Genomic DNA, 288,358 nt, shown 5'->3' on the forward strand with positions numbered 1-288,358 from the left:
AATGAATGTATTAGTCAGTGTTCCCCAGAGAAACAGAACTAACCAAGTTTTACACATACACACACATACACACACACACACACACAGAGTTATATACACATATAAAATTATAAGCTGTGTTATAAGCATATAAGTTATATATACATGTAAAGATACAAATGTTTGTGTATATATACATGAAGATCTTTACATCTTACATACATGCATGTATATATGTCTTACATATATACATAAATATATCTTGCCTTTATATAAAGAGATTTTTTTATAAGGAATTGGCCCACATGACTACAGAGGCTGAGACGTTGTAAGATCTGCAGTTAGTAAGCTAGAGACCCAGGAGAGCTGAGGATATAAGTTCAGTCTGACTCTGAAGCACTGAGGATCAGGACTGCCAACGGTATAAATTGCAGTACAAGAGTCCAGGCTCAAGCTCTAGGAAGAACTTGTTTTCATTAGAATTCAAAGGTAAGAAAAAGACAATGTCTCAGCACAGACAATTAGAAAGGAGTTCCATGGGTCAGGGAGTTTCAGCCCTTTTGTTCTCTGCTGGCTTTCTTCTGATTGGATGAGGTCTGCCACACTAGGAAGGGCAGTCTATGTTACTCAGTCTGCTAATTCAAATATTAATCTTTTCCAAAACACCTCCACAGACATACCCAGACTAATATTTGCCCAACTACCTGGGGACTCTGTGGCCCAGACAAATTGATATATAAAATAACCATCAGAATGAAGGTTTCAGTGGAATCCTCTGAAACTACTCCTCCTTCAAGATAATTTTTAAAAAAATGCATTCCAGGAATGATCAAAAGTTGGGCTATCCTTAAAGATCTAAAGGATGCAGGGATAGTTGTCCCCATCATATTTTCATTTAATTTACCAATCTGACCTCATAGAAACCAGATGAATTTTAGAAGATGAGAGTAGATGATTACAAACTCATATATGTATATGTAGTAACTTCAATTTTAGCTACCGTAACAGATGTAATATCCTTACTAGAATGTATTAATGTTACCCAACTACAAGAAAAACACTATGGATTTGATGGTTATATTATAATTTAGTCATAAACGAGAAGAAAGTGTGCATTCAAATAAAATAGACAACTTTATGGCAAAGAAGATGTGGCTGTAAACCCATGACTGTGAACCCACTGGCCAATTCCACATTATACTGTCTTGGTGTAAAACCAACTGTCTTGGTGGAGTGTTGAAATGGTCTGCTGATGTGCAGTTGAAGTACTAGGTTGGAAATAATAAGAGAATCAGGTGTTATCATCGAGGATGCAGGACACCATTACATCAAACATCTTTACATGTTACTGTGTTCACATTAGGAAAAATATATAGGTATGGAAAACAAGGGGTTAAAACAGAAAAAAATATTCCACCTACTATCATTCCCAACATCCACTAGAGCTCATTGCCCTCCCATCTGCACGACTCTGCAAGAGTTCTTGAAGAGTCCCTCTGCAATAAAATCCCTCTATTATCCGGGGCTCTCCAGAGAAACAGAACATAGAAAAAGGTTTATTATAAGCAAGTGGTACATGTGGTTAAAGTGGCTGGTGAGTACAAAGTCTGTAGTGTAGGCCAGCAGGCTGGAGACCCAAAAGAACTGATGATACAGGTCCAGACCCCAGACCAGTGGACAGAAACCCAGGAAAGCCAATGATGCAGATGAGTCTAAGCCAGTCTGTTGGAGAATTCTCTCTTGATAAGGCAGGCTGGTCTTTTTATTCTATTCAGGCCTTCAGGTATGGATGAGGCCACCCAAATTATGGAGGGCAATCTGTTTACTCAAAATTCACTAATTGTTTCCACCTAATGTGATACCTAACTATTCTATATACCACAGAAAATGCACTAATACTTCCCCCAAAAGAGGATGCAAAGTACTTGGATAATGTTTACTCTTACTTACCATTGCTTCAAAGATTTCATCTTTGAAATTTTCATCTCTCTTTTCTCTCCTCCTGCTATCCCATTACACATATATTATACCTTTTGTAATTGGTCCTGCAATTCTTGGATATTCTGTCCTGTTTTTTTTTTCTTTCTTTTTCCTATTTGTATTTAAATTTTTGAAGTTCAGGGGCACCTGGGTGGCCCAGTTGATTGAGCATTCCACTTCGGCTCAGGTCATGATCTCGCAGTTGGTGAGTTCCAGCCCCATGTCAGGCTCTGTGATGACAGCCTGGAGTCAACTTTGGATTCTGTGTCTCCCTCTCTCTCTGCCTCTCCCCTGCTCATGCTCTGTCTCTCTCTCAAAAATAGATAAACATTAAAAAATTTTTGGAAAAAAATAAAAAATAAATAAATTTTGGAAGTTTATAATTCATACCTTTTTAGGCTCATTAGGTATTCCCTCAGCCAGGTCTAGACTATTGGTGAGCCTATCAAAGGCATCCTGCACTGCTGGTTACAATTTTTGTTTCTTTGTTTGTTTTAATTCCTATTCTTAGAGTTTCCATCTCTCTGCTTATATTACCCATATGTTCTTGCATGTTGTCCACTTTTCCCATTAGATCTTTCAGCATATTAATCACAGTTGTTTTAATTTCCTAGTTTGATAATTCTAATATCTCTGTCATATCTCAGTCTAATTCTGATGCTTGCTCTGTCTCTTCAAATTCTGATTTTTATCTTTTAGTATGCCTTATAATATTTGGTTGAAAGCAGAATGTGATATACTGGGTAAAAGGAACTAAGACAAATAAACCTTTAGTGTTAAACTTTGTGTTTATCTGACTAGAGACTAGGCTGCATTTACCATATAATGTAGGTGTCAGGGGCTACAATTTCTTCCAGTATCCCTTTTCTTGTCTTCTCTGGTGTCTTTAGGTTTCTCTAAAGACTTTTTAAATAAGGTTTGATACTTGCAGCCTATAATCACCTGTTATTATATGGGAGCTCTACTGATGTGGTGGTAAGGTATAGGGGCAAGGAAGGGAAGTATTCCATAGGCCTACTATTTGGTCTCAATCTTTCAGTCAGCCTCTTCCCCCAGGCTGTTTCTCAACCTATTTTCCCACCCCTTTAGATGAGACAGAAGGGTAGAGGGAACTGGAGTTGTATATTTCCTTCACCTCAGGTCACTTAGGCTCTAGTTAAACCCAGCTCAGCTAGATTCTGATAAAGTAGTTTCTCTTGAAAGCAGGCATTGTTAAGAACAGAATTCTCAGGGTGCCTATGTGGCTCAGTTGGTTGATGTCTCACTCTTGATTTTGGCTCTGGTCATAATCCCAGGGTCATGGGATCGAGCCTCATGTCACTCAGTGATGAGCATGGAGCATGCATGAGAATCTCTCTTTCTCTCTCTCCCTCTCTCTCTCTCTCCCTCTGTCCCTCCTCTGCTTGTGTGTATGCACATGTTCACTCTATCTAAAATTTTTTAATTAAAAATTAAAAAAAGAACAGAATTCTCTGCATGTATTTTTAAAAGTTTACTTTTTCCCTTCTTCTGTCAGAAGCATTGGTTCTTCTCCAGTCTTCACTGTGAGAACCTATAAGTTTCTTACATAGAGGTGAACAACCCTCAAAATCTCGGGGGCCCCTTTAAGACTGCTTCTCTTAGGTTTTTGTTTTTGTTGTTGTTTTTAAATCTCTCAAATTTGTCCACAATGAATTTCCAGCAGTTTGTCAATTACAGTTTAGGTTTTCTTACAGCAGCTCTGGCTCCCATGGAAGTTCTGTTCCTTGGCTGTGCCTTGCTGAGTTATGATTCTCTGCATCTATCTCACATCAGTCTCTTCAATTTGGGGGGCAAAAGTTGGCCCTGTGACCTTGATTCTCAGATGTATCTGAGAAGAGATGTTAATTTTCAGTTTGGTCAGCATCTATCTTGCTCTGATGTTTGGAGTGATGACTACCAAGCCTGATTTTACAGGTTTTTTGGGAAACCAAAGGACTGGATTTGGTGTTTGAGGCAGTCTCTCTAAAAGCTAGTGCCACAGCAGTGTGTCGATTGGATAAGGTTCCCATATCTCCTTTCTCCCAAAATGTGTCAATGATTACCTATAATGGTAATTGTTTTTTATAGATGTTTAAAATTTATTTGATTGAATTTAGCCTTCACTTAGGAAGACAACTATTAGACTAGGAATAGGATAATTTCCTAACATGATAAAGGATATCTATGTAAAGGTATTAGCAAACATTATGTATCATAGTAAAATTACAAGAGTAATTCCACTGTAATGAGTTCCAAAACAATGATGTCTACTCTTGTGTCCATAATTCAATCCTGTTTTAAAAGTTTTATCCAAAGGAATCAGAAAATAAAATATGAGTTACAAATATTGGCCGGGAGTAACATTAATTTTCATTAGTTGTATGTTCCCCCGGGAGGGAAAACAAGAGAAGCAGTGTAAAAAAAAGAAATTAAAACCCTTGTGAGAATTCAGAAAATATGTCTCTTATTAAATAAATATGCAGAATTAAATTGCATTACAGAGTATTTGCAAAAATCAAGCTGAAAACAATGTCAGGATATAATTTACAACAAAAATTACAATAATAATATATCTTAGCACAAACAATAAGACCTATTTTTTAAATAGACAAAAAATTATAGGAGAGTAGAAAATAAAATATGAATAAATGAAGACCCATAGCATTATTCTTGGTGCAAAACTTTAATATTGTAAAAGTGTTCAGTTTCTCCTAGGTAAACTATAAAATTAACTTAGCGTCAACAAAAATTTAGTGGCCACATGTCTAAAGCCATCTAAATATTAATCTTTTTGCACAGTCTCTAAAAGCCATTCAATCCAGCAAGGAGAACGTGTAAAATTACTCATTTCCCAAAGAAATAAGAACACTAAAAAATTTCTCCACATGTGTGGGGAAAATAACATTCTGAAACCATTGTAGCCAGTTCTAGAATACACAACAGAATTGAGTGCCAGGCAAATAAAATGGGAGAGGTCAGTACTATCATACTAGTAGCTGAAGAGAGGCCAAATTAAATCTGACAAAAAAAAGAGAATTCTAAACTATGTGGGGAAATGTTTAAAACAAACCTGAGCCTGATTCAATCAGAAAATTGCTTGATGAGGAAACAAAAAGAGAAGCTTGACAGTTCATAGGAACAGAAATAACAGCCTTGTATGGCATCATTTCTATGAGAAGAGCAGTTAACTTAGGACAGATAGACACCTCTTAGATAGAAGTAAAAGAAAAGTAAGAAGTAACAGATATTAATGATCCTACAGAAACAAGACGATCATGAAACCAGAAGATACAATCACCTACATGCACACACACACATACACACACACACACACACACACACAAAACCACACAGTTCAATAATGAAACTGTAATTCACTATGTGGGAGTCAATTCTCCATGTTTTGTTTTGTTTTTTTTACGTTTCTGCTCATATTTGGGGAAGAAATACTAATAGCCTCTTTTCTGACCTATCTTTTTTTTAAAGTTTATTTATTTATTTTTGAGAGAGATTGAGAGAGAAAGAGAGCAAACAAATGAGCAGGGAAGGGCAGGGGAGAGAGACAGGGAAAGAGAATTTCTAGCAGGCTCTGTGTCTCAGTGTGGAGCCCACCTAGGGGCTTGAAATCAGGAACTGAGAGTTGATGACCTGAGCTGAATCAAGAGTTGGTCACTTAACCAACTGAGCCATCCAGGTGCCCCTGACCTATCTTTTTGAAGAAGATTGCATAGCTAACAATTTGCCCTGGGAGAGGATAGAGAGACGGAAAAAGTTACTCTACCCAGCTCCTCTGGGCAATGGTAGGGCAGTTTGCTTGGAAGCCCAGTTTGAAGAATTTGGATTGCCTAAGGGCTGGGCTCCAAGCATTATACAAACACACTAGATGCAAAGCATCCCCCCCCCCCCCAGGCCATTCCATGTTACCCCCATGACTCTGACATGACCAGGAAGCATGTGATGCTTGATGGGTTTGAGTAGTCAACCTTTTTGTCTCTGTCTTCTGCTAACATCTATGAAACAATGGCAGGGTCAGTGGATGATTTGCAAGTACTGTCAAATCTCTTATTATTCCTGGTACTTAACTCATAGCAATAGGGAGGTTTTGAAATAAGAATATACCTTTTGATGTTGCTGGTTCTGAAAATTGAGACATTTGAAAAAGAACTGAAAAAAGAAGACAATATTTACACAAAGCCTCTATAAGAATAAAACAGAAAATGTTAACTAAAACATTTAATTGTTGGAGATTGATGGAGCTACTCATCAATAAATAACCACAAATCAAAGAAAGTTTTCAAGTAATTAGATAATTATGTGCATATATAAAAACGATCAACCTTGAATTGTAAAGAGCAAATAAAACTAAAAGTGTTGTCCTATAATTGACTTAACTTTGGCTCATCATTTTCTAGTGGATGTAAAAAAATGTAAAATATTTTGAATCAACTTAATCAATTACTTGTCACATGTATTCTCCAGAAACCAGCCTCTGAGTGAAAGTTTAGACAAATTTGAATGCACAGGCAGTTTACTGGGGAGTGTCTTTGGAAGAAGCACCTGTGGAAGGGAGGGGACACTCTTGGATTGGAAATGGCCCATCAGAGTCATCACACTTTGAGCCAAAATGGCTTGAACTTCATATCCTCCACCTCAGCCATCTTTGGATTGCCTAGGGAGGGTATGACCTTGGATGAGGAAGCTCTGTGCAGCTGAAGCAATTCTTAAGGGGCTAACAGCTAAAGGCTATTGCATTCCAAGGAATTCCATTCCAAAGAAGTGGGAAAACACGCCCTTCCCTGAATGGAGAAAATGGGTGGTGAGTCTGTAGGTCTACCATACCAAAACATGTTTCTTATTGGAACGAAAGTTAATTTTGTTCTTTTTCCAATCATTTCTAGTAAAAATTTCCAAGCCTATAGCAAAATTTAAAGAATTTTACACTTACCTATATTTCCACCACACAAATGTTATGGTTAACATTTTATTACTCTGCTTTACCACACATCTATCTGTCTATCTCTTTTTTTCATCAGTATGCTTCCACCAAAACATTTCTGATGAATATCATTAAATATGATAACGTTACTTGTAACATTTACATAAAATGAAATACACAAATCTTGAGTGTATATTGGCATGAATTTTCACAAATGCATACATCTGTATCAAAACATAGAGGATTGTTATCAACCCTGAAAGTTCCTTCATTTCTCTTTCCAGTTAATCCTCCCACCCACCAAGAAGAAACTACTGTGCTGATATTTTGTGACCATAGTTTTTTTTTTCTCTCCTAGAACTTAGTATACATGAAATCTTATTGTGTATACTCTTTTGTGTAAGTGGAAGCCTTTTCTCCCCTAAGTATAATGTTTTTGAATTTTGTGGATGTTGTGTGGTTATCTGTTGCTGTTGTGTTGCAGACTTCCATTCTATTGTATTGTTTGTTAATGATTTTCCTGTTGGTAAATATGTTGGCTGTTTCCAGTTTTTAGCTTTATGATTAAAAATACTAATAACATTCATGTATTAATCTTTTTGAATTTTTGTTTTCCTTGGATAAATACTTATGAGTGGAAATGTGGGATCACAGGAGAGATTTATGTTTAGTTTTATAAGAACAGCCAGGTATTTTTCTGAAGTAATTGTACCATTTTATATTCTGATAAAATTTGGGAGTTTCATTTTTTCCAATGCTTGCCAACAATTGTAATTGTCAGTCTTTTTAATTTTTAGACATTCTAGTACTTGTGGTGTTAAGGTGTTTTATTCAAGCATCCATGATAACTAATGTTGAGCACTTTTCTTCTCTTTGCTTTTTAATGTTTATTTTTGAGAGACAGAGACAGAGCATGAGCGGGGGAGGGGCAGAGAGAAAGAGGGAGACACAGAATCCAAAGCAGGCTCCAGGCTCCAAGCTGTCAGCACAAAGCCCCACTCAGGGCTCGAACCCACAAACCACAAGATTATGACCTGAGCCCAAGTCAGCCGCGTAACAGACTGAGCCACCCAGGTGCCTCATGTTGAGCATTTTTCTATGTGCTTCTTGATTCTTATCATATTTTCTTTTGTGAAGTAATTATGCAAATGTTTACACAATTTTTATTGGGTTGTCTTTTTACTGTTACATTATAAGAATTATTTATAATTTTGGATATCCAGTCCTTGTCACATACATATATTGTGAATCATTTCACCGGTCTGTGATCTGCCTATTTCTTTTCTAAAGTGTGGTCTTGGATAAACAGAAGTTTTTAACTTTGATGACTTTCATTGTCATTTTTTGGATTATTTATTTATGTGACGTGTCCAAGAAAACTTTTGCTGTTGTTGGTCAAGTGTTTTATTTCATTATTTTTTAACAAGAAAACTTTTTTACACTTAGGTCACAAAAATTTATTTAAATAGTTACGGTTTTAACTCTTACATTTAGATATAGATTTCTACTATAATATTTGCATATAGTGTGAGGAAAGGTGCAACTTTGTTCTATATGTATATAAAGATATTCTAAAATTATTTGTTGCATAGACTTGTATTTCTTCTATTTTATTGTTTTGGCATTTTTGTAAAATCAAATGACCATGTAAGTGTGATTTTCTTTCTGAGCTCTTGATTCTGTTCTATTATTCTATTCATGACAATATCATGCTCCTTTGATTACCGTAGCTTTATAATAATTCCTGAAGTCAGGTAGTCAAATTTGCCAGTTTTATTCTTTCTTACAGACTGCTCTGGATATTCTAGTTATCTGTGATTCAATATATGTTTTAGAATCATCTTGACAATTTCTATAAATAAACCTGCTAAAATTATCATCAGAATTGTGTTGACTCTATACACAAATTTGAAGATAAATAACATCTTAAGAATATAAAGCGCTGGGGACACCTAGGTGACTCAGTTGGTTAAGAGTCTGACTTTTGATTTCAGCTGCATTCATGATCTCATGGTTTGTGAGACTGAGCCCTGTATCTATGGTGCTAACAGCACAGATCCTGCTTGGGATTCTCTCTCTCCCTCTCTCTGCCCTTCCCCCACTCATGCTCCCTCTCTCTCTCTCTCTCTCTCTCTCTCTCACTCAAAATAAATAAATTAATTAAAAAAAAGAATATTGAGCTTTGTAATCCATGAACATGGTGTATTTCTGCATTGATTTGGGTTGTCTTTAATTTCTCTCAGCAATGTCTCAGCAGTGTAGAAGTCCTACATGGCTATTTTCATTTTAAACTTTTTACATTTATTTTTTATATTTTTATTTTTATATTTATTCATTTTTTATGTAAAATTATATATACTTTAGGTGTACAACACTATGTTTTGATATAGGTATACTTTGTGAAATGATTACCACAATGAAACAAATTAACATATTCATCATATCCTGCAGTTACCTTTCTTTTTTTTTTTTTTTTTCAATCCAGCAATCTCATTTCTGGGTATACATCCAAAGGAATTTAAATCACCATCTCTAAGAGATACCTGTACTTTCATTTTCATTGCATCACTATTCACAGTAGCCAAGATACGCTAAAAATCGGTCGACAGGTGAATGGATAAAGAAAATGTGGTAGATATATTCATGTATGTAATTTACATATATGAATTTATATATACATATGTATATATAGCATATACATACTGTATACTATTGTGTGTATACACACACACACACACACACACACACACACACACACACAATGGAATTATATTTGAAAAATAAAGAATTCTTATCATTTGTGACAACAGAGATGAGCCTGGGGGACATTATGTCAAGTAAAATATGTCAGACATAGAAAGAGACATATCACATAATCTCACCTGTATGTAGACTCTTAAAAAAAAAAGAAAGAAACACAGTAACAGAGAGTAGATGGTATTTACCAGAGGCTGTGGGTGGGGGGAAAGGTAGATATTGATCAAATAGTGTAAACTTTCAGTTATAAGATGAATTAATTCTGAACACCTATTGTATAGCATGATGTCAATGTTAATGATAATGTATTACATACTTGAAATTTGTTGAGAATAGACATTAGTATTCTCACCTGCAAAAGAGGTAACTTTTTATTATATACCTCAAATTAATGTAACATGGTATATCAATTATATTTTAATTTTAAAAAGGTAACTATCTTTTTTAATTTATTTATTTATTTTGAAGGAGAGAGAGAAGACACATGAGTGTATGCATGCACCAGGCAGAGGAACAAAGAGAGAGGGAGAGAGAATCCTAAGCAGGCTCTGGACTTGACTCTTAAGCTGTCAGGTCATGACCTGAACTGAAATCGAGAATCAGATGCTTAATTGACTGAGCCACTCAGGCTTCCCAAAAGGTAACTATCTTTTAAGTTAATTTTTATTATTTATTTTGATAGAGAGCATACACATGTGTGTACACACACAAGTGGGGGAGGGTAGAGAGACAGAAAATGCCAAACAGGCTCCAGGCTCTCAGTGCGGCATCCAGCTCGGGGCTCAAACCTGCAAACTGTGAGATTATGATCTGAGCTGAAATCAAGAGTTGGACACTCAACTGACTGAGCTACCCAGGTGCCCCAAAAGGCATCTATTTTTAAATGTAGCACTAAATATTTTGTTTGTGAGCCATATAAATATAATTCATACCTTTTTTCTAATTTTTTTGTTACTAGTATAGAAAAATACAATTGACTTTTGTACACATTCTGTGTGTGCTGCTAACTTACTAAATTCAATTTTTAGGTTTTTTTTATACTAGTTTCTTATAGATCCTTTAAACTAGTCATTTTTTTCACAGATTCTTTAGGATTTTCTATATAGGTAATATATTAAAATCTTACTTCATTCATAAATTATTTAGAAGTGTATTGTTACTTTCCAAATATTTATTATCCCTAGATATCTCATTATTATTGATTTCTGTTTTAATTCCATTGTGGTCAGAGAATATACTATGATTGCAATCTTTTTAGATTTATTAAGACTTGTTTAATAGGTAGCTTATGGCATGTCTTGGTGATCAGACCACAGACATTTGAAAAGTATGTGTGTTCCACAACCGTTGCACATAGTTTTTCAAATTAAAATTTGGTCAAAGTGGTTGACAGTGTTGATCATTTCTTTTACATGTTTAATGATTTTTATCAAGTTATTGTTAATTGCCAAGAGCGGGGTGTTAAACTATATATAATTATGGAATTTTCTATGTTAATAGAAATGTCTACATTTCTGTGTTTGATATTTTATCAGTTATTGGTTCATCTATTTTGCTGCTTGAATATAAGGTACATAAAGATTTATGAATATTATGTCTTTCTGATGAGCTGATCCTTCATCATTTTGAAATGCCCTCTTTACCACAGAGAGTACTCTATTTTTCAAAGCATAACTCCCTACTATTTCACATCAATTCTGTATATAGTTGTATCTTGTTTTTTAATCCATTCTAGCTGTCGCTGCATTCCATTTGGACTGTTTAGCCCATCAACATTTAGCATACTTTTAAATATGACTGGACTTGGGGCGCCTGGGTGGCGCAGTCGGTTAAGCGTCCGACTTCAGCCAGGTCACAATCTCGCGGTCCATGAGTTCGAGCCTCGCGTCAGGCTCTGGGCTGATGGCTCGGAGCCTGGAGCCTGTTTCCGATTCTGTGTCTCCCTCTCTATCTGCCCCTCCCCCGTTCATGCTCTGTCTTTCTCTGTCCCAAAAATAAATTAAAAACGTTGAAAAAAAAAATTTTAAATATGACTGGACTTAGGTTCATTATGTTAATAATCTGATTTCTGGTTTTCCATCCTTTTTTTGTTGTTGTTGCTGTTCTTGTTGTCAAATTGTTCCAACTTTTCCTTCCTTTGGGTTATTTGTAATATTTTTTGAGGAGGGAAATTATACTTCTTTGCATTATTGATTGTTCTAGAAATTATATTACATATTTTTAATTTTTCACACTCTATTTAGAATTACTATTGTACCACTTCACTTTTAGAAAAGTCCATATTATTCTCCTTCATTATGGTACAGAGATTGAACATGGACCAAGGTGAAGCAGTTTTCAAACTCTGTGTGTGTGTGTGTGTGTGTGTGTGTGTGTGTGTGTGTGTGTGTGTGTTAGAAATGTTCTTTCAAATAGAATCTTACAAAGTTCACTCTAAAAAACAGATTAACTCAGGGCGTCTAACTGAAGTGGAAACAGATATGGGGTTATTTCAGGCACTTCTGCAGAACCACCTCTGGGGCTCTTTTGAACTATTTGAGACTCACTAATGTAGAGATTGGATTTAGTAACCATAAGAGCTCCTTTCAATTCTGAAATTATTTCACATGATCATATGTGTATGTAGAGTCTGACATGGTGATATGCAAGTTTTAGGAATAGGAAAGTGGGCATTTGAAGGTCATGGTTGAGTGGTCATGTAATCCTGCTATCGGTTCCTTCAGAATTATTTCTCTTATCAGTGCCCAGGGGTGATCAGGCCCCACAGATGTGCATACCATGCTTAAGACACCCATGGCTCTCAATTTATTAATTTTTAGTGAGGCATCATTGCCATGGAAACTGTAAAACATGACGTTTAAATGCTTAAAGACATCCTCTCCTATAAGAGATGAACAAGTTACTGAATTGTAATCTGGCAGTTCACTACTCTAGAAAATGTAAAATTAAAGTAAAGGAGAAGTAACCATTCTAACAAGAAGTCCTTAAGCTAAGATTGCTTGAGACTCTGTTTCCCAATACAGTGAAAATCTTTTCAAGAGAGTAAAATTTTTGAAATCTGAATCAGGCTTCCACTCGGTCAGTGCTAAATGCATCCTCACCAATTTCTGCCCATAATCTTTAGGGTTGTGTCATCTTTAGGTGATAAGTTCTCTGCGCCCCCCCCCCCACCCCGTATCTTCACATGTGCTGTATTAATTTCCTAGGGTTGCTGGAAGAAATTATCACAAACTTGGAGACTTAAAGCAACAGAAATTTATTCTCTCACAGTTCTGGAGGCTAGAAATCCAAAATAAAGGTGTTGGCTGAGTCGTGCTCTGTCTTTGAAGGCTCTAGGGAAGACTTTTCTTCCTCTTCCTAGATTGTGATGATTGCTGGAAATCTTTGGCATTTCTTGGCTTGAAGCTGCCTCTCTCCAATACATGCCTTTGTTTTCACCTGGTGTTCTTCCTTGAATGTGTCTCTGTGTCTTCAAATAGCATTCTTCTCTCTGTGTCCATGTCTCACTATCCGAATTTCCCTCTTCTGTAAAGACACCAATAATTCTGAATTTAGGGGCCACCCTAATCCAGGATGACCTCATTATAACTTGATTATATCTGGAAAATTCCCAATTTACAAATAAGATCATATTCTAAGGTTCCAAATGGACAGGAATTTTGGGTGACACAATTGCAACCAATACATGTGCCCATCACATGGTCTAGTCAAGCTTTAATACATGTACAAATAATCTAATTTTCCCTTATTCTACACTCTGATTTAAGGCAACTTTTCAACCATCAATTTGCAAGTTATCTTCAGTGTGTATATTCTCCATTTTCCATTTTTTCCTTCTCCATGTCCTATTTCATTGTTGACATCCTTCCTCCTCATGCTAACATTGTGCTGCCATGCTCCTTCTTCCCTGTCCTGTTTCTCAAATGCAGTTGTCTAACCACATCTGACTTCCAAAGTTTCTCATTCTGCCAGTGGCATGTTTCTCTTTGGTTTCTGCACTCCACTTCTTTTTTTTTTCCCTAATTTTTTTTTTAATTTAAATTCAAGTTAGTTAACATAGAGTGTAGTCTCGGCTTCAGGAATAGAACCCAGTGATTCATCTCTTACATATGACATCAGTGTTCATCCCAAAAAGTTCCCTCCTTAATATCCATCACCCTTTTAACCCATGCCCCCACCCACCACCCCTCAGCAATCCTGTTTGTCCTATTTAAGAGTCTCCTATGGTTTGCATCCCTCTCTTTTTTATCTTACTTTTTCCTTCCCTTCCCCTATGTTCATCTGTTGAGCTTCTTAAATTCCACATATGAGTGAACTCATTTGATGTCTTTCTCTGATTTATTTCGCTTAGCATAATACCCTTCTGTTCATTCCACGTTGTTGCAAATGGCAAGATTTCATTCTTTTTCATCACTGAGTAGTATTCCATTGAATGTTAGCTAGCTAGCTAGCGATGGTATATATATATATATATATATATATATATATATATATATATATATTCATCAGTTGATGGACATGAAGGCTCTTTCCATAATTTGGCTATTGTTGCTAGAGCTGCTATAAACATTGGGGTGCGTGTGCCCCTTTGTTTCAGCATTTTTGAATCCTTTGGATAAATTCCTAGTAGTGCAATTGCTGGGCCATAGGGTAGTTCTATTTTTAATTTTTTGAGGACCCTCCATACTGTTTTCCAGAGTGATTGCACCAGTTTGCATTCCCACCAGCAGTGCAAAAGTGCTCCCCTTTCTCCACATCCTCGCCAATATCTGTTGTTTCCTAAGGTGTTCATTTTAGCCATTCTGACAGGTGTGGAGTGGTATCTCATTGTGGTTTTGATTTGTATTTTCAACTTCTTTCTAGAGTGGGACAGATTGATTTTTAATGTTTAATTTAAATAACTTATTTTTAAATGTTCAAATGGAGAAGGAAAGTACCAGACGTGAAATAAGGATATGGTCTCATAAGAGGTCATGTACATATATCCAGAAGTTCAGATAATCTTAAAAACGTTTTTCAAAATAATTATTGTTTTGTTTTTTGCTTTTATAGTAGTCATGTGCTATAATTTATCATAAGATTTCAAACTAATATTAAGATGGATGTGACAAGTATCTGTTTATCAAAGTAAGCTTGGATTTAAAAGATTGAGAAACACTAACAATATACCATTTCCTTCAAATATGTTTCCCCCTGAAATGGCTGGTGAATTTTTCCTTAAAGTGTAAAGTTAACAACTGAAATAAAACACTGGCTATAAAGCTTATGATACTCTCGCACAAATCAATTAAGTAAACTTAAACACAGCCATCTTCACAGCTATCTTTAAAAAATTGAATTTTTAAAAGTATCTATACCAAATAATTTGTTCCCATTAATGAAGAATTTCAGTAGCTTACTGGAAAGGGCTGATACAATGGCCAAGATTTTCAGCAATTTATAGCCCATGGTGCACCTCCTACACTACTTGGTATTCTATGCTTCCGACATCAGCCATTTCCTACACCTTTCAGTCACAGAAACTCTTTGTGTGATTCATTAAGACTACACAGTAGTGGCCGGAGATTTTAGTTTTTCTGCTGGTCTTGAACTGGTGTCTGACAAAGAATCAAAAAACTCTTGGCATTTGTAGTTTGACATTGATGATTTCAATTATTTGAGAATGTAGGTGAAGCATAAATTTTAATCATGTTCTCCTTAGGCTGGGCTAAGTCTCTTCACTAATAAAGAAAATGAAAGAACTGCCCAACCCCCACATATCAACATGGCTTTGTTGTTCCCCAGGCATCACCTTAAAGGCATAATTGTCATTAAAAGCAAGTTATGTAACATGTTCCCATTATGCTTTATCTAATCTTATGAAAGGAATGGTATACTTTTATAGAATTTATAATATGGTAAATGGACAAAGGTCTCAACAGTTTCCCTTGGGATGATCAAATATCTATACGCTTTACCTATGTTTACTTCACATTAAGAAAACAGATTCTCTTGATGGACTATTACAAATCACTCTGCAATAAATATACCTCACATTGAGACCCCTGAAAGCAAAGGGAGCCCTGTTTACCACCTCTGCTCTCCTCACCTCCCCTCTGCCAAATCTTACCTGAGTCGAAATGAAAGGGATCCAGAACAGGAGGATGTGCAGTAGTATTGTGGTGAAGATTAATCATTGTTAGAGGATTTGGGCTTGAATCAATGTCGGTAGATTGCTTGGTAGGCTATCTTGGGCAAGTTCCATGGCTTCTGGAAGCCTCAGTTTCTGAAGCTCAATACCGGGCGTGACAGCAATGCCATCTCAGGTTTATATCAACAACAAAAATGAAATGTGGCACCCATGTCTTTTAGCACCCTCAAGAACACTTAAGTTTTTATTTAACATTTCTCTCTCTTTTTTAGAGCTCTTCTGTACTTCAGAGATATAAAATGCAAAAAGTCCATGAGTAAAGATTAGATAAAAGGTGATTCTACTTACACTTATGCTAAAGTATGTTATGAGACTAGCAAAAAATTAAGCACAGTCGAAGAACGCTTGCAGCAATAGCAGCCCAAGTGGATCCGCAAAGAATGAAGCATTGATTTGATGGCACACACATTGTTTACAGGGGATGGCAGTGCTGGTGGTAGTAGGCATGATGATGTGAGCATCTAGGAAGAGCAGAGTGCACAATTTATCTGAACACAATTACATCTCCAGGGGCGCCTGGGTGGCTCACTCGGTTAAGCATCAGACTTCGGCTCCGGTCATGATCTCACGGTTCATGAGTTCGAGCTGTGCGTTGGGCTCATTGCTGACAGCTCAGAGCCTGCAGCCTGCTTCAAGTTCTGTCTCCCTCTCTCTCTGCCCCTCCCCAGTGCATGCTCTGTCTCTTTCTCTCTCTCTCTCAAACATGTATTAAAAAAATAAAAATTAATAAAAATTTAAAAAAAAAGAATTACATCTCCAAATAAAGTCTTAATAGATTTCAATGAGACTCAGCAAACATTCCTAGAATTTAACATGGGAATAACTCATATCAAGATTTTAGCTAAGATAGTCCGTGGTATTGCTGCCTCATCATCCATTTTGTTTGGCTAAGCAGCCTGTGGTGGGTGCAGGGGTGGGGGGTGGGGGGGGGCGTCTTAACCTGACACTGGTCTCCTTGTGCAACTGCATGACCAAGAGAACAGCCCTCAGGGCCACAGGCAAGTGTAAGTTGCTGATAGGACTTCCCCAACAGTCTCCCCTGTCTCCCAGGGCCTAATCCTTGTGCTGCCCCTTAGATAAAATCCCCATGTAGTTTACCAAAATCCTGCTCTTTTTTTGGTTTGCATTGACCAATTAGGCCTTGGACAGGAACTTTAATGTACTCCATCCACAGACCATAATAAAAGCATGTGCCCCTGCACCTGCCTCTCTTTCTGCCTGTACCGTGCCTTGACCTCCCCATGTCACCCTGTGCAGCACTGCGTGTAACTCTTCCAGAACTGCTGAGTAATAAGTTTCTCTATTTCAATTTCTCTAGTGGTCCATTGTTGAACCATTGAACTGTGGCTCACCACCTCCAGCACCCTGTGCTCCTTTAACAAATGTTAATCTAACAAACTCATAACACCCCAACAAAATTGTGTGACTAACTGCGTTTAGTTCATTATGAAGGAACAAGAAGAGCAAAAACTTGAAGCAGAAAACCAGGCAGCTTCAGAAACAGCTTGAAAAAAATGGCAGACATAGTTTTATAGGTGAGGACTTGGCAATTTAAAAAGTGTTTTCTCTTAGGGTACCTGGTGGCTCAGTCAGTTAAGTATCTGACTTTGGCTGAGGTCATGATCTTGGGGTTTGTGGGTCTGAGTCCCGCATCGGGCTCTGTGTTGACAGCTCAGAGCCTGGAGCCTGCTTTGGATTCTGTGTCTCCCTCTCTCTGCCCCTCCCCTGCCTCTCAAAAATAAATAAACATTAAAAAATGTTTTCTTTTGATTATGTGTAGATTATTTGTTGTTATCTAAATCTCAATATATTTTCTAAATTAAGTGTTCCCATTTTAAAGATAAGGTAGCCAAGAGACACAATATATCCTGATTTAACTACAAAAGCCACTTCTAAATTTGAGGCAGGAACTGCCTTTTCTTTAGTTTCTCTTGAGTATTATATGTAATATTACAATATGAACTATAAAGAAGGCTGAGATGAAGAAGAGCCAAATAACCACTAGCAAACAACTAAAGGAGAAAATAACAGGGGGGAAAGACAAAGATTCTTCTGACATGACACTATATAAGAAAACAAGTCTCAGGGCTTCTCAGAGAGCATGGTTTTGATTTTTAATGCTTTTGCCATAAAACTGTAACTTCCCCTAAGAAACTATTCTTATCCTATTGATATTAAAGCAATATAATACTTAGCTGAAAATTACTCAGCTGGGTCCTGTACTCATTCTATATCTTGAAGGGATAAATACTTACTTCCTTTGTTGAATAGAAACAAAAATATGGAAAAAATATGGAATTGAGGCCACGAGGTACTGTCTTAAAGAGTTTGAAGCATCTGTTTTTTCTTCATTCAGTGAAAACATTTCTGCACAGCTACACTTTGTGACATATAACCTTATAGAATATATAACATTGTAACTTCACAATGATTTTTTAAAATTATATTCAAAGGTGCTCTTATGCCATTCAGATGTTCAACTTACCCTGATACTGCTAAGGTATCAGGAAGGGTAAGTATCCTCTAGTCCTAGGATTTCTTCTTTTGGTGAGCCTACCTCCCTGGACTGTACCCTTCACTAGTTCATACCTCACTCCGCCCTCCTGCTTAGTGAGACAGAATGACTAGAGAGGCTGGAGTTTGGCATCCCCACCTGACTCAGGTAGGTTAATCTCTGATAAGACTCCAACAGTTTAGGATCTGGTTAAATAGTTCTTTCTAAAGGCAGGCCTTATTAAGAACAGAATATTCTGGGGATCTCTGGGTGGTTCAGTCAGTCGAACTTATGACTTTGGCTCAGGTCATGATCTCACGGTTTGGTTCGTGAATTCAAGCCCCGCGTCGGGCTCTGTGCTGACAGCTGGGAGCCTGGAGCCGGCTTCGAATTCTCCCTGTCTCCCTGCCCCTCCCCTACTTGTGCTCTGTCTCTCTTTCAAAAGTAAATAAACATTAAAAATAAATTAATAAATAAAAGTCAACACCTGCTAATATTCAGAAAAGAAGAATCTTATTCAAATAAAATTATTTAAAAAAAAAATAACAGAATGTTCTCAAGTATTTCAAAATGGTTCCTTTTCCCCCTCTGTCTGCCAGAAGCATGAGGGATATTTTTGTCCGATATTCACTGAGAGGACCTAGGAGAACTCCTGGATATGAAACTCACCACGATTGGGTCCCCTAGAGTTTTTAATTCTCAGAGTTGTCTACACTGAGGCTCCAGTGGTTCACCAATTACAGTTGAAGTTTTCCTGCCCTGACACTCATATCTAGAAAGTTGCTGCCCTAGTTGTGATCTGCTGTGTCTGCCTGTCTGTGTCTCCAACTTTTGGGTGCAGTTTGCTGTGTGATCGCATTTCTCTGAAGGATCTTAGATGACTTGTTGATTTTCACTCTGTTCAATTTTTAACTTGTTACTACAGGGTGGTGACTTCTAAGATACTTACATGCTGGGACAGAAACTGGAAGTCAAGGCTGGAAGAATTTTGAGGGGTATAACAGAGAAAGTTTACTAACCGGACTGTTAGTAAAAATCTAGAATTTTAGGACACTATCACTGAGGGCTCAAATGGACATGAGGAAAACGTTACTGGAAAGCATCAGAAAGAGGATGGCCGTCAGGTAGTCACACATAGCTTAGAAATATTGCCTCCTGTAGTCATGTGGAAAACAGAATGTTAAAATGATGTTTCATTATATAGTGAAGGAGAATTCTGAGAAAAGTAGTAAAGGTTCTTCCTGATTTCTTCTTCCTGTTTATAGGGATGCCTTTTGAAACCCATGGCAGGACTGTATAGGTAAGTGAAAGCACATACCCTTAAAATATTAGAGCAAAACTACAGATTCTCTGTACACAAGTTCTCTTCTTTTAGAAACATCATTGGCCTTATGACTGGCCCTTCGTAGAGACTGACTGCTTGACCATAGACCATAATGATTCTTCTCTGGAAAGGACACTGGCAACACCCAGTTTTAGCAATGCCAGAGCATGCCTCTAGCATCCAGTGCCCTCTTAAATGATGGCGTGTGCAGCTTCGTGAGTCTAGTGGTGATAACAGGGAAACTTCATTGGGATAGTTTGGTGGGTGATCATATCTGCACAGGCTGTTTGGTTCGTGACCATTTTCACTCAGTACTCCAGTATTCCCCAGGCATCTGTGAGCTGCATGGCATACTTCCAACATTTTTCTTTTCTGATTAAAAAGCCATCAGTTTCTGTTGCTTACAACTAAGAACGCTGATTGGTATACTTTTTCACCTAGACTCAATTCCCTGAGATCAAGAACTCTTTATTTTGTTTCTTTTCTGTCTTTTTCTAGTGTTACCTTGCATGTATCCATAAACATATGAATATGGCTGTCTCAAATGTTGCCACATTTTCAACTGATTTGGCTTAATTGTTTGCTGATCCTTTTTGTTTTGTTGTTTTATTCTCTCTTCCCCATTTTTTATTTGTTAGTAGAGTGGTTCAGTGTAGTCTCTATAATCAGACTAAATGGATTTGAATACTGGTTCTAAATTTTACTAGCTTTGTGACCGTAGGCACAGCACTAAAACTCCATATGGCTTTTTCGTATTAAAAATTGGCATGATTGTAGTATCTGACACAAAGCGTAACAGTAATTCAATTTTAATCAGATAATTCAAATAAATAAATTCAATTGCTACTTTTGTTGCTATTTTTACAATCATTTAGAACACCTGCTAGTTCTTTTGTATTTTTATATTCTCATAATAAAAACTTTATAAGGGAAGTTTTTATCATGTAATTATACTGAACCAAAATGTCCAATATGCTGTAATTATCCATAAAGCAATTTTTGTTTATATGTTATTTTTAAATACTAAAAACAAACAAATTTGTGTAAAATCTGTAAGAGTATTTCCATCCCTTCCTTGGAGGGGGATTTTTTTTTTTCTATTTGAGAGCAGTGTGGGATCATTACATGGAGACACTTGGTAGAGGGCTTAATGATATTATGTAAGGTTGTCTTCACTGATGTTTGCAGTAGTTTTCACAGGTTTAAATATTAAGTTTATCCACAAAGCATTTTGATGGGGAGCAATAAAATAATTCATGCAAGCAAATATAACATTTGCAGAAAGCCTAAAATTAAATATGGCCACTGCTAAAAAAAAATGTAATGCAGAAGCATAAAATACGTATGAAATTATGTAAATAGGCTGGAAAAAGCATTCCAGCTAAACTTGACTACTAGTTTTCTGAAGGCTTGCCAAACTCCAAATAAAAGCTGCATTGAGTAGAATGTTTAGACATCTGGATACTTTTTCTTTAAATTCCAGGAAAATATTCCGCATTTAGTTTGAAATGTGGCTACCTAAGTCGCTATTTCCACTACAGTCAAAATAGTTATTCTTTGTAATTTCCTGTTTGTCATATTACTTCTTTTCAACCAGCTGATGATCAAAGATACTCACAATATTTTTTTAAACTGTTTTTCCTGCCTAATTTTCTAGTTAGTGTTTTAACAGGCTTGCATTGGCAAGCCAACTTTTCCTTTGACCTATTCAGGCTTTCAATCTTTAGACTTCACTCCACTGCCAGAGCTATGCAATTTATTAAAATTAAATTGAACACTGCAAAAAATATTAACAAAGTTCAGCAGTTCACCAAATTTAATGTCGAAAATTATTTTTCCAGTCATGTTCATGTTGCAGGAAATTCTTTGAATACTGAATCTATCTTGGGCAATTTCAATCTATAACAAAACCAGGAAGTAGGCCTTATACTATTATGTGACTTTTTTCTTCAAAATCCTGTACGTTAACCTCTGGAAAACTAAATGTGTTTAGTTTAGTTCTGTTACATAAACCACATTTGGTGTCCTTATTATTTCACTAAGAATCTCCCAGTCTGAGCCCTAGCTCAGTCAACATTTACTTAATCACATATTAATAAAATGCAGACAGTTAGGGCGGTATTTGAGACAAGGCTTTATACAGTTAATCCAACTTCTGAATAAAGAAATTGGAATTCACACAAGTTAAACATATGTTCAGTGGAAAATAATGTGTCTTCACAATGTGTTCAATCTACTCCAATGTTATTTCTCACTTACTTCTCAATGGCAATCAACATGTGCACAAAAACAACATGGAAGTCATATAAGAATGCGCCATCTGAAAATAGAATTAGTTTTCGCTCATTTTTAAACACTATTCAAAAATTGAACTTACAAATTACCTATGTCTTGTGGCACATAAAGAGTGTGTTTATCCTTTATTATATCACATAGTGTTTTCTGAATGTAGTGTCCTTGGAAAATTTTAAGCCCCATACATTGCTTTTGTCACAATATATCATCATATATCACGATCAAATATTTGAACTGCTTTCTTTTTGTTTCTGTTTATGAATATATAAACATCATAATTCTTTGAGATGTTTATTATTATGGCAGAGGACTATTTGTATATTCAATAAGAAATAAGTATATCTATAAAGTAAATGACTTAAACATAAATGTATCGAGACCAATTCTGTGGATACTCTTGACATAGAAATATGTTCCTTGTTCCTTATAGGATATGTCTTTTCTAATTTTGTTGAAATTACTTTGCTTTCCACATATGGAAAGAAAATAATTAGAACAATGAATTTTCATAGAATATTCATAATCTAAGGGCGATGTTTACTATAGATAGAACTTAGCATTAAATATACACATGTATTTATATGTACATATATATTGAAATTCTTTAATGAACATTTTATCAGAAGTTTATTATGACCATAATCTGTAAAAATTGAGCTTGTATAGGTAATCACTGACTATAAGAACATACCTGAAGATTGGAGATTTTTAAACTAATAATCTGAATGCTAATAAAAACTATTTAAAGCCTATTTAAGTAGATACTTTCTTGGAAAAAAATATTAGTGGACTAGGTTTTGTATGTTTTAGAGTGTTATTTATATTTAATCATTCTGAAGTCAATAGAATGAGCATTGTAGCCTAACTTTTATGTGTAGTTCTGTCTTCTCCATGTTACAGTTAGTCATGCATGCGATTGTATCCACTTTAGGGTATCTTTGTATTCCACTTTGTCAAATAAGGCCTAAAAAGACCCAAATTAAAAAAAGCAAATATGTTTTCTTTGCATAATGCCAATGCCAAAAAATAGAAGGCCTGTGAAGTAATTAAGGACTGGTTCTAAAATATCTTATTTATGATACCAGCCGATGAAAAGACTTCAGAGGAAGTATAAGAGAGGAAGGACTTTAAAATGTAAGCCCAAGTGTATAGTGACTTTATTCTTAGCATAAGTACATTAACTTTAGATTAGAACACTTTATTTACAGAAGAGATAATAATTTTCCATGATTTTTTTAAATGTTTTTGTTTTTTGAGAGAGACAGAACAGAGCATGAGAATGGGAGGGAGACACAGAATCCGAAACAGGCTCCAGGCTTGAGCTGTCAGCACAGAGCCCAACACGGGGCTCGAACTCATGAACCAAGAGATCATGACTTGAGCCAAAGTCAGACACTTAACCGACTGAGCCACCCAGGCACCCCATGATTTTTTTATATAATAAAATATTTAAGCATTAGTTGCATGGACTGGAGATGGACTATGGTTAGAGAAAGCAGAATAGTTTTATGGATTCAATGTTAAAACCTTCTAAATTGGAAATTGGAAAAGAGATAATTAAAACAAGATAAGTTGTTCACCTAAGCAGGAGGTCATTTTTCCGTTTGTTGTTAGTTTAATAAATTTCTAACACTACAGTAGAAATTAATATTTCTCTTTCATAAACTATTTTTTTCTGAAGACTTGATTTGAGACTATGATGTATTTGTCTTGTAACAGACTAATGCTATATTTAAAAATACTTGGAAAATCCAGGTACATTACTTTTTAATTATGTTTAAAGATACTGGTGAGCTGCCAAGTCAATGAGAACTTGAGAGGCTAAGATCTTGGAAAATAAAAATGTAGAAAGAAGAGAACCCATAGACCAGAAGCCAATTTTCTCCTGGCATAATTGCTAATTATTGGCATTATGCTGAATCCTAAGAAGTGAAACAAAAGCCTACAAATAAGAGCCATAGAGGGTTTTAACAAAAGCAGAAAATTTGGCAACTATATAGGGCTGGAGTTGTAGAAAATAGAGCAGGAGCTATCAAAGCAGCCAAGACATGTGGAACCAAGAGTTGACTAAAGAGTGAAGTTCAAAGAAGTGAACTTTATATTCAACAATTTTGCTTCTTGGCATTAGACAAATTCTTAAAGCTGCACATAAAAATAAGTTAAAAATCTAAGTAAAAATCTGAAGACAAGGATGGACTTTTGTTCAATCCCAAGAAAAGAGAAAAAAGAAAAATTAGTTCAGGAGCTATTGAAAGGGAAGGTCCTCAGTAAGCAGTACAACTTTTCATTTGAGATCCCCGGAGACTTGTGTTCTAAAAGCCAGAAAAAACCAGAGATGAGTGAAACCTTATAAAAAGTCTAATCCAACTTTTAATCAGATGATTAGTCACTGAATTAAGGTAATTTATACCTAACTCTATCAGCCCATCAGAGGAAAGAATAAATCCTCTCTAGAGGAAGATCACATCATCAAAAATCTCTATTATTTATCATACAGAAAGCATAATATTCAACCCAAAATTACTAGATATACTAAGAAATAGGCACAACACACCCACATGCACACACACACACACCCCACAAACAAATAAACAGCAAAGAGAACAATAGAAAGCAGTCATAGAATTTCAAATAGCTATAATAAATATGTTAAAAAATAGGTGAAATATATTACTAAAAATTAAAATTTATAAAAAAATTTATGATTTTTAAATTAAAAATGATATAAAATTATGAAAGATTTGGCAGAAGATTGGACACAGCCAAAGAGAAAATTAGTGAACTGAAAGATAGGTGGAGTGAAAGTACCCAGGACAATGGTCTAAGAGCACAAAAAAAAGACAATATATGAAAAAGCCTGAAAAATAATATGTGTAATTAAAGTCTTAGAAGAGAAGGAGAGAGAAACTAAAGTAGAAACTATATTTGAATAGACACTAGTTGATAATTTTCAAAATAATGACAAATATGAAGCCATATGTTCAAAAATCCGTGTGATTCTAAAAACAAAACCAAAGAATACATTTAAAAAACAGAGGGATAAAACTGCATTGCTTTTGAAGCAGCATTGGGATGCCAGGGTGGCTTAGTCAGTTAAGTGACTGACTTTGGCTCAGGTCATGATCTCAGGGTTTGTGGGTTTGAGCCCTGTGTTGGACTTTGTGCTGACAGCTGGAGCCTGCTGTCTCCTTTCTCTCTTCCCCTCCCCTGCTCTCTCTCTCTCTCAAAAATAAAAGGAAACATTAAAAAAATAAAACAGCATCAATAAGACAAGTAGTTTGTGTCTTAAGAATAGTAATGTAAAATAGTATACAGTATAATATTGCTTTTAAGCTGCCGAAAGAAAATTACCAACAGCCTAGAATTATATGATCAGCAAGAGTTTCTCTCAAAAGTGATGAGGAAATTAAAAAGAATTCCATAATTTCAAACCTTAGAGGCAAACTGCATCAGAAAAAATAATGAAGGGGGTGCTTCAGGCATAAGAAAAATTATCTTAGAAGCATACAAATGTTGAAAGGCATGAAGACCATTTGAGAGGGTAAAACATGGATTGATTTAAATGATTGTTGAATATATTATATAATAATAATGGTAATAATGTCTTTGGGAAACAAAATGTAGAATTAAAATAAATGGCATGATAATATAAAAGGCAGAAAATTTAAAACACACACACAATTAAAATGGTCCAAATAATAGCATTACTTATAAACTAGTAGCCTATAATATGGTAAGGATGCATTTGGTAATCTCTAGAGAAATGTAAGAATGGTAAAAGAAAGGGTAATTTACAAGTAAATATAAGTGGAAAATAAGCTAGTTTAAGTATTTGGAAAAATGTGAGGTAATTGGAAAATAAATAATGCAGTTATAGAAATAAATAAATATTTATATTAAATATAAATGGATTAAATGTTCCAATTAAGACATCAACAGAATGGATAAAAATAAATGCTCCTTACAAGGGATGTATTTTAGGAGCGCCTGGGTGGCTCAGTTGGTTAAGTGTCTGATTTTGGCTCAGGTCATGATCTCGCAGTTTGTGAGTTTAAGCCCCACGTTAGCCTCTATGCTGACAGAGCAGAGCCTGGAGCCTGCTTTGGATTCTGTGTCTCCCTCTCTCGCTGCCCTTCCCCTGCTCTCTCTCTCTCTTTCTCTCAAAAATAAACCTTAAAAACAATTAAAAAAAAACAAGAGAAACAAATATAAATATAAGTGCCTTTAAATATAAGGGCACAAAACAATGGGAAAAAAAAGACAGGAATAAAAGACATGTATGAAAACACTAATCAAAGGAATCTAGTGTAGTTTAATCCATATTAGGCAGTGTGGACTTAAGGGCATGATCCATAATGCCTGACACCTGCTGGAACAGGTAATTGTTACTTTTAGGAAAATATAGTTGGACTTCTAATCATCAAATCAAATTGGTCAGAATTGAATAACACTAAAAATAACTAGTTAAGCTTTGACAGAATCTAACCAGCTTCTGAGTGAAGATGGTGGTAGATATCTAGAATATAGTATTTAAGAATTTATATAGTGAAAAACTAAGAAACTTAGAAGGATATTTTCATTTTCTAGGTTCTTAAAACCATGGCATGAATTTTCTAGTTATAAGATTTCATAAATCACGAATTCTGTACAGCAAGTATTTAGGACACAAATTGTGAAATTAGACCCTGACTTAGAGTCCAGACCAGCTTGTCTTTGTGGCCTTGGCATATGAGTTATCCTCTGGAAGCTGCAGATAATTTAAGGAACCCAAACTGTATAGAAGGGAGGTCTGGCCTTTGGATGGGGATGCCCTATTAACAGGCTAAAACTTTGTCCTTATAGGAACAGGTGATGCTTGAGAACATGCTAGAGGGATTTCTAAAGATGATCGCGGCAGGAACCTCCAGGTCTAAGGCAGCACGGTTCATTTACAATGTCAAATTTTAGTGTTTAATGTTTACCATATTTATCATCTTCCTTTCATTTCATTTCATTGTCTGAGGACAATTTATGACCTTTTATAAATTATTACACTGGCACTAACAAGGAGCAGATAAGGGTATGAATTTCTGAGATGCTAACAAAATGATTTTTAGCTCTGTAGATTTGCTTTATACACTGCTGTCATATCACTGTTCTAAAAATTTGAGTTGATTATTTAATGCCCTAGGGAAATAATTTCAAAAGTGGTATTAATAGCAACGTCACACATACCTGTTTGATCACTGTACTATTATTACCAGAATTTGCATATGCCCTTTCCTAGATATTCATGCTCACATAGAGTTTCACTTAAATTAATCCAAGATGGGACACCTGGGTGGCTCAGTCGGTTAAAGGTCTGACTTCAGCTCAGGTCATGATCTCATGGTTCATGAGTTAGAGCCCTGAGTCAGGCTCTGTGCTGACAGCTCAAAGCTTGAAGCCTGCTTCAGATTCTATGTCTCCCTCTTTCTACTCCTTGCCTGCTCTCATTCTCTCTCTCTCTCTCTCTCTCTCTCTCTCTCTCTCTCTCTCTCTCAAAAGTAAATACATTGAAGAAATAAAAATTAATTAATTAATCCAAAATGATGACAAGTTTAAAATTCTGGGAGCTTTTTACGCTGAAGAAATATGACACTAATATAAGAAAACATACAAATAAATATTTTGTTCAAACCTAAATAAAATGGTAGGGTTATTTTGTCAGGGTCTTTATTTTACCAAAATTGGATTTTACAGTCAACGCTTGATTATCTGTAGGCAGCTTTTCATTATTTTAATTAATCTGAGCTCATCTTGTCCTCACTTTCTTTTTGGTATTGTAATTAAATTTCATTGAAACCCCCTGTTGATTTTTCCCAACTTTTACTTATGACCATTTTTAGCCCTGGACTATGGAAATGCTATTTATTGCACACTTTAAAAATCCAAGTACATAGTTATTTTCTCCCCATTCTGTCTTCCTCTAACCTCATCAAGGATAGATGTAAAGAAGAAATGAGAAGCTTAGGGAGAAGTCACATTGAGTCACTCATTTTGGGAGGTGACAATGGAGAAAGAAAGAATGCGATAAATAAATAGTACTAGCAAACAACAGAACTTTTCCCATCTTTCTGATTCAATCTTTCAAAGTATAGTTTATCATAGTGTCCAGTGGAGGCCAGTGCATAGGTATTCAACATTTTTCTGTTGATCTATACCTATCTCACCTATAACTATCTATATCTATATCTATATCTATATCTATATCTATATCTATATCTATCTGTCTATGTCTGTCTGTATCTATGTCTATATCAGAAGTCAAACTCCCAAGAGTGGCAGTTTTTGCCAGTTTTCATTGCAATGGCTTTAGTTCTTTCCATTAAATTTCAAAAAACTTGTTCCACTCTAGCAGCCAGTGAGCTCAACTGAAGAAATGAAATGACAATGAGATGCAAGACACAAAGAAAGGTGTGTCTGGTCGCAATAACAAGGTTGCTTTAGTAGCGGGTGATTTAGTGAAATGTAACCTGTGTGTCAAGAATACAGATTATATATTTTTGTGATATAGGCATTTGGCCACTCTAAAAGCAATGGAGGAAAATAACCACTAGAACTTTTATTCTCAAAAACATCATACAAAAATACAATATGACTGGGTGTTATCTACTTATCATTATCCATCGCTTTCTCTTTCTGCAAATATATGTCCATTCGCATTTATGTTTACGCATATATATTGACATACATGTATGTGCATATGTATATATATCAGAGAGAGTAATAAGCACATTAAGAATTAAAAGGGTAAGGCCAGTTGAAAGAACTATAGGCTATTTACATAAACTCTTCAGTTTTTGAAGCTTATGAAACACTGGAAGGTATGGATTCATAAATATCAAAACTTGACAAAGAAGGGGGAAGGTTTTGGTAAATAAAGTTCACTAAATTAAAAAATAATTTAAATAATGTAATATAAACAAATTTCAGAAACCTCAAAATGAATTTAAGAAAAGCAAAATAAATTGTGCAAACATTGTATTCTCTTACTTATAAACAATGAACTCTAATCAATTGAATTTACGTCTGTTGCTATGTCCTGATATTTCAATTCTCAATGAAGAAGACTAAACTCTTTCATGTACTAGAAAACTATTTTTTCCCTAAGTAGCTTCAAAACAGTTTGAGGTACAGATTGAACCACACCATCATTGACCTTTAAAAAAAAAAAAAAAAAGCAAAGATGTCTGTCTTAAAATCAGGTAATTCAGGTAATACATAAGCAATGGGACAAAAAAATAATATTGATTCCAGCAAACTCTTTTATTCACTGGTCTCTGGAAGTAGTACTTTTTCTTCTCTGTGTGCAAACATTTTTATGTGTTTTAAATATGGAATTTGTGATTATACAAACAAAATATGCTGTAGAAAGCATTTGAAGCAAATGGAAATTATATATATATTTTTTTATTATAGCTGCAGTTTGATAAACTAACTTCATCTAGTCTCTAGGAAACCACTTAGCACCATAGAAGAGGTTACTTGTACATAAGACCCATTGCTCGTAAAGAGTTAATCTAGTCCCTGCGGTGAAGCACTTTACTGTCAGAAAGCTCTTTCTCTTCACTCCTGTTCACCATAGGAACAGGCCAATTGATAATAATATACATCTCTGGAACTGCTGTGATGAATAAACATCTCTCCAAATTACTCAAATTAATTTCAGCAGGTTGCAGCATTTTCTAGTATGGATTTTTTTTAAGTCCATCTTTGTTCAAATGAGAGTTTTTCACAGACAAATGGTTTTCTCAGACTCGCATGCCAAAACCTGGGCAAACATGGAAAGCTATGGCATTTTAACATCCAAAACTGGGCCATTAAGCATGTACAAATATTTGGGCTAGTAAACTTTAGTTTCAGTGTGCAATACTAAACATTCTTATTTCCATCAGAACCGTCTATGCACAAATTCTGTAATTAAATACCACTGATTTTTCTTCCTATTGACCTTTGATACATGTAAACAGGCTCCTGGGAAGGAAGGTGTTTTTTTGTAATTCTGAGAGCCTTTATTGCTCTTATTACGTTTTTTTTTTTTTTATCATTTTTTTCAATGTTCTAAAATTTCCCTAAAATACTATCTTATGCTTTTGTTTAATATTTTTTAATGTTTATTTATTTTTGATAGAGAGAGAGACAGAGCACGAGCCAGGGAGGGGCAGAGAGAGAGGGAGACACAGAATCCGAAGCAGGCTCCAGGCTGTGAGCTGTCAGAGCAGAGACCGACACGGGGCTGGAACCCACAAAATGGGAGATCATGCCCTGAGCTGAAGTTGGATACTTAACCTACTGAGCCACTGGCCAGGCACCCCAATATCTTATGTTTATATAGATATTCTTCTCTAAGAAACTCAAACTACTAAGAATATGACATCTCAGTTACCCTCAGTGTGAGGGTGGAAACAAAACTTTTCTTTTTACAGATGACAAGCCTGATAGAAATGTAATACCAAAGGTTTTCTTACTTATATGCACTCTCACCAATTGAATTAAAGATTTACAGTAATAATCAGAATTGAGGCACAAAAAATAGTATACTTTTTGAAAGGGACTCTATAACTGTATTTCCTTAGTTCAAAAATTACCCCAGTTTATTCTGAAGTTCTATGCTTGTAACATAAAGTTCACTTTCATTTATAGCTTTAGACCAATGAAGGGATGCTTAAGAATCTTAACATGTAAACAACAGAAAATGCTGCAGCTTGCTTTCTTCCATTTTTCAAGTTTTGGGTTTTCATGGGATTTTTAGCTTTAGAGAAACTTGGATATTTTTGTTCTTTTAATGTGTTTGTGGGGAGATTAAAATCCCTGTGGATGTTGGAGATTGGCATTTTAAAGGGAACTATAACATACGTTTAATAATGTCTTAAAACTCGTTGTATGATTGCCTAACTGTGGTCAGTCTGTGAGCAATCATATATTTTAGAATGCAAAGCTGCCACCTATTTTCAGGGTAAGAAAACATTTAGTAATTTTTCTCTTCAATTTCATTAAATGTTACTTGATGCTAACAGCATCAATACCTTGGAACACATATGCAGCCATATTGTTCTTAGGTTCTGTGATGGTGATGTAAGTGTGACACTTGCAATAAAGGTAAAAGCAATATTCTACAGAATATTCATTTATTTTCTATTCATTTGATCAATAAATGTTTATTAAGTGCCTTCTGGATTTAGAGAATGTTCTAGGGGCTGGATACATAATAGTGAACAAGACAGATGAGGTCCTTGAAATTGAAGGTACATTCTAGGCTGCTGTAGTATCAGAAATGCAGATCTACATAAAGAAAATAAGAACACAAGAGAAGGAATATGTGAAGTTAAAATAAAAGTTTTTATTTTCTTGTTCCTTATTAATCTAACAAATAATAGCTTATTCAAAATAATAATTGCAAAACTTATTAGCTGTGTATGCTTATGTATGTTATATATTTGTGCATATATATTTTTATTTATGTTCATGTAAAATTGGAATTAATGGCAGTAATGATACGTGAGGCAAAGGGGAATAATTAGAATTATTTTGTTATTATAAAGTATTCATATTACCTGTGAGTGGTAGGTATAGTGTTACTTGAAGTAAACTTGGATTTGTTGAAAGTGAGTATTGCAACCTCTAGGCAACTGCTAAAAAAAAGTAAAAAAGGAAGCATAACAACATGTTAAAGAAGGAGAGAAAATGCTTAATTGAAACCACAAAAAGCAGAAAATATGTGGAAAACAAAGAGACAAACAAAGAGCTGGGGCAACAAATAGAGAAGAAGAATATGGAAAATATTAATGCAAATATATATAAATTACTTTGAATATCAATGGTTTAAAAGCACAAATTAAAATACAGGGATTGTCAGAGTGGATCACAAAACAAGAACCAACTCTGTTGCCTACCAGAAACCCACTTTAATTATAAAGATACATAATAGTTTAAAAGTAAATGTATGAAGAAAGATATACCATGCTAATAGTAATCAAAAGAAATTAGTAGTATCTATATTAATTTTGGAAAAAGCAGACTTCGGGCTAAAAAAAAAAAAATCAGGGATGAAGAGTGGCATTACACGATGACAAAGGGGTCAGTTCTCCAAGAAGATATATGATCCTTAACGTGTATGTGCCTAACAACAGGGCATCAAAAGATGTGAGGCAAAACTGATAGAACTGTAAGAAGAAATAGATGAATCTGCTATTATAGTTGGAGACTTCAACATCCCTCTATCAGAAATGTACAGACCAGCAGACAGAAAATCAGTAAGGATATAGTTGAACTCAACAATACCATCAATCAACTTGATCTAATGGATATCTATAGACTAGTTTATCCAACAACAGCAGAATACATATTCTTCCTAAGCTAACATGAAATATTCACTAAGATAGATTACATTCTTAACAAACTTTAACAATATTAGAAGAACATAAATCATACAATGTCTGTTCCTATACATAAATAACAGAGAGCTATCTGGAAAATTTGCAAATACTTGGAGATTAAAAAACAAACTTCTAAATACTACATGGATAAATACAAATCTCAAGAAAAATTAAAAAAATATTTTTCATTACATGAAAATGGAAGCACAACTTATCAAAATTTGTGGGACATACAAAAGCAGTGCTTAGAGGAAAATTAATAGCATTGAATGCATACATCCAAAATAAGAGAAAGATTTAAAATCAGTAATCTAATATTCCACCATAGGAAGCTAGAAAAGGGTGGCAAATTAAATCCAAAGTAGTAAGAAAAGAAATAACAAAAATTACAGCAGAAATCAATGAAATTGAAGACAGGAAATCAATAGAGAAAATCAACTAAACAAAAAGCTGGTTCTTTGAAAAGATAAATAAAACTTATAAGCCTCTATCTAGGTAGGCTAAGAAAAAAAGAGCAAATATACATATTATTAATATCAGTAATGACAGAGGGGACATCACTACAGATCCCATGGACATTAATAGGAAATAAAGGAACACTATGAACAACTCTATGCTGATAAATTTTATAACTTAGATGAAATAGACCAATTCCTTGAAAGGCACAATCTGCCAAAACTCACCAGATAAGAAATAAGCAATCTGAATAGACCTATATCTATCGAAGAATATACAAAGAACTCCTAAAACTCAACATAAGAAAATAAACAACCCAAATAGAAAATGAGCCCAAACCTTAACAAACACCTCACAAAAGAGGATATATAGATAACAAATAAGCATATGAAAAGATACTCCATGTCCTATGTCATCAGGGGTGTACAAATTAAAACAATGGGATAGCACTACACATCTATTAGAATGGCAAAAACCCAGAACACTGGCAATACCAAATGCTGGTGAAGAAGTGTAACAACAAGAACTCTCATTAATTGCTGGTAGGAATGCAAAATAGTATGGCCATTTTGGAAGATAGTTTGCCAGTTTCTTATAAAATTAAATATACTTTTATCCTACAATCCAGCATTCATATTCCTTGGTATTTACCCAAAGGAGTTGGAAACTTATGTCCACACAAAAACCTACACACAGATGTTTATAGCAGTTGTATTCATAATTGCCAAAACTTGGAATCAGCCAAGATGCCCTACATTAGGTGGATGTATAAATAAACTATCGTACATCCAGACAATGAAATATTCAGTGCTATAAAGTCATGAAGAGACATGGAAGAAACTTAAATATATATTGCTAAATGAATGAAGCAAACTTGAAAAGGCTACCTATTGCATGATTCCAACTATATCATATAGATCAATGGTCAAAAGATATATATATATATATATATATATATATATATATATATATATATGTATAATATCAAAAGATCAACGGTCTTTTTAGGTACTCAGGGCAAAGGGGAGATGAATACACAGAGCACAGACAATTTTTAGTGAGTGAAACTGTTCTGTATTGAAACTATAATGATGTAAACATATCATAGTATATTTGTCAAAACCCATAGAACGTACCTATCCCAAGAATTAACTCTAAGTGTAAACTGTGGACTTTGGATTATCATGATGCATCAATATATGTTTGTCAATTGTAACAAATGTACTTCTCTGGTGGGGAAGTTAATAATGAGGGAGGCTATGCATGTATGGGGGCAGGGGATATATGAGAAATCTCTTATTTTCCATTCAATATTGCTGTGATCTTAAAACTGCTATAAAAGATAAAGTCTATTTAAAAATAGAACATACAGAAACATATAAGAAAGGACCTTATAGAAAGAACAGAAACTCAACTCGACATACCAAGAAATTAAAAAAAAAAAAAAAAAGTAAGGAAAAAGTATTGGAAACCGTACTCAAACATACAATCAAGTGCTTTTGCTGGAAAAATTTTGCAGTAGGAAAGGGCTCATCCTTTTCCAAGCAAATGGTACCCTGGGACAACAATTGTGCTGAGATCATGGTATCACTGCAGATTGGGCATCCTTCAAAAAGTGCTTCCTACACTACAAACAAGCAGATCTTTGCTGCCTCATAGACAAATAGCAGTGATCTTAGCAGACAGTACCATCATAGTATTCATCAGCAACACCTCATGAAGGCAAAGAGCAGTGGCAGGAACAACAGTTGAATGATATAAACCAGAGCCCTACTCTTCTAGCCACAGTCAGATAGCTTTTCTGGCTGGAATTTGTATGCTGTTTGGATGAAACAAGGTAAGAGAATGGAGAATAATGCAGAAAGAAGAGAGTGAAACCACCCACGTGGCAAGTGTGCACTTGAACAGCTTAATTCACAGACTCCAAAAAGATGTAAAACCTTTCTTGATTACAATGGGTCCACAAAAGTCCATATTACATTGTGGTATTATCAGACCGTTGCTTTTGGTTCGGTTTTGTCATTGTGTCTTAGATGCCTGGGAATTTAAATCTGTTGTGAGTACATAGAAAAGTAATTGCCAGTACGCTGAGCCCCACTAATCATATCTTTACCTTTAATACAGAAAGTAAAAAATAAATAAAATCCAGAAAACAAACAAAAAATATCAAGGAGACACTTAAAGTGGAAACACAGAACAAAAATATCAAAGATAAAGTGATACAATTCAATCCATTGTGTATAGTAAGAAGTGAAATCAGCCAAAATCTAAATATATATTAAGTACCTAAAATAAAATAAAAAAGACTTAAAAATTAAAATGGTAAGAGATATGTCAAACAAATGTAAACAAAATTAAAGCAGGGTGTAAGGGATAGTAAAATTTCAGGTCAAAATACTTAATGGGGAAAAAAGAATTAATGGAGCAAAAAGGTTATTTTCTATTGGTGAACATTTATTTTTTTTTTAATTTTTGTAATGTTTGTTTTTGAGAGAGAGAGAGAGAGCAGGGGAGGGGCAGAGAAAGAGGGAGACACAGAGTCCGAAGCAGGCTCCAGGCTGTGAGCTGTTAGCACAGAGCCTGAAGCGGGGCTTGACCCACAAACCGTGAGATCATGACCTGAGCCGAAGTCGGACGCTTAACCAACTGAGCCACCCAGGCACCCCTCTATTGGTAAACATTTAATGCATATAATTTACGCAGACTATGACAGCATTGAACTTACATGTGCTAAATACCACTACATTACTATTATAAAATAGGGAAATACTAGGAAAAAATAGCACAAGTAAAAATTTTATGGGAGAATAACATCATTACTCACATTCTAGTAGTCTTAATGGACAAAATATAATTAAAAACAGAGATGAATGTTGTTGATATACTGATAAGAATGATATAAGATACAACACATAAATGTCAAACTTTTTATCTGCCAAACCTCATATCTAAGTGTTCATAAACATTTACAAACCAATCATATGCTGGACAACAGAGAAAACTACAATTAATTTCAAAAGCTATAAATGGCAAGGGTTACATTTTCTGTAAATGTAACAAAACACAACACAACAAAACAAAAGGCTTATTTAACTTCCAAGTGTTTTCAAGAGCAGGGGTGACCTTGGTAGGTTAACATACAACTCATTTGGGAGACTAGCTCAAAAATTTAAACTGAAAAAGTAATTCTTGTTTGCATGCATTTACTAAACACCCAAAAATCGAATCCTTATGAGTAACTTGTATACTTTTGTTATTATGTGTCTGTCCTTATCACACGTGTTATTACCTGTCCTTATGTATTTTTAACACTCGCTTTCTAGCATAATATATATTCTCTTCCATCCCAGATAATTTAACTTATTTTGTCAGGACTGTTTTGTATCTGTTACATCCCTGTCTAGATTTATTTTTTTATTAAAAAATTTTTGTTTAACCTTTATTTACTTTTGAGAGAGAAAGAGAATGAGACAGAGTGTGAGCCAGAGAGGAACAGAGAGAGAGGGAGACACAATCAGAAGCAGGCTCCAGGTTATGAGCTATCAGAACAGACAGCAGTGGGTCGGGGCTTAAACTCAAGAACTGTGAGTTCATGACCTGAGCTGAAGTCAGAAGCTGAACCTACTGAGCCACCCAGGGGCCCCACCTCTGTGTAGATTAAGTCACCAAATGTACTGATTGTCCATCTATCAGAAACAGTGCTAACTATTTTGTTAAAGAAATGAATAGGGGCTCTCAGGTGGCTCAGTCTGTTAAACGCCAAACTCTTGATATTGGCTCAGGTCGTGTTCTCGGGGTCATAGGATCTAGGCTCAGGTGGGCTGCTTGGGATTCTCTCTCTCTCTCTCTCTCTCTCTCTCTCTGCCCCTCTCCTGCTCATGCTCTGTCTCAAAATAAATAAATACACGTTTAAAAAATTTGAAACAACAAATGAATAAGACATGGACTAATTCAAAAGATACAGAATGCCATGTACCACTACAATATCTTCCTGAAATATGACAACAGAAACATATGTTCTGAGTCTTATGGGATTTTGGAGGTTGTCTAAGTATTGTGAACCAGTGGTCACGGACTTGAGGACGTAAGAAAAATGCCAAAGAGACAATGGATAGATTGAGTGTCACAAAGTAAGAAGGAATAATATAGTTTGGGAAAAGGAGCAAGGCACAGAGGGAACGGTATGTTCAAAAGTAGGGCTGCTAGGTGGCTATACAGCATTACTACGCTCAAGCACAGGGTGCCTGCAGGAGAACAGCAATGGGCAAAACTTGATTGAAACTCTTTTTTTTAATGTTTGTTTATTTTTGAGAGAGAGAGACATAGAGGGTGAACGAGAGAGGGGCAGAGAGAGAGGGAGACACAGAATCTGAAGCAGGCTGCAGGCTCTGAACTATCAGCACAGAGCCCCACGAGGGGCTTGAAGTCACAGACCACAAGATCATGACCTGAGCCAAAGTCGGACGCTTAACCGAATGAGCCATCCAGACACCCCGACTGAAACTCTTTGGGAACAGTCCTGATAACATTCTGCCTAGCATACTCTTGGATAAAAAATGTTGAAACCTAAAAAAAATCCCTTTTTAAATATAAATAATTTTTAATATCATTCAATATTTTTATCATGATCCCAAGTTCAATTTTGGCTTTTTATTTTACCTTTTTGCAACTGCACGTTCAAATTTCTGTGTTTCCCCATTTGTGTAGTTATTCATTTACTCATTCAGTTATTAAATAATTTGTGAAGCATTTCCCATGGAACAAGAATTGAGCTAGGCTTTGTTTTTTCAAAGGTGAATACAAACACACTTCTCCAGCATTCTCTTTAGGTTTTTAGTCTAGTCATTTATTGTCTGCAGTCTTCCCAAATAATTGCAAACACTGCATAGTTACTAGCAGATGAAGTAACTTCTATACAATTAATGAAGTAAACTAATCCCAAATAAAACATCATTAGGAAAGGTCAGGAAAAGCTTGCTGAATTTTCTATATTTCTTGCCAGTTTAGGTCACTAGACTAGGCCTAAATTGCCCTGTCAATAAAAAGTCATTTCTTTCTTCATGTTACTTATTATATACCATTATTTTCCAATGACTCTTTTTAATCACATTAAGCAACAGAATGCGTTTAGGTTAAATAAGAATTTTTGGTGTTGCTTCTAAGACGTTCAAACATTTACCACTTCTCACCATGCCCAGTGCATTCATTTTGTATCAGATATAGGGTATTATCTGAATAAAGGCTTCATATATCTGGAGAACTGGGAACACTAATAGGTTCTTCAGAAGACAGACTTCAACATATTGAGAAGACAAAGGACTGGGGTTCAGGAAAAGCTTTAATGCTGCTGCCATAATACTACATATGAGGAAGCTAGTAGCAATATCATCATAAACAAAACAATATACGTATTTAGAATTTGATTTCATGGTCCCCAAATAAATCGAGGTATTTGGAACCCCGACTACTCCAATGCTTTTTCACAATCATTATCTTTGGATATGTATTTAGTTTTATGAGGCAATCAGAATGATCTGTCATCTCCAAATATCTTGTGTCTTCTAATGTTCTAGGGGGGAAAAAAAAAGAAACCACTCTTCTGAGTCTTACTCAGAGGTTTGTTGTTCAATTAACTGGAGGTTCAGTATACCAAAATTGTTTCACCAGATGACTAACCACCTCCTGCTTTTTATTTAGAGGGTACATATGCCAGATGTGGTTACACTCTGCCCATGGCATATGGCCTTGCAAATTGTAAACCTACCGAAAAGAAAATATTGGAACCCAATTTATAAATACACCTTACAGAATACTGTTGTTTATTTCCTCTCCCTCCCCTCCCCCCACTCTTCACAAGTGTTTTCAAGATGAAAATTCTCAAAATTCTCCCAAAATATTTAGGATGATTTGAGGTTGTCTAATATGAGGTATTCAAGCAAGATATGTTTTTTATTGTGGGTGATGGACCATATAGGAGCCAAATGTGTTACCTCTCACAACTTTTCTCTAAGATTAGCCAGTGTGTTACCTATCTGCCAATGATGTGGCTAAAAAAGTCTTACTCTTAAGGGGAGTAGAAAGAGAGAGAGAGACAGAGGATCATTCCCAAGCAAACATCATTAAGTTTTCTACCTTGGGATGGTCAAGACGATGCGACAATGACCAGTTGCATATAACAAATCATCTTTACCATACTTTTTGTCTTAGAGTTTTAGAGTTTCTAAGTCATCACTTGTTGTTAAATTGTTGAATGTCCATTCATGATTAAGATGGCATTGGCAATGCATTCAGAAGTTGCAGATAGTCAAGCAAAATGGAAAAGGAAATTGGAAGTAGAAAATACCCAATCCAAGATCTTAGTCTGAGTATTGTGGAAATGGCTCGATCTGAGGACATACAGACAATATTCACTGAACTGTAATATTAGTGTACCACACTGATTAGCATTTTCTAAAAACTTAATCCCGTCAAAGAATCTTAAGGTGGAGGGAGCTTAATTGTCTCCTGAAGGTCTGGTACCTTTCACCTGCACATAAGACAGCCATGATGATTCTCTTTTAAACCAGCAAGAGGGACAGAAAGAAAATCAGCCAGAAGTATTTGTCGGCAAGGTGCCTTAATGTCCGTTTCAAAAGTCACAGATTACAGTTTAAAATGGAAGTCCCCTTTTGAACAAAGAAGGAAAGGTTATGAGAAAATACGGTTTGCCATTATTGATGTACAAAGCCAGCTCTGATTGCCTCTGTCCTGTAGCTCCCCCACATGCATCGCTTGGATATTGCCTAAATCTCTGGAAATGAAAGACAGGAGATTCCAGCTGCTGCTATGAGAACCCAGCTTGACGAGCATCACATCCAAACTGTTTTTCTCATTTAACGTACTTTATGGACTGCATGTCAGGTGGTCTCTGTGTGGTTTGCTCAGCTAATCCTAGAAACATGTAAAAGTCATACAAATTATAATTTAAAAAAAGGAAATAAAGTCAATTGACCATTGATTGTTCTTTCCTCTTATCCCAGAACCTGGTAAGAGCATCCGAGTGTAATGATTGTGAACTCAAAGAATTTCTGTTTCACTGCACTTTATCTTTGCTGGTAATGAAGTTAGTGGTTTCAACTTTAGTGTCTCTCTCTCTCTCTCTCTCTCTCTCTCTTCCAAAGGCCACCTTTATGAAAGACAAACAGTAATTACACACTTTTAGCACAATAGTCTGCCTTCTTTCAGTCCTTATCCCTTAATAAGTAGGGAAAGAATTAAAGAAATAGAAGCAGGCTATTTGTGGAGCAAAATATATAATTTCATTTGAAAAAATGTCAATGTAAAGAATAAAGTAGACCTGAGTTTTATGAATATAATCATTTCCTGATCATCTATTGCTAATAAAAGAGTAGTGTTTATATTTTACTTTCTAGTTTTTCCCAGTTGATTAACTACCTCCTATACCTGCACCCTTCTCTGTTTGAGTAGAAGCATAATGTTAACTTGTTTGAAATGTCTGGCTCTTAGATTGTTAAGGAACATAGAAAGTCTCCCCCAGTATTCTGTGCTGGACACGAGCACTGATGGCTTGAAAAGCCTTTGCATTTGTACAGATTTCTCCATCCCCTTTTTTCTGTATGTCACTATTCATTCCTAAGCGTATTTATCTGCATTTTGTTAATTGTAATTTAAAATTCCATCTTAAAAGATGTACATTTATACTATAGTAATTTTGAAGGCAAGCTCTTATTTCATTGGGTTGTCACTCTCTCCAGAAATCAAACCCTCCCTGTCACATATAAATAGATTGCTTGATATACATGCAATATCCTGTTGGTGTCACGCACTCTTTTCTTTAATCTGACTGACACGGCACATAATAAAATGCTCACTTCAATATATGTCTGTTGCATTTTGCCTAATTCTAGGCTTAGTTTAATATTAGTCATGAATATTTCCTCCAACTAGACAGGAATTTGAATATATATAAGGCACAGTTTATGTTCATACTAAAGCACAAGCTTCAGCCTTAGTTTTTATTGCTTACTCTGTTTGTGATGAATTAAGTCATCTCAGGGAAAGAAGCGAAGGCAACAGGGACCAGAACTGTTATCTTTATCCACAAGTCAGGTGGAGGGTGAGTGGGTGAAATTCAGCTGCTGTGTTTTACTTTCCCTGGGCATCAGAGCTGAGAGTTAGAGAGGACTGCTCAGTGGGAGAAAAATAACAACAGATGAAACCATATTACGCCTGTGGATTCCTTTATGGCCTAGAAGCCACATTAGTTTCTAATGTCCTGATAATGTTATATTGATTTTATATTCTCTTTTATCATATGTAGGAACAAGTTCATTACCATTTCTTATTTTTAAGTATTTCCAAATTAAATTCACAAAAGAAGAAAAGCCATTACAGTGATATGTATGTGAGTATACGTTTAAATGTACATGTGTTCCCAAACACTAAACATGTACACACACACATTTGTGTATGTAGAGGCGGGAGTACTTACGTGATTTTATAAAGTCAAGTTCTAATAACTTGAAAACATTTTCCCTCTGGATTAAAATAAGTGTAAAATATTTTGAAAATTTACTTGACCCTCTCAAATTTATCCAGAAAGATAATCCATATTCCTTTCCTCGGTTACCTTCTATTTTTTTTTTAATGTGTATCACATTTTAACAGCTATAATAGTGGATTAATATTCCTTATTTTTTTGCATCCTATAATGTCTTCTGTTTCAAGACTGCAATGCCTCAATGTTATATTCAAAATTAGAATCCACATGTCAGTTGGCTTGTATATGATGCTGTGATATTCTTACCTAGGAATCTAAATAGAAAGATACCCAGTAAAAATCCCATTCTAAAGTGATCTTCTGTGCTACAGGTTTGAAAATCTCACAGGGCAAAACACGTCCCTCATGAACATTATAGTGTATATTAAGTATACCTCTGCAAATCACAAAAAGAGAGTTAAAATAATGCTACCCATCCCTCTAACATTTAATGGATCTTTTCGTTGTTTGTTTCACTATGTCTGATATTTGTGTGGGTATATGCGTGTACCTGTCTTGCTTTTAGACACTTCTTTTCCCCATAACAGTTTTTCTGTTCTATATTTCATGTGACTATACGAAATATTTTACTTTCGTATTTCATCTTTGTAACAAAAGTTTATACCATTTCTACAAAGAAATAGAGCACACATTGTTTATATGATGGGCAGCTTGGGCTCCCCATGGATGTAGACAATAGATAAAATGAACTACTGGCTAAAACAGATTAGATGCCAAACTCAGTTAGTCCTTGCCTAATTCTATAAAAGTATGTCAGTTAGGGACTTACTTGACCTAAGGAAAAAACAAATCTCAAAACAATATCCGAGCTGATTACTTATTCAAACTGATTATGCTGCAGCCACTGCTCTGTTGGAACAAAATCCAGTCATGTAAATTTAGCCCATTCCCTTGGCCAGCCTGCATAGAGAAACTGCCATTACAAGGTATTTTATGCAATGACACCAGCAACATAGAGCAGATTAATTATAAAACAGAACAGTGAAACAGAAATTATATCCTAGTTACGGCCATTTCTGTAAAAATTTTACATTGTTCTTGTTGAGTGCTTCTGATATGCTTGAAGAGTTTCATGACACAGTTGTTCTGCAAACCTTGGGATCACCTACAGCTATTAGCTAAATACCATGAGCTTTATTAGATAATTATTTATGTCACCTAAATGCTAGAAGACTGAACAGAACCAACAAGTCAGACATTTTGGAGAAAAAGGAAAACAGACACCCATGAATCTGAGTAACTAAGCCCGGGTGCAAGAAACATTGGACACGCATGCTGGAATCGCAGCTCTGTGAGCCAATGCTCTAAGGCTCAAACCAGATGATCCGAAGGGGATGAGAGAGGAGATTAGAATCGGAAATGGTACTTCACCAAATGATGCTGGGTCAAGTATTGTATGCTTACTAACGTGAGTATGGAGTATAATATAGCAACTCGTATTTTGAAAAGCCAGGCACAGTCTCAGGTAAGCCTATTGTTCCCCAAAGGCCGTTCGCAGTTACAGTTAACATACTTCCCTGCTTTCACCAGAGCCTTCAGGAGCCGTGACAGTGCTTGCAAATGTGATGCTCATGACAAGTCTGTCTGCTTCTAAAGCATGTCAAGAAAGCTGAACACTATTAATAATACTAATGGAGAGATTATCTTTAGCTCTGATTTTTTTTTCTCCTTTGAAAATAAAAGTGGGAGGTTTGTTTTAACACCCTGCCCTTTTCATAAAGGTTGTGGGAAGCAATTGAGCCTCTCTGCAGAAGCCTTCCTTTTCAAGTTTCCGCTTAATTAAAACACCGCATTTGCTTGGTTACAAGTGAACTCTCCGCTAGCATATTTTGAAGCTATAAAACACGATAGTAATAAAATTAGCAGTTACTCTTTGTCAGAAGAACAGCATCTTTGTTAGACTGTGTGGACAAAGGGACAATTATATACTTTTAAAGTAGCCATTAAAGAGGCAACATTGTGCCAGCGCTTCCCTATTACAGCTGTCTGTTCTGCAAGGATACAATAAAGGTTGTAGAGTAGCCAATTAGATAGAATTAATGTGCAAATTTCTGCAGAAAAACATATGTAAGCAAAATATTGAAAACCAGTCAGGAGTGGAAAAAATAAAATCGCTAAGACAAAATAAGTAAACTGGACTTTGGATATGCCAACATGGACTGTTTCTAAGCCGATAGGTGGTGTTTCACAGAAGCATGTTGACGACGTGACAAAAAAGATACCCATCCAGTGAAGGTCCTTTTTCAAAATGAGTTCCCAAAGTGCTCCATACCAATTTCAACAAAGTCTTGAAAATGGAAATATTTTTCATATTTTCATGATATCCGGCATTACACGGAATGCATATTTCAAGAATTTCATAATTCTTTGGCAGAACGACCTCCCTGAGCACTTACAATAGAGCTCATATTCCCCACTTGCATAACAAGGACCATTTTACCCTCTTTCTCTCTTTTATTCGTTTTAAAGCCAAAAGTTAAACAGATCGTTTTATAAGACAAAAGTAGGAAGGTCAAATTGTTTTCCTTTATCTGGAACGGTTACTGAACCCCCGGTGTTTGTCTTCTCGGCACGTTGGCATCCGGCCTGCCGTTCTCTTTTGTCATGGATTTCAGCTGTAAAGTGTGTTCCTCTTTAAAACTAAGCCTCACTGTGTCATATGCTCAACCCTGCTCCATACAACCCAACACAACTTATCACACTCTGACAGCTAATATTTAAAAGAGAACACACACGTATTTTGAGGTTTGATAACTGCTATCAATCTCGATAATGGGTATCCAATCCAAAATTGTGACAGATATCTAGTGGATTGAGTATCTACCATGAGCAGCTAATGCCGAAGTAAATGAATCAGTGAGGCAGCTACTTCACACCTATAATTAAAAATAAAACAAATAAATGCCACACAAATAAAGGGAGCCTGAGAAATCTATGTCATAGCTGCAAAAATGCACCAAAGGACAAAACTTCATAGACACCAGTTTCCAATTTAGCTCTCTTTTCCTTTGGGTTTCTTAAAATAGAATATTGTGAGATATTTCTAAAGATTTCTTTTTTAATGGTTAAAATTTCAGGATTTCCAGTTCAATTTGTCATTGCACCTTGTTTTCGCAGAAGCTGCCAGCAGAGATATAGTGGGCCCTGAAACAGCATGACTTTGATGCTTAGAAAATGCTCTCTTTTAACAAAGTAAATCAAGGTACAGTGACCTCCAGAAGCCAAATTGCAGAACAGAGCATAATGGGTAATGGTATGCAAATTGCCATGCACGCGATGGGGATGTCATTACAGCAAGACCAAATGGTGGTAGCTAATGACCTCGATATTTGATTTCTAGGTGCATTTTATTTTATTTTTTCCTGATTTGAAAATATATCTATCTGAGACAGTAGCTTCAGCACACTGATGAGCCTGAATAAAAAGTGTGAATTTCTCCATAGTGACTATTGCACCTTAAATCAGCCAAATTTGAAGACAGTAGCTGAGTAGCCCTCAAATCACTCTAACGGATATATACGCAATTTGTACAATATTAATTCTAATTTTCAATTTGAAGATATATTTCCTTATAAAATTATCCTCCTAAGGAAAATGTGATGCATAAATATTTGGTTTTGGCCTTTAAATTCTTTGGACACAGAAAAGAGAAAGGGGCATAAGCGTAAATGTGTTTGTTCTGGCCTGAGATCGTCCATTCCACATTTAGTAGTAAATTATTTGGGGATTGAAAGGACTGTACTGTGTATTCTTAATAGCCATTTGTTCTAGGAAGTTCAGTTATTGAATATTGTGGCATCATTTCTATACTTCAAATGAGTTTCCCTACCAGCTGGTGCATTTTTGTTGAGGTGAACATAAAATGAAAATGTTTCACTATGAAGTCTTCCCATAACTCTAGTTAGGATTTTAAGAATAAATCATAACAAGAGCTCCAAGAAAATATTTATTGCTCTTCCCAAGCATTAGGAGAAATGCTTGCTCTGGACCTGTCATTCAGAGCAAATCAAGATACTACTGTTCAGACATTGCTAGAAGAATCACTAAAGCATTGTCAAGAATAACAGACCTGGAGAAAAGAGCCAATTGTCTCTTCATTTATTAACAATTTAAAGTATTTAAAGCTGATTGATAGAAGTAAGCATGAAGTAATTTTATGTTGCGCTGAATTCTAGGGAGGTTCAAAATAGCTTCAAATTACTTTTTTGTTAAGTTATATGATTTTTGAAATGATCAGATTACATATGTCACACTGGACCACCTCTCTAAAAATGACATTAGGATTTGTGTTGATTATTCAAAAATCGGTGTTTCTGCCATGTAACTACTTTTTTTAGAAACTGATGTCCTAGAGGAAAGATATATACATACATATATAGACACAGACAGACACACACACACACACACACACACACACACAACACACACACACACACACACGCTCCATTTTAAGTATTCTTGTTTTTATTTTGCTGCAGGTAATCAAATTGCTTACCAGGTCAACAAAAATATCAGTTAAGGTTTTCTTCTTGTTAAGTTGTCATTGGAGGAAATGTTACTTTCTTTTTTATTAATTGCAATCCATAGGTAAAATTTTCTAGATGGAAACAATGTCCATTTCCTATACTGACTTCTATGTCTCATGTATGTTCACTTGGATTTATTTTATATCCCATTATTGGTTTAGTTCAAGACAAAATAAATTAAACAATGAATAGGCTACAGATATTTCCCATGGGGCGAGGGCACTTGATTTTATTTTCCCTTCTTCCTACATAATATTGCAATAAGTGTCTTTCAAAACTTATGGCAAGCAGTCCATGTTACTGTTCTTTCTTTTATTCCAAAATATAGCATATGCATAAGTAGTGTTGGACATGAAGACTTTTTCATTAAACATGTTTGCACATTAAAATAACTCGGGTAAAATTTTAAACACATTTTGGTTAACATAACCCATGTGTATTCCTGCAGCACAGATAATCCCCCTGCACACTTTCTCCGAGAGACTGTAACAAAGGAGCAGCAATACAAACCTGAGAACAATTCTGCTTGATTTTCCTTTGCAGTCATTTTATCAGGGACAAGGAATATTCCACAGTGGTGCCCAGATGAAGGCTGCATGCATTCCCGAGCATTGCATTGTAGAAGAAAATGAAAAACCTAATAGCATTTTGACGTATTCCAGTTAGGTTTTCCATTAAGAGAAAAAGGTGATATGTTCACACCATTTGTCAGGAAAAGAAGAAATGAAGAAAATGTTGACAATTTCATTACACTCTGGTTATGGGGTGATCTGAACTTACCTATTACAAGATAAAAAAAATGATTCCAGATATTATTAGTTGAAAACACTATTGTTTATAGTTACTTTAACGTGTGCTACAACTACAGAGTTGATATGACTGTATAAGCTCAGATTTAAAAGGAGATATTTTATATCATTTACAGCCTTGCTCAAAAATTTGTATCCTTTTGAATGCCATAGCATCACACCAAGTCACGCATTGCCGGACATTTCTCTGTTAAATCCAGCCCCGAAAAGAGGATGTACAGATACTATAAAAATGCTTCTAAGTATATCATTCTTTTCTTGACCTATGTATTTATTCAGAAGATATTTTCCCCATTTCTCATATTTTTTTCTTGTATTATTGACTATAGGACTCCTGGATTTTCTGCTGAGAATATTTCCCCAGGGAGAACAGTTGCTGTCCATTTAAAATCAAAGTTAAAAAACTGAACATTTTTTTTAGGGTGCCAGAGAGACAAGTGTAGATTCAATATGTTCAATTAGAAATTGAGGATTACACACATAGCTTTATTTATATTTCCTTTATTAATTATTATCAGCTGTAACATTAAGGCATTTCATATTAAAGCATATTTGCTATAGAGACGCTAAAGCATATTTACTAAAATATTATTTACTTCTGTGATTTTGGGGAGAATTTATTTAAAAAGTCTCATGAGCATACTTTAAAGTATCAGGAGCATAAAGATGCATAAACATAAGAACTTCTTATCTGATTTTTAGTAAACTAAGTGTTTTGGCCGGAGGATAGCCAAACATATTAATCACCTCTCACAAAACAATGTCTAACAAATACTGCAACATACGTGCACAAGACCCAGAGCCTTGACCAGTGCAGAGAGCACAGGATGGTCTACATGTATGACAATTAGAGAGAAGAAGCTGATAGGTGACCAGAAAAGAGTGGGGATGAAAAGAGGCAGCAGAGAATGCTGCACCAGAGCTCAGGTGACTCTGAGGTTATTTTGCCATCAGGATGGACTATCATACTCACTGGCACTAATGTCATCTACTTTTGGCCTCTGCACATTTGTGCAGGAAATCATGTTAGCATATGTACATTTTATGTGGTACTCATTTGTTAAGGGTGACTATCAGACTCACAGACTTCGTATCAAGGGGGGAACTCAGAAGGCCATCTGGTTCCCCCACAGCACTGAGGTGGGCTTTCTGAGCCCCATTCGGACACCAAGTTCTGGCTCTGAAATAAACTATCAGTTCTGTGTTCTAACCGATCGCAAAACAAATTTTAAAATATTAACTTTATTCCAAAGTAAAATGTCATTACTTCAAGTTAATCTCAATTAATGGCATTATATTATACCAGTTTAAGAGCAGATGAGCTGCATATAAAATAGGGAGTTTGCATTTTTGAAACTGTGATAGTAATAAGATGCACCACATATATAAATTAAATCACTTGCTCAACATCCTAAGGGTGGTAAATGTTGACACACACCTTATTTTCAAGTCAATCCAACCAGGTTTCTGATCATACATTCCGTTTCTTGCCACAATACCACCCAGATTCCAATTTGTAAAATTGTAAACAAGCTTAGAAAAATTACTTTTTTTCTAATAAGCAATTATAATGAAGCATCTATGGCAAAACTTAATTAAATATCTTTTAAATGTATTCAATGAATGTCTGTAATATTCTTTTCTTCTTTTTTTTTTACCTCTCTTTTTGTCTAAGTGAGTTTGAATGAGAATCAAGTGAAGCAATTAGGAGAAAACAAAAAAGGAAGAAAGTAGGCAAATTAAAGAAGGTTGGCATAAAGAAGGTCAAAGACCAAATATTTATCACAGATTAGCATCATTGATATGGAGTGAGACAGAGTCTGTCAGGCTACCTGACCCACCTTAAGGATTTTAATCTGCCCCATTTTCCAGAACCTTCAGTGAAAGGAACTAAAATGTTGCACAATCAGGACAAAATCCCATCATTGTGACAACCTTTCCAATGTCCTTTCCTGGTTTCTCAGCTGGATTTTCAGGGCTCTTGTTATTTCAAAAGTTAGCTTGCCGGAGTCTCAATTGCTAATTGGAACATCTACTTAATTTATAACACTTTTAGTGGAATTTGCTAGGGTACAATTCTACACTTGAAGGTAGAGTCTTGCAAATAATTGTTAAATCCAGCACCATTGTAAAAGGCTTGCTTTCAGACTACTCCATCTCTTGAAGCAAATAAAGCAGAGAAAGAAAAGCTAATGAAAGAGCTTTCTCACAATTTGCTATTTTTTTTAAGAAATAAATTTATCATTGTTCTGCTCTCAAGCAGAGAGTAAGGGAAACAGACAAGGAAAGAGACAAATAGAAAAGGGACATTGTAGAAAGTCAATCCTTTCTGCAAAGAGAAATAAACAGCCATTTCAAATAAACTAACTTCACCTTAGAGAATAAAATATGAAATCTACATGTGGCCAGTGACATTGCTGAGGATGTGTCATTGCAAGGGGTTAGTTCTCAGAGTTTTCTAGCTTTTGACAGTTATCCCATCCATGGACAAAGGGAAAGTGAATGAAGGGCATTATAGCCACAAGGGCAGGATAATTAATCTCTTTTGACCCTTACTGTAACACTGTGTGGTGAACAGCAACAGGTCTACCTTGAGAGGTTAGGCTGCTGTGGGCAGATGGCAGTCCCAAATTGGACACAGCAATGGTCTAGCGAATACAGAAGCTTTCTTGTTCTCTGCAATACCCTCCCTGGTATCAATGCTGCACAGACGACCATATTTCCCACCAGCGGCAAAATTATCTCTGACAGTCATCATTAATATGAACTAGTGTTTGTGGAGCACTCTGAAGTGTGTAGGAAGGGTTTTTCTTACACATTATCTCCTTCCTTTCTCTGGAAAAAGTCAGTATTACTATCATTATTTTGCAGGTGACCATATTGAGTGTCAAGCAATTTAAGTGAACCCAAGTCCAGACTCCAGACTTTTTCCACCGCTTTGCCTAGATATCCAATTGTTCTTCTGATCCCGTCATCACGTGTACTGAATTCTACGAAACTTGTATGTCCTGTTGCTAATATCGATGACATGTAGTACAGTTTCTAGACAATTATCTTAAACAAATAGGACTTGCTCAAACAGAATATTCCAGATTCTGAGTATAGAAAATTTTGTGAAGAGCCATGGGAAGTACTACACTGAAAAGCAATTGTAGGAAATAGAGAATAATTTATTGTATTTCTGTCTTGTGTTCTCCCCCATAAAGTACAAACATCAGAATTTACATAATAAATGTCTTTTAAGCACCAGCTGATTTAAATATTTTTTCTTTAGCAATATCTGAAGGGGTTATTTAACTCCAGATTTTTTTGGAAGACAACAAAGATTTCCTGAAAATGCTTTAAATAACATCATTAAAAGCTTTTTTCGTGGTTAAATCAAACATAGTAAAGTTGGAACCAGCAGTAGGTAATATAAAACCTTAACCTCCAGCTTCTCACTTCTCACTTAGGAACTAGTGAAAACTGTAGCTAGAAATGGGAACAGGAGATCTCTGCTTATGGCCCTATTTAAATTTGTTTTTTAATTAAATTTTTCTGGATCGTTATCAGTAAAAAACATCTTGTAAAGTCATGAAAGAAGCAGTAGTCACAGCAGAGATTTTCAAAAGAAAGCAATAACCTGTATACACCACCAAGGGAAATAATAAGCCCAGAAAGTATACTATTTACCACTTACTGTCACATCATTCCATGGTGGTGAGAGGCGGGCACAAAAGGCACTACTGTTCTTTTATTTTTATTCTTATTTTTTTAGGGTGAGAGAGAGAGTGGAGGAGAGGGTCAGAGGGAGAAAGAATCTTAAGCATGCTCCATGCTCGGTGCAGAGCCCAACATGGGACTCAATCCCACAAACCTTGAGCTGGAATAAAGAAAGACCTGAGCCAAAATCATAACCTGAGCTGAAATCAAGAGTCAGACCCTTAACTGACTGAGCCACTCTGGCACCCCTAAGGCAAGGTTCTTTGTTGTCTTGCATAATCGGCAAAGTACAAGAAAATAAGGTACAAGATAAAGATATATAGATGATGCAGATGTAGATATAAATATACATATTAGACATAAGCACATATACAAAGAGTACATGTGTCTCTTGAGGTTTTCACTAATCTGTATAACATATTCCTGTGTGTCACAGGTAAGGAGGCCACAGATTCAGTGTGTTGATTACTCTAGTGCCCCATTAAATGCACTAGAATGCCATTAATGATAATGGCTTCTTTCTTTCTCCAAAGATGTCATAGATCAGACAAAATAATATATATACACACTCTGTTCATGAGAATTGAAGAAAATAATTGAGCACTTGATGTTTAAAGAGCTGTTTATCCACTTTATCATAGGAAAGACTTTTGAAATAGAAAAGCATTGGTTGCTGTGCAAATAATTGGTGAATCAAGTCAGGATAGAAACAAACTCTAAACAAAAGTTTAGAAAGTTTCTAAACAAAAGTACATGGAATAAAGCAGATGGTCCATGCTGGAGTTCCTTGGGTATCTAAATATAGCAGACAACTCTAATCACAGAGAGAAGTTCAGTTGTCATCCTGTGCAGGAATTTTTAAGGCAAGAAGCTGAATCTAGTACTATAACTTTGTGTGAAGTTGTAAACTGTTTGACTAAATCAATAGATACCAGCCTGATTTCCTCCAGTTAATGATCAGAATATCTAAGAGAATTGTGTGGGTCAGTGACTTAGATCAGCAATTTACTCATTTACAAATACTCAGTATATTTCACTGAGCGAACAGTAAACAGAACTTTCAGAGACATATACATATTTGGAAATATAAATAATAAATCACTTTTAACAGTTAAATTGAGTTTCACACATATTTGGAGAGTGTCAGCCTGGATATTGAGATTTATAACAGTTGTCTATTTGCATAACATGCCCAAATGTGCATTTGAAGCAAACTCAGTATAATCTTATACAAAGAAATTAGTCTATCATCCCGTAAGGACAGATCACCAGTTATGTTCCGAGGAAAACGAAAGGTCGGTCACCTAAAGTAAGTTCAACAGGATAAAAACAAAATAAAATTTGAATGTGGCTCATAGGTCCATGATCTCAAAAACATCCACCCGTTTAAAATAGACTCTATCCACAAGTATTTGCTTAGTAGTTTCTGGGAGTTTCTCAAAATCCCTTTGCAATCAATGTATTAGTTGCTCTGTTCTTCCTGTCCTGCCCTGTCTGCATGCTCCATGAGCAAAGCCACTTGTACAGCCCCAGATGCTGCCACCATACAGCTTGGGGTCATCTGTGTGTCAACCTAGTTATTATATTCTGATTTTCCTAGCGCCTCCAATCCTGGGGACACTACTGGGTCCAGAGAAAAATCATGTTTTTGGCTTCTGAATCCTCTTGACTAGTTCCATCTACATCGTCCTCTAACTTCCCATCTCTAGAGTGCCCACCCCAAGACACTTAGTGTGCTATAGAAGCCTTTCTATTGTAGTATACACTTCTTTTCCTTTTTCGACTAATGTCTCACTGTTAGCATGAGAGAACATCATCTGTCTTCACCTAGCTGTGAATAAGTCTTCCTTGCATATATGAATATATAGAAACAAATCCTGGCGTTTGTTTGAAAAGAGAGGGAGGTAAGAATTGTGGTTAACAGGAAGTCAAAAGTACCTTGTGATTCAAGAACACGAACACATCTTCAGTAAAATATAATGTGGTCCATAGAAGTGAATTTTACAGGTATATAAGACTCACTGTTCAGTGCCAAAATATTTGCAGATTGAGATATAACCTCACAATCTGTGTGTCTAAAATTATTACTTTCTATGTGGTAAATATATACAATGGAATATTACTCAGCCATAAAAAAGAATGAAATCTTGCCATTCATACTGATGTGGATGGAGCTAGAGAGTATTATGCTAAATAAGTCAGTCAGAGAAAGACAAATGCCATATAATTTCACTCATATGTGAAGTTTAAGAAAAACAAACAAACAAACATGGGGGGAAAAAGAAAGGCAAACCAAGAAACAGACTCTTAACTATAGAGAACAAACTGAGGGTTACTGGAGAGGAGGTGGGCGGGGAAATGGGCTAGATGGGTGATTGGTATTAAGGAATACACTTGTGATGAGCACCGGATGATGTATTAAACAATGAATTACTAAATTCTACACCTGAAACTAATATTACACTCTATATTAACTAAATGGAATTTAAATAAAAACTTAGGAAGGAAAAACATTATTACTTTCTGCTTTGATAATATTTTTTAAAAATTTTTTAAATTTATTCATTTTTGAGAGACACAGAGCATGAACAGGGGAGGGGCAGAGAGAGAGGGAGACACATAATCCAAAGCAGGCTCCAGGTTCTGAGCTGTCAGCACAGATCCCATCGCAGGGCTCGAATTCACAAACTGTGAGATCATGACCTGAGCTGAAGCCGGATGCTTAATCGACTGAGCCACCCAGGTGTCCCGATAACATTTTTTTTTTTCAACGTTTTTTTTTTTTTTGGTTTTTTTTTGTTTGTTTGTTTGTTTGTTTGTTTATTTTTGGGACAGAGAGAGACAGAGCATGAACGGGGGAGGGGCAAAGAGAGAGGGAGACACAGAATCGGAAACAGGCTCCAGGCTCCGAGCCATCAGCCCAGAGCCTGACGCGGGGCTCGAACTCACAGACCGCGAGATCGTGACCTGGCTGAAGTCGGACGCTTAACCGACTGCGCCACCCAGGCGCCCCCGATAACATTTTTTAATAGACTACTAATTTTCTGCTTCTTCTTTTTTTATTATTTTTATTATTTTTTTTAACGTTTATTTATTTTTGAGACAGAGGGAGACAGAGCATGAACGGGGGAGGGTCAGAGAGAGGGAGACACAGAATCCGAAACAGGCTCCAGGCTCCGAGCTGTCAGCACAGAGCCTGACGCGGGGCTCGAACTCACGGACCGCGAGATCGTGACCTGAGCCGAAGTCGGCCGCTCAACCGACTGAGCCACCCAGGCGCCCCGAGGGGACTGCTTCTTAAATAGAATGCAATAAACAAAATTTGATTTTTGGCTGATTATGAAATATATCACAAGCCTGCCTTATTTTATGGTGCTTTGTTTTATTGTGCTTTCCAGGTACTTCACTTTTTACAAATTGAAGGTGTGTAACAACCCTGTGTTGAGCAAGTCTGTCACAGCCATTTTCCAATAGCATTACTCACTTCATGTCTCTATGCTACATTTTGGTAATTCTTATGAAATTTCAATTTTTTTCATTATTATTCTATTTGTGACGGCTTTCATTATTATTTTATTTGTCTGTGATCAGTGATCTTGGGTGTTATTATTTTGTTTTGGGTGCCATCAACTGCATCCATACAAGATGGTGAGTTTAATTGATAAGTGTTGTGTATGCTGTGATTGCTCCACTGACTGGCTATTCCCCCACTTCCCTCCCTCCCTGAGCATCCCTATTTCATGAGACACACAATATTAAAATGAGGACAATTAATAACCTCACAATGGCCTCGAAGTGTTCATGTGAAAGAGTTATTTGTCTTTCATTTTAAATCAAAAGCTAGAAATGATTGAGCCTAGGGAGGAAGGCATGTTGAAAGCTGGGACAGGTCAAAAGCTAGGTCTCTTGTGCCAAAGAGTTAGCCAAGTTGTGAATGCAAAGGAAAAGTTCCTGAAGGAAGTTAAAAGTGTTACACCAGTGAACACACAAGTGTTAAGAAAGCAAAACGGCCTTATTGTTGCTATGGAGAAAGTTTGAGTGGTCCGGATAGAAGATCAAACCAGCCACAACAGTCCCTTAAACCAAAGCCTAGTCCACAGCAAGGCCCTGACTCTCTTCAATTCTGTGAAGACTGAGAGAGGTGAGGAAACTGCAGAAGAAAAGTCTGCAGCTAGTGGAAGCAGGTTCATGAGGTTTAAGGAAAGCAGCCATCACCATAACATAAAGTGCCAAGTGAAGCAGCAAATGTTGATGTAGAAGCAGCAGCAAGTTATCCAGAAGATCCAACTATGATAGTTAATGAAGGTGGCTACCCCAAAAGTAGATTAAAACATGCTTTTAATGTTTATTTTTGAGACAGAGAGACAGAGTGTGAGTGGGAGAGGGGCAGAGAGAGAAGGGGACACAGAATCTGAAGCAGGCTCCAGGCTCTGAGCTGTCAGCACAGAGCCTGACATGGGGCTGAAACCCACAGACCGTGAGATCATGACCTGAGCTGAAGTCAAACGCTCAACTGACTGAGCCACCCAGGCGCCCCCAAAAACCAGGTTTTTTTTAACAACGGATTTTCAATGTAACTACTAGAAGATGTCTCTGATTTGGTCTCTGTTGGATTCTTTTCTCACTTTTATTAAATAGTCATGACTTTTAGTCAGTTCCAAACAACAGAAAACAGAATCAAAACTGTTGAACCCATTTTCATTAAAATTTATATTCAGAGACATGAGGGTTAGAAGTTCTCCATCGTTACCTTTAAATTAAATTATTAAAAGAAAAGATGACAGTGGAAGTATAACAAAAAACAATGAAAATGAAAATAGAGGTATTTGAATAGCACACTGGCACATATCATGCCAAGTAATTAAAAGTCCACAGATACTAAAGCATAATAATAATGAGGCTTAGGCTAGAGTTAGCTTAATTACATGTCAGCTGTTAACACCACAGAAGCATCACCAGATGTATTTTTCATCTGCTATTCTCCTGATTTTTAGTATTTACTTTCAGGTTATTTTTTTGTATAATAGTCACATTATTAAATATGGACATTGGAAAAAGCCTTTGGGTTAGCAAAACAGAAAACAATCTGAAGTTAGGAGTTAGGTAGCCATATTGGATTGCCACTACTGTGAGACTGGCACCATTTTTATGACATTTGTTTCTCCCTGAAGAGTTCAAATGTCTGAGGAGGAGATGCCATGTAATGTTTTATGACAAGAGAATTCTTTGGATTGTATTGCGTACAATGCCTTATATTTCAGATATGGAAATCTTTCCATCTAAAGAAATTGAGAACATTGTACAGAAGGCATGAAAGCAAGATTTCATCAATACAAACACCTCTGCACAGAATCTACAATTAAAAGAATCCCAGGGCACACATTTCATTCTACAAATGTTTATCTGCATATATCATGAGACATCTTTAATTAAATAACAGTGTTTGGAGGTAACTAAAATAACATTAAGGAAAACTCCCTATCTCCGGATTTATACCATGCTGATGACATCCTTCAGAACCTATCTCCACTGCCCATAATTGTGTATTTGGATCCATGGAAATAAAGGTTAGCCCATTGCACATTTTCTCTCTTTCAAAAAAAAATGTGATAGAACAGAGAACACAATGTAATTTTGTGGTTGCTGATACTAATAATATAATTAAAATTCTTAGGTTAGATCACTCCTGTCTAGATTACATAGAAAATGTATCACACTTGACTGGAAAAAGGCATAGGGTATCTGGAAATGTTTCTCATACTCATACTCAGTGTCTGAGTTCCCTACTGAATGATATATCAAATATTGGGTCTGCTTTTATCACCTTGAATGCCTTAGGGATTTCCTCTAATAGATTTTATCAGATTATTATTGTAAACTTCTGATGTGATTTACAAGATTATTTAGTGCATTTTCCTATTCGAAGGAAATATTTGTAAGAGCAGTTATATGGAACCTTCGAAAAGAGATAGGATGAGATTTTTTTTCTCTCTTAAATGTATTGATTTACTTTTTTTTTTTTTTTTTTTTTTTTTGATGAGGATGTAGCTGAGAACATAGGAGAGAGGAAAATGCACTGCAGAGTGCTATCTGCTTCTCACTGTGGCATGAAGGCCTATTTGCATCAAATGAAAAGAGGAGTCTGGAGGTGCAAAATTATCTGTGAGAACGCTGCCCAGCTAAAGCAGTGATTTCAAGGGCCCAAAAGACTGAAGTCTTCACTCGAAAGACAAACTCTCCCCTGCTTCTGCTCCTGTGCTTTTGGGGTGACCAAGCTGTATGACATTCTATGAGAAGTGAAGAAGTTCATCCATACCCACAAACAGGGCTTTACTTTTCTTTTTCTCTTTTAAGTTTATTTATTTATCTTTGAGAGGGAGACAGAGCAAGCAGGGGAGGGGCAGAGAGAGAGAGAGAGAGAGAGAGAGAGAGAGAGAGAATCCCAAGCAGGCTCTGCACTGTCAGCACAGTGACCAAGGTGGGGCTCAAGCCCACAAACCGTGAAATCATGACCTGAGCTGAAACCAAGAGTAGGACACTTAACCGACTGAGCCACCCAGGTGCCCCAAAACAGGGCTTTTCTGAGGGACATTGAATTTGTCTAGGGAGACCATTGTCAGGCAACCCAGAAAGAGCTCCTTTCAGAGAACATATTGGTCCCTGCACTCCATTCATTTTTCTAGCCTTCAATATTTATTTCACAAACAAGCTTTCTGTGTGACTCAGAAGTCTAAATTAAAAGTTATCTGTTTTGATATTATAGCACATTTATTTCATAATACTTATCATGAACTTTGTGGTTCCATGTGGTCAGAGATCATTTCTAATGGCTTTACATCTGTCAATCCAGTGACAAGCCCATTTTGCTACTTAGATGTCCATCTTAGATGCTCAAATTTTTTTTTACATACTAATTGACTAAATGAATGAATTATTGAATGAATGAGTAAAATAACCCCCATGTCTCCTCCACTTAACAAAATTGTGACAATCTTTCAAATCCTGGCTAGAGTTCCCTCTTTCACTCCAATCCCAAACTAATTAATCAATTCAAAACACTTTACCATGTAAGAGTAGCAAAGGTACTGCGTAATGCACACTCTACTCATTTATCTCACTTATATTTTTTCATTAATCATTTATTGCTTTCTATTATTAATTCCTTCTTATATATGGTTTATATCTATACTTAAATTATTAAATACTAGAGTATATAGTCTGAATCTTACAAGAAACCAGATATTTGCATATTGATTATCTTGTTATTTAAGGAAGACGATTTTCCCATAGAATATGTCACGAGCTTAGCTTTTACTCATAATCTCCTATTAATTACATTGCAACATATGGGGGCCTTCATTTTCGGTCATAGATCCTCTGATGTGTGAATATTTCTGCATGTGCAGAGGGGTATCACTAGGAAACTTGGGATTAGGAATGAAAGGACACACGTATAACCAATTTTGCTCTATTTTATTGACAGCAAATAAGAGTGAAAGTGTCAGCTAGAAAATAAAATGTGTTTTTTTTTATTTCAAAACCATGTTTATTCTATGAAATTTTGCCCTTCCAACAGAGAATCTAATCTCACAAACTTCTGTATTTGTTATCTCATTAATCAAGACAACAATCTTCATTTAGACAAATCACCACCCCTGCAAGGAGCCATCAGTTGGCACAATTCCAAGAGGCTCTCTTTCATTAGTTATTGTGTGTAAATAGCAGTCATTTCACCTCCCCCCACACCAGCCGGCCCCTGCATAGGTGATATAGCAAGAGAGGTATCCAAGACGGAATGTAAAAGCTTTACTTTTGAGAAATAAAGTCACATAAATCACAGTCTGTGAGTTTTCACACCTTTTTCTTGCCTTCTTCTATAACATTTTTACACAGATATATTAACATAATTTACAATTCACAATTTTGTAGTTATTTGACTACAAATCATCCTCAAGGTAATTAACTTATAATGTCATCTTCTCAGAGTCCATCCCAGCTCTTGACACATAGTAGGTACTAAATAAATATCTAAATATCTTACCTATCATAGGAATTACCAAACAACATTATGTAACTGTCTGTATTGTATATAAATGTATATATCTGCAGATCTTTTTAAATTCTAACTGTAACTTAAACCCAAGCAGAAAAGCAATCCTTGTAATCAATTAAATATCCCAAGGCATTATAAAGACCTATTTAAACTAAATAATTAGCGACTTAGTGCAATATATATCCTTATATATCAGACTGAAAAATTAATCTACTGATTACAAAAATATATCTACTGATAACACGTACTTGGATTTTATCAATGTTTAAATGTTTTATTTTACTAAAAGAATGAATTTATCTTATTTTGCTGTTATCCAATATAGTCATTATATATTGTGAACAATATATTTAATATATATTTAAGAGGGATAAGGGTAATACTTAATAAAAAAAAACGGTCTTCTGGAATAATATCATAACTTGTAGTTCTGAAACAGTAAAAACTGAATAAAAAGTTACCAGTGTTACCCAGATTCATTAAAGTTTCTAGCACTTTTGTACATATTTTATATTTTATTAATATAGTTCAAACATATGGAAAATAACATACAATCATTCATCCATGTAGCTATCTCACTGTATTTGCTCACTTCTCTCTCCCTTTCTTCTCTATATATTGTCCAACCTTTTTTACCCAAAGGAACCAAAGTTTTGATGTTTATTTATTTTGAGAGAGAGAGAGAAAGAGGCAGAGCATGTACAGGGGAGGGACAGAGAGAGAGGGAGGCACAGAATCTGAAACAGGCTCCAGGCTCCGAGCTGTCAGCACAGAGCCAACATAGGACTTGAACTCAGGAACCCCAAGATCGTGACCTGAGCCGTAACTGGATTCTTAGCTAACTGAGCTACCCAGGCACCCCAGGCTAACCAAACTTTTGATATTGGTGCACTTGGTTATAGTTTCATTACTGTGACATCACAGAAACTATATTTATTGGTCTCTGCCTCCGGCTCCTGGCACAGAGCTCCTAAAACCTTTGTAATTTCCTGAGTGAGAAGAGCACTGTAAGCATCTTTTGTTCTATTAAGACAACTCTGTGTGGGTTCTTGCATGGCTCCTCAATGGGGAATGGTCACCAGAAAGACCAAGGCATCATTGGAAGCTGTGAATTTTCAGCCCCTCTCCCCAGTCTCCAGTGAGGGGAGAGAAGCTGGAAATGGAGCAAAAAACTGATCATGCCTATGTGAAGAAGAAGCCTCCATAAAATCCCAATAAGAGGAGTTCAAACTGCTTCTTGGCTGGCCAATGCATCCTCACCGAGAGAGTGGCATACCCAGACTCCGCGAGACCCTTGGTGTCTCTTCATCTCTGTCCTTTATTATATCCTTTACTAAACTGGTAAACATAAGTAAGTATTTTTCTGAGTTCTGTGGGCCACTCTAACAATTCAACTGAAACTGAGAAAGGGTCACAAGAACCTCTGATTTACAGCCAAATCAGACAGAAGTGGTGAATAACCTGAAGACCTACTCCTTGTGACTGACATCTGAAATTAAGAGGGGGCACGGTCTTGTGAGACCGAGCCCTTAACCTGTGGGGTCTGATACCATCTCCAGGTATAGTATTAAAAATGACTTAAATTATAGGACACACAGCTGATGTCTCAGAGAATCGCTTGTTGTGGGGGAAAAAGCCTACATATTTGGTGACCAGAAGTGCCAGAATGAAGTGTGCTGTGTGAATAGTACAGGAGACACACAAGAGGAAGAATGAACTGAGTTTTTCCCTACAATGGAAGAAAAAGACTGGGTTGTTCATTTTAACTATGGATATGTATGTGTAAATGTATATATTCTTAAAACATATACTGTTTTTATCATTTAAGAGTGACATAAAAGATAATAAATTCTATATATGTTTTGGTATCTGGGACAAATATACAATCCAGGTTGATTTCAAAATAAATAAGCACACAATACATATATCTTTAACTGTATAAGTGCTTCCACTCAGCAAAGGTAAGTATTATAATAAGAACTCATTTATGAACATTTATTCTGTACTAAGCAATATTCTAAGTGTATTACTCGAGTTTTCTCCTTATTCCTCATAATAAAGCTAAAAGGGAAGCCCTATAAATTTCCCAATTTACAAAAATTAAAAGGAGACAATTAGAAATTATTATTTGTCTGTGGTCACCTGTGGCAGAACTGAGATTCAAAACTTAGCAGACAGACTCCAGAATGTTCCCGTTAACCACTTTACTATACATAAATTTTGATTTTGTGAACTATCAAATATTTGTTACTATTTAGAGACTGGTATAATAGACTGTATTAGTTATAAGAAAAAAACAAACTTATTAAAATTGAGTTCTATGCCCTCAATCTTTAATGTTTCTTAGAAATGAGACCCCTTTGAAAGTCTGGCATATACAATAGGCTTTACCTTCAGATTTGGGTATACATACATGTGTATGTACACATGTATGTATACATATACATTAATTTGTGTTATATATTAGAGTTTCCTCAGATAGCCTAAACAGCAGTTTATGAAAACAGAATTATACAAACATTATGTATATTAGTCCTTTCCCAATACCTTTTTATTCATTTTATCAATTTTAGTTTTAGCTACAAAATATTTTTAGATAGATTGAATTATTATCTATTTTTAAGAACATAATTTGCTATTAGCAGATTGTATAAATAGTGTTTAGGTAACTCTCAAAGGCTGTGTAGTTTAATTCCAATATAAATATCCCAAAAGGTACAAAGGGAGCCCAAGTATTTTGGGTTTGAGGATACTTTTGTGGGCTAGCTTGAAAATGTTGCTACTTTCAATAACATTTTCTTTTCTTTTAACGTTTTTATTTATTTTTGAGAGAAAGACAGAGCCAAGAAGTCATTGGCTTCAAACTAATCTACCTCAAATCTTACATTACCAAGGTTCTCTGTAATTCTTGGTATGCAATTAAGAACTGGAAATCTTCTACTTGACCCCAGTCACTATTTTGTTTATGGTAAGAATGGAGTGTAAGTCAAGAGTAATATGACAATAGCCAAATAGCTATAGATTTGTAGTGTGTGATCCTTGTGAGAATAAGGAAACAACAGTTATTGAGTATCTTTTGGAAAATGCATTTGACCATAGACATCCTTCCAGGATCCCTTTGAAGACCTAATTCTCTGCTATTTGCCAGAACTCGAAATGTATATCATGGATTGAAAAACCCAAAATGCATGCCCTTAAAAAATGTTTAATTGTGCTTTAGTAATAGTCACTTTTCAAAGTTTTGTTACATTTTGACAGAGTAAAACACTGCATTTATCAAGGGCATTCTTTCTCACTTACAAACATTTTCAAACCTGTAGCAGCTGGACAATTCTTAATAGAGTTGAAAGTGAGGGTAAATAGGGTTGTCATAACTAGTCAATCAGTCAATCAATCATTCTCTTTTTAACCAAAGTAATATTTTGTGGCAGTAATAGAAGGAGCATATTATCCCCCTGAAACATTGTATTCACCAGTCATAGTTTGGAAACCAAGTTCTTTCACTGGTATTTAAGCACTTCTAGTATAAGTGTTTATGGAGTTTAAGTAAGAAAAAATTCTCAGTCTCTATGTTTGTAAATTGGGAAGAAGTATAACTGGTATTAACTACTTCCTAGAATTTTTGTGAAAAAATACCTGGGTCAGAACCTGCACTAACTCAGTATTCAGTAAAATAGACTAACATTATTTTGTTGCTATGATTATTTTTTTTTTTACCTTTCAGTTTGTGCCTTTGTGGCATAATCAGTCTTTCCAGTTTCACTGAGATATAATTGACATATAGCACTGCATTCATTTAAGAGACACAGCATAATGATTTGATTTACATATATCATGAAGTAATTACAAGTTTACTTAACATAATTATCTCATACAGTTACAAAAAATATTTTTCTTGTGATCAAAACTTAGGATTTACTATCTTAACTTTCATTTATAGCAAAAATATGGAACAGTTCACAAATTTGTGTGTCATCCTTATGGGGGGCCATGCTAATCTTCTCTGTATCATTTCAGTTCTATTATGTGTGCAGCCAAAGTGGGCAATCTATATCTGTATCTATCTATATCAATATCTATATGCACACACACACATAATGCTTATTTCGGTAGACCTTCCATCTTCCATTTTTGTCAGACAAAGCAATTCTTTTCAAGAAATTATTTCTTAACAGCAAATTAAGTAGTGAGGAAGTGAGATTCTGTTGTGTATTTCAGCAATCAACAAAAGATGAGAGTCTTCTGAAATATTTATTTTAGGTCCTAGAATTTAAACATTGGACATTTGCTCCTCTTGATCATCTTTTAAGATCAAATAATAAACAATTTGATTTGACATACTTCCTCTTTGGTGTCTCATACATCTGTTAAAACATAACAAATGGGGGTAGCACTTAATGAGAATCTGGAGAAGGATGTATATAAATAAACTGAATCTCAACTTGAAAGTTACTAATTGCTCCTTGGTATTAATATGGATGTAATGTATTTATTATAGGATCTTTCTGACAAATAACTACAGTCTATTTAAACTAGTGGCTCTATAATCACAATAATATCCTAAGTAAGAAAGCTACATCATAGCCAATGTATATCACTATCACTATTATTAAATGCATCCAGCTTATTAAAATGTACCCAGCTTATTAAATGTTACATATTTCTGAATCGTTAAGGTAATTTATTGTCAAGTTAGCTAACACACAGTGTATACAGTGTGCTCTTGACATTGGGAGTAGGTTCCCGTGATTCATCACTTACATACAACACCCAGTGCTCATAGCAACAAGTGCCTTCTTCAATGTGCATCCCTCATTTACCCTGCCCCCGATCTCCTCACTCCCATCAATATCTGAATTTCTTAAGACTCAATTCAATTATCCCCAAATAATGAGTCAAAATGTCCCCCCAAATAATGTTATTTCTGAAGTGTTTAACCTTTAACATAGGGCCAGCTTCTTCTTAAGGGCTTTATCCTATATCTTTTTAGCATACTTCATATTTACCTATTTTCCATTCAAATAAGTGCATTTAAGCAGATATACTGTTTCCCCAGCATACAATAGAGATAGTAATCGTCTGCTTCTATTAATTTTCTTACTGAAAAAATATCTCTCAGTAGTATATTAATAGGTTTTAATACACTGAGGGCTTGTATTGACCCCTAAAACAGGAGATGGACAGACAGTAATACACCAAAGCATCCACCTGACTTACAAACTCCCAAGTATTTCAATTGCCTTCATGATAGTTATTGTTGACTCCAGTTTTAAATGTCATTGCCAGTCAGGGTTGGTAAGAAGCTCTTTTTCCCACCCTTGATTATTTCCTAAGCCATTCAAAGTTTGGAATCGGAACATTCCTACTCAGAGTAAATATAAGATAAATAGATAAAGCCTAGTGAGGGCAAAGCCAGGTCAAAAAGATGTCATTATAAATGTCTTCATTTCCACATTTAGAAAGTTTTTATAAAGCAACAAGCAAATTTTTGTCATTATTTCTGAAATTAAATCAGTCATCTACTCAACAAGCATTGAGGAACGAATGTGACAAACACTTTTCTAAGGCATGTGGTGGACAGACAGGCAAGGACCTTGCTTTCGTGGTGCTTACATTCTGGAGAGATGGGTAGGTGGATTTCAGAGTGAACGGCCAGAAGAATAAAGAAGAAAACCAATATTTTATTAAACAAGACAGTTTAGAGAAGTGATAAGTGGCACTAAAAAGAAAATATTTTTGTGACACACTGAGGGGACAGATTTTAGATTCGGTGGTTCAGGAAACCCTTCTATGGGGGTGATCTTAGAAATGATCTCTGAATTATGCAAAGTACTTGCCTGTATGACCAATTGGAAGCAGAGAATTCCAGGCAAAGGAAATTTTAAAAATAAGGGAAAAAATGATGGAATATTTGTATTTCATCAAAACGTGAACCGAAGAAGTTCAATGATATTTTAATTTTTTAAATGTCCTGAAAATATACTGATTTACTGTTCTAAGAAATGTTTAAGCAACAAATTAAAAAGTGGACAATGACTTCAGACAAAGATGTAAGAGAGCCATCTGTGAACCTAATATTCTTATTCAACACCACTGTAATGAAATTTGTGAGTGTGAGTGCTGAGTTCAACAATAATTCACTACCTATTTCTTCATAGGAAGTGTGCTCAGTTATCTCAGCTATCAGAAACTTCTAGGTGATCCTCTAAAAATACTCGTATGAACTATTTAGAAATATTGTTGCTGTTCCAAACCATAGTCAAAAATCCTTTTTATCCTACAACCCAGTACTCTCACTCTCTCTCACACACACACACACACACACACACACACACACACAACTGAAAAATGTGTTTCCCAGAACAATACTGTGTGACGAACTCTTGATATTTTCTATGATTTCATTTTTAAAACATTTAAACATGTTTCATAACTTACTAAATTGCTTTTATGATTCACCAATGGGTTTGTACGTAAAGATTGGAAATACTATTCTAAGAGACATTCACAAATCTACACACCCTAATCTATACACCAAAGACAAAAACAAAAACAAAAACAACTAGGTCAATTACTATAGGCTAAAATTATTTATCCTTTCAGGAATAAGCAGTAGTATAGTTCTTCAATGTTTTGCCAAATACTAAATAGAGGGAAAAAAAGAAGAAGAAGAAGAAACCAGAATTAATCTTTTCTTTGCCTAACAACACGGTAATTTTGTGTTTGCTAGGAAGGCAATGTTTATATTAAATGGAGAAGTAGAAAGAATTCCATACTTATAAGGAAAACTGATTTTCTTTCTGGTCACTCCTGACCCCATCTATTGGTCTCAATCATTCCCTAAATGTAGAAAGGAAGCATTTAAGAATTTAACAGTAGGGGTGCCTGGGTGGCTCAGTTGGTTAAGTGTCTGACTTTAACTCAGGTCATGATCTCACAGTTTGTGAGTTCGAGCTCTGCCTCGGGCTCACTGCTCTCAGCCCAGAGCCTGGAGCCTGCTTTGGGTTCTGTGTCTCCCTCTCTCTCTCTCTCTCTGCCCCTTCCCCACTCATACTTTGTCTCTCTTCCTCTCTCAAAAATAAATAAACATTAAAAAAATTTTTTTAATAAAAAAGAGAATTTAACAGTAAACTCTTAAGAGAATTACAGTAAAAGATCAAAATGGTGTTAGTTAAAAAACTTCATAATAGTGAATCTAACATTTACAAAATAAACTTTAACAGTAATACTTGAAATTTGTATTTATATTTATCCTTAAATTTTTAACCACCTCAAGTAGAAATGTCACATAATAAATTATTCCAAAACAAAGTTTCATGCAAATTTTGGCCTCAGAATACATATTTACACACATATTGATGTTTTGGAATTTATCCACAATTCATATAAAAAACGTAAAGTCATATTTGGAGTATACGGATTTCAACAGACTGAAAGCCAGCCTTTAGGGTTCCTTTCTCTCAACTCTGACCCTAAGATGATTTATGTTTCTCATTCGTTACTTTAAGATATTTTTTTAAAAAGTTGTTACATATATGTTGTGAAAGTAATATTGAATAAACCAGAAAGTCTAATAAGTGCTATAGATTGATGTGGGAAGGATGCAGACCCTGGCATTTATTTATCATAGGCGAACCCTCGAGCCTTGCAAGATGTCTGTTAATTCCCAGTGAGTGGGGCCTGGTGGTCTGACTCCTGTGCCTTTGCTAGCTCCTTCTTGTCTACTCTGGATCACCCTGAGCCTAGCCACCAACTCTGCTATAAACCTTTACAGACTTTATTGTAGTCTTAGAAGGTTATGGGGCAAGGCGAGACCATGAATCCCATAAATGTCCCCCATTCACTGATTCTAATCACTTGGCCTCCTACATCTAAGTTTCCGAATTCCTTCCTATGGAAATCCACAAGCTCCTGACCTTGCCTCTCGTAGAATAGTTTGATCACACTCAGGCCTCTTTAATATAGGATACTCCTACCACATGGCTTATCTTGAAGTTTCCTTCAACAGAAAATCTCTGTAACAGAAATTTCGAACACAATAGTATATATGTACATGTAGTAAAAGCATCTTATGCAGATCTGAGAAGCGCTCCATAGATGTTCTTTCACTTTTCTCTAAAGCAACTTCCACTTTAAGCTCTGGTTGAATTGCAGGCTGCAGACACTTCACTACTGAAGGAGGAGAAACTTCCAATGAGTCCATCAGGCTCATTCTGGTGGCTTACAGAAAGTCCAAATACTTTCGTGGTGGGCCACATGATCATAAAACTACACATGGAAGCTTTTTTGTTTAAAACTTCTTTGTTGAGGTATAATTTATATCAAATAAACTATCAATTTTGAATATATAATTCCATGAGCTTTGACACATTTATAACCCTGTGTAACTACCAATATCATCAAACATTACCCAGAAAAATTTTCTTTTATCACTATCCATCCTTCATCCCTGGTGAGGCAAACACAGATTTACTTTCTGAATCTGTTTTTTAGTTTTTCTACCTTCTAGAAACTTCTATAAATGAAATCATACAGTATGTACTCTTATATGTCTGGTCTCTCAGCATACTCTTGTTGAGATTCATACGTGTTATTGTATTTATCAGTAGTATATTCTTTTTCATTGACAAGTAGTATTGCATCACACAGATACACCATAATTTATTTACCTTTTCATCTGTTTTTCGGTTTGGGGATATATCAACTTTGTGGCTCTTCCTAAAATGTATTATACAGCCCAACTCTTAGAAGATGGTGGAACAGCATGGAAGTTTTTTGTGTGTCTCACGTCCATGAAATACAGCCAGACCAACACTAAACTATCCTACACACCTAGAAAACTGACTGGAGGATTAACACAACAATCTGCACAACCTGAACCACAGAATTCAGCAGGTACACAGTGTGGAGAAGTGAACTAGAAAGCGCAGGAAGGGAGGTGCTTCTGTGACCTGAGAGAGGCTGGAGACTTGGGCGGGGGGAGAATACGGGAAAAGCACACCTCCCCAAAAGCAGCTGGAGAGAAAGTGGAAAATTGGAAACAGCCACAGGGACTAAACTAAAAAGGGAGAAAGGAGAGGGTTCAAATTCCATTAAGACTGTAAACAAAGGGAGCGCAAAGGCTGCAACTCCGCAGCTCATACCTGGTGGTGCTCTGGTGGGAAGGGAGAATCCCCAGGAACAGAGTGGGGTCCAGGAGGTTCTCGGGCCACACAGGGAAAAGCGGTTCCACTGCTGGAAGGACATTTGGCAGAGACTGTTGAAGCCACCTGGTCCCAGCCCAGAAGATGGCCACATTCGCTGGTGCTGGAACAAGGTCCTTAAGGGTGAAGCCTGGTGCCGGATGTGTGTTGTGATTTTCCATAATCCCTGAAATGCTGCTGCTACACTGTCTCACAAACTTTTTCTGGGGCCGGCTGGCACCTGGCCACAGTCTTGGGGCACCGGCAGCAGCAGGGTCCCGCAAGCATTCCTGTGCGCAGCCGGCATTCAGCCATTGCTTGGTGAGACCCTCCCGCAGAGGCACGGAACAGGTCAAAGCCTCAGTCCTTCGGAAGTAAGGGGCCGGGGAAACAGCCGCATCTGAGACAAAACCCGGGAGAGGGGTACTGCCTGGGACCTGGTCACGGAGAGTGAAAAAGCGGGGAGTGGACAAAAGCTGAAGACACGGGACGGGTGCCCGATTGCTGACCTGGGAGAACAGACTGGCTAGCTGGCTAGCGCCATTTTCAACAATCCTGCGCATGCGCATATGCACCTACCAGCCCCGCAACAATCCGCCCCAGTAGGCTAGCAGCGCCATCTAATGGAGAGCAGAGTTATTACACTGAGCTCCGCCCAACTGGGCCAACTTCCCTCTTCAAGAACACAGTCTCACTGCCCGCTTAATTTATGGACTACAAAGAGCTACATAGACTGACATCTAGGGGAAAACGAAGTAATTTCGGTCCTACATCAATCTGTTAGCAGGTTCATCTATTCAATTTTATTTCTTTTTTTTTCTTTTATACTTCTTTTACTTGAATACAGAAAGAGAAAAAAATCATTTTTATTTTCAATTTTTATGAAAAATATTTTTCTTTAATTTTTATTACTGTATTTTTTACTTTTGTGTAATTTTTTTCAAATTCTATTTTACTTCCATCATTGTATTTTACTCTACTTCAGTGTATTCACCTTTTCAAATATTCAAAAGATCTTCTTTTTTATTTTTTTCTCTTTTTTGTATCCTTTCTTTTTCTTGAATGCAGAAACAGAAAAACTTCATTTTTACCTTCAATTTATATTAAAAATATTTTTCTTTAATTTTTAACTATATTTTTTGCTTTAATGTAATTTTTTTCAAACTCTATTTCACTTCCATCATTTTATTTTAGTCTACTACAGTGTATTCACTTTTTCAAATTTTCAAATGATTTCCTTTTTTCCATTTTTTTCTTTTTTCTTTTTTCTTTTTTTTCATTTCTTTTCTTTTTATTGAAGAGAAAAAGAAAAAATTTATTTTTATTTTTAATTTTTAATAAAAATACTTTTAATTTTTTCTACTATATTCTTTACTTCTGTGTATATTTTTTCAAATTCTATTTTACCTCCATCATCTCATTTTAGTCTACTTCAGTGTATTCATTTTTTCAAATTCTCAAGCGATTTCCTTCCCCTACCCCCTTTTTTTCCTCTAATCTGTCAAACCACTTTCAACACCCAGACCAAAACACACCTAGGAACTAGCATCATTTATTCGATTTGTGTGTGTGTGTGTTTAATTATTTAATTTTAATATTTTTTTAATTTTAATTTTTCTTTTAATTTTAATTTACCTCATTAATTACTACCTCATTAATTACTTTTCTCCCTTCAAAATGACAAAACGAAAGAAATCACCTCAAAAGAAAGAGCATGAAGAAACAACAGCCAGGGATTTAACCAACAGAGATACAAGCAAGATGTCTGAACCAGAATTTAGAATCACGATAATAAGAATACTAGCTGGAGTTGAAGACAGATTAGAATTTCTGCAGAGATAAAAGAAGTAAAAAAGAGCCAGAATGAAATTATAAATGCTATAACTGAGCTGCAATCACGGATGGATGCAGTGGTGGCAAGGATGGATGAGGCAGAACAGAGAATCAGTGATATAGAGGACAAACTTATAGAGAAAAATGAAGCAGAACAAAAGAGGGAGATGAAGGCAAAAGAGCACAATATAAGATTTAGAGAAATCAGTGACTCATTAAAAAAGAACAACATCAGAATCATAGGGGTCCCAGAAGAGGAAGAGAGAGAAATAGAGGTTGAAGGGTTATGTGAGCCAATCATAGCGGAAAACTTTCCTAACCTGGGGAAAGACACAGACATCAAATCCAGGAAGCACAGAGGACCCCCATTAGATTCAACAAAAACCAACCATCAACAAGGCATATCATAGTCAAATTCACAAAATACTTAGGCAAGGAGAGAATCATGAAAGCAGCAAGGGATAAAAGTCCCTAACCTACAAGGGAAGACAGGTTTGCAGTAGACCTATCCACAGAAACTTGGCAGGCAAGAAAGGAGTGGCAGGATATACTCAATGTGCTGAATCAGACAAATATGGGGCCAAAAAATCTTTATCCAGCAGGCTGTCATTCAACATAGAAGGAGAGATAAAAAGTTTCTCAGACAAAAAAATTAAAGGAGTTTGTGACCACTAAACCAACCCTGCAAGAAATTTTAAGGGGGACTCTCTGAGGGGAGATATATATATATATGTATATATAAATACCAAAAGCAACAAAGATTAGAAAAGAGCAAAGAACACCACCAGAAACTCCCAACTCTACAAGCATCATAATGGCAATAAATTCACATCTTTCAGTACTCACTCTAAATGTCAATGGGTTCAATACTCCAATCAAAAGACATAGGGTAACAGAATGGATAAGAAAACAAGATCCATCTATATGCTGTTTACAAGAGACCCACTTTAGACCTAAAGACACCTTCAGATTGAAAATAAGGGGATGGAGAACCATCTTTTGTCGAATGGTCAACAAAAGAAACCTGGAGTAGCCATACTTATATCAGACAATCTAGACTTTAAAATAAAGACTCCATGGGGCGCCTGGGTGGCTCAGTCGGTTAAGCGTCCGACTTCAGCTTAGGTCATGATCTTGCGGTCCGTGGGTTCGAGCCCCGCGTCGGGCTCTGGGCAGATGGCTCAGAGCCTGGAGCCTGCTTCCGATTCTGTGTCTCCCTCTCTCTCTGCCCCTCCCCTGTTCATGCTCTGTCTCTCTCTGTCCCAAAAATAAATAAACGTTAAGAAAAAAAAATTTTTTTTTGGGGCGCCTGGGTGGCGCAGTCGGTTAAGCGTCCGACTTCAGCCAGGTCACGATCTCGCGGTCCGTGAGTTCGAGCCCCGCGTCAGGCTCTGGGCTGATGGCTCGGAACCTGGAGCCTGTTTCCGATTCTGTGTCTCCCTCTCTCTCTGCCCCTCCCCTGTTCATGCTCTGTCTCTCTCTGTCCCAAAAATAAATTTAAAAAGTTGAAAAAAAAAATTAAAAAAAATTTTTTTTAAATAAAAATAAAAATAAAATAAAGACTCCAACAAGAGATGAAGAAGGGCATTATATCACAATTAAGGGGTCTATCCACCAAGAAGACCTAACAATTGTAAACATGTATCCTCCAAATGTGAGAGCACCCAAATATATAAATCAATTAATCACAAACATAAAGAAACTCATCAATACTAATACTTCAACACCCCACTTACAACAATGTACAGATCATCTAACCAGAAAAGCAACAAGGAAACAATGCCTTTGAATGACACACTGGACCAGAGGACTTAACAGATATAGTCAGAATATTTCATCCTAAAGCAGCAGAATATACATTCTTCTCCAGTGCACATGGAAAATTCTCCAGAATAGACCATATACTGGGACACAAATGAGCCCTAAGTAAGTACAAAATTATTGAGATCATAGCGTGCATATTCTCAGACCACAATGCTATGAAACTTGAAATCAACCACAAGAAAAATTTGGAAAGATAACAAATATATGGAGACTGAAGAACATCCTACTAAAGAATGAATGGACCAACCAAGAAGTTAAAGACAATAATAAAAAGTATATGGAAGCCAATGAAAATGATAACACCACAACCCAAAACCTCTGGGATGCAGCAAAGGCGGTCAAAAGAGGAAAATGTAAAGCAATCCAGGCCTTCCTAAAGAAGAAAGAAAGATCTCAGATACACAACCAAACCTTACGCCTAAAGGAGCTGGAAAAAGAACAGCAAATAAAACCCAAAACCAGAAGAAGACAGGAAATAATAAAGATTAGAGCAGAAATTAATGCTATCAAAACCAAAACAAAAACCAATAGAACAGATCGATGAAACCAGAAACTGGTTCTGGTTAATTAAAGAATTAACAGAAGTGATAAACCCCTAGCCAGTGTGATCAAAAAGAAAAAGGAAAGGACCCAAATGATTAAATTCAAGAATGACAGAGGAGAGATCACAACCAACACAACGGAAATACAAACAACAATAAGAGAATATTATGAGCAATTATACGTCAAAAATGGGCAATCTGGAAGAAATGGAAAAATTCCTAGAAATATATACACTACCAAAACTGAAACAGGAAGAAATAGAAAATGTGAACAGACCCATAACCAGTAAGGAAATCAAATTAGTAATCAAAAATCTGCCAAAAAACAAGAGTCCAGGGCCAGACGGTTTTCCAGGGCAATTCTACCAAACATTTAAGGAAGAGTTAACACCTATTCTTGTGAAGCTGTTCCGAAAAAGAGAAATGAAGGAAAACTTCCAAACTCTTTCTATGAAGCCAGCATTACCTTGATCCCAAAACCAGACAGAGATGCCACTAAAAAGAACTATAGACCAATTTCCCTGATGAACATGGATGCAAAAATCCTCAATAGGATATTAGCCAACTGGCTCCAACAATACATTAAAAAAATACAGCATCCTTTCTTGATAAAAACCCTCAAGAAGGTAGGGATAGAAGGAGCATACCTCGAGATCATAAAAGCCATATATGAACGACCCAATGCTAATATCATCCTCAATGGGGAAAAACTGACAGCTTTCCCCCTAAGGTCAGCAACAAGACAGAGATGTCCACTCTCGCCACTGTTATTCAACATAGCATTGGAAGTCTTAGCCTCTGCAATGAGACAATACAAAGAAATAAAAGGCATCCAAATCGGCCAGGAGGAGGTCAAACTTTCACTCTTCGCAGATGACATGATACTTTCTACGGAAAACCCAAAAGATTCCACCAAAAAATGCTAGAATTGATTCATGAATTCGGCAAAGTTGCAGGATATAAAATCAATGCACAGAAATCGGTTGCATTCCTATACACCAACAATGAAGCGACAGAAAGAGAAATCAAGGAATCGATCCCATTTACAGTTGTACAAAAAACCATAAAATACCTAGGAATAAATCTAACCATGGAGATGAAAAATCTATACACTGAAAACTATAGAAAGCTTATGAAAGAAATTGAAGAAGAACTCCCAAAAAATGGGAAAAGATTCCATGCTCCTGGATAGGAAGAACAAATATTGTTAAAATGTCAATACTACCCAAAGTAATCTACATATTCAATGCAATCCCTATCAAAATAACACCAGCATTCTTTACAGAGCAGAACAAATAATCCTAAAATTTGTATGGAACCAGAAAAGACCTTGAATAGCCAAAGTAATCTTAAAAAGAAAACCAAACAGGAAGAATCACAATCCCAGACTTCAAGCTATCCTACAAAGCTCTAATCATTAAGACAGTATGGTACTGGCACAAGAACAGACCCTCAGATCAATGGAACAGAATAGAGAACCCAGAAATGGACCCACAAACATATGGCCAACTAATCTTTGGCAAAGCAGGAAAGAATATCCAATGGAATAAAGACAATCTCTTCACCAAGTGGTGCTGGGAAAACTGGACAGTGACAGGAAGAAGAATGAACCTGGACCACTTTCTTACACTATACACAAAAATAAATGCAAAATGGATGAAAGACCTAAATGTAAGACAGGAAGCCATCAAAATCCTAGAGGAGAAAGTAGGCAAAAACCTCTTTGATCTTGGCCACAGTAACTTCTTACTCAACACGTCTCTGGAGGCAAGGGAAACAAAAGCAAAAATGAACTCCTGGGACTTCATCAAAATAAAAAGCTTTTGCACAGCCAAGAAAACAATCAGCAAAACTAAAAGGCAACTGAAAGAATGGGAGAAGATATTTGCAAATGACATATCAGATAAAGGGTTAGTATCCAAAATCTATAAAGAATTTATCAAACTCAACACCCAAAAGACAAATAATCCAGTGAAGAAATGGGCAAAAGACATGAATAGACACCTCTCCAAGGAAGACATCCAGATGGCCAACCGACACATGAAAAAATGTTCAACATCAGGCATCATCAGGGAAATACAAATCAAAACCACAATGAGATACCACCTTACACCTGTCAGAATGGCTCACATTAACAACTCAGGCCACAACAGATGTTGGTGAGGATGCAGAGAGAGAGGGTCTCTTTTGCATTGTTGGTGGGAATGCAAGCTGGTGCAGCCACTCTGGAAAACAGTGTGGAGGTTCCTCAAAAAACTAAAAATAGAACTACCCTACGACTCAGCAATTGCACTACGAGGCATTTATCCACAGGATACAGGTGTGCTGTTTCGAAGGGACACATGCACCCCCATGTTTATAGCAGCACTATCAACAATAGCCACAGTATGGAAAGAGCCCAAATGTCCATCGATGGATGAATGCATAAAGAAGATGTGGTATATATATACACAATGGAGTATTACTCGGCAATCAAAAAGAATGAAATCTGGCCACTTGCAACTATGTGGATGGAACTGGAGGGTATTATGATAAGTGAAAGTAGTCAGAGAAAGACAAAAATTCTTAAGAGGACTTTAAGAGTCAAAACAGAATAACATAAGGGAAGGGGAACAAAAATAATATAAAAACAGGGAGGGGGACAAAACAGAAGAGACTCATAAATATGGAGAACAAACTGAGGGTTACTGGAGAGGTTGTGGGAGGAGGGATGGTCTAAATGGGTAAGGGGTACTAAGGAATCTACTCCTGAAATCATTGTCGCACTATATGCTAACTAATTTGGATGTAAATTTTAAATAAAGAATAAAATTTAAAAAATAAATAAATAAAACATATGGAAATCCTTGAAGAAAGTAAAATAAAATAAAATAAGCTCCTTTTGGGGGATAAGAAAAAATAAAATAAAATAAAATAAAATAAAATAAAATAAAATAAAATAAAATAAAATGTATTATACATATAGTATAACAAATATATATAATAGAAAATTGGTCAAACCCATACTATATGGAAAAAGCATTATTTCCACAATAAGCCTACCAAGTAAATTCTGAAAAACATCCCAAGGTATTTTTTAATTGTCTTACATTAACATAATTTAGGAGACCAAAAAAAGGTGACTTATTTATATTCAATGAATTCTTGAAAATTTAATCTTAAGTTCTTTTTTTTCCAGCAAATGATTCTGCAGTTTGTAAAAATGAGGGGTTCCATTTAGCTTAGGACCATTCCACAATAGTAAATGAGTATGGTCTCAGACTCTCAGGAACTCCCTGCATTTTAAAACTGAATTATTGCTCCTCCTTGAGAAAAATCTACAATGCCCTTATTTTTTTTTTCTCACAGATTACAATTCAGCATGTTTTAGCATTCTGCTACATGAGTAACAAAGTATAAAGCCCTTGATCTGAGGAAGCAGCTAAGTAAATATCAGTTGGTTTCCAAGAACTAGTCATATGACATATTAAAATAAACCAAATGCCCAGCCTCTGGTTCATCTTAATTCAAGTATTCCATAAATTGGCAATGGCTAAAGGCACAGTTACAAAAAAATTCAGATTTAAACTTTTTTCTATCATCTCTTGCAGTGAATCTCACTTGCAAACTTCTTAGCACAAGATGATTTGATAGAAACTTGCCTCTTGAACTGAAAAAAGTGTTAAAAACATGTATTTCTACATTATTTCATTACAGGAGTCTATTTGTGGCAAATAAGCCCAGCTTTAGCGTGTTTAGACCAAACATGTAGAACTCCTTCCTGGCAAGTAGTTAAATCCTTCTAGGGAAGGTAATCTAGAAAATAGAGACAGTGTAGTTCATACATTGGATGTTTCTGGGTACACAGATACTTAAATCAGAGAAGAAAATGAGGAAGTAATTGGAATTATGAATCTGAAAAGGATCAGTAGAAAGAGGGGCGGGGACAATTAAAAGTTCTCAGCATAGAAGCAACCTAAGTGTCCATCAGTAGGTGAATGGACAAGGAAAATACAGTATATACACATGACGGAATATTATACAGCCATAAAAAAGATGAAATTATTCTATTTGCAACAATAAGGATGGACCTAGAGGGCATTATGCTAAGTGAAATAAGTCAGACTGAGAAAGACAAATACCATATTATTCCACTCATAAATTAGATTTTAAAAATGAACAAACCAACCAAAATCAAAATCAGAACTCTACAGAGAGCAAACTGATAGTTGTCAGAGGGGAGGTGTGTGAGGGGTTGGGCAAAATGAGTGTAGGGGAATGGGAGATACAGGCCTCTAGTTACAGAATGAGTAAGTCACTGGAATAAAAAGCAGAGCATAAGGAATACACTCAATGATATTGTAATAGCTACACTGGTGAGTATGGCACAATGTATAAACTTGTCAAATCACTAAGCTCTACACCTGAAACTAATGTAACATTGTGTGTCAACTATATTCAAATTAAAAATAAAGATATAAAAAGAAAATAAACAAACAAATAAACAAACTTCCTCACCCAGGTAGAGGGAACTAATATTATATTGATCACTTCACATCTTTAAACACTTTTAGGAATAGGTAGATGCCATCACCCTACATGTTTTCTTCCTTTAGAACTCTTTTACTCAGGCACACTCCAAACCTGAATTTATCGATATCATGGACAAACCATTTTAATTTTAAAACTCTTCAAAGAAAAGGAGACACAAGAGTATTAAGGACTTTAATCAAGGAATCAAGCACTTTCTTTTGTTTGTCATAATTTTTTGAAATATTAATTCTGCACATAACTATCCATTCTTCCCAGATTCAAGTTACCCACAAATGTGATATAAGTGCCTTGAGCTTTTCCATCCAAATTATTCATATATTGTGGACAGAAGGGAGAGGAATAGAGCCTTGTGACTCACAATTTGATTCCTCTTTCTAGATTGCTAATGGTTAGCAGCTCTGGGCAAAAGTCATTTTGTTCCATCACATTTATAAGCATGGAGTCAAGGTTTTTCATCACAGGAGACCTCGCCAAAGGCCGTTACTATGCTCTGATCTGCTCATCTAATAACAGATGAGCTGTTATTTCTCTATGCTGTCGAGAAAGAAACGAAATTTGCTCAAACTTGTTATTATTTGGTTTCTGGTTATCATCATTTCTTTTTCTAGATTCATGAAATGGCATCTAATTCCTCCAGGTAATATTATGAGAAAATGTGAAATCTGAAATTCTTCCAAAAATTTTCCTTACCTCATGTGTCACTTATAGAAAAGACACCATTAGAGCAGAATTTCCTAATTTTCCTACCATCTGTGTCTGTACGCCTTTTCCTCATGACAGTGGGGGAGGTACAGTTCTTACCTTACTAATGTCTCTACTCTTGCTTCTAGACCCCATCATCTTTCTTGTTATCATGGAAGCCAGAGTAACTAAAGCAGAATGAGAGGGGAAGTTGGAGGTACAAACAGAAACCAAACCCCAAAAGGGATCAATGTTTCAAGTGTCATAAGACAATTTTTTAGAGAATTTGAACAAGTGATGATGTAATCTAATTTTACCTGATTGAGCAAAGAAAATTTACTTGATTTGGGATTGCATCTTCCTGAATTCTCATGACTTGGTTTTATAAGATTGCCTGACTGGAGGAGGTTCTTGGAGAAAGGTAGAATCCAGAAGACCTACAACAGCCTTTACCAGTCCTTTTGCATGAAGCTCAGCCAATGGGAGTTTTAAAATTCTTGTCTTCTTCTGCTCCCTCTTTATTCTAAATGTGCTTTTATTCTATATGATATTTAATATGTGCATTGCTTTCACAGAAAAGGAAACAAATAGGAAACAAATTTAGACTAGAGAAGCTGTACCCGGGCACATCCTCTTTATGCAGTCGTCCATCTCATCTGACCCCAAGAGAGAATTCTAATAATGTTATCGTTTGATTCCCATTTCAGGCACTTTGCATTTTTATATATGCTAAAGAATTCAGTAAGTCATCCAACTGGCATAAGCAATAGGAAAACTTCCTTTATAGCACAGGTGTACAAGCAAACAAATTCTTTCTGTGCTTGAAAATTGATCCTTCAATGTAGCAAACTTCTCAGCAGCATGCTGAACCGGCAGAAGAGGCAGAAGAGAGTACATCTGTCAGGTAGAGGAGACAGCTGGTGATCGCTTCTTCCCACCTTCCAGAAGAGTCAGGAATACATAGTGTCACCCTGAACTGTCTTTTCCCAGCCACACTACAAATTTGGATTTGCTAATAGCAGAGCTAAGTCCGTGTGTGTGTGTGTGTGTGTGTGTGTGTGTGTGCTGTTAAGAGTGAGAGAGAGTGGGAGAGAGGGAGGGAAGGAGAGATGATGGAGGGAGAGATAAAGACAGAGATAGATAGATAGATAGATAGATAGATAGATAGATAGATAGATGAAAGAAGGAAGGGAGGGAGGGAGGGAGGAAGGAAGGAAAGAAGGAAAATAACAAGAAAAGCAAGCAGTGGAGTATTAAATTATGTTGCTAGAGTTACACAAGTGTAACTAGCTGGTTAGTTATTGATATCCTGGAAAGATAACCTCATGTCACTGAGGTCCTATAACAGGCAATATGTTGTAAATGCCTTTTAATAGCAAAACAGTGTCAGGAATATGCCACAGGAGTATTAAAGTGAATAGTTTAACATCATGCAAATGGCCAAACTCAGGCTATAAATTTATCTCTGGAACCTGAATGGAAGTCCCGCAATACTGAAAGAACTCTCTTTTGTAACCACTTCCAGGCATAGTTATGCTTTGTCCTGACAATGAGTCCCAAAGGCTCAGAGTCCATATTTAGAAATTAAGTCATCACCTAACTCCTAAAGCGCACATTTTTCAAATGTTGTCAAAACCCAAAGCATAGCTGAGATACATCAAGCAGAGGTTAATAATACAATTTTGCTAAAATGGAACAGATTATCTGGTATCTAACTCACTTCCACCTGCTGTTCTTTATAGTATATCTTTCTTAAACCATGCAACTTACACAAAAATCTTGTGGTAGATGATCCCTTTGAGACTGATTTGTCAACCTTTTTCAACATTTAATCCTTTCTTCAGCCAAATATCAGTGCCACAAAACTAACTGAGCACAATGTAGCTACTTTGCTTTCTTTCAAATATTAGTATTACATGGCATAAGCCAAGCAAACAAGCCTGAAGAGCTCTCGAGCCTGTGTGTTTTGCAGACTTTCCTGACCCCCTCTGTTGTACTCCCTGTATTTCTATGTATTTTCTAAATGTAGACAAAGGATGGTCCCCGGCCCCCAACCTCCACCTCACCAATTCTTTTAAGCTAAGATGTCTTTTAGGGTTTGGTGGTGATAAATTTCAGACATCCCAAGCTTTAATCAACATTCCTCTGGAATCTTTCAACTAAGAGCCTCACATGTTAAACAGCATTTCAAATCAGGCATGTGTTAGCCCCTAAACTGGTCTTGAAAAGCAGACTAATGATATAGGCTCTTACAACACAATGAAATTAAACTCTATGTTGACAGTAGCTAGCTAACACGCTATCATTTTTAAAGCCTCTTCATTGATGACATTTCTATCTAAATTTTTTTTTGCCAGAAAAGTGAAAATGCCTGTCCTGTCCAGTCTAACCTAACCCCACAACATTGAGTGCATATGGCTTATGCATGTTAGTTATGTTTATCAATATGAATCTTCTCTTCCTCTGCTTATTTTTTCCCATTTAAAGAAGAGATAGCAAACGTCTTAAAGTAAATTTTGGCTCAGCAGTATTTTCAGGTGTAAATAGAAATTGTTTCTTTTACGGGCATTGTACATTAAAGTAAATTCTGTTGCATTTGAAAACCTGTCGGCTTTATTTTGTACCGGTATTCAGAATCCTCTCCTTTGACCAATATTATATAAAGTTCCTCTGGGAAGATAATGTGCATGATTGCAGGCTTGCCTTGTTAAAATCCATGGCTTTTTTATGCAGTCATGTTTTCACCTATGAATTATGCATGAAAAAGTATCTCATTACATTTCATTTTCTTTACAGCGGCGTCCTCTCTTCTAGATGTACTCGGGTTCCCATCAGCCGAGCTTCCCTTGCCCTGCAGCTTGGCTCCTTCTTGATGCCTTCATAGTATTTTAGACAAAATGGGCGTGTTTAACTTGTCACCTCATGCCTGGTATAAATTATTCACTGCAGCTTTGCACAGATTTGTGAGATAACCAGCCTGGACTCAGGGAAACTTCACAGGCTGCAGATGGAAATGACAGAGACATGGAAGGCCGTTTCTCCAGCAGTTGTCCAAGGCAAAAGAACAAATTGCATTGACTCCAAAACTTAGATTGACACTAAAGCTTAAAAACCCCTCACGCACCTTCACAAAATTGAAACTAGCTATAAATGTTTGCCACTTAGATGTGTGTGTTTCAGCGTTTTAGTATGTTTCTCAGAAGTAAAGGTCAAAGAACAAAGCCCTATGCCTTTTTTTTTCTTTCTGAAATGAAGCCACTGGTCTTCCATACATGCCAAGATGAATTAAATGTAGAGAAAAGATCACAGAATTTAATCAGCACAGTCATTCAGTGTATGTGGTTGGGAACAATCACTCAAAGAAGCATATGGAAAACTAGGTTAGTATCTTGTGTGTGTGTGTCTGTGTGCGTGTGCGTGTGTGTGTGTGTGTGTGTGTGTGTGTGTGAGAGAGAGAGAGAGAGAGAGAGAGAGAGAGAATTACAATAATTCTTCACTAAGCATATAGCTTTGATTCCAAACATTTCCTTATAAGAAAATGAAGTTAGAATCAAGATTAATTTTGTCTATGTCAAATTATGACATTCACTATAATAGAGTCACATTATAAAAAGGGATCACATAAAAGTGGCAAAGAAAGAACATTCAAAGAATCAAAGTTAATATCAAAAATATGATTAATAAATTAGCGTTTTATTTTTCTCATCCAATAAATATTTCTTGGAATCAATGACAATTATATAGGTAACTGAGGGCCACTTTCTATGAAAAGGTGAAAGATGCATTGACGTTTATTTCTAGACTCAGAAGGCTTGCTCAACTGTCTTTAGTTTTTCTTACAGGAATGTGGTCATAGTGACAAAACCACTCACATCTGAACTGTCATATATTCTTTCTAAGAACTGAAACTTTCTTTAAATGAAACCCAATGAAATGACTCATAAGCTCATTGCTCTAAGAGTACTCATGGCAGTAAGGATTATGGTTCTGACAATATGCTTTCAAAATATATCCTCAATATGTGGAATTTTCTGATGTATGAGTTCATTATAAAAGTTTTACACTTTGTAAAAGATATTTTGCTTCCTTATTCCCATTTTCTTAATAATTGTTCGTGTAATATATTTTCTAAATGCATATATATATATATACACATACATACAAAATATATTTATATAGTGTTTGTATATATATTATATAAACACACATAAGCAGCGAGTATGTACACTCAATGCTCAAATATGTTGCAAAGAGATGGCGACGTGACTTATGAAGAGTATAAATAATATTTCAAAGGACTTTGGTCCAATTACCATTATCAATTGTTAAACTCTGGGAAATCAAGGGTTTGTCTGTGTTCCTCTTTTTCCTCTCCTGACTTTGAGGAATCGTCATGGCAATCATTTAATAGTAATATGGAAAAATGATTTTACATTTTCAAAGTAGTATTTATTTAAACAACTAAAAGCTTTTGTGATAAATATAGCCCATCTTCCCTATTTTGCTGCTATTTCTTCCTATAGTGGCTGCCTAGTCATAACTTACATACAGATCTAATGGGTCTGGCCCTCAGTCTGTTTTTATGCTAGTGCAGAGAAGGAATTAGCATTTTCAGGGGATTCCAGTTTTCTTTGAAAGCTTATTATTTGGCATAGTGATTGGCATGAAGAGAATGCTATTTAAGTATTGGCTGAATGAATGGATGACCTACTATTATAGGTAGTTCTGTAACACATGGAAATACACAGAAGATATGAATATAGTTCAATATCAATACAGGTGAAGGCAGGTGAGTCAGGTTCTAATTTTCCCTTCAACAACTGTTCTGTTGTTTCCCAGCAACAACCACAGATTAAGCTCCTGGGAGCAGATTTGTTGCACCCAGCTTGATTTCTAGGAAACTTATTCAATGACATAATTTGAACAACAAGGGCAAAAGACATAATTATTGGTATGGAGTCACTTGATTGAGCACTGGCACCAGAATATTTAATATTAGATATGATCAACTGTAGTCTCGGTTTAAATTTCTTCCAGTTTCTCTGTACTCTTGCCCATTTGGAGTGTTATTAAAATCATTCAGGATAATTTAGTGGAAATAAAATCTTATCTAAGGATCGATGCCATATTTGCTTGTTTATATTACCGCTTGTGTAAATGGTTGGTTTATAATCTTCACAGTATCCAAGAGAGATACTATTCCCTCTGGGGAGAAAGTATTCTAGCACCGGTGAGCATGAAACATAAGAGATCCACAGCTCTTTATGGCTTTATTCTACTTATTTTCTACTCCATCTCAGGTCTCCTCACTTTTTGTGGGGTGTGATAGACATGAAGGAAAGTTTTAGGTAGAGAAGGGCATTTTTCATCCTTCCACCTTCATGTATTCATGCCCTGACAGAAAAATCTCCAACAATATATTCACCTAGGAAGAATAGCTACATAAGATTTGGTTATGTTATTGTGCACTGATAATTTTTCATTATAACAGTGACTTGGAGAAACGGAGAAAGAAAAGGCATTTTAATTTACACAGTAAACACAATGGCAGACAACACTGAATCCACACGCATTTCATCAGCGGAAGAGAAATTCCCCTCCGATACCTACAAGTGCATTTCTTTCAGATTTGTATAACACCGAAAAGACTTAATAACTAAAATATTATTGTCTTTTACACTGTAGTCTTTAGTATTTTCCTTCTACACAAAATATTCTATTTCTGTTCCTATTACAACATTATGTGTATTCAGCAATGTAAGCTACAAGAAAAAAAATAATCAAAAAGAACATTCAACCTAATATTTTGTAGTCTAGAAGTAGAATTGATTAATTAAAGGAATGATTTATCAATTACAAGGCAAAGTGAAATAATAAGTATTTCAAGGGAAAGTGTACATTGTATATACCCTGTGCTTTCATGTGGGTAAAATATGATGTGCCAGTACTCTTATCTTGATTAATTCCAAAATGCCTCTCTCACTTATTCCAGTGCCTCACCTCTTTTCTAATCACATTGACATGTGAACTTTTTTGTCCCTGCCAAGTGAGTTATTTGCAATGACAATATTAATATATTTGAGCAGAATTGAATCAAGTTGCTTTCAAAAAAGATATAGTTATGGGGTCAGAACACATATTATTTCAAGAAAGAACTGTGTATATTTGAGGTGAGAAAGGCCTACCTAGACTCAAATAAGGCTAAAACTGATTTGGAAATCATGAAAGGTAACAGCATGGATTTAAACTATGCTGTATGTACATGAGAGATAAGAATAAACTTTCCATTAGTTTAAAGTTGGACATATCATGGAAATATACTTAAAGCATAATTATCAATGAAGATAGATTATTTAATAGATACTCAACTGAAACCTAGGGAAAAAGTACAAAAGAAGGCTCAAAAGTCATGGATAACATCTAGCAGAGAAAGAATTAAAAAAAAAATGATACTTGCAACTTGTCAGCTCTAGAGATCATAAATGACTAAGTCAAATAAAATTGCCTTTAGTTACAGTAAGAGAGAATTTCTGTTGAATATCGGGATATATTTCCCCCTTCTCTAACTCTAACAGCATGGATGGCCTGAATCAAACATTTGAGAATAAATCGAATATCACTTAATGACATCACTCTTGTTTTATTAGAAATGTTATTTTGCACCTTGTTTTGTGTTTTTAGTTTATCTTTAGATTGTGAGCTTGAGACCAAATGCTAATTATTTGATTTATCACAAGATATAGCTCAATTCGTTTTACAGATCAGCCTCCAAGGAAATACACGTTTTATTTTATTGATTTGATCTTCACACCTGATGTCTTGAAAAATTAGAGAAGCAACTCTAGTTTTGAATGATCTCAGGTTGTCATGCTCAGAAACAGAGGAATGGACCACATGATCTCTTTGATGACCCAAGTGTTGTTTATAATATATAAGGTATGATTACCAGCCCCTTTAATGGCCTCTAAAAGAATAAAAATTGAGGGTTAAAAGTGTAATGAAATGCAAATGAAACTGTCCTGGAAACAGAACTGCATATTTTATTTGTTTCTTACAGAATCTAGGACATAGAGAGTGTTCATATTAAATAGTATCCACAGTATTCGGCTTTAAAATAATGGCGGAAATAATTTATAGTAGAATTGCAGTTGCTAGTTTAAAATGAACGCTACCAAATATTTTGGAAACCAAATGAGGTTATCAATTCTATGTGAAGAAGAGTTCTAAATATCTTCTGTTCTCTTTCTTTTTGCTGTATATCCTAGATTTGTCACACGCTGAGTAGAATTTAAGCCTAGAGTTAACTTCGCATATTTGCTGCATACCCAATTTAAAATCAAATATAATTAAGGTTCAAAATTTATACTGAACACTTTCACCTAAGAGAGTGCACGCTCTCTCTCTTTCTTTTTCTTCCCCAAAGATTTCTCTCTTTTAATGAGGAAGAAGTAAAAGATATTAAAAACTTGTGACTTACAAAGTCCTTTTGACATTTACTCCGTTTCAGGTAGATGGTGTTTTAAATAGTTTTTTTAAACAATGCATATTTTGGGTTACACTTAATTAAATAAAAGACAGAATAGTGCAGTCTAAATATCACTGGACTGGGGGAGCTCTCATTTTGCTGTATCCACTCAATCTCTACAGGACTTTGCACAAGTCAACCTATTTGGGCTGCGATTTTCTCATCTGTAAATGAAACTGCTCTACTGGAACATCTTTAAGGTCTTTGTCAATGCTAAAGTTGTATAACTTCCATAATTACTTTGAACCTCAGTTTCCTCATTTAAGCAACGTGCTTTATGATAACATCTTTCCTTTCTTTAGGTCTGTTTTAAGGATCAGAGTAATTTTTTTGAAAATTAGACTTTACCATTGAAAATTGTTATTGTCATCAGTCACAGCAGTATTAGCAAGCTTAGGCGATACAAAGCTATCTTGAGGATACTGAGGAATTCAGAAGAACAGTACTATATTGTGTGACTTATCCCTTTTAAAAAATCTTTTTCAGATGATTTCAGATGAATTAGGTCCTTCACTTAAGGATTTTTTTAAGAAACATCATCAGCAAAATGATAATCAGTCTTAATAATGTATGTCATACCTTAGAAGCCTGCAGTCCAGTCCAGACTTCTGTTGGACGTCTTGTCTTGTCTTGTGAAAACAATACTTCTTATCTCATTGGAGATTTCTCCATTAACTGACCCTGTTTGGAATGTGAAATTAGCAAAAACTACTGATTGAGCCTTCACTATAGGTAAGGCATCTTGTTGAGTACTCTCAAGACACAGTTACTATCGACATAGATCCCACCCTCAAAGAACTTACAGTTCAATTCAGGAAAGAAAATAAATTTTGGAAAAATTAAATCTTAATTTAAAAGATGGTAGAAAAGATGCTGCAAGAATATTCATTATAATCAGGCAGGGCAATTTTACAGGATATTGGTATAGAATTTCAGAGGAGAAAAAGATTGCTTTAGCTTTAGGTGGTGGGTTAGGCTTTTACAGTAGGAGTTGATTGTGTCTGTGTTAATAGAACTGATGAAGATAGTGTGCCCCAAATATTCCATAGGTTTCCCTATTTTCCTAGCTTCCTGTTTAGATTGGAACCATGGAAGCATCCAAAGGAGTAAGAGAGGAAGCGACCTGTGTATTTTCTAGGTGAGGGCAATTAGGTGTCAAGCAGCATCTTCCGTCATTCTCTTTTTCAGCCTTAGAACCTGGAATTTACTTATTCTTACAGATGGCATAGCTGTGGGATGGAGGAGAACCACCTGAGCCACCTGAGCCACTGGACCTTACGTGAGGGAGAGAGAAGTCTTGTTGGTATTTAGCCTCTGAGATTCTGTGTTTATCTTCTGTAGCAAGTTGCAGGAGTTACTCTAACACAAGGGTGGGAAGAATTTAATTAGGTAAAGAGAAAGGGGAAGACGTTGTAGACATATGGAATAATGTAAAACATGTGTGGGGCTAGAAGATGTAAAAATATTGCCCAGGAACAATTAAAACATACACACATGCACTCACATATACATACTCATGCACATTCGATTGAAACAAGATGTAAAAGATATAATACTTTGACTTAAAAAATAAATTAGAACAAATTGATAGAAATTTAATTGACAGATTAAAACGCATGGGTTTTATTTTATAGATGTCAGACAAACAATAAAGATTCCTGGGTAGCATAGAGAAGTTGTCAAAAAAAGTGCAACAGCTAAAAAAAAAAAAAAGAGAGAGACAGAGAGAGAGAGAGAGAGAAAGAGAGAGGCTAATTAAACTATTAAATAGTTCATCAAAGAACTGATAATACAACATGTTGGAAATAAGAATGGGTACAAAATGAGAGCTACAAAATACATATATGAAAATATTTAAAGCGCTGCCCCATATCCTTTTACTAAGTTTATGTGATAAATATTCATTGATTGCTGTATTCAAAAAAAAAAATTCCTGCAGAATAAAATGGAAAATGTCATATCCAAGTGAAAATATAACAAGAATATCAAAAATCTTTTCAGAGAACTTTAGGAAATTTAATAATACTCGTTTACAAGAAAAGTGTGTGCTATTGTGGAAATACGTGAAGTAATTAAATAAGAACAACTTGACAATTTTTTTAATCTTTAGAAATAAAATAATATTGGGGTGCCCTGGTGGCTCAGTGAGTTGAGTGTCTGAGTTCGACTCAGGTCATGATCTCACCATACATTGGTTCAAGCCCCATGACGGGCTTTGCACCAACAGCGCGGAGCCTGCCTCAGATTCTCTGTCTCCTCTCTCTGCTCCTCTATTGCTCGCTTTCTCTCTCTCTCTCTCTCTCTCTCTCAAAAATAAACATTAAAACAAGAAATTAATATTTCATATATATGCAATGTTTCTTTGAACCCACAGGCTTCAGCACTAAGATTTGGCATCCAAATGTTCCTTATTACAATAATTTAAGAATAAATGTATTTGTGTAAGTAAAGACATACCACTCACATTTACCCAAATCAGAATTTTGACTGAATTAATTAAAACAATTTTCCTGCCAAATATAATATTCATCAAGAAAATGGGAAACTCATTTAGAATTTGGATAATAAGATTCTTTTTAAAGTTCCGTGAAAAGAAACTGAGAAGCAAAATCGACTTTATTTTAAAATGACTGTTTATGAAAAGTTTGGATGTTTTTGCACTAAAGCACTCCATTTACTTTAGGCTTACATATATGGGACTTTACTTTTTTCTTGACTTAAGAAAGTATGGCAAACATATCAAATTGATACAAATGAATCTGTGCAGAACGCTCTGAAATGGGTATGTAAAGGACAGAATAAAGTTCTGCCATCTTAGAAAGGAGATGAGGTAGAAAATAGTGGTGGGAGCAATGGAGGCACGCTGAAATGATTCCAAAGTAGTGATAAAAGAAAATTCTGCTTCCCTTACACTTTTGTTTCCATGTACCCAATAAAAGTTACTGGACTCTCCACCATCGGAAATTGGCTTTTATCTAAGTTTAATATGCACCTTGGTAAAGAGGAGGGGAAACAGAACAAGGTCTATCTCTAAAACTTATTCAGATTAATATGTTAACACTAATTATATTGATATTAAGTATGAGATTTGTCTTTCAGGAGCATTATAGATAGAACTGCATGTATCTCATATCTAAAACTTTACTTCACTGAAAACTACCTCTGACAAGTAACTTTGAGTCATTTAAGCATGACAGAGGGAAAGTCTCTATACTGAACATGAATTCTAAAAGCCTCTAAGACCCACCTGAATGAATTAACAATGGTGAAATTTATGTGTAGATAACAGACAATGGAAGTGTTTAGGGAAGATAATCTGTCTTCCTGGCCTTAAGCCTCACCATTTAGGAAGATCATTCTAAAATGAGTTGGCATTTGGGTGAAGGAGGATGTGCTGTCCTCAGAATCATTACTTGAGTTTTGAGATTATGCTTCCTTTTTTTTAGAGATTATTATATTTACCTCTCTGCGGGAAGAGGATGGGACAGACAGGATTTCTAAACTCCTCACCACATGAGGCTCATTGACTCGATGAAACATTGATGTTACTTATTCAGGAGTTTACTTAATCTACCTAAAAGCTTCCCAATTATTCAGTTTCAACTCCTTTCAATTCACTAATATTCAGCACGAATTTGTCTTCAGGTCATTATTGAATTAAGGCAAGAAATGTGCTTTGCCTGTAAGTTAAATATACACAGACATACACCTCCCTCAGTGTACCAGAAATAGACATAAGGACAGCTTTTAAAATAAATAAAATAATACTCTGTGTTTGGCATCGTTAGGTGTCCATTTGAAATAAAGTTATAATAGCATATTAATTTCCTCAGTATCCCTCCCTTTGTTCTAACATAAAAATTATCATTTACTTTTACAAAGTGAAGACACTACTTTAAAATCAAAAATCATGTTACAGTTCTGCAAACTGAGCACTGGAGCCAAGTTACCACACATGGAAGTAGATGTCGCTATTTCAGCTTTGTCCTTAAGGCTTGGCTGCCTTCTAAAGAACTGATTCACATTTTATGACCCTTGAACAACATGATTTCTTTAAAAAATCCAAGAAAATGGCGTAAGATGACACTAAGTGCAAAACACTCTTTACATAAATTACCTCAAAATATATCTGCGGAACTGGATTTGCAAGCATACAAAAGATGGTCACTTGTCCCTTACTGTTCAGGTGTATGCTATCACAGACCAAAGTTCATGCCTTTTGACAGTTTCTCCAATTTGATTTAATCTGCTTCATAAACTCATAAGGCAAAAGATATGCTCATGTTTTGATGTACGCCCATCAATGGGGCTTTAAAATACTGGACATATTATATGTTAATTTGAGATATGTAAAATTTCCAAAATTGTCAGGTTAGTCTCAGGATGCTCAGAATGAATTTCTGTGATTCTAGAAGTTAAGAAGTGGAACTAGTGGGACCCTCAGTTTATTGTGATTAAAAGGCAGAAGAAGGTTAAATTTATTTTACTGGGAAACCAGAAAAATCTCAGATATAATTGTATCATAGAATGTAAATGAGTGCAATAAATAATAAACAAAATCTACCAAAGGACTGCATAAGACAAATGAACAGGATTGAAACATTCTCTGAAGAATTCGATTAACTGAATACATTAAATATTTTCAGAAGCAGTTAAAGCTGACACCAGCTGTTTACTAGAGTGGTGTGGTTTGAAGTTTTTTACCTCTTTGCAGTAAGCTGAAGAAACAAAATATCTAGTTCAAATCAAAGCATTTAAAATATTCAACTGGCCTGTTTGAAGATTTTATAATGTATAAAATTGGCTAATTTTTAAAATCAGTTTAAAAATAGGTAATCAAATGTTGTAAGAATGCTATATAGGCTTGGGGCGCCTGGGTGGCGCAGTCGGTTAAGCGTCCGACTTCAGCCAGGTCACGATCTCACGGTCCGTGAGTTCGAGCCCCGCGTCGGGCTCTGGGCTGATGGCTCGGAGCCTGTTTCCGATTCTGTGTCTCCCTCTCTCTGTCCCTCCGCCGTTCATGCTCTGTCTCTCTCTGTCCCAAAAATAAAATAAACGTTGAAAAAAAAAATTAAAAAAAAAAAAAGAATGCTATATAGGCTTAACAATAATATCTCATTTTCAAAAGGTATCCTGTTGCTTATAATTAAAATCTGATGAATACATGCACTGAGTTTAATACCTGAAGACAATGTGTCACTACACTGATATATGGTTTAGACCTTTCTCTCTCTGAATAAATGAGACAAGAATTAGCAAACTTAACGACACTACAGAGTTTCAGAGAAAAAAATGTATATACACAAATGAATACACAATACCCTAAAATCATAGGGTCACAATGCACTAATTTTAAAAAGCCAAATAGCTGGGGAAGAGGAATTTAATACAATTTCAAATTTTTGTAAGATATCAAACTTGAGGAGATATGTATCTTTATATAAGCAGAGAAAGTAATTGTGGTCTAAAATCTTAATTTTCTCTAATTAATTCACCTGCTATCCCCCCAAAATAATTTTCACTTGGACACTATTGGTTATCTTTTCCTTCGCAAATGTATTCTTCATTTGACTTCTGTGATACCCCTCTCTTTGGTTTCCTCCATTTGTCTGCTTGAGCTGCCATGACAAAATGCCACAGGCTGGGTGGCTTAAACAACAGAAACTTATGTGTCACAACTTTGGAGATTGGAAATCCAAGATCAAGATACTGAGTCAGTATATGGCGAGGACTCTCTCCCTGAGATGCAGATGTCCAACTTCTCACTGTGTCCCCTCACTTGGTAGAGAGAGCACACTGGTGTTTCTTCCTCTTCTTGTGACAGCACCATCCCTACTGGATTACAGACCCACCCTATGACCTCATTTATCCCTTATCACATCTTCACAGGCCCTATTGTCACATTAGGGATCAGAGCTTCAATATACAAATTCTGGGGAGACATGATTCAGCCCATAGCAGCTCTGAACATGTGGAATCTGTTCTTCATTGTCCTTAATTTTGTCTCTTTGAGCTCTGGTAACCAAATTCCAAAATGCCCTCCCATACTCTCCTGCTTCTGATATTTACAGCTTTTTGTAGTGCCCTCCCTTTTGTACCAAGGTTGGTTTGTGTGACCAATAGAATACGGTAGAAATGATGGTATTCTACTTCCAAGATTAGGGTAGAAAGACATTATGAGTTTGATCTTTGTTGCTCTCCTGCTGTCTTGAATCACCTAGTCTAAAGGGTGGGGGAGCTTCTGGGTGGCTCAGTAGGTTAAGCGTCCGACTTCAACTCAGGTCATGATCTCACGGTTTGTGATTTCGAGCCCCGTGTAGGGCTCTGTCCTGACAGCTCAGGGCCGGGAGCCTGCTTCTGCTTCTGTATCTCCCTCTCTCTCCGCCCCTCCCCTGCTCATGCTCTGTCTCTCTCTGTCTCTCAATAATAAATAAGTTTAAAAAAATTTTAAATAAAATTTAAAAGCCTAGTCTAAGGGAAGCCAGCTGCCTTATCATGAGAAACTTTCATTTTTTATCTAAAAAACTAAAAGAAATTTTAATTTTTATAACTGTAATTAGAAATTCTCAAGTTAGTATTTATAAAAATGTTCTATGTATTGTAGTGTCACAGTGATTTGTCACTGATGTATGTATCCAAGGTCTGCATATAACATAAGAAGGAAAACACCCATCTAGCCTAATTTAAAGAATAAACAACTGGCTCCCTGGATAGTCAGACTGAGATGAAACCTTTTTTTTTCTGTATCTCTCTTAGATGACTGAAAAGTCAAGCACTCTGGTACCCAGAGTCTGATTTTAACATATGGGAAGCACTTTTAACTCCTGAAAACCGTGGTTTATTTCTTGACACATAAAATGTGTTTTAAAAGAGAAAACCCTATTTTTTTCAAATATCTAGTGAGCTATATTATAACTAAAACTGAAGATAAAGACAAGGTCTATGCATTTATTCTTAGGAAATTACATTCAATTATGATTCATACGTACCTTAAAAAATCTAGAAACTCAGTTTATTTCTCTTCCCTTACCCTTATCTCTGAACATCTACATTACTTTTAATAGTTCACATTATAAAATATCAGCCTTAATTTGCCTCATTGTGATATATACATGCTAACATATCACAATGATATTGTACGATAATAATCTTTCCTCTCCCTTACTAATGACATGCTTGGATTGCACATATGGCATGTACTGGTGCTTTTCCAATATTAATAGTGTCAAATTTCATGGGGAAAATTAAAACACAATACGGGATTCTTTTAACAAACATGTATTGAGGGTCCAGTATGTGCAAGGCACAGTTCTGGATGCTTGGGATATATTAACGGACAAAACAAAACAAAGATTCATGTTTTAAAGAGCTAACCTTCTAGACAGTAAACAATAAGCAAGATAAGCAAATTATACAATACTATGCTAGCAGCAATTAATGCTACTAAAAAATAAAACAAAAAGTTGATCAAAGGAAGGGAAGGCATGAATAAAAATTTGAAATTTGAACAAAGACTTAAGATGGGGAAGGTAAAAATGGTGAGGGTATTCCAAGAAGAAAGCGCTACCAGAATAAAAGCCATGACAGTAGTTGTGTGCATGGTGCATCAATGCAAGAAATGAGTGTGACTTGGGTGAAACAAGGGCGAGGGATAGAAGAGTAAGAAGTGGTGGTGATGGACAGGTATGGTGGCTGGCAGCCATTGTAGGGACTCTGACTTTTACTCACAGTAAAATGAGAAGGCAAAGCGGGAGTTTAAACAAAGAGTGACATGCTCTGATTCATGGTTTAAAATAATAATTCTTGGTAATTCTATAATATTGAACAGTTGGCCAACAAGCATGGAAACTTAGGAGGCGGGAGTTAAGAGTTTACTGCAATAATTTAGTCTATATACCTTGTGGCACATACCAGGGTGATAGGAGTGAAAAAAGTAGAAATTGGTGGATCTCAGATGTATTTTAAAGTTAGAACTGGTAAAATTTTCTGATGAATTGGAAACGGAGGAGTCAAGGATGAATCCAAGCTTCTTGGACTGAGCAATTGGTAGAATGGATTTGCCATCAAACTGAATTGGTAAAACGCTAAGAAAACAGATTAAAGAATGAACACCATTAGTTACTTTAACTTAAAATGTGTATTACACATCCAAGTTGAGACATCAAAGGAGTAGCTGAATATATGAGTTGAGATTATGAGAAAGAAGTCTGGACGAAAGCCATAAATTAGTAAATTATTAATATATATATGCTCTTAAAAATCATGAGACCAGATGAGATCACTAGGGTGATGCATGTAGATAAAGAAGTGCATAGGAACAAAGAAGGAGCCTTAAGATAAGCCACTATTAATTGATTATGGAGAAGGGGAGAAACCAGCAAAGGCTGAGAAATAGTGAATAGGGAAGAGAAAAAACAAGAGAATATGTAGTCTTAAAAGCCTAGTAAAAAAAGTGTGTCAAGAACTCATTGTCATGTTGCTGAAAGATCAAGGGAAGGGCAATTGGATCAAGTATTGTGAAAATTATTGGTAATATTACTATGAACACTTCAGGCAAAAGGGCGGAGGACAGTGAAACTACTCTGTATGATAGTGTAATCATGGATATATGTCACGATACATTTGCCAAACCCATCAAATGTACAGCACAAACAGCAAACTCTAATATAGTTATGGACTTTGGTTACTCATATTATATAAGTATTGGCTTATCAATTCTAAGAAATTACCACACAAATTCGAAACGTTAAGAATAAGAGAAATGAGGAGGAGGCTACATCTGGGAACTGTATTTCCTGCTCTATTCTTCTGTAAGTCTGAAACAAAATGAAGTATGTGTGCGCATATGCATATCCATACATGGATTTTAAGCCAAGTAGATTTGTTACACATTAAATAAAATTCAGTAATATTTTAATTTTATTAGCATTATTAGATTGCACATTAAAGTCCCTCTAGTTAGAGGAAATGGAGATTTCTTGGTCAAAGAGTACAAGCTTTCAATAATAAGATGAAGCTGTGAGATCTAATGTACAGCATGGTGACTAATAATTAACAATATTGTAGTATATACTTGAAAGTTGCTAACAGAGTAAATCTTAAATATTCTCACCACACACACACGCACATGTGTGTGTGCACGCAACCACACACACAGACACACACACACACACACACACACACACACAAATGGTAATTATGTGAGGCAATGGAGATGTTAGCCAACCTTTCTGTGGTAAACACTTTGCCATATACATATATGTGCATCAAATCATCACATTGTTCACTTTAAAAGTACACAATGTTATATGTCCATTATATCCCAATAAAGTAGGAAACAAACAAAAAAAACCCCACAAAATGGCAAAATTGCATGAAGGCTTAGGAATCTAATACAAAAATAAATATTTACTGATGAAATTGTTAGATAATATATCACCTCTGCCACTTAATAAGTATAATTTTCACTAGAGTTCATTATAGTTCTGGTACTAAACATGTCTACTTTCTGCATGTAGTGAGTATACTACATGACTCACATATCAGATAGTCTTGAAATGTAGCTAGGCACTTACATCCTTTACAAATGGCTGCTAATGATTATGTTAAATGCCTAATTTTTAATGGACTGTAATTTCAGTAGTTAGAGTAAAAAAATACATTATGTTCTCTGGAGATAAAAGGATCAGAGGGTTCAGATCTTATATGTTACTGCCATAAAGTTTCTTGTGACCCTTTTGGTGCAAGCGGTAATCTTAGGATGATAATTACTCTGTGCAAGATCAGAGTGCTCTACATTCAGTATAATTGCTGAGTACAAATGAACTTTATGTGAACATACCTGAAAAAAATAAACTCATGGACATTTTTAGCTTTGAATTCTGTAGCTATAATGCAAATAACAGCATGATGTTGACACATGGATAGGAAGATAAGCCATAAAAACAGTATAAGATAGAAGTGTTGAAAAATGACAGGAAAAAAAAGGGACAGAGAAGCCACCCGGTCTAAAAGTGTTCACTGAGTAAGGTGTCCCAACATGTGTTACAGTTGACCCGAAGATTCTGATTTATGCCTCTTGTCCCAACCACTTTCACTCTCAAAAACTATTCCAGTTTGGACATTGAGTGACATGGTCACTCAGTGGTCAGAAATTGCTATCTTTTTTTTTAATGTTTTGTTTAGTTTTGAGAGACAGAGGCAGAGACAGAGCACCAGTGGGAGAGGATCAGAGAAAGAGGGAGACACAGAATCTGAAGCAGGCTCTGGGCTCTGAGCTGTCAGCACAGAGCCCGACCCCACGCAGGGCTTGAACCCACGAACTGTAAGATCATGACCTGAGCTGAAGTAGGAGGTTTAACTGACTGAGCCACCCAGGCACCCCCAGAAATTGCTATCTTACAGAAGAAGGGTACTGCTGAGGATGGATATTTATATATTTTGTCTTATAATAGTTACATATAGAATTCTCTTTTGTATATTCGTCATTTGACATTGGAGACCCATTCCGTTATTTTTCAAAGCTACTCTACATAAACAAGGCTAAACTTCACAGACAGAGAAGTAACTGAAACCCTCATACCGCTATATACACAGAGTGTGAAGCCAAAGGAAATAGACCAAAAGTGATTAGTTTATGAATTTTACCATCAGATGTTTACTCTGACTTCTCACAGAAGAATTATAGCATCATACAACCACAGAGTAATTGTCATTACTTCCAAGAAAAAAAATTAGTGGGACTTTTTTTCAAAAGAAGCTCAGCTTAAATTAGTCTTGCTCACAGTGGTCATTCTTTCCTAACAACAATCTCCATAGTGTCCTTTCAAATGCAGCAGAGAACCATTTTACCCATAATAAAAACACTTCAAAGTAGTTAGAACTCTGTCTCCAATACAAAGTTTAATTTGGATTTTTCTTCTAACAGGTTCATCCAAAAGTAGCCTAGTAAAGGAACAGACATCTTTAGAAGATTAAAAAATATTTTATGTTAAATGCAACTCTAAATTTTATATGGGTTACTACTTGCTTTTAATGTTGTTAGTTTTAAACAAATATTCCCATAATTATTCCAAATAGGTTGAGATTTTTTTTCTTGTTTAACATTTGTACAAAAAAAAATTCATGTTGGTGTTTTGAGGTTTTGTTTATGTTGTTATAATACATTAAATTGTTTCATTTTTTAAAACTTTCGTTATTTTACTAATCATATTTTGTTAAGAAGTGTTTTTTTAATGTTTCTTAAAATTTATTTATGACAGAGAAAGAGACAGAGCATGAGCAAGGGAGGGGCAGAGAGAGAGAAACAGAATCTGAAGCAGGCTCCAGGCTCCGAGCTGTCAGCACAGAGCCTGATGCGGGGCTTGAACTCATGAAACGCGAGATCATGACCTGAGCCGAAGTCAGCTGCTTAAATGACTGAGTCACTGAGGCTCCCCAAGAAGTGTTTTATTTAATGTTTATTTTATTTATTTTGAGAGATAAAGAGTCCAAGTAAGGAGGGGGAGAGAGAGAATCCCAAGCAGTCTTCATGCTGTCAGTTCAGAGCCTAACACAGGGCTTGATCTCAAGAACCATGAGATCATGACCTGAGCCCAAATCTAGAGTCAAACACTTAACTTACTGAGCCACCCAGGCTCTCCTTTTCAGCATTTTATAGGAGATTTTACTAACTGTTCTATAACATATTCATAAGACTAAATGACCATTATAAATAACTCATTATAAGTTACATGGTAGGGACTTTTCTTCTCCTGAAACCATGGTATTTCTCAAAATTGTAGTAATCATGAACAACATTCCTTCAGTCAGCAACTGTTTATTGAACAGTTACTATGCAGTAGACATTCTGCAAGGTGCTGAGGAACCAGTGGTGAATAAGGCATAGAAGGTCTTTCTCTCACAAAGCTTAGATTCTACTTAACGTTGTGAATGAGTCTGAGTTCTCCAGAGAAACAAAACCAATAGGACATTTTTTTTTTGCAGCTGAAATTATCTTTTAATTAAAGACCAAGGAACAAGAAGCTCCTTTGTTACAGTGCAAAACATATGGCTCCTATTTACAGTTAAATAGACATCAGGGAGTCAAATGTTTATACCAGCACTGAACTCACTGCAGCAGGAGAACAGGGAAGCAGGATTTCCTTTACTGGCATTGAGATTGTAATACATTTTAACATGCAATACGTTCTTTGGTAGACTTAATCAGTCAGTGAAATTACAGAATTTTCAAAGGAAAGAAGTAGTAAAATGTTTCATGAAAAATTTGAGCATAGTACTTCTCACCAAGCTATTTACACAGACTTCAGGAGGAAAAAAAAATCAATCCTAGTAAAGTTTTAAAATATTACATGAAAACATCCTAACTGACTTTGGTGCATTCAGACACACACACAAAAATGTAAATAAAATAAACTCGGTTAGATGATGAGTTTTTAAAAAGAGTTTCGTGATGTTTCTAGTAATTGGGCAAATGGAAACTAAGTGAAAGAATGTGGAATTCTTTGAACATCTTCGATTAGAATATATATCCTATATCTTATCTATCTATCTATCTATATATCTACATATATATCTATCTATATCATCTACATATAGAGGGAGGCAGTGAGGGAAATATTGTAAGGATTTGGCTTATGTGATTATGGAAGCTAAGTCCAAGATTTATAGTCAACAAAAAAAACACCCAAGAGTGCTGATGGTGTAAGTTCCGGTAGTTCAAAGGTCTTCTCCTAAAATCCAATGTCCCAACTCAAAGACAGTAAGGCAGGGAGAACTCATTCTTCCATACTCCATCTTTTGATCTATTCAGGAAATTGGATAAGGCCCACCCACACAGAGGACATATATAGATATGGAGGTCAAACTGCTTTACTCAGTAAAGCAATACAAATGTTAATCTCATTCAGATACACTCTCACAGACATACCCAGAAATAATGTTTAACCAAATATATAAACACCCCCACGACGTAATCAAATTGATACATAAAATTAACCATCACAGGCAATTAGATAATAAACCAACAAGCAGTACAAACAGTAATAATTCTATTTTAAAAATAGACAGGTAATATGATAATGACTAGTTGTATGATAGGTCAAAAAGATCTCACTGAGGTTGTAGTATTTAAATTCCTATCTAAGAAAGGAAAAGGGCTGGATATATCACACAATGGTGAAAGAATTTTCACAAGATATAAGGACATGGTTAAGGGCTAGAAGATGAGAAAGTGTTCCAAGTGTCTAAAAAAAAGGACACAGGCTTAAGTGTCTAGAGTCTGGTAACCAAAGAGTGAGTCATATTACAAGAGGCCTGAGGGGTCTGCTTTGAGGTCATGCAGATCTTTGCAGGCTGCATTGGAGTAGAAATTTCATTTTAAGAGCAATGGGAATCTATTTCTGGGGTTTTATGCATTGCAAAAGGCAAGAATGATTAACCAGTAGATCACCCAGATTAAGATCTATGGAAAAATCTCTGAAATTTTAAGGTGTGCATATATATAATATATGATATCTGGATTTGGTTATGTACACATGTAGATATATATTTGCATGTAGATAAAATGGCAATTTTCATTTGCTCCTAGGGGAAAGGTGAAGCACTCATGGGGATTTTTGAAAAACAAAAGATAGTAGCTAAACTACATCTGATGAGAATGGGTCAGTTAACCAAAGTACTTTAGTTTTGTGAGTAGGGTCTGCAGACTAGATACACATTCCTCAACCTCCCCCAAACCGTGGTCAGCCTCCCCTCTATATACATAAAGAATGTCAATTTTAAAAGTGTCAAATTATTAGCTTCCAATATGCCCCAGATTTTGGACCAGCTCTGCTGTTGAGATAACCTTTCACTTACAAATGTATGGTAATAAATCATTGAAATTCAATGATATGTCACTGGTGTGTCGGCCTTAGTACTTTTTAAGTCATATCTGAATCCTAGCTTCTCTGAAGCTTGGAATCCCAACTTTTCTTCAAAGATAAAGAAAGAGTTTTTTCAAGTATTAATTCAAGACCATTCAATGCACTGCTTGCTTAGAAATAGAAATGTATATATTCTTTTGTTCCCTAAGATTTAGATGGAGTTATGTATGTGGTTGATAAAATTGAGTCAACCTCTATAACCTTATATTAAATCAATGATGATGCAATACACTTGAGGCAAGACATGGGAAAGCAAATATAAATATATTACAGTATATGAATTGTCAAATTTTTGGTGGCTCTTATGCTGAATAGTTGGAGTTATTATGAGATTCCCTTTTAGCACTGAGCATAGTTAAATATTCTACAAAAATAGTGATTTTAGTATCAAAGGAAACACTAAGCATTTTAAATGTCTGAAATAAATAAAAGTTAAATTCCCATCAAAATCAACACACACACACACACTTACAAGTAAGTCTACCCAGGATGCTAACGTTAATAGTGCCTGGTTTTAATTCCTTCAACTCCTTGACAGGTCATTTGCTTGTTTTGTGACTTTGGATGTGTCATTTAAACTTTCTATTTCTCCATGATATTTCTGAGGATAGGAATAGTCATAGTTTGTTCTTGTAGAACAGTTGTGTGTGGACTAAAACAAAACAAAACAAAACAAAACAAAACAAAACAAAAAAACATAGTAAATATAATAGAATAGTGCCTTAGAATAGTGCCTAACATATAGTAAATACTCAATATATGTTCACTATCCTTATTATTTTTCCAAATGGAAACTGTCAGTAGACCACCCCTTAATTGATTCCTTGGTAATATTTATACTAAAACTAAAGAAATATATATGTATATATATATTTCTTTAGTTTTATATATAACTAAAGATATATATATATTTCTTTAGTTTTATATATAACTAAAGATATATATATATATATATATATATATATATATATATATATATAACTAAAGATATATATATATGTATATATATGTGTGTATATATATATATCAAGCAATGAAATTTGCATATTACATAAATGTTAAAGTACATATAAATGTATATTTCTGAAGTATAGGCTATTATTAGATATATTTACAAATTAGTTTTCTAAATGGATTTTTATGTTGCTAGTTACTACAGAGCAAATGTGAGGTGGGGCAGGAAGCTTCTTAGATTTTGTTTGGATTGCTCCTATATCCATGTAGGAAGATACATGAAAGTAAATTACAATCATTTAGAACTTCATACGAAGTTTATGAAACAGAAAAGTAGACAACTTACTTAATGCATAAATATAGATGCTGCATAGATAAAGATATTGTACAGACAAATATAGATAACTTGTCTATTTTTAAGTATATTTCCTTTTAAGTTTAGAAAAAATTTCATTACCTTTTCATGATAACTTTACAAAAATACCCTATTGGGGTCAGCATGACTTCTTCTTTCTAAATCCATGCAGAAATGGTCACTCCACCTCCCAAAATCTCTGTTTCATCCTTCTAGAGTTAACTGGATTGGGAATTGCAGGAGTTCTGGAAGTACAAACTGAGTCTGAGACCATCTAATAAGGATTACACTGAATTTCTAAAGTGGAAGAATTAGACAAGTAAGAGAAAGAAAATGGAGCGTGCTGTGAATGGAAAGCCAAGATAGATAGATATATGGGAGTAATAGCTGTGTGTAGGAGAGCCAGGAACAGAGTCTGGTTTTATTGGCCAGCTCCTAGGACCTCATGAACCCTAAGTCAAGGCACTGATATAGAGTATAAATGCATAAAAGTAAGAAATTGTTGTCTATTTTGTTCAGGAGTGTATTCCAAGAGCTTAGAATAATGCCTAGAACTGAGTAGGTGCTTAGGATGTATTTACTAAATCAATGAATATTGTATACATCTGTGTCTGCTTATTTGCCATCCATTTTTCAGTTTCAATCCTAAAAGGGTCCATGATTACAGTTAGCCAGTAAAAGTAAAAGGGGTAGAAAGACAAGATATCCAATCCCCTTGTAAGCAGCCAACTTCTCCCTTCCTCCCACCCAGGACCCAGCCCCTTTCTGTTGCCTAGAAATTCAAACTTTTTGAAAGCATCCAGAGACAACACACCCATGATGGGCAGTAGCAACAATGGAGCGTGTGAACAAATAACAAGCAGGGAAGGCAGTAAAGCGTTTATGGTATGAGGACCCCAGCCTTAAGACTGCTTTGGGAGTAATCAGATCTTTTCCTTAGAGACCCCCATGAATAACTGGGGCACATTGGTTGGAGGCTAAAAACCCACTGATACATGGGGTAGCATGACTTGGAGCTTCATAACATAGTCAAACATACACATATGAAATAAAAAGATCACCCGATTTAGCTTACATAGATTATGTATGTTCAGTGTTTTCATACAAAAAGTGAGGAAAAGACACTACCTACTTCAATGGTACTTGTGAGGATTAAAGAAGAGTCTTTAAAAAAATTTTTTTAAAGATTTTATTTTTAAAAGTTTCTACACCCAACATAGGCTTGAACTTACGACCCTGAGATCAAGAGTCTCTTAGCAAGGATTCTACCTAATTTTTTCAACAAGCACATGTGCTCTTCCATATATTAAAAAAACCAGCTTGGAGGGAAAGAGCAACAGGAAAGAAACGTAGTTCTAGTCTTTACAGTGCATGAAGTCTGGTAAGACAGCAGATAATACTGTTACATTTCATCTAGGCCCCTAAGAAAGAATTTAAGCACACTATTGGGGGAACGAAGAAGTCATGCACTTTTCCTCTGCCTTTGAGCTTTTGGGTCTCAGTGGGTTTTCTAGTGTAGCTCATAGTTCCAGATCTCTGGCCCCACTATCCCTCCTGACTTGTCTTTCCTCACTGATTGATAGCTTTTTTTTTTTTTTTTTTAATCTGGACTACTCAAGGAAGCAGGAGCCATTTATCTCATAATGGGGAAACTGTAGTCTTCCAGAGGATGAAGAAGCAGCCATCCAACTATTAACTTCCATATTGATGCTAAGTCTCTTCATTCTATGTATTATGTGTGATCCTGTGATTAAATTTCAACAAATGTCTTATGGCCTGCCTTCAGAAGTATACTCTTTTAGGTAATGCTCATTGGCCTGAAATAATTCACTTATTTACTGAGTTATCCATATATCCACCTTTCCCAAGCACAGTCCTCGACACTGTAGATGCAAAATTCTACCTTCTCTGGAGAAATTCGGAGTCGATGTTACCTCATCAACAAAGAATCACAACGCAGTGGTACCATATAAAAGCTAGTTCAAGGTTATCTTGAGCACTGATGTCAGAGAGACAAACAAGTTCGCGAGAGATCCCATAAGCAGTCACAGAGGAGGTTATATATAAACTGGCCTGTTTAGGCTGATTGAGAAAAAGTAAACAACAGCTTTTTGCTACAAGAGTAAATGGCAATTACATAGACAATGTCATGGGATTAAGAAAAAAGTCATTTCTTGGAAGAAATACTTTTTATTTATGGGCAAAGAAAATTCAAATAGTATTTTATAAGAGCAAAGTAATATGATTAGATCTGTATTTTAACCTCCAAGGTGGTTCTGGGAGTTGGATGGAGGATAGACACAATTCAAAATATTGAAGGCCATATTTCCAAGTTCCTAAAAACACAAGGTTCAAACTCTCCTAATAATGAGCACAACCCTAAACTATCAAATTTATTGCCAGTAATTTCAAAAATTTTGAAACACATGTTTTGGGGCTTATACTTGAAGAAAAGAAAAGGTATTACTCCCATGACATTTAGTCTTCAGAAGTTAACCATAGCCTATCCTTAATGAGATATCTGTTTTTTAAACAGTATTATATTTTTAATGTACATATACTTAATTAACTAAAGATGAGAGTCCATGGAGGTAGTGGAAGAGGTCTAGAATTTATTCCATGGATGGAGATAAAATTCATATCTTGTTAAAAGACTAACAACATATTTTAGTAGGACCTAAGGCATTTAACAAAATATAACTGACAGAGTAACACACAGTTTTCTTGCATCTGAGTCTTGCAAGGCTAAAATCTGTAAGAAATATTGATAAAAATATTACGCTCTCTAAACAAATGAGTGAAGCAAAAATTTATCAAGCCCATTAAATTTTAAAGCTGCCACCGTCAAGCTGTTTAGGTAGCAAGCAGCCAGAGATGAGATGCATTTGGTAGAGCTTCTAACTTTTTGACATAAATCATTTTGTTTTACCACCTTTTAATGCAGCTGGTAATAGGAGACACATTATGCATGGTATAATGCATGGCAAGAGTTTTAAGTACCTGAACATGAATTTGTGTAAGTGTGCTTAATCTAGAGAGTTTAATCAGTTTCATCAACAACACTCTGCATGGGAGAGTTGGTGGGCAGCATGGTAATGTGACCTCATTAAATTAATACTTGTGATGAGGATGAAAATGACCACCGAATATCAGAATAAATAATGCATTGTCTTGTGTTCCTGTGCCACTGCTGCTTTAGGCATCTGGGGAAATTAATAAGGGTTACTTGTGTCAATCAGGCAAATCAGAAGTAAAAAGAAATCTTCAATTAATCATGGTATTTTACAACAATCCCTTTGGAAAAAAAGAGGACCCTATTAATAAAAAAGCATTATGCCTTCTGTTGCAGTTGACAAACAGTGATAAGCTTCTCGGGGGATGTCATGTCTGAGAGATTCATAATGAAGTTTTCCTTGTAAATTTCTCTAAAATCATTCCAACTGCAAAATCTTAGCAGTTCTGAGGCATGAAACCCTTTGGGGCTTCATCTAAAGAGGTTTTCCTTTTGGCCTTCACAGAGTGAGCTGGTGATTACTGCATAGGTTCTTTATAGCATGCTGCCAGCTGCTGTCACAGTTAAAAAGCTGAAGCATGCCCCTTGCACCAACAAATTTGGTTAATCAGGAAACTTCCCAGGGACCATCCAGGGATTAACCAGTAACTCCCCCACATATTACCAACCTTGAGACTCTCACAGTACAAACAGGCTTTACCAACTTTATACAACTTGTTATATATAACTTTTTGGTCGCCACTTTGGGGCTTATTTTTAGAATTTTCAAACTAACCGGTTAATCAAGACTGAATTGGAATGAGATGCTCAAGGGGCGGAGTTTCTCTCAGTGTTAATCTATTATGCCATAGCACAAAGAGTGCCAATTCTTTTAGAGCGTTAGCCTTAAGTCTTCTCATCTTGAAAAGCACATATTTACTTCTTGTTAGAATGAATTCTTCTGTTAGTCGTCTCAGGAATTTTACATTTCCCCCCATTCCCTGTGATTTTAATTTCATCGCTAAAGAAGGAAAGGGGCAGGGGGACACAGACTGTTATTATGCACTCTTTGCCCTAAAATTTGACCAGCAAATAATAGCAGCCATTTAGCACTGAAATAACTATCAGCTTTGGGACAAAAAAGATAAACTTGGAGTCATCAACTCTTAAACTTTGAATATTCTTGAAAAGAATCATTCTGTGTTCCTATACATTTCATCTTAAGCAAAAATCAAAGGTTTACCAGATTGTAGGAGATAATAATTTTAAATCTCCATTTTGGAACAGGATGGAACCTTGACTTTGAGGGTAGGACACATTTTAAAACATCAAGAAATATCCAGAAAAAAAAAAACTATAATTCTCCCATGTAGTCATCTCCAGAAATGATATCTATCTATATCATTTATATCTATATCATCATCTATATATATATGATATCTATATATATATATATAGATATAATTTTTAATGAATAAATTAAATTTAGACTTGTTATTATAGTGGTTTTTTTTACTATAATCCACCTATTCCACAGCTACTCTGTGGAACTCTTGTAGATAATTTTATATGTGCTGTATATATACATATGTAAAGACAGAAAGTTATATGTCACTAAATAATAGTATTTTTATAAAATTTCATTCTGGTGTTCTCAAGTGTCCTGAAAAAGAAAATGCATATGTTCAAAGTTTAATCATTTATCAAGATGTTTGAACATAAAATCCAGTTGTGAAAAAGTAATATATATTATTGATGCAAGCATGCTCTGCAACATACATATGCAATAATCAGAGCAGACTTTTAAAAAATATAGGACGTATAAGTTAATATTTTATTGTCACAAAAAGGAATATTTTATTAAAAAAATAAAGTAAGAGCACTGTAGCTTATGTATATATTTTTCATCACCATAAGGTTATGACCTTGGAAACTCATTTAAAGCTTCCTTGTCATAAGTTATAAGATACAATCTTCAATGCAGTAACAAATCATATGATGCACTGCTATTATTTCTTTCATTTATCTATGGTGCTACCTATCTCTTTACCTATCTAAAGCAATTTTGGGGTTATAGTGAGGTATAAAGGCAGACTGATTCATTATTAATAGAATCCTTTTGTATAAAATAGCTTTTAAAGATGCCAAGGAGAAAATACAACTGAGAACTGAATATAAGGACAGGAATTAAATGTGGATCTTGACTAAATTGCAAGTTTCCTACAGTGCAAAACAGCAATACTGTTTATAAATCTACTATGATTTTCTAGTTGTCGATGCACCAGGATATACATGGTAATGGCATTAGTCCTTGTCCTTTGTTAAATGTAATTGTTTCTCTAGAAGAAGTAGGTCTTTTAGAAGAATGGCTCCCCAGAGAGAAAGAGAAAAAGAGATTAAGATAGAGATTTCAGGTAGGAGCTTCTATAGAAATTAATGAAAAGACCATCACACAGAAAATGTTATGTTTCTCATCAACAAATCAGGGATATTTATAAAAATCATCTGCAAAAAAATAAAGCATCTCAAATTAATAGGATGGTATATTTAAAGTGACTTTTAGTAGTTATGTGACTCCAGGAGTCACAACTTAAAGTCAGAACTGAAAAATAATATAAAAGTCATTTTTTTTTTGTCTATGGGACAATGAATTCATTCATTAATTCACCCTTGCTGTGTATTCAAGCCACGGATCAGTCAAAAGATATTTATTGAATACTTTAGTGCAAGGCATTATATTGTATTTTGATTTTCATATTGAGAAACACTTAGATAGTTATTTAGGGCTACCACAAAATCTCAGACATTTTTAGATTTAGTTTGTGGCATAGAAAACACAAGTCGCTCCTATCAATCACTTACTAGGTGCCCTGAAATGTCCTATATGGAATTGAATGTCTATTTGGTTTCACAATTTGCCTCTAGTCCTGCACTGGCAGCCATCTCCCTGGTTTCTTCATCATTTGACAAAATTAACTGTCAGGCACAGTGCTAGGTCTATGGATTGAAAAGAAGAGAGGAGCAATGGAGAATATGGGTCTGCCCACACAGGCTTAAATTCTACTGGAAATAAATATCCAAACATTTATGATATAATAAAGTTGAGGACTCCCAGAGATGTGTATAATGTTGAGTGAGTGCAAGGGGTTGGGAGATTTAGCCAGCCTGCTGAAGTCAGGAGAGGCTTCTGCACAGAATAGTCTTTTAGCTGACATACTAATGTTAAGCTGAAATATTTCAGAGAGAAATGCAGGATAATGAAACTTTATATAATAAAGAATTTTCTGGGAATCAGAAAGTAATTCAAACTTTTGGGATATAAAACATAGCAAGGTTGGGCGCCTGGGTGGCTCAGTTGGTTAAGCGTCCAACTCTTGATTTTGGCTTAGGTTGTGATTTCATGGCTTATGAGTTCTAGCCGTGCTTGGGATCCATGTTGACAGTGTGCAGCCTGCTTGGGATTCTCTTTATCTCCCGCCCCCCCCCTCTCTTCTCTCTGCCCTTCCCCCACTCGCTCTTTCTCTTTCTCTCAAAATAAGTAAACTTAAAAAAATATTTAAAACACAAGCAGTGTTGAAGATGGAGGAGTAGGAGGACCCTGAGTTCCCCTCATCTCATAGATACAACTAGATTACACTCATAACCATGTAAATAACCCAGAAAATGACCCCAAAACTGGCAGAACAAACTCCACAACTAAATGTACAGAGGAGGTCAAATTGAAGAGGGTAGGAAGGTCTGAGGCTCAGTGGGGACCTAAACAGAACAAAGGACTATTGGCAGGAGGGAAGGACATTGAAGGCACAGAGTGGGGAGAGAAACAGACTATTACATTGGGGAGCCGATGAATCCCCATAACACTGACTTTGAAAACCAGAGGAACCAAATTTGGTGAGTTCTTACAACCAGTGGGACTTAAAACCTGGAATTTTAAAAATTAGTAGGCTCAGCTCTGGGAGAGCCAGGAAACAAAGGAGCTGGCAGGTGCCATGTTGTACTTTGTCCGGTGTTTTTTTCCTGCATCTATTGAAATGATCATATGGTTCTTAACTTTCTTTTATTAATGAGGTGTATCACATTGATTGATTTGTGAATATTGAGCCCTGATACCAAAACCAGATAAAGACACTACAAAAAAAGAGAACTACAGGCCCATATCTCTGATGAACATAAGTGCAAAAAACCTCAACAAAATATTAGCAAACTAAATCCAAAACGCATTTAAAAAATAACTTATTCCTGGAATGTAAAGCAATTCAATATTCACAAATTAATCAACATCACATCAATAAAAGAAAAGATACAAACCATATGATCATTTCAACAGATACCAAAAAAAAAAATCATTTGACAAAGCATAATGTATATACATGCTAAAAATCTTCAACAAAGTAGGTTCAGAGGGAACATATCTCAACATAATAAAGACCATATATGAAGAACCCACAGCTAACATCATACTCAATGGTGAAAAAGTGAGAGCTTTTTCCTAAGGTCAGGAAAAGACAAAAATGTCTACTCTCACCACTTTCATTCAACATAGTACTGAAAATCTTAGAGCAATCAGACAAGAAAAATAATAAAAAGTATCCATATTGGTAAGGAAGAAGTAAAACTTTCACTATTTGAAATGACACGATAGTATATATAGGAAATCCTAAAGACTCCACCAAAAAACTACTAGAATTGGTAAATGAATACTGTATACAAAGTCAATGTGCAGAAATCCATGGCACTTGTATACACTAATAATGAAGCAGCAGAAAGAGAAATTAGAAAACAATCCCATTTACAATTGAGAAAAATAATAAAATACCCAGGAATAAACTTACCCAAGGAGATGAAAGCCCTTTACTCTAAAAACTATAAAACAGTGATGAAAGAAATTGAAGACAAACAAATGGAAATATATTCCATGCTCATGGATTGGAAGAACAAATATTGCTAAAATGGCCATACTATCCAAGACAATATATACATTTGATGCAATTTTTATCAAAATACCAATAGCATTTTACGCCAGACTAGAACAAACAATATTAAAATTTGTATGAAACCACAAAAGACCCTGAAAAGCCAAAGCAATCTTGAAAAAGAAAAAAAAAAAAAAGGTAGAGGTATCACAATTCCAGATTTCAAGTTATATGACAAAGCTACAGTAATCAAAATAGTATGGTACTAGCACAAAAATAGACAGGTAGATCAATAGAACAGGATATAAAGCCCCCAGACAAACCCACAATTATATGGTCAATTATCTTCAACAAAGGAGGCAAGAACATGCAATGGGAAAAACACAGTTTTCCACAAATAGTACTGGGAAAACTGGACGGCTTCATTCAAAAGAATGAAAGTAAACCAATTTCTTACACCATACACAAAAATAAACTGAAAATGGATTAAATACATAAATATAAGACCTGAGACCATGAAAATCCTACAAGAGAGTGCATGCTGTAATTTCTCTGACATCAGCCATAACATTTTTCTCAATATGTCTCCTGAGGCAAGGGAAACAAAAGCAAAAAGAAACTATTGGGATTTCATCAAGATAAAAAGCCTCTGCACAGCAAAGGAATCAATCAACAAAACTAAGATAACCTACTGAATGGGAGAAGATATTTGCAAATGGCATATCTGATAAAGGCTTAGTATCCAAAATATATAAAGAAATTACACAACTCAACCCCAAAATCAAATGATCCAATTAAAAAATGGGCACAAGACATGAACAGACATTCCTCCAAAGAAGACATACAGATGGCCAACAGACACATGAAAAGATGCTTAAAATCACTCACTGTCAGGAAAATGCAAATCAAAGCCACAGTGTGATATCACTGCACACCTGTCAGAATGGCAAAAATCAAAAGCCAAAACAAACAAACAACAACAACAACAACAACAAAACAAGTGTTGGTGAGGATATGGAGGAAAAGGAACCCTCAGATGCTATTGGAGGAAATGCAAACTAGTGCAGCCACTATGGAAATCAGTATGGAGGTTCCTCAGAAAGATTAAAAACAGAATTACCCTGTGATCCAGTAATCACACTGCTGGGTATTTACCCAAAGAATAAAAAACACTAAATCAAAAGGATATATATAGCCTTATGTTTATCGCAACATTATTTATAATATCCAAATTATGGAAACAACCCAAATGTCCATGGATAAAAAAGAAGTGGTGTGTGTGTGTGTGTGTGTGTGTGTGTGTGTGTGTGAATATAGCTATAAAAAGAATAATATCTTGCCATTTGCAACAACATGAATGGATCTAGAGGGTATAATGCTAAGCAAAACAAATTAGAGAAAGACAAATACCATATGATTTCACTTATATGTGGAAATTAAAAAACAAACAAATGAACGAACGTTAAAAAAGAGACAAATCAAACAACAAACTCTTCACTATAGAGAACAAACTGATGGTTGCCAGAGGGGAGGTAGGTGGGTGTTGGGAAATAGGTGAGGAGGATTAAGTGTACACTTATACTGATAAGCACTCAGTTACATATGAAACTGATGAATCACTATATTATATACCTAAAACCAATATAACACTCTGTGTTAACTAGACCACAATAAAAACAAAAAAGCAAAAGCAAGGAAGATGAGAAATGATAAAAGTTCTCCAAAGACATCCTTTTAATACAGCAAGTTCTTAAAAATTGTTTCTTAAGCTAATGAAGTTTTGATGTCATCCAGAAGAAACTACTAAAGTCCTTTGCCAAAAGAGCCCAGATTAGATTCATACCTAAGCAATATCAGAGTCTGTTGTAAGTCATGAATTGTGTTATTTGTTTTGCTGAGTACCTTGGTCATATGCCCACTGGTGCTATTTTGTCTTCTTTGCTGGGAGAAAATTTGGACATGGTGTTCATCCAGAACACCTCTAGCCTCTCTAACCTACTTGTCTACTTCCCTATGTGAGACAAACTCCATTTGGCTTTTCATTTCATGAGATAGTTACAGTTCAGAGCTGTCTCTAAGCCCTTTCATCTCAGTAGAGTGTAACTTATTGTTTCCTTATCGATATAGTTCTTCCATTTAATATTCATGTTTCTTCATTTCTGCCTTTTCGTCCCCCTATTCCAGTACTCCAGATTAGACAACAAATGAGGCCCATGACCTTTTTTGGAATAAACCATGGGAGTTAAAGTCATACTTTATGGTTAGATCATTAGAGTAACTTGCAAATTTTCAATTCCACAGGATACTCATACAGTAACATTTATTTGCAAACTGAACATGAGACTAGAGTTATGTGGCTGCTATAAAAATCACCTACATATAGGCTCATATGTAAGAAAACATAAATGTTTTTGGCTTTTTTTCCCCTTACCAAAATCACAAGCTGCTTCTTTGTTAACCCAAAGCACACATCTGTTAGAGATGAGGATTAATATACAGAATGAGTATAAAATAAATAGAGGATATTGTTATTCTATGTTACATGTATTAAAACTAAAGAAAGGCTAAGCAATTGATCCAGTCACCTAGTTAAATAGAAACTGAGTTGGAAGTAGAACCAAGTTCTAATGAGCTGTAAAGTCCATGAATATTTTAATGCCTATGAGACACTATCTGACTTGGTTCTCCTGGAATTCTTTGCCTACACATTACTGCCAGTGTGATAATTCTGGACTACCATGGACCAGGTGAGATAAATTGATACCACAAAGAAAAGAGAGAAATGAAGACAGACTGAAGTTTTAAGGTTATAAAATTTAAGGGGAAAAAAATGACCTTTCTTTCTTACTCTTAGGTAATGACATTGAAATGCTGAGTAGAGATCAAAAGATCAAAGAGAGGACCAAACCCAGAGACCTTTAGTCTGGATGATGCCCTTTTGGGGCAGCATCACAGGCTTCTTCATCAAAACTCTGTGGACCTCCCAAAGATCAGTTCCTGTCACATTTTCTATTTATGATGATTCTCACATCAATCCCTCAACTAATTCCAAGTCAAAAGAAATCATGCTCTGGAACATTATAATTTCTGAATTAAAGGCTTTAAGATGGATTGTTGGTTTGGGGGGGGGGGATCCTTGCAACAATTTATATTCTTCTTTAAGTAAGTATAGTTTAACAAAATTCTGAAATTCCATAGGCAATCTCAAAAAATATTTGTCTAGCAATCAGCTGTCAAAATCCTTGTTAATTAAGTGTATTATATCTGTTTTGAGGTATAGCTTATCTAACTAAAAGAGAAATATTTTTTAACATTACAGTGAACATACTTTGCTTCTTATTTGTGAGTTAATTTATAATTCAGTTTTCATACTTACATTTTTGGCATTAAAGAGTGTGATTTATGTAAGAGAGCTTTTTAAAATTTTTCATTGGCAATATTCAATATACTAAGATATTTGAAATTCTTAAAAAATGTCAATTTATATTACTGTATAGTATTTTATCCCCTCTATACTCTTTTACATACATTTATAACTTACTAGTTTTTAATTATCGGTGAAAAACTATTATTTCTATTTTAAACCTGGTTAGCCTTTCTACTTTGTTTCTAACTTCCAAAAAACTCTGTTTAAATTAATGCAAAAAAATGATATCTCTAAAAGTTTATGGAAGCAATAAAGATAGACCAGACTGTGTGACTTGGTCAGTTAAGCGCCAACTCTTGATTTTGGCTCAGGTCATGAGTTCATGGTTCATGGGTTCAAGCCCCACAACATGGTCTGCTTTGCAGAAACTTCTTGGGATTCTCTCCCTCTCTCTCTGTCCCTCCTCCACTGGTGCATACTCTCCCTCTCTCAAAATAAATAAATAAACTTAAAAAAATAGATCAGAGTTTATTAAAGTAATTTTTTTTATTCTTTAACAAATTTTTAAGGTTTATTTTTGAGAGAGAGAGAGAGGGAGAGAGAGAGAGAGAGGGAGAGAGAGAGAGAGAGGGAGAGAGAGAGAGAGAGAGAGAGAGAGAGAGAGAAGGGCAGAGAGAGGGAGACACAGAATCCAAACCAGGTTCCAGGCTCTGAGCTGTCAGCACAGAGCCCATTGTGGGGCTCCAACCCACCAACCTTGAGATCATGATTTGAGCTGAAATAAGACGTTTAACCAACTGAGCCACCCAGGCATCCCTAAAGTAAATTTTTTTTTGATAGAGGATAAAGGAGAGATAGGGAGGAACAAATGGCTTAGTTTTAAAAAGTGTAATTCAATAGTAAGATATGAAAGGTTTTTAAAATTTATAACAATAACAGAAAAAATACTAAGATTAAGTAAGCTCTGCTTGTCACAAATTTATTATTATTAAAACATTTGGATTTTTCAGTAGCAGATGATTTTTTTTAATCTTAATGTAGTCTCTTTTTTTTTAAGGGTTGTTTTCCAACAGACAATAAGAGCTATTCATGAATCTGCCTAAGAAAAATTAATTACGGTCTATTGCTATTACACCTATCAATACAAAAGATATACCTTCAAGCCATACGAGTCATGGTGAAATACTGAAAAGCATCTTCATTACTGACTTTCATCTGATTTCCCCTGCCCACCAACCCACAGTATTCTTTGCCAAATTCAACAATGTCTCTATATTGTCCAATCCAATGGTCTATTTTTTGTATTCACCTTATTTGTGCAGTCATCAGAATTTTAACCAGTGGATCTTTTCTCACCACCTTGTCTTAGATTCTTCCTACTGTTTAGTCAGCTTCACTGCTTATCATTTATCTCCCCAACCAGAGCAGATTTACATGAAGTTAACAAAAATTAAGTCTTAGTGTTTCTGATCTTAATAAACACCTTTCAAAATTTTGTCCTCAATTTTGTATTTATAATTGCCTATGATTTTTCTCAAAAAATGATCACCAAAATAGTCAAGTTTCAAGCTCCATAAAACCTGGCTCCATCCTGGTCAAAAAACTATAAACGTATGAGATCTCCATTGTCCAGTCCTCCAACTTCTATTTTCTGTCACTTGCTTACTGGGTCAACTTAGTCAGACCCAAGGTTTTAGACTCCATCTGGACACTGGTGACTCTCAAATGTATATGTGCAGGCAGGACCTTTTTCCTAAACTTCATGCATGAATACCAAACAATCAATTCAACATTTCAAGTTTAATATCTCCAAAGCTAAACTTTTGATTTCATATCCAGCCTTACTCCTCTGACAATTTGCTCCATCACAGCAAGGAATAAAACTTTGAATTTTTGGTATCTATGATCAAAATCTTTGGAATTATCATTAACTGATCTCTTTCAATTAAAGAGATTGTTTGAAATGCTCCACCTCTACAATCAATGCTCTACCTTTAATTCATCAATAGACACCAATAAATTCTGTCAGTTCTAATGTCAAAATCCATCTTGAATCTGCCAATTCTTAGTCCTCTCTCCTGCCACCCTAGTCAGACTGTCTTCAGTTAACACCTAGATTATTGAAATCACTTCCTAACTGATCTTTTTCCTTCCTCTCTTTCCTCAGAGTCAATTTTAAAGCCCAAAAGTCAGAAATAGCCTCTCAAATCATAAATTAGATCATTCTGCACCTTGCTTTTGGCCTGTTAATAGGTTCCTGGCCTCCTTAGAGCACAATCCAGATTCTTTACAATAGTCTATATGGTTTTGCATGTGCTGTTTATGCTCTTTGAGGCTGTATGACTTTATCTCATACCATGCTCACTCATACCAAACTTTCTAATCTTCTTCTTGTCCTTGCAAAATCCAAGTAACTTTGATGCAAGGCTCATACTATTCATTTTGCTTGGACATCCCTACCTCAAGGAAAATTCATGTCCCAAAACCACACTTTACCCTGGTTTTTATTCAAGTTTTGCATTATCAGAGAATTTGCCCTTTGATGTTTTTATATAAGTTGGAGGAAAATGTTCCCACCACTAAAACTAGTAAAGGATTTCCATCTTTAACAAACTTTATTTTCCCATGGAAATAATCCTTACCTGAAATTACATATTTTTCAAAATATTTTTTGGCATCCATCTCCCAAATGCAAGTTCTATATGTACAAGTACTAAATTAGAACTTCATTACACTGTATCTGGAGTGTACTATGCATGTATGTGTGTATAATCAATTAAGTAAGTAATGGTATATTGAAAATGATAACTTAATGTAATATTCCAAGACCAACTGAACTTAGCTATACAAGGGCTTAGAATCACATACAGAGAGGAAATAAATAGAGACCTGCTTGGCCTTCTATTTCATTTCAGAAAGAAATTAGAAGACTATCTCCATGCTGCTAATTCTCAAATATACACAAATATTAGAGTTCTATGGCTAGAAAATGGTCACTCTTCTCACTGACATTTGTTATTCATAAGTCAGTTGGTCTGTACTCTAGCTAGGAATTTCCCTCACCATGAAACTAGGTATATTTATTGACCTATAAAAAATAGATTGTATCTTATAGACTATTTTAGTATTCCTGAACTATTGCTTTTAATAAATAAACAACTAATAAGCCTATTGCTGACAACAAACCTATTACTGATAACTAATTTGGAATGCTTCAGTAAAGCACTGGAAAATCACATCCAGTTCTAGGCCTCAAAAACTAGGGTTAATGAAAGTCTTGGTAAGCTTTGAATGGTGTCTAATTTTTAAAGTTTATCATTTTTCATAATGGAGAGTTCAAAACTGTTGGTTATTTTCAGTTACAAAAAAATTAGCCTATTTTAAAAAAGCTAGTATATTTCCAGAGATTTATTTTTTTAATATATCCAAAAGGAATTTTCAAAATGGGCTTAAATTAATACTTTCTTTTAATATTACTCAAAATTATGATAAATTTATCTTTCTCACAGCATATATTACACATCATACATTTTTATTTTACTTAATTTTGCAATTGATATTTGTCATCTAAAGCTGGAAAACACCTTTTCTATAAATCACATTGTGAAGTCCCTGAATATAAATCCTGATATTTTCTATAAAAAAGACTGTTACTGAAGAAAATATTTGAAATTTCTGTTGTATTTCTGTATGTTACCTTTATTTTTAATTCCATTTTACTGATTAAAAATAAGGTATCTACTAATATTTAAGTAATAAATACTAATATCTACAACTTCCTTCAGAAATTGAAACAGAAGAAATACTTCTTCATTCTATGAGATTAGCATTACCCAACACCAACACGAGACAAAGACACTAGAAGAAAACTACAAATCAAAATCTCTCATGAACACAAGATATAAAAGTCCTCAACAAATTCTTAGTATATTGAGTCCAACAATGTATAAAAAGAATTATCACTACAATCAAGGGAACTTACCTCTGATATATAAGGCTGGTTCAACATCTGAAACTCAATTAATTCAAGCCATTACATCAATATACTAACGAGGATAATTCATGTGATTATATCAATAGAAAAAAAGAACATTTGACAAATCTAACATCCATTCACGATACAAAATCTCAAAAGTAAAAACAGAGTGGAACTTCATTAACTTGAGAAATATCATCTACCAAAAACCTGCAGGAAACATTATATTAATGGTAAGAAACTAAGAACTTTCCCACTATGGGAACAAGGCAAGGATGCCCACTCTCACCATACCTAAAGACCTAAACAGATACCCACCAAAAAGATACACAGAGGCCAAGTAAACATATGAAAATATGTTTAGCATCATGTATCTCAAGGTAATTGCAAATTAAAACAAAATGAGAATTCACGACATATCTATTAGAATGACCAAAATACAAAACACTGAAGACACCAAATACTGGCAAGGAGATGTGGATAAAAAAGAAACTTTAATTCATTGCTCTTGGGATTACAAAATGGTAGTCACTTTGGAAGAAACTTTTATAATTTCTACAAAACTAAAGATATTCTCACCATACTATCCAGCAATTCCACCTCCTTGGTATTTACCCAAATGAATTAAAAATTTATGTCTACACAAAAACCTACACACAGATATTTAGAGAAGCTTTATTCATAATTACCAAAACTTGGAAGCAATCAAAATGTTCTTCAGTAAATGAATGGATAAATAAACTATGGTACATCCAGATGATGGAATATTATCAAGTGATAAAAAGAAATAAGCTATCAAGCCATGAAGAGACATAGAGGAAACTTAAATTAATATTGCCAAATGAAAGAAACCAATCTGAAAAAGCTATCTACTATGTGATCCCAATTATATGACATTATGGAAAAGGCAAAACTATGAAAACAGCAAAAATATCAGTGGTTGCCAGGGATTGGGGAGGCAGTGAGAAATGAATAGGTGGAACACAGAGGGTTTTTAAGGAGTAAAATTATTCTGTATAATACTTGAATGGCGGACACATGTCATTGTATATTTGTCTGAACCAACTGAATGTACAACACCAAGAGTGAATCCTAGTAAACTTTGGATTTTAAATGACAATGACGTGTCAATGTATGTTGATGGGATATTGTAAGAATTCTACCTCTCTGGTGCAGATGTTAGTAGACAGACTATGTATGTAGGGAGGGGAAAGAGGTGGGGCTCCTATGGGAATTCTTTTTACCTTCTGTTCTACTTTCTTGTGAACCTAAAATAGTTTTTTAAATATTTATTTAAAAAAGAACCAGGAAAATCAGAAGTTAGGTGCCCCAGAGAGGATTGTCTGAAGTCCAGTTGCTTTCTATTCCTTTATGCTAAATAACTTATTGTAAGGCTGAAGTTGTTATTTCCTTTGTTAGTTTTGTTTTCATTTATGGATTTGGTCTATTGCTTTCTGTGACACTTACAGTGATGAAAAATGACTGTTTCTAATTTACACATGGAAAGCTATGTGTGGTACCTGAATGTTAGTATTATGAAAATTAGTGTCTTCATTTTCTAGGGCTGCCACAAAAAATTAACACTAACTTGATAACTTAAAACAACAGAAATTTATTTTCTCACAGTTCTGGAGGCCAGAAGTCCTAAATCAAGGTGCCAGCAGGGTTGGTTTCTTCTGGAAAGTGCTGAAGGAGAATTTGTTCCTTCCCTCTCTCCTATCTTCTGGTAACTGTTAGCAATCTTTGGCATTCCTTGCCATGAGGATGCCTTGATCCAATCTCTGCCTTCAGCTTCACATGGTCTTCTCTTCTGTCTCCATCTTTGTTCTCTTCTTTCATGGACACTTGCCATTTCATTTTGGGGCCACTCAATTGATCCAGGATAATCTCATTTTGAGATCCTTCATTTATTTACATCTGTAGACATTTTTTTTTCCAGATAAAGTCCTATTCACAGGTACCAGGTTTTAGGACTTGGACATATCTTTTTTAAGAAGTTAACACTCAACCCACTACAATTAGTATTAATATATTGTCCCCAAATCTGAAGCCAACATAATACTGTCTCCAATCAGCTTGCTCATATATTCATATTTAAAAGATGGGGGAAATAGTCAAATTTAAATTTTTTTCAAGGATTTTTTTTTCTTCCTGGCATCCACTGCTTTCTTTTAAGTTGAGAGTACACATTTTATAATGAGAAATAACTAAAAGCATATTTATGTACATAAGATTTTTAATAGACAAAAATATCCTAATCATTCATATAGAATCTTACAGATTTTGTTCTGTGCTATTTCCCAATTGTATGCAATTTATCAAAAGTTGTAGGGCTTTTTAGAATTCTAAACAAACAACTATTTCAGGCTATGTCTATAATAAACTTTAGAACTAACCACTTAGGCTAGATCATCTACTTTTCTTTGCTTCTCTTTGGCTTATCTTTTTATAATTTATACATTTTTAACAACTGTATTTTAGGGATCCTAATATCAGTGCTCATATTATACCCAGTTGTGTTACACTAGGTTCCTAGGAGACCCCAAAAAGGATTTCTGCAAAAACAGAAATGAACAGGAAAATAAAATGAAAGATTATCAAATATTCTTTGGTTCTAGCTGTGCTTTTAAAAGGTGTATTAGTATTTAAATATCCCAACATGTTCATCATATAATACTGTGGTTTTGAGTTTTAAAAATCTATTCCCATTTTTTTCCTTTTTTTCTTTTTTTTCCTCATACTACTTTTCAGCACTGTCACCATAATACAGAGCGAGAAAAGTGTTAAATTCACTGTAGGAAACAAGCCTTCATTTTGCTTTTTTTTTTTTTTTTTAAATAATGGGCTTATAACTATGCAGGACAAACCCTTCCTGACAGTGACAACTTTAAAGCATCTCTCTCTCCATCTTCAGCTGAAGGAAGTAAAAGCCATTGTTATTGATGTATGTGAAATTCTGGGAAAGAAGCAGAGCTGGGGAAAACATGTATGCTCCCTAATCCCAGTTAGGGGACCAATTTGCAGTTTACCAATTTCCATACAGATGGTTGTATTCATTCCTCTGCTTTGATTATTTGCCCAGTTGCAAACCACCTTCCCTCCCCAAACACACACGTTGCTTGGATTTAGCTGATGATGAGGTCTGAATATTGCTGGAATGAAGAATAGAAGGGTGTTTGAATATCATTATATTTGTCAGTGGGCTATTCAGGAGGACTAAGTTAGCAATGATTCCTCCTCCTTGTTATAAAAAAAAAAAAAAACCACTCTGAATATGTTGCCATGTGGTGGAATTGGGATACAAAATTAGAGAAGAGAATGTTATTAGTGACCGAAAAATAGATTGGAATAGATTTATTCCAAGAAAAGCAACCACAAGTTTTAATCTGTTTTAGAATATTTCTGATAGCACTGTAGTTATTCTTCGCATTTAAGGGTTCTGGAAAATCTAAAGGATCCAGCATAGGGTGAGTTAGGTTGAAGAAAAAGTAATGCAGTGGGTGAAAGGGAAAAAGGACCTGAATCCTAAATAAAATTTTCTTAGACTAAGTTTCAGTTGAATTTCTCATAATAAATGCAGAATTCTACAGTTAGATCTAATGAGCTTTTCAAAACACATAAGATACTTGCTCAAATTAAAAGTGAATTACCTGGGACTTCTGTGAATTGGATCTAGGTCTATTCTTTCATGACTCAAAATTTAGTCACTACAAAAATGGAAACAGAAGACCCTCCTTGCTTGATGGTGACTGATTGTCTAATATATACCCATGGCATGCATATTAATAAATGGCTCGTTTGGGAGAACGTCTTTCTTTTTCTTAAATTTTTTTAAATGTTTATTTCTTTTGAGAGAGAGAGAGACATCATGAACAGGGGAGGGGCAGAGAGAGAGGAAGACACAGAATCCAAAGCAAGCTCCAGGCTCTGAGCCAACGTGGGGCTCAAACTCACGAACCGCGAGATCATTACCTGAGCTAAAGTTGGACCCTTAACTGACTAAGCCACCCAGGCACCCCTGATCAAGTATTTCCTATAAGCCCAGTCAAGGATAAAGATTTAAATCAGTCTCCCTTTTGTGTCATTTTTCCCAAAATTAACAGGTCTTGTGTTTGGTATGCTTTGGGTGGTCAGCACCCATTAATGGCAGCATCGGTAATAAACGTAGTCTTCTCTTACAATCATTTCTGTGAGGATGAGGACATGGGATTCAACAACAGTTGGGAAATCGTCTTCGTGTCTTAGAGTCTGCATTCTCTCCTAACTAGAGACAGGCCCCCAACGAGGACCTCATGCTTTCCATGGTAGAACAAATCGGGACTCTTCCTGATGCTTAGTTTCACAAAGTCTTCGTCTAATGGCGTCACTTCTTCAGTATGGTTTAAAAAAATATATTTTCCATGCTTTTAAGATAAACAGCCAATCACCTCTGAAGAGAGTGCAAGTACAGATTAACTGATTTAAAATTTTGATATTCATCTATCTGTGCTACCTCACCAGGGAGGTAAAATCAAATGAATCATGCAAATGTATAAAGGTTGGATGATAAAAAACAATGCTGAGAAATTATTAGGACAAATCTTGTTTTGTCAGGGCTGCACTTAATTGAATATAGCATTAATGGTATTATGTTTTTAAGCAACGGCTAATGTGCAATTTTATTTTTTAAAATTACCTAGAGACATATTGTTTCTGGACTATTAACTTTTTTTTCTCAGTATTTAGATCACAACTCCTAAAGGCTTAGCTATATTTTGACAGGTACTGACAAAGAGTGCCATGGAATTGTGACTCGATTGTCACCTTCAGAGTGTTCAAGCTGAAAAACTCAGGATGAGTGCTAGGTACTAATTAGAACTGTTATATTAGGAAAGCAAATACAATGGTGTCTAACATTAAACAAAGCACAGTTCTCATCAAAAATGGTTTCTTTTGTGTGTGGGTTAGTCTATAAAACCATTTTGCATGTTAATGAAGCACAAACAATTATTGCCAGAGTAACTAGTCCCATGCAATTACAAAAATCACATAAAAGCCCTATTGTTTGTTGTCTTATGATTTTTTAATGCTAATTTTGCACTTGATAATTTCGGATTTCATTTGTACTACAGTGCACAATTAGGTTTTTATATCTGTGAAGGTGAAGGCTAGTAATAGGAAAAATAACTCCTCATGTAAAAAGTAAAAGAAATAGTCATTTCCAGAATGAGACGATCAGACAGCCTGAAAAGATGGAGAAAAGCGATGAGGCGATTTCCATCAAGCGAAAAGGCAACATTTATGTAGCTGAAAGAAGAGGGTAACCTAGACTATTTCCCATAGAAATTGGAGAGGGAGAGAGAGACACACAAAGAGAGGGAGGCAGAGGGAGAAAAAGATTGGAAAGAAAAGAAAAACACAGAAACAGTGGAAGATAAGGTATGGGGAGGAAACTAGAATTAAGACACTCATGCTCATCACAGAATTGCCACATACTGCATGATAAACCATAGTTACAGCTGTCAAACTAGAGTGATTCAGGGGAATGGATTTATAAGTAAAAGTCTATGGAGACAATTAGGTGTCAAAACTATTTAAGCAAAGAAGTGCCACTATCAAAATGCCAGTGTGAACGCTAGCTGGAATTTTAGCAAAACCTTTGAAAAATGGCTTAATTGATGAAGAATTCTTTGCATTAGTATCAGGTGAAAATGGCAGATTTGTGTCTTACTAAACCAGGCTTTCAATTTTGTCTCAAAGCGCACAAGGCAACTTACTCCTTGGGCTTCACGTTTAGATAACAATTTAATCTTTACTCCAATAATGTAGATCTTGCTGTGATTAAACAGTTTTTTCCTAGAAAAAAAAATGGCATGGTGTATTGAATTTGTTTATATTTTAAAATAAATTATTGGGAAACTGCAAACCACTTGCAATGATTTCAATCAGTGTTTACCTTCTGCAATGTTTATAAGAACTCTGGATTTTTTTGGTTGGTCTTACTTCCTGGATGGTGCAACATGTATCGGGTACAGGCTTAGATTTAATGCTACCTTAGATGTCTTTGAATACAGCACAATGTTTGAAAGATCAGAATTCATTTTTCTGTTAGGATTCTGGTTCTTATTTTTGCTTACTGCAATTTAAATTATATAAAATGTTTGTAGCTCTCTTTTATACTATTTAAAATACTGGAAATATACTTAAAATGAGCATGTTTACACTATTAGAATAAAAGCTTCAAAATCCCAAACATTTCATTTTTCACATAACTGGCTGCGTTTAATCTTCTTTCTTCTTCTTTTTTTTTTTTTGCATCCCCATATTCTCATTCTTTTTTTTTTTTTTTTGTCTACTATTAAAAGCATTCCTCAGAACATTAGTGTTTTCCAAGGGTGAATTTTCCTATTGTTAATTTTACAATTAATTTATATCCCTGTTACTTATGGACTGTTATTGGGCCTGTATATAGAAAATACATCTTATCATATGGAAATATCATTAACATACACTTGCAACTATGTGGTATTTTAGAAATATTACACATTTTTAGGTAATAATTATTTCCTGGTTATCACAGTTTGAAGGTGTTACTGTATCTTCCTGTTTCTCTAAACTTCCTCCTCCATTATTACTATCTAATCAATGGAAGGAAGGAAGGAAGGAAGGAAGGAAGGAAGGAAGGAAGGAAGGAAGGAAGGAAGGAAGAAAAGGAGAGAAGGAGGGAGGAAAGAAGGCAGGGAAAAGGAGTCTGGGGTAGTGTCTAAGTTGTTTCTACTACTTAAAGCAAAGAAAATCCCCAGGGTTTTCTTTTAAATTTTGTCATCACTGTTGCTTAACTTTGTGCAAACATATAATACACGTTCCTTAATAATGTGGAAGTCTACAACAAATATTCAGTGCATTAACCATGTACATTTTTAATGAAAAGAATTTTGAAACTCTCCGACAAATAACTAAATCTTTGGCAAAAGTAAGAATACCTGTGTGTATTTAAATATATAACAAAACTGCCTTCAGTTAATGTAAAAATCATCTTTATCTCACATGAAAATAGGTGGTGACAAGCTATAGTGTAATAATCTGAAATTCATATTGAAGATTTACCTCTTTTGGTGTCTTAGGGACCCACAAAAATATTTTTTAAAAATTTACATGATGTCTATGCATTCTTAGGTTCAAGTCTATAGCCCAAGCCTTAGTTCCTAGATGTTAAGAAAACTTACATAGTATAAAAGGATCATTCGGCAGTTCAGCAGTGTTACTAACGAGTCTGATATAGAACTGAGTATTAGGGGTTAATAGTTTGGAAAATCAAGAGACATTTAGGAGAATGCATACTTTAATGGGCATTACATAAAACAATCATTCTTTAAAAAGGATTAGATATATTAAGCATTTCCAAATCATTTTTCTTGTCAACTTAAAGTGCGCAATGCTTTGTTTCCATAACGTTTTTCTAAGCCTTTAGACCAAACAGAGGTAATTAAAGGAGTCCACTGAAACAATTCCTATTTATAAGTCATAAATCACAAAGTGAGTTCTCTACCTCAAATTTTAAAAGTGATAATATATCCAAAAGTAGAAATGCCACTTAATAAAAAGAATGCCACCTATGCCTGTTTTCCCTCTAAATTTAGTGTCGTGCTCTACACTTGGTTGTTTTCCATAGTGTGGGCAAGCCACTGCCAGCCTGGCTACGAAAATGGCGACAAGCACTGCCTCAGCATCTTGACGTCTCTGTGGTGAATCCTTCCTTTCCCCTTCAGCTTCCCCTTCCTGAATAGGGAGGGGGTCAGGAAACTTCAACATATACCTCAGTTACTAAATTTCCGGGGAAGGAAATGCCATGTATCAACTATCGTCTCTGCTTCCTCCTCCGCTTCCCCCCCCCCCCCCCCCCCCCCCCCCCGCCACTTCTTCCCCTCCAAACTGCAATGACACCTCCAATCTTTACCAGCCCAGATCCTGGGAAGGAAACTCCCTATCCTTCACCAATGCCTTCTGGTTGCTCTCTGGATGCATTCATTCCACAGCTGGGATGACTATCCCTACTGTTTTATTTATGATGCAATCAGCTGCTGTAAGAAGGTGAACAGTAACTGCGATTCCATTGCATAAAAAAGCCTTTTTAGCCCTATGTTATAAACATTTAAAAGTCTCTCTTTTACCCTTTTAGAAAAAGCACAGCAGGAGGTAGATAGAGGTCACTGGGAGTCTCTAATTCATCTACATTTATAGTAGGTGTTGCAAGCTCTATTAGCAGAAAATGTATGACAGTCAGACCGAAGTTTAATGTTTTACTTAAAATATCTGCCTCTCTAGCTAATGCCAGAAGCTGTGCCCATGATTGGTGGCATGTAGACACTTACTAGCAAAAGCTTCCCCTTTGGCAGAAACTTTCAGTTGGAAAACTGCTGTTATAATAATATATTTGAGTATCATCCCAGAAAATCCTGCTTAAGAGATTTTTTCCCCACACAAGGCAGCACTAACAGTACACAATGCTTTCTGCCAACACAGACATTGACATGCACTAAAATATTGAATGGTAACCAGACATATGTATATTATCTTGCCGTTCACCAGTGGAAATTATTTTGAACTGGGAAAACAATGCTCTTCTCATTGCGCCAGCGAGAGTGTCCTAAGAGTAGGTTCGGCACCAATACACCAACCCAGCACCCTTCTGAGAAGGCTTGTAAAGTGCTGCACGCTGAACTGACTTCATCCTATAATTATAATGGCTTCCTTAGTGGGCCCATTTCTTCTTTGGACACTGCCATCTTGTGAGTACTAAATACATCATCAGTGAGTCTCGTTCTCATGTATTACACTAATACATCATTGGACTGACAACTGCTTCTGATGATCTATTAATGCAATACATCAGAGTGAGGTGTTTGAATAGGGTATTACTCAGAAACCAGTGCCGTCTTCATAAAGCCAGGTCCACAATCCAATTCCATTTAATTACACAGAATTCATAGCATGCTAGCAGCAGACTAATACTACCAAAATTCTAGCATCATCAAAGAAATTATTTGCATTCTCATTACATTATCAACAAAATCTTTTTCCTTTCCTGGAAATAGATCTGTCTTGTAAGTCAGTGATTCAGACTCCATGAGCTCACCATCCCCTACGACACACGAGGATAGTTTTGCAATGGCCCATGAATAAAACAAATACCCTTTTCCCTATCCTAACTACTCCACATTCTATAGTCGTTAAAAAGAACATCAGATTTTCCCATCTAAAACACAATTTCTTTGGTAAACATACACACTATATTGAATACTCTTTGTTTGTAGTCACTAGACGCCGTCTAAACATTTGTACTTCTGTACATATTATACAGAAAAAAGAAGAGACAAGAAAAAAGCAGCTGAATTTGCTTGAGAGTCAGTTACACTGCACTCTATGTATGTGTCATTTGTCACAAAGCTATCATAAAGCACACCCAGTCCCTCTGTTCTTCATTTCTGTATAGAACACATCTATTTGTGTTTGGATAGCTTACCGTGAAATTTAAATTGTGTCATCTATTGCTTTTTGGTGGTGTTATGAAGATTTTGAATTGTCTCTAATAATCAAGTTTCAACAATTGTATCCAACCTGAATTAACACGAATTCTTTTTAGAAATTTGCTTTGTTACCTGCATATTTTGTTTGTTTGTTTCAGAATTTGAGTTTTTTGAGTGTTTTCCTTGGTGTTTCACAACAGTCATCCAGTATAATCTAAATGAAACAGATACAAGATTTTACAGCATTAACCTATGAATTTTAGGTTATTCTTCTCTCAATTAAAGTTAAGATCACAATAAAGTAAACATCACAAATCAGTGCCATAGTTTATGACACAACTTAAGTCCAATTGTCTAACACCTTCCTTCCTTTGTCACAGATTTTTCAAATAGACTATTTTGTTTAAAAAGCATTTATCTATTGTTAATGTCTTTGGAGAATTCATCTTGGGGTTTATACTGAAGATAAATGCAGGCATGTGGTTTATGAAAAATGCCTCTGCAAGTGACACGCAGCCTGATATGAGTTACCACAGTCCGTTTCACATGTGGGGCAATCCACTACTTGCCTTGCATTTATTATGTTTTCTGGCCTGTATTTTTTCTTCCTGTTATTGAGATCTTTTGATATTATATACTCTTAACTACAAAATGCTGGCAGTATATCTGCAAAGAATGATATGTGTATATATACTATACTCTATAATATCACATTTTATATTATACATGTATTATGCCATATACACAATGTAAGAGTCCCCTCAATATCAATTGCATTCCTTAATATTGATTGCACACCTCAAATATGCATTTCATTTTAACTCAGGACAAGAATAACAACAAACCGTCATTAAAAACTACCTCAAAAAGAAAAGCTGCCTTCGGGGGCAGGAACGTGTGTGTGTGTGTGTGTGTGTGTGTGTGTGTGTGTGTGTGACAAAAGGAACAAGAACAATAGTAAATAATGCATGTCTTTGGATATATAGATTAATCAATCTAGTTTGAATCTGTGATAAAACTCCCTGTCACTTAAAAAAGGAATATAGATGTTTATATGCACGTGACTCCATTATGGAGTTTATCATTCCTCAAAAGTTACAATTCTGCTTTCCATGGCATTTTCTCTCCTTTACTTTTAGTAAAACTGTCTTAGTCTCAAGATCTCCTTTATGTATGTTTCTCAAAATAGCACTCACAATTCATTTTGAGCTTTTGCTAATTAAAGAATTACCTTGAGATCTGAATGCATACAGTATGTGAATAACATGTAGTTCTTAAAAAGAAGCATGCTCATGATTAGTTCAGTTATAGATCTTTTTTTTTTTCTTTCCTTTAAATGGTCCCCTATGCCACTTACTAATATTTTCCACCCTTGCAGCTTTTAGGTTGTCTATCTTACAACTACTATTCTGTACCTACTTAGGCACACATGAAAAGCAATATTCCAGCTTGTTGGCTGCACTTGGTTAATACAGGGACAGTGCCTTCTGTGCTCTGAAGCGACATTGCATGTAAGTTCATGGTGACAGAGATACCCCCCGTGCAGTTTCAGGATGTCACAAGGAAGGGGAAAGATGGCCTGACTCCATCACTCTGGATGCACTCAGGGGCTGAATGAATTTGAAATATAACCAAGTCTGAATGGAAGAGTGGTCAGAAAGCCAAGAGCAATTACTTCAGCTTGCAAAATGTTTAAACGATTTACTTCACAGGACAAATGCAGAGTCTTTATGTGCTGGGAACTCTTAAAACTGCATTTGGACAAAATTTGGTGAGGCTCTTTCACAAGCTATTGGAAAAGGGGAAGGGAAATTATTTGAGATGCCAGCAGCATTTAGTCAGGTATTTCTGAAACCCAAACCCCTATCCTGTCACCTTTGTTTCAGAAAGTCTGACTCGTTCACATTTTCCATCACCTTGGGAAGAAAGCTCAGGTAAGTGGCTTAATTTACAGATGGATGGAACAAACTTATTTAAAAATTCTCAGTATGTTATCATGAATCATGTAGGCCTATTAAACTAATTGCTAAGTAAATTTAAGCAGTATTACAGTAGAAATCAGTAGAATTTGTCATCAATCTGGAGAGATCTTTGGTGGTCTCATGCTGCCCCCCACAGATATGTCTCAGAACATTCATTATGCCATAATTACAAAGTCTCTTTGAAGAGGCTAAAAATCCCTAGACTCCTCTCATCAATTATTTTCACCTGTTAATTCATTTTGTGTGAGGTAATAACCTCGGCATAATAACAAATGTGCAAGTACTCCGATTTTGCAATTAAAAGCAGCAGGGCTTCTATTTTGATCATACAGACTGTGACATCCATCATAGAAAACAATTTGGGCCTAGCAGGATGACAGATGCCGTACTGATGGCTCTACTAACTAACTGCCTGTCCTAGGAAAAAAAAAAATGGTCGGGCTGAAGCCCGCAGCTGCAAGCTATCTGATAGCTTCTGACCAGTCAGCAGGAGAAAGCCTGCAGTGACTAAATTACTGAAAGGTAATTTTACTTCACAAAATGAGGATTTCTGAGCCATAAACGTATGCATTCCAGTGGCTGCTGTAATTTGGAAACAAATAGCCCTTTTCATTTGAAAATGACTGGAATCACTGCCAGTGTTCAGGACGTTTTGTTTCTCCGGCTTTTACATGAAAAATACAATGTAATACTCATTATTTCTGCCCTCTTTCACATCTTATTAGACACAGAAGGCAAGGTGGTTATCTCTGCTCTCTTAGGCTAAATCTACACAAGGAATTTTCCCCCCAACCTCTGGACAGGTGCCTAAATAATGGAAGAGAGCTCATTTTTGTCTTTTAGTCTGTATCAAGCCCGAGTGAGCACAGTCTTGGGATGAGATCCCACTACCCCAGATCATCTGGAAGACGCCCACACCTAACTGATCACACTATGGGATGAAGCTGTTTACTCACCCATCCTAGCTGTGAAAAGGGGAATTCGGTGCTAATAGATACAGATGAAAGGTTTCCGCCTTATTTTTAAGATCATAATATTTTAAAAGATTTCATAAAGCACAATGTGGCCTCTCTTTTCACTTCAAATTAAAGTATTTGGTATCTTAACCTACACTTCACTAGAATAACTGTCTTTGAAAACATATGTTCTTATGCTACTGCCAATTTTGAAAAGAAAAATCATACGAATATGCAGTAAGTTTTGGTTAATTGAAAACATAAATATTTTCATTATTACCTTTGATAGGAAAATATCTCAATAGAAATTGAGAGGCTTTGTGCATCTGTGTTGCTCTTACAAAACTAAATTCAGGGAACAGATTATAGAACACAGGCCACTCAGTATAATAAAAGCAGATATGAAATGCAAACAAAAACCATATTCCTGGAAATTGTTATGCTTTTAGGATTATGTGTTCAGATTTCTTGAGTGAATCAGGACAACAAAGGATGAGGCCAAGACAAAAGGTTAAGCACAGTATGAACTTTCTCAGCTGCCGGGCACCTTAGGAAGATAGTGCCGTTTATGATGTTAACAGCCAATAATGCTTACGTTTTACACTTTGCTCCCATATTCCTTGCAGAAAAACAGGGAAGAACACTGTTTCTTGGGGAAAATCTTAGTTTCTTAGTCCACTTAGTGTCTTACTCTACAGTTTCTTAGTCCACTGTATCATACTCATAAACCCTGTCATCAAGAAGGACAAACAGATGACAGAAGCAAGGATGTGCTCCTGGAGAAACACAGAGCAGTGAGGGATGGTGCTTCCTTTTTCAGTGCTCCAATCAGTCTCCTTCCTAAACCTTTGAAGGTAATCCAGGGTTGGGCATGGGTCTCCTTTGACTTTTAGGAGGGTGATCCTTTCACATTCGCTATTAATAAATCCTTTAAACTTGTGCAGAATACCTCTGCATAAGGGCAAAAGCCTCCGTGAGTAGCCTGGTAAGTTTCATACACAAGTTCTTTTCATCAGGTTGCACAGTGAAAAATCAACTGAAAGAGACACATTAGAACAACGAAATTGCAATTACCCATCCGAGATCTCCTTTAATGGGATGCCAGGAGGACTTGCCCTTTATGCACACGCTCTGACTGTAACTAATGCTCAGTAGTCATCAACAAATTATGACTCGTGACACTTTTGCTGCTGCAGTATTAAGCCCAAAGTCCAATGGAGAAAATATATGGTTTTTATTACAAAATTGTTCTTGTTTACAATTCTAATATCCTCTTCATTATCTACTTTTCCAGACATTTTAGGCAGTTCTGAAGACCTGGGGCAGCACTAGTCCTGTCATAAAGAGAAATTAATGTTGTTAAAGTTGGCCTAGCTGCCCTCTGGGACAGCTGAAGATGTGGAAATATAAGGCTCTGTTTTTAAAATGGAAATGATTAAAGGCACAGACACCTTGCTCTTGGAGCAGCCACTAAAAGTTTTAATAAAATACGTGGGCATACACACACAAAAGCTTCTTTTCTTTTTCTTTCTAAGTCATCATCATCATCATCATCATCTCTCTCTCTCTCTCTCTCTCTCTCTCAAATCCAACTTTGTTCTATAAGAAACAGCCCGCTTTCAAGATTAATAAGCGTTAAAATGACCTCATCATTATAAAGAACACATCTGTTTCATTCAGCAGTAGCTTACTCAGTAACGACCAGGCGCAGAGAAACCAGGAGAGCTTTCTCCAAATAGTCAGTAAGCTAATTAGGAGCACTCTTTCACAGGTAGTCTTTACAACAACCGGCAGGCTCAATCTGGCCTCTCGAAAACACTTTAAGAACAGCCGAGCAATCACCCCTGCTGGAGGTGGGCACCCCTGCTTGTCTCTTTCCAGATATCAAGAAGGGGTTTTCTCAGGAGGAAGCAAGGAAGAAACAGCAAGCCAGTGGAGGTTACTAGAAATCCTTTTAGAGAGAGCCTACCAAAAGTATCTTGAACAAAATGGCTCATATATCAGGAGAAAAATGGCAGGAAATAACTCAAAGGAAGAGAGCATAACCTTTGCCATCCAAGGGCCAAAGAACGGCAGTCAAGACTTCACCTCCCTGATCCTCTCAACCTTAGTCATTTTGTCAGGTTAAGCGAATGCTCTCCATATAGAGCTGAAGAGTGAAGTAACACCCCATTCTGCTAATGTTTTAATTATAGTATTTTATTTCAAGAAGTTTTGTTTTTCCACCATTTTCTTCTTTCTTTCTTTCCTTTTTTCTTTCTTTTCCTTTCTTCCTTTCTTCCTTCCTTTTTTCTTCCTTCCTTCCATCCTTCCTTCTTTTTGATTTCTGATTTCTTTCTGAATTCTTTTTAGTTTTTCTACTTGCCGGCATGCAGCTCAGACACAAAATTTTTATTATAGACATGGGAGGAATAAAAGTTTTACCATATTCTTTAATTGTTTTCATTGTTTCACTGTTTGCTTGGTTGATATTCACAAGAGTTACTATAGCTTCCTTAAAATATAAAATTACCGGAGGATAGTCAAAGGTCACTGAGGTTCATCTTTTCCATGCACAATTCTCTCATGTAGATAATTTCATTGAACATCTGCTCTGTAAACAGACTTAGCAGACTGGAGTCACTCATTCCCATGTTTTCAAGTAGACTCATATAGAAGCCATGTGAAACCACAAATCAAGACCATTTCAACAGCATAGGAAGAATGTCACAACTCCATTACATTAAGCAGCTTGAGTATCCAAAAGACGGCCATACTGTCATGAAACACTCCCTCTGCTGTTGCTTCAGTCTGCGTCTACTTCCTCCCCTGAGTTTAGGTTTTGTTTTCTCTCTTGATTCCTTGTTCTGCGGCTCTATTACACACAGATGGAGAAAACATTTGCCCACACACAGTAATTTGAGGGGTGCCAGGCACTGCACGCTGCTGCAATAGCCACGCTTCCTCTCCTGGGGCCTCATACAAAGTGTCTGAAATTCCACAATTAGATGTCCTGTCCTGTGGACTTTGAAGGTTTTCTAACCTTCAGGAGTCACCTAATTAAATTTTAATACCCTTAAGTATAAACACCTTAACTGAAACAGCTAATACCTTGTTGGAGATTAGTTGGCGAGTAGTGTTAAAGAAATTTAGCTTTGGGATAATCGTAGCAATAACATTAACATTACTGAGACCCTGATCCGTACCACTCACTATTCTAACTTCACATGGTTGAACTTATTTCAGCACCACAACAGCCCTTAGTAAAAGAGACAATTAAGCACAGAGAGGGTAAGTCATACAGCTGTGAAGGACTGAATCCCTAATCACACCCATACATTCTGGCCCCAAATTTGACGTTTACAATGAAACAACTCCACAATTCAACTCAAATCCACAACTAAAAAGGGAGGGGGGTGCCATTTGAAGGAAGGAACTCTTAAAAGCGATGCTCCAACATCATACTGCTTTCTTCAACCTCTGCTGAAGGCCTATAGCATGACTACAACACCTCTTAAACAGTGATCACATATCAACAATCACTATCTATTCCTGTCACCAGACATTTCTCCAGCAACTCATACAGCATTTTGCTTATTTGACCCTACTTTACTGTAGCCTTTTCCTGAGAAGTTATATATCTACTCTCATTAAAATGCAAACACATGTTTGGAAAGGGATTGGCCAATGATGAAAAAGGCATCTGCTGCTGAGTCTGTGGTTTCCTAACAAGAAATGTTTGTCTCCTTCACCCCAAGCTATAGCTGACATCTAAACTTTCATATGCCTGTGCTCAATTATTGGGTAAGTTGTATAAACCAATAGGTGGAAAGCAGTACATATTCTTACTGGATGTAGTATTCTCCTTTTTTACCTTGAAAAATAGCATAAACATGTATCTTCAATTGATAATTCTTCAATTATCCTAAGTTAGAAAAAAAAGGAAGAAAGCAATTACTAATTTCATTTATACTAATTGATATAAGTTCATTATTATCTGTAATCAGAAATCAGTGTCATATACTACTAGTAAAACCTGTCAACTCATTGAATTATTCACTTTATATTCATATATATACATATATTCATATATACATGTATACATATTCATTTGATCATTAATAAAAAATATATATATACACACAATACACATATACATGACCAAATGAATAAAAGGTTATGCATACGAATACTTAAATGTTGGGTAAGAATCACAAGTGGAATGTTGTATTTGGTAAAGCAAGAGTAATGGAGAAAGACATTCATAGATTAAAATCCTGGCACTGCTTCATATTAGCTTTCTGACCATGGTGAATGTTCTTTAATCTCTCTACACTTATATTTTCCTTTTGTTTTTTTTTAACTATAGTCATCATGCTTATTGGAGTCCCAGAACTTACTAAATCTTATAACTGGAAGTTTGTACTCTTTGACCAACATCTCCCCATTTCCCTCATGCCTCAGCCCTTGGAAACCAATGACTGTTTGTATAAGTTGCCTATTTTAAGATTCCATGTATAATCTATTTTCTCATAGAAAAATAAAATTTTGTCAAAGCAAAAATAATTCATACTTCATAAGATTATTGGGAAGAATAAATGAGATGTAGATTGGCTTATTTTTTATACACAAGATGAGTACTCATTATATGGTGGAAATACAATAAATATTTATTGATATATTTGTTTTTTTCATTGATTTTGCCTGGTATAAGTGGTCACTTTAAATTTGTAATTTCACTTATTCTTTATCTCAGATAAGTTTGTTGTCTATATTTAAGATCAATACTTTTTTATGTCATCTTATTTTTGAGAAAACAAATAATTAACTATACATCTTATATATTTTCCTTTGCTTCCATATCACTCACCTTAACCATGTTATGAGTTGTTTTTGCTTTCTTCTGAGGGAGAGCTTTTGAATTTCACCTTTATACCACTAACTCAAATTTCTACAAGACTGATCAAGAAAAAAAAAAGAATATCTTAACTAGAAAAATGAGGAATTAAAGTAGAGACATTACTACTGACCTTACAGAAATAAACAGAGTATAATTGAATGCTATGAACAACTGTATGCTAACATATTACATCATTTAGATGAAATGAAAAATTCCTAAAAATGTACAACTACTGAAACTGGCACAAGAAGAAATTTAAAAAATCTGAATAGACCTATAACAAGTAAACAGAATAATAATTTAAAAAATCCAACAAAGAAAAGTCCAGGTCCAGATGGTTTCGCTGATAAATTCCACCATATGCTTCAAAATAATTTACATATATACTTCACATCTTCTTAAAAAAATAAAGAGGAAATATTTCTCAACTCATTTTATGAAGCCAATATAACCCTGGTAATACTGACAAAGTTATCAAAGGAAAGAAAACTGGAGACTACTATTTCCTATGAATACATATATACAAATTCTCAACAATATACTACCAAACGGTATCTAGCCATATATAAAAAGGATTTATACACCATGACCAAGTGGGATTTATTCTAGGAATGCACAGTTTATTCAAGGCATGAAAATCAGTCCATACACCATGTTACTAGAAAAAAGGACAAAACCCAAATAAATGATCAGATCATCACAATAGATGTGGAAAAAAATTAAACACAATCCAACACTCTTTCATAATAGAAAAAAAATCCAACAAACTAGGAATAGATGTGAACGTCTTCAAATTAATATAAGGCATCTACAAAAAAAACCCATACCTAACACCAAACTTAATGGCACTTTCCATAAGATTAGGAACAAGACAAAGATGATCACTACTATTCAGCATTGTACTGAAGTTTCTAGCCAGGGAAATTAGATAAGACAAAGAAATAAAAGGCACCCAGATTGAAAATGGCACTTGCAAATGGCACGATTGTGTACTATGGACTATTTTGAGTGAAACATACTAAAAATACCAAAAAAAAAAAAAATACTAGTAGGGTTAGTAAACAAATTCAGCAGGTTTGTAGGATACAAGATCAATACAGGAAATATAGTTCTATTTTTATACACTAGAAATAAACAACCTAAAAAAGGAAATTAAGAACATAATTTTATTTATAATAGCACCACAAAAATAAATTCCTCATAAATGTATCAAAAGAAACATAAGATTTGCACACTGAAATAAACCCAAAATATCACTGAAACAAATTAACATCTAAATAAATGGAAATATGTTCATGGATTGGAAGAAGGCAATTGTTAAGAAGGCAATATTCCCCAAATTGATATACCTATTCAGCACAATTCCTATCAAAATTCCAATTGCGTTTTCTGCAAAAAATGACAAGCTGGTCCCTAAATTCTTATAGAAACTTAAGAGTCCCAGAATAACCAAAAACCTTGCTGAAGAAGAAAGTTGGAGAACTCTTTATGATTTCAAATTTCACTAAAAAGCAACAAAAATCAGTAATGCATACTACTGGCATAAAGACAAAAATATAGATCAATGGAATACAATTAAGAATTCAGGTATAAATTCATACATCTAAGGACACTTGATCTTCTATAAGGTTGCTAAAATAATGTAATGGGGAAAGAACAGTGTTGTCAACAAAGAGTTGTGGGGCATCGAATATCCACATGCAAAAGAATAAGGAACTGTGTAAAGTGTTAGTTCTTAGCTTTGGCTAACAGCACTTCCTTGCTCTTGCAATGTAGTTTGTATACATGACAAATTCTGACCTGGTTTTGCTTCTGTAAGAAATTATCAAACTTCATTTCAGAAAAAGGATATTATTTGGTCATAAATAAAAGTGAAAACATTTTCATTCGCCGTTGCACAGTGATTCCATGGGAGGAAGGAGACCTGTGGTGTACATTGTTAAAGTGTATGCTCTATCATATGGCAAAGTTTCAGGATGACACTAGTAATGTGACCATTAGGCACACATACTCATCTGAAATAACTACTTTCACAAAATAATCCACCAAGCAGCCATTCCTTTCTTCATAATTAATATAAACGTGATTTCCTGGAGCATCCAGCAAAAATATATATTTTTAATGAGCCTTGCAGCTAGGTGCAGTTGTGAGATCCAGTTCTGGTCAATAAGATATAAGTGGAGGTCACCTGAGAATTTCACAATAAATGTGACTTCTTTAGCCTTGTTCCTGACTAGAATGCAGATGTTAAGACCAGAGCTTTAACATCCACCTTGTGACCACAAAATCACCATAAAGGAAAGGCCAAGGGAATCCTAGAATCCTGTCCCTAACATGAGCCCCTGTGCCAATATCAACAGGCAAACAATTTTCTGTTATATGGGAAAAACAAAACCCCAATCTCATTATGCTATTATACTGAGGTCTCCTTTACCTGCAGCTAAATTTAATTTCTAAATGATATACCTAAATGAAATCTAACTGGAAAATGTCATTATTTCTGCTCTTCCATTTTAAGTTGTTCTTTTTCCTGGTATTAACTGAATAATTTTTTCATACACCACATTTTAAAAATTCTGATGTAAGATTTGTTTTCACATTATTATAATGTAGCAACTTTATTTTTAAATAAGAGGTAATGGAAAGATGCCATATGATTCCATAAGTGAGATATAAATTAATAAAGGGGAAGTTCTTAACAATGTTACTAAAATAAATTATACTCGTTGGTTTAGCACACAATTAAATAAAAAATGAAATAGCATATTGACTCAAACTTCCTTGATAGTGGATGTAATGGATATACATGAGAATGCTCAAAGAAAATCAGAATATATAACACCAACATGATAGGGCCTCACTGATTTGATGAGTGCTCATTTTCAGAAAGAAAACTATGGAATAGGAACTAAATTTCTTCACTTAAGCATCAGAGTCAGTCCTCATTATCCTGAGGTCTGATTTTCCAAGGGGCTAAAATATTTAAATTGGTGTTGTCTATACATATGTTACTGGTTGAAGAACCAACCAGTAGCCCTATGCATCTATTTAATCAACAAGTATCCATCAAGGTCCTATCATGTACTAGAGACCGCCTGGGTTGGAGCCAGGTATCAGAGGTAATTAATATATACTTGATACCCTGCCTTTACTGGGATTGTATTGCAGGGTGATATAATTAAGGAACAGATATATATAACAAAAATTAAAAGTGCCTTGAAGTAAAAACCAAAATGTTTCTGCAATAGAAAAAAAATAGGGGGGTAATTTCCTTTGCTATAATGATCAGAGAAAGTCTTTCTGAGAAAGGGCATTTAAACTGACACTTGACCAGCTAGAACAATGAGAAGGCAATGATGCAATGAATTAGACAGACTGGGGAAGGCTAGATATTGATATACACTGAGATAACATTTCTGAGAAGAGACAGAAAAAAAGCAGTGCTTCCTTGAGCATAAAGGAAAGTGGTGGGAAATGTAGTCATCAGGGGCCTGTCATAAGAGATCTTATATGCCATGTAAAGGGTTATTCTAATTAAGGTGGAAAATTCTTTATATAAATTAAGGATGCTTTTGATTAAAAGGAACAGAAAACCTCGGTATCAATGGTCTAAACCATTTCAATTTAAATCAGTAGAAGTCTGGAGGTCAGTTGTTCCAGGATTAATTCAGTGGCTCAAAGACATCATCAAAGGTCTAGCCCTGTCCAATCTTCCATTTGGCATCTCTGGAGAGTTGGCATTATGTCTTTACCCTTCAAGCCTCATGGTCACAATAGATAAGCAGTTGTCCTCATTAAGATAAGCAGTTGTCATCCTGTTAGTTGATCCTAACAGGAAGGAAAGGGCTAGATCAAAAGGCTTTATCCCTTATCTTTTTCTTCTGTAAATAGCATATTCCTAGTGCCAGTGCAGTTCATTGTTCCAGAGTGAAATTTAAGTTTAGGTTGAGGTTAAAGCCAGTGCTGATAGAAGAGCCAAGTACATGGATGTCTGCAGAAATGGCCAAAGTTTTTCCTCAAACTTTTCTCTGTGTGCAACACAGAAGACCTCAAGGATTAGGATAATTTTAGGCAAATAAAGCTGCTAAAAGCCGGGAGAACAGATCAAATATATTATCACAATGATTGCTCATTCTTTACAAGGTTATTGAAATTTCAGAGATATCTCCTAGTCTTCTGCTAATGGAAATACAGTATGGTTCCTACTGAATTCTTTCCTTGATATTTCTCTTCCATTTTTAATCTTAGTTCTACTTAGACATGAATTACATAATTCAGAATACGGTCTGGAGTTTATTAAAATTCTTTGTGATTACTGACACCAAAACACTGCTCTGAAATCTTTAGGACCTCTGATAATATTCCTGGCACTTTGTTTTTACAAATTGCAAGATTTTTTTTGAAAACTAACAATTTATCTTAAGGTATCAAGTTCATCAAACTCTGGTTTCTCTAAAGTTTTGATTAATTTTTAATCTGTGAAAATCTGAGTGCATTAAAGAAACAGGATTCATTTGACTTCACTTTCCCATCTCATAGGGCATCCCTATTAAAGAAACTTTGAATTATCTACTTTGTATTTTTTGCTAAGCAGAATTACAGCTTTAGTTCTCAAAAATACAATTCCAGATACAGCCATTAAATGTCAAAACCACCACTTCAGAGTATTCAGTGTTCTCCATGAGGATTCTTACATAGCTGGGTTATAATTCCTAGGTATATATTAAAGTACATCAAAAGAAGGCTTCCTTCTTTGTCCTTTTTTCCCTTTCTTTTTAAAATATGCAAGAGTAGTTTGTAGTCTATATTCCAGAATTTCCTAAGTCAGAGTTGCATCTGGAATGATACTTGAATTCAGAGGCAGGTCTACCTCCTCATTATTCAAATCATTGGAAATGGCTCATATGATGTCATCAGCTGTCAAGAGAATTTAGTATAAATAGACCCTCCATCTGCAGACATCTAACTGGCCTTATTTTAATTGTAGTGTCGACTCATTGGTAACATATTGTAGAAGGACAATAGACATTGAAACCTGGAATCTACTATTCTGGAGGGTGTGCTCCTGGCCAAGATGCTTTGGAAAAGGAGGATGACCAGCTTAAAGAATAGATAAATATGAGCTCGAACCAAACTTATTGTTCAAAGAGAAATAAGAGTTTGCCATCAGGAATAAAATATTTCCATTAAGACCTTGTGAAGGGTAAGGGTAAATGACAGGAAAATTTTAATCTTCTTGTGGCTTTCACTAAATATAATCTCAAGTGAGCCAACCTGGCTAAGGGACTCAGAAGAGTGAATTGTCTCATGACTTTGAAATGTCAATAACTCTTTATAAACAATGGTTTTTGCATATGGCTTAGCATCTATCTAATTCCTCAGCCTGAGAGCTGCTACAGTCTCTGAAATGAAATGTAAGAACGAACAATGTCTCATAACCCTGAAAAATCAAGGTATTCTAAGAAACATAGGGATATAGGGTAAAATTTTTTCATTTATCCTTGTGCTGGCTGGATTTGGAGTTGATTTCCATTAGCCTGGCTCTGATAGAATCCATGTGGATGTGGGTGCTTAATAGATTCTGTTTGGTGATGGGGGTGGTGGGGGTGGTTATTTCTGCAGCTGGTTTTGTGCTGAAGCCAAAAGAGTATAAAATCCTTTTAACTAGACTCCCAGCCCCCATTTGTGATAAACATAGTAGGCTGCCTCACTAGCACCAGCAACACGTAAAGTTCAGTTTCCTTCTGCAGGGAGATAAGAGGATCTTAACGGGTGGCTCTGAGCGCTGCATTTCCTATTTCACGCTCAGTGCATACGACTTAGGTTAACTCTCTTCATATGTCATGGATTCTTTAACAAGCCCACACTGCCCTTCCCAAGACACAACACTTCACATTTCCCCCAAATGTGCAAAGCTAATTGCCTTAAACCATACTGAATGTTTAAACACAGTAATCAAAGGTGTGAATATTTAACTGGTTTTATCTAAATGATTAATTTCTGGTGTCTCTGTGTAAACAGTGCTATCCTCCAGCAGTTTCAGGCAATAGAATATCTATATTTGCTATTCAATTCTGGAATTCCAGATACAGTTGTCAGTTGTACACTTGACATGTATTGATGGCCCAGATATGAACAAGTGTCCTACAATATAAGTGGAATTCCAGGGCCTTAGTTTAAATTATGCAAGATGTGCTTCCTGTTAGGGATTCATTTGTCATGGACACCAAAGGATCTCTGTCTTTTTAAAGCCTCTAACAAGTAAAGGGAATGTCTTTTATTGATCAAAATTATAGAGGAGATATAGTTCACCCTATGTCACTAGATGCTATAATTGCAGAATAGCGTATCTTGCTCCTAAAATTATCACCTCTGCATTTAATAGTTTATGGGAGGGGCATTTGCTTTTTATAAACAATTGCATTTAATAAGTATCATTAACATATATAAACTTGATTTAAAAATCAAACAGCGCAGTAGAATTTATAATAAGAAACATAATTCTAACTCCTCTTCTTTGACTCTGAGAACCACTTCCTGGAAGTTACACTGTGAACATTTCCTTGTGTATCTCCCATGTATCTTCACACATATGTGCATATCCCACATACATATGTAAAAACATATGCATGCACACACTTATATGTGTATACATGCATGCATTCTGTCTCTTGGCACTTAATATATCAGCATTTATAATCATACTATCTGTACAATATATATCATTATTTTTGGTGCCTGCTTAGCATTCTATTATACAAATTTATCATATTTTAAGTAAATGTTCTTTATTAGTTATTTTACATTTACAATATAAATAATTCTACCATGTGCATTTGTGACATGTATCTTTGTGCTCATGAGTAAATACATCCATAGTATAAATCTCTAAAAATTTACTCTAAAAGTTGAAATGATGGATCAGAATCCATAGAAGATTTTTATTTTCTACAGATTATTTCCTTTATATTCCAAATTCATAATATACTGTTTGCCATCCAATCTTGGGAATTAAAAGATAAGAAGAAATAATACTAGCATGAGTAAAAAGATGCAGGAGTACTTTTATTTTTTTAATTTCCATATCATCACAATTAAACTTAACTCATCCCATAAGCCACAAGGTCCAAATAAAGCATCATTCATAAGTACATTATTCCCTAACCCATTATTTCCCAAGACATAACATAAAGTAAATTTTCTTCTTTTCTTTAAATTCAGGATTTATACCTTCTTGGATACCCATAGGGTAAGATTTGTTTAAGCCTGAGTTTATACTTCTCTTCCCTGAGTTCTTATTTAATTCAAAACTAAAGTTCTATAGTAACAAAGTGTTACCGAACAACATCCGTGGTGTGATTCTGTGGCTAAATTATGGTTTGTTTGTTTGTTTGAGTGTGTGTGATTTATTTCCCAGGAAGCAAGAATGAAAACAGGTTAACTATTCCTAGTATATATCAAGCCCTACATCATTCATTCCAGGCCACAAAGACTAGGTATGTGTGCAAAAGAAAAATTGCACTGGACCAGTTAAACAGGCAAGGAAGACTTTATTTAGACAAGACTATTACAATAGAGGAGAGAGACTATAGAAATAGGAGAGAAAGATTAAACTCAACTCTGTTGAAACATTAAGTGGGAGGATACTTAAACAGTAGGGTGAGCTAATGGAAAAATAGTTGAGGAATGTACTGGGTAGGTTTGTCAATGTTTGGTAATTGTTGCCCTTGCCCTACTCCCTCAGAAACTAGGATGCAACGGTCCTATTTTTTTATGCTTATATTTCAAAAGGATGGTTTCTAGGTCCTTAAGAAAGACAAGCCTGGGTTGTAGAAAATTTATACCTCTATCATTGGTAGAATATACCTACAAGGAACTAGGCCTTAACAAATTATATTCTGAATTTTTCAAACTTTTGTGGTTGGAGAGTATAGATTTCTAGAAGTAAAGTATTTCAGAGCAAGTTAGATGTATTTATTATTTAACTTAGGTCAGTGCAGAAAATATGTTGTGCTTTTCACCAGGATTATATATTGATAAAAAAGTACTTTCCTATGATTTAACATAAACCTCATAAACAATCTTGTGAAGAAAGGAATTTGATTTTTGTAAAACTATATTACTAAAAGATACACTGAACCATACTTCCCTTATGTTTAATATAGTTGTAACTTTGAAAAATAATTAATAGTTTGGGATTTCTGAAGCTTTGAATTTTTTTAATCTCAAATAATTTAGTCCATTCCCAGCAAAAATTAAATTTCGAAGGAAAAGAAGACAATATTTGAAGCTCTTATTATGGGAAACAAAATGCCCTATGAAAATGTCTTGCCACAAATAAATGATCTAATATATCACAGTATTGAACTGGCTGATTGCATTTCCTCAAAACCTTAAAAAAAAAAACTTTCCAAATCCAGCTGCCCAAACAGACTCACAAAAATTCATTTTATTAATAAGCTCCTACTGCCTCTGAGAGCTTTGATATCAGTAAGGTGGGCAATGAAATGTCATAGAAAATAAAAGCATGGATTTGCTAAGAGTGTAGGAAGTAAATATATACCTTCTGCAATAGCTCTTAATGCCTATGCTACTCTTCTCCTTTGTTTTACCATGTAATTTTATATTTTATAAAGTACTTCACCCAATTAGTATTGCAAATTTGTTTTGGAGTGTCCAATCTTTCACTGGAATCTGACAATATGACCTGTAATAGATGCTTGAACTGTTTGGGGAAAAATAACCTCTTTGCCAGTTGTCTATGAGGATAGTATTTGACATTCCTTTTGTATAGGATGCTTGATCATATTCACCCTTCTTTCCCAAAGATGAATACATCTATTTGGGAGAAGTTAGCAATGCAGTTGAGTCATTTTGTGCTTTGTTATTGTTTGAGAATGTATGCATTATATGTAGAGGTTATAAATTTCAGGGTAGATCACCTTGTGTAAAACAGGTTAATCCATCTAAACAATGCCAAAACTTAAAGCAAAAGCCTCTGATGTGATAGATTTGGCATATAAATATTTTTCCATTTGCTTATTCAACATAGCTTTATTAAAATGTTCATCAAGTCATCAAGAGCAAATACTAGCCACGCGAATTGTGAATGACCACATTAGTTAATACATTTTACACTCAAAAATATATTTGCAATGAAACTTCATGACTTCAATAACTCTTGGTCATATTAATGGTAACCCCCTCATTTCCCACACTGGTCTTAGGAAAGTGTGTGTTTTAGTATCCATCAGCACTGTGCACCCTGAAATGTAATATTAACTGATTGAGACACTGTAACATACACATTAGCCTCAAAACTGACTTGGGTGACCTTATGACTTCATATATGAATAATGTGAAAAATCCTTTATAGTTTCATTAATAATTTTCAGATCAAGTTTCCTTACTTTAACTACATAGCACCCAAGTTCCTTTGTGAAAATACAGGCTCTGATCATTCAAAAACTATGTATGGGTATGTGTGCACAGCTTTCACTGAAAAGCCATTTACTTCTTTGAAGGTTTTAAACTATCTGGTTTTAAATCCAGGGATGCAATACTTTGTATCCATTTGGCTTTTAAATAATTGCAGGTTTTGGTTTTATTTTTCATTTCATTTTACCATAATTACTGTGGTTAATGTTTAGTTCTAAATCTGAATCAGTCCCTAAATTATGACAGATCTCATTACATGTGGTGATAGCATTTATTTATAAGAGTAATAGCAACAACAACAATAATAATAATTTTGCTAAGATCTACATCATGCTGCCTCTGATTTGAATGCCATTTTTTTCTATTATTGGGATTAATAGCATGGGTTTTCTATATCTGTTACTTCATGATCATTATATCTAATTAAAATGACTCTTTAAAATTCAGATTCATACTTAATACTTGTAAAATAACAAATCAATCATGAAATATGGGACATTTTATCCTTTATAATATGATAAATGTTATGGAAGAATCCCACATGGGAGTTATGTTTTGTGTCATAATTTTTAGTCAGATATCAGGTTGCATATTTGGTTATTTTTATTTTTTTAATTTTTTTGGTTATTTTTAAGTTCAAGTTATAGAAAACAGAATGGAATTGATATTCCTTAAAGATCTTTTGAGTTCCATTTATTTATACATTCTACAAAGAATTATTAAGCACGTATTATGTGTCAGTCAGTGAACTAAGAACTAGGCATAGAGGTGAATAAGAAATAAATAAGTTAACCATTTTAAAATTGAGATAAATTATATAGTAGAGATATAGAGCAAAGTACTGTGAAATCGCAGTGTGAGGACCATTATAAATACATTTAAATATCAAATGTCTGCTTTATCATCAAGACTTTGTTTAGTGAAGGATGTTAATTGATCTTCTCAATCCTCAACTGACAACAAATATTTCTCCATTTGAGTTTTGAGTTTATTAACAGAGACAAACCTATCAGTAGATAATAACAGAATTCCACCTTTATTACAAAAAAAAAGCTAAATTTGAGAATATATCCTGTGTGCAGCAGCAATGGTCTTTTTAATCCTGAACCCTCAAAATTAAACTGATGTGTTCACTTAGTCCCAGAAAGAGAAAGCTTGCCAGATAATATGGTGGTGTCACGTGTAAATACTTATGACATGGATGAGCTACCAGAAAAATTTTGGAGCAAATAGCTGAGCCACACATACTAATTCCAAACTTGTCAATTGGGTCATTTGTCCACTTCCTTGAAAGTACTAGTAATGCAGCTGGTGACCAGGTATTAAAGAATAGCCTTCCTGGTGGAAGCTATAGAAATTGGGAAAATAATGTACCCCCTTGAAAACAAGACAACAGGACCAAAATGGAGGTGGTTATGCTAAGTCACTAAACCAAGACCTAATTACAGTTTTGGCTTTCCCCAAAATGGAATCTTAAACCAGTCAACCAGAAATCCCTGATTAGCACTAGTTAGGTCATATGATGCCTGATAGACCCCTGAATTCCCCTAAAGGGAAGTGACCTTGCCATAACCAATATGCTTTTTGTCTAGTATAACTTCCTTGTTCCCATTCCCTTCTGCCTATAAAAGTCTTTCATTTTGTACAGTTCCTTGGAGCTCCTTTCTCTCTGCTATATTGGATGCTGCTTGATTCATGAATTATTGAATGAAGCCAATAAGATCTTTAAAATTTACTCAGCTGATTTTTGTTTCTTAACAACCCCAAGCATGTATGTTGAAAATCCTAAAATGGTAGTGTAATTACCTTTATCTGGAAAGTCCAGTGTATCCCTATCAGCCTTTAAACATTGCCAGATATAAGCACAGTCCCATTACAGTATTAAGTGCCCCTATATATTTCAGCACAGAAGTGTTCTCTCCACTTTGCTTCCACCAAATCTGCACTATCAAATACTCACAAAGCCCTCAGCAACCTTCTTTCTATTGCCATCATGTATGAGTAAAAATTGGAGAAAACAGGTTTTCTGTGCAAGTAAATGAAAATTAACCAGTCTTTTCTCAAAAGAGAACTTGAAACTTTTCCTGACAGCTAAAATTTTATATTCTTTCTGAGCACTGTTTAACTCTTCTCCAACAAAAATAACCATCCATAATTTCGTTATCTGTGCTACTGTTTATAAAATAATAAAGTGGGGACTTAAATAAACAAAGATAAATAAAAAGCAGATGTTTGACTAAAGCCTTACATAATTCTTCAGAGCATCGAGATTTTCAGGGGCAAAGGCTGTGGTAATTCAGAAATACAGGCTTTTGTTTTGTTCTGTATTAGATAAAAATGGATTAAAGAAAAGAAGAAAAGAAAAAAGAAAAGGAGCCCAGTACACTTACATAGTAGTTGCTGAGCATGACACTTGTATATTGGATCATCTCTTAAGTGACCTAGGGAAACCTCTAAGCCTTCAAGTCTACCTAACAACCATCACCCTCAAATTTAAATCCAGCTGATTGTCCCTTCCATTCTCTGTCACAGCTATTGCCTGCCCCCTCCTCCTACCCTTACACCTTTTCCTGTTTCCCTTCAATGTTAGGTCCATGTTGTTTTCCTTCTTTCTCTTGCAATGCCACTTTCTTTTTCTCCAATAATCCCTACTATTGTCATGCCCAGGTCTTCCTGATCCTCAAAATCCCTTGTCAATTACCTAGCATTTAGTACTCCTGATCATGTCTCTGTTTGAAATTTCCCTCAACTGCTATGATGCTACACTCTTTGGGTTCTCTTAAATGTTCCTTTTTCTCTTTCTTTCACTAGCACCTTTTACTTTAGGTCTTATATCTTTTGAGGTCCAGGCAAGCATTTCCGAGTGCCTACTAAACATCTCCACTTCTTCTACAGATACCTACAACTGAACAAACAAACATTGTGGACAGGGGCTAATGTTTATGCACCCACCATTGTTATTTCCAAATGAAGAAACATCCATTAGCATAATACATTCTCTGGAGAGGAAAAGTATCTTAATTAATTGGTGATTTTGATATAAATTCTGTGCCTTCAGCTCTTACTCTCTTAGGGAGATGGTTGCCAGCAGGAAGCATGTGCTCAGCTCTGCAACTCAGTATTGTTAAGTTTTATAGGGGACGACATTGTGCTATGAGAGCTCACATAAAGTGGTCTGGGAACATACATCTAAAATAAATAACCATGCCAGTAAAAAGTGGAAGTTATGGAACACTAAAAAGAACTAGTAAATTTTGAAGACCAAATATGGTCTAATACCAGGATGAAGTCTCAGATATTTTTTTTCTCAGATATTTTAAATACAAAAAAAAAAAACATAAAATAGCAAGGGAAGAAATGATATTCATAGAAGATAAGGTCTGTGAGGTAAAGTGTGTACTAGAGGAGAGAACACCGGGGGCTTGGGAAGGATACCTGGAGATTTGAGGGTGAGCTATAGATGAGGTCAGTCAGGAAGACTGGAGGAAGATTTTATGAAAGTCTTCAAACTTTTGGTTAGGGAATTTAGATCTTAATGTGTAGGCACTATGAAGACAGAAGAGGTATTTTATCCATTCTGTAACAAAATTAATTCTGAATTTTAAAACAGTAACTATTATGTCAGTATGGAAGATAATTGAATTAACATCACTGCCGTATACCCAGTGTATAAAGCAGCCTTTGATTTACTACAGGGCTTGTTAAACACAATTGTTGAGTAAATAAATTATGTAAATGGGTAGAGGAGGCCAAGATACTATTCACAATGGCTTAAGTGGTGGTAATACAAAGAGAGGAGAAGAGGAATGGCCAAGACTATTGGAAGAATAATAGAGTCCTTTCAATAAGAAAGTGAGGACTAACACAATTTAACATTTGCTACATGTTAGAAACTATTTTGACATGTTCACTCACTTGGTCCTCACAATAATCCTGTGAGGTGACAGAGACTCAGGGATTCAATTTGCTGAAGTCACAATGCAGGAAAATGGCAAAGAACAATTTAAATGATTTTTTGACTTTAAATCGTGTATAGTATTCACTTCCACATGACTCCAACAGTATCAATGCAGCTTTGTCCCTTAAAGAAAGTTCCCATGATCTCTGAAGCTTGCTAAGATATTCTTAAGAATAATATCTCAACAGATTAGCAGTTTGCAGAGTGTGTTTTCTTATCAGTTAGACCTTCAAGAAGTTCTGACCCAAAATGTCAACATCCCTCAGTTAAAATCATGATCTGTCCCTACTGCTCTTCTCCTTAAGACTTTCTGCATACTCTGCATATCCATTACACTGCCAATGCCCGAGTCATACTCCTGGAAGTAATGTTAGGCCCCCTAATTACTCGCACCCTCTGCATTCAATTAAACACCAAGTTATGCCAACATTTTCCTAAAAATTTCTCAGTCCACCTTCTCTTTTCTAGCCATCAATGAAGCCCTGATGTAGACTCAACATCTGTCACATGTATTACTGTCAATCCTATATACTCATTTTTAGCCTTGCTCTAGCCTGATACATTTTCTGCTCTACACGTGTAAAAGCTGTATGGATCTAACTTATTTAAATATCATTTCTTTTAAATATTTTTAAATAAGTAAAAAATTTTGTTGAATTTTTTTATTGTATGAGTTATGCTTATCTAAAAAGTGCTCACTGGGGCGCCTGGGTGGCGCAGTCGGTTAAGCGTCCGACTTCAACCAGGTCACGATATCGCGGTCCGTGAGTTCGAGCCCCGCGTCAGGCTCTGGGCTGATGGCTCAGAGCCTGGAGCCTGTTTCCGATTCTGTGTCTCCCTCTCTCTCTGCCCGTCCCCCGTTCATGCTCTGTCTCTCTCTGTCCCAAAAATAAATAAAAAAAAAAAAACGTTGAAAAAATAAAAATAAAAAAAATAAATAAAAAGTGCTCACTAACTTCTTATAGATGCAAGCAAATAGATGTAAACACATGTGGGGCACCTGGGTGGCTCAGTTGGTTGAGTGCCCACTTTGGCTCTGGTCATGATCTCACAGTTCCTGAGTTTGAGCCCTGCAACAGGGCATCCGCTTCTCAGAGGTCAGCACAGGGATCCTCTGCCTGCCCCTCTTTCTCTTTGCCTCTCCCTCACTTGTGCTAGCTCTTTCTCTAAAAAATAAAATGAAAAACACTAAAAATATATATTTAAAGAAAAAAAACAAATGTTAATTAGAATTCTTTATTTTTTTAATGTTTATTTATTTTTGAGAGAGATTGAGACCACAATCAGGGTAGTTGCAGAGAGAGAGGGAGACAGAATCCGTAGCAGGCTCTGTGCAGACAGGACAGCCGGATCTGGGGCTCAAACTCATGAACCATGAGATCATGACCTGCGTCAAAGTCAGCCGCTTAACCAACTGGGCCACCCAAGTGCCCCTAGAATCCTTTATTTAAATCTACCTAAGTCCATATATCATTGTACACTGCATTGGCTGAATATCAATTTCTGTTAGGTTTCTTTTTTAGTTCTGTAATGCCTCTACAATCTTATCTACACTTATTTCTGAAAGTGAAAGAAATAAAAATCTCCATTATTCATCAAAATCTGCAACATTTGACCATCATCTCCACTGGCACTGTGGTTGAAACACTGCCAATTATCTTAGATACCTAAGCAATACTATATGTCAAATGACTGAGTTGGGAGGAAGAAACAGGTGGGGAGGGAGAGAAAAGTAGTTTACAAAGGTGTTTAAAAATATTTCTAGGGGTGCCTGGTGGCTCAGTCAGTTAAGTGTTGGACTCTTGATTTCAGCCCAGGTCAAATCTCACAGTCAGTGAGATCCAGCCCCACATCAGGCTCTGTGTGCTAACAGTGCTGACTCTGCTTGGGATTCTCTCTCTCAGTTTCTCTCTGCCCACCACCCCCCCACTCCCCTGCCAACCTAGAACTAGCACTCTCTCTTTCTCTCTCTCTCAAAAAAGAAAAAAAAAAAACTTAAAAAAAAATAACACTTCTGGTTGAAGTATTTTGGTCCCAATTCTGCTTTGTCAGAAGTTACATTTTTTTCATGAGGACTCAACAGTCTAAATTGAATATGCAAGATTTAAGGTAGCTGAAAAATCTATTTATTAAAGGAAGGATTTTTATATGAAAATTTCAAGACACACAATCATTTGAAAATTTAATTTTACTAGGGCATCTGGGTGGCTCAGGTGGTTAAGTGTTAGACTTCGGCTCAGGTCATGATTTCATGGTTCATGTGTTTGAGTCCCTCATCGGCCTCACTGCTGTCAGCACAGAGCCCACTTAGGATCCTCTGTCCCTTTTACTCTCTGCCTGTCCCCCACTGGTTCTCTTTGTCTCAAAATAAATAAATAAACTTAAATTCTTTAAATTTAATTTTACTTTATCAAATCCTAGTATTTTCATCTGATTAAAGTATAACTGCATTTTTGTATGTGTGTGTGTGGCATTCAAAAGATAGTTACCAGAAAATTTGACCACTGTATTAACTCATTCACAAAATCATGGAAAGAAACATTAAAAACATTTTATAACTCAAATTGCATTACTCATGTTTGCAACCATAAATGCAATTCCACAAAGCTATTATGCTGAGTATATATTGCCATTTACCTTTTCCAAATATAAAAGCAATTGTAAACACAGGGGATAGTTATGCTACGTATGATAGAGAAATGGTGACATTTGCTTTTGTGTAGTTTCTTCTAACCCCATTTTAGGCCAGAGTTCTGTATACTACCCACATTATTGTCTCATTCTTTGGGTTTCCACAAACTTCAGACATTTTTGGCCCTCAGGTTCCCCCAAGTTTCTTCTTGTTGTGAACATCCACAATTCTTTGGGCCTGACTGGCTATATTACATGGTGAGAGAATCAGGAAGACTTACTTTCAATGTGGGATAAATTAAACAATCCCAATAATGGTAGCCAAAATTTTACAAAAAAAAAAAACAAACCTCAAATGAAGAAAATACCTAAAATGGTTATAAAAAGACTTGCCTTTCAGGGGCACCTGGGTGACTCAGGTGGTTAAGTGTCCAACTCTTTGTTTCAGCTCAGGTCATGATCTCATGGTTCTTGAGTTCAAGCCCCACATCAGGCTCCACACTGACTGAGTGGAACCTGCCTCGGTTCTCTCTCCCCTTTCTCTGCCTCTATCCCGCTTGCGCACTCTCTCTCTCTCTCTCTCTGTCTCTCAAAATAAATAAACTTAAAAAAATAAAAAGAGTTGCCTTCAGTGACACAATAATATTATGGAAAGCAAAGGGGTTCATTTTATTGTATATAGTAAGAAGCACTTGATGTAGAGAAATTCATGGTGCTTATCATGAATAGGACATTATTTATGGGAGGAAAGCACTGAGCCTATCACAGCAATGCTGGCTGAATTTCAGAAAAATAATAAAATGACTCACTTGGGATTTCCAGAACATATTCCTTCCTGCATTTTCATACCTCTCATTTCTTTACAAGAGTGCTTATAAAGAAGCATTCTCTCAACTGTAATCATTTCTTTCTTTATGACAAGAAAATCAAATGTCAGGCTAGAGAACCAATGCTTAGCACCTGTAGAAAGAATTTTTTTTATAGACAAACACATAATTGGGAAATTGACTAATGCAGTCTGTTTATTTACTAAATATCTCATGAGCTTTGTTCCAATAGCATAGTGTACATACTGAGAAATGTATTACGCACAATAGTGCAAATCTTATCAAATCGTCTAATATTGACATTCTTTAGGCAAACTTGAGCCTTTTAACTCTTATGACCTAGACTAACTAATATAAAAGTAAAGAGTATCTTATTTAACATAAGTATATCTCTACTGGAAATTCAGAATATAAGTATATCTCTACTGGAAATACAGAAATAATTGATACAAAGCCATGAGATTTTGTTTTCTACTGCATTAGTAAGAAACAAATATAAACCCCCCCTGCTTCAATACAATTTTGAGTGTTATACAAAGGTTTCACATTAGTGGATGGAGGAAAAGCATATATGGATAAATACTATAAATGAGTAAATCTCTGAATGACTATAAACATACAAACACAATATGTGATTAAAATATGCATGAAGACTGTAAAAATATTAAGAAAAATCCCATCAAAAGAAGGTCATGATTACCATTTTAATTCCGTATAGTGTTTTACTCTTTTAATCGAGACAACTTAACAATTATATAATTAAGGTTTTGTTTCATGACTTTTTAATATTTTCCTGTATGTATAAGCCAGTATCACAAATTATAAAATAAGTTCCTCATTATGCATCCTATCTCAGTTTGGTATTTGTGTTCATTAAACTCATTGACAGTAATGAGGATTCAAATACAACTTATGCTTAGGTGAAACTTTGATTTAAAATGGTTTATGTTCCAGGGTGCCTGGGTGGCTCAGTCAGTTAAACATCCAACTTCAGCTCAGGTCATGATCTCGCAGTCTGTGGGCTCAAAACCTGCTGACAGCTCAGAGCCTGAAGCCTGCTTTGGATTCTCTCTCTCTCTCTCTCTCTCTCTCTCTCTCTCTCCCCCCCCCCATCCTCAGCTCATGCTCTGTCTCTCTCTGTCTCTCAAAAACGAATAAACATTAAAAAAATGGCTTTTGTTCCTATATTCCCTTCTGCTTGCCAAAATATCTAAACAGTTACCTAACTGAAGAAATGTTCTATTGTTTTGAAATGAAGTGTAACTTCTTGTACTTTCATTATCCTTCTAATATTTAGAAAATGCTTTTTATCACAAGAGTCTATCTAAACTTATTTCACAAATATTACTTCCTACACACCCAGAGCATCTTGGGAGATATTGGAGATTTATCTCTACCTAGTTAGATACATTGGGTCAAGAAGTATTCTCTGTCATAGTGAAGATTGACTAGTCACTATTATAACAACAACAACCACAAAAGAAATCTTGACTTATTTATAGAGATATAGTATAGATAATGTTGATAGACTAAATATTTTGATTGCATGTAATTTAAGATGAGTATATTAATGATTGTATGAGTATGTTTTTGATGAATCAGCTAAGAAACCTAGAAAAGAGAGTGAAACTTCAACTGTGATTAAAAAAAAAAAAAGAATGTGATCCCATTATATGTTGAAGCTCCTGTTATATGTTTAGGCTTTTGGTACATTTTTGGCTGCATGTGGATTCAAATGGAAAAAAAATCATTTCTGATAATGAGTCTTTGTTCAGACTATTGGCTAGTTCTTATTTAGATACCAGCTTTGTCAACGATAATGATGTTCAGTGTACAGAAGATATTTAGCCAAACCATTGCTAAGAATTACTAGTATCTACACAGAGCTTTAAAGTTTGCAAAATGCTTGTGAACAATTTTTTCACATCTAACATGTGATATAGACCACACATCATTATTATCTACATTTGGAAATGAGATAGTTGAGAATAAAATATAGCCTTCCCCACATCACCCAAAATAAAGAATTTGGTTAGGATGTTGAGCCACGATCTTTGGACTACAGTCTGGTGGTAAATTATAGTACCTGCTTTAACAGGTTGCCACTGCTCACATGACCTAATGATCAGTCATTCAAACACATGACAATATGAGTTTGGATGTTACAGCTTTAGACATAAACTAAAACAAACAAAAATTCAAGATATACACCAACTTTGTGAACTTCTTTTTTTGAAAAAATGCTTATTTATTTTTGAGAGAGACAGAGAGAGTGCGCACAAACAGGGAAGAGGCAGAGAGGGGGGGAATCAGAGAAAGGGGAGGACTGATCCAGAGAGAGGATATGAAGCAGGCTCCGTGCTAACAGCAGAAAATGTATGCGGGGCTCGAACTCACAAATCAGGAGATCATGACATGAGCTGAAGTCGGATGCTTAATGGACTAAGCTACGCAGGTGTCCCTGTGAAACTTATTTCTAAAAGCTTAATGTCTCTCACTTTTTATATTCTTATACTTTTAAGAAATAAAAACTTTACAGTAGATCATGAAAAGATAGATCCAAATGTACATGAAAAAGATATATAGACAATAAAAATATTTGAAAGATAACAAAGATTTTATTTGTATTGATGGGAATAAACATAAAGAAATCTCTTAATAGAGTCAGAAAATTTTTTTAATGTCCTTTCATTTTGAGAGAAAGAAAGAGCATGCACATGAGCTGGGGAGGAGCCCAACATGGGGCTCAGTCTCACCACGGTGAGACCATGACCTGAGCTGAAACCAAGAACCAGTTGCTTAAACAACTAAGCCACCCAGGCACTTGATTAATAGAGTTAGAATGAATTCCTTTCAATTCAAAGTGATATAGTGATCTGTGCCCCATATCCTCTTTGTTTGGTTTGGTTTTGGTTTTGGTTTGCTTTTCTTGCCATTTTTATTCAAGTATTTCATAGAAATTATATTACAAATGACAATAAATGTTCAAAATCCCAGAATTCAAAAATTAAATAATTTATTTCAAAATAGTGTAAAAGAAAGTCAAATGTAACCATCAATTTAATACTATTTTAAATTTAACTACAAACCCAAAATAGAAAATAGTCAATGGAGTCTGTTTAATCTACAAAGTAGACATTCATGACTGAAACCAAATAAGAATCCCAAAGTCTAAATAACCAATTATACATAATACAAAAAATGTAGGTAAAGTCCATATTCAAGCTTTAAATGTGATTAAAATAATTATAATGTAATAATACTGAAGATACCTACTAAATAGCATCATAGTTGAACCAACTTAACCAAAAATGGGAAGATATTAGTACCCTACTCCATATAAATAAAATTCAGTAAAACTGAAAATATATTGGTATTCCAGCTCAAAAACACAGCTCCATAGCCATCAGTTTCAGCCCTAGATAAATAGTAAGACATCTAGTTTGAAGAAAAGAATAACTGTACCACTGTCTAAAACCTGTTTTGCCTCCTTTGAAGATGTCACATACGTAATTACCCTTGTGTGCTCTTAAGTGAGCAAGTATCAGATAGAACTAATAGAGGTCTTCATTCTATAAATAACGACACAATCACAAAAGTTTTCTCTCATTGTTCTTGCTATTTCACTTATTCATGGTCCTTTTATTCTATTTATCACATCATTACTCCTGTCCCCTAATGCAGGCCTGAGCAACTAGAACTGAGAGCATGCAATCTGAGAAAGGGATGCTACAAGATTTCACCTGTTCTCCTCCCTCTTTGGCACTTGTAGAGGTGAAGGACAGCACAGCTCTTAAGAACTAAGTTACTTAACACAATGACGGGGCTGAGTACTATCCTTCCAAACAGAAAGAAATGCATTATTCCTCTGTGAAACAGATTAGACTGTAAGAAAGAAACAGATAAGGTGACCATATTCTCTCTTTAGATAAATAGACATACAGGTCCAAAGAAGCCATTTACAGACCCAAATGTATTCCTTGTTATTTCCTACCCCTACGTCTACAACCATCCTCACCTTAGGAAATATGTCCAGCTTCTCAGAATTTAATGATTTCAGGACCTTCATTTATGGATGATACGCCCCGTATTCTAATTTATTTGTCCTCTTCATTATGGATTATATATACTGTCTTAGAGCTCATGGACAATATCATTATTTTCCTTATGTTAAAAAGTTGCTTTTATTTTACTTCAGTTCAGGAGTTAAAAAATATTTTGGTCACTTCCTCTTCTATTGTCCATGAGCACTAGAAAAGGTAAAACAATTTATATTTATCACCACTCTTAAACTTCGTACTACTTGGATATTTTTGTATGCATTACTTTATCCTACAAATAACACTATAAGGCTGGTATTATTATTTTTATTTGACAGACAAGAAAATTAAAGATCACAGCAATTAAGAACTTTTCAAATATAATAGCATTCATTAGGAATGAAGAGCCAAAATTCAAGCTATCCTTGTGGTGTTTATAACATTAGAACCTATTCTACTACTACTAGACAGTTCATATAACAGATATTACACTTAAGTATTCTCTGAAAACTTAATTGGAAAGTAGTTCTGATAACTTTCAATTCCACTAACTTTGAAAAATCTCTTTTGATATTTGATAAGTTTTAGAATATTTTATAAAATTTTCTTACAAAAACTTAAGTCCACCAGTGAAAAAAGAGAGTGGGATATAGCACATTTCTGAGCCACCTTCTTTCTTTTGTAAGCAAAGTACTAGACACTGGGGCTTGCCACGCCTTATCTGTGGGATTTCCAGAATGACAGTATAATGAAATGTCACTACATTGCAACAGTGGACCTATTAACGCATCCATACATGTATATATTTATATTTCTTTGTGCCAAAGGGACTTTCATGTTTGCTGACAGCTGGTAAAAATATAAAGTTAAGATAACACGAAGGGGCGCCTGGGTGGCTCAGTTGATTAAGCGTCCAACTTCGGTTCAGGTCATGATTTCGCAGTTTGTGGGTTCTAGCCCCCTGTCAGGCTCTCCACGGACACCTCAGAGCCTGAAGCCTGCTTCCGATTCTGTGTCTCCCCCTATCCCTGCCCCTCCCATTTTCATGCCCTGTCTGTCTCGGTCTGTCAATAATAAATAAACCTTAAAATTTTTTTTTTAAAAAAGAAATAACACAGGGGTGCCAGGGTGGCTCAGTCAGTTGAGTGTCTGACTTTGGCTCAGGTGATGATCTCGCAGTTTGTGAGTTCGAGCCCTGTGTCGATCTCTGTGCTGACAACTCAGAGCCTGGAGCCTGCTTTGGATTCTGCATCTCCTTCTCTCTCTGCCCATTCCCCACTTGTGCTCTGTCTCTCAAAAATAAATAAATAAATGTAAAAAAAACTAAAAGAAAGAAATAACACAAAATAATATAAAACTTCAAATGAACTTTAAATTCATGTTGACGCTACCATAAATAGCTCTCAAATCATGTACCTCAATATATGTATGTGATTATGTTTTCCAAAAAATAAAAATAAAAAATCCCACATTAATGTAAAAGAAAAGAACTTCTGGGATTCAGTAAGTTTATTCTTTCTTTATGAAGAAAAAAATCTATATCCTAAGGTTTCATATGCTCAATGTACTGTTTGAAAATTCGTAATCCACTGATTGACTAAATTTGCAAGTCAATCCAGTTGGAAGGGTTGGACATAGAGAGTGTCTTCAGATCTTATGAGAGGATTTCATTCTGTCTTTCCAACCTGTCTTAAGCTTAGGCTGCTATTAAAAAAAAAAAACTGGGTAGAATAAAAAATACCAATTTTGTTCTCGTACTTCTGAATGTTGGAACACCTTCTTACCATAGCCTCACATGGCAGAGAGAAAGATCACCTCTCTTGTACCTCATTTTGGAAGGGCACTAATCTTATTTATGAAGGTTCCAACTTCAAGACCTAACTACTTCCCAAAGTCCCACAGATATCATCACACTGAGGATTCGGGCCCAAGTATATGAATTTTGGGGAGGGACATAAACATCCAGTACATAGCACATCCTATTCACAAATTTTAATTTTCCCTTAAAGGATATAAGTAATTTTGAACTTGAAAAAAAGACGAAAAAAAAGACCAAAAGCAACAAAGACTAGAAAGGACCAGTGACCATCACCAGAAACTCCAACTCTACAAGAAACATAATGGCAATAAACTCAGTACTCACTCTGAACGTCAATGGACGAAATGCTCCAATCAAAAGACATAGGGTAACAGAATGGATAAAAAAACAGGATCCATCTATATGCTGTTTACAAGAAACCCACTTTAGACCTAAAAACACCTTCAGATTGAGATTAAGGGGATGGAGAACCATCTATCCTGTGAATGGTTAACAAAAGAAAGCTGGAGTAGCCATACTTATGTCACACAATCTAGACATTAAAATAAAGACTGCAACAAGAGATGAAGAAGGGCATTATATCATAATTAGGGGATGTATTCACCAAGAAGACCTAACAATTGTAAACATTTATGCGCCAAAAGTGGAGCACCCAACTATATGAATCAATTAATCACAAACATAAAGAAACATTGATAGTAATACCATAATAGTAGGAGACTTCAACCCCCACTTACAGCAATAGACAGATCATCTAAACAGAAAACCAACAAGGGAACAATGGCTTTGAATGACACATTGGACCAGATGGACTTCACAGATATATTCAGAACGTTTCATCCTAAAGCAGCAGAATATACATTCTCCAGTGCACATGGAACGTTCTTCAGAATAGACCATATATTGGGACACAAATCAGCCCTAAGTAAGTACAAAAAGATCGAGATCATACCGTGCATATTTTCAGACCACAACGTTATGAAACTCGAAATCAACCACAAGAAAAAATTTGGAAAGGTAACAAATACTTGGAGACTGAAGAACACCCTACTACAGAATGAATGGGCTAACCAAGCAGTTAAAGGAAATTAAAAAGTATATGGAAGCCAATGAAAATGATAACACCACAACCCAAAACCTCTGGGATGCAGCAAAGGTGGTCATAAGAGGAAAGTATGTAGCAATCCAGCCTTCCTAAAGAAGGAAGAAAGATCTCAGATACACAACCTAACTTTACGCCTAAAAGACCCGGAAAAAGAACAGCAAATAAATCCCCAAACCAGCAGAAGACAGGAAATAATAAAGATTAGAGCAGAAATTAATGCTATCGAAACCAAAAACAGCCCCAGTAGAACAGATCAATGAAACCAGAAGCTGGTTCTTTGAAAGAATTAACAAAAGGGATAAACCACTAGCCACTTTGATCAAAAAGAAAAAGGAAAGGACCCAAATGAATACAATCAAGAATGAAAGAGGAGAGATCACAACCAACACAACAGAAATAAAAACAATAATAAGAGAATATCATGATCAATTATACGCCAATAAAATGGGCAATCTGGAAGAAATGGAAAAATTCCTAGAAATATATAAACTACCAAAACTGAAACAGGAAGAAATAGAAAATCTTAACAGATCCATAATCAGGAAAGAAATCAAATTAGTAATCAAAAATCTGCCAAAAAACAAGAGTCCAGGGCCAGATGGCTTTCCAGGGCAATTTTACCAAACTTTTAAGGAAGAGTTAGCACCTATTCTCTTGAAGCTGTTCCAAAAAAGAGAAATGAAGGAAAACTTCCAAACTCTTTCTGTGAAGCCAGCATTACCTTGATCCCAAAACCAGACAGAGATGCTAAAAGGAGTTCTCCACTAAAAAGGAGAACTATAGACCAATTTCCCTGATGAACATGGATGCAAAAATCCTCAACAAGATATTAGCCAACTGGATCCAAAAATACATTAAAAAATATATATTCACAACGACCAAGTGGGATTTATACCTGGGATGCAGGGCTTGTTCAATATCTGCAAAACAATTAACGTGATTCAACACATCAATAAAAGAAAGGACAAGAATCACATGATCCTCTCAATAGATGCAGAGAAAGCATTTGACAAAATACAACATCCTTTCTTGATAAAACCCTCAAGAAAGTAGGGATAGAAGGATCATACCTGAAGATCACAAAAGCCATATATGAAAGACCCAATGCTAATATCATCCTCAATGGGGAAAAACTGAGAGCTTTCCCTCTAAGGTCAGGAACAAGACAGGGATGATCCCTCTCACCACTGTTATTCAACATAGTATTGGAAGTCTTAGCCTCAACCATCAGACAACACAAAGAAATAAAAGGCATCCATTTTGGCCAGGAAGAGGTCAAACTTTCACTCTTCACAGATGACATGATACTTTGGAAAGCCCAAGAGATTACACCAAAAAACTGCTAGAACTAATCCACAAATTCAGCAAAGTTGCAGGATATAAAATCAATGCACAGAAAAGTTGTATTCCTATACACAAACAATGAAGCAACAGAAAGAGAAATCAAGGAATTGATTCAATTTACAATTACACCAAAACCCATAAAATACCTGGGAATAAATCTAACCAAAGAGATGAAAAATCTATACACTGAAAACTATAGAAAGCTTATGAAAGAAATTGAAGAAGACACACCAAAAAATGGAAAATATTCCATGCTCCTGGATAGGAAGAACAAATAATGTTACAATGCCAATACTACCCAAAGCAATCTACATATTCAATACAATCCCTATCAAAATAACACCAGCATTCTTCACAGAGCTAGAACAAACAACCCTAAAATTTGTATGCAACCAGAAAAGACCCCAGATAGCCAAAGCAATCTTGAAAAAGAAAACCAAAGCAGGAGGCATCACAATGCTGGACTCAAGCTGTATTACAAACCTGTAATCATCAAGACAGTATAGTACTGGCACAAGAACAGACGCTCAGATCAATGGAACAGGATAGAGAACCCAGAAATGGACCCACAAATGTATGGTCAACTAATCTTTGACAACACAGGGAAGAATATTCAATGGAATAAAGACAATCTCTTCACCAAGTGGTGCTGGGAAAACTGGACAGCAACAGGCAAAAGAATGAACATGGACCACTTTCTTACACCATACACAAAAATAAACTCAAAATGGATGAAAGACCTAAACGTAAGACAGAGAGTCATCAAAATCCTCGAGGAGAAAGCAGGCAAAAACCTCTTTGATCTTGGCCGCAGCAACTTCTTACTCAACACGTCTCTGGAGGCAAGGGAAACAAAAGCAAAAATGAACTACTGGGACCTCATCAAAATAAAAAGCTTCTGCACAGTGAAGGAAACAAACAAGCAAAACTAAAACACAACTGACAGAATGGGGGAAGACATTTCCAAATGACATTTCAGATAAAGGGTTAGTATCCAAAATCGATAAAGAACTTATCAAGCTCAACACCCAAAAAACGAATAATCCAGTGAAGAAATGGGCAAAAGACATGAATAGACACTTCTCCAAAGAAGACATCCAGATGGCCAACCGATACATGAAAAAAAGCTCAACATCACTCATCAGCAGGGAAATACAAATCAAAACCACATGAGATACCACCTTACACCTATCAGAATGGCTAACATTAACAACACAGGCAACAACAGATGTTGGCGAGGATGCAGAGAGAGAGGATCTCTTTTGCACTGCTGATGGGAATGCAAGCTGGTGCAGCCTCTCTGGAAAACAACATGGAGAGGTTCCTCAAAACACTAAAAATAGAACTACCCTACGACCCAGCAATTGCACTACTAGGTATTTATCCACGGGATACAGGTGTGCTGTTTCGAAGGGACACATGCACCCCCATGTTATAGCAGCACTATCAACAATAGCCAAAGTATGGAAAGAGCCCAAATGTCCACTGATGGATGAATGGAATAAGAAGCTGTGGTGTATATATACAATGGAGTATTACTCAACAATCAAAAAGAAAGAAATCTTGCCATTCACAACTATATAGATAGAACTAGAAGGTATTATGCTAAGTGAAATTAGTCAGTCAGAGATAGACAAATATCATATGACCACTCATACGAGGACTTTAAGAGAAAAAACAGATAAACACAAGGGAAGTGATGCAAAATTAATATAAAAACAAGGAGGGGGACAGAAACATGGGAGACTCTTAAATATAGAGAAGAAACAGAGGACTAGTGGAGGGGTTATGAGAGGGGGTATGGGCAAAATGGGTAAGAGGCTTTAAGGAATCCACTCCTGAAATCATTGTTGCACTATATGCTAACTAACTTGGATGTAAATTTAAAAAAAATAGTAAATTAAATAAAGATTTTTAAATATGTACTTATAAAAAAACAACAGTATTTATTTATTATTTATATTGTTAGGTCTGGTACAAGTTATTGATAATGCAAAGTTAGGTAAGATATAGATCCATCCATCAAGGATATTTTGGTAAAGAATAATAGAATTAAGTGAATTATCACTTTCAATCCAGTGAGATAACAATATGATAGAGGAATGAATGAAGCCCAATATGAAATGACACCATAGCAAATAAGGTAAGCATATAGATTAACTGGGATTAGGGAAAAATATTCCTACAAGAAACAATACTTGGGTTCAAGTCTGAAGAACACATGGGATAACTAGTCTAATTAGGTTTGTACTTCTCACAATTCTGGGGGCTAAAATCTGAGATCAAGATGTCAGCAGAGTTGATTTCTTCCAGACCTCTCTCTTTGGCTTGTAGATAGACATCTTCTCCCTCTGTATTCACAAGGTCTTTCCTTTGTGCATAGATCTGTCCTAATCTCATTTTATCATAAAAACACCAGTCACAATGGATTGGGCCTCACCTTGATAATCTTATTTTATTTTAATTACCCTGTTAAAACTCTCCAAATATAGTCACATTCTGAGGTACTGTGTTTCAGGACTCCAAAGTACAAATTGGGGGGAGTGGGAGGAAACACAATTCAGCCCATAATAGTGCTCAATCTAAAAATTCATAGGGGTGCTTCGGTGGCTCATTAGGTTAAGCATTGGACTCTTGGTTTCGGGTCAGGTCACGATTTCAATGTTTCAAGAGTTGGGGCCCATGTTGGGCTCTGTGCTGGCAGAGCGCTACCTGCTTGGGATTCTCCCTCTTCCTCTCTCTCTCTGCTCCTTCCCCGCTTGCACGTGAGTGCTGGCACTCTCTCTCTCTAAATGCAGAAATCAATCTGGGTGCCTGGGTGGCTCAGTCGGTTGAGCATCTGACTTTGGCTCAGGTGGTGATCTCGCAGTTTGTGGGATCGAGCCCCACATCAGGCTCTGTGCTGACAGCTTGCTCAGAGCCTGCAGTGTGCTTCAGATTCTGTGTCTCCTTCTCTCTTTCTCTGTTGCTCCCCTGCTCATGCTCTGTCTCTGTCTCTCAAAAGTAAATAAATGTTAAAAAAAGTTTTAAATAAAGAAATCAATACATAAACATAAAAAATTCAAAATCTACTACTTACTATATACTAGAAGTTCAAACAAAATTTTATTGTTAACATGAAACACCAATAAATTTCACAACATAATAAGAATGGCTTTGATTTACAGTGTTCTAGATTTCCTTAATTTCTGGCATGATAGAAGACAGCTGGTTTCCCATATCTGCTTCTTCAGTCAATAGCATATGTTTTATGATATGTTAATGTCACTAAAGAATATCCAGCCAGTGGGCACCTGGATGCCTCATTAGGTTAAGCCTCAGACTTCAGCTCGGGTCACAGTCTCATGGTTTGTGGGTTCCAGCCCACCATCAGGCTCTGTGCTGACAGCTCAGAGCCTAAAGCCTGCTTTGGCTTCTGTGTCTCCCTTTCTCTCTTCCCCTCCCCAGTTCGTGCTCTGTCTCTGTCTCTCTCTCAAAAATAAGTAAACATTTAAAAAATTTAAAGAAAAAAAGAATATGCAGCCATATCCAGACATTTGTATAGAAATGACAGAAGCATGTAAATTACTTTTTTTTTTAGATAATTGCAAATATCTTTCTTTTTTTATCAAATATCTTTCTATGGTACTATGCCAACACTCTACAAGTGGTAGTTTCTTAACCATACACTATTACATCAAAATCCATTAGTCTGTCTTGCTCTCTGATTGATGAGAGAGTAATTTGTAACTAGTCATTTGCCAAATAAATAACTAGTATTATAAATTGGTATGACTGCCTTGATTTGTGTTGAGAAAATTTATTCCCAATTGCTTTTACACCATGGAAAACACTTATCCAGGCAATCTAGGGAGTCCCATGAGCCCCAGGAGAGATACAGAAAGAGTGAAAAGAAATTTGTATTTTAGAAGAGAAGGTGGGGAAAAAATTGGAGTCTTAGGACCTGAGACTGTGGACATTAGCAGTGTGTGCCAGCCTCATGTCCAAAAGACCAGGTGGATCTAGTCATATTTTAGGGGAAAAAATTTCAGAGGTCTAACTAGTTAAGAATAACCACAGAATAAATCAGCGTAAGAACTAGACATCTCTTCCTTATAACAAGATGATATTTCAACAGTTGTCAGACCAATGGGAAGGAGAAGATTGAAGGTAAGAATCAAAAATGCCCAAGTAGAAATTCATGATTGGCTGAGATAATGATACCTGAAAGAGATCCTTTAAGTCTAGAAGAAATAGTTATTTTCAATGCACAACTTAGGCTTTGATGTTTTCTAGCTTGGTTGTTGTTTATTTGTTTGCTGTTGTTTGCATTCTCCTCGGGGCATAAATAGTGGTTATGAGCAGGATGAAACCAGTTATAAAAGGAGAAACAAAGTGTGTTTTTTAAAAAATGAATAATAAATAATTAATGCAAGGTTTATGATCAATGTAGCCAATCCTTCTTACACATACAACCTAAAAATGAGAGATAGAAAAAGTATGAAGATCCATGGACTGGCTTAACTAAACTTTTGTTAAATATGTAAAAACTGTCAAATATACAAAAATAAGCACCCCTGCTTATATAAACTGCTCAAAAAAAGGTCAAATCTACAAGATGAAATTCTGATATGAAATATCTATGTTTTACAGGATACAAATAAAATATTTCTTCATATTTCTAGAAAAAACAATGACCCTCCTCCTCACCTTTTCTGAAATCTGTGTTTCCAATTCAATAATTTAGTAACTCAGGAGCTAGTAACTTGTCAATTAAGAGCTCTGTTAATACAACTTTTTTCTAGTGAAAATTTTTTAAATACAAAAAACAAATTTTTTATTCAAATAAAGCTTCTCTGTAATTTGCTTCTCAGCTATCTACAATAAACATGCTTTTCATATCAAGAAACTCCATTCTTTGCCAATACTAAAGACTAAGTGCCTAAATGGAATGTTTTGTATATATGCTAACCTTTAAACACCACTTATCTGTATATCTATGTCTATATCTATATCTATATCTATATCTATATCTATGTCAATATGTATATCTATCTAAAATTAGGCTATAAGTAAAGCTCAAAAAAATGCTAATAAGTGCTAACTCAATTTATTTTTATAGTGGTTCATTAAAACTTTTTTAAAGTTTATTTATTTTAAGAGAGAGAGAAAGAACGTGAGTGGGGGAGGAGCAGAGAGTGGGGGTCAGAATCCCAAGCAGGCTCCTCGAGGTCAGTCCACAGAGCCCACTGTGGGGCTCCAACTCACGAAACCATGAGATCATGACCTGAGCTGAAATCCAGTCAGATACTTAACTGACTTAGCCACCCAGGCATCCCCATTAAAACTTTTTTAATGTTCTTAATTTATATCCTAGATGTACAAAATAGAATGAGAAGAAGCAGATTCAGCTATTATTTTAATTGATTTTGGAATTGTCTTCAGAATATATATACATATACATGTATATACATATATACATATACATGTATATACATATATATTTTTTCAGAATATTTTATATATATATATGTATATATATTTGCTATCTTTGAACATGAATGTTAAATTTTAATAAGGCTCAAGAGGTACTAAGTACCTGGAATTCAGTAAATTCTTTGTCCAAAGGATAACCGAATCAGAAATGCTTAAGAGAACCATACAGAAGCTTCTATGAGAAAGTTACGTTTATAAATACACATCAGCGGCGCCTGGGTGGTTCAGTGGGTTAAGCATCGGACTTCATCTCAGGTTAAGATCTCACGGTCTGTGGGTTCCAGCCCTGCATCCAGCTCTGTGCTGACAGTTCAGAGCCTGGAACCCGCTTCGGATTCTGTGTCTCCCTCTCTCTCTGCCCCTCCCCTGTTGCTCTCTGTCTCTCTGTCTCTCTCTCCCTCAAAGATAATAAACATAAATAAATAAATACAAATCAAATAGATAGATGAAAAACTATGTAACATGCAGAGTGTTATTAAACAATTGATAAGATTGTAGAGTCATGAAGAAACTCTGACTAGAAACTAATACTATCAGTGAATGACCTCTGAGAAAATCTGACAATCTGAAACTATTTACAGAAGTTAGAAGTAAGATATGTAGGATTTAAATTGTGAAGACCCCAGTAAATAATATCAAGAAGTAAATCATTTCAGGGCTTGAAAACAGCAGTGTACCATAAACATTTGGGTTTACAATCATTACTTAGGCAGCATAGCTAAGGATGGACTGGAGAGAAAGGAAGCTGAAGGAAAAAAAAATACATCAGAAAGTTATGCATAAAATGCAGAAACAAAGAAACTCACACAGAAGTAGTGGAAACTAAAGGAGAAAGATATATTCAAGAGATATTTGAAAGAAGAATTAATATGACTTGGTGATTATCATATTTCATCAATTTTAAGATGTATAAATTTATATTTTAACATTTCTGAAATCTTATAATGGATGGTGTCTCATAATCACTGAGGTCCATAGGTGGGTATCATGACTTAATTAATTGAAAATATAATTTTCAAAAACATAATGTCATGACTTACATGCAAGTTTAAAATGAATACATGTCAGGGCGCCTGGATGGCTCAGTCAGTTTAAGTGTCTGACTTCGTCTCAGGTCATGATCTCATGGCTCAGGTCATGATCTCATGGTTCATGAGTTCAAGCCCTGCATCAGGTTCTCTGCTGTCAGTACAGAACCAGCTTCAGATCCTCTATCCCCCACTCTTTTTGCCCCTCCCCAACTCATGCTCTTCCTCTCTCTCCCTGAAAAATAAATAAACATTAAAAAAGAAAACATATTTAAGATTTATTTATTCCTTAATTGATGAAGAAACCAGTGCAAGATACAAAATCAGTTCAGAGGAGTATGTGAAGAAAAAACATATATGTGTATGCAATCTGGAATGCTGAAATAAATTTGCTAATAGATGCAAAATTGGTTTATATATAATAAAACAATAAAATGTAATAAGTAGGCTCATCTCTTCAACTAGTCAAAAATTTTATCTCTATCAGACAAAACGCATTTTTATTTATATGGATTAGAATCACTTGCTTTTTACCTTTTTAAACTACTTAACATCTACCTCAGCAGAGTTGGGTAATGGGCTAAATAACAGAAAGAAAAACACATGAGCACACCTCCATATAATCAGATAATCTATAGAGAGTCTACTAGACAATTCCCAGCGCTGCACTGGAAATGATACCTAGTCGGCTCTGTTGGCATGTCGAAGTGCAAACAATGTTTTCAAACAGATATCATTGCCTGATCATACTCAACTATAAAAATTGCCAACACCATAACTTGTGATGAATAGGTGTCAGAGGTTTGAAATGAACTCTCAGAGACCAAACTACTCATGTAATCCCTAGGAATCAAATGGCTGCTTGGTAGGTTGGTAGATCAGGTATATTCAACACCATTTCTGAGCTTCAGTTGATAATTGAAAAGCTGGTTCAAGAACTCAACAGGACCACCAATCAACTGCATATAATTGACATCAATATAGTACTTCATCAACAATAGCACAAGACACATTCTTCTCAAGGTCATGTGGGACATTCCCCAAGATAGACCACATTCTGAGCCAAAAAAATGCACCTTAACAAGTTTTCAAAAGTAGATATCATACAATGTGTACTCTCAACCACAATGGAATAAAACTAGAAATCAATAAGGCAAAGATAGCTTGGAAAAATCTCCCAAATACTTACTTGCAGATCAAAAACAAACTTCTAAATACAACATGAGTCAAAGGAAATATCTCAAAAAAAAAATTAATAAATACTCTGAACTAAATGAAAATACAACTTTCAAAACTTACAGGATTCAGCAAAGCAGTTCATAAAGAGAAACTCATAATATTGAATGCACATATTAGAAGAGATCTAAAATCACAAAGAAGATATAAAGATCGCAAATAGACATATGAAAATATGTTCAGCATCAAGTATCATCAAGGAATTGCAAATTAAAACAACAAAGAGATTCTGCTACACATCCAGTAGAATGGCCAAAATCCAAAACACTCAAACACCAAATGCTGGCAAAGAGGTGGAACAATAGGAACTCTCTCATTCATTGCTGGTAGAAATGCAAAATGGTACAGCCACTTTGTATGACAGTTTGACAGTTTCTTATAAAACTAAATATACTCTTATCATACTATCCACCAATAATCCTCTCTGGTATTTTCCTAAAGAGTTGAGTTGAAAATTTATGTTCACACAAAACCCTGTACACAAATCTTTATAGCAGTTTTATTCATAATTGCCAAAATTTGGAAGCAATCAAGGTGTCCTTCAGGAGGTGAATGGATAAGATAAACTGTGAAACAACACTGGAATATTATTCAGTGCTAAAAAAAGATGGAGCAATCAAGCCACGAGAAGACATAAAGGAAACTAAAATGCATATTATTAACTGAAAGAAGCCAGTTTGAAAAGGCTACATAAGTATAATTCCAACTATATGACATTTTGCATAAGGTAGTAATGGAGACAGTAAAAAGATCCGTGAGTTCCAGAAGTTAATAGGGAGAAAGGAATGAATAGGTAGAGCAGAGAGGACTTTTAGGGCAGTGAAAATACTCTGTATGACTCTATATTGATGAAAATATGTATCTACATTTGTCAATATCCATTGAGTCCTAACATTAACTGTGTAGGTTCATAGATGGTGATAAACATACCATTGTGGTGTGGAATACCAATAGTGAGAGGGTTTGTGCATGTGTAGGGACTGGGAAACACTTCAGTTTGTTGTGAACACAAAACTTCTCTTAAAAACTAAAGTTTATTATTTTTAAAAAGCTGGCTTAAGAATTCAGCACCAATGACTCAGTTGAGTGTTAATACACAGACTAACAATTCTCAGTTCTGAAGCAGTTCAGAAAGTGGTACTTTGAAGGTTAAATGGTTTTAGAAGTACCTTAAACAAATTAGTTTCCTCATATTTTGTTTTATTTTTTTTACATTTTTTTTAACGTTTATTTATTTTTGAGACAGAGAGAGACAGAGCATGAACAGGGGAGGGGCGGAGAGAGAGGGAGACACAGAATCCGAAACAGGCTCCAGGCTCTGAGCTGTCAGCACAGAGCCCGACGCGGGGCTCGAACTCACGGACTGTGAGATCATGACCTGAGCCAAAGTCGGACGCTTAACCGACCAAGCCACCCAGGCGCCCCCTCATATTTTGTTTTAAATGTAAGTAAAAAAAAAAATAATTGATAAAACCAATGCTAACTTAAGTGTGAGAAAATTAAGTATTAGATAATATTCTGAGAGAAGAAAGCACTGTATTATTGCTAACAATAGTTTTTGGTACAATCTAAGATAAAAACGAATCCCTGACTAGCATTATAGAATTAGATGAAATCTGGTAGTGTAAGAACGAGTGGCAGCTGGATAGGGACTTGGCTACTCATGGTGTCACCAACTAGTTTTATGCCTATAGAAAAAGGAATTTATGGGGAAAGTAAGAGAATTACATTGGTCGGTAAAATATACAATGGAGATATCAGATTAATCAAAACTTAGAAATATCTCCATGGATGGCATGAGAAATGAAAGGCTGCAGATAGATTTGGGAGACATCAGTGTGGATGTCGATAAGATTGTTTAGGAAAAGAATGTAACGAGAAATGAATAGAAACAAGGGTGAGATTTTTATTAAATGAGATATAGATAATTAAGAAGAAGAGAACTATCCAGCATTTAATTGATTAGTAGCTAGGATGGTCATCTAGTTTCCAAGTCACAATCAAAACCAGTCTTTGTGAATAAGTGTTAGACCAGCAGGCAATGAAATATTCTAATTGGCTGTTAGACTTTGATGAATTTTTTCAAATCATAATGATATATTCATTAACATCACTATGTCCAATTAATATCTCAGTTAAAAAAAAGTAAAAAATAAAACATTGTAAAATTTTATTCTTTTATTCCTTCTTTTTGCCATATACTCAGAATATGTATTTTGTACATTTTTGTATGCATAATGCCTCTTTCTGAAATCATTCCAATCATGCCCCTATATATTTCCATATCAACTCTTATCATGATGCACTCAAATTTCTTGTTTGTCCATGTTTTCCCCCTTAGAACCCTTGATTCTCAATAGTTCTAACAGTGCCTTATTTACTATTTCACCACCAGAAATGTAGCACAGTGTCTGGCAGATAGCAGGTGCTCAATAAGTGCTGTTTTAACAAATTAACTAATGAACTATTTCTTAGGACTATACTTAGATAGATAAGGGCTATCAAATAGGCTAGAGGAAAGAGCAAGAACTTTGACACTACTTACAAGTTAGGTGACCCACAGAAAGCCCCGTATTCTTTCCCAATTTCCCCACTAATAAAATAGAGATGATAACATCACCTATCTTGCAACATGGTTAAAATGAGTACATTTTATATGCAAATATAATTCCTAATTAGTCTGAGCTAATCAACATGCTTTTAAATGGAATTGTAGGGAGTTCCGGAAGATGGCGGCATAGGAGGACGCTGGGCTCACCGCGCGTCCTGCTGATCACTTAGATTCCACCTACACCTGCCTAAAGAACCCAGAAAACCGCCAGAGGATTAGCAGAACGGAGTCTCCGGAGCCAAGCGCAGACGAGAGGCCCACGGAAGAGGGTAGGAAGGGCGGCGAGGCGGTGCGCGCTCCACGGACTGGCGGGAGGGAGCCGGGGCGGAGGGGCGGCTCGCCGGCCAAGCGGAGCCCCCGAGTCGGGCTGGCAAAAGCGGAGGAGCCGGACGGAGTGTGTTCCGACAGCAAGCGCGACTTAGCGTCTGGGAGGTCAGAAGTTAACAGCTCTGCTCAGAAAGCGGGAAGGCTGGAGGACAAAGGGAGGGAGAGCTGCTGAGCCCCCGGACGGCAGAGCTCAGTTTGGTGGGAAACAAAGGCGCTCGCCAGCGCCATCTCCCCCGCCCATCCCCCAGCCAAAATCCCAAAGAGAACCAGTTCCTGCCAGGGAACTTGCTCGCTCCGCGCAAACACCCAACTCTGTGCTTCTGCGGAGCCAAACCTCCGGCAGCGGATCTGACTCCCTCCCGCTGCCACAGGGCCCCTCCTGAAGTGGATCACCTAAGGAGAAGCGAGCTAAGCCTGCCCCTCCCGCCCCTGTGCACCTTGCCTACCCACCCCAGCTAATACGCCAGCTCCCCAGCACCACAAGCCTGGCAGTGTGCAAGTAGACCAGACGGGCCACACCACCCCACAGTGAATCCCGCCCCTAGGAGAGGGGAAGAGAAGGCACACACCAGTCTGACTGTGGCCCCAGCGGTGGGCTGGGGGCAGACATCAGGTCGGACTGCGGCCCCACCCACCAACTCCAGTTATACACCACAGCACGGGGGAAGTGCCCTGCGGGTCCTCACCACTCCAGGGACTGTCCAAAATGACCAAACGGAAGAATTCCCCTCAGAAGAATCTCCAGGAAATAACAACAGCTAATGAACTGATCAAAAAGGATTTAAATAATATAACAGAAAGTGAATTTAGAATAATAGTCATAAAATTAATCGCTGGGCTTGAAAACAGTATACAGGACAGCAGAGAATCTCTTGCCACAGAGATCAAGGGACTAAGGAACAGTCACGAGGAGCTGAAAAACGCTTTAAATGAAATGCAAAACAAAATGGAAACCACGACGGCTCGGATTGAAGAGGCAGAGGAGAGAATAGGTGAACTAGAAGATAAAGTTATGGAGAAAGAGGAAGCTGAAAGAAAGAGAGATAAAAAAATCCAGGAGTATGAGGGGAAAATTAGAGAACTAAGTGATACACTAAAAAGAAATAATATACGCATAATTGGTATTCCAGAGGAGGAAGAGAGAGGGAAAGGTGCTGAAGGGGTACTTGAAGAAATTATAGCTGAGAACTTCCCTGAACTGGGGAAGGAAAAAGGCATTGAAATCCAAGAGGCACAGAGAACTCCCTTCAGACGTAACTTGAATCGATCTTCTGCACGACATATCATAGTGAAACTGGCAAAATACAAGGATAAAGAGAAAATTCTGAAAGCAGCAAGGGATAAACATGCCCTCACATATAAAGGGAGACCTATAAGACTCGTGACTGATCTCTCCTTTGAAACTTGGCAGGCCAGAAAGGCTTGGCACGATATCTTCAGTGTGCTAAACAGAAAAAATATGCAGCCGAGAATCCTTTATCCAGCAAGTCTGTCATTTAGAATAGAAGGAGAGATAAAGGTCTTCCCAAACAAACAAAAACTGAAGGAATTTGTCACTACGAAACCAGCCCTACAAGAGATCCTAAGGGGGATCCTGTGAGACAAAGTACCAGAGACATCACTACAAGCATAAAACATACAGACATCACAATGACTCTAAACCCGTATCTTTCTATAATAACACTGAATGTAAATGGATTAAATGCGCCAACCAAAAGACATAGGGTATCAGAATGGATAAAAAAACAAGACCCATCTATTTGCTGTCTACAAGAGACTCATTTTAGATCTGAGGACACCTTTAGATTGAGAGTGAGGGGATGGAGAACTATTTATCATGCTACTGGAAGCCAAAAGAAAGCTGGAGTAGCCATACTTATATCAGACAAACTAGACTTTAAATTAAAGGCTGTAACAAGAGATGAAGAAGGGCATTATATAATAAGTACAGGGTCTATCCATCAGGAAGAGCTAACAATTATAAATGTCTATGCGCCAAATACCGGAGCCCCCAGATATATAAAACAGTTACTCATAAACATAAGCAACCTTATTGATAAGAATGTGGTCATTGCAGAGGACTTTAACACACCACTTACAGAAATGGATAGATCATCTAGACACACAGTCAATAAAGAAACAAGGGCCCTGAATGATACATTGGATCAGATGGACTTGACAGATATATTTAGAACTCTGCATCCCAAAGCAACAGAATATACTTTCTTCTCGAGTGCACATGGAACATTCTCCAAGATAGATCATATACTGGGTCACAAAACAGCCCTTCATAAGTTTACAGGAATTGAAATTATACCATGCATACTTTCAGACCACAATGCTATGAAGCTTGAAATCAACCACAGGAAAAAGTCTGGAAAACCTCCAAAAGCATGGAGGTTAAAGAACACCCTACTAACGAATGAGTGGGTCAACCAGGCAATTAGAGAAGAAATTAAAAAATATATGGAAACAAACGAAAATGAAAATACAACAATCCAAACGCTTTGGGACGCAGCGAAGGCAGTCCTGAGAGGAAAATACATTGCAATCCAGGCCTATCTCAAGAAACAAGAAAAATCCCAAATACAAAATCTAACAGCACACCTAAAGGAAATAGAGGCAGAACAGCAAAGGCAGCCTAAACCCAGCAGAAGAAGAGAAATAATAAAGATCAGAGCAGAAATAAACAATATAGAATCTAAAAAAACTGTAGAGCAGATCAACGAAACCAAGAGTTGGTTTTTTGAAAAAATAAACAAAATTGACAAACCTCTAGCCAGGCTTCTCAAAAAGAAAAGGGAGATGACCCAAATAGATAAAATCATGAATGAAAATGGAATTATTACAACCAATCCCTCAGAGATACAAACAATTATCAGGGAATACTATGAAAAATTATATGCCAACAAATTGGACAACCTGGAAGAAATGGACAAATTCCTAAACACCCACACTCTTCCAAAACTCAATCAGGAGGAAATAGAAAGCTTGAACAGACCCATAACCAGCGAAGAAATTGAATCGGTTATCAAAAATCTCCCAACAAATAAGAGTCCAGGACCAGATGGCTTCCCAGGGGAGTTCTACCAGACGTTTAAAGCAGAGATAATACCTATCCTTCTCAAGCTATTCCAAGAAATAGAAAGGGAAGGAAAACTTCCAGACTCATTCTATGAAGCCAGTATTACTTTGATTCCTAAACCAGACAGAGACCCAGTAAAAAAAGAGAACTACAGGCCAATATCCCTGATGAATATGGATGCAAAAATTCTCAATAAGATACTAGCAAATCGAATTCAACAGCATATAAAAAGAATTATTCACCATGATCAAGTGGGATTCATTCCTGGGATGCAGGGCTGGTTCAACATTCGCAAATCGATCAACGTGATACATCACATTAACAAAAAAAAAGAGAAGAACCATATGATCCTGTCAATCGATGCAGAAAAGGCCTTTGACAAAATCCAGCACCCTTTCTTAATAAAAACCCTTGAGAAAGTCGGGATAGAAGGAACATACTTAAAGATCATAAAAGCCATTTATGAAAAGCCCACAGCTAACATCATCCTCAATGGGGAAAAACTGAGAGCTTTTTCCCTGAGATCAGGAACACGACAGGGATGCCCACTCTCACCGCTGCTGTTTAATATAGTGCTGGAAGTTCTAGCATCAGCAATCAGACAACAAAAGGAAATCAAAGGCATCAAAATTGGCAAAGATGAAGTCAAGCTTTCGCTTTTTGCAGATGACATGATATTATACATGGAAAATCCGATAGACTCCACCAAAAGTCTGCTAGAACTGATACATGAATTCAGCAAAGTTGCAGGATACAAAATCAATGTACAGAAATCAGTTGCATTCTTATACACTAACAATGAAGCAACAGAAAGACAAATAAAGAAACTGATCCCATTCACAATTGCACCAAGAAGCATAAAATACATAGGAATAAATCTAACCAAAGATGTAAAAGATCTGTATGCTGAAAACTATAGAAAGCTTATGCAGGTAATTGAAGAAGATATAAAGAAATGGAAAGACATTCCCTGCTCATGGATTGGAAGAATAAATATTGTCAAAATGTCAATACTACCCAAAGCTATCTACACATTCAATGCAATCCCAATCAAAATTGCACCAGCATTCTTCTCGAAACTAGAACAAGCAATCCTAAAATTCATATGGAACCACAAAAGGCCCCGAATAGCCAAAGTAATTTTGAAGAAGAAGACCAAAGCAGGAGGCATCACAATCCCAGACTTTAGCCTCTACTACAAAGCTGTCATCATCAAGACAGCATGGTATTGGCATAAAAACAGACACATAGACCAATGGAATCGAATAGAAACCCCAGAACTAGACCCACAAACGTATGGCCAACTCATTTTTGACAAAGCAGGAAAGAACATCCAATGGAAAAAAGACAGTCTCTTTAACAAATGGTGCTGGGAGAACTGGACAGCAACATGCAGAAGGTTGAAACTAGACCACTTTCTCACACCATTCACAAAAATAAACTCAAAATGGATAAAGGACCTGAATGTGAGACAGGAAACCATCAAAACCTTAGAGGAGAAAGCAGGAAAAGACCTCTCTGACCTCAGCCGTAGCAATCTCTTACTCGGCACATCCCCAAAGGCAAGGGAATTAAAAGCAAAAGTGAATTACTGGGACCTTATGAAGATAAAAAGCTTCTGCACAGCAAAGGAAACAACCAACAAAACTAAAAGGCAACCAACGGAATGGGAAAAGATATTTGCAAATGACACATCGGACAAAGGGCTAGTATCCAAAATCTATAAAGAGCTCATCAAACTCCACACCCGAAAAACAAATAACCCAGTGAAGAAATGGGCAGAAAACATGAATAGACACTTCTCTAAAGAAGACATCCGGATGGCCAACAGGCACATGAAAAGATGTTCAACGTCGCTCCTCATCAGGGAAATACAAATCAAAACCACACTCAGATACCACCTCACGCCAGTCAGAGTGGCCAAAATGAAGAAATCAGGAGACTATAGATGCTGGAGAGGATGTGGAGAGACGGGAACCCTCTTGCACTGTTGGTGGGAATGCAAATTGGTGCAGCCGCTCTGGAAAGCAGGGTGGAGGTTCCTCAAAAAATTAAAAATAGACCTACCCTATGACCCAGCAATAGCACTGCTAGGAATTTATCCAAGGGATACAGGAGTACTGATGCATAGGGGCACTTGTACCCCAATGTTTATAGCAGCACTCTCAACAATAGCCAAATTATGGAAAGAGCCTAAATGTCCATCAACTGATGAATGGATAAAGAAATTGTGGTTTATATACACAATGGAATACTACGTGGCAATGAGAAAGAATGAAATATGGCCTTTTGTAGCAACGTGGATGGAACTGGAGAGTGTGATGCTAAGTGAAATAAGCCATACAGAGAAAGACAGATACCATATGGTTTCACTCTTATGTGGATCCTGAGAAACGTAACAGAAACACATGGGGGAGGGGAAGGGAAAAAAAAAAAAAAAAAGAGGTTAGAGTGGGAGAGAGCCAAAGCATAAGAGACTGTTAAAAACTGAGAACAAACTGAGGGTTGATGGGGGGTGGGAGGGAGGGCAGGGTGGGTGATGGGTATTGAGGAGGGCACCTTTTGGGATGAGCACTGGGTGTTGTATGGAAACCAATTTGACAGTAAATTTCATATATTAAATAAATAAATTAATTAATTAATTAAAAAAAAATAAATAAAATGATCATTATCAAACAAAAAAAAAAATAAATGGAATTGTATTACAACAATAACAACAACTACAGGAACAAAAGAAAATCTTATCAGTGCATCCCACTGTGAGTATATATGCCTTTTTCTTGTTCTTATAAAAAATGGAAATACCTTTATTAGCTAAAATATCCCTAATCCTGGATGATCCCCATTTTGAAATCAATGCTTACAAAAGCTAAATTTGAAGTCAAGACAACAGCTTTCATAAGAATCCTTTTCTTGAGACTGAGATACAAGGTTTAAGTACCTGGCACTGTTTTAAGTGAATTAAATGTTATCAATGCTGTTAATCTTCACAAAAGCCCCTGAGATAAACTCCTGTTATTCTCATTTTCACAGATGAGGAAACTGAGATACCCAAAGGTGAACTTATCCAAGTCACAAAATTAAAAAGAGAAAGAGTCAAAATTCTTGGTATTCAAAAAGAATTCCAGAACAGTTTATAGAATGCACTTTTATCCACTGTGCCCACAGCCCTCTCATGGAGAGATATGCAAGACAGAGGTAAGGTATAGTTAAATATAAGTTTAATTAGTGGTTGTCTCACAGTTACAAATTCAGATATGCAATAAATATTCTGATATAGGTCAGAAACTTGGATCTGCATAAATATAGAATAGCATCAAAGAAAGAATAAATAAAATGTTTTCTACATGATAGTTTAAAAAGCAATTCATATTTTAAAAAATGTGAATGACTCACACAGATATCTAATAGTATTCATTAAACATTCAAGTTGACTGAGCTTCCATCTTCTCTTTGTGTATTTCCCAGTGAGGAGGATAATGCATAAATTGTTCTGGAGGAACTTCAATGCCTCCCTTATCCCTCACTCCCCAATTTTTCCTCCAGTCTATACCCAGTAGTTATCAATAATAACTCCACCATTTCCCTCTTCCACCTACAAGAACCACACTGTCAGTATTAGCAAACTCAACTTGAGGAGACTTCAAGATTAGTCAAAAGGAATATTGATTATTCTGATCTGATGAGGACCATCCTTTTAGAAAGCACTTGAAGTGTGATGTTATTGAAAAACTGTACTCTTTAGACTTTCACCTACATGTGAGTTACCATTGCATGGCAGTCACAATAGAAAGAGCTATAAAGATGGCAGAAAAGAGATAAATATTGCACTCTTGATCTCAAGTATTCATGAACAGTAGCAAAAACGATAAAAGGAATGTGAATGCATTTTTTTTTTTTTACTGTAACGTTTACTTAGGTCAAGCTTGAGTCCAATGGCTCACCCATAACAGCAACAAATAGCTCAAAGCAATCACCAATGAAGTTTGGTTGCATTATTTATATCTAATGAATCATAACTTAAAGCAGCTATTTAAAAATATCTTAGGGGTGCCTGGGTGGCTCAGTCGTTAAGTGTCCGACTTCGGCTCAGGTCATGATCTCACGTCTGTGAGTTCAAGCCCCTCGTCGGGCTCTGTGCTGACAACTCAGAGCCTGGAGCCTGCTTCAGATTCTGTGTCTCTGACCCTTCCCCTTCTGTGCTCTGTCTCTCTCTGTCTCTCTCTGTCTCAAAAATAAATAAACATTAAAAATATTTTAATGGTAGCTCAAGTTTTCAACTCTAGGTATCAAAATATTTGGGAAGGTGATCAGACTTGGAAAGTCTCATGGCTTTCCTTCATTCCTTCCTTCTCTCCTTCCTTTATTTCCTCCCTCTTTCCCTCTCTCCCTCTTTCCTTCTCTCCTATCTTCTTTCTCTCTTCTTTCTCTCTACTCCCTCTGTCCCCTTTTCTCCCACTTCCATCCCCTCTATCCTCTCTTTTAAGTTTCTTATTTCTTGGAAAAGATTAGACTCACCACTAGAAATGTCTAAATAGCTACAGTTCTTTCAATAAAATAAAATAATTCTATATATTGCAAATGTCATGTCTCCAATGTTCAAGTAATAGAATTTTTCTCATTTTGTAATATAAGTACAGTCAAGAAAAAGTAAGAAGCATTGGTTACTTTTTCAAAATAAAAGGGAAATGTAAATTTGAAAATCTGGAAACATTTTCCTTTTAACTTCTTGAACATCTGATGAAAATCATCAAAGGAAGCAATTCATTGCTACAAAATTCCTACTATCTTGTTGAAAAACACACATTTACTAATTATTATAAAATAATGTGAGTCTTGGAATTTACTATGTAATATTTTATGTATTGAAATTGTTTTAGAAATAAAATCCTACCAGTTTTTAAGTTAATAGTATATAGATTGCAATGTTACTGAAGGTACAATAGCCATATGAAAAATCATAATAAACATCTTAGCATGAACTGCATGCATAACCCTATTTTAGCATAAGTACTTGCTGAACTCACCATATTATAAGGCAAGTATTGTGACTTTCTTTCAGAAATGTGGAAAAGCAGTTTGCTATTCTCTCCCACATTCTCTGGGTTTTTATAGGCCAGTTCACTTTGTCTCCACTGTGAAATACCTTAAAAGGTAATAAGGTATTCTGATCTAGTAGTAATTTATTATACCCGTTAATCTTGTAAAATTGCCCTTTGCATGTAATAATTTGTTATTCTTTTATTAGACCTTCTTCTGCATACTGTGTTTATCATAAAGATGTCACCATTGTGATGCCTAGCAACCATTACAATGTTCTGGAGGTGTTTGCATATATTTTCCTGGGGGAGAGATCTGCGTGGTCCCTGCATGGGAGAGCTGTCAGTGTATTCTGATGTATGAGGATAAAAGGAGCCCCTGCTGCAGACTCCAATAAGCTCAAGTCACAGCCTGAAAGCAGTGACTTGGGCATCACTATACCGTGTTAGAAAATGTGTCAATTATCACATGGACCGCCTAAGGGTATCGCCTGGGTCTAGGTCATAAAACCATCAAGACTGAAGGGAGAAAAAATTGATGAAGAAGTAAGTTGAGTTAATTGATAACAAGGAAGCCTGTATATGGAATGTTCATTGTAACTTGAGACCCCCCAATTTTTGTCTGAGAAGCTTTCCTGTGGATGATCCCATGAGTAAAACTAAAGCTGTCTATCTTCTCCGACATAAAGTATGTATAACTGGCATTTTAGGCATTTCCTAAAAGCCAGTAGGTAGTTGTCAAACTAGTCAAGAAGCCATAAAAATAAAAATAAAATCATGCTAATAATGTTATAGTTGTTTTTGCTATTATTGTGATTCTTAATATACAGTGCTATTGTTTATATGTGAATACAGTGGGGACCACTTAGATATGTAGCCTAGGGCTTAAGTCATGAAAGCTTTATGCACCACTTATGTAGGTTTCTGTGCAGTTTACTCAGGGAAAAGGGAAAATACATATTTTTCATACATTTGCAGGGGTTTCTAAGTTAGTTCAATGAGCCCCTTTTCAAATTTTCTTGCGTTCCCTTGAATTACTGATAATATTTAAGGTATTTGTATCAGATGTGTTCCTTTAAGAAACCACTCTTCACTAGGCATGGGAATAAGCATTAAAGAAACCAGCTGTTTACATAGGGTGCCAAAACTTACCACGTGGTCAGTTTTGCTAAAAATTTTAATTTTTATTATACAACAAATCATTAGTTTTAAGTATATATTGAGGAAACAGTTTGCTCAAAATAGGCAGCAAGGCACACATAGATCCTGAGGTACCCAGGATTACTGCCTCAGACTTTTCAAAAGCACATCCTTTTCAAAATAACATTGTTAGTACAGAGGCACACAGGCCAGAAAATTATCCATCATTTTACTGGTGCTAAACAAAAAAGATTCTTCTAAACTAAATTTTCAGTTTTATATAAAAATATATATATATAAAAAGACATGGCCTCTCTCACTTAAAATATAATAGAAGCATTTTTCATGACAGTGATGTTAATAGTGATGATAATTATAAGCAATATTTCCCAGTATAGATTTGTTTTCTGGCACTGGATGCTTTCTTTGAAAGTAACACCAAATATTGAGTTAAAAGAAGCCATATCAGAAAAAAGAAAAACAAAAATGAGCTTCATTAAGATGTTTAACTAAAACCTTTTATTTCTTTAACTGGAAGCATGTTGTTACTACCAGCCAGTATTCCAGTGAAGTGGACAGACGTTTTATTAAGCCTTACCTCTCATCTATTCTATTTTTGCATAAATTGGTACAATTTTTCTATGTGTGCAAGGACAGCAATGCAATCTTCCAAAGAGATAGTTTAAGTTTTTTATTTATACACTACATGGCAAGTAGGAAGATGACAGTCTCTGGAATCTATAGACTTACCTTTGCTACAAGCTAGCTATGTACCTGTCAAAGTTATAGAAGCCTTGGGTTGCATATCAAAAAAAAAAAAGTTTAATATGGTCATACCTGCTGCAAAAACTACTACTATGAAAACAAGTGGAATAACTGCTGTTAAAATATTTCAGAACAGGCAGTACGACAAAATATTACTTCTTTTTTTTTTTTTTTTTTTTTTAATTTTTTTTTTTCCCAACGGTTTTTATTTATTTTTGGGACAGAGAGAGACAGACAGAACATGAACGGGGGAGGGGCAGAGAGAGGGAGACACAGAATCGGAAACAGGCTCCAGGCTCCAAGCCATCAGCCCAGAGCCTGACGCGGGGCTCGAACTCACGGACCGCGAGATCGTGACCTGGCTGAAGTCGGACGCTTAACCGACTGCGCCACCCAGGCGCCCCTAAAAAATATTACTTCTAATTGTCCACATTAGGCTTAAATTATAGTCCATCACTATTACATATTACTATTATTTTCAAAGTACACTCAATTATTAACTGCCTAGGACTTTTAAAACAGACTAAAACTTTCTTTTGATAGCTAAATAAGTTAAGAAAAGAAGGGCTATTCCAAATAGATATCAGGTTATCAATTTACCATTTTTTCTTCCTATATTATAATTAGAGGAATTTGTTCTGAAATGGAATGGATTATAAGGCTATTCCACAAATATATGAAAATTCCAAATTTTGGGCCGGAACTATAGGTCATGAGATAAGATACAATTCAGGTTCAGTATCTTCGGAGGGATTCCACATAAAGGGAGTAAAAGCAGAATGGGGTGGGGAGGGTAGTAATTTAAATTGAAACTGTTTCAAGGATAATATTATATCACATTCTATTAGAAAATAATAGCAAGAATGGTCCCTGGGCACTAAAATTTAATTGGGCCTGCTCTAATAATGCGGGGTGTGGAAAATACACTTTAAAACTGACCTGAGTTGTTTGCTGTGGTTTTCAATGAAGAGTTTCCTTTATCTTATTGCAACAAATTTATCTTCTAGGGATATCACAGGAAAGAAATAGGCAACTCTTCAAACAAGATAAATAGAAACTTTTTAATGAAAACTTCTGTATCTCAGGTTTATAACAATACCCATTCATTTGTACATGACATCATAGCTCATGAAAAAGGACTTCAGGCAGAAGAGCCATATTCTCTTAGATAATAAATAAAAAATGTGCTGATATCTAGACTGGGAGTAACCCTCTTGACCAGAGCAGAATTGCTCCTGTATTAGCTCTATACTAACTCACAGAATGCAAATAATAAGGAATACAACCTGGTTAATTAGTTGGAATTAGATGCAGCTCCAGTGACAGAAATCCAAAATGAAAGTAAATAAAATAAAGCCACTTGTTTCATTCTTTCACATAAGCAAAATCTGGGGAATTGAGTGCTCTTATGTGTTCCAAGATTAAAAGGAATCTGGATATTATGTCATCAACATGTAGCTTTTACCTCATTGTCCAAGAAGACTCTTCAAACTCCAACATCCCAAATTTACATTCCAACTGGAGGCAAAGTTGAATGATAAGAAATTGTGCATCATTGAGGATAAAAATAGAAGCTACTGATATATACTCCCAAGACACAAAGAATAAACATTTTTGTTTTTCTTACATTCATCAATCCAGGTTAATTTAGCTGGCTGCTCTTCACTTCTGTGTCCACTAAAGAACATGGATTCCATCTTCCTTTCTTCTTCTTCATCATTTCTAGTTTTAGTTTATACAGCTGAACCTGGAACATAGACATGTCCACCTTGAAATTCACGTGAAGGGGAAAAAGTAGAACACATGAACAATTTTTCAAGTCCTACATCTAGAAGTGACACATATTAATCATTTTATTCATCTTTTGTTGGCAAGAATATCATTATATGGGTACATTTAGAAGTGGGGGGTGCCTGGGTGGCTCAGTCAGTTGAGCATCTGACTCTTGATTTCGGCTCAGGTTATGATCCCAGGGTCATGGGATCACGCCCCACAAAGGGCTCCAGGGTGAGCATGGAGACTACTTATGATTCTCTCTCTCCCTCTGCCCCTCCCCTCTCTCACATACGTGTTTTCTTTATCTCTCTAAAACAAAACAAAACAAAACAAAAGAAAATACAAACAAACAAAAAAGAAGTGATTAAGGGAGGGTAAGGCAGTATCGGCCTGAGCATCTACCTCCCAGCTACAAATTTATTATTATGGAAAAATAAAAAAAAATTTTACTTTTTATTTAGCAGTCTGCTCTATTCAAAATGGTCTATACATTCCTTTTCAAGTCACATATAACTGACACACACTAAACTTTCACTTTCTGGAACATAGTTGTATTTCTATAAAGAAATACTAAGGAACACATTATTTGAAACTTAAGCCTTTAAAAAAAGAGGACAAAGAGTTATGAGATGAGATAGGCATTATTGTGATTAGTGCATGAGGAAAAAGCAATTTAGATAAGGATGACATTAGGAATGACAAATGAAGAAATGATATAGAGAAGGGTGAGGTAAGTGAGTTGTAGCAGAGTCAGAGATGTGGCCTGGGACAAAATCATGAGGATCTTTGAGGCCACACTGAGGATGTCACATTTTATTCTGAGATGCGAAGCCCTGAGATGACCCTGAGCACAGAAGTTACTGATTTTTCTTTTGTCACAATAGGGCTAATCTAGCTGCAAAGTGACTAGTTAGGAGGATATTGCAGTAGTCCAGAAGAGGAAGGATGATGTTGGCCTTGCGATGTGGTCAGATACTGGACAAAGTCTGCTGATGGTTTGGATACGGTGGGCAAAACAATAAAAGAATTCTCAAGTACTTTGAAGCAACTGGTAGAATGGATGGAGGCACTGTGGACTGGCTAGGGAAACTGGCAAAGGATAAGCAGTGGAGACGAAACCAGGAGTTATATTTGGAACATGTTAAGTCTGAGTTGTAGATTTCTATCTGTGTTAACTTGAGCAAGTAACTATATCCCACATTTCTTACCTATAATTTGAGAATAATAATATTATCAACTTCATGGAGTTGTTATGAGGACTAAATTAGTTAAGACACGTAAACCTTTAGAACAGTGACTACAACATAATAATGGCACAATAGGGCTAAACAACAGAAAAATATAAATTCCAAAGAGAGATCATTGGGAGGGAAGTTGGGCATATGAGTCTAGATTCAGACAGGCAGTCTTGGGCTAAGGGTAGAAATGTGAGGGCTCTAGCATCTGGCTGGTGTTTAAAGCTCTAGGAGTGAGGGAGATGACTTAGGAATTGAGTGTAGATAGAAAACTAAGGAGCTCAGATGCTTAGATTGAGAAATCAATCCAGTGTTTGGAAGTGAGGAAAAATGAAGAAACCTGGATAAGGAAACTAAAAAGAAGTAACCAGTGAGGGCATAGGAGATCCCAGTGAATAGGATGTAAGACTTTGTGTTTCCAACTTGACATACAGTGGGCCCAAAGGACCAAGACTAAATTAATAAATGGAATAAAGTGATATTTTCTTAGTGTAGTGCTGAAGTTAAAGGGACTGGTATTACACAGACATAATTGGCTGTAATTGAACACATATTGACAAAATGTGACTCCACCCCTTATTTCACATTGCTTCAGAAGCATTTGTTTAAAAATGTACCTTAAAATTTTGTCAGCAATCTGTATTGAGACTACATGTTTATAGTCTCCAAAAGTCATCATGACATATGTTCACATATAGTGTTCTAGCATCACCATATTCTATAACATGTCAAAGATCACCAGAGGGGTTTCTCTCTAACATTCAGCTCTACTTCATGATCTTTCTTTTAATGTATTTAACCTTATGATTAGAAGCTCATTCCAATAATAGAGAAGGGAGAAGCAAGATTAAATATATTTATATCTGTTTTGGTCTTCTTACCTTGCCATTGCATACCTTGCAATCATTCTGGGATTCAGAACCTCTTGAATATTTAGTTCAAGGAAAAACTGAAAGCCATTATTTTCCAAAATAAAACATAGTTTGGGTTTTGATTTGAAGCGAAGGTTAAGTTGTAGCCTATCAAATCAGTTTTCTCAATATCGGGTGTTGTGCTTTAGAGGTAACAGCCATGTAGTCTAAACAATTTTACATTTTCTTGACAAAACATTTATGTCATATCATGGTAGCTTAAAGGGTCTGAGTCCAAAATGGAATGGACTAGAATTAACTAGTAACTTAGGCATGATTGGGAAATGTTATTTTCCTTCAGAAGGGCAAGAATTCAATTTAATTTTCCAGAAAAGGTAATTTAGAAGTAATACTGCAGTATCTATGTTCATGCAAATGTAAGCAAACCAAACACATGCATGACACATGCACACACACACACACACGCACACACACACACACACACACATACACACTTTTAACATATTTCTAAAAGGTGAACTAGGACAGGAAAGGACACTGTAAGAAACAGTAAGATCAGACCAGTGACATTTAATTTCCAATAGCACGTTGCCAGAGGTAGAACATAAGGATAAATATTTAAGTTACATGTAATGTTATAGACCAAGAGCTCTGTTTCTCTAATCAAAACTAGTGCAGGGATCTGCCAGTTGCTCAACCTCATGACCTAAGGTGATAGAAGATTCATAGCAAACTAAAACCAGCTGGATAGATGTGTAGAGTACACACAGCTGACTCCAAATCCTTGAATGGATGTACAAACACAAATATGCATGTGTACACTGTGCGTCTGCTTCCTGTCAACTGCCCTCATTAGGTGGGATAAAGGCTCAGGCACACGTTTAATATAATTGCTAGTAAATATGGTAACTATTTTCTTCTACTAAAGTTACAAAATTCTTTGAATTTTATATCAGGGACTAAATTTGTAATGGAAGATGATGTTTGATGGTGTTTAAATGCAGAGTATGTCACTTTATAAAGCATAGGCCTCTTTTAAGTTATTTTTTTTTTAACTTCTTGACATGTGTCACAATTTGGAATTCTTCTCTCATGGGATAAATGCCAGATTACATGGTGTAGTATTTTTATCCTCTGTACTTTCGCCGTAGAAGCATACAACATCAAAGGAGAGGCACATCACTCACATCAGCAGAAAATGGAATAGGACTATAATATGCTGGCTTTGATCTTGCCTTCTCGTAATTATCTTGGCTGCATGCATGCATTGAGAGTAAGATTTGAATTAATAAGGCCAAGAAATCTTAGAAAATGTAAGAGGTATCCCTGAATATAAACCTCACCTATCTTCAACATGATAGATTGCAGTGAGGTCTACCCAGTTGTGAGTTGTTAATTTAAAGCATTAATCGTGAAATGTTATTTTCTCTTAAAACTTGTCACTGCTATATTTAAGACAGCAACGCTGGCAATTAAGACATAATCACTTTTAAGTTCAACTCACCTCTAATAAAGAATATTTACCTGACGTTCATCTGGTTTCATGTGGGTTTTCACACCACAGGACCTAGGGTAAAAATCATTAAATGTCTTTTTTTTTTTAAGTCTTCATTGCAGTTCAGTCCACTCATTACAAATTATTAGAATATTGCCTCAGGAAAGATATTGCTTTTGATATGGAAAGTAAATCAAATCATCAACATCTACATAGGATCTATAGACAGAGTATGGGGATATTATATTCTGAGCTAGTCTCTTCATTTTCCTATTTGCTTGTTTACCAGTGTCGATTGTCATATTGGCTGAAAGGATTCTATCTTCCCCTACATGAGTAAAAGTTACCCTGTGTATTGGAGGTTAATAAGGTGGCTATGTTTCAGAAACATCAAAGGCCAACACACTCTAGAGATTAGAGAGATTTCAGCAGCAAAATATTTCTGCAATATGTGAGGATTCAATTCCCTTTGTACCTGATTAGTTACCACACATGAGAGGCGTTGCCCTCTGTCGACACCAAATAGTAGGTGTTTCACTCACATAAAGATGTCTCACAAGACATTGTGTACTGTCCTAACTAGAGACTGCTTCACCTACAGTAATTTCAAGACTGTTCTTTTAAACTTGTTAACGAATCTGTACCTGAAATAAATTAGAACCAAAGTATTCAATTTTTATGCACTAAACGCAAGTTAAATGCACATGAATAGAGCCATCAGATTGAATAACATGGAAGTCAGTCTCAGTTCCCCTCAAAACCTTATACCAAAAGAAAAGAAAAAAAAAAGATGTTCTAAATCTTAGAAAGCAGGGTTAGAAGCTATTTGTGTAGCAAACTGACAAAAGAACAAATTTCTCTGAAGAAACGTTTCTTCTCAGGATTTAAAATAGCTCCTGATTCTCTCTAATGACCCAAACTCATTTTGTAATAAATTAGGGTTGAGAAATAAAGAATTTCCTTCCAAGAAAACAGCAGCCACAACTTTCATATTTTTTCAGTGTTGTGAATTCTAGTTTGTGGTATAAGCAGTAATAAAAGCATTTGCTTCCTAAAAGTGGTGTTCGATTCTATCTAGTGACTTTCCGAGAGAGCTAAATATACAGGATACTCTTTCACTGATGCTTCTATATACTAGGCTGGGAAAGCTGAAAATAAAAAGCATTGCAGAGTTGTGATAAGGAATGATACATATTCTTGTCTCCCATTGCAGACTTCCCATATCCCTGGTTTGTGCTTTGACGTGGTGTGTTTGCCTCTGTTTGGTTATCTGTAGAGTGGGCCAGGAGCCAAACAAGAATTCAATTCCAGTGGAAAGGGAAGCTTTGTTTGTACCCCACCTCCTGAAGTGCTGACAAGCAAGAAACCAATCATTCTCCTAAGTATGTGCTAGCTTCCCATGGAGGTTTTATTTTTCACTCTGGGTAAAATGAGAAATGTTGAAAGTTTACAGACCAACAATTAGCTAACCCAAAGTAAGCATCTAGTCTTTAGTAACAGGAAAGCATCTTAAAGGAGAGGTCGATCTTGTCACCTCTGGAGTTAAAACGCTGGAGGAACTTGCTAATTTAGGGGAGAAAAAGTCTTGTGAGCAGGTGTACCACCACAATCAGAAATATTCTTAAAACAAAAGAAAGAGCACAAGTATCATTAGGTAGGCTATCTATATCCAAAGAAGGAGTAAGCCTCAGCAATCAGAGTTGGCCTCTTGTTGCAAAATTCATATGGTCTCAGTAGCTTGCGGCCCTGCCAACCAAAATTCTAAAAACTGTTTTTTTTTCCCCCTCTCCCACATCGCCCAAGTTCCTTGCAGTCTTAAGTGTTGGAGAAAAGGTCACCAGAGTTAAAGCAGTGGCTGGGAGGACTTCCCATATAAGCAAAGCCCATTCCCAGTGGCTGTTATATGTTCATTTTTCCAGCTGAGTGAAATCCAACAAGGGCAGGCTTGGATTCAGGCTCACATCAGTCCAGTCCCTTCAGCAGGGCTGGATATTAAAGTAGGGGTGATTTAGGGAGCTGTGTGTGTCGGCATCCATCAGCCAAGAAGCGCAAAATACTGCTCAGATCTGGGAAGCCCTTCAGCTTGGCCGCATGCTCTCACCACTGCCTAAGAGTATTTGAGCACAAGATTTCTTTCCTTGTGCATTGAATGATTGTGGTGCACTCTTCGAACAGAAGGAAATATAAGACATCCAGAGTGGTTTAAGAACACCAAAGCTTCCTTCTCTGGTTTTTACTTGAACATAAAGTATATTTAAAATGCCTAAAGTTATTTTATACCAGAAATGTACAGATTCCAATATCAGCACCAGATATAAAAGTAAATTATTTCAGTAATAGAACGTTGTGGTGCAAAAACTCCTCGACAAACAACAGCTCCTTCATGATCTCTAAGCCTATCAATTACATTTTATTATTTCTCTGAATTGTGGCATTGAAAAAATTTTAGTGTTAGGTTGTTTATAGCACTTGCATATTTCTTCAGAATGCCTAAAACAAAGAGACTTTCCTGCAAATGACAGACTGTAATTTCCATATTTCAACAAATCTCTTTCATTTCCTAAATAAACAACAGAAATTTCTATCTGAGGTCCCTGTGACCTGATGACTCAGCCAGTAATTCAAACTCCTAGTGCCTCATGCAAGCAACATTTTGGAGAACTGTGGATTTAAGGGTTGTGCTGGAGAAAACAGCCATTTCAGAAAGACGGTGGGTGAATTTTCATTCCCATTAAAAGTATTCCCATATAGGGCTGATATTTGACTCACTTGTTTTCTGTCAATAATTTCGGGAGAGACAGAACTGATTAGAAGCTTCAACTCCAGTATTTACATCTCTGACTTTGCCCATACATTTCACTTAAAATATAGACACCAGGGACATTCTATTCTGAGCTATGTAAGGGGAAGGGTGTGTTACTGTTTTATTATTGATGCCAACCACATGGCATAATTTCACAGGTGTAATTATTACCCTGATCCCGGGCTTTTCTATTGAATTAAATATTGCAGATTTCTGTTCCCACACCAGCTAAGGTGACTTTTTTTTGTAATTTTACCAATAATACAGTCTATCAAAATAATTAAACATAAATTCAAGGTAAAAAGAGATTGTGATTTTTTTTAAATGTTGAATCCTGACCTGAAGTGAAAAATGTTAATAAATACAAAAACATTGTTGCCTCTCCAACTGTCAGGATTATGCTACTAAAAGATGCATAATAGTCGTATTAAAATCTCAAGACATTTGTGACTTTATAAAAAAATAGAACTAGAAAGTTTGAGATCAGGAATATATATGCATGAAAACTACATACAAATATTTTATGTTTCTTAAATGAAAACAGGGAATAGTAAACTAAATAAAGAGAAGAGCTATGAGGAGTTATGCACTTTGAAATATTTACAATTAATTGTTATTTGCTAAACATTGGAAAATTTTTCAGGAATTTTTTCTACAGAATTTAAGTAGAAATCCTTATAAATCTGCTCCGGTTAATGCCTTATCTGGCAGGCTATGTGCATAATGCCAAAATGCTTCATTTACCTCATTACCTGGGATACACAGAGGTTTGTATCTTGCCTCTTTGGGCCTAATATAGTTTTTGAGAAACACCAAGTAACTAAAATATTTGATGTGAAGTAAAGGCTTTAGGTGATCCTTAGTTAACCTATACAACTCAATAGGTATTTCTCAAACACCATCAAGAGACACTAGCTTCACTTGTGATATCTTTTGCCACAACAGTCATGGACCCTCTAACTGACTGCTAGCTCATTCTATCTGAAGTCAGAATCAGTCCAAAAGCAAGGTTCTCTCTTTGTCTTCTCTGCCTCACACCTTGCGTCTAGTATAGTTGACACTTAATAAGTAAACTACATAATTAGAAAGAATACAGAAAGATCACTTTATGTAAACAACGTAAATGTATTAAGCAAAAATAAAAGTTTTTCAACCAGTGTGGATGCAATGGTGCAGTCAATAAACACAGTTAAGCAGTCAAAAAATAATAATACACACTTTCCATTTCTCTTGTATCTCAGTGTAGAAAATACTAATATGGACCTACCTGTAATGGTCAACCATACTTGTAAATGTCTCCATTCCATGCTGTTGACTTCTTACACAGACTATAAGTACTACAGATTCTCTAATGGATCTGGTTATCCACAAAGACTGAGAATATTTGTGTTAGAAAACCCTCAAGTTGGGGGCGTCTGGGTGGCTTAGTAAGTTAAGCGCCTGACTCTCAATTTTGGCTCAGGTCATGATCTTGTGGTTCTTGGGATGGAGCCCTCATCAGGCTCTGCACTGACAGCATGGAGCCTGCTTGGGATTTTCTCTCCTTCTCTCTCTGCCCCTCTCCTGCTCTTGCACTGGCTCTCTCTCTCTCTCTCTCTTTGAAAATAAATAAATAAACTTTAAAAAATAAAGAAAAGAAAACCCTCAACTTGGCCTGAAACTTGATGTCAGGCTGTGGCAAGGTTGTAGAAGCAAATGTTGTCTTCTTAATCTGAGCACTCTTTACTTTCTCTGCAAGTAAACCAGCAAGTAATTCCTAAGGAATTTTGGTAACGTTTGCCTTGATTCGGCAATGTCTTTTGTTTGGGGTGTGGGAAGCAATTTCTAAATGACCTCAATTTTTTTCAGATCACATGCCTATCATTCCTGGTCGTCTTTGTAAAGCAGATCATATGTTCCTGTGAGTCCTTTCAGATTTCAATTGCTCATTTACATATGCTCTGAGATCTATAATCTTACTAAGTCTATTGCTATTCAGTTCATAAAATATTGTTTCAGATAGAAACACTTGACCTCTAAGAAGAGTCAGTGAAAAAGATGAATGTTGTACTTGACCTTACAGTGTTTAGTGTCTAGTGAGCAACACAGAAAAGTAAACAAAAAAATCAAAACACACTATGATAAAGTCTATGTTAGGTATAATATAGGATTTCAAGGAAGCGTATCACCTAATCCAAATATGGAGGTTCAGAGATGTCTTCTTAGAGAAAGTAGAAGTCTAAATTGAAGTCTGAAGGATCAAATGAAACCTGAGGTAAGTTTGAAAGTGGACTGGCTCATTGGAGGGTGGAGCAGCTGGGCTATAAGGTAAAAAACTTGGATGATCAGGAGAGTGCTCTAAACAAAAGATTCCACATAAAGGTCCTAAGGCAGGAGGAAACAACTGCAAGGGTCAGTATGTTAGAGAGGAGACATCTGGAATCAAGTAACACAGAGTCTTGAAAGTGACATGGAAGTATTTAGACTTCAGTCTAAGAGCAACAGAGAGCTGTTGGAGGAGATTCTAGGAGAGTGGTGACAGGACAAGATTTGTGTTTTAGGAAAATCACTTTGATAGGGGCGTGTGCATAGCAGATGGGAAGAAGATAAGACAGAGAGGACAGTAAAGTAACCCTGATCTGGCTGAAGATGGACTTTACCCAGGAAGTGGGGCACACTATGCTCTGGCCCTGGAAAGCAGCGATAAGAACGTACACAGACAGACAGATATTTTTGAGTCAATATCTGAGTGCCTATGTTTTCTTTTTAAAAAAAAGCTGTTATAATACATTAATAGGGTTACGTGTTAAATAGAGTTAAAAGATCAGACTGAAGATTAGAAAATGTGAATATGTTGGGTAGCAGTCTTCAAAGCTGTGGGGGTTTTTCCAATAGTTCATTCAGTGAAACGGGTATGTACGATGAAAAGCGTGACCGAGTAGTTGCTCTGGAATTGTGTTTTACAAGTGCAGTGCAGAAAAAGAGATACTCTAGAAGTGGGGGACTGATAGCTGTATGGTTTCATGAGTTTGTGCCAGGGACAAACACAAACATGTGTTGGGGCTGGAAATAAGAGCAAGTAAATTACAAGAAGATATGTTCAGCTTTTACGGTAATCTGTGATGACTTCTGCTTAGTTATATACTAACTTCTTGTATAGATCAAGAAATGGGTATTTTATAATCCCTAACCCCTAAGCACTACAATCTAAGCTTGGGGAGATCGAGAGCAAGAGGTTGCTGATGAGTGGGTTGTGTGTAGAGAAGTTGTAGGGAGGATAAAAGAAAAAATGGAGATCACTAAAGGCACCATATAAGTGAGAGCATAAGATAGTCGGAATGATTAAGTAGTTTCTGGATAAAGATTCAGGAATTAGAGTTCAAATTTTTTGATCTGATAGTATTTCTAGATGACAAATCCATGAGATACTCATGGAAATGGGTAGCCAAACTGAGTGTGTAATCTGTGCATCTATGGGTGCATGGGTGGATGGGTGGGTGGGGTTAGCAGGGGAGATCAAAGTAAGAGCCATGAATGTGGATGGTAGAATGGATAACCTGCATGAAAAGCATTGTCACAAAGCATAGTGCCTGGGTATTAAAAAAGGCAATGCAAATCCTTAACTGTGGAGCAGTCAGAAAAACAGAAGATGGTAGCAGTGAGGGAGGGCAGGCAGTGAGTTGGGAAGGTAGGCACTTGGGACAGCGTGTGTTGTTTAAAACTCATAATTAGGACGTAGCAGAATGCCTTTTCCACCTTTAGATCCTGTGATAAATACCTAGTTAAGAAGGACTGTAGAAGTGTTTCATAGTATACAACGTTCCAGAATATTCTCTATGAATTTTGAGAGGGAGGAAAGGAGAGGCAGGGAGAAATGAAGCAAAGAAAAAATGGGTATGGGAAAGAAAGCAACACAGGCAGTAACTGGAGGGCTTAGAAGTTTAGGTAGAGACCAAGGATTATAGGAACATGAGATGTCGTGTAATTAGATTAAATGCAATTAGAAAATAACGTTTGAAGTTAGTCAAACAAAGGGATTCAGGGAGTTTTGCCAAAGAGAATGTTCCTTTTGGTAACCAACGGCTCTGGTAGCATCTGAATACGCCAAAGAAACTTGAAAGACTTTTCCCAAAACAGACAGCAGAGTCTGACATCGCTTTCACATGACTGAAAAAAACAAATTTAATTGAACTGGACTCATTATGAAACCTCATTGAATTCCATTATCAATTAGGAAAGACCTCGTAGTAGCATAACCAAACAATAATTTTCCTGACTTCCTCATTTTTTCCTGCTTTTTTTGGCCATGAGGAAGCCAGAGAAATATTCAGGAATGTTGGGATGGGGAAAGTAAGGGAGGATTACAGTTCTGGCTCCTGACTCTACTCCACTTCAGCTTCCCACCCTTTGCTCTTCCCTGTCTCTAAAAAAAGCAGAATAAAGCTTATTTTTAACAAAGTTGACTCTTCTGTCTCCATTCTGCTTATTTGATAATTTTGAACTAGAAAGACCTAAAAATCAGGTCATATGACCTGCTTTAAAACACCCCTAGAATGTGAGAAGCAATCTGAATGAACTTTAATAGTGCCTTGCTGAGATATATTTAACCACAAAATGTTGGGGTTGCTTAAAGGAAAGATAACATGAAAATTATTCTGTTATCTTTGTATTGTCTAGTACTCACCCCTGTCTCCCAGTGGTCTTGAGTATGGCAAGGCTGAGAAGCAGACTGCAGCCAGTATAAATTCCATTAAAGTATTGCATTAACCAGAATTTGGTCCTGAACAGAGAGCACCACTAGCTGAAAAGATGCTGGAGCGTGATGAAAAATTTAGCTTATGTTGATTAACTATCTTGAGAAATATAATTTTTGTCAACCTTTAAATTATTCTGAAATTAAGTTTTATAGTAGCTGTATATGTATATGGGCATATTTGTGGATACAAAAGAGATGAAGGTAGCTTTGCTGTATACTTTGCAAGGCAAATTTCTCTGACATTGTCACAAAACAGGAATACTTTTCCCCCTCTTTAACATTGGCTAAATTTTTCCATTAAACTAAAATACTGAGTTTGATTATATAGAAATATCTACCTGTGGCTATTATTTTTTTATTTATCATTTTGTGTAACTTGATCTTTATACAATGTGAATGTCAACTGCATATGATTTTACCTTTTGATGTTAAAAGCTTTTGTCCATTGATGGGACAATAATAATGATAGCATTTTCAGAGTTAAAATGTATTTTAAGCTGCAATAGAGCATAATATTTAGGGAACTTTTAATGTGCCAGTAGGTGCTGAATTACATATTTGAGTTACCCCATTTTATCTGATGACTCTTTTATTTGTAGAGTTTAATAAATATTTCTTAAACTCTTAAGAGTAGACGAGGTCTCCTTTATCTAATTTCCTCTTCTGGGATTCATAAGAGACTGTACAAGTAATTCTACACTATTACTAAAATTCGCAGACTAAGAAATCCAACAAGCTCTCAGGATAACACATTTCAGTGTTTAACAACAGGTGTATTGAGAGTTTTCACTACTTTCTTCTAGCATTTTTAACTAAATCTATATCTTGTTGTTTGTTTCACTGTGGATATAATGAATAACAAGACAAATGGGCAAAAGTATTCCTTCCTTTCCTTCAATATCTGAACTTCACACTTGCTTTGTCTCATTCAATCTTTTATAATGATTCCTTGTAATTGGGATTACCTCTCTTGAAAATGCTTAAATATATCTATATCTATATATCTATATCTATATCTATATCTATATATATATCTATATCTATATAACAAATGGAATGGAATGGTACACATAGATAAGAAACTTGGGTATAACTAATTTGTCTTGCTTCATCAAACATTGGGTCCTAAGAATTTCAAAACAGGGTATACTTGCAAATGAATACACTGGCCATAATATTCAAATTCAGTTTCATTTTCTTATACAGTCCCTGTAAAGATGATCTTTAAGGTTTTTGTGTCATCATCGATTTATATAAAGTCTATGAAATATTTTTCCTACCTTGTGTATAAAATAAAAAATGCACTGGGATCATTATTGAAAACTTTAAAAAATGTAATAGATTCTCTTTTTCTATATGATTTTAAGATAAAATTATTAGTTAATTTCCTATACTATCAACTCTTTATTCTTGGGTACAATAACTAATTTGCATGTAAATTTTAAAAAATAAAAAATAAAATTTAAAAAAAAAGTTAAAAAAAATACTGAGGCGGGGTGCCTGGGTGGCTCAGTAGGTTGGGCGTCCGACTTCAGCTCAGGTCATGATCTCATGGTCCGTGAGTTCTAGCCCCACATCAGGCTCTGTGCTGACAACTTGGAGCCTGGAGCCTGCTTCAGATTCTGTGTCTCCCTCTGTCTCTCTGCCCCTCCCCTGCTCATTCTCTATCTCTCTCTCAAAAATAAATAAACATCAAAATTTTAAAATAAATAAATAAACAAATAAATAAATAAATAAACAAGTAAACTGAGGCAAATTACAACCATTTGTAAACTGTACTTATTGTAAGAATCAAGTGTAAAAATAATGCTGTAAGACTTGCAATAGTAATAAACTTAAGCCAGTTCAAATCTACTACAGAATAACTAAGTAGTTCCTGAAGACAGTCATGTTTTTTGTCCTTTTCCCCATAAACTGGAATGGTACCAAGGGACCAGGCAGCTCCATATACCTAGGTGGGGTGGAAGTAGAAGAAATCCATCAGGAGAAAAAAACTGAGGGACACTCAACTTCTATACTTCGTCAGCTTCCCAGTACCCTCTCCCCAGCTGCCCCCAGCTTACTCTGCAAGTCAGCAGGCAGAAAGATGCAGCCAGAAAAAAACGTTGTTTTAATTTTTCATCTGATGTAAGACCCCAAATTATTCTATCTTTATATAAGTTAGTATATTTGTATTGGGGGCTTGTAATTTCAGAACCAGAAAAACAAATATGGGGAAATCTTCATAGGAAAAATATGCTTTAATACTTTTCTCAGCGGGAGAGGATATGGGAGTAGAAGCAATATATAAGTTCAAATATTCAGTGTAGTGGATTACAACTTGTCTAATCAATTGACAAAGGATTTCCTCTAGTGACTAGTCATGGGTCATCAGGCAAGTTACATCAACTTTATGTACCCAAATTTCCTCATCTATAAAATAATGATATTCATAGTTCACAGAGTTGTTTTGAGGAATGTTATATAGTTTTTAAAAGTCAATTTATGGATTTAGAACAACATTTGGTATGCAGTAAGAACTCAATAACTAGTTGTTACTTTATAATGTATTTCATTTAAGATTCACATTCCTGCTAATCTTCTTAAATTATGACTTTGTGATGCAATCATTTTAACAATATCAGGGCTTCCCAGTCAATAAAATGTTTCCTCACTTAAAAACTCAACCCACTATTCTAATATTCACTTTAAGTTTTTCTTCTATATAAAAACTTGTTTTCTGTTTCCTATCTGAGGTATGCTTATCCATACAATTTCCATCTTTGATTCACAGTGTATAGTATTCACAGATGTATAGCTGGTGCTATACTTATGCTATTTGAATTTTCTGTATTTATATGCAGCCCATGCAAAGATGTTAAGTTATTCATAACAATAAAACTGTCTATATTTGGGTCCGCGTTTTGAATACAGCCTAAAAATAAACTCGTTTAAACTGGAGACTAGCTCACTGGTTTAATGAACTTGTTTTTCACTAAAGAAATCTGAGTTCTGAAATGTACTGGTTTATTAGAGGACAACTGTAATCTAAGCCTTGTTTATTCCAATGGATCTCATTCTCACTGTCACCTACCCCAACTCTATTCCTCCACTTCTACTTCCTTCAAACACAGAGGAACACTTCACACACACGCACTGTGGTGTGATTGACTATTCCCATTCACAGTGCCAGTCAAGGCATGTTTAAGATGAATTAGCTTATGTGAAAGTAGAAGGTTGCTATTCACCTACCTATATGTTGTCAGCATCTCTGACAGATCCCAGTGACTTCTACCACTAAGGGCAAGGAAGAAATAATCTATTCATACACTTCTTACAGATCATCTGATCACAGTAATTTCTTGAGAATTATGAATGGAATTGAGGGGGAACAAGCTTCATTGTCTTTTATAGCCATTTAACAATCTCTAAGCTTCACTAGAATCTTCTCATTGGGGAGTGTTCTGCCCAATGTCTTCCTCTGTATTTATTAGTTTATTAATTTATTTGTTACATTTTATCTTGGTGCTCCCTTTGAAAATGTGTAACAACATGATGCATTTGGTCTGCTCTGTTTAAAGTTAAATACTGCCTTTTTAATTTTCACTTCCAATAGAAGATATGTGACAAATGACATAGTAATTTTCCTATTTCTTCATGTTCATAAAACATTGATAATATGATTTTTACCTTCCCTTTGTTCTCAATTAAATGAAATGCTCCAGTACAATTAATGTGTTCTTGCAATTTAGGTTTTCTTTAGAGGTTTCTCTTGTCTCTGATTAACAGCATTTTCCATCCATTCTGAGAACCCCCGACTGCTATTCAGAATGTTCCATTATGCCTGCCAGCTATAAATACAATTGTGAACCAATATCATTTTAATTGTTTCACTAATAACTTGTTTTAAATGATTCAACAGTCATCAGGAAAGATAAGTGCTCTTGTACCCTGCAGGCTTATGGGCATGAGGGTATGAGGCAATGTAGAGTGCTGTATCAGAATAATGAAACCGTATGCAGAAGATAATGACAAAGCACTCACACTGCTGTAAAGATAAATGAAAACAGTAGATCTTCTTTCCTCAGTAATATAACATCCATTTCTAGCTCCCATTTCAATCATTAGACCTTCCAAACAGATTAATGCACAAATACACATATGCAACATGTCCTATCCTAATAGCCATATGCTCCCATTTTTCCAGGCGGACTGTGAATGATGGAGTTAACGAGCTTTACAAATGCTCTTGTTAATTAACAAAAATTGTTACTTTCTCATTTGAGGGGGGCTTTATAAATTAGACTTAATTACACCAGATAATTGCAACTGCCAGGCACCGAGCAACTCCTTCTCATTCTGTTCTTTCAGTGGCAAATCAACAATTGCAACCCTTGCCTATTTGTGTAGATGAATTTAATAAGCAAACAGCCCTTTTATGTTAATGGTTTACTGGCATTCATGGGCCTGGCAGGAGAAATGTGCTGGGGGAGGGTTTGCTAATGGCAGCACATAATCACATTAATTAAAATATAACTGCCATTTAAAGATTTGTAGTGTGGAATTAGAGCATGTTGGGAACTGAGAAAATCAAGCTAGAGTGCATATTAGCACCATTACTCTGTGCTCTCTGCACAGCAGTCAGCAACCTCATGTGTCATAAATGTAATTTATGAGTGCTATTTGCTTTGAAATATATGTTTTTAGTTCACTCATTAGAATGTAAAAATTTGCAGTGTCTGCTTCAGGAGGTTCAAAATAAATTCACTACAAGCAGAGACCCATGATCTGCTTTTAACACATCCCTCAACAATGGATTTTTTAATTATGACTTTTATAATTTCTTAGAGTAAAACCAACTGTCTCCTTTTCTGAAGACAAATTTAAGACTCAATGCTACTATAAATCGTGTACTTTTCGTTATGCTTATATAATTTAGTGTAATTTTTATTGGGCCTTTAATAAATACGGTCCTTAATTTTGTCACGTTGTTCTAAAGAAGGTCAGTGGAAACTGCTAAATGCTTTAAAGTTGGGCACATGCAGAGCAGACAGTTGAGAAAATTTCTTGTAAAGCTTTTCATTAGTCTGTCCCTGAGATCCACTCATTAGTTGTAAAACTATCCTTGATCTAAATCAGGCCCATTTATACTGCACCTACAAAGAGACTATCTATGAATGTACAAACTCTGGATAAATTGCCAAGGGGCCGAGGCAATACCTAGGGGAACAATGCTTAATTGATTCTTAATAACGTCAAAAGGACTCTAGTTTCAGGAACCAGCTGACTGTAACCGAATCCCACTTTACCAAAGCCTTAAACCTTTAACGGTGTAAAAACTGACAATGAATTTTTACTTCCCTTTGTTCGACCAACCCATAAGGGCCCAAATTCTACAACTACAATGTTTTAGACTGCTAAGTAGAGGGAAGTGACTGAAATACAGGATGTAGGACTCTTGCAGGCTATGTGTTGCTATTTTTGTCAACTGCTTGGACAGCTTTCCAACACCAGTAACTTGAGTATGTTACAGCTAAAGAGATTAATGCTGTGCCAGCCCCCGGAAAACCAACAACCCAGCCACACTAATGAGGGATCTTTTCATGTGGAGTTCAGCGCCATAGCTAATATTGCTTCTCAAGCTAAACCTTTGTTTCACTGAAGAAGCAGAGCTTCCTGGATCCAAGGATGGCTGTTCCTCACTCTCCAGCTCTGTAAGGTTTCAATAGGCTCATTAGGTAAAAAGGTAGAGTGCAGGACCATTCTGGCAGCTGTCCATGTGGAATAAGATGTTGAAAAGGAGACAGCAGACCCAGAATGGAGAGTCACTTGTGCTAAACCACAGGACAGCAAACCAAAACAGAACACCTAACCTAACTCCAGTTTCAACGCCCCCAGGAATGTAACCTTTAACCAGTCAACATGGAATTACTTGGTCAGCACAAGCGAGGTAACTCACCCGATAGACTCCTTCCATTCCCCTTAGGAAGATGACCTTGCCTGAAACAATGCATTCTTTGCTTATAATTTCCTTTTTCCATCACTTTTCTGCCTTTAAAAATATTTCTCTTTGTACAGTTCAGTGGAGCTTCTTTCTGTTTGCTAGGTGGGATGCTGCTTGATTCATGAATCATTGAATAAAGCCAATTTGATCTTTAAATTTGCTCAGTTGAATTTTTGTTATTTAACAAAGATAAGACATTAAAAATGCATTAAGGCTATGATATAGTCCCAATGTTTAGGATTTGCTTTCTAGCAAGGGTGCTACGTTGCAATTTTCTACCCACATTTTCTTACTTAGTTCTTTCTAACTAGTGGCATGTCATTTTGGGTAAATTATTGGGTCAGGGGGACACTTCCTGCCTACAAAACAGAATTTTTACTGTGTTTTGCTTTTTCTTTGTGTATAGATCTTGTATTGATTCATATATATGACCTCTAAATAATTATATCTCCTCATGGGCCATTTCTGTTATTTCAGGGCAGTTAGAATGGTAACCATAAGATTTATGCCTGGAATAATGTGTCCATGCATGATCCAATGCAACTGCTTAACTAATCAGGAAATTGAGATTCACCTCAAATAATTAAGTAGTTGGTCTGAGATCACATAACAAGTGAATGCAAAGATGTAAACCTAGACCTTTTGATCTCTCACCAACTTTATTTGTCAAAACAGTTCCTATGCCCTGCTAGAAAAATGAGGGATCTCTGTTTCTGTTTCTCTTTAGGTTGGTTGGTTGGTTGGTTTTGCTGTCAGTTTGCTTTAGTTCAGTTTAACAAACATTTATTGTTAGGCCTTTGACAAGACACTGAAGATTCAACTATGAAAAAGACATGGCCTCTGCACTAAACTAATATAATTTGCTGGGAGAGAAAAACCCCCACAAAAAATAGATATGTTTAATCTCACATGGGAAGTGCAAAGATAGAGAGATGTGCTAGGTGTATTACAAATATCTGAAGACCTCAAGCATCTCAGGAGAAAGAAAGCACATGTTTAAAGGAAAAGATATATCAAACAGAATGATGTGTTCAGAAAAATATACATGATTTGTACCACCAGATGACTGGTGGGAAGAAGGAGTGTGGTGGGAGATGAAGTAGACAGGCTAAATGCCATGCCATATATGGGACACTGGATCACATGATGGAAGGCCATTTACAAGTTCTCCACATGAAGGTGAATGGTCAGATTTGTGTATTAGATTGATCATTATGTGATAATTCGGGGGATAGATTAAAGGGACAAAATTTGATGCAGAGAAACAAATCAGGAAGCTGTTGTAATCAGACAGTAATAGTTGGAATAAAGAGAAAGGGCACTTGAAAAAAAAGATTTATACATGAAGAATGTGGAGAGAATAATCTGCTATGTCTCCTTGGCCTCTGATTCAGAGGCTGGCTTTCTGGTGTTTATAACTGATTTTTTCCCTTACTTGCTTTGACTTATGCTTTACTTTGAAGATGCAGTAATGTCGGTTTTAATTTAGTACTTTGGAAGCAGTATAGAAGTTAACACAAATGGGCACCTGGGTGGCTCAGTTAATTAAACCTCCAGTTCTTGGTTCCTGCTCATGATCTCATGGTTTGCGAGTTCAAGCTCTGAGAAGCCTACTTGGGATTCTCCCTCTCTCCCTCTCTCTTTCTGCCCCTCCCTCACTTGCGCTCAAGTGTCTCTCTCTCAAAATAAATAAATAAACTTAAAAAAAAAAAGGAGCGAGAACAAGTGACTTTGGGGTAAAACAAATCTGAATTGTGGCTTGACTCTACCATTTTACTTACTATTGTATTACTTCACTCACTGGCTGGGTTACTTTGGACATGACATTAACCTCTCCCAGACTCAGTTTCTGAAAGTGTAAAATTGTATTTTTTGTAAAGATAATGATGCGATCAATGCACTGGTTTTAGGAAGTGCTTAGCATCATGCCTGGAACATGGAAAGTGATTTTTTTTTAAATGGTATCTGTTATTATTGTTGCTCAATAGGAAGTTAGGCTAAGGGAAACTTCAGATAAAATTGAAGGTTTCAATGTTAACATCTCTACTCTTGGATCATGAATGATACTTCTCTTATCTCCCTTAGCAAATGGCATCATGTTGGCATAAAACAGGCATTTAAGAAAATTTGTCCAATATATGCATAAAATAAATGAACATCCCTATCCATCCTCCTACAGATAAAAAGGACTCCAACTTGCTGTTACAGTCGTGTATTTAAACTGAAAGAAAATTCCACCTGCAACATTGCATGCTCCGCTAAATGTTAAATGACAAGGCAGAGTTTCCAGTAATGAGATTGGGGAATGCCATCACTCCACAGGCACTGAAACCAGGTTCATTGCAATTCAGCACTACAGCATGGGGACTTGGGATGCTTAATTTAGTGCTATCATTATTGTTTTTATATGAAAAGAGACTTAGAATTGGAAATAGCCACTCACCAGCTTTCCTGGAGTGCCCCTGTTCTAGGTATGAGTAAGTGGTTTCTTTGGGCCCTCACTGACATGCAGGTCTTCCCATATCAACTTACCATAGTACAGGTATCTGGCAATTGATTATAGCCGTGAGACTGGTAAAAGTGAGTATTATTTCCCAATTCTAAGAATAAAGATGAAGCTGAGTTGCTATTAAAGTTTTCTTTCTATTTAGAAGATGCATTTTGGAAAAAAAGAAGAGGGTTTCTGGGGATCCAATTTCTGCCTTACTTCTACCCTTCACACTATTTCCAAGAAGTGTTTTCAAATAGATGAGCAAGTAGACAATATTTTCTTAATGAATTATTATGAATTAATTAGGCAGCCTCTCTGGGTCTAACTTGATAATATGATAGGGGGCACTATAGTCTATTAGATATCACATCACCTGTTATATAATACTGAAACAATGACAGTGCAACAAAGTATAATAAAGGATCAACTGAAAAAGGAAAATGATCAAGAAACTTTGCAGAATGCATAAGTGACTTATGGTTGTTAAGATGTCTGGTTCTTTAGCAGATAAACTGAACATCAAGGTCTTCACTTAATGTCTTGAATGACCATCTGAAAATATGAGAAGGCCATATGGCAGCAGATTTCACTGCCATAGCTAAAAGAGAATCTATATCACTGACTCTGACAGATTCAAGTTATGGCAACTTTCCAAACTTGGCAATGCTTCCAGAATTCTGATTCAACTGGAAATAAAATGATTTGAATGAACACTTGATCTGAGACCAAGTGTCAAGAATTAGAAGTAATGTCTAGGGAAGGTTCTGTGCCCAACTTTCTCCTTCATGTGGCTCACATGCTAACACACATATATGCCTTTTGGTATTCCTTGTGCTGTGATTCCATATTATTTTGTTAATTCTCTCCTATTGAAATACTTAATGAGCTATATGTACATCTGTATCTCTATCTATCTATCTATCTATCTATCTATCTATCTATCTATCTTCCTAGATCTGTGATATTTTTATAACTTCCTCAATCATTAGACGATTGAAAGAATGTCTAGAACATAATAGGAATTCTATAAAGAGCAATGTATGTTTAATGGAGAGATGTCTGGTGGGAAAACTAACATATTCTATGATCAGTAAAACAACTCAAAAGCTTCCATTTTAAGATAGATTTGTCCATTCTATCTAGTCTTCCAGTCATATTCTAGATCCCTAGAAAAAATTGATGTGATATTACTTTAAAAACCATAACTGTGCAGAAAAACAAGAAAAGTACCTCTTAGTTGACCAGAAAATATGAAGATATCAACTAGAAAAATAGAAGACGCAATCATATTGAAATTTCTGACAAAATATGAAAACCAGTCTCTGATCCAAAAGGCACGCACACACACACAAAATAATTGTCAAAAAATGTTTAATTCTTTAAGTGTGATGTTAAGCCTGGCATGAAGGGAATGGCAACAAATTATAAAATGTGTTGTTCTATTTGCTGCTCTATCACTTTCTTGTGGTGACAGCTGAGGTGGAACACACTTCTTGAGCAGAATCCCTTGGAGATACTGGTCATGGTGCCTCGTGAGAGAGGCAGAGGTTTTGGAGAGAAGAAATGAGTACACACCAAAGGCTGTCTCCAAAGGACTCAGAAAGAGTCAGTTTATGACCTCTGAAATCTGGAATGTGTGAACCAGTGCTCATTAGTACCTACAACTTTTTAATATTACTTATTTTCATTTAATAAATTTTGCTTCAAATTTTAACATTTCATTTTATTCACTGTCTATAATTTATTTATTTTTTATAATTTAAATCCAAGTTAGCACATGGTGCAATGATGATTTCAGGAGTAGATTCCTTAAGCCTCTTACCCATTTAGCCCATGCCCCCTCCCACAACCTCCAGCAACCCTCTGTCTGTTCTCTATATTTAAGAGTCTCTTATGTTTTTGTCTCCCTCCCTGTTTTTAGATTAGTTTTGCTTCCCTTCCCTTATGTTCATCTGGGTTGTATCTTAAAGTCTTCATATGAGTGAAGTCATATGATATTTGTCCTTCTCTGACTAATTTCGCTTAGCATAATACCCTCCAGTTCCATCCACGTAGTTGCAAATGGCAAGATTTCATTCTTTTTGATTGCCGAGTAATACTCCATTGTATATATATACCACATCTTCTTTATCCAGTCATCCATCGATGGACATTTGGGTTCTTTCCATATTTTGGCTATTGTTGATAGTCCTGCTATAAAATGGGGGTGCATGTGTCCCTTCAAAACAACATCTCTGTATCCCTTGGATAAATACCTAGTAGTGCAATTGCTGGGTAATAGGGTAGTTCTATTTTTAATTTTTTAGACAACACTCTTGGCACCCCCTACTGTTGTAGTTGCTCCTTTTATTTTTCTCAAGAAGAAAAATTTCTAAATTTCTGTCAAACAAAGGAGGATGTTGTATTAGTTAGGGTTCTTCAGAGAAACAGAACCAATACATGTCACTTCTTTCTAAATTAAACTAAAGGTGGAAGGTGGAAACATCATCACAGACATACCCAGAAATGATGTTTAATCAGCTATCTGGGCATCCCAGACAAGTTGATACATAAAATTAACCATCACAGACACACTGTGAGGATAAATGTGCATTGAAATCCCAGCTGGGAATCCTTTAGATCAGAGATTTACAAACTTTTTCTGGGAAAAAAAAAAACCAAAACTTTTTTTTTTCATATGTAAGGTTTTGCAAACACAAGTCAAAATTGAACAAAATATTTAGGTACTTACATAAGGGGTAAAACAAATTTCCACAAAATTTTAACTTTAACAATAATTGAATAAAATTGTTTGTAATACAAATTGAGAAGAATGCAATTGTTTTCTGAGGGGATAGCATTTCATTTAATTGTGATTCAGAGTTAGTGTTCCCTATCATCAAAATCAATTGCAAATTACAAATGTTTATCTGTTAATAATGGTCTGTTATGAGATTTTATATATTGAATCTTTGAATATATTTGTGTTTTATCACATACCATGACTTAAAATGCTGTTTTAACTGTATCACATCTATTTGTAGTACATTAGTGCACAGTGATGTAGTTACCACATTCAGCGTCTGTCCCGAATATTCAACTCTGCCAACGTGCTGTAAAAACAACCATACATGGGTACCTGGGTGGCTCAGTCGGTTAAGCATCTGAGTTCAGCTCAGGTCATGATCTCACGGTTCGTGAGTTCGAGCCCCATGTCAGGCTCTGTGCTGACAGCTCAGAGCCTGGAGCCTGCTTCAGATTCTGTGTCTCCCTTTCTCTCTGCCCCTCCCTCACTCATTCTCTGTCTCTCTCTGTCTCAAAAATAAACACTAATAAATAAATAAATAAATAAAGCTCATTTAAAAAATAAAAAATAAAAATAAATAAATAAAAACAACCATACACAATCTATAAACAGATGTGTATGCTTATCTTCTAATAAATTTATTTATGGACACTGAAGTTGGAATTTGATGTAATTCTTATTTATGACTAAATATTATTCTTATTTAGATTTGTAAATCATTTAAAGTTGCAAAGCAATTCTTTCTTTGTAAGTAGTACAAAAATAGGAGGATTGCTGTATTTGGTTCATGGGCTATAGCTTACTGATCCCTATATTGGAAATAGAGGAATTTCTAATGAATGCATCTTTATTTTTCAATCTCTTTTGGGTCATTTTAGATCTTTTCATGGTGCCTTTGCTGCTGATTTTCATTTCCTGATACTATCTACTCACCAGACTCCTCATCCTGTCCTCAAAATATCTTTTCTCTTTCCCCTAACTTTTTAATTAACTTTTTGATTTCTGCTCCTTCATGTTACATACGCAATACACTTTTCATTTTGACCATGTCCTTACTTTTCTTTTTTTTTTAATGATTGTTTGTTTGTTTTGAGAGAGAGACTAGCACAAGTGGGGGAGGGGCAGAGAAAGGGGGAGAATCTGAAGTAGGCTCCAGGCTCTGAGCAATCAGCCCAGAGCCCAACATGGGGCCCAAACCCACGGAGAGAAAGCTCATGACCTGAGCCAAAGTCGGCCACTCAACCGACTGAGCCACCCAGGCATCCCATCCATGTCTTTACTTTTCTTCACAGAATCTAATTAGCTTCAACTGTCATCCTATATTGCCCCCTTTAACTCCATTTTATCTAGTTCAGTATACCAAGAGAGAGAATTTGCTTGATTTCATTCATGATTTTACCATACTTATGTCATACATAAGTCACAGAGTTGCCTAAGAATTGGTTGTCTTCAGATTCACAGTACACTCTCAGTTTAGCCAGTTATGCGGAAGTGGTGGTGAGTTTTACACAGTTCTAAATATGGCCATCTCTTTAAGAGGGTATATCTGGAGAATATGGCTACTTAGAAGGAACTTCAAAGTAGAAGGAACTTCAAAGTGAGACAATCATTTTGAGGCTTGATTTGTCCCTTGAGTCTTTTTATTTGTTTTTATTTGCATGTTCAATCTCAGGATGTCCTTTCATTTCAAATTGTCTAAATCACTTTGATTTCAGGTGTGTTTTTTCAAATATTAGATGGCTTAATTCAATCTTAGTATCTTTAGCCTTTAATGGATTTTCTGTACTTAGTCTTATGTCTATTATTTACACTTCTGGATGAATTTTACAATTATCTTGCTAATTTTCGTAAACTATCATACTGTGATTTTAATTGAAAAAAAATTTTTGTATCTGAATCTGAAATTATCTTGTTGTGTTTTTTGTTCAATTTTATTTTTTTATGTTTTAAAATTTACATCCAAATTAGTTAGCCTATAGTGCAACAATGATTTCAGGAGTAGATTCCTTAATGCCCCTTACCCATTTAACCCATCCCCTGCTCCCACAACCCCTCCAGCAACCCTCAGTTTGTTCTCCATATTTATGAGTCTCTTCTGTTTTGTCCCCCTCCCTGTTTTTATATTATTTTTGTTTCCCTTCCTTCGTGTTCATCTGTTTTGTCTCTTAAAGTCTTCATATGAGTGAAGTCATATGATTTTTGTCTTTCTCTGACTAATTTCACTTAGTATAATACCCTCCAGTTCCATCCACATAGTTGCAAATGGCAAGATTTCATTGTTTTTGCTTGCCAAGTAATACTCCATTGTATATTTATACCACTTCTTCTTTATCCATTCATCCATCGATGGACATTTGGGCTCCTTCCATACTTTGGCTATTGTTCATAGTGCTGCTATAAACATGGGGGTGCATGTGTCCCTTTGAAACACCACACCTGTATCCCGTGGATAAATGCCTAGTAGTGCAGTTGCTGGGTCGTAGGGTAGTTCTATTTTTAAGTTTTTGAGGAACCTCCATACTGTTTTCCAGAGTGGCCGCACCAGCTTTCATTCCCACCAGCAGTGCAAAAGAGATCCTCTTTCCCTGCATCCTCGCCAACATCTGTTGTTGCCTGCATTGTTAATGCTAACCATTCTGACAGGTGTAAGGTGGTATCTCATTGTGGTTTTGATTTATGTTTCCCTGATGATGAGTGATGTTGAGCATTTTTTCATGTGTCACTTGGCCATCTGGATGTCTTCTTTGGAGAAGTGTCTATTTATGAAATTTTATTTATTATTTTATATTAATTTAGAGAGAAGTGAAACTTTTACCAAATCTTATCTTCTTATCTAGAAACATAGTTGAACATTTTACTAAAGGCTTTTTTCATATATATTTCACCAAAGTTTGTATTTTTCTTCATACTGGGTATAATTCTGTAGTTATTTGTATTGTTATTTCTATTTTAAAATAATGTTTTAACTACATTTTTAAAACTAATTAGTAATTATGTATATGAATTGCTATATATATGTATATATGTATATTTTTCTAGCCTTATCTCAATTGTCTAGAACTTCCAGAGTAATATGTAATAATAGCAGTGTAGCATGCTTCTCTTTTTCTACTTTAGTGGGAACGTTTTTGACATTTCTTCTTTTTTCTATTCAATAAAAACTTTTGAATATTTATTATATATTCAAAATTTCCTAGGCTCTTGTGATATATCAGTGCACAATACAAAGAGCTTTGAACTTTTGAAGCTACACTTCAATGAAAGAAACAGTGAACAATAAGCATAATAAATAAGTAAGCAATATAGTATATAAGAAGTTTATAAAAACAATTGAAGAAAATAAAAAGTAGTGTAAGGTGTAGGGGACTGAGAAAGAGGGAATAAGAAACTGGGCTTCAATTTTAAATATGGTGGTTATGGTAGATCTCATGGAGAAGGAGATGTTTTAGTAGAAGCCTAAAGTGCAATTTCTAACACAATTTTCTATTGTTATTGGTCTATTCTAGTTTCTAAATTTGACCTAATATTATTTGAGCACCTTATGTGTGACTGAAAAAATTTCATATAATATTGTATTTAGAATTTATTGATATCAGATTACAATCAGTAGTCACATGACTTCTCAATTTCTTCTATATCACAAACCTAGTATTTTTTTAATGGTTAACATAGAATGTATCTCTTTAATTTTTTTTTACATTATTTATTTTTGAGAGACAGAGCACAGGTGGAAGAAGGGCACAGAGAGAATGAGACACAGAATCTGAAGCAGTCTCCAGGCTCTGAGCTGTCAGCACAGACTCAACGTGGGGCTCAAACTCACAAACCATGAGATCATGACCTGAGCTGAAGTCAGACGTTCAACCACCTGAGCCACTCTGGCACCCCAGAATGTGTCTCTTTAAAATACTAGGCTTAGTTTTATTTATTTTGTTCTTATATTTTGGTATTTATTTATTTTGTTATTATTTACTTTAAACATTTGTCATGGTTTTCTTGCTCTTTTTCTAGTCACTTGAATGAATTGCTTACCTAATTATTTATTTTTGTTCCTAAAATATCTATTGAAATTTAGAGTAGGAGCTCTCAATGACCAAGACCGGAAGAAAATTAATATGGTGATATTGGATTTTACCCCTCAGGATAAAAATACATTTCCATGGGTCCATACTGATATAAATTATCAAACAACAAATTCATTAAAGCTATACATTTTCCAAGATGTGACATTTAGCTATATCTCTCAGGTTTCATAATCAAAGATCTCTTATTGTTCTTCAAATTCTTAAAGGAGTTCTTCACTTAAAAAAGTCATAACACCTTTTGGGAAAATTGTCTTAAATATATAATTGTTTTATAATTTTAAAAAATAGTGTGTAATAACAAATAATAAATAAAATACTGAGTCTGAATCTTTGTGTTTAGACTGGAATGTACATTTGAGATCTCTATGCAAGAAGCTTTATGCCACCAAAAAGAACATTATCTTTCAAGACTGGTTAATTCATCTACCCTTCCCACCCCCACCTCTTTGGAAATGTACAAACTGGTGTCACACTTAAACTCAGTGTTAGACTAGATTCAGATGCTGTGTTTGATAACTACTCTTCTTGTTTCTAGCCTTCATATGAAAACTCTCTTTTCATCTTTATCAAGCCCATAAAAGTCCACAAACTTTCGACTGATATAAGTACACTTTGACAAAAATTTTCTGTTGTGATTTGTTTTTCACCTTTGTATGAAAACTAATAAAAGAGTGGGAGCCAGGAACAACAGGCAGAGCACACATGAGCGATGCAGCAGGATTCCAGAGAAATGATTTCTCAGTTATCCCAAAGATTCCACATTGAAATATCCTCTTGCTGTTGATCCTTCCCACAGGAGGACATAAAATTACTTGGAGGATGGTGTAGGTAATGTTCCCATATCTATAAGTATCCTCTGATAATCTCTGAAAATTTTGCCTTTTAATGAGGCTGGAAATTTTTTATGGCTATTGGCATGTTTCCATTAACAAAGTACTAGTGTGTTTATGACACAACATAGCATGTGCTATGCTGATAACCTCTGACCCCGGTCTTCTGTGGAATGAGACAGAGAGCTCTTTTCATAAAGGTCTCCTTTGCCTCTGCCTGCCTAGTGCTGGTAGGTAGGCTTTTTTCTTTTTGTTTTGTTTTAACCCCAATTCCTTATCTTGCAGCTAGGAAAAATTCCTGGATTTTGCCAATACTTTCAATCCGGAGGCCTGTGCCTTTGGAAAATCCAATGTACTATAGTATCACCACTCTATAAGGATGTTTTTAATATGAATTTTTAGTTTTTGTGAAACGCTCATACATATTTTAAAAGGAAAAGTAGAAGAAGGCACAACAGGAGTTAGTGCCCTAAGGCTATTTTAATGTAGTCTATTTTAAACATCATTTCAGTCTGAAATATTCACTACTTCTATTGTTCTTCTTAAATATTTATTACATAAGAATATTTCAAGTGCTAAAAAATGCATTATACAACTTTGATTTATTGTTTAGGTGGATTTTCTTATAGGAGAATATGCAGAATATTGTATATTTTTATGGACAAACGAACTTTGTTATGTAAAAAATAGTTAAACTTGACTTTTTTAATAATTTGTTTACACTAGTTTCAAAAGATAATTTGTGTAAATAAGAGAAGTAAACATAAATATTTGGATTTGTTAATGATGTTTTAAAATTATGAATGCTGAGTTGTAAGGTATTTTAATTTATATATTATAAATTCAAGAAAATATACTAGCTTTTTAAAATCTATTTTAGGGAAGAATAATAAAAGTAACATAAGATTCTGCATCATTAAAAGAACATGTTAAATAAACCAATTTGTGTATTAAAAACCTAATTTTGAAACTGAAGCTCTTTAATATTGTTATATTTATTTGGCTAAAATATTACTCCTTAACTATTTTCATTTTGGTTTAACTGAAAGTTTGTCTTCTTACAGTTTTTTTTTCCTCTACAATCAGGCTATATTCTCAGCCTCTGTAAGCCTTTGGAATAATTCCAGATATTTTCTGACTCATCTAATATAAAATGTATTACCCAATTCATAATCATTTTTTATGGTTCCAATCTTCTGTTGCAATCAGTGACATAAGTTTAAACTGATGTTTCCCTCACATCACTGAAGAACAGAATTGGCTCTAAATATGGACATGTACTGTGTAAAAGAAAAAAGGAAGGCAAGCAGATGGAGTCCTTGTAGTAAGAAATAATTGCAGTATTCATATACCCACACAGTAAGTTGTTTTAGTTACACTAACAATTTAGTCTGTTTTCTTTGTATTTATTGTTCGCACATTCACTTGTGAACAGAGTAAAAGACTAGTCATTCCTGCTGTACAACATTTAATTGGGGAAGAATTTAAGATAAAGATAATCCTACAGCAAAGTGGTAGTTGCACCATTAACAGAAGGTACACAAATATTTTAACCACCATGGATAAAATATAAATAAATACAATGTTTGTGGTACGGTGGACAGAACATATTTGTCAAAGAAACATAAAAAATTGACAAATATTTTTTCAGTTTTTACCAATTATTTTTATTAACAACTCTGAGCCCTAAGTAGCCAGCAAACTCAGTAAACTACACTAAAAATCAACTGGAAGTCAAATGTGTCATTAGAATATGTGTGAACAGTAGATAGATTGGCTTAATGGCTCTGTGAGACATTTTGTAAATGTGTGAGACAATCTGTAAATTTAGTCTTGATATTCTCACTGATCTTCAATAAACATTTCATCATTGTTAAATTAGGGTGAATAACAAAATCATCAAGAAAGTAAAGAGGGCATATGTTAAGTGAACTAGAGAATGACAAATGTTGTATGATCTCACTTACATGTGGAATCTCAAAAGCCCAAACTCATAAAAAAGAGATAAATTCATGGTTTCTAGAGGCAGAGGTGAGAGGTAGGGAAAATGGGTAAATGTGGCCAAATTTCCAGTTATAAGATACATAGGTTCTGGGGACATAATGCATGCCATGGTAACTATAGTTAACAGCACTGTTGTGTATTTTTCAAAGCTGCCAATAGAGTAGACCTTAAAAGTTCTCATTACAAGTAATAAAAAATTTGTAACTACGTTTAGGTGACAGATGTTAACTAAATTCATTATGGTAATCACTTCATAATTTATATACATATCAAATTATTATGTTGTAGACTTCTAGAATGTTATAGTTCAATCATATCTAAATAAAATTAGAAACAAAAAAGTAGAGAAAATGCAAGCCATCATGCCATACCTCCCAAAAGTATTGATAATACAAAGAAGAGTAAAAATACTCAGTCCCTCCATTCTGTTTTTGCATCTTTCTTTTTCTTTAAATTATATGCAGGAAATGTAAGAAAATGTAAGATACCCACTTGGAAGAGTTGTGTGTGAAACAGAAGATGACTCTTCTCTGCTGGATGGATGTTCAATGTGCCTGAGACCAGTGGAAATTCTCAGGTCAAAAAAACCTTTGTATGATCAATTTTCTTTCATAAGTACATCAAATTTGTTAGAATTTTACATTGTTAGGGATAGTAATGATTTTGCATTTGAACAACCTGGGGGTTTGTCATGCATTTTAATTATCAGGACAAATAAAATCTATATTTTGCATAAATGCATTTCAAAGTAGAAATGAACAATAAAAATTAAAAGAAAACTATTTTACTTTAACTAACTAGAGAAATGCAATTGTTTTTAAACAATAACAGAATTAATGTGGAAATTGTACTGAAGAAGAGCACTTGCAACTGCTTCAGGTAGTTTTACTGTAATCGCTGAAACAATGCATGCCAAAGTATCTTTGGGGCACTTCTAAGGTGTAGACTTCCATCAGTGCAGATTTACTCCCATTCTGATTGGTGCATATATTTGAGATCTTTCCACATATACAGAACAGATTTAAAAGATGTTAAGCAGACAGGAAAACACACTATGAGAAACCTCTTTTTCTAATGATTAGTTTGATAAAGTGGTAGAAGTACAAAGGAGCAACAGCTCACAAATCCATATGTAACTCAATAGAAATGGGGAACATGAAGTAAAAAGAAGTAAAAAATTTAATATGTGGAAATGTAGTACTTGAAATACTATAAGGAGAATGTAGAATACCATGGTGCATTTTGATATGAAAAACAATCTCTGTGTATACATCTATCTTTCTTCAACACACACTTCTTTGCTCCCTGCTTCAGGATCCTCTGTTGGTGCCTTCACCTGAACATCATCTCTCTTTCAGGGGCTCCTCCAGCCCCTGCGGTTCTCCCAGGAGCACCCTGACAGCTTGGAGCTGTCATGTGGCAAGGAACTGAAGCCTGAAGTAGTCCACGTGCAGCCAGCCAAAGAAAGTGACAGCATTCATCTTGCTCATGAGAACAGAAAGCCAACAGCTAAGAAGTATCTGGATTTGTCTAAGTCTGCAGCCACTTTCCTCACTAAGCAAAAAAACAGTCTGATTTGTTCATCACTAATAGTTCTAAGAATTTGCATATTCGTAATAAAGCAACCTTAAAAATCAATCCCCATTGCTAAAGCTTCTTGCATAATAAATACTAACCACCACTTGACAGTGCTTTACAGTTTTAAAAACCCATTTCCTTATTATAAAGGTCATAGTTATTAACCTACTTAAAGATGCTGCTAAAGTCCGGAAGAGCCAAGATGGCGAAACAGCATGGAAATTTTTTGTGCGTCTCACTTCCATGAAATACAGCCAGACCAACACTTAGCCATCCTGCACACCTCAAAACTGATCTGAGGATTAACACAACAATCTGCACAACCTGAACCACAGAATTCAGTAGGTATGCGGCAAGGAGAATTGAACTTGGGAGCAAGAAGCCGCGGCGGGCAGGGAGCTGCTTTTGCGTGTGGAGAGAGGAGGGAGATGGGGTGGGGGGGTGGGGGGGGGAAGAATATGGAAAAAGCACTACTCCCCAAAAGCAGCTGGAGAGAAAGTGGAAAATTGGAAACAGCCACAGGGACTAAACTAAAAAGGAAGAAAGGAGAAAGGAGAAGGTTTAAATTCCATTAAGACTGTAAACAGGGGGAGCGCAAAGTCTGCAACTCCACAGCCCGATACCGGGCGGTGCTCTGGTGGGAAGGGCGAATCCCCCAGAGTAGAGTGGGGGCCGGGAGATTCTCTGGCCACACGGGGAGAAGTCGTTCCACTGCTGGAAGGACATTTAGTGTAGGCTGTGAGCCCACCTGGGCCAAGCAGACCCCAGAGAAAGGCCACATTTGCTGGTGCTGGAACAAGGTTGTTGAGGGTGAAGCCTGGTGCCAGATGTGTGTTGTGGTTTTCCATAATCCCTGAGGTGCTGCCACACTGTCTTGCAAACTTTTTCTGGGGCGGGATGAGGCCTGGTGGTGGTCTCTGGGCATAGGCAGCACCACAGTCCTGCGAACTTTCCTGGGTGCAGCCGGCATTCGGGCATTGCTTGGTGAGACCCTCCACAGAGGGGAGGACAGGGTCAAAGCTGCAGTCCCTCAGAAGTGGGGGGCCAGAGAAGGCAGCCACATCTGAGACAAAACTCAGGTACTACATGACTACAGCTTGGTCATGGACAGTGTAAAAGTGGGGAGTGGACAGAAGCCAAAGATGAAGGACAGGTGTGCAACTGCTGATCGTGAAGAACAGAGTTCCAATACTAGAGACTGTGTAGCTGGGTGACGCCATTTTCACCACTCCTGCACGTGTGAATATGCACCTACAAACACCACAACAATCCACCCCAGTAGGATAGCAGCGCCATCTAGTGGAGAACGGAGCCGTTACAGCAAGCCCCGACCAACTGGGCCAACATTCTTCAAGAACACAAGTCTAACTGCCTGCTTAGTTTATGGACTATAAAGTGCTTCACAGTTTGACTTATAGGATAAAACAAAGTAATTTCAGTAGTATTTCAGTCTGTTAGCTGGCCCAACTGTTCAATTTTCTTTCTTTCTTTTTTTTTCTCTTTTTCATTTCTTTTTCTTGAAAACAGAAAGAGAAAAATTCATTTTTATTTTCAATTTTTATTAAAAATACTTTCTTTAATTTTTCCTACTATATTATTTACTTTTGTGTACATTTTTTCAAATTTTATTTTACTTCCATCATTTCATTTAGTCTACTTCAGTGTATACATTTTTTCAAGTTTTCAAACGATTTCCTTATTATTTTTTTCTTTTTACTCCCCTTTTTTTCTAATCTATCAATTCACTTTCAACACCCAGACCAAAAAACACCTAAAATCTAGCATCATTTATTCAATTTGAATGTGTATGTGTATATTTTTACTTTTATAATTTTAATATTTTTAATTTTAATTTTTTAAATTATAATTTTTTCTACCTCATTAGTTCCTTTATCCCTTCAAAATGATGAAACGAAGGAATTCACCCTAAAAGAAAGAGCAGGAAGAAACGACAGCCAGGGATTTAACCAACACAGATACAAGCAAGATGTGTGAACCAGAAATTAGAATCATGATAATAAGATTACCAACTGGAGTCAAAAATAGATTAGATTCCCTTTCTGTGGAGATAAAGGAAGTAAAATCTAGTCAGGATGAAATAAAAAATGCTATAACTGAGCTGCAATCAGGAATGGCTGCAGCAGCGGCAAGAATGGATGAGGCATAACAAAGAATCAGCAATATAGAGGACAAACTTATGGAGAATAATGAAGCAGAAAAAGGAGGGTGATTAAGGCAAAAGAGCACGATTTAAGAATTAGAGAAATCAGTGATTGATTAAAAAGGAACATCAGAATCATAGGGGTCCCAGAAGAGGAAGAGAGAGAAATAGGGGTAGAAGGGTTATGTGAGCAAATCATAATGGAAAACTTTCCTAAACTGGGGAAGGACACAGACATCAAAATCCAGGAAGTACAGAGGACCCCCATTAGATTGAACAAAAATTGACCATCAACAAGGCATATCATAGTCAAACTCACAAAATACTCAGGCAAGGAGAGAATCATGAAAGCAGCAAGGGAAAAAAGTCCTTAACCTACAAGGGAAGACAGATCAGGTTTCCAGCAGACCTATCCACAAAAACTTGGCAGGCAAGAAAGGAGTGGCAGGATATAGTCAATGTGCTGAATCAGAAAAATACACAGCCAAGAATTCTTTATCTAGCAACGCTGTCATTGAAAATAGAAGGAGAGATAAAAAGTTTCCCAGACAAACAAAAATTAAAGGAGTTTGTGAACACTAAACCAGCCTGGCAAGAAATTTTAAGGGGGACTCTCTGAGGGCAGAAAAAGATGAAAAATACATACATACATAGATACATACATACACACATGCCAAAAGCAACAAAGATTAGAAAGGAGCAGAGAAAACCACCAGAAACTCCAACTCTATAAACAACATAATGGCAATAAATTCATATCTTTCAGTACTCAGTCTAAACATCAATGGACTAAATGCTCCCATCAAAAGACATAGGGTAACAGAATGGATAAGAAAACAAGATCCATCTATATGCTGTTTACAATTGACCCAGTTTAAACCTAAAGACACCCTCAGATTGAAAGTAAGGGGTTAGAGAACCATCTATCATGCTAATGGTCAACAAAAGAAAGCAGGAGTAACCATACTTATATCAGACAATCTAGACTTTAAAATAGAGACTGCATCAAGAGATGCAGAAGGGCATTACATCATTATTAAGGGGTCTATCCACCAAGAAGACCTAACAATTGTAAACATTTATACGCCAAGTGTGGAGCACCCAAATGTATAAACCAATTAATCACAAACATAAAGACACTCATTGAAAATAATACCATACTAGTAGGAGACTTCAACACCCCACTCACAGCAATGGATAGATCATCTAAGCAAAAATAAACAAGGAAACATTGGCTTTGAATGACACACTGGACCAGATGGACTTAACAGATATATTCCAAACATTTCAACCTAAAGCAGCAGAATATACATTCTTCTCCCGTGCATATGGAACATTTGCCATAATAGACCACACTGGGACACAAATCGCCCTCAGCAAGTACAAAAAGGTTGAGATCATACCGTGCATATTTTCAGATCACAGTGCTATGAAACTCGAAATCAACCACAAGAAAAAATTTGGAAGGTAACAGATACTTGGAGACTAAAGAGCATCCTACTAAAGAATGAATGAGCCAACCAAGAAGTTAAAGAGGAAATTAAAAAGTATATGGAAGCCAACGAAAATGACAACACCACAACCCAAAACCTCTGGGATGCAGCAAAGGCAGTCAAAAGAGGAAAGTCGATAGTAATCCAGGCCTTCCTAAAGAAGAAAGAAAGATCTCAGATACACAACCTAACCTTACACCTTAAGGAGCTGGAAAAAGAACAGCAAATAAAACCCAAAACCAGCATAAGACATGAAATAATAAAGATTAGAGCAGAAATTAATGCTATCAAAACCAAAACAAAAACCAATAGAACAGATCAATGAAACCAGAAGCTGGTTCTTTGAAAGAATTAACAAAATTGATAAACCCTTAGCCAGTGTGATCAAAAAGAAAAAGGAAAGGACCCAAATGAATAAAATCAAGAATGAAAGAGGAGAGATCACAACCAACACAACAGAAATAAAAACAATAATAAGAGAATATTATGAGTAATTATACGCCAATAAAATGGGCAATCTGAAAGAAATGGACAAATTCCTAGAAACATATACACTACCAAAACTGAAACAGGAAGAAATAGAAAATGTGAACAGACCCATAACCAGTAAGGAAATCGAATTAGTAATCAAAAATCTGCCAAAAAACAAGAGTCCAGGGCCAGATGGCTTTCCAGGGCAATTCTACCAAACTTTTAAGGAAGAGTTAACACCTATTCTCTTGAAACTGTTCCAAAAAATAGAAATGGAAGGAAAACTTCCAAACTCTTTCTATGAAGCCTTGATCCCAAAACCAGACAGAGATGCCACTAAAAAGGAGAACTATAGACCAATTTCCCTGATGAACATAGATGCAAAAATCCTCAACAAGATGTTAGCCAACTGGATCCAACAATACATTAAAAAATATATATTCACAATGACCAAGTGGGATTTATACCTGGGATGCAGGGCTGATTCAATATCTGCAAAACAATGAACATGATTCATCACATCAATAAAAGAAAGGACAGGAACCATATGATCCTCTCAATAGATGCAGAGAAAGTATTTGACAAAATACAGCATCCTTTCTTGATAAAAACCTTCAAGAAGGTAGGGATAGAAGGAGCATACCTCGAGATCATAAAAGCCATATATTAACAACCCAATGCTAATATTATCCTAAATGGGGAAAAACTGAAAGCTTTCCCCCTAAGGTCAGGAACAAGACAGGGATGTCCACTCTCGCCACTGTTATTCAACATAGTACTGGAAGTCTTAGCTTCTGCAATCAGACAACACAAAGAAATAAAAGGCATCCAAATCGGCCAGGAGGAGGTCAAACTTTCACTCTTCACAGATGACATGATACTCTATATGGAAAACCCAAAAGAGTCCACCAAAAAACTGCTAGAATTGATCCACGAATTCAGCAAATTTGCAGGATATAAAATCAATGCACAGAAATCAGTTGCATTCCTATTCATCAACAATGAAGCAACAGAAAGAGAAATCAAGGAATCGATCCCATTTAAAATTGCACCAAAACCCATAAAATACCTAGGAATAAATCTAACCAGAAAGGTGAAAAATCTATACACGGAAAAGTATAGAAAGCTTATGAAAGAAATTAAAGAATACCCCCAAAATGGAAAAAGATTCCATGCTCCTGGATAGGAAGAACAAATATTGTTAAAATGTCGATACTACCCAAAGCAATCTACATATTCAATGCAATCCCTATCAAAATAACTCCAGTATTCTTCACAGAGCTAGAACAAATAATCCTAAAATGTGTATGGAACCAGAAAAGACCCCAAATAGCCAAAACAATCTTGGAAAAGAAAACCAAAGCAGGAGGCATCACAAACCCAGACTTTAAGCTATACTACAAAGCTGTAATCATCAAGACAGTGTGGTACTGGCACAAGAACAGACACTCAGATCAATGGAACAGAATAGAGAACCCAGAAATGGACCCACAAACATATGGCCAACTAATCTTTGACAAAGCAGGAAAGAACATCCAATGGAATAAAGACAGTCCCTTCAGCGAGTGGTGCTGGGAAAACTGGACAGCGACAGGCAGAAGAATGAACCTGGACCACTTTCTTACACTATACACAAAAACAACCTCAAAATGGATGAAAGACCTCAGTGTAAGACAGGAAGCCATCAAAATCCTCGAGGAGAAAGCAGGGAAAAACCTCTTTGATCTTGGCGACAGCAACTTCTTACTCAACACGTCTCTGGAGGCAAGGGAAACAAAAGCAAAAATGAACTACTGGGACCTCATCAAAATAAAAAGCTTCTGCACAGCAAAGGAAACAAACAAGCAAAACTAAAAGGCAACTGACAGAATGGGAGAAGATATTTTCAGATGACATAGCAGATAAAGGGTTAGTATCCAAAATCGATAAAGAACTTACCAAACTCAACACCCAAAAACCACATAATCCAGTGAAGAAATGGGCAAAAGACATGAATAGACACTTCTCTAAAGAAGACATCCAGATGGCCAAATGACACATGAAAAAATGCTCAACATCACTCATCATCTGGGAAATAAAAATCAAAACCACAATGAGTTATCATCTCACACCTGTCAGAATGGCTAACATTAACAACTCAGGCAACAACAAATGCTGGCACGGATGCAGAGAAAGAGGATGTCTTTTGCACTGCTGGTGGGAATGCAAACTGTTGCAGCCACTCTGGAAAACAGTGTGGAGGCTCCTCAAAAAACTAAAAATAGAACTACCCTACGACCCAGCAATTGCACTACTAGTCATTTATCCACGGGATACAGGTGTGCTGTTTTGAAGGGACACGTGCACTCCCATGTTTATAGCAGCACTATCAACAATAGCCAAAGTATTAAAAGAGCCCAAATGTGCATCAATGGATGAATGGATAAAGAAGAAGTGGTATATATATTCAATGGTGTATTACTCAGCAATCAAAGAGAATGAAATCTTGCCATCTGCAACTACGTGGATGGAACTGGAGGGTATTATGCTAAGTGAAATTAGTCAGAGAAAGCAAATATCATATGACTTCACTCATATGAGGACTTTAAGATACAAATCAGATAAACATAAGAGAAGGGAAACAAAAATAATATAAAAACAGGGAGGAGGATAAAACATAAGAGACTCTTAAATATGGGAGAACAAACAGAGGGCTGGTGGAAGGGTTGTGGGAGGGGGGATCGGCTAAATGGGTAAGGGGAATTAAGGAATCTACTCTTGAAATCGTTGTTGCACTATATGCTAACTAATATGGATATAAATTTAAAAAATAAAATTTTAAAATTAAAAAAAAGATGCTGCTGAATGAAGTTCAGGTCTAGGCAGCAAATCACATTGTACCTGAGAAATAGGCATTCAACCCTTATGCCCTCACTCTGCTAGGATTTGTTACCTGTTTACCACATGATAGTTCTGTGGCACATGCAAGGAATTTGGGACAAATAAAACACAGCCCCATTCCCTGAAGAGTTTACAGTCCACCAGGGAAAAAAGAAGCATTGACAGCGATTTTGAATACAATGCCATTTGAAACCTACCTTGACAGAGAAATACTGTAGGCACTATCAGAGGACAGATGTTGCACATAGAGAGGTATGGGTGTCTTTGGGGGCAAAGTCTTCCAATGAGGAGGTTATGTTTGACTTGAATCTTAAAAAATGATGAAGAATTAATAGGTGAGTAGGAAGAGACTAACAGGACAAGGAGATGGTGAATCTATGCAGAAAGAAAGAAAAAGAAAAGAAAAGAAAGAGAAAGAAAGAAAGAAAGAAAGAAAGAAAGAAAGGAAGGAAGGAAGGAAGGAAGGAAGGAAGGAAGGAAGGAAGGAAGGAAGGAAGAAAGAAAGAAAGAAAGAAAGAAAGAAAGAAAGAAAGAAAGAAAGAAAGAAAGAAAGAGGAAGAAAAGAAAAGAAAAGAAAAGAAAAGAAAAGAAAAGAAAAGAAAAGAAAAGAAAAGAAAAAAGAAAAGAAAAGAAATAATAGTGTGTGTTCTGAGATACACCATTCCTTACCACAAGAGCATAAAAACAATGGTAGGTTCAAGATGAAATTGGAAAGGGAAGAGAGGTAAGATCATAGAGGGTCCTATCATTGCTAATAAGGATTTTGGGTTTTAATCGACATGACCTAATTACTTATTTTAGATAGACCCCTTATAATTTAGAAGAAGGATGAATGCTAGTAAGACAAGATTCTTCATTATCCTATAATAAAAGTCAGTATTAAAGGCATTATGGGGGATAAAAGAAGACACATCTTTGGATATCAAGCAGTTTATATTTGATTTTTAAAAGTATGTATTTGTGGCCACCTGGGTGGCTCAGTCCTTCGAGCATCCGACTTCAGCTCAGGCCATTATCTCACAGTTCATGAGTTCCAGTCCCCTATTGGGTGAGCTCAAGCCCCACTTCAGGTGAGCCCTGCTTCTCTCTCTCCCACTCTGTCTGCCCCTTGTGGAGTTCTCACTCTCCCTCTCTCTCTGCCCCTTGCTCACTTGTACCTTCTCTCTCAAAAAAATAAAATAAAGCAAAATAAAATAAAATAAAATAAGTATGCATTTGTATATGCAAATACACAACATAATCAAGATCAAAAGCAGTGATAGATCTATTAAGTGCTATTACACTTGTCTGAAGTAATTAAAGAAAGCTTCCTAGAGGAGTTCAGATGTAAAAGATTGCTAGGATTTCCACTGAAGAAAAGAAGTGGAAGAAAATATCAGAGAATGGAATATAAAAAAGCAGAGAGTGGGAAATAGAAAATAGATTGTTATATTTGGAGCAATGAGAAAATCAGAATAGCTGGAAAGAGAGGCAGCAGACTGTTGCACACCCTGCTTGGCTGTTATTGCCAACAGGACTCAAATTTCTCGCTAACAGCTGTCTGTGAGAAAGGCATAGTTTCTTTAATGTTTCATATAAACATTACTGATGATATTTTTACAATGATACCTATAGTCAAAATTAATTTCAGAAAGAAAGAAAAGTAAGGATACAGATTAAAAGTAATGAACCATTTTTACTTTAGAATGCATGGGACATACCAAATGGGAACTACAGGAGTTAATTGATATTGTAAACTCTAAGACAGTTCAGGATGTATGGGGATTTATGGGAAATAGATATAGGCAAATGTTTGACAAAGGTGTTTCCTCAAATTCTTTTTGCCTCCAAACTGATGATTTCTCCACTGTGAAGACACAGTCTACATGCAAAGCCAGATGTCATAACAAAGGTCTATTGTGTGTCCTGCAGTTATTCAAATGTTATATTCTTTCTACTCAGAATATGAATCAGTATCAATACCACTGGCTGAATGTGAGAATAGAAATGTGCCTGATGCTTTGATTGAAAGGTTTTGAGCTTGGTTTCCCTAGAGGAATTCTCTTCCTATAAATCTTTGTTTTCCTGGCATTTTGCTCATTATACCAAAATGCTCATCAGAGAATTCATATCAGATCTAAATCTGGCATTTGACTATAAAGTTTTATATTTAAAGGATGCTGTTTGGCTGTTTATAACATCTAAATGCCAGTTTATTTCTCTGGGAAGGGTCACAGAGAATAAACCAGTAGTTTTCCCTCACTGACATGAGTGGAAACTGCTTCCTGTTAGATCAATGCATAAAAATTCAGTTTTAATGCCTTTTCAGTACCTTAGTATTGACATCTGTATGTTTAGAAATGAGTGTTGAGAACCTTCAGTACTTTATAAATGAAAAGAAAAAATTATTTAATTATAAATAGTGTATACAATATTATGATTATTATTGCTAGTGATAATAACACCAAGAGATGATCCAGGGGCAAATGAATACATATTTTTCCAATTTATATGCTGATAAAGTCACTTAAGTAAATTAAAACCTGGTATTCTCTGCAGAGCAGTACATTATTCTCTATACACACAAATAATTATGAAAGAATAAGTCATTTGTAGGAATTTATTATGTATAGTATTCTACCTTGCATCTATCATGCAATGAAGCATTAAAAGGCAACTTATGAAGAAGTGAATATTTTAAATTATTGAGTTATAAATACTTTGCAAACCATTTCTTCTGATAAACTTATTTCCTGATCAGAGCAATGCTGTATAAAATTTGATCATTCTATATTTTTTCCATCTGTACTTCTTTCAAGTTCAAGTCTGGATATCTTGAGTTTGTTGCTTGTCCCCCATTAAATTGCCTGAACCCCATCTCAAAGCCCGAACCATGCTTATGTTACATAACACCCAAGGGGAAATTTGTTTCCTGCAGGGACTCAGTTAAAAAGATGCCTTTTCCACATAAAGATCTTTAATATTTCTGAAATCACATTTTCCCTGAATGCTAAAATCTGCTTTCCATTACACTGTAATGGTAAATGTTTTTGCTTGGGCATCTGTGATCCAAAGGTTGCCTCAGCAGGGTCACTTAACAGTCTCTTAAAGTAAACCTGAGGAGCACCACTCGGGAGGCGTGGTTCACCAGGCTCAACTCAGCCGCAGCGGCAAGCCTTGTTGCTCAGAGTGGAATCAGATCAATAGACCAGCACATGAGCTCTCATTGGGCTGGGCGAGTTCTTGGCTAATTGTTCATAATCAAATCCACATTTCCAAAAACAACAAAGTTAAGAATTTATATTTTTGAAAAGTGAAGAAAGAAAGCAAATATATGAGGTACCTAGAGAAGTAGGTACTTATGGGGACAGAAAGTGGAGAGTAGTTACCAGCGGCTGGAATCAGGAAGAAGGAATGGGGAATTATTGTTTCATCGGTACAGGATAGAATGACAAAAACATTCTGGAGATGCATAGTGTTGATCATTGCACAGCAATGTGAATGCTCTTAATACCACTGAACTCTATGCCTAAAAAATGGTAAATTTTATGTATATTTTACCACAATAAAAATGTCTTTTTTAAAAAAGAAAAAAGTAAATAATAGGTAGCCATAATAACCCTACTCAATCAACTGCAACTGCTAAATTTTCATTTCATCCAAATAAAAAATTTTATTCTTTTTTTTGTAATTGCTTAGGTTGATTACCCTACGTAAGTGCAAAAAATAATTTGCTGATGCTTTCTATCTTATAGGCTTCTATCTTTTCTGCTTTTATGAAAACCAGTTACAAGGCCCTAAGCAGTCTGCACAAAACGCTCTAGTACAGTGATGCTTTAGCCCTAGAGGAAGATGCTCTGTGTCTACCACAGTTTGCCAATCTGAAGCTATCATTTCTTTTTTTTTTCTTTATGTTTATTTATTTAGAGAGGAGATGGCAGAGAGAGGGAGAGAGAATCCCAAAGAGGTTCCATGCTGTCAGCTCAGAGCCCCACTCAGGGCTCAATCCCACAAACTATAAAATCAAGAGTCAGACATTTAACCAACTAAGCCACCCAGGCACCCCTGAAGATATCATTTCTTATTAAAGTTCAGGAAATAGTTAGGTGGCTTGGAGATCTAACCACCACAACAACTTTCTCTGGTTCCAAGGTTACCACTTTAATTTCCTATGATAATTGTTTCCAATGATGAGAGCCCCAAGGTGTCAGGATCTACAATTTATAAAAGCTGACTGACTGCACTATGGCCTATGAGGGACAAATGCTGCTCGACAGTGCAGAGAGGTAGAGTCACTCCTTCCTGAGTAACTTTAGAAGTGTATAACACAGATGGGACCAATCAAAACTTAACATATTACTTGAATTCATTAACTTGTGATAAGAAGTTTGTTTCTAGGTGATTATGAATAAAATGGACCTCATGATAACTAATAACACTTCCAAGTGGAAATTTGGTTCTCCTATTTATCACCAAATATCAAAATCAGGCCTTTGTATAGGAGGCAATAACTTCAGTCCAAAGAAAATCAGCCATAATACAGTTACACATATGTAAATGTTAAGCATATACATAAACCAGAAAGAAAATTCATGTTTGATTAAAGCCAGAATGTATTACAAATCTTCTGTAATCTTTTTTAAAATGATTATCCAAAGAATAAATTCACAAGTTCTAATTTTAGTACCTCTTCATCATCAAGAGGGAAAGGGATTAAATATTTAACGCTCACCACTCTTTATGGAGTAGTTATTATCATGCCCATTATAAGATGAGGAGAAAACACTAAGAAGGATTAAATAAATTGCCTAAGAACACATAGCTAGACAGCACAAATGGGATTCAAGCTTGTTTCTGACTTAAAACATGTACTTTTACTTCTTTATCTTTTCTTCCGATAAATAATTATTAAAATCGTATTTTATGAAGGACACTAGGAAGAGCCTATATAAGCTACAAATAAACATAAGGTCTCTACTTCCTATGGATTAATGTATACAGCAAATGTGTTGATATAATGATATAATCTTCATACATATAGAAGAGGAGTTGATCATTAAGACTAGAACTTTCCATGGGTGACTGGGTGGCTCAGTCGGTTGAGCGCCCGACTTCGGCTCAGGTCAGGATCTCGCAGTTTGTAAGTTTGAGCCCCGCATTGGGCTCTGTGCTGACAGCTCAGAGCCTGGAGCCTGTTTCAGATTCTGTGTCTCCCTCTCTCTGCCCCTTCCCTGCTCATGCTCTGTCTCTCTGTCTCTCAAAAATGAATAAACGTTAAAAAAAAAAAAAAAAAAAAAGACTAGAACTTTCCAGGGGCACCTGGGTGGCTCAGTTGGTTGAGGATGCAACTTTGACTCCGGTCATGATATCATGTTTTGTGGGTTCAAGCCTCAAAGCAGGCTTTGCACTGACAATGTGGAAGCCGCTTCTGATTGGGTTCTCTGTCTCTCTCTCTCTCTCTCTCTCTCTCTCTCTCTCTGCTGCTCTCCCACTGTGTTCCCTCTCTCTCTCTCAAAAATAAATAAGTAAACATTAAAACAATTTCTTTAAATGCTAGAACTTTCCAGAAAAGTCTTCAAGTGAAGCTATGAAAAGAGCAGACAAGAAACTTTTGGCTGGAGAAAGAGCATGTTCACAACTGAGGAGGATGGAGAGCTGTTGCCTTTCCTTTGAATCATCACAGACACAAGAGATAAGCTCTTATATATACTGGGTGATAGATAGTTGTTGAATTAACAAGTATGAGGACTAGTTAATAAAATAATTTGTCTGGAATGAAGGTTTATGCAGAAAAAATGGTAAGAGATAAAATTGACCACACACATAAAGGGAAATTGTCAATTGATTAACTATAAGATCATGAGTTTTAAACTTTACCCTCTAGAAAGTGGGGAGGTCACATAAGTTAGATAATAAAAGGGTAGATATATTATCTATAAGGGATTGGAAGGATAGAGATTGGCAAGAGACATTAGCCCAGGTGCAAGGTAATGAGTATCTGGGCTGAGAGGGGCAGAGAGAAATGAAAATGAATTATTTTTCCTGTGAAATAGTGGAAAACTATTTCAAGAATAAGTATGACAAATATATTCTGATAAAATGGAAATAACCCTATTAACAAATTTTTCTTACAATTGAAGATGAAGAATAGGGATACTGGTAGTAAAGTGAATTTATTTATATTTGAATAAATACATTTTAAATAAGCTTTATTATTTGAATAATTGCTTACTATTCATTTAGTTACCTGCCCATATACTTTGGCATATAGACAAACATGTGATCTGCTGACAAAATCTTAGTCTACACTGAAAAAGGGCACATGACTTCAATTAAACTAACAAAGCACTTGTTTTTCCCATTTTAAGAAAAAAGTGCTGGGGTGCCTGAGTGGCTGAATTGGTTAAGTGTCTGACTCTTGATCTTGGCTCAGGTCATGATCTTACAGTTTATGAGTTCCAGCCCTGCATCAGGCTCTGCGCTGACAGCACGGAGCCTGCTTGGGATCCTCTCACTCTCTGCCAATCTCTCTCTCTCTCTCTCTCTCTCTCTCAAAATAAATAGACATTAAAAAAATTAATGAAAAAATTGCTAATAAAACTTTAGTCCAAGAATCTTTTATGTCAATACTTGGTGAAATTATTAGTTAAAAAAAGATAAAGATCTATGGGCTTTATCCAACTTCTTTTTGCTTTGAAGAAAACAAATAAGAAAGCCCAGAATTGTAAGATCATCTGTTATTTGTACGGAATATAATTCAATCTTTGAGGATTTTATTTTTAATCCTGGCTTCCTACTATAATAAGGTATATTGGTTATCTGCCAGTAGTCCAGATTTACGCCACAGTACAAGTGCATAAGACTGTTCGCTGGCCTCTCACAGACAACTATGGTAAATGAACACCCAAAAGTCATTCAGAGTTGCCCTTCCAAATCACTTGCAGCTATTTGTTATTTAATCTCCACAGCAATGCTTTTGTGACATAGGTCAAGATCTCTTTGTAGGCAACCAGGTGGCTGAGTCAAATGACACAAAAGTCAGGATTTTAGGGCTTCATTCAGCTGCTCGATTTTCATTTCTGTTTATTACACCAAAGTAGTAAGACTTAACCCAACTATGTATTCAAAATGCATGATCATAAAAGATAGACTCTGGGCGCAATAAAAATTTTAAACCAAAAAATAAATAAAAAGATGTTTCATACAGCTGTGGAGTTTGCATTTATAGAAGAGTATTTGTTAACATAATAACAATCTTAGCATTAAGAGTTTATATTTCTTAAAAGTTCTTCAGAGCTTGGAATACTCACCAATACCTTGTGGCAGATGGCATATAAATGGGCTTACTTACCACTTTGTTCATCTTTTGTTTTAAATTTATTTATTAATCCACAAAGGAAGTGAAATGTTTTCTACGGGAAAAGTATAAAGACTGAGTTCATGAATATAAAAAATGAAGGGTAATATAAGAACAGCTCTAAAATAATGCAAAATAAATTGCTATCAAAAAGCAAGAAAAAAATTAGAAAACAGTGGATATTTCCACCTTTGAAAAAAAGAGAAAATGCTGCTCATCTTCCTCTGTTAAGCCCCTGACTTACCTTTCCCCAAATAACTCAATTCTGAGTCTTAATATTAAATGTCTATTGATGTAGTGGGAATAATGAGATTATTAGTCTATTTATCTCTCTGCACATATACATTTACACTTAAATTCAATACATACTATCATTTGAGGCATTTATTTTTTAAAATGTCAATGTTTTATTTTAAAGAGAGAGAAACAAAAAAAATTAAGGGAATAAAAAGAAGGGTCAGAAACAATGTGACACAATAATAGTGATAGAAAGGACCCTAGGGAGCCATATAGGACATTTATCTATCTGTAAGAAGCCTGCAGCTTAGTTATTTAAGATAAATACTTGTGCACATTCTTCTTTGTACACATCCTTGAAGCAACAGACTAGAAAGCAACACAACTATCATGGTTTTTGTTTTTTGTTTTGTTTTGTTTTTGCTATTTAATAACAGTATGCCTTTTTCATAGTCATCGAACTTTTTTGTGCTTCAGTTTAGCCATATAGAAAATCAATGTATTGTATTATGAACTTTAAGTTTTCTTCTATCTCTAAGACTCAGAAAATACAGACTAAATTTAAAGAGATTTTTATTTTCTCAAGTTGAAATCAGAAATTTTTCTCCTAGCTAATAAATAAACTCTCAAGGAAAAAAAGGCCAAGTTCCAACATCAAAAGCAATATCTGACTTTGTATGCATTGCTAAATATCGCCAAGGAGAAATGCAAATATGTATTTGGTGTGTGTGTGTGTGTGTGTGTGTGTGTGTGTGTACATCTGTGGTATTTGTCTATACCTACACATAAATGTGAGATGAAACTAATGGGCCAGCATAATGAATGCTATATGAATATAAAATCTATACTTTATATAAATATTAAGCATCTTAATTCTATGGGACATTCTCTTGGGCTTGCAAAATGTATGAAGTATAAATCACAGAACTCATCAAGATACGATAGTTCTAATTTGAAAGTGGTTAAAGTCATATGTGCAAAATTGACCTGGAGTAAGTAAAGACCTTTAGGCTTATAACTGAAGTGTGTAGCATCCTCCCTGAGAATAGTATCTTTTTAAAGTTGATTATCTGTGACTTAATGTACGTTGCATTTAAAGAGAGGCAAGATATGGAGGTAGCTACCCACCATCTACTGTGAGTTTCACAGGATTATAGAATCTCAGGTGATACCAGGGCTTGGCCAAGAGAGTCACAATAATTTCAGAATTAATTACTTAAATTCGAAAACCCAGAAAGTCTATGAAGTCAGGAGTGAGACAGGCATGGGTCCTCTTGAACAGAACAATATTCAAGGCAATGCATTATATTATTTAAGAGAGAAGGTTCTGAGCCAACTTGCCTTAGTTTCAATGGCAGGCAGCCCTGACACTTCCTACCCAAGCAAAATGGACAAGTCATTTAATGTCTCTGTACCTTGATGTCCTCTATTCTGAAAAAAAAATGCGACTGTGGTCTTCACCTCACACAGTTATAACATCCAATGTGCTTAGAAAAAATATCCATAGCATATAAGCACATTGTGGTCAATCTCTGTCAGTTTTTCCATTTAGTGTCCCTCACCCACCTCTGGACAGTCCTGACAGCACATGGCTAACGCTCTTCTTTTTGGTGCTTCTTTCACTTTATCCACTTTCTACCTCTTTAGTCCATAGCCTTCTGTGCCAATCTGAGACTTGATAAGATGTCTAGGTCTTTACTTTTCTTCACTTGTCATGAAAAAAATCATTTATTCAACAAAGCTTTATTCAATAAATACTATGTGCCTGATATTCTAGACACTGCAGACACAGGAATGTTATATCAGATGGAGACACACACTATGAAGAAAAACCATGCTGAGGAGTGTTAGTTCTCCAACAAGGTGATCTTTGAGCAGAAACCTACAGGAAGAGAGTGAATAATCCAGGAGGATATTGGAAGCCTGGGTGTTTGAGGAAGAAATGACAGTAAGTACAAATACCCTTCAGCAGGATCGTGCTTGCTGTCTAGTGCATCACAGAAGCTGGGGTATCTGAGGCAAAGTGAGGAAGAAAGGAGATGAGATCATGCAGCCTTGTGTAAGACATGTGACTTTTACTCTCAGTGCAGTATGAAATCTTTGAAGGGTTGGAGTCAAGAAGGGATATAATCAAACATGGTTTACAAAAAAAAAGTGCCTTTGATTGATGTGTTGCAAATAGATTGAAAGAGAGCAAGAGCCAATGCAATTAGAAAGCTGTTGCAAAAATTTAGGTAAGAATAATGACCATGAAGAAAGAATTTGTATTCTGGATGTTTAGGATTTGGGAATAGAACCAACAGGGTTTGGGGGTGCCTGGGTGGCTTAGTCGGTTAAGCTTCTGACTTCAGCTCAGGTCCTGGTCTCACCGTTTGCAAATTCAAGCCCTATATGGGGTCCTGCACTGACAGCTCAGAGCCTTCAGATTCTGTGTCTCCCTCTCTCTCTGCCCCTCCCCTGCTTGTGCTCTGTCTCTCCAAAATAAATAAACGTTAAAAAAATAAAATAAAAAAATAAACAACAGGGTTTGTTCACAGACTGGAGGTGGGTGTGAATAACAGAAGTTATAGACAACTTCAGTGTTTTTGGTGTGAGTACCTGGGAGGATGGAGTTGACTTTTAATGGGCTGGCAAAATTATGGTATGGGTAGAGTATGGGGAATCTGGGGTCATGTTAATTTGTTTAAATGTGATATAGCTATTAGGTATCTGTGAAGTAGTAACAAGGAGGCAGTGAGGTGAATTGTCGAGATGTGGTTACTCTCAGAGTGAGATTGCAGGGGTGGACCCATTATTACCATCATATTTTGGATGTGCCAATTACTTTAATACATTAACAACATATTAGTCATTTCCCTCAGTATGTACATCAATGAATGTTAGTATGACAATAAGTAATAAAAATACCTTCATGTCTACTGTACCCAACAAGGTATTGGTAGAACTGTAAGAGATCGCCTACACAAGCATGATGGACAGCTGCATGGTATGAGGCAAAGGGACAGCCCCCACAATTGTTGGTACCATTATTTTTGCCACCTCTCTACACTTAGACATTATTTGCCTATATTATATCTCTGAATCCACAGCTTCCTAAATTCTAGTCTCATATACCATAAGATGGAAGGGTGATTATTGACTTCAAGCAGGAGGAAAAATTGAAACAAAATAATTTACTACTTTTGACTATCCAACTGAGTCAGAATAGTGATCTCCACAAATGAAGACAACATTTCAAACCATTTTCATTCCATGAGTCTGAATGTATGTTCTTCCATTATTAGCTCTCATTTTTTTTCCTTCTAACTTATCCTTGCTTTTAATGTTTTCCTGGTCTGTTCTAAGTATATTAAACTACATGGAAATGGAATTTTATTTACTCCTGAGAATTCTGATGATTTGTTAGCTGAGATAATTTCCTATGCTGTATTAATGTGCTTGTCCTTACAGACTATAGGAAAAAAGCAAGTTTTCTTTTTTATTTAAAAATTCTTCCTAAATATAGACACAGGTTCCCATGCAGTGCCTAAATGGATTACAATTGCTATACTTTGTATTTTGTAGACCTTCCTTTTTTGGTGTACCTGTTCTTTCTCTCATTTCATTCTATGCCACTTATTTTTAATTAAGTATAATCACTTCTCACCAGGATGCTTCCTTTTGTTCTAGAAAGTTGCCTCTAAATTCTTCAAATGTTCAAAAACCACTAAACATTTACTAATACAGTGGGATTCATTCTTTGGAATGTCTCTAAAACAATGCATGTTCTATGTAACAAATCAAAATATGCATACCACTGTCTCTGCATTTCCAAAGCTGTTTCTGATTACTGATAGAAATTCCCCTGTTCTTCATTAAAGGCTGAGATTCTTTTAAAATGCTTATTTACGGCTGCCTGGTCCACAGGGGCAGACTGTGGATTTAATCGCCTACAGCACCAAATCTCTTTTAACATTTGGCCAACTGAGGATTGGGTAACTTGTTGGTTGAGGGGGTGAGGGGTGCCACATTCCTACTCAGTGTATAGATAACGTAGCCACAATCCAATATGCTTCATTTACTTTCAAGTATTATTAACACTAATGAGCACTATACCCACACATCAAGAAAAGATACAGAAGAGAGTCACTGCTTCTCAGACTTCATTAAACTCAGTATTGTTTTATTCAGGGGACAAGTCTCTAATTTTAGAATGTTCTTTAAAGACAGATGAAAACAAATACAGTGTAATTAATAAAAAGTATTACTTCCTTGTTTAATAGATAGCATGTATTCAGATATAGCTGTGAGTTTTAAAAGATATTTCCCAGGGTAAAAGGAGAAGATAATTAAGTGTACTATAATAGAAAGCAATTCATTAAATTACAATGAATTTTATTTTCTCCTGATATAAGTAAAATAGGCAGGTGTCCACATTAATTTTGTATCTCCTTTTGTGACTGTGATCTACTGCATAAGGTCCTCATTTAAATTTAATTTTTGTTACGTGATTAATATTGTTATTTACTGTGTATGTTTAAATGCTTTTGGCTTTGCATCCACACTATAAAATTAAAACTAAGTCTTTCCTCTTGGAAATGTCAGTTCATTTTCTTTTTTCTTTAATCTTAAATCTAGAATTTGTTTTCAAGGTCTTTTCTAAAATGATAACCTTCATATGAGTCATAAGAGTTTAAAAACATCTCTGGATTAGTCTGGCTTCAGTGAGGTTAAAGGCAGCCACAGTATGCTCACAAAGAGATACGATAAGCAGTTATAATGGGTATCACTCAACACAACACCAAATATAAATCAAAACTAACAAATGCGCTCCCCCACAAATCCTCTCAAGTTAAGTTCCTTGAATTTAATTATTATAGCAAATGGTAATATAACAAGAGTGTCTACTGTCAGGGGGAAAAAAAAAACCAAAACTTTAAGACAGATGTGAACCATACAAAGCGTATGTAAAACACGTGTGATCCAGAGCAAGGTCATAGGACCCATTGAAAGAACACATGTGGAGTACATGAACCACATGCAGACACATGTTGCAAAATCATGTGTTTCTGTTTATTGCCGAGACTCATATCATATTCTAAAGAAATCAGAGGCTCTTAAATAAACTTTGTACTTCTTAAAGTAAATGGATACTTTTTGTTTAAAATCCCTTCATGTAGGCAGACAAGGGTCCTCAAATCTAATACGGGGTTTGAAAATACTCAAAACCCTGTTTCACTCCTGTTTTCCTATCCCAGGGTGATTCAGCTGATTATTCTAAGGGAATAAAGATTTCTTCCTTGCCCACAGCTAATCCTTTGAGGATGCCATAGCTTATAATGAAACCTAAGCAAACAGAGTCTATGTGTGTGAATTAGGAGCCACTGTGGTTTGAATGGGCTTTTTCTTTCCTAAAATTGAAATTAGCAAGACATTGATGCCTTATCTCATGTATATGGAATAAAATTAAAATCTTCCATATTTGTAGAAAATCATCGAAAAATAAAAATCTAAAGAGAATATTTATTTTATAACTTGGGGGAATAAGATACTTATATAATTTAAAGTGAATATTAAAAAGACATGTATATACATAGAAATAGTCACAAAGATGTTACATGTCTCTCCCATTACTTTCTAGAGCATAGTAACAGTAACAGTGCCTTATGCATAAGCATTGATTTAATTAGAATCTAAGCCCCTTAAGAAATGTAGTACAACCAGAATTGGGGAAGACAACTACATGCTTTTGTAGAAAGAATCTAGGCTACAGTAACGAATGAGGGGAGTCAAAGTTTGACTCTCATGGCTATTAAACTTGTAGCTTCCAACAAATGATACACTTTTTTGAGTCTCAGTTTTTGCATAAAGAAACCTTCTTAAGGGGCACCTGGGTGGCTCAGTCAGTTAAGAGTCTGACTTCGGCTCAGGTCATGACTTCACTGTTCGTGAGTTCGAGCCCCGCATCGGGCTCTGTGCTGACAGCTTAGAGCCTGAAGCCTGCTTCCAATTCTGTCTCCCTCTCTCACTGCCTCTCCCCTGTTTGTGCTCTGTCTCTCAAAAATAATAAATAAAAATATTCTCAAAAATTTTAAAAAGAAGAAAGAAATCTTCTTAATAGATTTGTAAATTTCATAAATTATTATATGCACAATCCTATTGTAAACAGAAATGTATTACATGTATGTGTGTTAGTTATTTCCATTCACAATGTACTCATGAGAAACACGGATCCAGAAAGGCAAGCCAATTGTCACATGACTAATATAATTAGTAGGGCTAAAACAAGAAGATAGATATTGTTACCTAAGTTTCCTCAATCATCTTCCAAAAGGCAAAATGAGCGGAGTATGTTTCTCATTAACAGGACATTCATTTTGACCTTAAGTCAACAGACATGCATTGATACCACAGATAATCATAATTATAATAATGTCACATTCACATTCATAGCATTTTACATTTTCCCATGTAAAGCATGATCCAAGAAGCATTTGTCTCTCCCACTTTATGTAGCAAGTAAGCAGGGAAATTTGCCTCTTTTCTATAGATTAATAAACTAAGGTTCTGAGGACACAGTAAATAGGTTGCTTAAATTCATATATTTATTAAGAAACAGAATGAAGAATCTAATTCAACAGGTGAAATTCTAAGTCCAGTAATTATTTGCCACTAAATTAAAATACTTAAATATATGAATGCAGGCTCTCAATATCATGTATCTGAATGCTTGTATACAGAATAATATTTCTAATGATGCTGTTCTTAAAAAGGAGGGTATGAAGGAAGAAAAGCAAGACATTAGGAGGAGAAACTTTAGCACTGAAAGGAATGGGAAGATTGTCTTTTGTTATTGTTCTTGGCAAAGTGCAGTGCACTATCCAGCAATTCCTGAAAAGATAAATGCTCCCAGCTGCTTACCACACTTCAAATGTATCTGTTACCTATTGTTTCTTGTTGCTTTTGAAAATATCATTCTATTATATCTCAAGATTTTAAAACTATTTTTCTTAGCAAATACAGTTTTTAGCTAAAATTTCTTTGATAGTGTGACTTTTCCCTTTAAACCTGGCTCACTGCTATTCACACTTGAAGACAAAATTCTAATATCAGTCTGTAAATCTTTCCTTGACTGTCCCAGATGGAGTGGATTCCATCTTTCCCTTGTACTTGTCACATTATGTTACAATTCATCTATTTGCATGTCTGCTTTTTTCTCTGCATCTCTGCTTTTTATTTGTTTGAAAATATCTCAAGAGCAGAGTAATTATTTTTACAACTTTGTATCCATAGTGCTTAGTAAAGTTATCTAAAATGGTAATTATGGCTGGATCAGTCCATAGCACATGAGACTCTTGATCTCAAGGTCGTGAGTTTGAGCCTCACACTGGGGGTGGATTTTACTTAAAATAAATAAATAAATAAATAAATAAATAAATAAATAAATAGTCATTTTGAGCAAGTATAAAATGAATGAGTGGACAAATCATATGTTATTAGTTTTCCTTTTTGGTATTGGTTGACTTAGAAGCTCACAAGCTCAGTTCAGGTGCTAGTTAGGGGCCAGCCCCATACAGTACTAAATTACTTCCACCCTAAAAGAAAATAATCCAAATAACCAAGCTGCTAGATTTTTGTTGATTCCTCTTAGTCTATTTATGAAACATCCCTTTAAATAATCAGCTAGAGAAGTAGCCTGACTCTTCTTTTACATGATTGTACGTTACACATGATATAATTGTCATGAGACACTCTCCCCACTCCCCACCATGATGGTGGAAATAGTATTGACATCAGGCTAATGTAGAGAACTATAGACAATATCACTGCATTGGGTCTGGAATTATTTTCCTGGATTTCGACAATAGATTATGTACACATTTTATACCCTGCATCTCCATTGGAAATTACAAAAAAAAAAGAGTAATATTTTGTCGTTTCAATTTGCCACAACCCATTGACATTCCTCTATTAGAGATGTGGAGCTGGAAATGTGAGTCTCGCCCCTTTCGTCTCATCTTAATGAGCCATGAGGAATGAGAACCACTCCTCATTTTGGCTGTGCGCTTCCTACCATGTGTAAGGCAGACACTGTGTCAGCCAGTCTTCCAAAGGGTATGCTGATCTTGCATGCTTTCACATTTGATCAATGCAAATTTGACAGTACGCCACTTGCTTTTTTCCAAGGCTGGGTCTTATACCTTCAAACAGGAATAAGGCTTCCAGCTCAATCAGAATTGATTGTTCTAGTCCTCTTCTCCCATCTAATTCTCCCCATAGTAATCCACGTATGTCCATATGACCACAAATATGATAAATATGTTTTAAAACCTCCTCTTGTGCACAAGGTGAGGCACGAACATTTTTGTACACAGGATGGTTTGTTCAGTCTAGACCCACCCCACCTCATCATGCTTACTTTCAACCATTTTTTTCTGCCCCCTCTTATTTACCTTTAGTCTCCAGCCACATAAAGTCCTTATGGCTTTTCGAATATGATTTCTACTTGATTTTTCTGGCTTGTCCTATCTCTACCTCAGCCTAACAATCCTTACTGATCCTTCAATAATTAACTGAAATATCGTCTATTTTGTGACTCTCTTTCTTTTTATGCTTTCAGAGCACTTTGTACTACTTCTATAGAAGAAATTGTCACATTGTAATACAATTATTTGCTTATGCATCCCATTTTACATTAGACTGGAGAATTTATCAAGATAAGAAATTATATCACATACATTTTTCATATACATCTGCATTTGCCCAGTATTAAATAGTATATGTTATTTTAATCCTTGAAAGATTAAAGGAAGCAATGCAGGGAAGGAACAGCCAATCCTATATGAAAAGGAGCAGTTAATGCATACATCCCAAAATATACTTTGCAAGAGAATTAGCAATTTGTCATTCTTAATCCCCAGAGATTCATTTTTAGTAAAGGATGCCCCTGAAAATAAAGGATATATTATGAATTCTGAATAAATCTGTTTCGTTTTTTATAGAGCATTATGTTTGCTTGGGGAAGAAGGGTTTCAGATACAGAATGATTTTTAACTTCTGTTTTTATTATAATATGATCACCTCCCAATATTAGACCAACTTTTAAAAGCAAACAATGCTTGTATTTATCATTTTTCTTTGTGCACATCATTACTAAAGTGACTTTATCACCGAATTTTGGTTTTTAATAATAAGCATGTGCTCATAATCCCATCTTGGGATGTTATCAGCCAAACCATCATAATTAGCATCATATCTAATAAAATATTCATTTGTATCACATATCCAATAAAATAAATAAAAACTGAGTGCCTACAATGTACAAGGCACCCTGGAAAGGAGTAGCTCACTGAACAACTGTGAGATCCTAATTAGTAACAGAAAATCCTGAAGAATATGTATATATAGTTGAAGCTTTATTTCTGTTATGTTTTCTGATGACCTGAACACTAAGAGTGTGAATGTTCAGAAGTTTTGATCTCTGAGGAACTTCCAAAGGTAGGATTGTCTTCTAAAATAGATAGAATAGGGTACAGTCTCCATACATTGTGCTATACCTCAAGAGAACTTTCCACTGTGCTCCAAACAACGCATGTATACACACACACATACACACACACACACACACACACACACACTCCCTTTATTTCTGAAAGTCACTCTGAGGTTTTAGTTTAAGCCAAATAGTCTAAGTGCATTCCTTAAAAAGGCTCAGGGAAGGGGCGCCTGGGTGGCTCAGTCGGTTAAGCGGCCGACTTCAGCTCAGGTCACGATCTCGCGGTCCGTGAGTTCGAGCCCCGCGTGGGGCTCTGGGCTGATGGCTCAGAGCCTGGAGCCTGCTTCCGATTCTGTGTCTCCCTCTCTCTCTGCTCCTCCCCCGTTCATTCTCTGTCTCTCTCTGTCTCAAAAATAAATAAAAAACGTTAAAAAAATTTTAAAAAATAAAAGGCTCAGGGAAGAAGTGAAAAAAAAAGGCTCAGGGAAGAAGTGACATTTAATTCCTGAAAGAATGAATTAATTCATGTTTCAGAGACAGTTTTGCTAGGGAGCAGGGCTGAGGAAGTGCATTACAGATAAGGGGGAAGTGAGAGGTTAACTCGATATACTTCTATGTAGATCAAGCAACACTAACTTTTTTCAGACTTGCCATTGTCAGAAGAAGCCTCCTCTATCTAGAAGTCTCAATCCTGAGAATTTATAAGAACATGGACAACACCAGAGTCAAAAAGGTTTTTTTCTTAGGGGCACTTGGAGACTCAGTTGAATGTCTGACTCTTGATTTTGGCTCAGGTCATGATCTCACGGTTATGAGACCCAGCCCATGCTCAGTGTAGAGTCTGCTTGGGCTTCTCTCTCTCCCTCTCTCTCTACCCTTCCCTCATTTATGGTCTCTCTCTCTCTCTCTCTCTCTCTCTCTCTCTCTTTCTCTCTCAAAATGAATGAATAAACATTTAAAAAGGAAAAAAAAAGCTTTTTTTCTTAAATCTTCCCAGCAAGAATCTGAGGAGTAATAATTTAATACAGTCCCAGAGGTGTCACAGAATTGAAACTTCCTTCAATGTGTGATCCTTTCTCCTATGGTGACTGCCCCTTTCCTGGACTAACAACAAGTACTATTTATGGCCCTTCCATTACTACAAACTGAGGTATTTTTTAATGATAAAAATATCTCCTATACATATTTGTCTGTTGAACCCTATACCATGTCCTAATATGGTAGCAGTTCCATTTTAAGCAAAGCAAGTCTTGCTGGCATGTGAGAAAGTTATATTTCTCATAATGAGATATAAAACAATTTATGAATCATCATAGGATACAGGGTAAAGATCATGTAAGAAGAATTATTTATTATAGGAGTAATATATTGATTTTCATTTTTTGTTCTTTTTTAAATGTTTATTTTTGACGGGCTAGGGGGAGCGTGAGTGGGGGAGGGGTAGAGCAAGAGAGTGAGAGAATCCTAAGCAGGTTCCGTGTGATAGCAGAAAGCCTGATATGGGGCTTGAATTCACAAACTGTGAGGTCATGACCTGAGCCAAAGTTGTATGCTTAACCAACTGAGCCGCCCGGGAAGCCCTAATGTTTTGTCCTTATTGTGATTTTTTGATGGGGCACTTTACTGAAGGACATCTAAGAATGCTGGAGCTCCTGGGTGCCCCAGTCAGTTGAGAGTCTGACTGTTGGTTTCTGTTTGGGTCATGATCTCATGGTTTGTGAGTTTAAACCCCTGTGTGGAGCTCTGCACTGGCAGTGTGGAGCCTGCTTGGGATTGATTCTATCTCTCCCTCTCTCTCTGCCTCTACCCCACTCGCACTGTCTCTGTCTCTTTCAAAATAAATGGATAAACTAAAAAAGCAAACAAACAAAAAAACAAAAAACAAAATGAAAAAAAGCACATATGTTAAGGTTTTCATTCAATATCTTTTCATCATTGAGAGTAGTACTATTCTTATTTATTAACAATTTTACAAAGATAAGTAAGCATGGGAACACATTGTTTCAAAGCAATGTGTGACAGAAAATGTTGTGCTTATATTATTCAAGGTCCTTAATCCATTTTGTCTATCTATCTCAAAAGACAATATATGTTTTGAGGTATTTGGAAACTATGTCCAGAAGTATCCTCGTGTTTAGTTTTTTTGTATTTTTTAAATTATCCATAAAAATCATCGTATGTTTTAATTTCATCAGAATTTATTTGTAACAAAATACCAGAATTATTAAAAGAAATCTGGACTCCTTTTTCTTACACACACACACACACACACACACACACACACAATTGATCATATAAACTTACTGGTTTTGAAAGCTATTCTATTATAAATCAAAATGCACAGAATTGTGCACAGAAAGCTGCATGTACACCTAACCATGGTTCAAACATGAGATGTTCTTTTCCCCAAAGCCTTTTGCATTATACCCTGAAATATATAAACAAAACATTTAAATCACTTAGACCATATCTTGACTTGTATCTATATTTCGCATATATTCTTTCAACACATGTTCCTGAAACCAGGAAGCAGGAGACTATGAAGGTACTGCTTAATTTAGTGCCACTGCCTTTCAATAACCTGCAATCTTTTCAAATGGATTTTCATTGGGTCAAAAATTAAAATTGAGTCACTTGGCTAAGGTTTGTTCTCTTGGAACACACTGAAGTGTCCCTGATGCTTGTATGCGTACCTAAACCTCTATAATGTTAAGAGGATGTGCACAAGAGCAACAAAAGAAAGGTCTATCTTGATGCTACCATGGCTTGTTTGAAAGCATTCTCGTAAAAAAGGTTGCAAGAATTATTTCCAGCACAGTATATGGGAATTAGGCACATAATTCTGACTACAATAGTGGGAGTGGTGGGTTTAATTCCACCCACACATCCTTATTAACTGAAAGCATCATTTCCAAGTTGCAAGACTTCAAAATCCTGGTTCCAGCAGCAATGCTGTCTGCCAGTATCCCATAAAGCTTTATTTCCCCAAGGTTTCCACAATATGACATATTTGGATCACGTTCAGTTCCTACCTTCCCCTGTGTACATTCATTTTGTGTATTTTTATTGTTCTCTTAATTATCTGCACATAGATATTAATTCCAGAATGTACAAATGGGCTCCATTGTGATTTCTCCACCACACTTTGTATGATAACATCACTTATGAATGCTATTTACAAGTTTCCAGGCAGACGTGTGGTTGATCTAAATTTGCGGGACAACAGCATTCAGATATCTGCTTTCAATTTATGTGCATGTTTTCCCCTGTTATTTTCCCTTTTTTATGGCTGTATTAATTGTTGCCAGAAGTCTCTATGAAATGAATGAGCAAGCCAACAATGGAATGTAGCAGATTAGAAATTATTGTTTTGCCCCATCTGAGAAACGTGTCGATGCAGCCTAATCTTTATGTCTTAGGAACATTCGTGGAATGTTACACCACTTGATTCTCAGCATGTGGGCACTAGCTGACCACCGGGACATGAACTGTCCTAAAGTTGATGCTTTTATCGACCCATTTGACACTTATGATACTTGCAGAAATGATGAAGCGAAAACTAACCCATCACGAAGGGAAACGGGACATGTGGGAATTGGTATGTTGCAGCTCACTAAGTCTTAAGGCATTAAGGCTAAGGATTAATCCAAAGAGTCTGTGGCTGGCATCAAAGCCATATACCAGCAGCATGCCTCAGTGAGTTAAGCAGCAGAATGGGGAGCAAAGGGCCCTGTGTCCTAATCCCCAAGTATCGACTTACTATTTGGTCAGGTTTATTTCTGTGAATGTCTTTTGGCACAATGCAATACGTTCTTCCATTTAAAAAAAAGAACTTTAAAAAAGTATAAATAAAACTACTAATTACTTGAAAATACTGTTTAAAAGAATATGCGTAAAACCGTAATTTATACAACATATAACTTTTATGAATCTAGGCTAGAAGACCCTGGCCAAGTTACAGTGGGATCAAAATCTCGAGGATTTGAGTGATCAATTAAAGAATATAGCATGAGTCTTTAGATTGAGATTAAAGTGTAATTTGATCTAGTCAATAAACAATAACATGACAAGAAAATATCTCTAAACCTTTCCTACTGTCACTTCTGCGAACAGTTCAAGGGGACACAAAACTTCCATTGATCTAGAAAATTGAAGTAATAATCAGTCCTTCTTTCTCTCTACCTCTGCCTCTCTCTCGTTTTTTTTGTCTCATTTTGATACTTTACCAATTATTCTCATAGACCCAATCCATTAAGTCAGAGTCTCCAGAGGTGTGGTCCGGGCATGGGTATTTTTAAAAACACCCCAAGTGACACAAATGAGTACCCAACATTGAGAGCATTTTAGAAGTTCTAATCAAAAGTTTACTCTCACTGTAAATAGCAGCATGAAATATGTGTGTGAGTGTGTGTGTATCTATGACCAATTCCCAGAGTAGATTACTGGCTCCCAAATAATAATTTGTTCCATAGTAATGTTAAATAGCCACTGCCAACTGCTTAGTAAGAATGTTATGTTTGACTTGTTTTGTTTTTTTGCCTTCCTTCCTTCTTTCTCTTTTTCTTTCTTGACCAAATCAGAGGTAGAATCCCTTATACTTTCTTTAAAAAAAAATTCAGCTTGATTGACAATGCTACACTTACATGTACAAGTATTTGACAAGGAAATGTTTCTGCATCATGTTACTAAATGACATAGGGTTGTCAGCATGGGACCACCTCCTTTTGTCCCTCCATGGCATACAGCTCTCAATACCCATCTACACAGTCAACCGCTATTTTTTACTCACTCTTAAATGAAGAACACTTTCTCTCTTGCCTCTGTCTATATAGGCTAATGGAGGACTATATTCACTGAGTACAAAAGATAAAAATATGTAACATATCAAGCAGTAATAAATGATGGCTTCTAGTCTTTGTCCTTATGCACATTCCAACAAACGTTCACTCAAGGAATATTTTAAAAAATATTTCCTGAGTGTTATAAGTGCAGAAGAGAAGGCTTGCAAGACATTTATTAGTGGAAGGAACATGAAAAGGTACGGAGAACCTTCACAGAATGATGCAGATCTGATACTCATAGAAGGAGAGACAAATGGGAGGCAAATTAAATAGGAAAAGTCTGGGGGCACCTGGGTGGCTCAGTCAGTTAAGCGTCTGATTTCAGGTCAGGTCAAAATCTCATGGTTTGTGAGTTCGAGCCCCGCGTTGGGCTCTGTGCTGATAGCTCAGAGCTCAGAGCCTGGAGTCTGCTTTGGATTCCCCTCCCCCACTCACGTCCTGTCTCTCTCTCTCTCTCTCTCTCTCTCTCTCTCTCTCTCTCTCTCTCTCTCAAGAATAAATGTTTAAAAAATAGGAAAAGTCTCAGACTAAATCACAGTTTCAAGAAAAATTTGGCAAGGCCAATGGGCCAACCTACAGTCAATGTCACCTGTTGGAGCTATATTTCATTTCATAGGAACGTCTTGTTTTACTGTCCCCAGCAGCTCTGTCCTCTGCTGGGAGCAACTTGCAGAAAGTGTGGCAGTAACTGGAGCCATCATCAATTATACTGTTTATAATAGGAAATCTGAAAGCCAAGATTTCTTTTTTTTTTATTTTTTAAATATTTATTTATTTATTTTTGAGAGAGAGAGTGGGGAGGTGAGGGGCAGAAAGAGGGAGACACAGAATCTGAAGGTCATGTTTTCAAATCTACCCCAGTCCATCTTTTGTGATACACATACCAACTTTTCCATGATGCTTAGGGTAACAGCTCTTCCATGGCTCCTATGGGCTTATCTTCCTGAGGAGAACCTTAAAAATGAAAGGTTTGTAAGATGAACAACAGCCCCCCCTCTCTACAAATGGTCACAGAACCACAGCTCGTACTCATCTTTGTCCATCTCCAGTACCATCTCTAAATATCTCTGACCTGGTAGGACGTGCCAGATGTTACTTGAATTTGTTGAAGTTGCACTACAGGAAAGAAACTTTGATATTATGAGACATAGAGCTAACAGAGAGTGGCTGTCTTATTTGTTTGTTCACCTGTAGGGGTGGTGGAAGAGAGGGAGAGAGATAAGGGACTTGCACTCAAATGGCTCACGGAGAGATAAGAAAGAGGACTCCAAGTTGATTACGTTAGAATGTAAGCAAATGGCATTTGAGCAATGCACAGTCTCTAATTTCCAAGACATGTTTGTCACCCAATTATCCTTTACATAGATTTCTAGTAACCTTTGCTCAGAAAGCTCTGACTTTGTAAAACCATGAAAATATTCATAGAGCCTTGTTTCCCACTATCACTTCAAAAGGTCTTGACAGTATGACTCAAACACTCATTCCTGAGGTTCTGAGTTCTTGTCCATTATACGGGTCTCCTAAACATGTTTGTTCATTGTTACAATGGGGCCAAGTGAGTAGCAAAAGGTGCTCAGGTATACTATCAGGGTTTCACACTGATTCACATGGGGGATCGTTTGCAGTCAACAAGCAGCCTATTGTTTTTCTTTATAGGAATAGAGCCATATCAAAGGTTCAGCTTTGGCCATCACTCTTTCCATGCTTATAGAAGCTTCTCCAGCAGTAAATATGCTCCATTCCCTGTGGTTCTTGTCAGAGTGTTATATTCCATGCTAAGAGGATGTGTTTCTAGGTCAATGAATTATTATTTACTCCAGTATCAAATCCCAGCCCCCTTGATTAAGTATCATTAAAGTCCAGTTCTAGGGTGTTTTCCTTGACTCTTGCTGGTACCTGCTAGCTAATTTTTGAAATTTCTCCAATATATAATCTTTTTTTCTTTTTTATCAGACCCTGCATATCCATAGCCAAGTTACGCTGGTATTTAACACTCATTGGCAGCTTAGGAGTCGGCAAAGATGGTAGAGGAAGCTACTGAAATACCACGTTGCCTTGCAGAGGAGAGGATTTTGCAGCTCTTCTAAAAAGGACAAGGGCTAGTTCTTGAGAAAAAAATGGGACATCTTTATAAACTTACAGAGTTCAAGAATTGGCAGAGCCACTTTCTCAGAAGCATACTTTCAGAAGTCACCATCCCTACTCTCAGGTTCCAAGCTGTTCAGATCTTCCCTGGGGAAGCATTCAAATGTCTCCTGACCTCCACTCAGATGTTTGGTATGCTGCCCAGCTTTTACTGTGGAAGATAAAGGTACTTTTGTAAATTGCCAAAGAAGTCTTTAACTGCTTGCTAATTGCCCTTGGTTTCTCCTTATCCTTCTGTAAGGAGTCAATACAGATTAGTAGAAACCAGCAACTCTGCTCTATTTATAGGTATAATTCCCATCATATTTTACAAATTCCTGAATAAGCCACAACTTCAAGGATACTTCCCTCCAACAGGATATTTTCCCAAATCTAAAATATGAAAATCTTTAGTCAGGTGAGTGACCATCTTGTGTTAGAAACTCTCTATGCCCCAATTACCATTCAGCTTGGTGTACTTTTCATCAGCATGACGGAGAGTGGATCAATCCCAAATCCTCATTTTACCACCAGTTTTCTTGAACTACTCTAGTTACCATTTATATTATTTTGGGTGCTTCAAGATGCAGAAGACAAATAGGATTAGTGATGAAAGTAAGATGAAAGGTGGGGTTGGGCAGGAGAATGTGAAGAGAATCTATAACATAATATAATATAATATAATATAATATAATATAATATATTTATAATATATAATAATATATTTATAATATATAATAATATATTTATAATATAATATATAATTTATAATATAAATATAATCTTATATAAGAAAAGTAAAATGGAATGAGTATGAGTATTACTGCAGAGGAATGACATAGTGTATGTGTGGGGGGGTGTGTGCGTGAAAGAGAGAGAGGGAGAGGGAGAGAAGGGCACTCTTTAGCATCACTAATTTAACCTCATTAATTCTAACAAATTAAAAGTTGAGATGCAGAGGGACGCCTGGGTGGCTCAGTCAGTTAAACGTCAGACTCTTGCTTTTGACTCAAGTCATGATACCATGGCTCATGAGTTCGAGCCCCAAATTGTGCTCAGAGCTGGCCATGCAGAGTCTGCTTAGGATTGTCTCTCTTTTTCTCTCTCTATGCCCCCCTGCATCTCTCTCTTTCTCTCAAAATAAATAAATAAATAAACTTTTTTAAAAAGTTGAGATGCAGAGAGTAGCTTGAAAATACAAAAATATCTATAATTTGTTTACAATTATTTTAGTCCCATGAATTTTTTATATAAGGAACTCTACAATAAACTCTTTTCAAGATACTCTTAGCTGCTAGGAATCAGGCTATATCTTTCGATATATTCTCAAAGAGAAAGATATTGAAACATTACTTTTAAATTTCAGAACTTGACAATAACATTTTGAGTAACTATAGATAGAATATACCCAATATTTCTGTTTTAAGACAGAAAACATGTGCTATTACTTTCATTACTCCAAACACCACAGATAAATTTAGGTCACCACAATGTAATATGAATGAATTACCTGTGATCCAGAGAAGAGTATGAAAGTCTTTGTAATACCAGAAAATTCTCTTTATAAAACACATACACACACACACACACACACACACACACACACGTATATGTACATATATATATATATGATGTCATTAAATAAAATTTTCTATTTGAAATAAGAGCATTGATTTATGAAAACCCTACAAAATATATGTAATACAAAGTTTTTATGATAGAAAAGTCACAGAACCATGTCAGTCCTAGAAACGGACAGAACAGATGCAAAATTCAAAAGTTTCAGGTATGTAAATGAAAACAGCCAAGCTAAAAGGGAAAAAAAGGGGGGGGCAGTTAAAAGTATCTTCTCAAACATTCTAGGGTGCCCCGGGATGAACCATTTAGAAATTCAAGATCAGAGCAGATCACTGACGGTAGATCAAGTTTTATCAAAGCCGACTACTTGGTCTGCAAGTGGAACAAAAGACATAGTTTAACAAATGCAGAAATAATGAGGGTTTCAGATTTCTAACCGAGGCACCAAAAGATACACTTGAGTCTAAAATTTCAAAGCATGGGAGTTCACAACTGAAACTGCACCATTGCCACATAGAATTTCTGCATACCACAGGCAGGACCTGTAAAAGCAAAAATTTCAGTCACGTCCTCTTTGTATTTCTATAACAAGACAAGAGCATATGCTAGATCTAACCTATGAGAAATTTGCACATTTCAGTCTTTACATTGGTTGACCAAAGAGGCCTGTTTATTCTATGGAAAGTTACACACATTACTCTCCTGCAGATTCTCAAGATGATAAAGTTCAAAACACTGGCACCAGTCACCAAAAGATGATATTTCAAAGTTGCAAATTTGAAGTTGTGTCTTGGGTGATGCTAACACCTTATAAAATATACAAATGTAAGTAATTAATTAAATAAGTTAAATATGCAAATCTTTCTTTTTCTTTTTTCTTTTATGAGATCCTAAGAGTAACTTCATTCTCCTCCTTGTTTATTCTCATTACGAGCATAGGAAATGGAATGAGATCTAGATCATCATGAATTCATATGCTTAATCTTCCATTCATTAGCTACGTGACTTGATCCATATAAATCTCAGTTTACACACATTAAAACTGAGAATACTATTCTTACCCACCTTTTAGTGTTACCGTGAAGGTAAAATGTGATAATAGAACTAAACTATAGTGGCTTACTGGATGTTTTAAAAAATGTAGTTATTGTTATATTGTTATTAATTTCTGTACATCTAGAATGTAGCATTTTTCTATGCCTTAAATTAATATAACAGTGTACGTTAATAATACTTCAATTTAAAAAAATTAATGTTTATTTATTATTGAGAGACAGAGAGACACAGAGTGTGAGCAGGGGAGGGGTAGAGAGAGGAGGACACACAGAATCTGAAGTAGGCTCCAGGCTCCGAGCTGTCAGCACAGAGGCCGATGCGGGGCTTGAACTCACAAACTGTGAGATCATGACCTGGGCCGAAGTCAGACGTTTAACTGACTGAGCCACCCAGGTGCCCCAATAATATTTCAATTTTAAAAGGGGGAAAAAGAATGTAACAATTTGAATGTTCAGATAATCACACAATTTCTACATTAAATGAATATGCATTCATTATCAAAGATATTCCTTTTATGAAGTTGTCTCTTAATTGCTGAAATGTCTGGTTTTTTTTAACATTTAAATCAACAGTTGGTCAATATTAATGCAAATAAGAGCTAGTAAAACATGGCTTTGAGGTTATGGCTTTAAGGATTGGGTAGAGAAGGTAAGTGTTAAAGGGACTTGGAATAACTAAGATAAGGTAGGCAGGTTTATTCAGACGGAATGAAAACTTGATTTTCCTGACAAGAGGTGTTCATTGGCAAAAAAGGTAGGAAGGGATCAATATATTCAGATTGATTAAAATGCACTAGAAAGTTTTAATGACAAAACTGTAGATGTCAATCTTTCATAATCAATGCTCCGAATTGCACTGTCATTCAAAATATACAGTATCAGACTTTGGGTCTTTGTTTCTAATATATTTGTCCTGTGGCTAGAAAACTTCAAAAATTCTTTGGGGCCAAACATAAAAAATTCTCTACTTCTCTGAACGTGTCTTTAACTGAAAGATTACAGGCTAGGATTTACTTGCAGAGTTCTTTCTATAAACTCCTTAGTGCACTCAGAAGCAACTAGCCCTACACCACAGTTCTCATTTCTACCCATAATATTTTATGGCTTCTGCTACTTGGCCTACCAAACAGCATTCAATTGGCACTTTAGTGCACCTAACAGTAGCAGATAATTTAAGTAACTGTATTGCCGGTTACAGCACATAGACTATCAGTGCCTCCTAGTTTCCACTGGCAATGATGTCATCCGTCTTTCAATCTAATCACATCAGATAATAAATCCCAGAATTCTATCTTTATAATTGATTTCTTGGAATCACTTATGATAATAAAATTTTCAGTTTGTGTTTCATGAGGATGACAGTAACCATCCTAGATACTTCAAGTGGAGAAAGATTGAATATAGTACAACAGATTTTTTTTTAAAACAAAACTGATGACATTTCAAGATTCAAGAAAACTGCTGATAGTTCTCAGACTTGCCACCAACACTCGGGGAGTTATGAGGTTGCACGAACCACAAGAAACTTTTGGCAATGCACACATCTGGCTCCAAGGATGAGGCAGAAGGTTTGTAAGAAAACTTCTGGAGAGTGCAGCAACAATTTTGTGCCTGATAAAGCTTATGTTTTTGCTCACTGCTACTGGAGGGATTATGACAAGGCTTCTGTCACCTCCTCCTTCCAATTCTTACATTAGTGTCTCTAATTTTCAGGTTTTCTAAAACTGACCCTATTGGTAGCAATTATAGGAAAAAAAGTTCCTGGACTTCCAGCTTAGAGAGCATAGAAAGTGGAAAACTAGGGCTGAGAAGTCTCAGGCAATCTAGTATTAAATAGTGGTGTGTAATTTCCACTGTGTTGTAGTTATTCACAGAATAGATTAAGACTTATGACAAATCTGTATGAGATTTTGAAAAAGGACAATCTTCTGTTATCCTTAGGTTTCCAAGCAGCACTTAAATGTTTCAAAACAAAAAAAAAAATCATATTTTTTAGGAAGATATCTTGAATTACAGAATAAAAATATATTGGAAAGTTAAGATAGTGGAAGCACACAGATTACTGAATAAACTATCCTTATATTTCAGGGTTAAAGATGATGAAAGTTAAATTAAATGAAGTGACAACAGAGTTCAAAAGAAGGAGTTCAAAATGGAAGAAGCATTTTAATACAAAATTAACTTAAATTGGTGAGTAACTAAATAAGGTGAGCTCTAGGTTCCTCCACTTTCCTGTACCTCCTTCTAATTTTCCAAACCTACCTGCCATTTAATTGATTATTGTTTGGTTAAATTTTCTTCCTGTTTTTCAAGTATATTACACACACACACACACACACACACACACACACACACACACACACCTACTTATGGTCACTGTCAATGTAGAATCTCTCATCATTTCCCACCAGGATGACTGACACAGGTTCTAACAACAACAACAACAATAAAAATAAATTACTCTTCTGAACAAAATCCTTCCACAGTTTCACATAGTCTAAAGGAAAAATTCTAAACTCCTTCTTAGAATCAGATATACACTTGAGGTACTCATCAGAATAGGAACTGTTCTCCTCTACTTGTGGGTATCCTATTATTTCACTTTTTTTAGAGCAAACTTCTCCTAAATTCCATTTCATCCTGATAAATATTGCCAAGTACTGTGTGGTAGGGGAGGTTTGCTATATAAGAAAAATTGAGCCAATCATATCACTTCTCTGCTTGGCCTCAAAGATGTATCTAGATATAGGTACATGGACCAAGTAGAGCCAATCAATGTCTCCTACCTCCATTTTTTTCTAGCTGGAACTTCTGGAGAACACTCAGAGATTCAGAGACAGAAGAGAGTGAAATCCTGTGGTCTTGATCTTCACTATATGATAAAGCCACTCAGCATTTTGAGAAGATAAACCAAAAATACAAGAGACAGTAGATAAGAAAGAAGAAAATTCTGTCCTTGGTTCAAGCTGAACCTGTGTCCTTGTCTTTTTCAAGGTTTGGATGAGAGCAAAGTTTCTTTTTTTATTTAAGATTGAATAAAATTCTACACTATACTACTGAAATGAATGAACAAATGAATAAACAGAATAAAGAAGGAAAGAAAGAAAGAAAGAAAGAAAGAAAGAAAGAAAGAAAGAAAGAAAGAAAGAAAGAAAGAAAGAAAGAAAGAAAGAAAGAAAAAGAAAATGCACACTTAATACCATAATGCACAAGAGCCTTAGCGATCTGGATATAGTTTCATGTTTTCCTGACTTCACATATTTTGCCCCTTTTTCAGGACTTTTCTTTCTGTTCCCCTTTTCCCTTTTTCTGGATCCCTCCTACATTCACTTTAAGGCTGTGTTCATGTCTCACCTTCCCACTAATCCTTCCTTGACCTTTTTTCAAGACAGATTTCCTATGCATATTTCTATCACAATCCTTACCATATATATTATCATTTATCCACATTTATATATGTGTCCGCCATACACCTGGGACCCATTTGAATGGAAGGTTCATCTTATTTCTTTTCGTATCTTTTGGGAGACTATTTCATACAATATTATTCCTCAATACATTCTTGTTGAATAAATACATGACAGGAAGTAGGGTACTTCATGCCCATGTAAAAATATTTTTCTCATTTTTTTCTAAGACAAAATGCTATTATTTTCAGTTATAAATGGATATCTATTACATAATTCATAGTTTATCTACACATTAAATACTGAGTCAAAATAAATAAATTAATTAACATGAATATGTGTGGCAGTGCATTTGCCCAGGTATCCGGACTACATTTTTTTCACTGTTGCCTCAATTTTTTTTTGCATATTGATATTTATAGAAAAAATCTTATAAGTGACTGGCAATAAGAACTATTTACCAGTGTGATGTCATGGCAAAATCAAAGACCAGAAGCTAATTCATAGTGCCAACTAATAAGATCCAATTCAATTGCATTCAGTTCAATTAAATGTTGGTCATATCACCTCAACAGCGTGTATTCAACACCTACGATAAGAAATACAGTTTGTTAGGCACTATAGGAGATAGAAATGTAAGAAGTTATCTGTAAATAAATCTTAATTTTGGTGAAGTGTGTAGAAAAAGAGTGTGCACTTTTGGATCTGTATCTCAAAGTTGAGTTTCAGCCAAGAAACACTTGACACTCTTAGGTTAACAATATGCTAAATAGATCATTAATAAACTCAACCAGTAGTTGATCAAGTCTTCGCGAGCTTTGAAATTATGCCTTCTATACTGCAATGGAGCTTAGAAAAAATTATGAAGTTTATACATATAAACATAGTGTTACAATTAATCTACAGACAAATCCATTTTATATCAGATTTGTGACAAAGCAAATTGAGCAGTGACTTTTACACCAGTGTGTACTCATTTTGTAACTGCCTCCCACTATTTTGGCAAGACTTTCAAATGTTTTCTTGCTCCATCATGTTCCAGCAAGAAAGCCAACAGCTGTGGCCAAGGCAACAATTTTGGCAGTGGTAGTGCCCAGATGACAACCCCTGGAGTATTTCTCTCCAGCAGTAGCAGTGACATCTGGACCACTTTCCACACTTGAGAGTATCTTGGCTCAATTCCATTTTCTGTATACAGCTGTAGAGTCATTTCTAGTGTTATCCTCAAGTAGGGAAACAGTACTGTGAGAGAAAATTATCTTCTTGTCCTCTGATTATAAGATTATTCACATTGTGGGTGTGTGGATGTGTAGTTGCTGTGTGTATGTGTATTTTGTGAGTAAGGTTAAAATCAGTTTGTTTAAAAAGAGAGAGAGTTAAATACACTCCATGTCTTTAATGCACTATGTTTAGTTATGTCTATATATCTGGGGTTATGTATATACACGCACATACACACGGGCATCATCTGAGTCAGTTATTCAGACAATTCAGCCTTTAAGAGACTTTGCCGATTATAAGATGCTACTACTTATTTTATGAATTCATTTGGTGCATAGAGTGTGTTCACTGCTAAGCTATATGTTTTGAGGGAGTAACATGTAAAGAAGCAGATCACTTAAACATAGCATAATCACAAATGAGGAGTTTATAATCTTACCACTAGAGAAAGGCATAAGAAAGAAATTCAAAAGAATGGGTAAACAAAGCAGTACTTTAACATACCCATTATGACAGCCTTGAAATGCATCATCTATATTTCATTAGGATGTCAGTTACTATTTATCTGTTAAGAATTGTGCTACTCACTATGTACATATTATCTTATTTAATTCTCACAACCCTGTGAAGCAGACATTATTCCCATTTTATGGATAAGATAGAGGCTCAGACAAATCAAAGGTCACATATCTCATAAATGGTGAAGCTAGATATCAAACCCTCATCTCTCTGCTTTCAAAAGTCACTGTCTTTACCTCTGTTCCTCCCCTATAGCATCTAGTACAGTAGCTTGCCAGTCATTACATTTTCTGAAGTAAGTCCTATCACGAACAATCATTTGTGTGGAAACACAAAAGCAAGTTATAGAAGGAATTCCAATACAAATAGAGGAAAAACTAAGAGAAAAAATGGAGATAAGGCATTTCAGATAAGAAAATTTGCCACTAATAGACAAATAAGTAGACGTTAACAAGAGAGGTTAGCAAGCTGATTGGCTTGTCTGCAATCACAGGGCCAAAGTAGACATTTCAATAACTACAGTGGTTGAGTGACACCCTCTGGATTACTCTCTTCTGGTAACAATATTTTACTCTAAAATTTGCAATTCTTGACAACTTATTGCTATCAAATTTAGCATTCCTTGTTTTCTATTTTTCCAACTATTTGAAGCAAAAATGTAAGAACCGTGCATATGCAATACAGTCATGTGTAAAGTTGTTTCCTCCTCCCTTTGTTCAAGTCACTATTTATTCTCAGTTTCTATTTCTTATAGAAATCATTTATTATTTGCTGGAGTTAGTCACTTAGAACATTGAGGGAAATTAATGACATAGACTACTGGATAGTTTTATTACCTAACTAATGGAAATTATTCTTTGATTTTAAAATTTTCCTATTTTAAACAAAAGCATTAGATGATCTAGATTTTTACGATGATACAATGTCGAGCCGTTTCAGGCCAAAAATAATAATACATGAAATTAATAAAGATTAAACTAAAAAACCATCTCAACATTCATTCAAAGTTCAGGCAATTTTTAAGCATGTGCCTTTTTCAAACTGTTTTTCAAGGCCTGACATTCAATCAGGCACAACTAGCTCACTGAGGCCCTCTCCAGTCTTTCCTGAATGTGCATGTAGACTTGCATTTGCTACAACCTTTGGGTCCAGGGTTTAACCAGGTTTGCTTTGCTTGTCTTGGTCCCCAGATTTCCTGTTAAGTGTCTGGCTAGTCTGCTAGTCTATTCCTTATCCCAACTAGTATCAAAGCCCCACGCTAGCTGAGATGCTGGGCTTTCCTGGCTGTTTGCCACTGGCATCTTTGTTTGTTTTGACAATATCACAGGTCCTGACATTTCCAGCATGCTTCTCCAAAGAAAGTCAGCCCCCTTCCATCACCTTGGTCTCACTTCTGTGCCACAGAGTTGAGGTGGGGGTAGGAGCAGCGCCTGACGAAAATGTCACAGGCTCCCACTGTTCTTACTGAGGTTTAGCATAATTTCTCAAATAAATATTCCATAGTTTGCTATATGACTTTGGTCAATTTTAGATGCTTTAAATAGCTGAATTTTTATAATTTTATCTAATTTGCCATTTCATTTTAAATAAAGGTTCTTAGTCAACCATTCTAGAGGTCCTACTCTCTCTGTTTCCTTTGTTTTTCATTCCCTCATGCTTCCTACCTGCTTTGGGGTTATTTAAACTTTTAGTGTACTTAATGTCTTCTTAAATATATCTGCATGTTTGTTTTAATGATTGTTCTTGGGATAACAATGTAATTTTAACTTTTTAGTTTGTTTGGAATCATTTTTTTAGCACCTCAACTGAAATATATAAAATTTAGTACCATAGAGATCTCTTTATCTTGCCCATTATAGTTTACTTACATTATACATTATATTTATGTACATTAAATTCCATCTGACAATTTTATGGGTTTTGCTCTCAACCGTAACACATATGATAAAGAACCATAAGAGGAAAGAATAGTCCATTATATTAATCTGTACATTTACCATTTCTGTTGCTCTTCTTTCACTTCTGATGTTCCATGTTTACTTTGGCTACATTTCTTTTCTGTCTGTAAAACTTACCTTCACAATTATTTGAAAGCATATCTCCTAACAACAAATCTCAAGATTTTCCTCATTTGAGAATGTCTTTATGTTGTTTTCATTCCTGAAAGGTAGTGCCTCTGGATATAGAATTCTGGGTTGATAGTTGCTTTCTTTTAGCATTTCACAAATGCTAGTCCACTTACTCTTGGCCTTCATGGTGTCTGATGAGAAAGCCACAATCATGCCTATCATTTTCCCTTATAAATAACGTGACGTTTTTCCCTGGCTGCTTTCAAGATATTTTTCTTTTCTTCAATTTTCAGCAATTTGCCTATGATGTAACTAAGGCATAGGTGTTTATCTTTTTTGGACTCAGTGAGTTTCCTGAATCTGCAGATTTATATCTTTTATTAAATTTTGGAAGTGAGAAGTATCTTTTTTTTCCACTGCATATGTCTTTCTTTATGAGAGTGTGATGACATGATTCTTAGAACTTTGGTACTGTCCCAAAGGTCTCTGAGGTCCTTCTCATTTTCAATCTTTTTTTCTTCTATTTTCTTCAGATTAGATAATTTCTAAGTATGTTTTCAGTTCACTGAATCTTCCTTTGGGCATTTCCATTTGGCTATTGAGCCCAACCAGAGATTTTTATTCTAGTTACAGTATAGTTCAATTTAAATGTTTCCATAGGCTTCTGATACCTGGTATTTCTTTGATGATATTTCCATTCACTCTAAGAGGTTCACCTTATTTGTTGAAGTATTTTTATAATAGCTGCTTTAATGTCTATGCCAAATAATTTCAATGCCTTTGTCTTCTCAGCTTTGGCATCTGTTGAATGCCTTTTCCCAAGTGAGATGAGATTTTCCTTATTCATATATTTTATGAGGAAATTGGATTTTATTCCCAGATATTTTGAATATTATGTTATGACACATTAGGTCTTCTCTAAATTCTGTGGAGAATGTTAATATATTTGTTTTAGCAGGCAGTTGGCCTGATTAGGTTCAGCCCACAATTTCAACTACTTTCTGTAGAATGAAGTCTGTGTCCACAGTGCTCTTCAGATCAGTTACACATGGGCACTACCCAGCGTGCCCAGCATCCAGTTTGTGACCGAGGCAGTGGTCTTCTTTAACTTCAGTTCTCAACATCTATGATGTGCTATTTAGCTTCAGGTCCATGAATACACAAAACAGGCGTAAGTACAAAAGTTCATAAACAGATAAAGGGAATCACTTCCCAAACTACTCCTTCTCCACAATCTCTCTGGTATTTTCTGGTATCCTGGGTTCCTCTGTTTTGGTTCTCTGGGCAGACAGCTATGTACTTCCCACAACTGTGGGACAAGCAGCAAGAGGTCAGAGAGAGGAGGGAAAAAAACAAAAAACAAAACATGGCTCTGCACCACACTCTTAAGAGTATGGTTCTTTCTATTAGAGGGAAGTTTTCTCTCTTTCACAGTTAAAGGCTCTTACAGGTCCCTGTGATATCAATGCCATGAGAATGCTTTGGTGGCTGAGACACAAAAGAATAAAAAAAAGAAAAGAAAAATAATGACGGACTTCCCATATTCTTTTTGAATGTCAGGAAACCCCCCCCCCCTTCCAAATCCTCACAGCAGAACTATCGGAGATATGTTGGAGATTTCTCTCAGCATCTAGGCTCATTTCTGGGTTGCCAATATGTTCAATCTAATCCTAAGAATATTGGAAGGAAAAAAATAGTAAATCTACTGCCAGTTTGATATGATTTTGAATTCTACTCTCCTCCAATCTACTGGCTATTATTTGCTTTTCAGAGTTCTCAAATAGTTTTCCCAAGCATTCTTTCCAGTTTTTATAGCTGAATTCAGTGGTAGAGGCAGATTATTCTTACTTTAAATTACCCAATATATATTTGCTACTCCACCCATGTCTTCACCCATAACTCTAGCTGAGAATCATATCTGATACTACTTTTATTTCAGCAAGTTGTCACCATTGGTGTTCAAACTCTCATCACACACGCACACGCACACGCACACACACATATACACACACCATCCCCAGAAATACATTGATATTGTTGAACAAAGCTTCACACAGGTCTCCTTTTCTCTTTTCTACTAGAGTTTAATCTGAGGACAGTTCTATTAATCCATTGTGGAAAAAAAAAAACTGAACCTAAGTAAGCTCCTTTGATTATGTGAGAGTCTGGCAAGTGATTTTTCACTCTTTGTTGTTGTTGTTGTTGTTGTTGTTAACATGCATACCAATAGTTTTCCTTGAATTGGTACCAAGTTACTCATGAAAGGATAACCTTAGGAATCCTTCCTCCCCATTCCCTGTAATAGAATGCATTGGCTCTAAGTCACAACATTTCTTCCAGGAAATGTACTTTTATGAGCTATGGTTGTATGCAAAATATCTGATTGTAGCCTACAACTTGAAGACTTTCATTCTGTCTAGGTATTTGACAAATTAATCACCGTAGATAGTTTGAGTGAATGAATAGCCAGAATGCCAAGTTTTCTGGGAGTTAGGCAATTCAGAAGACTTTGGAACTTTCTTCAGAAATAAAAATTCCTGAAATACCTGATCCCATCATTTTAAAAGCTTTAAAGGCAATGACCTTATCAGCAAGAAAATGCCTTAAAAACTGGAAGAAAAAATATTTATTTTTAACCGTTTGCTTTTAAAGAATATGACATAACAAAATCTCTTTCTCATTGGTATCTTCAAATTTCATTACCAAGTTACAGTATTTTAAGACATTTGGAAAGGTTTACAAACAGAATTTTTTGTGTCTCTAAATGGACACAAAAGTAATAGCTAAAACAAAAACATACTTGTTGGCGCAAAAATCAGTCATGTTTCATGAAGCTTTTTCTTGCTTAATTGGAAGAGAAAAATATAAAAGTTGCAGGGTGGTTGCATCCATCTTCATAAAAGGTGTTGAATGAATAATATTGGAAACCAAGTTTATCTATAGCTTTCTTGATGTTTAGCTTTGCTTGCATATCTACACATGTTCATGATCATGGACTACTGACAGTTTGCCAATTGTAGAAAATGTTGATTTTATTTACTTAATCTAAGAAACAAGGAAGTATGATCTTGGGAGAAGCTCAGAGTATGACATATTTTAGAATAATAAAAATTTTGGATTTATACTTTAATTCATGGCTTATTTTCAATAAAATTTAAATTTTACTTGTAATGCATTTCTTACTTCTTGAGCTATTTATGTTTTAAGGCCTTTGCTGAATCTTGTCAGAGAAATTGAGACATGTGGCATAGATTCTTAGTTGCTTACCCAATATCCACTCTTATGTTGTTCCTTTTATTATGGATTCCTGACATTTTTAGGAGATGGCAATGGGCCCAGCAAACAAACAAACAAAAAAAATCTAGTATTGTGTAAAACTTCTGTGAAAGCTCTTAAATGTGTCTCTAATAGCAAATTCCTTCTTTCCTTTATGCTTGCTAATTTCTCCTTTCACCCTGTATAGATTGCATACACAACTACTAGAGCTCCAGCAATCATCCTGTGAACACAAAAAGAGCTTGCACATGGAAACCACAGAATGAGGATGACAGAAGAGAAAGACAAAGGAGCCTAAGTCCATGAGGTCATTGTGAAATGATAGTGCAATGCTAGGATACAATTTTGTAATAAAGGAGAGGAAGAAAATTTTAGTTTTTGAAGTTATTGTTATTTTATGTCTGTTTTTAACAGCCAAAGTCATTTCCTAGCAGATGCAAAATACACAGTGTGTAGCACTGGTTGTCTTTCTGTAATATCACTTCCTTTTTTGTGGAAATTTTTTCTTTTCCTATTTCAACTATGTAATTCCAATGATAACTGCCATCTTTCTATAGAGTCTTGCCTTTCTTTCTATTATTAACTGATTCAGAGTCACCACTTGAATGAGGCTAAAAAACAGCACACTCAATCCTTACTCCCACCCCCCAATTATTGGTTGATCTTGCAATGATCATATGTCCTAAGTTGTATAAGTTTAAAAGTTTAAAGGATCTTTGAATTGAGTATTGGAGAGAAAGGAAAAAAAGAAAAAAAAACCCTTCTATTTTCTCTCAGGTGGAGATATAATCAAAGGTAAAACCTGGGCTCTTTTGGTGGTCCTACCCAACAGAGAAGGTGGCCAGAAAAAAAGGAGATAACCTGCAAAGGAATCAGGTTTTAGAGATTGGAGGAAAGAAAAGAGCTCTGGTCATTTTCAAGTTGTTCGTTCCAGTTATCCTTAAAGCTGCACTATACTTTTGTTTGTCCCAGAGATATAAGGTAAAATTTATTCTACCTCTTAAAATAAACTTTTTAGAATGGAAGTGCTTGACATCTGCACTAAATGTAATGAGCAACTAGATTAACTTGGGTCATTTTATTGTTTCCAAAGAATATAAAGACATGTTCATCTGTTTCTCTACATAAGTTGAATTGCATTAGTAACTCAAGTTGAGCAAAAAGCTATTCACTCAAATTGATTCTTGCCAGAGAAACTTATTCCTTAAGATGTTTAAGACATCGTTCATTCTCACATTCCGAAGTCAATATTTTAGCCCAAGTCTTATACTTTGTTTTGAAGTTTTCTTTATTTATCAACCCCCTAATTTTTTGTTATTGTTTACCTTTTTTTCTCCTTCACTTATTTTTGCTTCCTGGCAATGAATCTCCTTAAAGGAGGGAAATGGTTGGTCATTATTCTGTATCTATTTACCTAATTAATAATTCTTAGGCATTGGCGAAGGAATCTGTATTGAGACATGATTACAAATATGGCTAAGACATAGTAACACAGCCTCTTCTTTCAATGATCTTAAAGATTATTAGTTACAGTTATGTAAAAATAAATGAAAAGAAATTAAGATACTAGAAATATTCACAATGAACAACACAGTACAAACGAGGAGATAGTCATATTTACCTTAGAATTGGGAGCCTTTAGTAAAGATTCCACACAAGAATCAAACTAGAACCTAATCTTGAAAGGTGAGTATATATAAGAAGTTGAAGAAAATTATTGTCTTACCAAAATTCTAAATAGTTTTTTCTTTGGTCTATAGGTTAGGTAACTGTTTAGGGTAGATGGCAAGTCAAGAAATAGCATTAACTATTTAACTAAATAATTAGGCAAAAGTAGAATCATAGAAGGAGTGGTATGATTTGCTAAAAGTGTGGATATTTCTTTATTGATAATGAGCAACTTTTGGATAGTTTCAGCAAGGTCACTCCAATTACAATAACTTAACTGACATCTTATAAAAAAGTCTGCATAAGAACGAAGTAGTAAGGATAAATGGAATGAATAAATTTAAGAGATAATAGGAATATAGAATTTCTCATATTTAGTAAACAAACATGTAGAGGTGATTAAAGATGAGCACACATTTTTCACTCCTATTGGAGTGAAGATATGGAGTTTTCTGTCCTTGAATCTGGACTGGTTTACATGACAGTTTGACTAAAAGAATGGAGCAGAAGAGGCACTCTACCATTTTTATGCACAGGTCTTAAGAGACTGATAATTTCCACTGCCTGGCCCTTCTGTGGAAACCCTGAGCCACAGTATAAGCATTCCAGCTACTCTAAGATTACCACATGCAAATGTTCTGATACACACATTCACCTGAGCCTAGCTTTCCAGTCTGGTAAGAGTCTGGTACTCTAAGGTACCAGACACATCTTCTAGACAACGCATTTCACAGCTGAATGATACTTCATGCTACATGGCAGTTGTCTTAGTCTGTTGGGCTACTTAACAATTGTTATATACATTATTGAAATTGTGAAGGGAAAACTGGAATGTCCCATGAAAATACTTCTGAACTCATGACAGCCCAGAATTCAGCAACATTCCCTAGACTACAGAGAAAAACCTCAGAGCAGCACCATTAAAATACCAGTTTCACCCCAGATACTCCAGATTTGGTCACAGCCATATACAAGACAATTAAAGAAATACCATCTCTACTTCCTTCTAAGGGGTCAGAGTGTGCAGTTTCCCTGTATATCAGCTCTCCCAGATTGCTCAGGCATAAATGTCCTTTTTCCTCATATTCTTCTTGCTTTGGCTTTCCTTCCTCCCTTCTCACTCTATTCTGCAGGTGTTTGGGCCTCATGGGTAAGATTTAAGCATGTAAAATATATGGGGCATATCTCCTCCCCACCAAATAGTGTGTGTGTGTGTGTGTGTGTGTGTGTGTGTGTGTACACATTATGGATGGGTATCTTGTGTGTGTAAAATGAATGTTGATATATTTATATTTTATATATTTATAATATTATTATATTCATAATATTTTAGAGCCATCTGAAATAAATTGCTTATATAATGACCCTTTATCTCTAAACACTTCAATTTATATTTCTATAGAATAATGACTTTTTTTACATAAGTACAGTAATACATAGTAGATCTGTCACCTTCAGTAAACTTAATTTTGGCACAATAATTTTATCTATTATTCTAATTTTATGAATTGACCCAAAGATTTATTTATAGCATTTCTTTCCTTCAATACCATACCTATGGTATGGTATTGAAACACTAGGTTTCAATACAATACCTGTTGAATTCAGTTTTTACATTCCTTCCGTCTTCTTTATTTTATACATTTCCACAGCCTTTGCTTACCTTTTATGGCATTGATATTTTGAAGAAATTTGTTCATTTATACTTAGCAGAACGGTACTTATTTTGAGCTTATCTGATGTCTCCTAATGCCTGGGACAAGATTATGTATTCCTGACCAGATGCTTCATAATATTATATTGTTAGCTGGGTTTTTTATTTGACAGCACACAATGTGCATCTACTTTTAATTGATGATATTTATTTTGAGCATTTGGTCAAAGTGTTGCCCAATTTCTCCAAAGTATAGTTAATTATTTTTCCCTTCAACCAATAGACAATCTGTAGGAAGATATCTTAAAATGTATATAATCTGCTCCTTATCTAAACTTCCCACTAGATTTAGCATGAATTGCTGATCATTGTTTGCAATAATTTCTACTACAATTGTTGCAAAATTATGATTTTGCCAACTCCAGTGCTTCCTCCATAATTATCATGTCACTTGACAATTTGCTGTAAGGCAAGAACTGTCCTTTTTTTCCCTTTATTTATATATTTACTTATCTATCTATTCATTATCAGTACAGACTCATGAATTCTTTCAGATTTTCCATAATTTGTAATTCATCAGCTAATTATTCTAGCCTTCAAATCAATTATTTTCTGAGGATTACTGGTTTCTTTAGTGGAGAAAGATATTAAAAACCATGATCTGGGAACTAGATATGCTTTTTGCTACTGGGTGTCTGCTTCTAGGTTCTTTCAAGATCAGAGTACATGTGGATATATGCACAATATATATATACGCACACATATGTATGCACACATATACATGCATTTGTACACACATATATATATACATGAATATGCATATATTAGAAATCATGTCTTTATGCCAATATATCTGACACCAGTTCATTTACCTTGGGTATTATTTTTGCCCATTCCACATGTGTGTCTTCTTCCATTGTGAGAAACCTGCTTCTCAACATCAACATAATTTTTCATTTGCTCAATCTGTAATCTAAAATAGTTTCAGAATACCTTCTCCCATCCAACCACAAAATAACTTATTTTTAGAAGTCTAGGATTCATCTGTATTTCTACTGTTAGAAAACCCCACTCAAGGCCGAGGGTATATAGTCAAATATTATGTTTATATTTTAATTTGATTGGCCTTTTATTTTCCATTTTATTGTGACTGTTCTTTAAGAAAAAAGAGAAGGCTTTTTCTTTAATATTTATGTGGTCCAATAAGTCAGTCTTTTGTCTTATTATAATTGAATTTTTAGTCACTAAAAGCTTTCTTTATATCTAGTCTAGTGAGGAACTTATAGACTAGATCCAGACGTGTATAGATTTAATGTTTTAACATTTGAATTTATGATGCTCTTGGAGCTTATTCTTGGTAATGATCTGAGGAATAGATAAACTATTGCCTTTTCTAAAAGCTGTACTGAAACACCAAAAACGTATTAAAAAGACCATCTTTGTCCTAGTGATTTGACATGACACCTTTATCATGCTTTAGACTTCTATGGGTAGTTGAGTCCATTTGTAGACTTTTCATTTTGTTTCATTGACCTTATTATTCATGTGTCAGTATCACACTATCTTAATTTTAGAGGCTTTGTATTGTATTTTATTATTTGGTAAAATCAGCCTCTCTTAAAAGTTTTCCTTTTCAAAGTTTTCCAAGAGATCATTGTTTTTTCAAAATTATTTCATTATGAACTTTAGAATCAAATGATCCAAGTCAAACAAAGCTCATTGATGATATTATTAGGGTCTTGTTAATTAAATTAATGTGTTATTTTTGGAAGCATTTATATCTTCATGTTGAGATATTTTTATCATGAAATAAGGGATTCCTTTATATTTCTTCAAATCTGTCTCTGTGTCTTGTCTTTCGAAAGTGTTTTATGTTTTTTTCAGATAAGTTTTGAACACTTCTCATTAAGTTTATTCATAAATATTTTATATTTTTATTAATAAAAATAAGGGTTTCTCATCCTTTATAACTTCCAAATGGTATTGTGTTTGCAAATGCTAGCAATTTTTTTATTAAATTTTATATTTGACATATTGTTGAATTATTTTATTAAGCAAGCATTGTCACTGATTCTCAGTTTTATTTTTTTCCAGTTAAACTATCATAGCATCTACAAACAGAGGAAGTTCTTATTTTTCTGCTTTTAATAATTTTATCCCATTTAATTTCATTGGCTAATACCTTCAGCATAATAGTAAGTAGTAGTTAAGATATTGGGAAACCTTTTTTTTTTCCTAGACTTTGTAGACTGTCTCTAGTGCTTACCCACTGATTAGCCATTAATTAAAGTACTGGCTTTAGGATTCAGGTACATGCACACAGGAACAGTCAAAACTTCAACCCAGCAACAATGAGCAAAATCTGTCTCATGTTTCAACTCTGTCTCACTACCTCTTCTGACATGTCTCTTTGCCTTCTGCTGCTTTTCTCTTTTGCTTATAAATTCTCATATGATTACACTGGTCCCACTTGGATAACCCAAGTTTAAGCTCCCTAATTTAAGCTCAAGCAATACTTAACCATAATTACAAATGAAATGTCTCTTTTGTTCAGTATTTATGGAAAAAATCATAGTGCTCTTTCTCTTTACATTTATTAATAAAGTGAATTAAATGAATAGGTTCCAAATATTCTCTCATTCTTGCATGTCTGTCATAAAATTCACCTGGTTATGGCATATTATTTTCATAACTTGGTTGAAGTCACATATTAATTTGTCAAAGATTTTGGCATTGATATACATAAGAGATATTTACATGTAACATTCCTTTGTGGAGCTGTCAAATTTAGGTACCAATGTTACATTTGCTCTAGAAAAATTATTTGAAAGTTTACCTTTATTTTCTGTGCTTGGAAAGGATTTATGTAATAGTGGCACTATGTGATCCCTAATGGTCTAGTGGAGCTCCCCAATAATATAATATAGACATGATAAGTTCTTTCAGAACTTTCACTACACTATGGGAATTGACAAGCTTAAGGTTTTTATTTATATTGGGATGAATTTTGATAAACTATTTTATTCCTAATAAATCAACCATTTAATGCATGCTTCTAATTAATTTTACATATATGTATGCAAATTGTCTATTATTACTTTCAATTTTTTCGGTAGTTATTTCCTATTTGTTTTGTTTATTTGCTTTCTTCCTTTTTAAAATTTAATTAGTTTTCCTTTTTTATAGATAATCTTCAGAGAAATAGAATTTTACTACCTTCTTTCTGTTTTCTACCTTATTAATTTTTGCTTTTATTTATGATTTCCTTCTTATGCTCCATTTTTATTTGTTTTGATCCTCATTCACTAGCTGTTTGTTTAGAATCATGTTAGTCAGTGTTCTCCAGAGAAACAGAATCAACCAACCAACAGAATCATTTCTTATAAATTAAAAAAAATATATATTATAAGGAATTAGCTCACGTGTTGATGGAAGCTGAGAAATCCCAAGATTTGCAGTTCACAAACTGGAAAATCCAGGAAATCCAATGGTGTAAATTCCAGTCAGAAAGCCAGCAGATTCCAGACCCAAGAAGAGCCAGTCACTTTGACTCTAAAGGCAAGAAAAGATCAATGTTCCAGATCAACAGTCAGGCAGTTTTCTCTAACTTGCAGCAGGGTCACCATTTTGTTCTGTTCAGGTCTTCAACTGATTGGATGAGGGACACTCAAATTAGAGGACGCAATCTGCTTTACTCACTCTATCAATTCAAGTACTATATCCCCAAAATTCCTTCACAGACACCCAGAATAATGGTTGATCAAATACTGAGGCACAGTATGGAATAGTCAAGTTGACACATACAATGAACCATCACAGTAATTTGAATCATTTATTTTCATTCTTTCATTTTTTTATCGATGGAGATATTTGAGGCTATAGATTTTCTTCAGATAACTGCTTTAATCTATTTAGGTTTTTGTAAATTTTTAATTGAAGTATAGTTGACTTATTATATTAGTTTAAGTTGTACAACACGGCAATATGATAATTATATACATTACAATATTCTCCAATAATGAGTATAGCTACTATTTGTCACCACACCAAGTTATTATATTATTATTGACTATATTCTCTGTGCTGTACACTTTTTATCCCCATGATTTATTTATTTTATAATAAATCTATTTTTAATTAAAGATTCTGATAAGTTGTGTTATTATTAATTTTTTTCAGAAATTTTCTAATCTCCTTCTATTTTATCTTTCACTGAAGGGTTGGTTAATAGAATTTTTCACATTTCCAAGTAGAATGGCACTTGGAATGGCAAGTGTCTCTCTAGTACTTTTATTTATTTCTTTATGTCATTTTCATTCTCTTTTTCATTTCCTGTTTTTCTTTACTAGCATTTAAATAAATTTTTATTTTAATCTACCAGTTATTATATATTACCCAATTATTAAATAAAGATTACTATTGTATTCTTTTTATAAGAGTATATCATGTATAAAAAATTAAAGCATATTTTCTATTTCAAAATGTAAAAATTAAGTATTATTGTAAGTAAATCAAGCCAGAGTGATTTTTTTTCACTTTATGTACTTGTCTTTTGTGTGTGGAAATATATTTATATAAATTCTTATTCATCTTTGAAGTTGCATATTCAGATTGGTGTTGATCACTCTACTTTATGTGTGCATATTTGAAAAATATGTCATTAAAGTCACGAAGGATTTCTCTAGTATCACTTTGAAGTGAATAGATATTTGTATTCATTTGGGCATAGACTGAATTTCCTTTGTATTCCCTATCATTTTGGTGATGTCCGTTTTAGTTTTTGTTCTCTCTAATGTTTTCCAACATTGTACTATATATATATATATATATATATATATATATATATATATATATACACATATATATATATACACACATAGACATACACATAGATATATAGATATATATATTCTTTCTTCTGGTGCCTTCTAGCTTAAATTATATCCTTTGTTATTATAATCACGTATATTAGCCCTATAGTTTTTTAATATACCCTATTACTATTTCATTAGAAAGTATATATTGTTGGTAAAATTTTGTTTTCTTGGAAAATTCCTCTTTTATCCTTTCTTGGCTTTTTATTAACCTTCTATATCCTTTTGTATTGCAATATCTACATATTCTATGTACATTTCTCAGGATTATTATTCATCTGCAAATTGGGCCATTCTTTTTAAATAATAGTGTGGAATGGAGGTTCATCTTGTCACAAAAACTATCTCACTAAATTTATTATTCCCTCGGCCTTGGGAACACATGACCTCCCTCTTTGGAGAGCTCTAAACTTTCCCTGTGTTAAAGGCTTTCAGTGTGTTTTGATCAGGTGCATTTTTGTTTCACCACATTCTTCCCACTTAATCTCCAGAAGGTATTTTAAAGCTGGTAAACTGAGTTATTGATATGATAAATAGCATGTCAGAATTTCAGTAACATATCATTTAACAACATCAACATGAATTGTTAACAGGGAACTTAAAATTTTTTTTTATATGACCCATCACACTTCTAAATCTCACTGCATTAATGAAATCATCATTAGATAGACTATTGTGGAGTTATGAAACTTATTTTAGGAAAACCTATATTCAAATGTACATATATATGTATATATACATAAATATATATATACACATATATATTTCATAATTTCTCATATATTTACTATTAATATGTGATATACTGTAACACATTATGTATTATATACATTGACTTGATTAAGTTCTTGTCTTTTTAATTCTTATATTTTGTTAGTTTTGAAGGAGACAAATAAAAGTTTCCTTTATACTGATTTTTTTTTTTAATTCATGTTTATTTTCATCTGCGAGAGAGAAAGAGACAGTGTGCAAGTGGCGGAAGGGTAGAGAGAGATGGAGACAGAATTGGAAGCAGGCTCCAGGCTCTGAGCTGTCAGCACAAAGCCCTACTTGGGGCTCCAAGTTAATAAATCCATTAATTTCTCTGCATCCTTTATTGGGGTTCCAAATTAATAAATCCATTAATTTCTCTGCATCCTTAAAATGTGGAATTCATAGCTTGCTAAACAAGACTTTTCTTTAGTCACATCTTACCTTTCTGAACTCAACTTTTGAACTTATCATTACTAACTTATACTAAAATCTTTAGTACACCATGAATAACAACAATCACAACCACAAACTATGTCTGTGTCCATATCATCTACATACATTGTTTTCTCCCTCCACCATTATGTTTCACTGGTCTACAATGCCTCCATTTTCCTTATGTATTTCCTTTCTAATTACTAAACCCAGCTATTTAGTTACCTAAGCCCAAAATAATTCCCTCTGTCATTTAAAAATAGATTAATAAAAAATGTTTGAACTAAGAAAAATACTCCTTCAATTTTAACACTGCCAGAACATTGCATAGTTAAATTAAGAAGCTATAAATTTAAAATTGAATTGTGAAAAACATGTTTAATAGAATGAAAATTCTCCACAGCACTGCAAATAACATTTATTAATGAAACACATTAGAATATTTGCAGTGCAATTCATAAATAGGAGTGCGCAGCATTCTGCTTCAGTCATAAATGTGTAGCAGCTGTGACTGTGAAATGAGTTGGTACCTTACATGGTATAAAATATAGAACACTACAGATGACTAATTTAAATCAACATGGTTTTACATGGCATGTCACAGTGGGAATCTTAATGATCTTCTACCTGGATTGTTTGTCTAAGACTCACATTTTCTGTTCTGTTATGTGTGGATGTGAACTATGCTAAAGATAATTTGTGACTAATTACTATCCATGTCAATGGAAATTGTTCTACAATGATAAACCATATTTTTTTATAAAAAAATTTTTTCTTGGATAATGACAATTAAAATGAGGATATTTTAGGGTGTTTCCTGGTGTCTTTGTTCTCAAGAGTGTTGATCTTCCCTTTGAAAAACCAAGAATCACTTAATTATAAATAAAAACAGATTTTATTTGCACTGAAAATACATGGTAAGGACAAAAACAGAAGGCTAATGTGGCAAGTGGTACAGGGAAGTATTCAGCCTTAATCATTATTCTATTTTATTAAAGGAATTTAAAGCGGTGTAGAGGCAAATGTAATGAGCACTAAATGATTTAGTTAGATAAATATTTGCTATTGTGTTATCTTGCTTTTTCTTATATTACAGCTATCTTGGAGAGTAACATGCTTGATAATCTTATAACTGCAAGCTTTAAATTTTGTTATTTACTTGAGATTTCTGAAATTGAAGTCTCTCCAGTGGAAATACAAATAAAACAAAGTGGAATTGACTACTTCATAGCAGATGCAAGATTTTCAAGTGATTTTAATAATTCTCATTACAAAATCACTGATATCTACACTGTATTTACACTTTATAGAATTAACAATGTTCTCAGTTAAAATAATCTCTTTAAATTTTAACATCCATTTGGCAATTGGTTTCCAAGGCACAGTATTTTGCTAAATATGTATAATCATTAAAATTAGCCTAAACATCCTTAAAAAGACCAACTTTCTCTCTATGGTATATTTGGAAGATCTGATTATATGATTGCCTGAAGGGAAAGTGTGATTCAAATAAATATATTTGTTTTAAGAAAATAGGGAACCTATATATACCACAAAGTATGAGATGTTATGATCTTTTATGAAGTAGCATTAAGCTCATTGAAAGCCACTGGTACACAAATAGTTAGGTTTAATAATTAGAAAAATCAGCCTTTCTGATGTACTATTGAGATAAAACAGCTTATTCCATAATCAATGACCTTGTCACCAAAATTAGTTTCGTAATGGAAAAATACAGATAGAATAATTGAAGCATATTTACCAAAAAACTTGACCCTTATGGAATAGAAGAATTTGGTATATAGCTCATCAGCAAAATATAACAATGTACTTGGATAGAGAAATTATAGCCTAGATCCCAAAAACAATTGCCAGAATTCCACGTAAACTGACTAATTAAAAGTGCTAGAATAGTTTTTCTTTTGTGGCTTTTATCAAATACAATCACTTAAACATATTTTCTACAGCTCACTCCTTGACATGCAAAAGTATAGGAAGAAAATTTAAAAAGCAGAAATTATTATACACAACTGTTTTTTTTTTTAAAGATGCAGCATTGGGGCACCTGGGTGGTGCAACTGGTTAAGTGTCTGACTCTTGGTTTCAGCTCAGGTCATGATCTCATAGTTCGTGAGTTTGACCCCGCATCAGGCTCTGTGGTGACAGTGAGGAGCCTGCTTGGGATTCTCTCTCCCTCTCTCTGCCCATCCCCCACTCATGTTCTCTCACTCCTCTCTCTCTCTCTTTCTCAAAAATAAATAAATAAACTTTTTAAAAAAGGTGGAGCATTCTATTCTCACTATTACAACAAAGCATGAACTCCATCTGAAACTACTATGCTCTTGTCAAAAATATTCTAGAAGCAAATTTGAATAGGCTGTTAATGTACAATGTTCAGATATTTTAAGAATCCTCAGGGGTGCCTGAGTGGCTCAGTCAGTTTTCCAGATCAAGTCATGATTTCACTGTTTGTGAGTTCAAGCCCCAGGTCAGGCTCTGTGCTGATAGCTCAGAGCTTGGAGCCTGCTTTGGATTCTGTCTCCCTCTCCTTCTGTCCCTCCCTTGCTTGCACTCTCTCTCTCTATCAAAAATAAATAAACATTGGAAATTAAAAAAAAAAAAAAAAAAGAATCCTCAGAAATAAATGCAGTGGATCAAAACATCAAATATGTTTAAATTCATGAGTTTATTATTGATATTAAGAAACAGCAGCAATGAAAGCTTAATTGGTCACCTTTGGATGAAAATAGATAACCAACTCATTACCTTGAAAACTAGTTTAAAAAAAATAAGGAGGAGGAAGAGAGCATGGAGGAAAAAGGAAGAGCATTCAATATTTTCTAGATTTTTGTAAAAAAAATCTATACTTCAGATTAACTTAAAAATTGATAATAGACGTCATGAAAATACCACTTATAAATTTAGCTTTCACCAAATACATCAAACCTGAATCTAATTATGCTTCTATATCTAATTACCAACTTACAAGAAATATAGTGGCAGAAAAATGTGTTAAGTGACATCATGGGGTTGCAATTGGCAAAATCTAAAGTATGGGTAACAAGACAAATAGTCTGTTTTGCCCATTCACATCAGCAACATAAAAGCAAGAGGTAGGAAGCCACGACTAAGATTTAAACAGAGATACCAACAAATAAACCAATTACAAAATACAGAACTCAATTTATACTTTGAATAAAACTCTATTTAAGAATTATAAGACAAATGGTATAATATGAATACAACATGGATATTTAAAGATAATAAAAATCATGAATTTTAAGCTATAAAATGATATTTTGTGTATGTTTTGAAATTTTTTTAAGTTATTTTTTAGTTGTGTAATGAAATACTTATTTTTTTTTCAACGTTTTTTATTTATTTTTGGGACAGAGAGAGACAGAGCATGAACGGAGGAGGGGCAGAGAGAGAGGGAGACACAGAATCGGAAACAGACTCCAGGCTCCGAGCCATCAGCCCAGAGCCTGACACGGGGCTCGAACTCACGGACCGCGAGATCGTGACCTGGCTGAAGTCGGACACTTAACCGACTGCGCCACCCAGGCGCCCCATGAAATACTTATAAAATGATAGGTTATCTGGGATTTGACAACATTATTTTGGAAGGGTGGGTAGGACTATAGGTCAAATGAGATCAGTTGGAAAACTGATCATTTTTGTACCTTGATGATGGGTATACAGGTATTCATCATATTATGAATTATTTTTTCTATACTTTTGTATAGGTTTGAAATGGTCTATAATAAAAATTTTAAGAAATAAAGAAAACACTTGGATCTTTAGACAAAGAAAGCTCTGGGAACAATGTCATCTGTGGAGAATAAAACTATTTCTGCTCTGTGAGCACTTGCAGCCTTTAGGATGCTAGAGCCTCAGGAAGAGACAAAAGACAAGGCCTCAAATAACATGAATAAAGAACTGAAATGAGGACCCCACAAAAACTATACCATCAACAAAAAAGATAAACTGGAAAAAGTACATCCGCTTAGAAAAGGTGGCAGCAAAAAAATGAAATTCCTGTTTTGTCCTAAATATGATTGGGAAAGAGGCACAAGCTAAATGACACACACACAAAAAAGGTAACAGACAACACAAGTTGTGCTATATTCTGCAGGATAACTTTCATTAGTCAACGGATTAAAAAAAAGATGAGGGACTTTTTCATGTTAAACAAAATTCAAGAGGCAAGAAAAATTGTGCATTGAGCTGTCAGGTTGGGTTTGTACAAATCAAGCATAAGAATAAACTGTCAAGATATTTGGGGAAACATAATGGGCTGAAAATTAGATGATGTTAAGGAATTATTGTTAATTTTTAAGTAGGCTAATACATGAGTTTGTAAAAAAAAAGACTCTTATTTTTGCAAATACATAATGAAGTAGGTACTGCTGAAAAAGCATAATATTTGAAGTATGCTTTACAAATGCATTACAGTGTGGCACCCCAGAGCAGCAGCACTGTCCTCCCCTGGGACACATTAGAAATGAAGAAACTCAATCACCACCACAGACTCACTGAATCAGAATTTACATTCTAATAAGGTCCCGAGGTGATTTTATGAATATTAAATTTATAGAAACTCTGATTTTCAAAACTCAACAAAGAAAACAAAGACAAAGAAGATAAATGAAGGCAAGGTAGCAGAATATTCATAAGTGCTACATTTAGAAAGACACGCAAGATTCATTACATAATTTTTCTTACTTTTATATGCTTTGGATATTTTCATAATTAAATCTAAAAATTAGGGGCGCCTGGGTGGCTCAGTTGGTTAAGCGTCCGACTTCGGCTCAGGTCATGGTCTCACGGTTCATGAGTTCAAGCCCCGCATCAGGCTCTGTGCTGATGGCTCAGAGCCTGGAGCCTGTTTCAGATTCTGTGTCTCCCTCTCTCTCTGCCCCTCCCCCGTTCATGCTCTGTCTCTCTCTGTCTCAAAAATAAATAAACGTTAAAAAAATTTTTTTTTAATCTAAAAATTAAAAAAAGAGAGTATAAAATTCAAAGTCCAACAGCATATTTGCATAATTTCTTCTATGTTTATTCTTGCTCTATTTCTGAAACTATGTAATATTAAAATTTAATTCTAGTATATTGATGTTAAAAAGAAATATGTTGCTATGCTACTTAAACTAAACAGTGTACTGGAAGCAGAAAATTCTGATAAATATGGTTAATTTTCCCTGAAACCTATGATACACTGGAAAATTATGTCATGAAATTACTAGAATGTTCAGCATTAATGTATAAACACAAGTTGTGGTTTATGATAATATAATCATGTTTAAAACATAACTATAAAAAAGGAATTTTTATTATACATCTTGGCAAGAATCTATATTAAATTATACTGTATTCGATGATTATAGAGTCAAAGAAGTAGTAATCATTAAAACAAGATTAGCTAACATAGAATTAGATAACTCTTAAAATGGTCAAAAAATAACAATCTAATTGTATTTTTGTGTCTACAAATAACTGTAAGGGAAATTATTTTTTATATTCTATATATTCTATATATTATATTATGTATTATATATTATATATTTATATTTCTAATTATATTTTATATTACTATTATATTTTATATTACTACTAGAATATATCATACATGCAGAATATATATATATGTTATATATATATATATATATATATATATATATATATATGACAATTTCTAAGCACATAATACATTCTGAAGCAGTGGGTATATAAAATAATTTCAGCATCTTTAGGCCAGTCTGTAGGAAAACTATTATGACCGACATTATTATTATGCATATCCAATTTCTCAACAAAATTACAGTGGTATTTGTCTTTCTGCAACTGACTCATTTCACTTAGCATTAAACTCTCTAATTCCATCCATATTGTTGCAAATGATAAGATTTCATTCTTTTTTATGGCTGACTAATATTCCATTATATATATCCCCTATCTTCTTTATCCATCTATCAATGGACACTCGGGTCTGTAATTTGACTATTGTAAATAATGCTGCAATAAATACAGGGGTGCTTATATCTTTTCAAGTTAGTGTTTTTGTACTTTTTGGGTAAATACCAGGTAGCACAATTACTGGATCATACGGTAGTTCTACTATTAATTTTTGAGGAATCTCTATACTGTTTTCCACAGGGGCTGCACCAGTTTGCATTCCTACCAACAGTACACAAGAATTCCTTTTTCTCCACATCTGCATTGCTTGTTTCTTGTTTTGGGTTTTAGCCATTCTGACCAGTTTGATGTGATATTTCATTGTGGTTTTTATTTATTTCCCTAATGATGAGCATCATTTCATGTGTCTGTTGGCCATCTGTATGTCTTTTTTGGAAAAAATATCTGTTCAGGGGTGCTTGGGTGGCTTAGTTGGTTAAGTGTCTAACTTCAGCTCAGGTCGTGATATCGTGGCTCATGAGCCAAGCCCTGTGTCTGACTCTGCACTGACAGTGCAGAGCCTGAAGCCTGCTTCGGATTCTGCGTCTCCCTCTCTCTCTCTGCACCCCCCACTCACACTCTGTCTCTCTCTCTCAAAAATAAATAAACATTTAAAAAATCTAAGTTCAAAAAAGAAATGTCTGTTCACATCTTCTGTCCATTTTTAATTGGACTTTTTTTTTTTTGGTGTTGAGTTGTGTAAGTTCTTTATATATTTTGGATACTAACCCTTTATCAGATGTGTCATTTGCAAATATCTTCTCCCATTCAGTCAGTAGTCTCTTAGTTTTGTTGATTGTTTCTGTTGTTGCCAAGAAGCATTTTATTTTGATGTAGTCCCAATAGTTGCTTTTTGCTTTTGTTTCCCTTGCCTCAGGAGACATTTTTTAAAGAATGTGCTATGGCCAATATCAGAGAACTTACTGCCTGTGCTCATTTCTGGATTTTTATGATTTCAGATCTCACATTTAGGGCTTTAATCCATTTTGAGTTTCTTGTTGTGTATGGTATAAGAAAGTGGTCCAGTTTTGTTCTTATCTATGTAGCTGTCCAGTTTTCCTAACACCATTGGTTGAAGAGACTGTTTTTCCCATTTCATATTCTTACCAACTTTGTTGAAGATTAATTGATCATATAATCAGGGGTTTAGGATCATTTGTTCTAGTTCCATGAAAAATACTATTGGTATTGAAACGATTGCATTAAATCTGCAGATTGGTTTGGGTAGTACTAACATTTTAACAATATTTGTTCTCCCCATCCACGAGCATGGAATAACTTGCTGTTTGTGTCATTTTAATATTCTTTCATCAATATATTATAGTCTTCAGAGTACAGGTCTTTCACCTCCTTAGTTAAGCTTATTCCTATTTATTTTTGTTTCAATTGTAAATGGGACTGTTTTCTTAATTTTTCTTACTGCTATTTTATTTGTTTATAGGTATGCAATAGATTTCTGTATATTGATTCTGTATTCTGTAACCTTACTGAACTTATTTATCAATGTTAGTAGTTTTTTTTTTTTTTTGGTGTACTGTTTTGGGTTTCCTATTTATAATATTATGTCATCTGCAAATAGTGAAAGTTTTACTTCTTCCTTAAAAATTTGAATGCGTTTTATTTCTTATTCTTGTCTGATTGCTATGGCTAAGACTTTCAGTACTTTGTTAAATGAAAGTGGTGAGAGTGGACATCCTTGTCTTGTTTCTGACCTCAGGGGAAAAGCTCTTAGTTTACCACCATTGAGTATGATGGTAGCTGTGAGCTTTTCATATATGGCATTTATTATGTTGAGACATGTTCTCTCTAAATCTACTTTGTTGAGGGTTTTATCATGAAAGGACAATGTACTTCATCAAATGCTTTTTCTGTATCTATTGAAATGATCTTATGTTTTTCCCTTTCTTTTGTTGTTAACGTGATATATCATGTTGATTGATTTCTGAATATTGAACCACACTTCCATCCTGGAAATAAATCCCATTTGATCATGGTGAATGATTTTTTAAATGTATTGTTGGATTCAGTTTGCTAATATTTTGTTGAGGATTTTTGCATCTATGTTTGTCAGAAATATTGGCCTGTAGTGTCTTTTCCTGTAGTGTATTTTCCTGTAGTGTCTTTATCTGGTATTGGTCAGGCAATTCTGGCCTCATAAAATGAATTTGGAATCTTTCCTTCCTTTTCTATTTTTCTTTTGAATACTTTGAAAATAGGTATTAATGTCTCTAAATGTTAAGTAGAATTCACCTATGAAGGCTTCTGATCCTGGACTTTTGTTTGTTGGGAGTTTTTTTTATTATTGATTCAATTTCATTTCTGGTAATTGGTCTCTTCAAACTTTCTATTTCTTCCTGCTTCAGTTTTGAGAAGTTATGTTTCTAGGAATTGAGCCATTTTTTTTAGGTTGTCCAATTTGTTGGCATATAATTTTTCATAATATTCTCTTATAATCCTTCATATTTCTGTGGTGTCGGTTGGTTATTTCTCCTCTTTGATTTCTGATTTTGAGTCCTCTCTCTTTTCTTTCTTTGCTGTCTTTCCTTCTTTTTTTGTTTAATGTTTCTTTTTCTTTCTTTTCTTTCTCTTTCTTTCTTTCTTTCTTTCTTTCTTTCTTTCTTTCTTTCTTTCTTTTTCTCTTTCTTTCTTTCTTTCTTTTTTTCTTTTTTCTGCTTTGGTGAGTCTAAGTTTTTGTTGATCTTTTTCAAAGAAGTGGCTCCTAGTTTCATTTATATGCTCTATTATTATTTTAGTTCTATTTTATTTCATTTTATTTTAATTTTTGAGAGAGAGAGATAGAGAGAGAGAGCAGGGGAGGGGCAGAAACAGAGGGAGAGAGAGAATCCCAAGCAGGCTTTGCACTGTCAGCACAGAGCCCAATGTGGGGCTTAAACCCACAGTGAGATCATGACCTGAGCCAAAATCAAGAGTATAATGCTTAACTGACTGAGCCACTCAGATGTCCCTCTATTTTATTTATTTCTACTCTAATCTTTATTATTTCCTTGCTTCTAATGTTTTTCAGTTTTTTATGTTTTTCTTTTTCTTGCTCCTTTATATGCAACATTAGGTTGTTTACTTGAGATTTTTCTTCCTTCTTGAGGCAGGCCCTCTTACTACAAACTTTCCTCTTATAACAGCTTTTGCTACATCCTAAAGATTTTGGAACATTGTGTTTTTATTTTCATTTACCCTCATGTCTCTTTTGATTACTTTTTGATTTCTTGGTTGACTCATTTTTGTTTAGTGATATGTTATTTAACCTTCATGTATTTGTGCTCTTACCAGATTTTTTCTTGTGTGTGAAATCTAGTTTCATGATGTTATGGTTTGACAAGATGCGTGGTATGACTTTGACCTTCTTTAATTTGTTGAGAATTGTGTGTTGCCTAATGTGATCTATTCTGGAGAATGTGCCATGTGCACTTGAGTAGAATGTATATTCTGCTATTTTAGGATGGACTGTTCTCAATATTTCTGTTAGATCCATCTGGTTCAATGTGTTATTCAAAGCCACTGTTTCCCTGTTGACTTCCATTTTGGATGATCTGTCCATTGATGTAAATGGGGTGTTAAATATCCTACTATTATTCTACTACTATTGATTCCTTCCTTTATGTTTGTTATTAGCTGCTTTACATATTTGGGAACTTCCATGTTGAGTGCATAAAGATTTACAATTGTTGTATCTTCTTGTTGGATTGTCTCCTTTATTATTATATAATATCCTTTGTCTCTTGTTACAGTCTTTGTTTTAAAGTCTGTTTTTTTTTCTAATGTAAGTATTGCTACCTCAGCTTTCTTTTTACTTCCATTTACATAATAAATGCTTTTCTACCCTTTTATTTTCAATCTGTCTGTGTTTTTAGGTCTGAAATTAGTCCCTTGAAGGCAGCATATGTATGAGTCCTGTTTTTTATTTTCCATTCTATCACCTTATATCTTGATTAGAGCATTTAGTCTATTTACATTCAATGTTATTATTGGTAGTTATGTATTTATTATTTTGTTTCTTATTTTATGGTTGTTTTTGCAGTCCTTCTCTATTTCTTTCTTGTTCTTTTCTCTCATGGTTTGCTGACTTTCTTTAATGGTATACTTGAATTCCTTTCTCTTTATTTTTTGCATATTTATTACTGGTTTTTGATTTGTGGTTACCATTAGGTTTGTATATAACATCTTCTGCATATAGCAATCTATGCCAAGTTGATGGTCACTTAATTTGAATCCATTCTTTATACTTCTCCCTCACGACTACCACATTTTAGATATTATGTCATACTTTATATTCTTTTTATTTTGTGAATCCCTTTACTGATTTTTATAGATATAATGATTTTTTATTGTTGTTTTTTTTTTTTTTACTATCTACTTTTCTTACTCCTACTTGTGGTCTTTCCTTTCGACTCAAAGAATCTCTTTTAATATTTCTTGTAGGGCTGGTTTAGTGATCATGAATTCTTTTAACTTTTGTTTGTTTTGGAAAGTCTTTATCCTTCCTTCTATTCTAAAAGATAGCCTTGCTGGATAGAATATTCTTGGCTATATATTTATTTTTCTTTCAGCACTTTGAATGTGTCATTCGTTTCTGCTGAAAAATCAGCTAATAGCCTAATGGGGTTTCCCTTGTATGCTACTGTTTTCTTTCCTCTTGCTGCTTTTTAAATTTTCACTTTTTCACTACTTTTTGCCATTTTAATTACTATGTATCTTGTGCGTGTACATCCTTGGATTGACTTTGTTGGGGCCTCCCTGTGCTTCCTGGATCTGGATTTTTGTTTCCTTATCCAGATTAGGAAAGTGTTCAGCTATTATTTCTTCAAATAAATTTTCTGTACCCTTTTCTCTGTCTTCTCCTCCTAGGATCCCTATAATGTGAATGTGATTACACTTAATGGTATCACTAACTTCTCTAAACTTATTTTCATTTGCTATTATTTTTCTCTGTCTTGTTCAGCTTGATTGCTTTCCATTACTCCATCCTCCAGGTAGCTGTTCTGTCCTTCTGTTCCCTCTAATCTACTATTTATCCCATCTTGTTCATTTTTAATTTCATTCATTGAGTTCTTCATCTCTGATTGGCTCTTTATGTTCTCTATCTCTTTGTTAAGGTCTCACTAAGGTCTTCCACTCTTTTCTCAAGTCCAGTGAGTAGCTTTATGATCATTACTTTAAATTCTGTATCAGGCATATTCTTATCTCCCTTTAACTTAGGTCACTTGCTGTGATTTTTGTCCTGTTCTTTCATTTTGGACATATTCCTCCATCTTCTCATTTTGTCTATCTCTCTGGGTCTGTTTCTATGTGTTAGAAAAGTTACCTATATCTCCTGCTCCTGAAAGTAATGCCCTTTGAATAAGAGGTCCTGTAGTGTCCTGCAGTGCACTGCTCCCTGTTCACCAGAACCTGGCTCTTCAGGAGTTTCTCCTATGTGTTTTGCATGTGACCTGCTACTGTGGCTGAGCCCCTTTGCCTTTAGTCTAACTGTCTGCAATGGCTTTCTTTGCCTACTGTGGGTAGGCTTTGGTCCCTTTGTTGTTAGCAGGTCAGTCTGGGGCTGCCTTGGACTTAAGTTGAGTCAGACCAGGTGTTTGCGAGACATGCAGTAGCACCAAACTGCAGAAGAAGGTGGAGGTGGGGCAATAGGTGCCAGGAAGGTTCATGCAGGTTGGAGGGGACCTGAAGCTGCCAGGAACCTAGGCAGGCTGGGCTGAAGAGGAACCACAGAAGCACACAGGGGTCTTGGTGTTAGCAAGGTTTGCCAGGGCAGGGGACCTGAAGACTAAGCCTGGCTGGAGGAGGCATGTTCACAGGAGAATGTGGAGGTAAGGCACAGTGTTAGGAAGTTAGGTGACCAGTATTGGTACTGTGTAGGTTCCCAAAGGTGTTCCTACATTTATGCTGGGAGACAGGGAAGGGAAATAACACCCAATAGCTCCTTTGTTCCTGGAGAAGTTTCACAATGATCCCTGTCCCTCCACCACATTCTCTGAGATTCATTAATAAATCTCACTCCTGTATACCCCAGCATTTTTCAAACTGCTGTTTCCATGCTGTATCATCACAGGGCTCTTTGTTGTTCAGTCTCTTTCAGGGTGTGGGCTCAGTTTCCTCTTGCCCTCTCAGCTTTCCCACAAGCTTCCTGATTTTTAAAGTTCCAGGTTTTAAGCCCTGTTTATTTTAAGAACTTGCAACATTTAGCCCCTCTCACTTTCAAAGGCAAATGCTATGGAGATTCATCATCCCTGTCCAAGTTTCCTGGTGTGAGAGTCTGTTTCTTTCTCCTTTCCATGACCAAGTCTTCCTCCCTCCTGTGGACAGTCCCGTGGGTCTGTTTAGCTCCTAACCATGTCTCTCCCCTTCCTACTCTCTTCAATTCAGCCTCCTGTCTATAATTATCTGTGGAAAGTCTGTTTTCCCAAGCTTTGTGTTGTTTTCCAGGTTACTTACACTGATGTGGCCATTTTCTGGTTGTGTCCATGGGGCAAGATGAGCTTAGGGTTCATCTACTCCACCATCTTCCCCAGAAGCCCCAGTTTATTTTTATTTTTTACTGTAAGGACACCTTACACTGCTATTGAAAACAGCAAAGATCTTTAGTTTTTGTGGATTATATTTATTGATATTTCCCATATTAGAAATTTAAAACTGAAAATTTTTTTAATTAATTGATTTTTAAATAACAATAAGCCCATTACATATGAGTCTAAGTTGCATATTTTTATGAATAATAGCTCTATTTTCAGGAAGAGAAATATCAATGAGAAAAGTAACATTATTTTACATTTTTACAAATATCTTTCATATCTGACTCAGTAGAAGACAACTCTTCTTATCTTATCTTATCTTATCTTATCTTATCTTATCTATTCCTGCCTCCCATTAGTTGTGATATCACAGGAGGGGCACAATTTGGAAAGGTCTCCTTATGAAACAATGAGGATGAAAAAAACAATGACAACTTAGTGTTATTAGGAAAAATTGTCTTGACCTTGTAGACTCCCAGGAGACCCTGAATAACACTTTCAAAATGTTGCTGTAATTTTTCTTTCAATTTTTCTGTTTGTCTTTTCCATATAAATTTGCAGGAGTATTTTTTATACTTTTTCTAAGATACATATTGTTGGAATGACTTCTATCACTGTTCATTCTCTCTTAATGGGCATTTGATGCATATGAGTTGTTAACTCTAATGTAAATCCATTTATTGATTTTTTTCTTCATATTTAACACATATGTCCATTTTTAGAAATCTTTGTCTACTTGAAAGTCATGAATATTTGTTTCTGGCTGTCTACTAAATGCTTCAATGCTTAAAGCTCATATTTAAGTATGCAATCTATATGCAATTCACTTTTATGTGTGGTGTGACAAAGGAGTTTTATACATTTTTTCCTTATAGAAAGCCAATGCTATAGCCTCATTTTTTGAAATAACCACTTTTTCTTACTGCATTGTAGAATCACTTTTTTCATAAAATATGTTCTGGTATGTATGAGGTCTGTTTTTGGTCTCTGCATTCTTTTCCATTGTTCTATTTGTCTCTGTGCCAATATCACACTCTGTTAATTACTATAGATACATTTTAAAATTTGATATCAGGTAGTGTAAGTCCCCAGCTTTTTCTTTTCCAGACTGCATTAGGTATTCTTGTCCATTTACATATTTTAATTTTTTTCATGGTGATAAAATACACATAACAAAATTTACCATCTTAACCATTTTTAAGTATACAGTTCAGTGGTATTAAGTACATTCATGTTGTTGTTTATTATTTTAACTACTCTAGGTACCTCATATAAATGAAACCATACAGTCTTTGTCCTCTTGTCATAGGTTTATTTAGCATATGTCCATTTAGCATAATGTCCTCAATATTCATCCATGTACCATGTGTCAAAATTTCCTTCCCTTATAAGTCTGAGTAATATTCCATTGCATGTATATGCCACATTTTACTTGTCCATTCATCTATCAATAGACACTTGGGTGGCTTCCACATTTTAGCTATTGTGAGTAAAGCTGCCATTAACATGATTGTACAAATATCTCTTAGAGAACCTGCTTTCAATTCTTATGGGTACATACCCAAGGGTGTAATTGTTGTAATTACAGCAACTGGGTTTAATTGTAATTATATAATAATTCTGTGTTTCATTTTTTGAGGAACTGCCATATTGCTTTCCACAAAACTGTACATTCCCACCAACAGTGCACAAGGATTTCAATTTCTCCATATCCTCATCAACACTTGTTACTTTCTTTTTGGTTTTGGTTTGATTTGGTTTTACACTAGCCATCCTAATAAGTATTATGTGGTATCTCATAGTTTTACTTTGTATTCCCAAATAATTAGTGAAGTTGAGCATCTGTTTGTGTGTTTATTGGCCATTCAGGTATCTTCTTTGGCGAAGTATCTATTTAAGTCATGTGTCCATTTTTTTAGTGGGTTGTTTGTTTTATTGTTGGTTCCCACAAGATGCATGCCAGTTGTTCTCAGAACACATGCATGAATGCCTCTAACAGGCTCTCAGGTGGGAAAATGGGTAACTTGTTGCTGAGCAAAGAGCTTAAATTGATGAAAATTAACTGCAATTTACAATCTGAACCTTCCCCTGGAGTTTACAAGCCTTCAATAGATTCCAGAGTTCCAAAATAGTTACATTAGACAAAGTTTGCCACTGACATTTTTGTCTAGGTGGGGAGATAAATTCTTGATGCTTCCCATGTATTTTTTTTGCATTCAAATGCAATTTTTACCTTTTGTAGAAAATCAATGTTTTTCTTTCTTTTAAGGTTTTATATTATTAAGGAGTATGTAATTTTCCTTTATTATATTTTCATCAGGTTTTAGAATTTCCTGGCCTTATATAAAGAGTTTGAATATGTTTCTAATTATTCTATTCTTTTGAAGTGTTTGTAAAAAATTTATAAATATTTAGAATAATACACAAATAAAGCCACCTGGGCTTGGAATATTCATTGTAGGAAAAAGTTTTATTAGTGCATTCAATTAGTTTAGTAAATATCTGCTTATAAGATTTTTTATTTCATTTTCTGTCAGCTTTCTTAAGGTGTATCTTTTTTTTTTTACAGTTTTGTCCATTTCACGCACAATGTCAAAATTAATTTCTCAAAAATTGTTCATAATAACTTCTTGTCATGTTTTGATGTTCACAACATCTGTACTTTATTCCTTACATTGGTAACTTAAATGTATGTGTTCTCTTTTCCTCCCTCTCTTTCTCCCTCTTTCTCTCTTTAATTTCTTTTTTAAATTTTTGAAGGTTATTAATTCTGAGGGAGAGAGAGAGAAAGAGTGGGGAGGGGCAGAAAGAAAGGAAGAAAGAGAGAATTCCAAGCAGGTTTTGTGCTGTCAGCGCAGAGACCCACACGAGGCTCTATCCCACAAACCAGGAGATCATGACCTGAGCCAAGATCAAGAGTTGACACTTAACCAACTGAGCCACTCAGGTGCCCCTCCCTCTTTCTCTCTTTATCCTTTTTTTTTTTTTTTTTTTTGCTTGCTTTTTTTTGTTTTTGCTTTTTCCTGTCGCTGTCTATTTCCCAACTTTATCCAACTATTTCGGACTGAAACTAAACAACATCTGGTCTTCAGCAGCTCTTGAAAAATGTAGCTGCTCTGTCTTATCCACTTCATTTGGCATTGGCGAGATCCTCTTCCTCCCATGTTTGATCAAAAGTAAGACTAGCTCTGTGTCTCATTTCTCCTTGTAGGTGCTTGCCGCTTTCTGAAATGTATACTAATTGGTTGCCTTGAAGTTTCTGCTCTCTGAAGGGTTCAAGAGGAATCACTATTTTGTAATTTATGTTTTTCCCCATTATTTCCCCATTATACACTGAACTCTAACAGTGTATGTTTTAAATATCTATTTATTGAGAATAAATTTGAGAAAAATTTAAGACTCCATTGGGGAAGAAAAAACAAAATGTAAGAACCACTGATCTAGAAATATACAGCGGCAAAAACGTTCATGTGTTCATATAACTTTTCTCCCTCACTTCTAAATATTTTAAATCAGAAAGGCATATTAAAAAATATTAAGCTTTTTATATGTAAAATGTTGTTATTTTATTGGCTCTCTATTTCTAGTTGAATAATTTGCATGTGACAAAGGGTCAGATTAATTGTGAACCAATAGATCAATCCTGTTTCGATAGTACATTAATTTATTCAAGAACAAATAATTTATGAATGTGTCTTTAATGTGTGGCAATGTTCTTGGCCCTACAGAGACACAAAATCCCTACTTTTACAGAGTATATATTTCTGCTTTGGGAGTTAGAGAGCAAAGAAATATACACATAGAAGATCAAAATAATTTCAAGCAAAAATAAATACTATCAAAACAAAACTACTCAGTGACATTGGAGAAGATCAGAGTGAAGACTTTATAATTTGGATGTGGTGAGTGGTAACAGAATACCTTACTAAAAGTTATTTTTTTAGTAGGAATCTCAATGACCTGAGAGAACCACCTTCATAAAAATATGTGGGAGAAAGACAACTGAGAAAGCACAGAACAGAAGTCACAGTAGCTAGAAAGTGATGATTTAGATCCCATCTTTGGTCTATTTTAGACACTATTGTTCAAATGGGCTATTTTAGTAGATGACTTTCCCTTTGTAAAACTTTACCAAGTGGCAGCCTAATATGGGTTAAGAAAAAAAAAAGCATTTTATAGGAAGAATAAAACTTGTGCTCAGCAAAGTTACAGCTGAGAGCATTCAAATCAGTTGGAATATCTGGATCTCATCACTGTTTTTAGGATACAATTTCTTTGTAGTAAGACAGTGGTGACAATGTAATCAATGTAATCAAAGGATGAACAATGTCTGTTCTCATACATACCTGTCCATGAGCCCAGTAGCCTTAATTTTTGCAAGCTTAATTTGATGGTAGTTGTCAGGTAATCACAATGTTAGATAAAACATGTACAATTTACACTCTATTCAAGAGTTTAATGAAAACCAGTGCATTTCTTGCCTGAATCTTCTTTAAAAACCCCAAAGACATATCACTTCAACAGCCCACTTAGAGAACTACACCAGATGGAATCCACCTTCTTATTTTCTTTGTAGGAATATACAAAGTGATGGTGAGAAAGCCATTTTCTCCCCATGAGGGGAAAACATGAATAATACTTACTTATAATTTTATATTTCAATGATATTTTAAACCAATTAGGCAATTTATCATAAACTATATAACATCTATAAAACCACAAATAATAACCTATTTTAATAATGTACATACTTGTCTAATTGTTCACCAGTGATATACTTCTCAGCATAACATGAGAGCCACAGATATTATCTTCTTTTTTTAATTAAAAAGTTTTTTTCATGTTTATTTATTTTTGAGACAGAGAGAAAGAGAGAGAGAGAGAGAGAGAGCGTGAGCAGGGAAGGGGCAGAGAGAGAGGGAGACACAGAATCTGAAGTAGGCTCCAGGCTCTGAGCTGTCAGCATGAACCATGCTGTCTCATGAACTGTGAGATCATGACCTGAGCCGAAATTGGACGCTTAACCGACTGAGCCACCCAGGCGCCCCTACAGATATTACCTTCTGAGACAAGTCTATCCAGACCTAACAGATTCAGTTTGATATTTTTATCTAACAAACTAGGAATAAAATAATTTATAATAAATTAATTATTTCCTTTTCTAAAATTATTGATAGCTAAAATCTAGTCAGAAGATGGAGATTTTAGCAATTTCGCTCATCTCACATATTTTTAGATAAATGAAATAGTAATTAATAATAATAATTTTGTCAGTAACTGCTGGAAAAGCTATATGGAAAACGTGACTTCGTTATACAAAAAGTAGTATTTTAGGATATATAGATATATATTTAGATGAAGATATAGACACATAACAAATACACACAATATATAAGATACAGGATATGTAGGAAAGCACCAGAATGGTACACCCTGTTATTCTTGTGCTGCTCTGAAAGGCAGCTATTTAATACGAATTCACATGGCACAAATGACTTTATTTTCTGTACTGAGTTACAAAGAAAGGATTTTCCAATACTTGCTCCCATAGCCATTAAAAATCATGGCATCCCACCCTTCAACAAGTATTCTGAAAATCATAATTTCATGCAGGGGATGTTTTCACTGACAAAAAAAAAAAATCGAAGACTAATAATGTGTTAAAATTAATCATTCTTTAAAAAAATTGTTTTTAATCTTTATTTATTTTTGACAGTGAGAGAGAGAAAGAGAGAGTACAAACGTTGGAGGAACAGAGAGAGAGGGAGACACAGAATCCAAAGCAGGCTCCGGGCTCCGAGCTGTCAGCACAGAGTCCTCCGTGGGGCTCGAACCCACGAAGTGTGAGATCATGACCTGAACTGAAGCCAGACACTTAACCAACTGAGCCACCCAGGCACCCCAAAATTAATCATTCTTTATATTCATCTGCCCACTTGCCTTTGAAATCGATTCCTGTTTCTCAGAAAAAGAAATATGCTAAGCTTTGTATCATTTTTTCTACTGTGTAGACCAACTATTTTTATAATATACAATTTGTATTATTTATTAATTTAGTTTATGTATATATATACATATATAACAAAATAATTTTATTTTCCTTTACTATATTCCTCCATAACTTGCGTTGTACTTCAACATTTTCTTTTCATTCTGCTAGTCATATATATTTTTATATATTTTTTAATTGGGTGTTTAGATTTTAGAGATTTTCATTTTGTAAGATAATCCATACCATAGATCAGTGCTTAATTTTGATTATATTGAAGAAAATTTTCATAATTACAAACTCTAGTTATTTTTGAAAACCTAAACCAGAAAGAGGAAAGTGAAATGTAAAGAGATGATTAAGCTGACATTTACCATTTCAGACTTCACATTTCATAACAGCAAAAGTTTGTTTTTTCAGGGAGGCTCACCTTGCTTCTGCAGTCTCATCTCTTTTAGTCTCATTCAGGTCTGTTTGTTGTTGTTGTCTTAAATCTCAGAAACTGTATTTTTCATCTCTAGAAATACAGTTTCTATTACTCTTATATCTTCCACGTCTCCTTAAAATGTTGATATTTTCCTTTAGCTTTTTGAACCCATACAAATTAGTTGTAGTAACTGAATGTCTTTGTTTACTAACTACACTATGTGCAACATTTTTCAGGCTGTTTCTATTGACTGATTTTTCTTTTTATTATGGGTTATACTTTCCTTCTTTGCATCCCTGGTAGATTGCATGTCAGATATTGTGAATTCTACTTTATTGTTCATTGAATATTTTTGTATAATTGGAAATATTCTTGAACTTTGTTCTGGAACTTTATTGGTTGTTGGGTATTTTTGTATTATTTAAATATTCCTGAACTTTGTTTTAATGAAGAAATAGTTTGATCATTTTGAGGCTTGCTTGTAAGCTTCATTAGGATGCAACTGAGATAGAAATTAGTCTAGGGCTAATTTGGCTCCACTACTAAGGCCATATCCAGTGAATACTCTATGGGTATTGAGTACTCTAATTGATGCTGCATGTATTAAATTATACCAAGTAATATTTGTATAATTCTTAAAGCAACAAATGCAAAACTTATAAAAGTATGTTTTCTTCTAGTAATTATAGTATTTTCAAACAACTGTTGAAAAAATGATAGAATTCATGTGATCAGTTTTGCAGTTCTTAAAACTTTAAATTATTCTTTAATTCTAAGAGAAAGCCAGATAATGTTTAAAGCGATTTCCAAAACATGTTAAAGTGTCTGCCTTCATTTCCTCATCTGAAGGAAACAAGATAGAAATAGATGGCTCTAAATTCCAAGTTCTCCAAACTTCTGTGTCTTTTATAGGTCTATGATTTTAATGCTTATCATTTTCAAGATTGGCTCAACTATTTGAGGTGATCTTATTAAAATAACAGATTTTATATTGTATACTAAGTATATTAACAACTTACTGATAGATGATAATATTCATAACATCAGTTTAATCTTATTTCCATGAATTGAGCATATCTTTGAGAATATGAATTCATCTAATAAGGATTAAGATTTTAGACAACAATGCCTGAAACATTCTTTTTGATGCTTTAAGACAGTTTTCATGGAAGATAGTACTTTGAGAGATAATAAAACCTTGATTAATTTAATCTCAAACTAAAGAAAGACTCTATAGATAAGATATTTGGGAAAACCAAGTCACCATTTATACATTCAGATAAATGGCTGTATACATATCTTTAATGTAACCCAAATTATAAGAAATAGTTTTTGGTATAGAAACTGCTCTACATTTTGCCTATAGAAAAATATAAAATCTGAGTTCACTGAAAATTTGTCTCATTGCCCTCTGACAGTTTATGTCTGTCCAATCCATAGGGCCCCAGTTAAGAACTATTCTATCATCTATACATCAGAGAGGAAAGTGCCTGTGTGCTATGTTGATAGTCACTCTAAACAAATATTTATACAGTTGAGATCAGAGATATAAAATGTCAGTTCCAAATCCACCCATGATGGCACATATACCAGACAGATGACAAAGTCTGGCTCAGGTTATAAAGGCTTGTGAAATACTTGAATCATATTTTGCAACCCTTGAAAGAATTCAAGTTGGAGATTAGCAGAAACCAGGCTCAGTTCTGTTCGTAATCCCCTTTATCTGTCTTCTAGCCAACAAAATGAAAACCTTAAAGCCAAACTGACAAATAGAGTGTGAAGGACCTTCTACTGAATTAAAAAAAAAAAAAAAAGAAAGTCAGACTGCTATAGGTAGAAATTATCTTGTATGTTACCATTATTGTTGCTATTATTCATAGAAATAATGGGGGAGAAACCTCTAAATGATACTATTCTGCTGGATTCTTTGTTAAATGTAATACTCAATAAATTAATTCCCTTCATGTAATACCGGGCATATAACATGAACATATGTGCAAAGAATAGAAATCCATCTCTGTAAAAACAAATGCTTCAGTAATGCAGATATCTATTATTTTTAAGTCCAGGCAATTGGATTCATTAAGGCATAAAAGTGTTTCAGGACAGTCCTTCTGCCAGAAGTAAAAACTTAGCAGTAAATTTTAAACAGGGAGAGATGATGCTAGTTAGAGATAAAGTAGAAGATTATTCTCTGCTGATATGCCAGGTTAGAATTCTGCATGAAGTCGCATACAGTGCTAGCAACCAATCAACTGATGCTCTCATCAAGCATAGATATTTCAAGAAAGATAAAGTGTACATTGAATGTAAGACTTATAACATTCAAGTTAATTGTGAAAGAAAATAAAAAGAAAAGAAAGAAAGAGAGATGCTTTCAATCAATTGGATATTGGAAATTCTTACTGCCAATCTAAACACAGTCATATGTGTGTGTTTTTATATGTTCCTTTTATATGTGGCAACTTATAAAAAGCAAATAAACAAACAATGAACGACACAGGGAAGAAATCCCAAGTTTCAAGATTTGAGGGGAAAAAAATATTCACCTTTTGAGTAGTGAGTAGGAGATAAAGCCAAGAAATTCAAGGGGAGACCGGAAACCATACACCTTGTTTTTGAGGGCTAGGTTTAAATATCTGTTGTTTTCTCAAAAAGAAAACAGATGCTGAAAGATAATAGAATAATATCTCCAAAGTCCTGAGGTCCTATAGTCATCCAAATTAAAATTGTATACCTACTTAAAAAATAATCACTCAAGAACAAAAAGTAAGTAAAGATATTTCCATTCATCAAGAGACAAAGGGGAATTACCATATACAAACTATAATGCCAAAAAAAAAAAAAGGACTAAAGCAACAGTGGCAGCTATTGGAATCATCTGCAGAGCAAAACAAAATACGATACCTGAATGCAGTATCTCAAGATCTGTTCACTTAACTGATCCAGGAAGGTGCCTGAATACTGAGAGTTTTAAAGCCTTCTCACATGATTTTCATGTGCTTTAACCAATATTGGAGACCATTGTAAAAGAAATGTTCTTCAGTAAGACAGAAAATAAACACAAAAAGAAGTAGGGTATATTGAATAGTGACAAGTAAAGAAATTAGCTGGGTAGCTCATTGGGTTAAGCCTCTGACTCTTGATTTCGGTTCAGGCCATGATCTCACGGGTTCATGAATTCAAGCCCACATCGGGCTCTGCAGTCATAGTGCAGAACCTGCTTGGAATTCTGTCTCTCCCCCTCTGTCTCTGCCTTTCCCCTGCTTGTGTGGTCACTCTTTCTCTCTTTCTCAAAATAAATGAATAAACTTAAAATAATAAAATAAAATAAAAAAGAAATTAGTAATTTGGGGATAAATTTAAATAACTACTGAGTACAAAAAATGATAATAGTTCATATGATTTCACTCGTGGAATTTAAGACACAAAAGAGATGAACATAGGGAAAGGGAAGGAAAAATAAGATAAAAACAGAGAAGTCAAACCATAAGATACTCTTAAATACAGAGGACAAACTGAGGGTTGCTGGAGGGGCTTGGGGTGGGAGGGATGGGCTACATGGATGCTGGGCATTAAGGAGGCCACTTGTTGGGATGAGCATTGGGTGTTATATGTAAGTGATGAATCACTAAATTCTACTTCTGAAACCATTATTACACTATATGTTAACTAACTTGAATTAAATAAAATAAGATAAAAAAGAAAATAATAATAATAACAGTAAGTAAAGGATAGGTACAAAATGGGACTAAAACACTAGTAATACACTGTAAGATTAGAAACCAGAGTTAAAATTGGGTGGGAGGGGTATGAAGTGAGATGATGATTAGAAATTTTTAGAAACCCTTAAAAATGAATGCTGAACATATGATTCATAAAAAGGTAAACCAAAAAAAAAACTTTAAAAAACTGTGGATAAACAATATAACACGGGAAAGGATAAAATATGGGGGAAAAAAAGGAGAAGTAAGTCAACATATATCAAAAATCACAATACATTTGATTACAAAAACAATAAAAATAGATTTAAAAATTCCAGTTACATGCCACTTACAGAATGTGTAAACCATTTTAGAGATGCAATGCCATACTTCAATCAAAGAATTAATTATGTATATGTGATAAGTATTTTCCAGAATTACAATTTTGTGATGATGACATGTATTTTCAGAAACTCAAAACAATCATTCACTGTTCATGGATTCATTGAATGTAGTAAAAATATTACAGCATGTATTAGAAATATTCGTGCCAAATTAGGAGTGAAATGGGAGTGGAAAGGAGAAAAAAGAAGCCTTCAAATTCATGTATATTGCTTTATTTTGTGTGTGTGCATATGTACACACACATACAACATTCAAAGGTGTGCCTCTCTCACAGCATCATTCATTGTATTCCACCATAATACTAACAAAGAATTTAAGCAATATGGGCATTTGTGCAGAAATTACAATTGTTTCATGCTTATGTGCATTGTACAATGAGCTCACCTTACTATTTCCATTCATTCTTCAATTAGAATCTAGAAATGAGAATGAGCTGTTATAGTTTAGTTAATGAGCCAATTATTTTTTCTGAGCATGCTAGTTGTGCACAGCTTCTCTTTTGCTTAATTATGTTTTACAATAGCAGGCATTCATCTTATGTCTTTAATTGATAGTTACCACACACACAATTTGTTTGAAAATTCTTATCAATATTTTTGAAAGATATTTGTTTGAATCATTGGAATAATCTTTTTAAACTCACCCCAAAGTATAATATATTTTATAACTTTCCACTGAAAATGGCATTTGTGTTTAGCCTTCCTAAAGACAGTGACACTTTCCAAAACACAAAGTAATTGTATTAAAATCATTCCTAATATAAAGACATACAAAATTTATAGAAATAAATTTTCTTGGGGCGCCTGGGTGGCTCAGTCGGTTAAGCGTCCGACTTCAGCTCAGGTCATGATCTCGTGGTCTGTGGGTTTGAGCCCCACGTCGGGCTCTGTGCTGACAGCTCAGA

At 35.4% G+C, this 288,358-nt stretch overlaps 1 long non-coding RNA gene and 1 other non-coding gene across 2 annotated transcripts; both read right to left on the minus strand.

The window, feature by feature from the left end:
- Nucleotides 1-12,892: 12,892 nt before the first annotated feature.
- Nucleotides 12,893-188,145, minus strand: LOC131495102 (uncharacterized). Its single transcript, XR_009253765.1, has 3 exons — nt 187,700-188,145; nt 179,879-179,998; nt 12,893-13,177 (listed from the first exon to the last, which is right to left on the minus strand). It is a non-coding gene; the product is annotated as an uncharacterized LOC131495102 (long non-coding RNA).
- On the minus strand, nt 62,400-62,503 carry LOC131495195 (U6 spliceosomal RNA). The gene has a single exon (XR_009253826.1). It is a non-coding gene; the product is annotated as a U6 spliceosomal RNA (small nuclear RNA).
- Nucleotides 188,146-288,358: the final 100,213 nt, after the last annotated feature.

Source organism: Neofelis nebulosa, chromosome 14 (genome assembly GCF_028018385.1).
Source record: "Neofelis nebulosa isolate mNeoNeb1 chromosome 14, mNeoNeb1.pri, whole genome shotgun sequence".
NCBI lineage: Eukaryota > Metazoa > Chordata > Mammalia > Carnivora > Felidae > Neofelis > Neofelis nebulosa.